The 243,793-nt window shown below is 36.8% G+C and overlaps 2 protein-coding genes across 14 annotated transcripts; one reads left to right on the forward strand and one right to left on the reverse strand.

The window, feature by feature from the left end:
* Positions 1–48,627: 48,627 nt before the first annotated feature.
* NDUFA4 (NDUFA4 mitochondrial complex associated) lies at positions 48,628–52,318 on the reverse strand. The gene is made up of 4 exons (XM_037386390.1): positions 52,129–52,318; positions 51,357–51,445; positions 50,764–50,824; positions 48,628–48,848 (listed from the first exon to the last, which is right to left on the reverse strand). Exons 1-4 carry the CDS (start codon positions 52,168–52,170, stop codon positions 48,792–48,794), a joined length of 249 nt encoding a protein of 82 aa, XP_037242287.1. The 5' UTR covers positions 52,171–52,318; the 3' UTR covers positions 48,628–48,791.
* A 22,530-nt stretch (positions 52,319–74,848) lies between these two features.
* On the forward strand, positions 74,849–243,101 carry PHF14 (PHD finger protein 14). 13 transcript variants are annotated; one of them, XM_037382631.1, is made up of 20 exons: positions 74,849–74,994; positions 75,517–75,627; positions 89,670–90,319; positions 95,128–95,272; positions 106,280–106,439; positions 113,895–114,006; positions 116,239–116,376; positions 118,266–118,412; positions 122,023–122,293; positions 122,849–122,955; positions 124,455–124,550; positions 126,110–126,213; positions 127,616–127,747; positions 136,651–136,819; positions 151,956–152,006; positions 152,198–152,319; positions 186,235–186,352; positions 208,356–208,469; positions 210,163–210,245; positions 242,315–242,413. In XM_037382631.1, coding segments are annotated over exons 1-19 (2,820 nt in total). In that variant the 5' UTR covers positions 74,849–74,993; the 3' UTR covers positions 210,235–210,245; positions 242,315–242,413. The 13 variants fall into 13 exon arrangements, with proteins under 13 accessions (XP_037238528.1, XP_037238527.1, XP_037238531.1 ...); XM_037382630.1 differs by lacking the exon at positions 210,163–210,245 and having other exon boundaries at positions 242,315–243,101; XM_037382634.1 differs by lacking the exons at positions 210,163–210,245; positions 242,315–242,413 and adding an exon at positions 230,586–230,604.
* Positions 243,102–243,793: the final 692 nt, after the last annotated feature.

Here is a 243,793-nt window from a genome sequence, read left to right on the forward strand (position 1 = left end):
CAGGTTTCTACACTACATATGGAAATGTACATATTTCTCTTTTTTTTCTGGCAGCAGTGTATGTAACCCCAGAAGTTAAATTTTACTGCTGATTCCAGGCAATGCAGAACAACCTGATGGTGCCAAGATGTATCCTTCTAGAAATAATCAATTTCATTCTTAGTTGGTAGTTGTGCTAATTCTGGTCTTTCTATTAATATACAATTGTGCTAAAGTAGGTGGTAACTGGGTGTAATTTAAGTTTTCATCCACACGTGAGAGTACACCAAAGCAAGCAATTTAATCCCAGAGAATTTGGATTCAGCTGCCAAACACAAGCAGAAAATTGTGATATGTGATTTACTAAAACAATTTCAATAGGAAAAGACTAATAACATGTAAAAAAGAAAGGTCTAATGGCTCCCACTAATTAAGTCTCAAGCAAAGTGTTATTGTAGCACCCATTAACTTGTCATCTTTCTCTTTCAAATCTAAACTGTAGTAGATAATTTGTGTGAATTTTAAAAAAGTAATTTTTTTTTTACCCGGAGAATTGCGGTTTAATTATAAGGGTAATATGCTCTCAGTTATACCACCAGTCATATCAGTAATTTTTCAGTGACCCGTCAAAAGATAAAACTTAATGTTTCTATTCAATCCTTTGGCTGTGAGTATTATTTTTTTTCCTGAAGCTGAATTCATTAATACTTTCTGAAATGGCACTATTTGGTTTTGACTCTCTGCTACTCCGGATCACTAGTTTAATACTCTGCACTGCGTTAAAAGGAATCCACATCAAAGTGGTAAGCTTCCTTCTGCTATACCAGACCAAAGAGTTGCTAAAGGATAACAATGCCCCCTGGGATGGAAGTGAAAATGCATTCCTAAACTGTGGTAAGTCAGACCAAAATTGTAATATTCTCTGTATTTGGAGGCAAAATAAAATCAAGAAAAACTATCCGAGGGGGACTTGTCAGATACCAAACACAAAGTGCAAGTTATCAGGATCAGAAAAAGTTTTATTTCTATTTGTTACAATTTCAAAGTAAATAGCTCCACAGGGTTAAAAAAAGCAGTAACTTTTAAATGGGAGAAGCAGCACCTGAATGTGGCAAGTGAGTGTATTTCTTTTTCTTAAATTGTAATCCATTTGTATACACAGAGACATAAACATATCTATTTGTCAAATTGTATCCATCAAAGCAGTCAAAATAGTCTTCCACATAAGTTTATAAAATGATAGCACATTACAGAGTTACAAAATTTATTGAATATAGCAAAAGTGACTTTTGAGTATTTTTTTCTCTGCTATACTTTTTACTGAATGATCAGCTTTTAATATTAAGAGGAAAGCCTTACAGAAGACAAAGCTGCAAGAGGAGTCATAGATTCCAGTAACCCTTTGTCCATCTCTAAGCTTTCAACTCCACATTTCCTTTATTTCTTAGATGAAATAAAATGCATCAAACCCAGTTCAGTTTCTGCCTTTTAAAATACCAAAGGTGAAAAACAGGGAAGCTGCGGATAACGTGGTAAGCAAAAAAAAAAAAAAAAGCTCTGTGAGAAAGGAATCTTTGTTCTGTATCAGCCATTGTCAGAAAAGAAAAGCAGCTGTTGAAAAAGAGAAATGAGATACTACTTTTCCTTTTAAATATAAGGAATAATAAGTTCTACAAAAGTGTATGTGTGATATGTAGATCTCTACTATAAAAGTATTGTAACAGAGGTAGAGGGTGGGGGTGAAGATGATTATGGTAATAGAACAAAGGCAGAAGTATTGCATAAGGATGTGCAATGAGTGTCAGTTGATTAGGCAGTACCAAAAAATACTTCCAAATAACGTCTGAGGACCAAAAATCATGGATGTTTCACTAAGCAGCTAGCAAAATTTAAGTCAATGGCTAGATTTTAGCAAATACCAGTTCTTCTGCATTCAGCCGCTACACACACATCTATTAACTGTCTCAAGAAAGTTCCCTTACCAGACAAGACTTCCCATACGAGTCACAGCCCCGTCATCAGCCCAATCTTCAGTTCCTAGTGTTGGAGGCACACATAAAGAAAATGTATTTACCGTTCTTGAGGGCTGCTGAAAGTCACGCCTCACTGGGGACCTGGCTCTGTAGGCCTCACATGACCTCTCCCACAGACTGACCCTGTTCTCTTCTGGAATACATTGGGATATTTTTCTTATTTGTCATTCATATTCACTGTTTTTAAATATTGCTCTGACCTCCATCCTTCTCTTCAATGGACATGGGATCAAATACCATCATAAAAGCTTTCCTAAAGGCACTTGTCTAATGCTTCGTCATTATTACAGCTGAGCTGGGTTCTGCTTTCTCAGCTGTCTATGGATTTGCATAGACTTCCTATTACTTATTAGAACTTAGTCTCCCCATATTGTCTTAGTGGACCCAAAAAATCAAGTCCCTTTTATTCATGTACTTGTCCATACTTTTCTTCCTTAGCACAGTGACTAGGTTCATGTTCATATGGAACACCTGGCCGGGCACAACTGAAACAAGGTCTTTCTTGGCAGCTAAATAGAGCTATACTTTTCGACAGGCAGAGAGGATAAGAATTTGAGCTCTTTGCCCATGCCTAAACTTCCTCCCTCACCAATTTTTATTAGTAATTAATGGTCCTAGATAGCAAATTATCTCAGTACTGAAATAGGGGATTATGACTTTCTGTTTAGATTTGTCCAAGATCTGGCAACCAGCTGTCAAAACACGAATGCTATTCCTTGCTTTTGCAGCTTTTTTGAACAAAGGATACAGAACCAAGGCAATGTAAACAATTTATTAAGAGCTTCTAAAATACTTTTTTTATCTCACAAGTCATTGCATGGGACCTTATTACCTGTTTCTGAAAATGATATAGTATTATGTGAATATTCTGGTTATATTTCTTACTTTTCTCAAGTGGTAGCTAAATTTGAACACCTTCTGCAGGAATTCATATTGATTTTACAATGATCTGACTTGTATTGCCTTTCTAGGATGAATCAGTCAATGTAAAAGGACTTCAGAGATGTGCTGTTATCAGGCATGAACAGGAACATAATACCTTCACACTTCTTCCATTTTATCTTCCTTTTTCAAAACTGGGTATATAACCACTTCTTTTTGAAAAGTCCTCTGGTTTCTTTTCAAACCTCCAAACAAATTAAAAGAATGCAAAAAGAGTTTGCTTGACTTGTCCCTTCATGTGTTTAATATTTCTGTGGAATTCAGTGGGTTGATACCAGAAGCTTTGCTGTTTGAACATTCCTGATGCTTCTTGGAACTTGTCAAAATTCGGTTCAACAGTGAGCTCAGCCAATGGTTATTCACCTTTACTGAGCTCTTCATTAAAGCACTTTAAAATATCTCATCATCAATCTATAACTGCATTCTGTCTGTATTCTATTCATGTAATAATTCCATTTTTCTCCTTTATCGAGTTTTGTTGTTGTTAATATTCTTGCCTCCCACTGGTGACATCCCCGTAGAATGACCTCACCTTATTAGTATTTCTATCCTGTTCCATCTGCTCTACCAAGCTAGGCAAGTATTGTCATTGGCATTGTTTTATGTCTCTTGGCATTTGTTTTATCTTGATCATATTCCTCAGCAGGAGTCTGACTCCCGTTCTGAACACATGCTGTTCTTACACTGTTGGCAGACAGTGTAAATAATTAACCTTTTTACCATTCAGGTTTGCCCACAAAAATGGCTTCAAACAGCATTTACTCTATCTTCCTTTACACTTGCCCAGAGCACAGGAATCACAGACTGAGTCTCTCTGTTGACCTTACTGTACAGTGGTACCAGCCACGCTGGAATTAAACAGAGTTTCAACCATCAGCCATGATCACAGAGTGGAATTTACATGGGCTTCATGATGAGACCCAGAATTCAGGCAATACTGAGTGTGAGTTTTATCCCTCTATTTTCACATTTTAGGCAGAGAAGTAGCTGACTTATTTTGGGCCAACTGTTCTTTTCACAGGTATCCTTCTGTTTAACTACAGTGCACTCTAGAGCACTAATGGCAGGCAACAAACCCTTCATCTGCTCAGACATAGACCCATTAAGTAACTCACTTTTCTGTTCCTCCCCAGCATTTCCAGGTAATTAGATTTTGGAACCAAGGATGCAACGTGGCTTTCCCTAAATAGAATGTGGTCTTCACCTGGGATATTAAAGCAGCACAGCTCTGCTGACATCACTTTATATCAGCTGAGGATCTGCTCCATTGAGCCTTTATTGAGATATGAGTATAATCAGTACCATTAATATCTTGCCAGAAGGCACTAAACCTACTTTCACAGCTTACTCTTTTTTTGTAATTTTTTTCAACTGTCTTTGCTGCTGATTGAAAGAGGATGCTTGCATTACAAATTTTGATGAGGCTTAGAGGAGTAAGAACACAAAAAAACAGGCTTGCATGTGGAGACAGTTCTGAATTTATAGCATATTTGTTGGTTCATCTAGACTATATTTGAGAGGGTGAATTAGTGTGTAAGTTGGGGCAATTCTAAGAGCGATTTTGTGCCATGCATAATTTTACCAGCAGATAAAATTGTTCTTTGTAAACGTAGAAAGCCTCATGCTCTGCTCCACTCATCTGACTTCACAGGCAAAAGTAGGCAAACAGTAAAAAATACAAGTAAAATAAAGTGGTTTTTTTTAAAAAAACAGGGTAATATTCAATAAACAAGCTAACAGATGAACATTGTCCAAGCTGAATAAAAAAAAAAAAATGTTTTATAGACTGAGTTGTTTTCTGTGTTGTTCTGCACGCCTCTGTTCTTAATTTTCCCTCTTTTTCCTTCCTGTCTCTAATCTGACCTTCCCTCTGTGTGGAGTGGATAAGCCCCTCATTGCTTTTTCTTTTTTCTTTCCTTTTCTCTGCTTTTTCTCTTCTTCCAACTGAAGCTCGATTTATCTTTACTACATGATCAGTTTTCAACTGTAAACACATTTTTAAATGCCTACTTTGTATCAGCAGAGAAGCATTTTCAGTCTCAAACAAATCCTGTTGTGGTTGCACTACATGGCTATTGTGTGAAGTAGAAGGAAAACAAGCATGAGAAGTCCTTAGAGCAAGTTAGGAAAACCTGCAGCCTTTCACAGAGTCAGTTGCCCTCAGAAGAGGTAAAATAGCTGAGTCAGTATGAAAACAAGGTCTCTGAGCATGCATATTTCCCTTCCCACATCCTAAAGTACCCATGCTTAGAAAACATAGGGCACATTTCTAATGTAGTGATATGTAATGTTCCTATCAACAGATCAACACATTTCCTCCAGTTTGAGGTCTGGATCTCCCAGACTGCATCCACAACATGCAGACTGCCAGCTGGGATCACGAAAAAAATTTCCCTACTGACTGGAGTAAGGTTTTCAGTCTTCCTCAGCTGGTATTCAAGTTATACACGGTAATATACAGCACAAACCAGCTGTCCATCACTGGGTGTCACTGATTAGTGCTAGTGTGGAAAGCAACAAGTTACCTAGTCCACTTTCTTGAGGAATGCTGTGAATTCCCGTGGAAGCCAGTGGGACCTCTACTAGTATTTAATTTCCCAGTTTGGTGAAACGTGGCAAAAGGCAGACGATTCAGCTGCAATACCCTTGACAACTGCAAAGGATGCCACATGGAACACTTACGTTATTTCATGAATAGGTTTCTTCCCAATCAGCATGGTGCTGAGGGTGCCCAGCTCTGAAACTAGAGAACACATACATCGCCTTTGGGTATGGCTGGGTTTTATGTCCAGCAGCGTGCTGGCAGTAGGACATTGCACGAGTTCTGTTGAAACAGGTTTTCACAGAGATGCAGCAGGACTCAGCAGAAGGAAAGATAGTTGCATATTATCAGTAGAGACCCACTGGGAAAGCAGCTACATAGACACTGGCCAAATCAAAAAATAAAATATATAAAATATCCAGCTATTCTGACAGCCTAGCTTAAAACAGGAAAAACAATGAAAGGCAGAGTTTAAGCTGCCACTTCATTTTTAATTTTTGTTTTTATACCAGTACAGCTGACATTCCCTAGAATTTACAGAACAGGAAAGGAATGGAAATAAACTAATGATGAGACATGAAAATATGATCAGCATTTTCTTGACAGAAACAAAACAAAAACCAACAATTCAAAACCAAACACATGGCATTTTAACAAAAGGAGGCAATCAGACCTGTTGTATCTTATTACCTCTGCCACAGTGTAACCAAGCAAATTAAGATGTTGTTTACTGACTTAAAGATATTTTGGTGAATCACTGGGATTGCTGGATTTTTTGCCTAAGGTCTGAATGGTAGGATCTTCAATTCTTCAATGTATTTTCAATGTCATTACAAATAAAGTGAGAGAGCTATCTATTGATTTATCTCAGATGTTTACCACATAAAATTGTGGAGTTTTTGGAAATCATATACACATATATATATGATACAATAAATGACACCTGCCTAATACAGCTTCTAAGTGCTCCACAAGGAACACTGTGCCTTTCTCCTTTGATTTAATGGATATTTGTTACATTCAGTGAAGTACAGTGAAGTGGAGACACCAAGTTCTTTCTTAAATGGGGGAAAATACGAGCCCCGTTACCTTTACATTTTATGAGTTGCTTGCTCTTTAGTGTTTGGCAAGACAAATAGAATTACATACTGTGAGTGACTCACAACAGAACTTCACTATCAATCACCTGCCTGACTCTGCACAAATTCTGTAGGGCATTCAGGACATTTTGCTGCCTATGAATATTTCAGACAAGATGAATCCCTAAAAGCTTCCTGATGGATTAATACTGGAAAGTAGGACTTTTTCTTGTTTTATAGCTGTTTGTTAAAATACTATTGCCACTACTGTTCTGCCGCAGGAGCATGCCTCTTTAAATGAAGGAATTAACGCAGGGGAATATTGCTGAGTCCCTTTACCACAAGTAATTTGAAAGTAATTATATTTAATATGTTAACATTGGGTGGACTACAACAGTTCAAATGGAGAGTTGTAAGCTTCTAAGCCTTTAATACAGCGCTAATTAAAGTGAACTACAATGGATGCTTTAATAAAGCCAGGTCAATAGCCAGAGTCATCCAAAGGTGCAGGCCATGGGCCTGGGCCTGGTTTAAATCTCTGAAGGTTCCCCAGGAGGCACTATGGGACAAGAGTCCCCTACACTGCACAGGCAGATTCTCCCGTCCCAAAAAAACTGTGTGGCTGTTGACTGTCTCTTTTCTTGAAACCTTCCACTGCCAGAAGCTCTGGAATGGGACTATTTCATGTACAGAAATTACTCTGATAACTCCAACAGACACACTCATCACTACCAAAGTGCATATGATAGAGAATTGCTCTGTGAACACCTTTGCCTGCCCAAAGACCTCCAGTCACTACTGCAAACAAAGCCTCCAGAACACTTAAGCTACCTCTATCAACAGCAATCTTATAGTAGGAAATTACTGTATTTTGATTTTATATTGACATCTTATTATTTGAGAACTAAAATGACAGCTCTATTTTAAAACGTTACTTCTGCTCCTTCATGCATCCTCAGGAGACTGTTGCAAAACTAATAGAATAGATTTTCTCTGGTTTGTGATGCTTTGCTCACACTGGGGAAATCAGAAGTACCATTTGGCACATCATTTTCATAAAAATATAATTTTGTTTGCATCTGATTAATTTAATTAATTATCTGTCCATGTAAGTACATAGAAAACATACATTAGTAAAGTGACTACTTCTCTAATCAATCTACAACAAACTACAGTTATCATAAGCCAGGCATATGGAATATGCATACAGTCAGCAAAGCATTCACCATACTGTCCACCCTTCAATCAACCTTGGACACTATAACTTTACCACTGAAATTTCCACTTGCTTTTAGCTCATCTCAAGGCTTAAACTGTGCTTCCACCTCCTTTTAAACAGCTGCTGCCTGCTGGTCCAAGGACAGCTGCATTTCAATTCATGTGAAAAAATTCCTTTATCTCCCATGACTACCTCTCCAGGTTGTTATAAGTATTAATTAAAATTTCCAGAAGTCTTAGAGACATTTGGATGCCTGCAAAGTATTATTAGTTACAACCTCATGCTAAAAGCAGATGTCTTCAGACTTATACAAGTCCCAAACAGACTCATATGTGCCTGAGAATTCTTGAACTTTGCAGTTTTCACAAAATGACATGACATTTGAAGGTCGGATGTACTTTCAGTCAGAATATGAGCCTTTGCAGAACAGAAAGAAAATACATCAAGTTTTCTCATTTCAGACTTTACCAAATGACAGAATATTTTTCTTTATTAGCACAAATATTAAACATGATCTGACTAGTATCACTGTGGTACATCTGTTCTAGTAATGGATATGAATTTGCCAAGCTATTCTCTCATTTTGTTGTAGTAAGAATAAAAAGCCCAGCCCATTAACAAGAGCAGGGTAAATGATCACACTTCATCATTTTCAAAAGGACTGATGGAATATGAAATGAGTTTCATGGCAGTAAAGCATCATGGTATTACAGCAATTGTTTGATATTACATAGATAAATGGACAGAAAGACAGCTGCAAACCAGTCTCTTGCATATTTGTGTATATATATATTTTAGATATTTCTGCATGTATATATATATACACATTTATATTTAGGTTGTAAAACAGAAATAGGATAGTATTGTTCAAATATACTTCTGACATTGTGTATGTCCTTACTGGACACATACTCATCCTGTGACAAATAAAGTTGGTATAAGTGATAACTGTTGTTTCCATTAGCTGAGGATCTGGCACTGCATGCGTGCATGCTTGTATGCATGCATGTATGCATATATACAGACATATGCATCTATGTCTATGTGTACCAACATATATCATACGGAAACTTGCAGTGAGAGAAGTTTAAGGTTTTCTTTTTCCTTTATAAAGTATTCTATGACCTTTTTATATCTTCTACCTTCTTTCATGTAATAGGCAAAAATCAAGAAAGCAGTGAGAAATCCATGGAAAAAAAAAAAAGCCTTTGAAATTACATTAAGGTTTAGCTGCGGGGCTATCTATCTATTTATTTATTTATTTACTTATTCATTCATTCATTCATTCATTCATTCATTCATTTATTTATTCATTTATTTATTCATTTATTTATTTATTTATTTATTAAACATGGTTAAAATCCTGTTTTTTCCTGCAGTGGCTGAATTCCTTAGTAAAGTTTTGGCCCTCTTCCCAACAAATATTCCAGAATTGGTCTCCTCATGATATGCTATACCAGAGATGCCATGAGGTTGTACAATGTTTCTGGACACAAATCCAGGTTTGTTACACTTTCAGAAAGATTTCATTTCATTTAAACTTAAAGTGGTAAAAGGCACCTATTAAAGTTCTGGCTACCATAACATATTCCTTACAAGATACAGTAAAATTCCAACTTTCCCTTGGCACGTAGCTAAAATGCTGAAACTCAGCACAAATGGGTCACAGGTTTAAAGCTCATAGCTAAATGAAGAAAAACAGGAATGTAGAGTTCTATGAAGTCTTTCCTTTAAGAAAACTAAGAAATAACAATTTAAGTCCTGCTGTAAACAATGGGGGGTTAGTTTTCAAAATCAGTTTCATGTTTAAGAAGTGCAAAATATGCGCTTTCTGCTTCTTTATGTAAAAATTTTATGATGGCTTAAGAGATTATACACTATTTTTACATAATACTTCGGCTTTCGTCAGTACACAACGTGCTTACACAGGGAAGGGGAATGAGGTTTACACAAGCTACTATGCACCTCAGTGCATCTTAATCTCCATAAACATGATTTTGCAACTTAAATAGGTTTTTTGTTGGTTTCTTTTTTTTTCTTCATACTCATACGTACATAAATATCTCTCACATCATGACTTTCTCCTGGCTCCCTGTCCCTTAAGGGCCAGCCAGCCCTCGTTGTGCCCTGACAGAAGGGTATTGACAGCTGTAAGACTGGGATGACTGTCCCTGGCAAAAACTATGATGAGTTATAAAAGTCATTAAAGAAAAATTATGTTCAGATTCACTACTTTGCTAATCAAGCAAGAATATGTTGTATTCAAGCAATAAAAAATGTTTTCCATTCAAATCTGTTATCATTGTTCATTTAAGATTCCCACAGAATTCAGCAAAATTATAGAATCAGAATTATAGAATTCTTTGGGTTGGAAGGGACCTTAAAGATCAACTAGTTCCAGGGCCCCTGCCATGGGCAGGGACACCTTCCACTACACCAGGTTGCTCAAAGCCCCATCCAGCCTGGCCCTGAACACTTCCAGGGATGGGGCATCCACAGCTTCTCTGGGCAACCTGTTCCAGTGCCTCAGCCCCCTCACAGTAGAGTATGTCTTCCTAATACCCAATCTAAATCTACCCTTTCAGTTTAAAGCCATTACACTCGTCCTATCACCACGTGCCCTTGTAAAAAGTCCCTCTCCAGCTTTCTTGTAGACCCCCTTTAGGTACTGGAAGGCTGCTAGATGGTCTCCCCAGAGCCTTCTCTTCTCCAGGCTGAACAACCCCAGCTTTCTCAGCCGGTCTTCACAGGAGAGGTGCTCGAACCCTCTGAGCATCTTCATGGACCTCCCCTCTGGACTAGGTCCAACAGGTCCATGTCCTCCTTATGTTGGGGGCCCCAGAGCTGAACGCAGCACTCCAGGTGGGGTCTCACCAGAGCAGAGCAGAGGGGCAGAATCACCTCCCTTGACCTGCTGGCCACGCTTCTTTTGATGCAGCCCAGGATTCCGTTGGCTCTCTGGGCTGTAAGCACACATTGCTGGGTCATGTTGAGCTTCTCATCTGCTAGCACCCTCAAGTCCTTCTTCTCAGGGCTGCTTCTCTGCCCAGCCTGTATTTGTGCTTGGGGTTGCCCTGACCCAGGCACAGGACCTTGCACTTGGCCTTGTTGAACCTCATGAGTTTTGCATAGGGCCACCTCTCAAGCCTGTCAAGGTCCCTCTGGATGTCATCCCTTCCCTCCAGTGTGTCAACCACACCACTCAGGTTGGTGTCATCAGAAAACTTGCTAAGGGTGCACTCAATCCCACTAACCATGTTGCCAACAAAGAGGTTAAACAGTGCTGGTCCCAATATTGACCCCTGAGAAATACAATCATCCAACCAATCCCTTATCCACCAAGCGGTCCATCAGTCAATTCCACATCTCTCCAATTTAGAGACAAGGATATCATGTGGAACCATGCCAAATGCTCTGTGCACATCCAGGTAGATAACATCACTTTCTCTTCCCTTATCCATCAATGTTGTAACCCCATTGTAGAAGGCCACCAAATTTTTCAGGAACAATTTGTTCTTAGTGAAGTCATGTTGTCTGTCACCAATCACCTCCTTATTTTCAATGTGCCTTAGCATAGTATTCAGGAGGATCTGTTCCATGATTTGGCTGGGCAGAGAGGTGAGACTGACTGCCCTGTAGTTCCCCGGGTCTTTATTTTTTCCCTTTCTAAAAATGGAAGAGATGTTTCCTCTTTTCCAGACAGTGGGAACTTTACTGGACTGCCATGACTTCCTAAATATGATGGATAGTGTCTTAGCAACTTCATTTGCCAGTTTCCTCAGGACCCACAGATGCATCTCATCAGTTCCCATGGACTTGGGCACCTTTAGGCTCCTTAGATGGTCCCTAACCTGATCTTCTCCTACAGTGGGCAGTTGCTCTTTCTGCCAGCTCCTGCAGAAGCCTTCTGTAACTTGGGCAGTGTGGCTGGAGCACTTGCTGGTGAAGACCAAAGCAAAAGTCATGGAGTACTTCAGCCTTCTTCACATCCCGGGTCACCAGGTGTCCCCTTCCCTTCTGGAGAAGGTCCACATTTTCCCTAGTTTTCCTTTTATCAGTGGCATACCCATAGAAACTTTTCTTTTCACCCTTGATGTCCCTGGCCAGGTTTCATTCTGTCAGAGCTTCGGCTTTCCTAACCTGATCCCTACCTGCTTGGACAATTTCTCTGTATTCCTCTCAGGCTACCTGTCCTTACTTCCACCCTCTGTAGGCTTCCCTTTTGTGTTTGAGTTTGTCCAGGAACTCCTTGTTCATCCACTGTCTGTCCTTCCTAAAGATCCTGCATCCTTCCATTCCAACACTCCAGTCATAGGAGCCAAGACACCATGTCTCCATGATGCAAATAAAATCATAGACCTGCAGGTGTGTGCATGTCTCTAGCTCCTCTTGCTTATTCCCCATGCTACATGTGTTTGCATAGAGGCATTTCAGCTGGGCCCCTGATGAAGCTGGCTTACTGGCTGGAGTGGTGGAATTCATTTTTGCTGCTCTTCAAGTGCTCTCTATTTTTCTTTTTTATACATATAATTTTTTCTTTTATTATTTTTTTTAAAAAAAAATTTCTAGCACCTTGTTCTGAATATTATTCCTCTAAATATCCTAGCATATGAAGAGTTGGTTCTACAAGATTCTACATCCTACTCTGGTGCTAACCTACAAAACATATGTCACTGTTCAAATGTAAAAATCTGTTTTGATTTTTTACTTTATTTTATTTCTTCCTGGACTGGGAAAAAGCATATATATATATTTTTATATATATATATATAAAACTAAACATTTAGTATCTTCTTCTACAAAACTTTCTAAATCCTAAAACTATTTTCATTACTTTATTCTCAAATAGCAACTTGCAAGAAGCTAAAACACCTGAACACATGACAATAATAACTTAAAGCAAATGATCAAAAATCATTGGGGAAAAATAATGAATCGGTTTCAGACATAATTTTTTAAATTTGTGGATGCTACTAAGTCTTAAAACCATTACATATATTTTTAAGCTAAATATTATATTGCATAGCTATGTAAAAACACCAATATTTTTTGCCATTTGTTCCCACTCTAAATAGCTCTTGTACTCTTTTTTATTATCATTATTTGGGATAAGCAGATGTTAAAGAAATATGGCCCCAAAAAAAGAAAGCAAAAAAAGTGTTATTAATAGCAAATTATATTAAACAGCTTCAGATGGATAGAAATTAATATTTTAGACACATAAACATCAATTTTCAGTTTGCAGACTGTCATCTGCCAGGTGTAAATATGAAATGATACCTATTTCCTAAGAATCTGAGGTATTCATTGCAGCATATTTCATGCCACATAATATATTTTCTAATATTTTGTAAATTAAATGTATGAATACATATCCCAAGTTCAGTGCTGGAGGTGTGAAATTAGTTCTGTACTCACAGGTGGTTTTGATTGTTGGGGATTTAGAACATCCCAAAGCTTAGCTAGGGAAAAACTGTTACAATTCTATTATACTAAAATTAAAGCAATCCATACAGAACACGAATAAAATCAGAATAGATTTTTTTTACAGAATTTACCATGTAAAACTAAACTGATTTTTTAATACTGTTTTGGGGATTCAATGCATTTTAAAGAAACCCTTTTTTTTAGGAATTAAACATGGTAGTGTGTCTCATTTCTCATAGCCTCTGAGCCTCCTTCACATTACAGTTATCACAAATTCTCTATAATAAGATCATTTTGTTTACAAAACCATAATCTTGCAAAACATTTGCATTACTAATATAATTAAGTACTTTTGCACATGCTAATGTGTTCTACCTAATCTTAGGTTAGCAAATTTTCAATTCTGTGTAAGGGATAGAATTATAATTTTTTCCTTTTAGTAAATGCTTCAGGGTTTAATGACAAAAATTAACTGGATAGCATTAGTATATTCCAAGAGACAAAGAAATCCAGGCTGCAGGAAATTATCCTGCCACAAATAAACAAAAAAATCTTCCCATGTAAATTTTATGTGACTAATGCTAAGCGTGTGCTGAGCTTTTAAGAAATTAAATTGCTGTGCTATGTTGAACCATCATTTCATGCTCCAAACTCAGAGAAAGGCAATAGCTGCTGATCAGAGTCCTAATCCAAAACTCACTGATGTCAGTGGGAGACATTGCACTTGTTTGGCAGCCTGTTAAAGTGTAACTAGCACTCTAGAAGCATAGGCTAAAATATAACTCCATTTGAAATGTTCTTATTGAGACTAGGTCCTGTCTGTTAAAGCAAATTACTTTTAGGCATCTGTGGTACACCCTAAGGTGGAACACTTGCTCACTGTTATATTAAAAGCTCATGATTCTTAAACAGACCTTTCATTAATTACCGCCTAAGAAAAAAATTTGCCTGAGCCAGAGAAAATGCAGAATAATGATCACTGCTCAGTCTCTTGTAGGACTGGATCCTCAATATGGCAATATACTACATTGCTAATGAGGCTTCATTAGAAAGCACCCTCTTAGTATAACAAATTTCTGTATTTACATTTATTACAAAATAAAATACAAAGGTGGTTTTGGTTTTCTGAGTAAGTCCTTTCTGTGTTTTTAACTACAACAATCCTAAATCTGCTTACTTATTTCTGCACATTAGGTTACATGTAATACTTTAGTTATCGTTTACCACACAGTCGTTAAGAAGAAATTGGTTTCTTGGCCAGATGCTTCTTTGTCTCAGAAACAAGAGTTTCCAGGGTAGGGACAGAAGTTGTATAAATAAAACATGATAAACATATTGCCAAAGTAGCAGAAAGGAGAAGTCTCAACTCTTCCATTATGGTCAAGCTATAACCATGCAAGGAGTGAAGAAACAGGATTTGAAGGACGATAAACTCAACTTTAGGCCACCTCCAGCATTTCTTATTAAATGACCTAACAGAAATATGTCCCAGCTAGACTCCTTCCCCAGTGCTTAGCCCAGCTGTGCTGGAGACCAAACGATTCAGTTTATGTGTGCTTTTATCTCCTCAAGACACTCAGAGTATTTGAGTAGCCAGAAGGTAAGTCAGAAAGCCCATCTTCTCAGGCACTTAAGGTCTTTTATTCATGTAGTTACAGTTACAATTACTGCAGCATTTACTGTTTCTAAAGAATTTTACTGCCAGGTCCTTGGCAAGGCAGCTCCCTTTTTAGGGTTTAGCGCTTCCAGAGATGAAAAGGTTATCTAACAGAACTGGAGATTAAATATTACAAAAGCAATATTCTTAAGAATTTTTTAAGATTCTAAGTGTCCTGATCATAACATTTATCTTTCATTAGTCACTATAAGTGAACACTTTGTGAACGATTTCTTCTCCCATAATGTCTGCCTGCTCTTGGTACAAAGTGTCAGATCTACATTCAAATGTCATTCACGAGCTAGGGTAGTCTCTTAATTATTGGATAGGCATTACCTGAACCTGTTTTCTTTCTTCTCCTGTTTAAAATAGTACCCAATTCAGGTGCAAAAATACTATCACATCAGCTGAAGGATCAGCTTAACTTCAACAATAAATATTAACACTGGACACGACTGAGCTGTGTTCCATTTATTACCAATTATTTTTATTTCCAGACACTGCTGAAGCAATAGGTCACAACATCACTGCTCGCAGAAGCACAGCTCCTGTTAGAAAAGGGGACTACTCAATTGCTTAATAAATGACTAACAGCAGAAGGGGTGATAAATTTTGCTGCACACTGGAGTGTCTTTACTGTCAAGCACTTGGCTTTATAACCTTAGCATTGTTGTTTTAACATCTTTTTTTTCTGTAGAGTTTTATAATGAAGATATTTACTGAATATTTAGAGCTTGTCATATCCACTAAGAGTGTACTTAAGTATACTTCAGGCCAAGCAAAGCTATATTCATCATACTCTAGAAGTGGAAGACAAGTAAAGATTCAGTAACGGCAAAGCATTATAAAGCCACAACTTTCAAGAAGTTCATATGAAATTAAAAGATTTTCAATATAATTATAATTTAACAAAAGCTGTTTTAATAAAAACATGTATCTATAATTATGAGCTTCATATTAACACATAAATTATATCATAAAATTATTTAATACTCAAGCAGAAAAATAACCCTCAAAGAAGAAATAAAAAATAATACCACCAGCATCAGCATTTTACTATTGTAAAAATGAAGGGTCCAATTTCCCACATAGTGAAGTTAATGAAGACTGTATTTTTGTTCATACAGTGAAGTTTAATGCTTCTTCAGTTTCTCTGATGCATGCAGATAACAATCAGTGCCAAATTAAGATAAGCTTCCAACCCTTTTTTTTCCCATTGATTCCTGGAAGCCAAGTCTATATCAGAAATAACATTACAGGAATTTGCAAAGAGATTCCATTGTCCAAGTCCATATTTGCTCTCCACCCTCCTGCTGCTCTTCTCTATCACCAAAGACTTTGGCCACCTGGCCAATGCTATCTCCTCTCTCTGGTTTTCTGCCACGGCCCTTGGAAAAGCTTTCATCCTCCTGCATAAAGGAAAGGTCCTCTAATTACAGCAGACAGAGTAAACCAGCTGGTTTGTACTGGATCATGGGCAAGGACAGAGCAACGTACAAAACCAGAAAGGCTGTGTATCAGAGCAGTTACACAGACACAGCCCAGGAATCATGTATGTACACTGGGAGTGGCTGGTGTGGGCTGACTCCTCCACTGATCCTGGGCGATGTGCTTGAATCAGGCGTTAAACAACACCACAATGGGTGGAGAAAATGACAAACCCCACAAATTAATGTAGTTTTCTTGTATATTTTTTGAGAGGAGAAGCGTGTTCGCCTCTGCTGTTAGGTATGTTTTTCATTATTTGTTGCAGCTTGCAGCCCCCATGTCGATCCCTTCAGAACAGTCTCCTCCTTTTAGAGAAAAGAAAAAGCAATACAAGTTGTAAAAACCCTGGTTATTCAGACGTGCATGCAGAAGCTGATTTATTTGTGATAGAACTGCAGTACTTTATGTTTAAATGATACTAATGTAAAAGCATACTTCCTAGCCCATTAAAGCTTAAATTGTGCAGATTAATATACTTCTAGTGCTGCGGCTCTATTTTGGAAAGCAACCAAATTGAAAATTCAGTTCAGTCTGAAACAAACATATTTTTATTATTATCTTTGATATAACTGGTCTTGTTACTAACAGTATATATTGCCAGTGTAATCTGAGGCAATTGAAACAAATGAGGGTATAGTTATGCCAGATAAAATATAAGACCATTTCGTTTCCTCTGTGAAATGTCAAAGTTTATGATTCTGGTGTCTTGAATAGAATAAAGTTGAGATAACCACAACCCACACACCAGTTTCATTTGTGGATTGCAGACACTCCTTGATCTGTGCCAATAGATTACAGTAGTATGTTTTTAAAGAGCTCATCATTTATATAAGACGACAAGAGTTGAAATGAAAATGTGTAGAGGAGAGCAGCCCTCATAAAGTGAAAGAAGCCCAAGATAGCTGTAAGGTGACATAACATCTATCAGTGAAATGAAACGGCTGTCTCAGGCAAGACAGATAAAAAGTAAATGACTTCAAACCAGAGGAAGAAAGTCAGGACCAATCCTGGATTCTTCAGTCTTAAGGGATGTCTGTAATGAAGAAAGGGGTTTGAACACTAAACATTAAGATTTTTAAATCTTCCCCACATCTGGCAGCTGCTGGAGAAGTACTGGAGTAGATGGTGTATTGCTGTTATTCAGTATGGCAATTTTTGTCATTCTTTGAGTTCTTGGCATACATATGACAAATCAAATTATTTAGACACAATTTAGAATTTTTTTTAAAGCATCACTCAATGACATTTCAGAAGTTTCTGAAAGTTTGGGTTTTTTCCACAAAAAAACCTGCTATTATGGACACAGCAATAATATGAAAAAAAAAATAATCATTATCTATCTTAAACACAAAAAGTCATTATGAAAAGTTGAAAATTACTGCTGAAAGCTGAAATTTTTAAGTACTTCAGAGCTGAAACTATTGGCATTCCAATTAAGTGAGAATTAGTGCCTGTTTCCTTAAAGTTTCCCTTGAAATTAAGCAAGTGAACAAGAACTAATGTAGTCTAGCCTGGAAGGAAATACAATTTTTAATGCCCTGCAGCAGATTATGCAAAATAATCCTATTTTAAACATTATGTCATTAGAGTTGATCAGGATGATTAGTTTTGATTGGGCAAAAAATAGCCTAACACCAAAGTAAATTATCTGTTCAGATGGAATAATGGAGACAGCTTTAAAATTGTTGTTGGGTGTTGGGTATTATTTTTATGCAAATTGAAAAATGTGCACTTATATCCATGTTTTATGATCCTCATTATCTGAAATCTTACTTCCCTACATTTGCATGTGAACTTAAATTTCTGGCATAGTTCTAAACGCATGCCGGTGAACAAGTCCATCACAGTGTGTATAAATAAAAGTGAAGGTGCTTGAACTCTTCATAAAGCTAAGAAAGACACAATTAGAACTGCTGATTAACACCCAAGAGGTCCCTGATTGACTGTGTGGTAACAACACAAATACTTTTCCTGTCATCAGCCCACCAGGTCACTGGAAATGGTAGTTAAAGGTGAAAGACTTTGTTTATTCTATTTTCTTGTATTTGTGCTGAAGGTGATTTTTGCCAATTAAATTGGACCACAAGCTATTCATAAATACAAATGTAATTTGTGATATTCAAGCAGTGTGATATATTCATATAAAGGAAATTTTCTAAAATAATGCCAAAGAAATATTTCCATGACAGGCTAATATAAAAATAATTATTAGCTGCAGTAGTAGCACAGCCCATTTTGCTAAATACCGAAAAAAAAGCAGTCTTGCATATAAAGAAATTATTATTTAAGGCAAGACAACAGATGCAGCAGTAGAAAGCTACATTTACAAACCAAAAAGGTCAGAGCTTAGGGATTAGCACATTAGCACTGTCATATTACCGGTGAGGTCCAAGGGGCAGCTTTGGTTCAGCACCCTCCCAGGCCATGTCTAGACATGGTACTCAGTTTAATTCAAGCCAGGAAACAGTCCTGCCATGCAGTGTAGATGCAACCAATCTATTCTGAGATGTTAGATTAGCTGTAAGGATTTAACTTAATAGCTTCCTTGAAGCTAGAGAAGTCTTCATGGGTCATTTCACTTACAGGTATGTTTTGCTATCATGAATGTATTACTGAAAAAAATCACTGATTAGTGATACAGTGGCCTCCAAAGCAAATTCTCCCATAAGTATTACTGTAAGAGAGAGGGGGTGCATGCTGTGTCTTCAGAAACATTTACAACTGAAACACATCAGGCTTGGAGGATGGAGAACATGTGCATCAGGACTGTCAAACAGGGGAGATGCTGGCTTTTTAGAGGCTGACTTTGAGGTGTGGGTCGCTGCTCTGAAAGATCTCTGCTTCTTCATCTGTGAGACTGGCACCAGACAGTTACCGCTTTTTCCCAGCCTCCACCGTTGATTGACTCGATTGGACCTTCACCCATCTAAGGAAGGTGGTGATGATGATAACGATCATCAGCATGGTGAATATTAAAATGCAACTGTTGAAAAAGAGTCAGCAAGGGAGCTCACTGTAAAAGGTTTACTTCGGGCAGTATGTTTCCTAGACCAAGCAGCTGCTCTGCTCCACACAGCCACCTTCCAAAAATCCCATTGACAATCCTGCTGATGCTCCTCCAGCCTTACCATGCTCTCTGAGGTATACTGTCCCCACCAGATAAAACACTACATATTTGCCATCATGTTGTTTGCTAATGTCTTTGATATCCTGAAAGACAATTCATTGTCAATGCATGACGTAGTGTAATTCTTCATGCAGTAAGAACAATACTCATTACCATTCCTGTTTGCATCAGCAATCACTCTTCGGCCCCTATTGTATCTGAATCAATCTGAGCTCATTTATATTAATCATGAATTGTTTGTATAGAAAAACCCAGTTGCAAATTGTATGCATAGGTACCATACAGCAAAGGAATATATAGAGAGCTGAGTATTAGAGAAGATAAAAAAGGGAAATGAAAAGGATGTTTTCCTTTTTTAGGTTTATAAAGCAAATAAATAGATTAAACAAACAGCATATAATTAAATTTTGAGAAATAAAATGTTCAGGAAATCTAATGTGAAAATGCAGATAAACTCATTTAAAAAAAATTGGCTAAGAACTTTCAAACTGTCAGATTTTAAAATTCCCTTCCAATCTGCACTTTTGAAGAACTGCAATACAAATACTATGAGATATTGCATATACCTTTTCAATGGTATGGTCTCTAAGCTATAGCTCTGTAACAAGTTCAATGCATTTGCACTGAGATTTATCAACCTCCTCTTGGAAGCTGGACATTTATTTATTTTCATTTCCATTATTAAAGGTTTCTTATGTTATACATTAGCTACTGGGATGAATGCGGTATTCTGTTGCTTATAAAAGAAGATTAATTGTGACTCTTTGGTTTGTAATTAAAACTAAATATAAAGGCTCCTTGCATTTATGTGTTACAAAATGCATATGCCTAATTTTAAATAAAAAAATAATTTTACATCCAAAATAGTAACATTGAAATTAAGTGTTCCACCAGAAGCGAGCTATATCCTTAAATAATTCTCTGACTCATGGCTATTGCAGTTTTCCATGGATATAATGTCATAAACCAGTGTATTTTAAAGATGATAGTACAAAATAACCCTACATAATATTTCATACGAACATTTCTCAAGGCATAGTATAACACCAGGGTGTAAAAGGTGCTATATCATTTAGAATTAACTGAGTCAAGAATTCTTATTTTTCTTACTAGCTTTTAATATTTATTAACCTGCCAACTCGGATGCAAACCAAGGCTGATTTCCATATTTCTACTAATGACTTAGAAATTTTCTTTTCCAGTCTTAAACCTTATAATGGAGTAGCTCATAAAGAGCAGTTTCAGACAAAAATAAGAGTAATCTAAAAGTACAGTTCAGCTACAACCATACTTTTTACATTGTCAGTCCCATTTCAGTTCCCACAGAGTATTCATAAAATCCCTTGTATGGTTAATGCCCATTAAATATTAGGAAACCAAGGGGAGAATGTAAGCAACCTTAATATCAAGGCAATATTTATCAGTAAGCTAGTTTAATATATAGCAGAATATTAGCGTTAAAATAATTGCAGGCAACAGAAGAATGAAAACACACTGGTTTAAGTTAAGTCATTGGCTGACAGTTTGGTAACCAGAGCCAGTAACGGTGCCACTTTAAGTGCCATGAGGATGCCTTTATTCTCTTCAGTTTTTATTCACCAAATACTCACAAGATACAGCACCTTCAAAGACATTCAAGTCATACATTTCTATGTGCTAATGCCCAAATGCAAGTTGCAGCTGAGGAAAGGACTCAGACTGGGGAAACAATCAGAACCTATTCACACTGAAAAACTCCTAGTACTGCAAGGCTTGTATCATTATGCAAACTTTTCAATGAATTTTTCATCATTTTTCTATTTGTTTGTTTTCAGTAGTTTTTAACACAGAAAGAAAGAGGTTGTCCCATTACTGTCGTATGTGAGAAACTGAAAATATTGCACTGGCAGCTGCCCTCAGAGGTAAATAAAGGTGGTTTCACTATAGTAGTGTGGTTACACTGGACTTGGATTTCAGACTGAAAGTTTCAGTAAAGTAGTAATAAAGGCATTTAAGGCACAGCAATAGTCTCACCTAAACATTTCCAGGCATGACTTAGAGTATCAGACTGTTACGAGCACTGGGTTTTCTTAGGAATAGCACATAGAAAAATTTTATCAAGGTTGAAGTGAAAAAGGCTTGGCCTGAAAGGCATCAGTACTAATAGGAATTATTGAATGGATAGGCAAACCATTAGATTATTACAAGATACAAAAATGTCTTTAAAGATCCGATCCATCTGAAACAGGATTGGAAAAATATTACTGAAGACATTCTCTTTGAGCTGTATATATGTTCTGCAATGTGATTTATGAAATAGGAATTCCATCATCCTCTTTTTTGTTCTGCTAGCTAAAAAATAAGACTTTGAAATGTCAGCTTTCTTCTAAAATTAAGATTTATTGAAGAGATAATCAGAAAGATTAGACTTGTCAATGTCTCCTGGATGTAGGGTCTGAACAACTCATTTTTCATTTTGCCAACAATTTTTTTAAGCCCATAACAAGTTTTCTCAAAAACACCCTTCTTTGCATGAAGCATTATTTCAGTAACAAGGTAGCCACCAGATTTTTAAGACATCCAAAATAATCCAAGACTCCTAACAATTCTTACATTGCTTCCAGGACTATAAGGCGAAAAACCAGTGCCTTATTCGGTTTTGTTTCTATTTATTCCTTTATTCAATAGCTTTAAATAAATGTATATAAGAGAAGCCTTGATAAAAGCACATTATGTTTCTCAAATAGAAAGAAATTCTACTTGTATCTTCACTATTTCATTCACTGTATTAATTAATAAGTTTAGTCACATAATAGCAGCCCTGAAACATGACAGGGAAGTAAATTGCTCCATGTTGTAAGTGGTAGGGTATTTACATATTTGTCCAATTTTTCCACTGATGTGGAAACATCAATACAAATAATATAAACATATTAGTGCTTTACATGAATTTTTTACTTTGCAACTTGCACATAAGGTTTCTACCTGAATATCATGTAAAAGCTTACAGCAAGGCTTGGTGTTTTAAAGGAAAACTTTTCTCACTTAGCAACAATTCAGCAACCAAGCCTAAGACCTCCTGAAAACAGCTGTAAAGAAAAGAGTGGATATTCTGGTTTTTTCACTTGCTTTCTGGCTGTCATTTAGCAACACTATGGGGACCAATTATAACAAGAATAAACAAGATATCTATTCGGGGTTTTCATTATTTGACTACTGCAGCTCCTTTTCCCCTGTTAGAGGTTTTGAGCTGAAAACACCCTGTGGTTTTGCCTATAAACAGGATTTTGGAAGCATACCTAGAGTCTTCACTGGTGCAGAATAAATTCAATCATAATGTTAAAATGAAGTCTTTGAGTTTGTTTCTGCACATCTGCAAGCTTAAGTGTGAATTACAGTCTGGCTGCACCTTACACTACCTTTAAAAGAGTAATAGCAGTGCTGCCCTCTTTCAAAGACTTTTCCAGAGAAGAACAGCTTTAGCCAGTGGTCTCCCACAGACCATTCAGGAGATGTACTTCAATTAAATAATAGCTATGCCTATGCATTCAGGTCAATGTTGTCAAACCTCTGTCAAAGGCAAGGCCAAGTCTAGGCTTTGTTGGCCTATGACTTATGACTTAACTTGTATATCCTTATGGCTTACAGTATTTGTCCTGCTAGCATAACCTTAGAGCACTACAAAGAGAAAATTTTGCCTATGCTACAGCTGCTTAGCATTGATTCACTGACACATTTAGACTTAAGTCTGTTGATTCTTTTGAGTCAGCATGGAGGATCTTTGTGGGTTTTTAAAAAAAGAACGTAAAAGATGTTGCACTCAGCCTGCCAAATAAAGTAATTTATACCATAGCGAGCCTTTAGCTAGTGGTTGGGCATAAAAATTTGGTGAAAGGACCATAAAAATTAATATTTTTTTTCTTTTTCCTTTGATACTCCAAACGCAGGCTGGATGCAACCCCAAGGTTTGGCCCTGCCAGAGTTATTTTTGATGATTGTGATCCTGGCCATAATTTTCTATTAAAGTCCAACAATTTAATACAATCTGGACAAGAACTCAGAATAAAGGAAACTATTCATACATCTGTTCACGCTAATTAACACTTACAAGATCTGTGAGAGTCTTTGTGTAAAACTTTGCATTCTTGCTTTCATCTTTTTTTTTATTATTTTATTTTGTATGAAGTTTTCCTGTCTTTAATGTTTATATACTTCCAAGTTAATTTGTCTCACAGCTGCCCCATGTTTTTCTAAGTCTGTGAAATACCTCCTTCCTTGTCACCATATGTGGAATTCTTCTAGAAGACCAAAAAACCACCAGCCTACCTATCATCTCATTATCAGAAACCAGTGATAACATTCATATTAACTATCAGTAATCACGTAATAGGATGAGTTACTGTCTTTGTTAAATGTCATTTCTTATCCCCCATATGTATTTTATATAGAACATAAATCTTCCAGACAAGAGCCCTTCCTCTGTCTGAAAAAGAATGAATAGTTGTAGCTGTATGTTTTGAATAAAAGTAGGGCGAGGACAATAGTAAGGATGATGTCGTGGTTTGCACATCACAGTTTTTGAGTATAACTTCATGGCTGCTGGTTGTGTTGATGATGTGTACGTTAGTCTGAGGCCTCATACGCACACAGTGCTATCAAAGTAGGTTGCCAGATTCTGTGCCGAAAATTGTATATGTAAAGATGATGTCCTTGGGGTATTTCAGCCTACTTAACTTTGAACTTTGCACTTGCTTGAAAATATCTGTTTCTTATTAGAAACCAACTAAAAATACTATTTCTTCATATAAGCTTCAATACAAACAATTTTGTTTCTATATTGTTTAATTTTGTTAAATTAACTTCACATTTATATTGCACAGACAGTATCTCTACACTTGACAAAAAGCCTAAAAGAGTACAATGATTCCATTTCATGTGATTATTACTACAATTTTACTTCCCTAGAGAATAAAGTGCAAAGAAATTTATGAACTCTGTTCCAGGTTCAGAAAAAAATATAAAGGATGATCTTCACCCAGTGAATTTATCAGATCTATGATGATTAACTATAGGTGAGGTTCTAGCTTAGGGTGTTGGAGCAGAAGGTAGGAAATACACCACTGGAATTTCAATTTGGCTTTGGATTTCACCCAGTATCACTTACTAAGTTTATGAGGGTGCTTAGGGAGTTAAAACCAATCTGATTGTGGTATTACGACACATGTTTATGAAGCCTATCCTTCATGACTGACTAAAACTAATAGAGAAACATGAGCTTCTTATTGATGAGATTGATACTAATGATTCTCAAGAAGTTAAGCAGCCAGTTCCACATAAACAAGCACAACATTTTGCTAAATAAGTCTTCCTCACCTATTAACAATCTCACCAGCTGTCATTCCTTCTTGAACTTGGCAGGAGTATAGAAGTCACAAGGTCTCTGTTCGGCTATATTTTTGTTGCACACATTTATGTTGTTTCTCCTAATCTAAGTTTGTAACTTCATAAAAGACTCCAATGACTAGATATTTATGACTCATAAATACTTATTAGTCACAAATCAGAGATATCTATGAATATCTATGCAAGCTGTACTGTTGACCACTACCAATTCACTGCAAGACCTTACAGAAGTAAATAGAAAGGCTCATTAAGGAGTTCATTTATCACTCCTGAAAAGGCCCTGAGGTTAATACTGTAGAACTGCTTTTCTTCATCTGGGTCTGTGTATACTTTGCTCTTTATAATCATGTCCATCTTGTCATCTTTCTCCTTCAGTATAAAGGTGAATCCTAGATACAGCTCTCAGAAACCTTTCCAAGTGCCTTACAAAGAGAAGAAACTAGATTAAAACAGCTGTACGCATTTTAACAAAACACAGACATGCAAGTTAATACAAAAAATATGTACTATACCCTGAAGAGATCACAACGATTGTAGATAAAATCCATTAGAACTATTGCAAAACCTGGATTCACACCACCAATAGCTTACACGGTATGTGGCCATCTGGGAGATGATGTCTGTCCAGTGAATACCACACAGTGACCACCTACACCTTTGTCACACAGCATCTTCTTACTAGAACGAGAAGGGTATTTTGAAATCTGACTTGTAGGCCCACGTCAAGCAGCACTGCTATTCCCATAACTTAAGTGGTATTAATTTGTAATGCATCTACTTAATGCTATCTCTTGCGGTTCCTGTTTATTCTTGCTTTGATTTATGCATTTGGCTGTGCTTTTTAAAATCCTCAGGTTTCAATGAATCTTCTTACACTTTTTACTACTTTTCTAAAGAAAAGCAGAAAGCTTAACTTGGCATAGATGACACAAGGTGTTCAGTTTTGAGCCCCTCACTACAAGAAAGACATTGAGGTGCTGGAGCACATCCCAAGAAGAGCAACAAAGCTGTTGTTTGCATGGCAAGGTTTTGGTAGTGCAGTGTGGGCTACAGAGGTGGCTTCTCTAAGAAGCTGCTAGAAGCTTCTCCTATACCTGATAGAGCTAACACCAGCCAGCTCCAGGACAGGCCTATCACTGCCAAGCCCATCAGCAGTTATGGTAGCACCTCTGGGATAACATATTTAAGAAGGATTAAAAAAAACTGTGTAATTGCAGCTGGGAGAGAGGAGTGAGAATATGTAAGAGCAACAAGTCTGCTGACACCAGGGTCAGCAAGGAAGGAAGGCAGGAGGTGCTTCAGGCACCAGAACAGAGATTCTTGCAGCCCCTGGTGAAACCCATGGAGAGGCAGGCAGGCTGTGCCCCTGCAGCACATGGAGGTCCACAGTGGAGCAGGTGGTTGCCCAAAGGAGGCTGTAACCCCACAGGAAGCCCATGATGGAGCAGGCTCCTTCCAGGACCTGTGGCCCCATGGAGAGACGAGCCCAGGCTGGAGCAGACTGTTCCTGAGGGACAGCACCCCATGGAAGGGACTTCCGCTGGAGCAGTCTGTGCAGAACTGCAGCCCATGGGAAGAACTTGTGTTGAAGAAGTTCATGGAGAACTGTCTCCTGTGGGAGGGACTCCACAATGGAGCAGGGAAGGAGTGTGAGGAGCCCTCCCACTCTGGAGGAAGGGGCAGCAGAGACAGTGTGTGATGAACAGACTGAAACTTCCATTCCCCGTCCCCCTGCACCACTCAGAGGGACAAACTAGAGAATTCAGGAGTAAAGTTAAGCCTGGGAATAAGGGAAGGGCAGGAGAAAAGTGTGTTAAGATTTGATTATATTTCTCATTATCCTACTTTGATTTGATTGGTCATAAATTAAACTAATTTCTGCATGTCAAATCTGTTTTGCCCACAATGGTAATTGCTGAGCAATCTCCCTGTCTTTACCTTGAGCCACAAGCCTTTCCGTATGTTTTCTCTCCCCTGTCCAGCTGAAGAGATGGAAGGATAGAGCAGCTTTAGTGGGCACCTGGCATCCAGCCAGGATCAACCCACCACAGGGGTCTACAGAAAAACTCTTACAAGGAGCAGCTGAGGGAACTGAGGTTGTTTAGTCTGGAGAAAAGGAAGCTCAAGGGAGACCTTGTTGCTCTCTACAGCTACCTGAAAGGAGGTTGTACTTAGGTGGTTGTTGGGCTTTCCTCCCACTTAACAACTGGTAAGGCAAGAGGAAACAGCCTCAAGTTGTTCCACGGGAGGTTTAGGTTGGATATTAGGAAAAAAGTCTTCACTGAAAGTTTTATCAAGCATTGGAACAGGCTGCCCAGGGAAGTGGTTGAGTCACCATCCCTGGAGGTATTTAAAAGACATGTAGATGTGGCACGTAGGGACATGGTATAGTGGAGCTTGGCAGTGCTAGGTTAAACAGTTGGACTCAATTACATCAAAGGTCTTTTCCAATCTAAATGGTTCTATGAATTTTTCCCATTCCTTGGTTGACTTCAACTGCTCCTTTAGCTGAGGGGTCCTACCTCTGAAAATAGACTTATTAGACCTTTATAGAGAGACTCTTAGGCTTGAGGCAAAATGTTTATTTCCTTTAGAATTTAATGCTTTTGTTTCTGTAATTTCCATACTTCTTATTACTTTCATACTTAACAATTGCTACAGCAAAAGCAAATGAACAGTGTTTGATTTGATTGAGAAACCGCAGTGCTTGAGGCTTATTATTTGCAAGTTAGAGCAACACAGCCAAACAAAGCTGCTTCTTTTCAGCCTATTTCCCTAGAATTTCCATATGGAGTCCTTACTCTCAGTGCAAGGATTTATCTAGATAATAATGACATTAAGAGAAATTCTTTATTGGGTTTTGGTGCATCTTTGGACAGTTTTTGTCAACGTTATCTTACAGAAGGAGAAGGATCAGTCATTCTCAGGATGCAAAGGTCAAAGACAGCAAAAGCTGCAGTGCACTGGTGGAAAACTAGCAAAATCCAAAACTATAATATAAAGAACTAAAGACAGTAAATGCTAATTAATTAATCTAGTTTAATTAGTCTATACAGATCATAACCTTATCAAGTTTTTTGACTTGATTATGCCAAGCTTCCTGAGTCTACATTATTTTTCTCTTATTCTGTGCACTGAGTTTCCAATGTTCTATCTGGAAGCCTACTGTAGTAGAAGTAATGATAGAGTCATGCTTGTTTTATTTCATCCTAATTTAGTGGCTAGGAAAAAGGTTTCATATGGTCCATATAATAAATCCAAAATACTACAGATCTAAATTACACTTTTTCCCCATGTTTTTCAGTATTTCTTGAAAGAAGGATGAGGTTAGGAGGAGTAAAATCTCTGTGCTGTAGCGAGAATTAGATTTTGCAGTTCTTCCTCCTGCAAAACTGCACAACTTATACATTGTACTGAAAGAGGAGACTTTTATACAAAACATTAATAAAGAAATTCCCTGAACAACAACAGATCTCTATTTGTAGTTTGGGCACAGGCTAAACATTGATATTTTGGTAAAGTAATTAAAATAATTAAAATAATAATTATCTCAGTACTACTTTGACATGAATAGAGCACTCAATAGTAATGAGCAGTCACAAGCCAATGAAGACAATTTCAGTCATGTAGGAACTATTTTTCTCTGATAAAACTTTTCTAGATTTATTGGTCTGATGCCTCATATATGGCAGCAATTAGAATCAGGGGTCTCCAGGAAAACAGCTAATAGGTTATGAGCAGTATAATGGTACACCTAATCCTGAAAGATGAATGAATGACATAAACAGTTCCAGATAAAGGTTTGTTGGGGCAGAGAACTCTGCAAAACATTGAGTTATCCTCCAGTAAAGCCATTTCCACACAGCAGTAGGCTCTTAATGCTATTCCAACTTTATAATCCAAATCTAGTAGTCTCTCTCCATTGCTGAGAAACATTTTGATAGGTGTACAATGCTTAAGAATTATCATTATGATTGATTAAACTTATACTGTGCCAAAATAAATAAAATGTATGTAGTGACTGATTTTCTAATCAGCTTTTGAAAGTAAATATAAGTTTCTTATAAAAAATATGACTTTGTTTCTATACCTGCCCATCTCTCCTTCCCTACCAACATGTAAATCTCTTGATCCACTTTTACAAGACAGAAGACAGTGGTTTAAGTTTCTACAATTACTAGTTTACTACAAGTGTCACAAAAATTGGAAGAAAGAGGCCCAAATATGCCTCTCTGATGTGAAGGGAGACAGAAATTCAGAAGTCAGTGGCTGTGGTTGGAATCAGCCAAATGGCCATGCAGGCACGTGTCTAGCACTCTGACTAGCCACAGCATGTACTTCTGGTGGATGTCATGAGATGACGGAAAACTTGAGCTTACTTTTCTTGGAAGAGTTAGGGGACAAAGATAAAATCTGTAGGCAATGAGGCATTAATAATTCTACTACTCCCAAAATATTCACTTTTATTGTGTTTATACATGTACTTGGTAGTTCAAAAATGTTAGGGAGTTTTGTATTTATATGTGAATATTTATTACTAACATATAAAAAACAAACAAATTGCTCCTGGAATAAGTGGACTTTAATGGGGTACTCTCAGAATCACAGAAAAAGTAATTTCTAACAGTGAGTAGAGAATTGTATAAGAGAAAAAAAGTGTTATTTTCCCAGAAACTAATTCTCCATCTCCCTGCCTCACTGCAGAGATTCTGACTGTAACCTTTCCCACACCTCCTTCTCCCTAGTTCCTTACAACATCTTAACAGAGGGAGCCTGTCTGATCCTATTGTTTCACATGCAAATCTTTTGAAAGAAATACTACATTTGAGAGAAGAAGGAAGAATCTTTTGTCTAGCAAATTTGTTTAGTTATTATTTATACTATTTACTCTTATAGCTGCTTCATGCTATTTAAGAGATAAACAAATAGTAAAATAACTTCTAGAGGAATGTAATAGCTGCAGAAGGACTGAGAAAATATTCAGCATTGTGTATTAAATGTGTTTTTTAAAAATTATTATACCATTTCTTATGTGGCTCTAACATCAATACATATGGAACATATATCTACTTACATAGAACCCTGGAATTTTTCTATGTGTTGCAATTCTGCTTTTTCTTCCTTCCAAAATGCTGAGATTTACTATGAAGCTACCACTGTCTCGCTAATGTGTTCCAGTACAATCGTCCTCAGTACCAAAAACTGAGGATTTCTGGCATAACTGCTAAACTTCCAAGGAGTTGCTTGGGATTTACAAACACTGCTTTCATTGACTTTAACAAGATTAGTGAGACCCCATTGCATGCAAAGCTTTGAAAATTTAGGTGGAACCATTAAACATTAATGACTGCAATGGTTAGACTTAAATAAACTAAAACAATTGAACTAATAATACCATAGTGTCTCAGCAGAATTTTATGATAGTTTCTCATAAAATAAAGAATAATTCATCAAGGAATTTTATTTTGTCCTTCCTTCAAATATTACTTTTTGATGTTTCCTGTCAGCCGTGACAAATAATTCCCACAATAGTGCTGTTTACTGTACTGGTGCTGTAGAACTGGGTAAGCTCTTCTTTGTTTTCTGTTGTTTATAGATAATTAGAAGTATTTTAGAGCTCTTAGGAGACATTGCTTAAGTATTTGCCATTGTGGTATTACATCAGTTCCAGAATATATATATGTATATAGAGAGAGACACACACACATACATCTTAAACTTTGAGGAAACAGAAAAATACAAAAGGAAAAACGGAAAGTGGTGAACTAGTTCTGAAAAACAATATTTGTGTTAAAGTGCATCTAAGTGATAGGAATGGGGAAAGTGGTGGAGAAATAGTACTAAATTTCATTGTGGCTTGAAAAAAGGAAATAACAACAACAAAAAAAAATCAGGGGTGAAAAGCCGAAGTGTACAAACGTATTAACAAATAAATGGCAGGCTTTACTATGATAACTGAGGGAAGAAAGGACCGTAGCCACTAGGAAGACTGGAGTGAGAGAGTTTGTATACAGGGGAATGTGAATTCTGCAGCAAGATGCACACATCCAGCTGCATCACGGACGGAAGTAATGTGGACCTCACACACAGAGCTAGCTAGTGAGGAAAGCATTAAAACAGAGGAAATGTCCATCTTCTTTTCTGCTCATCTCTGCCTGCTCTTGTCCCTGACATATCTCTCTAATAGCCTGTCTGCAGATACTTTCCAAGAGACCTGTAGCTACCTGCTGAAAGCCTTCAGAAGTGGAGAACAGGAAGGCTGCTGTGATTGCTCAGTGGAAGAGGGTTTTGTATGACATTGAGGAAGCCTCAACAACAGAAGAAGACCATGACTGCTGTGCTGGTGTTTGCTGAGGTCTCTGCTCTCTGTTGAAAGTACAGTGAGCTCCGAAGTGTTGATCCTCCAGAAAGCTTTACACAGAACAGGACTGACTTGTCTGGGACACCAGACAAATCTGACCAAGCACAGCTCCATGTGCCATGAAACAATGGGACTGTGAATTTCACATGTGAAGCAGCTGGGAGAGAGTGCAGTCAAAGTATTTTTTTCTTGGTCAATGGCCCAGACATCTGGAAGCAGAAAAAATATGCACATTGCATTATCACCCAAATAAATTCTGTATCTGTTGTTTTCTGAGCTTTCCTAAGAAGGCATTTTATTAGCACCAGCTTTTAAAGTAACCATAGCATGTGACACAGATAAAGTGCTTTAAGTCCATGTCTTCTGGAGGGTACAATGAAGGGCAGTTAAAGAAGACAATTTTGTGTGAGTAAACAACAGTGAGTTCCATCCCATCTTAAGTTTCCATACCAAACAATCATGTTCCCTAGCCTGCAATTCACCACAAACCTCTACAAATACTTGGGGTGCTGCTGATTTGCCCCTGAGATTTATAGAGTGAATGATGGGATTCATGGGCTACATTGTGCTTCATGATAAAAGACAATTTTGTCAAATAGCCACATTAAATTTGTAACTGGCACTAACTGTGCAGTAGCTAGACTTAATGGGTTGGATCCTGTGAAAACATATGAAAGCAAATAACTTGCCTATTGATATATGGGTGCATGCCTTCATTTCGGAGAGGCTAGTCATGTAACTCAAGCTGTGTACGCTGTTTTACATATATTAAGTTGGATCACATTGTTATCTCAGTTATTTCTGTATTCGGGCAACATATTTATTATTCTTAAATAATCCTCCTGGTTAAACCACAAGAAAAGAAGTCACTTAAGACAATAAAGCTCTCCATATATTTTTTTGTAATTCACCTAAGTTTAAAGTAGCCGACTTCCCTCCTCCTTTTCTATATTTGTCATTCAAATAAACAAATAATTAAACAGAAAGTATTGCTTCTGGACTTAATTTTTTTGTCATTTTTCATCTTGAGACATTTTTTTACAAATGCATTAAAAGCTCCTCAAAGGTCTTCTAACGAAAGTGCTGATGTAGTTTGGTAAAAGCTTTGGTAGGAGGATGCTTTAATTGGTGCAGATGGATAGCTACAAAACTGTCAGTTTAGCTCCACAGCAGTCACTAAACAAAGGAGTTTATGTATAAACTATATTGTTTCCTCCTGAGTTAGTTTCATTCTGACATTTATTTCCACTTGTATTCATTTTGCTTCTCACTGATTAAATTATTTCCCAAATCACTTTGGTTTTCCCATCATTCCTTATGGTTAAGCACTACAACCAAATTGGTTTTGCTCAATTTACGTATTAAATACAGTAAAATGTGTTACCACAGAAATACATGCCTTAGAATGTGGCAACCTGGAAACACATAATTTTCTGTGTTAAAGTGGGTTCAAAACCTGTGAAATGTATGAGTTTTCTTCTTGCTAGGCAGCTAAATTTGCTCTGTTTCTAGTCTGCCCTGGTCAATTCTTAAAGTAATTTCTAAGCATTTAGCTCGCAGTAAGAGAAATGCTTTATTTTATAAAAAATAAGTTTATATTTTTAAATTTGAAGTTTATAATCTTGGCCTAATTAGGTAGTTATTCAAAATATTCTGAGGGTAAGTCAAACCTACACTAACAGCACTGGTGAAATTGCACTGATGAGAAAGCAACTATGTTTTAATTTGGTCAGAAACCTGAGTGGAAACAGTAGCTTCACTATAGACTTTAATGCAAACTCTGATTGTTAAGTAAAAATTCCCAATATTTCAATGCAAGTTAGCTAATTTGAGTTAATCAGATATGTTTGAAATATACAAAGATTACAGTCCTTTTAACTGTAGGCACACCCTCACTGGGCTCCTTAGGTCACTCATCACCACATTTTTATGGTGCTCATTCTCAGTCCTTCTCTGCCATGCTTTACACCAGAAGGATGTGTCTGCTCCTGCTTGGTTATAAACTGCAATACAGGAGTGTTTTAGGGCTTTACAGCATCTCTGAACCCTTTATGCTGATCCTTAACAGCACACTGATTCCTCTGGATCTGTTAGGCTTAAGAGAAGGAAGCTCTGAGTGCATCATCTGGGCAGAGTTAAGCATTTGCTACAGTTTGCAGGGAAAAGAAATTATACTGAGACAGAACCAAGGTGAAGAAGGATGAGTTGTGTTAATCCAAGTACCTATGTTAAAGAAGGAAGATAATATTTCATATTAAATAGGTACCGGCTTGTTCAATTTAAGGACATGTTCTCCCTTTAGACAGCATGCTATTAGCTCTACCCATTTCTAGAACAGAGGCTCACCTGCACCTCAGGTACCTGCACTTATCCAGGATCCTAAATGTTGTATACACACTATATTCATTAATAGCAATAATTCCATATACATTTTCTATCATGACAGCATTCTAAATTGAGAGTTAAAAGGATATTTTTGGCATTTTCATAAATGCTATTCCTAGTATCAGAATGGAAATTGATAAGGATAATTCCTTTCACTGATTCCACTGACCTTGGAGGTATTCAGTAGATCAGCAAATCTGTAAGTTTGTGTGCTACAGTTATTTTAGTTCCTTTTGTCTTATGCATGTATAAAAAGAAGTGCTTTAAAATATCAAAAGAAATTCTCAAAAGTTCAAGTTTTATATTCCTTTAAACCAATGTTCCTTAGTTTATCAGGAAGAAGTTTACCTAAAAGTACAGTTTAATTAAAATCCAGAATATGATTCCTTGGGGTTTCACTGAAAGGAGTGAAAACTCACCAAGCAGTTTCCCATTTCTCTCACAAAGAGAAAGCATCATTGAAAAAAATTTATTGCCTTTTTTCCTCCCCACCTTGGTAGCCACAGGAGATGGAAAGCAAGCCCTTGATCCTGGCCAGGTATCCAACAGTACTTATCCTGAAGTTTTCTTCTTAGTTCCCCCTTCTAACAGCAGATAAGTGCAAAGACTATCTGCATGCAATTACCAAGTTTGGGGGTTTCTTATAGTGACTTTGGTTTTATGTACCTTGGTTAAGGTACATAAGGCTAATGGAAAAATAATCAACTTCCTATTTCTGCTCGACCTTTGACAAATGATTCTCAGCTTTTCCTACAATTTACTAGCTACTCCAGTTTATACCCAGCAATGACACAGATGCTACAAGAAATGCTTTGAATCTTTTTCTTAGCCAGAAGGCTTTTATCCAACTTCATATTCAAGGACCATGGTTTGCATTTTTTCTGCAATAGGAACCACATTGCTCTATAATGTAACAATGCCTAGAAGGAAAATTAAGTTCTTGTAAGTGCCTGAACATTTTGTGCTGAACTATATATAATAGTTCTCTTTTTCCTTGTAGAAGGACTTGCTCAGGATAGGCAATAATACACCAGAAAAGCAAGTCTGTATGAGCTTTGGGGGCAGATATTCATGTATTCCTTGATAAGGAGTGATGGCTGCATGGTTAGGTATCTCTGGCTAACAAAATGCTTGCTCTCATTTGACCTTCCGTTTCTTAGGTCAATTAATTACATTCATTTTACAAAGTCATTTCAGCTTTGGCTTCCCTCACTAATGCCACCATCAGTAGTTAACTTCACTTAATGAGGCAAAGAGACAAGAACTCCAGGTACATGCAAACCTTTCTCTTGAATTATGTGTTTAAGCTTCAGTTTGAGAGACAATGGCATCTTCACAGAGATGTCCATGTTTAATTCCATACTCTTCAGTATTTTCAGAGGAACGGCCATTTGGAGTGTTGGTAGGTATATACAGAAATTAAATGAGTATTCTTAACTGAAACTTGATTATGTTTCACAGAACCAGAAAAACAGGAATGAGGGGTCATGTCTGGATGATTCTAAGGACATCTGGACTTACTTTGCATCAGGACTAACCTACAGGACATGTGGGTCTTATGAGTGTACAGGGCATGATATATATGACACACATCGGGCAAGACTTAGCACTGGATAGGGTTTCTGCTGAGCCTAGCCTTCATGAGAAAGTGCTTTATGCAGCATATGTGTATGTATATGTTTATGATATAGCTGTAGATGTAGATGTACATACAAATAGTATCCCTTTTTAATTCCTTGGCTGGTCTAGAAACATTGTTCCATATCTATGCTATCTGCTGTATTTTGGTTGTCTGGTCATTCCGAACCTACTTAAAAACAAGTACAAAACAATAAAATATTTACTGGTTTCTTCCTTTTTTTATTTCCTTCCCTTCACCATGCTGGTCTGTATATAAATTGAGTGGATGTTTCTTTCCTGCTCTTTTCATCCCCAGTGTAGCCGCAATGCTGAGTTTAGGGTTGAGGTAATTTTAAAAATATTTATCAGTTCCAATGTTAAAAATAAATTGGACCAACTTGGTGTTTTCAGCTCTTAGAGTTCAAAAGTGAGAATTATAACCAGCTATGCTGGGAACCAGAGATTCAGTGAACTCTAAGCTTTTCTTCAGGCAGAGGAAGCTACACTCATGCTTGTCAAGGAGATTAACAAGAAATCTGATTTAGTCTGGAAGACTATTGCTGCAGTGGATTACAAGTCTGATCTTCTCTTTTTTCAGGGATAAACAACCTCAAGGGCTAGGACACTGGCACTGAAAAGCAGATAATATCACTGGCTATGAAGAAAAAGTGTGGCCATATGGCAGGCCCAATAAATGAAAGTAAATGAAAGTGAAGAAATCCATTCAATCAAAGCATGGTTATGTACTTGTTGTTATGTATCTGTTGTACAAAATCATTACTTTTATTTTTGAATTCATAGATTAACATGTACTCTTTCTCCAGCTCCTTTCTATCTTCTTTATTCAGACTGCATATTCTTTGGGAAAGGCTGATCTAGTATCAGGAGCATGCATTGGATACTGGAGCTATCATAGTGCAAATGTTTAAAACTGAGTATTTGAATAATCAGCTTAGAATAAACACAGGGATAAAGATTTATAGCTTCTGGTGGAGTGTGGAATTTCTAAAACCACATAGTACACTACATAATAAGGAGGGAAATTGAGGAGAACTTAGCAGCTGACAAAAGAGATGTATCCCCTAACTCTTTGATCTCAAGGACTACAAGAGTATTCAGAGAACACTTAACAAATAAAAAAAATTATATAGAAAATAAAGAATGTCATAACTGATCATTTCCCTCTAAACTGTGTATGTTTCTGTTTCTTAAACAGGCCATATACCTGAATATAAAACCAAAAAGCCCCCAAACGGCAGAGCAAAAAAAAAGATAATGGCAAGAAAAGTAGGATTTCAAAGTTCTCCTTTGTAATTTTTTATTGTATTCAAAAGCTATCACAAGACAAATCATCACATACATATTCTAGCTACACTTATTTGCAAAAATAGGGCTGCCTGCCTACCCTAGAATAACACCCAAACAGTAAATCAGAGTAACAGCAAAAGCATTAATTTCAATGATAGCACATCTGCACTAAATGCAGCTTTCTCACTTCTCAGTGAATGCTTTAGGAGTAAGATCAAGAAAAGGATTCTGATCGTTTTAACTCTATCTAAAAGCAAGATGATCACTGAATCAGATAAACTATTAATCTGTTTAAAGCTTGTTACTTCTATTTTGCCAAGGCTGAGACGCTTTGCAGAGAAAAGCAGCCAGGACATTTTCTGCCAAGAACCAGATATCTCATGCATGTTTCATAAATATGCTTCTCCACTGAAAACACAAGGATTAAGCAAACACTAGTTCAGTTTGCAAAAGCTTCCACTAATGATTTTTAAATAACTCCAAAAGAAATCTTGGCTCTATTTAAATCAACAGTAAATTCTCATCGCATTCAGTATGTCCGACATTTTACCTTTAATTTTTAGCCACAACACAACCCCCTTCAATTTTAAAGGACAATAACAATAAATCATACCAGTGGATTGAATATGATGATGCCTATTTTTAGTACACTTGAATAACTTCTAAATAACCCAATGGATGCCTTTTTAGTATTAAGTGAAATCTTCTTAAAATTTAGATAGATAAATCCAAGCTTATGCCTGCATTAAATATTCATAGTAAATATTAACTGAAAGAGGCCAAGATTTCATAACATAGCTCTTCCATTTATAAGTAAGAACACCACACACCAAAATTTTGAATTAAATGGATCAGTTCTCAAGGAAGCACCTTTTATAGCAAGAAGAAAGACATTTCAACAAAATAGCAAGGCTATGTTTAAAATAATGTTGATAAAGAGTCCTCCTTTACTTCAAAAATCATAAACTTTGGGCAAGAATGGAGAAATAAATATAAACAACAGCAAGGTTTGCTTTTCAAGAATGATGGGATACGAACATGGAATATTAAAATGCACTAAGAAATAGCCTTATTGCCTGATACGCATTATGAGCATAATGACTACCACAGCACCTCACACACCTGGGAACCTAGTAGAGAGAAGATAAAGAGAATTTTTCTTTTTGAGGCAGTAAAATGGTGAGAAAGTTGTTCACAAACAGCCACTGGGTGAGTGCAGTAGCCTCCGCTGCTCTAATGATGCACAGATGTAAGTGCAGCTGGAAGGGCTTGGTGGGCTAGCGCAGCACACCGTGTGGTGGCCCGCTTCCAATCCTGGCAACACACAGCTCAGCCCTAGAAATCCTGCCTGCTGCTTGCCCAGTGTGACCTCTCTCAAGAACTGACATCCCCATACAGATTCAGCTGCAAAAGGACACTCCCTGGTCATGAAGGAATGAACAGCATATGCCATTTAAGTGCCACAGGAGATGAATGCCCTGTATCAGGTGCATGCCATATTAATATGTAACTTATCACCTGAAGCGCAAATATTAACATATTTCATGTGCATACTATATCTATATATAAGGCATGTATTGTGTGTGCATATGTGCACACTTTAGTAGGAAGTAGAAGTATACTTACAGCTGTACAAAAAAATTCACGTATTTATAACGCACGTTCTTCGTCCTGTTTGTATTTTGTAGTTCACAAACACACACACACACAAAAATCCTTGTGGCTCCGTTTTCTTCCAATCAAAAACCATCATAGAAATAGTCTAAATCATTAAGTATGTTCTAGACTGCAAACATTCAGAAGGCAGAGAGCAGTGCTGCACAGCGGTAATTGAGACAGCTCTTAACAAAGTGGCCTGGAGACCAGCAGCCGTGGCCTTACAGACGTGTTAGGCAGCTCTGGCCTGAGCAGGTGGAGTGTGCTATGCTCATGTGGCTAGGCTGCTGCTAGTGTGAAAAACCACGCTTGCTTTCCCAAAGTCAGACTGCTGCAGAGTACAGCATTTTGCTGAATAGGTTCCTTTAAGGCTTAGAGCATACTTGAAAGTGAACCGTATGGTCCCTTAACTGGCAGCGTTAGCCAGAACACATAAGCACACCTCCCACCAGAAATCAGAACTTAATTTTTCTTCTCTGTTGGAAGTTGCATGTGCTAATTAGTCCTAAGAAAATTAATATAGACAAGATTGCTTAAAAAAAGGAAAGTTTATTTGGCTTACAAAGCAGAGATAAAATCCAAAATAGTATACAATCTACAGAATTCATGTTGTTGAGTCAAAAATTTATGCGAACACTGACCTTGCTAAAGTTAAATGTGTGCATATGCAAAATAGTAAATATACAAAGTAGCTCTAGAAGTCACCTCTGACACCTTGGATTGGTAAAGCAGGTTTTGTGAACCATCTCTACCCACTGTGGTTTAACCCCAGCCAGCAACTCAGCACCACACAGCCACTTGCTCACTCCCCTCCAGAGGGACAGGGGGGAGAACTAGAAGGATAAGAATGAAAGAACTCATGGGCTGAGCTAAAGACAGTTTAATAAGTAAAGCAAAACCCATGGACACAAGTAATGCAAAACAAGGAATTCATTCACCACTTCCCATGGGCAGGCAGGGGTTCAGCCATCTCCAGGAAAGCCGGGCTCCATTATATGTAATGGGTACTTAAAAGACAAAATGCCGTAACTCTCAGCATTCCCAACTTTGTTCTTCTTCCCCCAGCTTTATACACTAAGCATGACACCATAGAGTATGGAATATGCCTTTGGTCAGCTGGGGTCACCTGTCCCGGCTGTGTCCCCTCCCAGCTGCTGTGCCCCCCCAGCCCACCCACCGGTGGGTGGGGTGAGGAGCAGAGAAGCCCCTGGCTCTGTGTGAGCACTGCTCTGCAGGGACTGGAACATCCCTGAATTACCATCTCTGTTTCCAGCACAAATCCAAAACACAGCCCCATACTGGCTACTATGAAGAAAATCAATCCTATCCCAGCCAAAACCAGCACACTACCCAACTGAAAATCCTATCCTAAAGGGTAATGTTGGTCTCATTCAAAGTAGTCACTATACTCCATTTCACTACAGGGACATGAAAATACCACCCTGGATACTCCTTCCTTCCACCCTGACCCTAAAATAGTCAATAGGCTCTTAATACAAAGCCAGTGGGAAAGCTGATGAGGAACTGTCTTCTAATTTCAAGAGGTTTTGTGTCACTCCTTGCACAACATTACACATACTGGTTAAAAGCAAGTAACATTGTATAACTCACGCCTGAATCTACAAAGGTATCTGCTTGGAATTAACAGTCTGTCAGTAGAAAACAAACCAAAACAGAATACAAATACTTTTGTGTCCTTTACAGATGCACTTTTAAGTCAAATTATATTTTATCATATTACTTGTATATCTGGTACTAACTCTTTTTGGTTTTAAGGTGCTAAGTCCCATATTCATACAAACTTGAAACAGCTAATAATCTTCTAGCTATTAATGTACAGTTAATTCACTTTTTCAGATATTGTTTTGGCCATGATATGATATCCCTTCTTTTTCAGGGAGTTCAGGCTTCCAACAATGATCCTCAGTTTGTTGGTAGATATTTTTGTTTCAAGCCAGTTTTCTGTCACGAGTTCTGCAAAGTTTTACTTGGTTGGCTTAACTTTCCTGCTTACTCAGAAAGTTGGTGTTACATCTGTAATGAGATGTTGATGGCAAAAGGTGTATTTCTTTTAAACACAAAAGAAGCCAGTGATTCTAGCATGTCAGGAAATAGCATAGCCTAACGGAAGGAAGGCTCCTGACAAGCAGAAGATACATGAGTGAAGAGGATTTCTCGGGCTAGTAAGCAGAAACCCTGGCTATCTAGCTGAGGAAAGGATGAAAATAAAAACTGAAGACAAGAAAAATTGAGATCTTAGGCAAACATATCTGTACACATTCATATACTGCTGTCACTAAGCTTTTTTCACTTTCAATAAATGAAATATACAAACAAACAGAAAAAATATCCAATTTTCTATGTCAAAATTCATGTACAAAAACATTTCCCTGTGACAATAATTTGTAATGGAGGAATTCATTACACTTCCACTGCACATTTTACATCCTCTACTTTCTATGCCTGAGTGAGTAGGCCACTTGTTTCTGTCTCTCCATTCTCCTTGCTTTGGATGTCACAAATCTCTTTCTGGGGTCTCAAAAAGCTCATTCTTCTTTCCCATAAAAGCTCTCTGTAATGACTAAGAAACACAGCAAAATACATCCAAGTAGAATTTCAGATTCACTACTCAACTGTTTATTTTGCATTTGATGTGCACACAGGTGGATAATGGAATATTAAGCTTCATCCAGAAGAGCTCCACTGTTGCTGAAGCACACTGTTTAAGCTACATGAGCCGGTGAATGCAGCTACATGACTCTTTTGACTGCTGGGGCAAGCACCTAGGCTTCAGGATTAGGATGTCTATTGCTATGTACAATATACATCATACCTAGCTGCCTGACCACTGCATGCTGTGCTTGGTGGTGGAAATATTTATTTGGCAAGATACTCTAAATTTGAGGATCCCATTTTAATTTTGTCCTGTATCCCCTACTCATTGTCAGCGCAAGTTCAGGTTATTAAATTGTAGAAGATGTAAAAACTTGAGAATTCTTTACTCCAGCTGCCAGGCCAGCTATGAAAGATTTAATGGGAATCAGGTGAGGTTTGAGTCTTTTTTATCCTCACCGTGTAAATGTTGCATGGCACTCTAGATCACCTTTAAACATGCAGCTGTTGTAGCCTGGGCCATTAGTCAGCTCCCGACCTTATTCCCCTCTTCCTGGGGAGAATATAAAATGATAAATTGTATATTGAATGATATTGAATAATAAAAGCAAACAATTGCCGGGGCCCTGGATAAAGAGCAGGTCAGGTGGTGGTTCTTCACTACCTGTCCATGCATCCATGCAAAAGACTTTTTTCATATTCAGATGTGTCACCAGCATAAAACAGCTCCCGGAAATTTTGTCTCTCCTTATTTAGGGGAGAGAGATATTAAAATGCTTACTTTGTTACATTGCATAACACAAAAAGTGCCAGGGTCCCTTCTCCAATGCTGAATAACAATTTGTCAAACAACTCTTTCCAGTGATGCAGGCCTTTAATTCTCATACATCAAAATTAAATTAGATTTAAGATGGGACATCTTCTGAAACCCTTTTCCTGTCTGAAGGTGTAAGACAAGCTTTGTTCAGGTACAATAATGTGAGGTGAGATATAAAATATTACGAACTTAAACTAATATAAACAGTTACTGACACTGAAATCATTAAGAGAAAGCATATCAAATTAAAATACATACAGTTCAAAAATGATTCATATTTGTAAAACATTCAAATAATGAAAAATATATATGTTAATCTTTAAAGAATGCCATTATGAGGCTATGTAGAAAGAAGGAATGCTATTTTCAAAATTAATCATAAACTTGTTTTTATTTCACACTACTGCACTAATTCAAACTTGTCATGAATAGTCTAAATGCAGAACAGGGTGCATCAGACCTTCTTCTGCAGTTATGCTGCTAATGCTTTTTTATTTTGAGTAATAATTTAAACCAACTGGAATAGCATGCTTTTGTTTTTACTCTCAGCTTAATTCTCACTGCATCCTAATAGGCCAAGCAGCCACGGTGTGTGTAATGAACAACTTCATTTGTCAAATACATGTAGAAACTGATGAACATAAACAGAGAAAGCTCCTGAACTAAAACCAAGAATGTGATGTAACTGATGTAAAAATTGATGCAGCTCCATGTGCCTATTCTGTCACATGTATATTGCTCATTTTTTTCTGGAATAATTCCCAAACCTACCTGGGCTTTTATAAAAGGGAGGGAGAGATATGATCTGCATGCGCAGAAAACTGCTTCGGTGATTCCTGGTCATTTTAAGCACACTGTCTCCATTGCAGGGATAAATTTTCCTCCCTTCAGCTTCCAGAACGCTAGGAAGTTAAATCAGTTTGATGCATCATGAAGATAAGAACATCTGAAGCAAATTATCCCCTTAATTTTCTATGAAAATTCCACAGACTACCACGAGATGTAAGTGGTACTAAAGTAGGAAGTTTGAAATTTGGATGAAATTCCATTTTCTTCCTGTTGATGAGTTCTGCTATTCTCCTGCTCTCAGTCTAGAAAAAAAAAAAAGAAAAAGGAAAAAAGAAAAAAGAAAAAAAAAATAAAAAAAAAATGAGGAAGTCATATAAGAATCAACCCTATTTTTAAACAGCTGGGACCAAAATCTTTATTCAGACACACTTGTGTCACCCCATTAAATTCCAGCAGTGACACCACTGGTAGAGAAAGAATGGCACTCAGATTTTTCACCATTAAGTAATCTGTTTTCATTACCTTCTCAGCAGTTTGTTTCATTTGCCTGCAGTAGGGAAACTAAAATTAGAAAACATTTCATGTTCATAGTTAGTTTGCTTCCAATGTGAAAAAAAACAAGTCTATAAATTTGTTTATTGGGTTGTGTCTTATGCAGTTCCCTTGTAAAGTTGTCTTTACATTATAGTGATGAACTGTAAATGGCGTAGTGCATTATTTTGTCCAAAGTAATTTAAATTAATGACCCTAGAAATATTATTTGAGGTGTCTAAGTTATAAAGCATCGCCAATAGTCATATTACCAGCAAAAATTCTCCTCTCCTTTGTAATGTATGCATTGCCATGTGTTAATAAACTATTTTCTGATCATCTTCAGAACTTGCTGTCTATTGCAGAAATTCCACATGCCAGTCTTGTATCAGCTGCAGTAGCAAATGCACATCAGGTAAATGCTGATAGCAAACCATCAAAAGTTTGAATGCATTGGTTTTGCCTTTACTTGCATACTGAAGTTCTCATTTCACATCACCTAAAGTAATACTGATTCTGACTGAAAAGAAAATCGAAAAAAAAAAAAAGAGCAAGTCGAAGTATGGTGATCTCATTGGCTCTTCAGCTTGTAACTGTGAGAATAACAATAGCTTAGAAAATTTACAAATTACTTTTTAGTTTCATTTACACGAAACTTTAAAAAAGGAGAAAAGGAAAAAAATTTAGAAAACTTTTCTAGTTTCAATAAATGTTGCTCTGGATGCTAAAAATAGATTTGCTGTTCAAGAGTGGAAGGGGGTGTATTTTCTTGCATTGTGCTGGCTCATGTCACTCTTACTAAGAAAGCGTTAAGCTTTACAAACCCTAGATAGTAGTATTTTGAAATTATTAAAAAAAACACACCAAAGTTCATCCAAGCCAGATGGCACGAGAATTAACACACATTTGGAAAACATGCCATCATACTGGTATCCAGAGACATGATTAAGAAGCTTAGAGATCAGAGAAGGAGATAAAATGATTTGAGCTTCATAGGAACTCTGCATGACTAAATACTGACGCCAAGACCACTTCTAAAGAAAAGTGGATGGATTGTGAAATCATGAAAGCATGAAGTCAATCAACTTCTGGATTTCAAAAGAGGGGACTGAAGAGTATTCTTCTGTATGAAGTAATACAAAAAACCTACTGTAGCAATGATGCAAGTAAACACCTATTTTTTTGAGTTCTCACAGACTTGCTGTGCTTCACTTTGTCCTGGAGAAGGGGTTTCCTACCTCATACAGCTGCTTTCATAGTAAGGCTGGCCAATGAGTAGAAACAATAACTTCGTGTGTGCTTGCACATATTTAATCTTTTCCAAAAACTCATTTTCTGTTCTAAATACCTTTTTAAAATCCCTGTAATAACTTTTCAACCTCTTCTTCTGACAAAGTATTACAGTTCAATCAGCATTAAACATACATTTGCTTAGTTTTAAAGGTCATTCAATAGTCACACACCAAACTAGCTTTAAAAGTAAAGCACAGCTTGAAAATAGATCTGGAATGTATTTTGCCAGATGACATTTGGCTATAAATCCTATGCAAAATTTAAATTATTCTTTTAATATCAGGCACACCCTTCTAATTTCTTAAAGGCAGTTAGATATTTTATACTCATGAGGAACATTCTTTATTGCATGCAACTAACATAAATCCTACTTACTGGCTATACTAAAAACACAACCGAAAGAAATACATTACAACATGCTGCAAGGAGTGTACGTTCACGTGCTAAAACTATGGAAGCATGTAATTCTATCCTAGCTAGGCAGAATTAATTTCAGATTTGATCATTCTGCTGCGTATCAGGATCACTGATAAGGAGTCACAGAATAACTGCATTAACAGAAATCTGACAGTGGCAAGCACAAAGCTGTATTGCAAAAAATACCAGACAATTCTGTACGTGGCTTGAGAGGTGGGCCCATGTGAACCTCATGAGGTTCAACAAGGCCAAGTGCAAGGTCCCACACCTGGGTCAGGGCAATCCCAAGCACAAATACAGGCTGGGCAGAGAATGGATTGAGAGCAACACTGAGGAGAAAGACTTTGGAGTGTATTGGAGTATCAACACGGCCCAGCAATGTGCGCTTACAGCCCAGAGAGCCAACGGAATCCTGGGCTGCATCAAAAGAAGCGTGGCCAGCAGGTCAAGGGAGGTGATTCTGCCCCTCTGCTCTGCTCTGGTGAGACCCCACCTGGAGTGCTGCGTTCAGCTCTGGGGCCCCCAACATAAGGAGGACATGGACCTGTTGGACCTAGTCCAGAGGGGAGGTCCATGAAGATGCTCAGAGGGTTCGAGCACCTCTCCTGTGAAGACCGGCTGAGAAAGCTGGGGTTGTTCAGCCTGGAGAAGAGAAGACTCTGGGGAGGCCTTCTAGCAGCCTTCCAGTACCTAAAGGGGGTCTACAAGAAAGCTGGAGAGGGACTTTTTACAAGGGCACGTGGTGATAGGATGAGTGTAATGGCTTTAAACTGAAAGAGGGTAGATTTAGATTGGGTATTAGGAAGACATACTCTACTGTGAGGGGGCTGAGGCACTGGAACAGGTTGCCCAGAGGAGCTGTGGATGCCCCATCCCTGGAAGTGTCCAAGGCCAGGCTGGATGGGGCTTTGAGCAACCTGGTGTAGTGGAAGGTGTCCCTGCCCATGGCAGGGGCCCTGGAACTAGTTGATCTTTAAGGTCCCTTCCAACCCAAAGAATTCTATGATTCTGTGATCATTGGGGGGGGGGGGGGGGGAAAACCAAAACCAAAAACCACAACACCAAAAAAACCAACCAGAAAAACCTGTCACAAACTGGGACATAGCAGCTTTATCTATCCTAGTTGAAACGTGAGCCAGCAGAGTATCAGTCTCTTGCAGATAACACCTGCTCAAGAAAAATCACATGCCATGCTGCTAATGAAGGGCCTCAGTTTTCCTGTTAATGATGGAATTTTGTTGTTTCATAAAAGTTAACAGCCAAAGATGAACAATAGAAGCTAAAATCCTAAAAAATCCAGACTCCAATTGTTCTTCATGCTGTCTTCAGGGAATACCATCTTTGACTTCATGAAGAACAAAGAGGTAGAAGACTGAAAGAAGCTTTAAAGATGGTTGAATATTTTAATACAGATAGAACACTGTCAAGCTGCAAAAACAGTTCCCTTTCAGAAACAGTAAAGTACAAAACTGCAAAGAAACGTACTGGATACTGATAGACCACTACCAAGCAGTCCTAAACTAGGGGCAGGCATATGCTTTGGTTTTACGTGGGGAAAATGGTTGCTCTGTCCCTGAGGAAAACTCACAGTAGAAAAAAGTAAGCAGCAATTTAAGGCCTTGTAGAACTGGAATTTTAAGAAGAAAACCAATATATGTGATAACGAAAAAAGAAGCCACGTACTAACAAAGTGCATTTGTATGTTAAATGAAAAAAAAAAAAACCCCAACCAAAAAAACCCCAAACAAACAGAAAAAACCCCCTAACTACTGAGGAAATAGCAACAGATCACAGAACTGAATTAGTATGACAGGTCTATCAACCCTTAATTATAAAATATCAAAAATCATGGAACTTGTAAGAGATTTGAACACACACTGTCATACTACCAATAAAGTTGGGGCATTTCAATGCTTCTATCTCACAAAGCTGAAGATTTAAGCAAGTGCTTAATTTTTGCCCACCGAATAATTTAAGATTTACAGTAAGTTGGCCTAAAGTCTGTATAGGTGTGAAGGTTCAAAACCAAGAAAAACATCTGCAGTTAGAAATTAGTCCCATGGAACCAAAAAATAGGATAGTACGTTTGTATGTTACTGGTTGAGTTGCTAAGTCATACAAAATATGCAGGTATTCTTCATTTGACTCAGGTTCTTTTTGGAAATTATGTAATATTTTCCAATCACCGAATATTTCAAACATTAAAGATTGAGAAAAACCCAAAATCTTATGACATTTATTAGCTTTAAGTTTGGCAGGTAACAGCGACTATTGTCTGTTAACATTTAAAATAGGACAGATGCATACCCCTAAAAGGAGCAAGCATCCCCTCAAGATAATGGCCTCTATAAAGAAGTAAGATGGTTTTAACATGAAAAACTCAAAAGTTTTGTGTATTTTCTGCAGCAAGTTATGCTGCTCATATTTAAAGCTTTAAATAGCTTAAGTACTTGTTAAATATATTTTGAAGTATATCAAGGGCACACTTTTTCCTTTAGCTTAAGTACCTTACATTAAAAAAACCATGAGCCTATACCCTCTTCAGCTGTGACCAAAAGGAATAACCTCGTCTCCCTTATGAGGAATCACATTTATTTCCTGGATATTGGCCTTTCTTAATGTCCAAGGAAATGATCTGCATTTGAAGACCATGGTAACCGTGGTCCTTTTGGATTTTACTGCTAACTAGCAAGTTATAACACTTCCCATTTTTTTACACTACATACTTTTTAAAACTGAAGAACAAAATGTTCTACTTCCTAAAAATATTTGGATCCAGAAAGCAACCACAGTCCCCAAGGACACTTTCAGACTTTGCCCACCATTGTAATCATCTCTGTCACAAACCCATTTTCTTCTTCAGAATCTGTGAAAGCCTCCCAAACAAGTGAAAACTTTAAGTCCACAACTTCAATATTTAATGATCTGAACTGCCACCAAATAACACCCATACAGTTGACCTGTAAGACTCCTGTAAGACCCTATAAAATATGAAGCCTTTGCAAATGTTTGTTATTTTGCAATTACCACAGAATATTTTTCTTCTCCAACAAAAGTTCTTGCTGCTCAGTTTCTTTGACTTTATTCCTTACTATTTATAACAACAGCTATGATTATCTACATTCAGAGTCCACTTGGACTGAAATGTATCAAGATAGGAACAGCTGTACTGTCAGGCCAGAATTATATCCCTTACCCAAAGAAACACCAGATCTTCACAGAAAAGAAGAAAGAACCTACCATAAGTTATAAACTTATAAAGATATTTTCTTTTCTGTGTCCCCATAACAAGACTCTTACCACGTCCTGAAGGATGAGAATTTGCCCTTCCTGACAGCTATTTTTGTTCTTACATGAAAATCTGATTGTTTCCTAAATCCTGTACCCTATTCTGCTTACTGTGTGCTTCCATTCCTTAGAAGGGTGATCCACAGGAAATCTTGAATGTTTCTGGAATTTTATTTTTTAAAATATTTAAGATTTTCTTTTTGTTTATTAACAAACTGCTTATGACAAAAAAGAAAAAAAAAGACAAAAAACCCACCCAAACGAAACAAAACCATTTGCAGAGAGCTTGGCTTTCCCTCCTCAACCCCCACTCCCTCCAGCAACATATGGCAACATCTGCTGCCTTCGTGTCAGACAATGACTTGTTAGCATTGACTTTTCTGCTACCAGAACTTCTTAAAGTGGCAAGCAGAAAAATTCACGTGCAAGTAAAAAAATTATATATGTATATTTACACGTATATAAATACATGCTTTCAAGTTATTGCAGTTTGGTATAGCATGTGAATATCCAATTGTTTCTCTAAAGTTGACAGACTGAGTATAAAGCCCACCAAGACAACTTGCTTTCTTGTTGAGGAAACATGAATTGGCTTTTGCTTACTGTTTTACTGACCATACAACAAACTGTTAATAGGAGGATATTCTCTTTTTGCAAAATTAGAGAGTAGACACTTCAAGTTTCAGACATTTATTAAGCCTCCTCAAAACACTTTCAAACAGAAGACCAAGTGCAGCGTGAGGCAAGTTTGATTATTTCCTGGATGATTAAGCATGACAATTGTGCGGACGGCTTCCGGAAGACCTTTCTGTGCAGCTTACAGAGATGAGTGTGTTGTTCAGAAGTCAGGACGGTCCTTTTTCAGTCTACTGTAGTCTACATTAACCGAGTAGAACTAGGAAAGACAGATGAAAAAAATGAGTAAGAAGCTCAACTATCCGTTTTCCATGGTAGTTACAAAAAAACATGGATCATTTGAACCCACATCTGGAAACTGAAACCATAGTTTGAGCCTGTACACTAGACAGTAATAATTAAAGTTACTGCTCTTCAAAGTTTTTTTTGTTATTACCTTCATTCTGCATACAGCATTAGAAGCTATGCATTTTAAGCAAGGCAGTGCTTGTGTCTACAACTAGAGAAAACCCCCAGTACCTCTTCTTTAATCCCCAGAATTAAAGGTCCATTCACAGCAAGTTCTTACAGTACTGCTGAGTTTATCCTTTTTGCCCTAAATCTATGTGCTCCTGTATACCAAAGGCAACCTAACTTGCCAAGTGACACAAAGTGTGGTGTATGTGAACAGACAGTGTCACAAGGGAATGTTTTGAGCAATGCTGTAAAAGCCAAGTTTGGTTTCAGCAGCTACATTTAGAACTGCAAGGTGTAACAAGGAGGAAGGAAAATAAGAACAGATCCTTTCACATTCTCATTTTGTATCAATAAAGTTGGATCCCATTAAAAGCAATTCAAAACAGCCTAAATAGTCACTGAGGACAATGAAGCATACTTTGGCATTTCAGCCTGACATCAGGCATGAGATGCTAGTATTTCTTAATAAAAGCTTGATTATTTTATTTATGCCCAAATTTAACTTTTTTAACTTCCTCAGATAAAACAAAACAGCCTACAGCACATTCAAATGACAGGTCTCTGTGCAGCTCCTATAGCAATGACCAAGTCTTCAACTCTTTGGGAAAACTGAGGAAGTTGATATGACAAAGACAAGTTTACCAAAAAACCTATTTCATCAAAAGCTAAACTTTGTTATATCAAAGCTTTTTATTAAACAGACTCCCTCAATTTAAGAGTATCTGCCTTTCCAATTGCCACAGTGCAGACCTGGAAAAAAAACAAACCCCAATGATACACACACCCAAATATGGTAAAGCCCGAGACTGTTTTCATGCTAAGACAGAAGGGGAATGCTACACAAGGCATGCACTCTTTAAAAGAATTTCTGCTGCACATTAACGTTGAATTTGCTTTTTAGATATTTAAGAAACAGCAACATTCCAGAAGCAGCAATGAAAACAGAGTATTATGTTTCTTCTGGACCTTTAAGGGAACCACAACATATTTTAGTTTGGACTATGGGGTTTTTTTGCTTATTTCAATGATTGGAATAGTAAGATATGGTACTAAACAGACACTGCCTTTGAAAACACAGTAGACTGGCTTTTTTAGTAGCCTGAGGATAACCTTAAAATATTCTTCACAGGAATCTACTAAAATACCACTTTAGTAAAACGTGATTTCTGTAAACTACTAACCTTTGTATGCTTCCTTATTAGTTCAATGAAATAACTTGCATATTACTTAAAGAACATTTCTATTGCATCCAGTTACTTACAACTGGTTTGTTTTCAAACAATTAACTGTAGAACTGAATTAGTGTTTAACACTGACGTTTTCCTTTCCTGCTTTGCTTCTCATGAGTAAAGGCCAACAGTTTAGAGCTTAAAAAGCTTTAGTTCAGAACTTAGAAGGTTTTGTTCTTCTCCCTGTAGTTTATTTCCGAGTTTTATGAGCAAGTATATTCTTTCTTTCACATACAATTCCTCTTTTCCTCACAGTGCAATATTAAGTGACTGCTTCTACAGATTCCTTTCACCCCATTATCAAGCAACTCTAGGAAAGTTTTAAATCTCCAGCTTGATGCTCTCCGCTCTGAGTTCTAGAGACAAACAAATGTTCCACAGAAGAGGAAATACATCACTCAGCTACTTTCTAATATATTCAAACATCCTAAACCAGTAGGCTACACCTTTGATACTATGTTTCCTAAAAATCTGTATTTTTCATTTTACCTTGTACTGGTCGCTGGGAGACAGTTTGTTCCAAGGTTCTGGATTATTCGTCTTGTCCCAGCTATTGAAAGAAATGCAAGAGATGAGACATATCAGCAGATTAACAGAGTCATGCTATCTTTAAAATGAATAAAATCTGTATGTGTACTGTGGTGGTTAGGCCATGGAAAGTCACCCAATCAAGTAAGTTTCCCCAGAAAGACACAGCCCTTTGTTGGAAATCTCCAAATCAAGGAAATCTCCAAATCAAGGAAATCTCCAAATCAAGGAAATCTCCAAATCAAGGAAATCTCCAAATCAAGGAAATCTCCAAATCAAGGAAATCTCCAAATCAAGGAAATCTCCAAATCAAGGAAATCTCCAAATCAAGGAAATCTCCAAATCAAGGAAATCTCCAAATCAAGGAAATCTCCAAATCAAGGAAATCTCCAAATCAAGGAAATCTCCAAATCAAGGAAATCTCCACACGCTCAGTGCCAGTGATACTGGAGGAAGACATTAAGGCCTCCAGAAACATAAAGACCAGGGCAGCAAAGTTTACTTTAATATAGGCAGAAAGAGAACTGGGTGCCGTGAATTATTTTTATACATACCAGACATCAGGGTTGAACATTGCCAAACGCATGAGGTACAGGCCTGCGCCAACACCTCCAGACCCAATGATCAAAAAAAGAGGTATCAACTAGAACAAAGTAAAAATTACACGTCACACCACAATATAACAAAGCAGCATAGTTACATAGCACTTCTGACTACAGCGATGACAAACCAAAGAACACACTCACATACTTTGAGCCACAATGCATGGCACTCTCAAACCCTGACACAAGCTCCCTGTGTGCGGGACATCCCTGGGGTCTGAGAGGGACTAGCAGCTACGAAGAGACAGATATGAAAAAAATATTGCTGCATGCACAGCAACCAAACGTCCTGTAACATCATGTTTCTGAAAAACAAACATCAATCACTCCGCTGCCCAAAACAGCCCCTACCACCCGTACCCCTGATCATAAAGTAAGAAAGTGGGAGTGGGGGCCTGTAAGGAAAGAGATGAGCAAGAAGGAAAGAGACGCCTTGAGCCTTGCTGCTGCGGCAAGAGACAGCGCCGCACGTCCTAGCGGCGAGGGACCTGACCGTGCCTCGCCCACCACCCCGAGCCGCCCACACGCCGACAGCCCCGGCCCCAGGGGCCAGGCAGCCAAAGGCAAAAGAAAACGAAAAGCGATGAGGGGGGCGACCGGCGGGGCCGGGGTCACCGGCCGCCCGCAGGGGAAGACGCGAAAGAGGGGGGTGGGGGGGTACGGCCCGCCAGGGCCGAGGCACAGCAGCCCCCGCGCCGCCGGGGCACAGCTGCCGGGTACTCACGCTGGGGTGCTTCCTGGCGTGGCTGACCATAACGCGAAACATGGCGGCAGCGGGCAAAGCTCTCGCTCTCTACCAAGCTCCCCAGCCCGTCCTCCCCCTTCGGCTGCCGAGGCCCAATGTCACTGAGGCCCCCGGCGCGGCAGGTGCCCGCCGCCGCAGCCCGGATGTAGCAGCTCCTGCGTTCGCCTGTTCGCCCTCCGCCGCCGCAGCCCCACCCGGCGCCCCGCCGCGGCGCCGAGCGCCGACACCGCCGAGCACCCGGGCGTCGCAGCTGCTGCGTTACCGCGGCCCGCGGCCGGCCCGCCGCTCGGGGAGCAGGCACCTGGCGGGGCAGCCCGGCCCGCTGCGCTCGGGCAGCTGAGCAGGCGCCAACGCCGCCTCGCCCCGCCTGCGGCTGAGGGCGGCGGGTGGCGCGGCTGCGGGCAGGGCGCGAGGGCTGAGGGCGGCCGGCGCCTCAGGGCCGCCTGCCCGCGCCGGGGCCGTGCTGGCACCGGGCCCTCCTGGCACGCCGCCTTCGGGCCTCTGCCAGGCAGGCGGGGGGCAGAAGCCGCCGCAGCCTTCCCGAGAGGCGCCTGCCCCCTGCGCTGCGGCACTGGCACCGGCACTGCCGCGAGGGTGTGCGGCCGCCTGTCGCCCGCGGCCGCCATCTTCTCCTCCAACGAGGGAGGCCTCCTTGTGGAGGTCTGGCTTTACCATTGCCCCGGTTAGAGTTGAGGGGGTGGTTTAAAAGTGAGGTGAGAGTCAGGGTTTCATTGTCTTGGAAAAGAGTGGAAAGGGTTGAAATTCATCATAAAACAGCCAAGTGATTTTCAGCTACAGTCAGGATGGCAAAAGTTGGGTGCTTACGCAGGGTTGAGAGACACCTTTGATTCCCAGTTTCAATGAACACATGACATGCAGTGAAAAATCGGCTTTGGCAGAGAGGTTTGTAATGAAATGTTACATATTTTGGCCAAGGTTGGATTGGATTTCATTATTTTTCTTGTTAGGTAGCTCTAAATAAGTGATGGGACACTTAAACTTTAATACTAAGTGTGACCAAGTGCTGCCCAGGTTTGGTCTCCATTGCTGTGTGTGCTGTTCCATACACAATGGGGAACCTCATGCCAGCTGTTGGGTAGGGTCACCAGCAACTTAGGTGCATGATTTCTTTCACAAAAGGTGACCCAGAAAGTAAGTTTGTACCCAATCATGAAGAAATCCATTTTTGGGTAGAGGGAATATCAGCATGCTACTAATGTAAGACAAAAGAGTCCCTTTCCTAGACTGGAAGCAGAATAGATTTACATGTATGCTAATGGTCTCTGTGGATGTATATCAAAGGAAAAATCTGAAGTAAAAGATAAATGGCAGAGAATACATGTATGTAAGCAAACAGATGTCTTTTATTTCCTTACCAGTTCAGACTGGATTCTGCTTGTTTTCAAGAACTGTCTCAAATTGGCCCTGTCACAATAAATTCTAAAAAGATCATATTCCTTGCTTATCATTCCATAATCCAGCCTGTTTCAGTTTGTCAGAGCCAGTTTAATCTGGCTAACAGATAGGTAACCATGGACAAGACAAAAATGCTGGCAGTTGACCATATTCAGTAATCTGTACAGATATACCTGACAAGTCATAGGATGACACCAGAAAAATAGTAACACTCTTTTCTTTGGAGCAATGCAGTTGTTCAAGAATCTGTTAACCATTTCAGTATACACTATATGGTGGGGACAGTATTTTTCCATTTTTTCTAAATGAAAAGAACAATTTGCCCATGCAGTTAAAGGTATTGAAAATAATAGTATTGCTGCCATTTCTTTTATGAGAGAGAAATAACTGAAACCTCCATGAATGACTTGGTAGGTTGCACTGCTCACTCTCTACAAGTACAATAGTTGAACTTTTCACCATATGTTTGGATCGCAGGAAATCCTCGTTGCTGAAACGGCTGTACGATAACCAGGAAGAGACCGAAGGGTAGATGGATAGCCAGTAACCATGTGGGGACGCTCAGCAGAACCTGCCTCAGACCAAAACAGTTTGCTTTCTTCTGTGCAGCCAACACAAAACTAAGTGGCAGAAATTCAGAGACTTTGAGCAGCCTGTTTCTACAATACTAAAGGAAGACCATCAGGGATAAATTATTTCCACTATGTGGGTCTTGGGCACCGGTTTTTAGGAAACACATCATGTTTTTTTAATTCTTCTCAATCTATATATTTATTTCCTGGCTTCTTGTGCTTTTATTAATTTAAACAGAGGAATAGTACCGCACCAATTTGCAAAATCTGTCACACATTTTAAGGACTTTCATTAATTTTACCCATCAGCTTGTATTGCCTGGGCCTGTATGGCTCAGCTGGTTCTTTGTTCATATACATGCCTTATTATTTATGTTACTTGGATTTGTGTGTGTATTAATGAATTTTACAGTCAAAAAAAATAAAGGTCTGAAAACAAGCAGAAAACAGTCTTTTTTCATTATAGTTTTAGAGATCAGGAGTTAATAGTCTTCAAGTACACCCGGTGCAAGCATTGCTAAAAATGCAATCACTCCATTTCTTGGCTTGGTGGAATTCTGTGTATAGACTCCAGTTACCTCATGGTGTCTTGATGGTGGATCCATGCTTCCTGGAAACACCTACTTAGCTGCCATGTTTGTGTGCTTAAACTATGCTATAGTTGTATAAATTGTATATGTTAATTTATAGTAATGTTGTCAATATGTTAGCCATACTTGAAAACTTAACATTTTTCTGTTACTCATTAAGAATCCATCCATTCCCTTAAAGAGAGTGAACACTAGGTAAAAGTAGAGAATTTTACCACTCTTTTATCTGTCGCTTAGCTGCTCAGGCTGAAAGTAAACACATTTATTTCCTCTTAAAGTTTGGTGTCTTTGTGTTCACACCTGACAATTAAATTTATGATGCTTTAGTTGTACTAGTCACTTCTTTTATTCTGAGTAAAGTTATTTTTGTGTAGTTTTCTGCTTTTTAAATAAGTGAATCCATAAATCCTTCAGGTATTTTTGCAAGGTTTTGTGATGAACCGATCCATTAAGAAGTAAGGGGATAGATTTGCAGTAGTGCTCAGCACTGCTGCAAATCAAGTCCTCAGGTTATTCCAGTGCTTTATCATTTATTTTTTCCTCTTTCATTTTGTTCTCCTGTACAGCCTTACCTTGTGCCTTATGTCTCTCACTTGCCCTTCTTTGATTGCTATCATACCTTGTTCCTATCCTTGGGCTTATTTGAGCTTTTGGTTTCAGAATAATTTCTTCTATTCCAGATGCTTTGTTTTTGTATGTGGTGGCCTTCCTGTTTCCAAAGCCTTTCTTCCCTAAACCTTTCCTGTTATTATGAATCGTATATCCACAGATTTCTAGTCTGCCTAACATCATTTATGGTGTGCTTCATTTGATATAATCATGCCTGATCTCCTTGAAGGAATAAAAAGTCATCATAAAATCAGAGGTTATCTGAAGAATTGCATTCTTAAGGTTTGACAGAATCAGTTGATTAAAAAAATAAATAAATAACAGAGACATAATTAGTTACTTTGAAGTTACATATTTTGATTGGAGGAAAATAGGAAGGAAAGACTCCTTGGTTTGGAGGTGTTCCAATTGGTCACAGATCAAGGAACTAAATTCATTGTGAATTGTTGTATACCATCAGGACATGTCTCTGTTAATCAGAGAAATGTATAAGCTGAGGATTTTCTGTAGAACATACCAGTTTTGATAAAAGACAAAGACTTCTACAAGTAATTCTTAGCAGAGAAAATGAATTCTAGGAGAGCAAAATGTATTCAAAAACTTTGAAAAAAAATAAAAATGGAAATATAAACACTGGCTTACATGCAACAAATACACAGGGATATTTGTGATTTTAATTTTTTTTCAATTTCTTCTTGTTCCCATTTGTATGTCTGTTCCCTGTGTTCTAAGTCCTTCTATTCCTTTCTCTGCACTTTTTTTTTTTTTTTTTTTTTCGGGGGTGAGGAGGGGAGGGCCAACAGCAGAACAGTATATATGTATGCATACTTCTGCCAAACCCATTCGGAGTAGTCCATTCACATCTTCTTTAGAGTCTGACTTACATTTGGTTTTAACACTTGAAATGGAGTGGCTGCATACTCTATTCTTGCATCCCTGGCCTAAGAGCATTAAGGGAATTTAGGAGATTGAGGTGCATGTGTAGGGAGGGGCAGTAACATTGCCATACAGCATCTTGTGATAGAATCTTCCATTAAGTGTAAACACTGTAAATACTGTAACAGTTCTGGAAAGAATATCTAGGACTTTCAATATGTTACAGTTAGTTAAGTCAAATCTTAGGTTTACAAATAAAAAATCTGAAAGACAAAATTATGGCTGTAGACCAGGGGTGTTTATAAACTGCAACAAAATATGTGAAGCATTTAAAAGGTGAAAGGAAAACAGTTACTGGAAGTCTTGGATACTAATAAATAACACAAGCTATGACAAAGAAGAAATGAATAACAAATGGTACCGAAATATATGGTATAGAAATATTCTACTTCTCATTTATGCCTATCAAAAGTTTGGGTTGATAAAGGTTCTTTTCTCCATACATCAATCAAAAATGTACAATAATCTTAGTGTTATAAATAGATCATTATTTTATTAAAAAATACGGGATTTCAGTTGGAATGAGTTTATATAAAGACACATTATGCAGCATAAGCTGCTAAGCAACCATACAAGCAAAATTTGTTAAATAGGGGTGCTAGTGGTATGGAAAAGAAAAAACTTGGCAACAGTGGTTGTATGTCCTATTACTAAGGAAAGAATAATTTTCTAGAGCAGGGTTCCTCAAACTTTTTAACCAGGGGTCCGGCGTGCAGATGCAGTGGCAGGCAGTCATCTGCGGTTGCTTGGTTTCCCCCCCCCAGACCCCGGGGGGGGGGAGGAGGGGCGAGGAGCCAGGGGTTTCTGTAAATATGAGGGGCCAGATTGAGGACCCTGGGGGGCCGTAGTTTGAGGACCCCTCTTCTAGAGTCTATAGTCTGCTCAGCAAGTCAGTAATATTCTATCAAGGAAGAAAAAGGGGGGGTTAGATCATTTGCATTTTTATATATATATATATATATATATGTATGTATGTATATTATGTATATATAACTGATGATTATTCATTTATATTACAAATACAAATTGTATCCTGGGTTTTTACAGTGCTATTTATACACTTAAATATACTAGCCCTAATGTACAGAACTTCTGTAATATTACACTTTTTATTAAGTGTAGTTACATAGAGTGCTGTAGCATTAAATTAATGATAATGACTTTAAAGCAAGTAAATTGTTACTTTAAAATAAAGGTTTTTATTTTAAAATAAAAATAAATACACTTTTTACACATAGATAGTGAATATGTGAGAATGTGCTATTTAGCAAAAATTAAATTACCAGTAATAAAATGAACCAAGGATTTTCTTAATCTTTCTTTCCTTAAGCATCTTCTGGCAAAATGTGGATATATGTACAATTATTTTAAATTTTTTCCTTGAACATAATTTTTATAAAATCCCAGTTCCTCAACTGTCATAAATTGTTATTGGGGAAACTACATAAAAAAATCTAGAGAGATGTTCTTTGTGTATATAGAGTATAAGAAGAATCATTGGGCAGGACATTTCTTAGCATAAAAATGCTCTTACGCATTCCTTGCATATAAAACCTGTTGAAGTGTATATTTCACAGGGAAGCAGGTGGCTATATGGGTTGTTCATAATGGAATATTGATGATTTTTACCTGTCAGTTAACAGATTCAAATCTGGCTCAGTTCAATCTATTTAGAGATTTTGGAGCAGCATGAGCTGAGACAGTAGGAAGCACCTCAGGTAACAGATCCCACAGGAGCAAACAGTAAAGCAGCTGTCAACAGCAAGAGTTCTTCTTAGTCTATTGAAAATAAAACATTTCAGTTGAAAGACTTCTGTTGTTATGGGAGAAAACCAGAAATAGAGATGTGTAAGAGTAATATGACATTCCAAAATACATGAAAATATTCAGGTTTTAAGTACCAACATTTATAAAATGTATGTTTTTTGTTAAAATGCAGTATCATTCCGTGACTATTAGAACAGAAAAGAAAGAGAATGACATGGCAAAAGCTGAAAATCAGATACTTCAAAGGAACTAAATAGTGGTCCCTGCTTACTGTTTAGGTTCCAGAGTGCAAATAAAACAGCTGGTCTTTATCTTAAAAATATATTTTATTTTAAATTATATAATCTGCCAAAAGTTACAGTGCAGAAGTACAGGCTCCACACAGCTTGCACCTGACTGGCAGGCTTGAACCTAACCAGAAAACCACAAGAAGTTGCTGGAACGTTCCCCCTAAAAACTACGCTGATTCAGTACCCTTCTACTTACCATGTCTTTCCTGTGATTGCATCCATAAATGGTAAGCTGCTCTTGTGTTTGATTTGAAAAAACATCTGAACTCTATAAATAACAGTTTAACGGCTCAATAGGAAGTCAAAATCTTCACTAAAAATAAACAGGACTAGTACCTGGCACTATTTCTAACTAGGTGCTGCTTCAACTATTTAACAATTTGTTAGACACAAAACTACTTCTGTTTCTTATGCCTGTAATTGTCTTAAGGTTTTTGATCTTTCATCTTAATATGGGAGGTTAAAGAATGCTTTTTAGGTTTTGCTATGGAGTAAGGAGAAGCACACTTGAATAATGCTTTCGACCGTTCTGTGCTGTTTCTTTTACATATGCTGGGGAAGAAATAGATAGTCCTTACAAGTCCTCTGTTCTGATGTTCAAAATTTAAGTTAGCCTTTGATTAATCTTTTGTTTGCTTATAGTTTATCTAAGTTTACTCAAATCTCAGCAGGTATTTTTTATGCTGGGAGTCTACACCGAGACGAGTAATGAATTTCCAGGGCTGGCATGACAATCAGATTCATGCTACCATAAAATGATTGTATTTCACCAGCTGTTGGCTAGTTATTTATAAAAAATTTGATCAGAGTTTGCTCTCTGAATAAAGCTGTTCTCCTATACAGGAAAAGGATAATTTGGTATTGACAGCCCTTTCCAGGACATACTGATGCTTAGGAGGAACTGATACAGCTGCTGCAGGAGTGACTCAAGCAGACAGTCTGGAACAGAGCAAGCTGCTTATAAGCAGCTTCTGAAATGTAAAAAGAGAAGGTAAAAAAAAAGGTATAATTGACTGTGCAACAGTTGTAAGGAATGATGTATGAGACCTCACATTCGCTATGTATTCCAAACATTTAAGAGAACAATATAATGTTAACAAAGAAATATGAAAACAGCATATGTTTACAAAGTATAGTCTTATTGCTGCGGCGTTATCTGCACACACTGTGCCAACAAAGGATTACACAGTTAGAAAACTATAAATAGATTTTGTATTCTAATTTATTTTCCCGTATTTTTTCTTTAATACAGAATGTCAGTATTTTAATGGACACACAATTTACAGAAAGAATAAGGCTCCAAATCTAACCCTATCAATAAGCCAAAACTTGTTCTTATTTAAGACAGTGATAGAGCCTTTAGAGGACAGGATGAGACATAATTCTGATCAAGCTATTTTCCACAAACCTAGGTTGGAGAAAATCTCATCTGTCTTCCACTAATGTGAGTCGTACACTTTTGTTGTCTTCATGGAAAGGGTAAAGAGTGATTCTTGCAGTTTATGAACAGGACAGATACTGCTATTTTGGAAGTAAGAATGTCATTCATGTACTTTCCAGAGAAAACATTATTTGCCTCTCTTTTCCACTGTAGTTTTTGGAGGAAGGTTAATGCTTGCAAAGTAGAAAGGTTTACCAAATAGAAATTGCAAAAGAGTGTTTTGCAGGTACTTTAGAAATCCAGTATGTTTTATGCATTGCAGCATGAAGAGACACATCAATCCAGCTCCTAATACCAGATGACAGAACTATTATTGGTTACTTTAGGAGTCTTTGAATTATGTTGCCGATCCTGACACTGTTGGGTAAAAGAGCTATCTGAAAAGCATGAATGCAGAGTACGCTTTGCTTGTGTTTCAGTGAATGACAGTGTAGGGTGGCAGTACATTTCACAAAACTTTAGAAATGCAGAAGTTGGGTTTAGTTTAAGCAAGTCTCCCTTCTGAAATCAGTAGAAAGATACAGGCGTCTCCCAGAGGCAATCTAAAATAGAGCTAGAATAAATCACTCTTTCAGGATGTCATTGTTGGCCCTTGCCAAAATCTCTGGAGATACCAGCTGATGCACAGGGCTAGACTTCAGCTGCATTTCAGAAGATCTTACTGGATAAACCTCATGCTTTCATTATCCTTCAGAGCAAACCCAAGATACCTGCAGTATCCTGGTATGAACCTGGTAAGACCTGAACAGCTTGTGCAGAACATCTAATAATACCTGTTTCTTGGTATTCTCGCATGGTTCACACTGTGCAAAAACATTAGTCTTAGGGTTCCTCCTACATGGACTACAATGTCAGACACTGCAAGGGCTGATCAGTTTTGTAAGCAGCCTGATTATGCAGACAGTGGCATTTGTAATAGAGGATAAACTACTGATATCTTGGCAGTGCTTTAAACATTTCAAGGCTTTGCCTCCTGAAGTACAATTTAGGCATAAAGAAAATCTGCATGGAATAGCATAGTGCCAGGTTCTTGTGAAGAAGCAAGTAGTGGATCTCCAAACCATCACCCTTTTACAATTACAGTATCTCCAATTATAACATTCACTTGAATCATTAGTACTTGGTGCAAATAATTTCTAGCACAGCAGAATATGAAATTCAGTCACAGCTTGCCTCCTTTCTGAGTATTGGCCACTAAACATATATACTATACTCACTCTGCTTGGGAGCAAGAAGACCGTGTTTCAGCCTGGATGCAGATTAAGTGCTGCATAGTACTCCAACTCATCTGTGACGCATTTTGAGAAATGCCATTTTTTGTCTGTACATGCATTTTCCTAGAATAGTACAAAACTCAGCATTCTAAGAATACAAGTGTCCCATGAACTCTCATAAATAAATCACAAAATCTTTATCAAAAAGTGCATGAAAAAGTAATTGCTTTGGCTACTCTATAGAGTTCTACTTGTGGGTTTTTTTGGAAACTTCTGCTCTGTTAAAAATGGTGTGATGTACCACCTATCAAAAAGTAGTATTCCCATATGATCCTTTCTTTACAGTTTCATTTAAATGTAGGGAATTCTATTACTGAATTTATGGGAGAATGATAATATGTTTTGATGTGTGACTGAGCCCATTCTTGTCCTTTGAAGGGTATACACAGGCTACCTTTAAGACTTACATTGTGTGATTGCATTAAGTGCATACCTGTAATAAGACTTCTGAGCAGGAATTTCTTCTTTTATTTGAACAACAGAAGCTAGACTGAAGTGAAAATTATGTCAAGGAGAATATCTTGACATTTTTTCTTGTATCTACTAAGACATCAAAAATTTTATTTGAGAACCAGCAGAACATAAGGTTTAATACATTTAATTTTATTAAATTAAAAGCTTCATAAAGTATTTTAATTTTTTTCTGTGAAATACTGTTTTCATCTTACATAGTACAAGAAATCAGATTAAAGACAACAGAATGTTCTGTTTGTTTACTTGTTTCAAAACATCCTTTGTCCAAAAAAGTTGACTACCGACTTTCCCTAACCCATTTATCTGACTGCCTTACAAGCTTATATATTTTGAGATGTTACTCCATTGATGCTGTCTCTGCCTATCTGTTTTTCCTCTTTGGGTTGCCCTGAAGAAACACCTCCCTCAGGCTGCCATCCCTATTTACGATGACATAAGCAGAACACTAACATTTGTGTGAAAGAGCTGTCTTAAGGAACATGTGTAGTACTACTAAAGTGTTCAGGCACCCAATACTCGTCTTTTCTCTATGGAATGCAGAACAGATGTAGATAAAATGAATAAATCTTAAAATTGTTATCTTTTGCAAGCATAATTTCAAATGCTGGAGCTCTGAAAAGCAATAGCCATAACAAAAATATGTCTTATAGGGGATACGTTTCACACAAGCAGTCCACAGCAGAATCATTGCTTATTAAAAAAAAAAATAAAAATCCTGTAAGGAGACCAGTCTAGAGCTGAACTTTTTTTTAAAAAAAATAGTAAAATAAAGTGTGTTTAAAAGAACAATGACTTATCAAATGTGGATTCAGTATATTTGTTTGTAGGGTAAAGTGAGCTTTGATTACAACTTGGCCAAACTGAAATGACTCATGATTTAAAATCAGGAAATTCCAGTGCAGTGAGGTTTAAATGAAGTAATCCACACTGCATTTTCTAAAGAAACAGATGAGGACGGTGGGAATTTTTGCTTCCTGTCTCTTCCTCTCTGCTCCTCCATTTAATCTGGGAGGGGAGGAAGCATGATTTTCAAGGTCTTAGTTCTTTTAAATCACCTTGCTGGTATACTGTTTCATGGCCACAGAATCTGGAAGAGAGAGAAGAGTCATTTAAGGGGCAACTGAAGAGACTCTGTACTGTGGATTCCCCGAATCTTTTTTTCTTTAAAGCCACCTTGAGTCACAGAATACAAGTAATAGTAGTGAGAACACAGGTATGGTTTTATTACATGGAACAGTAAAGGATGTAGTGATTTACTAAGGCCAAGGTTACACAGTCATTTTAATTCACCGTAAGTCAAACGTGCTACTGGGAGAGACAGTTTTATCCCATAGCCCTTGGCTACTCGTGTGCCAGCACCAGGTCACCTAAAGCTGTGGAAAAGAGACGAAACAAAAAAAAAATATCTGGCTCAATTCCAGCTTATTGCTAATGCTAATTGCTACAGGATGTGATTGCAAAAAGCAACCCGGAGAAGCAAATGGGAGATGGGCGATGGGGCCGTAACCTCTCAGTGCAGGCCTCACTTATCTGATCGCGTAGCCACAACTGGCTCCATGTTCACGCCTGATCTGCCATGGACTGCTGGTGGGCTGGGCAGTCATGCCTGCTTTTTCCTCTCCCCATGTATTCCTGTCCCGGTGTCCCTGCCCCTGGTTTGCACTGCATCAATTGGTCTTAGAGCCACAGGGCTTCTTGGCAGGGTAGATTTCTGTTAGATCAGAATCTGGCTCACTGTATAGTTGGGTAATGGCAAAATTTGATACAGGTATTGAGAACGGAAGATGGCAGATTTCATGTGAAACTGCACCCTACCATCACAGTGATAGGGAGACATCATTGTAGTCAGACATTCTCATTAAAAATAGAAAAGAGTATAATCACGTCAACATAATTGAAAAGAACTTTTCTATTTTAATTTTTACAGCATTTCCCAAGTTTTACAAATATTTAAAGCAATCTGGAAATTGATTCCATTCAGTGTTTGCAGAGAAAAATCCCAATTGCCTCATGTTTTTGTTTGTGTTTTCTTTCCCTTTCCAGTATAAGTATTGAAGGGACTGCATTTAATCCAGGGTCTCTTATTTGTCCCCTTCTCCTCATCTGGGAGTGGGAAGAGGAGGGGAATGAAGAAGGGGATACCAGTCCTTTCACAATGAACTAAAAAAGAAAAATAAAGCTTTTGAGACGTTTAAGAGGGCAAAGAAAGGTACAACTTCAACACCAGAATGTTGTTCCTGCTAAATTTTGGAGACTGTAACAAAAAAGATCTTCTCAAAGCTCCTCTATTATTTTCTAAAATTAGGCTATTTTCTGTTGAATAATTTAAACAGGGGGTTTCTGCTGTTTCTCCCTATAATTGTCACAGCTTAATACACGTACTTAATCTGTATAAGCATAAAAATGATCATTGCTATAGGATGATATTTAATGTCCAAATAGCTTCTTGGAAGATGGAGTAGAATCTTGTAGCTAGAAGTCTATTCCATGTTTGGGACTGGTGATGCTCATGTTTCTTGAGGATTTCTGGTGTACGGACCATCAAAATTACAGTAGGTTCCCTCTCCACTCACTGCCACTAAACCCTCCAAAAATGAGTACTGGCAAGCTAGATTTTGAATAATGTAGAAATAAGAATAATAAAAAAAAAGTCAAGTGTTTCTCTTTTTCACATGGAACAGGTCATCACTCTGAATGTTTGGCTCAGCAATATGACAACATGGAAGAAAATCTGCTTATTTTTCAGAAGTCCTGCAGGTGCAGGATTTTATTCCAGTTCTTAAGAAATACTTGAAATTGAGACTGACCTGTAAAATATTAAATTAGCACTATTATTTCTTAAACATGTATACCTTGAAATATTAATTTCACAGCAGCATATAAACCAGAATTACACAGAGACTTCTGAAGGTCCAGCTCTAACAGGGACTGTTCTGGAGGCTCTACCATCACTTAGGAAGGTAAAATCTCTTTCCCTGACCTGCAAAACCAGTTTGCCTCACCACAGCTGTTTTCAGGAACTTGTGCTTCTTGCTTCTTGCCACACAATTGACAGTCGCAGGCCATAAGACTGGCCTTAACTGTAGTCGATTTTCTCCCCAGCCACAGAATGAGATTAGATCTATCAGTTCTTACTGCACTTTCCAGGCAAGGTGCCAATATTTTTGCCATACGCCACCAGCAGGGTACGTTAACAAAGACATGTCTTAGCAATTGCTTTTCTCTTTTAAAAAACAAAGAAGACTGTGTATATATGTCTTGATGAAGTGGAGCTCTAACATAACTGAATGCCTTTTCTTTTGCAATAAATAGGGCCTTATATCAGCTCAAATTCTTAAAATACAGTTTTTCAAGAAAAAAAATGCATAATTCAGCAAAAACAGATTAAAACCAGAGTAGTTTCTATAAAATCTGTGATAAAAGACATCTGTGTCTTTGCTACACGTTGTGCTAATTAGTGAAATAATGAATATTAGAAAAAGAAGCAACTTAATTCTTAAATGTCACAATTACATTTAACAGAGAACATTAAAAGCAGTTATTTCCTTTATTTATTTATTGCTTACTGGTTTTATTATTTCATTATAATTTTTCATACAAATCCAAACCAGGCCAGCTCAGCTTCTTTTGTTTACAGATAATAACTAAATAGAATTTAAAAGGAAGCTATAAAAAACCCTTCAGTAGAATTTATTTTATAGCAATTCACAAAGATTTTTGTCAGTATAGCTGAAGCATCTTTTGTCCTCAGCGAGACCAAAACAAGTTTCTATTGGAAAAGCTTTATGTGAAAAGGGTCATTGGCACTCACATTCAAAGTAATTATTCTTGTAAAATTAATTAACTTTAAAAAAAAAAAAATCCAAGCCCTTAGAATACTTCCCATTAGTAACAGCAGGTCTGTGCTTTTTATGTTCGTTGTGGCAGATGTTCTTTACATCCCAGATTTTTTCAGAACAACAGAATGGTTTGATGGATGAAAGACTGCGTCTGGAAAAAGCGTATCAGTCAGAGTCATTAAAAGCCTGAGCCAGAGCCCACTGAAATCAGTGGGAATCACTGGCTTATGTTCACATTTTTCATATCTTGTTAAAAGAGAGTAAGTCTTGATTATTAAAAAAGAATGGAGTGACATTCTTTACTTATATTGCATGTAATTTCTTTCTCCAACAGTGAGGAAGAGAACGATTCTGTCGGTGGAAGAATCTGTCATTGCACCTATAGATGGCTGGGACAGTGATCCCTGAGGCTTGCAGGCTTGCACAGTGACTACCAGGTGGCAAACCCCCTTGGGAAGTCTGGCAGGCTCCTAAGAAGTGCTGGGAATTGGTAACTGGTTGTGGTGCACCAGTACTACTGACAAAGGGAAGAACATTTAATCACTTAAGGAAGTTAAAGACTAAGGTTTCTGTGACAGTATTTTGTAAAATGTTTCCTGCCCTCTTTGGGACCATAGGAAGAGGTAGAAATGCAGATTTTTTTACTGTCTTGGTCAGATAATATGTGTAGGAAGAATGCACATTCATCATGAATCAATAACAGTTTCAGAATAAAGGGGACACTTTATCTGAAATTCATCTGAATGAGGTGTCAGGGAGCTGCAAAAGGGAGTTGCTCCATAAGGGAAGGTGAACAAGGAGCTGGTGCTGACAGCAGGGCAGAGAGGGCACGGTGCCAAGGCCCAAAGAAAAAGAGCAGAGCAGTTCTGGTGATAGTAACCAGGGTCAGCCAGTGGTTTGATGGCTGCTAGCCAGGTACATAGTGATGAGGCAAGCTTATGGTCAAGCCAGGATGAGGCAAGATCCTGGTAAGAGCAGGCAAGGCAATACAGTGTTGTTCAGGCATGGACCACATGTAAGACCAGAGCTTAAATGCAGCTCCAGAGCTGCAGAACCTGCGCCCCCAGCAAGGCTTCTCCTGGCACTTATTCAAGCAGCTCTTCCTCCAGAGTCTGATCCAAGGTCACAGGGCTGTATCACTTCACTGCTGGTCTTCAGAACTGGCAGCCAAAGTGCCCTAGGAGGGAGAAGGGCCTGTTGGTCCACGTCCCCAACAAAGAGTGACACTGTGTGATTTTAAGTGTGACACTTAAAATCTAGAAAGTCATAGCTGAGCATTTAAACTGGAGACTGTTGAAGAGCTCACAAACACAAGAACACATGGCTCTGAAATGGCAATGCTGCTAAAAAGAAAAACTTGGAAGTTCTGCATCTTCTGGTAAAGGATTGGCCAAAGGATGTAAATACTCAGGTAGGAAATGGGAAACTAAGTGTTATTTAAATAAGTTTCCAAGATGGGAACAAAACAGAGGTACACATGCTTAGAGGCAAATGCTAGAAGTTCAAGAAATGAGATTGCGGAACAGGAATGTCCGCCCTTACTTAAAAAAATGACATAAACATCAGAAACTTGGTTGGAAGAAGACAATCAGTGGTGCAGTGTAGTATCAAGACAGAAAATATACATGAGATGATAGAATAAACCATGCCCAGGGCAAAGACATAGTATACATTCAAGAAATCAGAATCAAATAAAATCAACAAATTAATTACCTCACTGAAATTGTATGGATTGAAATTCCAGGCCTGAGTTGGACAGAGGTAGTACTGGGTCTCTCTTAATAACCATCCAGAAAGGATGACAACACAGACTGCAATGTTCTGAGACAATTCGGGAAGGCAGCAGCTGCACTGTACCACCCTTTAGACTGAATGAACGAGATACTGAGATATAAGCAGACATGAAAATGTTAGATGTTATGAATGACTCTTTCATGGAATAATTAGTGAGCCCACATCCAAATCTACAAACCTTGACTTCGTACTGAATAACTAGCAGGATCTAATAAAAATCTTATTGCTGAACTGCTCTTCTCTAACAGTGACGAAGTACTTTATTCAGCATTCCTACCAAGGTGGCAAATCTCAGAAAACCCACACTACTTCTCTACTTAAAAAGGGACAGATAGAAAAATGAGGATGCTTCTTAACAAGATATCTGAAAGGGATAGTCCAAGGAATTAAATTCCTGTAGGCATGTAAGCTACTGGAGAACACTGTATTGGAATCACAGCATTAGTGCTTATGACCTATGGAAATCACAGAGAAAATATAAAAGGAAGCTGAAATCACTTTCCAGCAAAGTCAAGGCTACTATAAACAGGCATGAATGCTTCAAACTGTATTTAAAACAAAAGTGTCATAAGTTCTAATAGATTAAATGTAAAAATACTATCAATTAGGCAGAATAGAAAAGTTTGAGAATCAACAAGATGCAAGAATCATAATTAGTACTAAGTCATATTCCAAACACAGCAAAAAACACGCCAGCATACACTGAACCAGAAGATGATTTGTATGAAATGTGTACTTAGGGAGATGATTTTTTTCCATTGGTATTTTCTGAAATTTTCTGGAAAAGAAATGAAGTTACTCCCATGCTTTAGTGGTATTCTCTGGGGGAAGAGGGCTCAGCAGACGATCTGTCTGAATTTGAAGTTATTGTGGAAGCAGCTACAGGTAAAATATTAAGAAAAAAAGATGAAATGCTCTGATAAAATACTAGGAAACCACCACTATTAGAAAACACCTGAAAGAACTCAGGTATGAAACAGTTCAACTACTAATCATGTAAACTCTTATTCGACTGGGCAGTAAAGAAGATAGCAGATGACATTCAATCTAAATAAATGCAAAGGAAGTGAAACACAGCATAGATAAATGCAAAGAAATCTGAGGAAAAACAATCCTAGCCTCACAAATAAAATTATAGACTCCTGAGCTGACTATTTCCACTTAGGAACAAGACCTTGGGATTATGATATTTTTATCAAAATGTCAGTTCAGTGCAGTCAATGCTCACTCCACATCCCAAGAAAAAAAATCATAAAAATTACTAGGAAAGGAATAGAGAACAAACCAGAATTCATTATTGTTCAGATGAAGAAATGCACTATTTGCCTGCATTTGAGTGCTGTCCTTTCATTATAGAAAAGCTATATATAAAGATTGGAAAAGATTCATGGAAGGAAAACAAGAGTCATTGGAGAAACAGAAGTCTATCTCAGTCACACAATCAGAAATGACTGTGTTGGCTGGGATTCTTCAGCCTGGGAAAGAGGTGACTTGGGAGATATAGCAGAAGATGACAGGAGCCAGGTTAAAAACAAGCAAAGCAAGGTTGTTTTCATATATAAGGTAGTAGATCTGTGGCATTCCGCGCCACATAATGTTACAATACAAAATCTGCATGGGTTACAAAGGAGAATAGACAAGCTCTTAGAAGAAAGATTCATCACAGGCTAACAAATGGACAAACCACATCAGGATCAAGAAAGTCCCATAGCTGAAAATAATTGAAGTTGGGAAATCAGTAGACAGTACCATATATACTTGTTCTGTTCCTGCTTTTCTCTGGCTGTCCACTTAGGCTAGATAGACACTTAATTTGAACCAGTACACCTTTGTAGATTAATACTTTCATAATTCTTGATTATTATTAAGTATTTTTATTTTTTATACAGTGGTGCAAATTATATGTACCTTACAAACAAAAAGAACATGGCTTACTTGATGAGCTCACTATCTGAAAGCCACATGATAAAAAATATTAATATCGGTTCTATAGCTTTTATGCCTAGGAGCTTTAAGCATGACTCAAAATTCTGCTATGCATGAAATAAATCATAGACAGCAAAAAATACAATAATGGAAATACTAAGTCTGCCCCAAATGGATTGGAAAGACAAGCACAGAACAAGAAACAGAAACAGACAGCTGTAGCAGGGAAACACAAACTGAAACAATGTAAGAGACAGTATCCATTGGACCGTAACACAGTTTTTGGGAGCCTGGTGGTAGAAGGCTGTTCTGAGGGGAAAAATGAACTGGGTTCGCAGGTATTTACATGGGACACATTTTAAGTATGAAGGATGCTTGGGAAAAAGACCCACAGACTTGGCTGAAAATTGAACAGAGAACAGAGAATGTTGTGTTAAACAAATCTGTATGGCAAATGTCATCTGTAAAGAAATGGCAGATGAAAGAAAGAGTAATCTGTCAAGTGTACTGAAATCAAACCCAAGAAATTTATGACTGATGCAGCAAAGGCATATTCACTGGAGGGATAAAAATGGAAAAAAAAAACAAACCACAAACATGGTACTAGCTGAGAAGAATCATTACAATCGATAAGGCAACACTAGAATGACATTTTTGAAAACCAGAGAAAGGAATATTGATGTAAATGAGAAGGGAAATGATCCCAGACAAGAATTTTAGCTGAATGGGCAGATAGGAAAGCTGCATGTAAGGTATGTTTTGCATTGAATCTTTCAGACAACTTCAGTGTCAGGATCTCCATTGAGGTCTGGGTTGAGGATGGTGTCCTTTGTATGGGCATGAGTGATGGCTGATCTCATAGTGGCTGGGAAGGAGGTAGGCATATAGAGCCAGGGTAAAGGTGGGAAGATCTGTTTTAGCTCTGTCAAGCTTGAGCTGACAAAAATCTACACAATGAGTTTTTTTCCCTAAGTTAGAACAGCTGTTTAAGGGGTTTGCAGGACTCTAACTTAACACAGAGTAGGGAAGAGAGGGTATGGAAGGCAGGAGTCTGCTGCCTGTGACGATCTGTTTGAGCACAGATACCTTATGGGGGACTTGACTGCAACAAAAAGACATAGATCCATCTTTCCCAGTCCTTGGGTTTCACACCTGCATCATGTATCAGCAAGTAAAAGAGGGAGTACAGCCCATCTCTACCTAATCCTAAAAGACACACATTGGTTAGCATGACAGTTCACACAGAAATAAAGATACAGGAAGTGCTAATTCTAGTATTTCTTAACCTTTGCAATCTTTATATATATATCTAAATATATATTTTGTGAATTCAGAAAGCTCTTCTGTTGAAGATATATACTGGTTTTACTTTTCCTGGACTCTTCTACAACACATGTACCAGATAATGAAAAATCCTCATAATTAATGGACTGAGGCTGAGCATGGCTCAAGGAGTGCAAGAAATATCTTAGTATCTGATGAGAACATTCCCTGGAAGCATTTGACTGCAGTAGACCTCGTAGCAATCTGTAGTTTGTTATTACAAAGTCTTATTGTTCAGAAACTATTGATACTGAATTTCCTCCTTTTGTAATTTAAAACAGCAAGGACATCTGATTGAGTCTTTTTCTCTTTATACTTTACCATATAATACTAGACAAAAAGCAGAGATCACTGAGAGAGGTGCTTGCTCTAATGGCACAGTTAAAGAGTGAAAGCTGGAACGATTCTCTTTCGAAAGATATTTGAAGAAGTCAGCCTCCCTACTACAGATGGTGATGTTTTGATGGACACAAATAAAAAAAAAAAAGTTTGCTCTGTGGATTCAGACAGGTAGGTCATGGCTTTAACTGTCTGCTCACTGACAGGAAAAAAAACATACAAAGTTTCATACTATTATTTCTCTATTTACAGTTGGTGAGTGACTTAAAAACATACTTAGTCTTGAGTTTATTCCCTTTGTAAGGAAATGTTGTATTATTGTATTTCTTTCTTTGAAAACACTTTCATTAAAATAGGAATATTTTTAAAGTCATTTATGTTAGTGTGACTGTATTCTTTGCTGACTTGCTATTGTGTAACTCCTTCAAAAATGGTCTTTACAGAACCACAACAAAGATTCTTTTTTTCTTAGGGCAGAAGTACAGTCAGAAGATATTATTTTCTCTCTTTCTCCAGCAGCTGAAGAGCAGCATTGAAATGGAGATTCAGACACCTACTCTTGCAACAGGCTGTGCACTGAAGGCTCGATCTGAAGAGAACCACTGGAGTGCTGAGATAATTGACAGACCTGATGTGCTTGACATGACCTGATATACTGAAATATTTCTAGGCATTTTTTTAGGTATTATGTTAGTGATGGAGCTGCCATGACATTTTCATACTAGATGTACTATTTCACCTCTTCATAATTTTGCTCTAAAAATGACCTTTTAAGATAAATTTTTGTATGCATATGAGGGTAGTACTTAAAGGTGCTAAACTGACAACACTTACAACGTATTTAATAGATATAGCAATGTTGGTATTCTGCTCCCAGCAGTATGCCAGTAATACCTCATTTCTTCAACCAAAAAGGCAACTGAACATTTCAACATCCTTGATTATCTGCTGAGATCGGCAAAGACCTTGCAGAAATAAGGGGATCAGACATTCTCTCTGAAGGCTTCTTTCATTTGGAGCATGAATTTTCCCTTCCTTTCTCCCTATTAGAAATAGTCTGACTCTACAAAAGGAGGTTAGCATCTACCTAGGGGGACTTATCTTTTAATAGATGTTTTAATAGCCAGAAACTTCCAAAGAATAATGATCAAAAGATAAACTGGTAGTTCTAGTTAATTTCTATGCTGTATGTTTTATTAACTTTTAATTACTAAATTTGGAGGATTTGTTGGTAAGCCCTGTGTTTGGAATGCCTAGATGTTTAGGGAAACTGAATAAATTTTAGTTACTTCTCAGTTCTTTTCATTTTATTGATGTGTTTTTTCTCATGAGGAATGAGGGTGAAGTATGCAAGCTGACTACAGAAGATAACAAAGAATGTGTGCATGCTATTTTCAGAAATAAAAGTAATTGTGAATAATCCTTTGGAGAGGGAAAAATACAGAGGAAGAATAAAAAGGAAGATTTGGGACAAGGAAGAGTTAAGACAGAAGGGCTGAGAGGGCTAGAGTCATGGGACAGAGTACAGAGAGAAGGAGAATGGAGTGGCTGGGTGATGTGAGATGCTGCTGAGGAGCAGGGGCAGGCAGCTATTACTTAACTTCTGCTTGATCAACTATTCTTGCCAGAACTGTGTAGGCAGAAACTGGAATGATCCTAGCATTGCAGGCTGCCCCAGAGGGCTGAACTGAGAGCCAGACGGTCCATACATCTGCTTTGACTTTCATGTTTAAAGGAATCCAAAGTTCCTCCACTGCTCTACAGGGTGCTCCCCTCTCCTTGTCTGTGTTATGTGCTGAAAGCCCTCATTCTTCAAAGTTGTCTGCGTCCCTCAGTCTGCTCTTCTACATAAAGCCAAATGTGGGGTCAGTTCTGTTTCCTTTTCTTTCCCCTTACATGTGACACTTGAGTTGTCCTGTCAGTCACTGTGATTTGGACAAGATCAGGGGCTTGTCCATGTGCAGGCAGGGGGTTCCGCAGAACCTGGTGCTGCCCATGTCAGCATGGATCTGCAGAGTCTAAATGAAGGGATCTGAGACCTGCTGCTTGTCCTATTAAGCCTGAAATTCTATGTGAAGAGGAAGTAGGATGGCAATGCCAGTTAAAGGGGGAAAAAAAACCAAACCCTGAAGGAGTGAAAAGCTAAGACATATGCAACTTCTACTGGAACAGGTAAGCCGATCAGTTTTGAAGGAAAGACTAGACTGCACAGACCAACAGCGTATTTAGGTAGGGCTGGCAAAACCAATTCAGGAAAGGAGTTCATTTACAGTTAAGCTACTGTTTGGTTTAACCCTGGCTGGTAATTAAGCACCATGTAGCTGCTCACTCACTCCCCCCTCACCCAGAGGGATGGGGAGAAGAGATGGAAAGGAATGTAAAACTCAGGGGTTGAGATAAGAACAATTTAGTAATTGAAATAGAATAAAAATGAAAGAACAATAGTAACAGTGATGACAATAAGTTATAATAAAAAGGAGAAGGGAAAGAATAACATCCAGAGGGAAGGGAAGAAAGGAACACGTGGTGCACAACACAACTGCTCACCACCCGCTGACCGATGCCCAGCCAGCCCCTGAGAAATGGATCTGCCCGCCCCGGCCAACCCCTTGGGTATATATACCAGGCGTGCCGTCCCATGGTATGGAATACCGCTTTGGCTAGTTCGCGTCTGCTGCCCTGGCTGTGTCCCCTCCCAATTCCTTGTGCCCCTCCAGCCTTTTGACAAACAAGGCCTGAGGAACTGAAAAGTCTCACATCAAAACCAAAACACAGCACCGTACTAGCTCCTGAGAAGGTAATTAACTCCATCCCAGCTGAAACCAGGACAGCTACCTATGTAGCCAAAGAACTGGTGGTCAAAACAGGAGGTACCAGTGTGAACACAACTATGGATGTGACAGTGTGCTAAAAAAAAAAAAAAACCCACAAAAAAACCAACTAGGAAATTCAAGCACAGAATGAACATAGAATTCACATTTTTCTTTGGATTTTCAGCCCTTCCAAAATACCTAAAATCTGAAACACAGAAAATTATTATTGAAAGTATTTCAGATCTATAATTACATCATCTGCCAATCAGTCATCTATGTGCTCTATTTAAAAAAAGATGACTAATACACCCATAACATACTACCTCTGCAATACCAAGAGGAGTTTTGGCTATGGGAAGGCTTGTGTGGGTAGCGCAGGCAGCGCTGTGCTAAACATACCACAGGCTCTTATGGACTGTGTAATTGCCAAACTTTATGTTCCCTCCACACTTCATCATTGAACTAGTTTGACCCTACTTGCATTTGTTCGTGATTAAACACACAACTTCCAATAACGCTCTTACAATTCTGTTGCAGGCGTTCATGTTTAGCACTGTTCTTGATCCTCAAGCTTTTGAAGCCATACCAGTGTGTGAGAGCACCAATTCTTTAGGATGTTCCCACTCTCCCAATTACAGAAACAAGTTCGGAGAAAAAGCCAATAAACGGATTATTCCCTCAGATTTTTTAAAGTACTTTATAAAGGTTTGCGAGGCTGGGAGGGAACTGGCCGTGCACAGGGGCCGTGGTGGCTCTTGTGATGGAGGCGGCATTGGGACTCTTTGCTAAAGGCAAGGGCCCTGCCGTGCTCTCCCTTGCCATCCACCTCTCCCCGCTGGGTTCTGCCCTTGGCTCCTGGACTCGTGTTGATGTGGTCAAACAAAAATCCCTGGCGTGCCTCCCCCCCGCTCCTCCAAATGAAATGGCTTGCTATTTTTCAAGACTGCAAGAATGAACTTCACAATGCAACGAAGCCCACACGGAACTCGGCGCTCAGAACTGGGGTTAAATAAAGCAGTTTCACACGGCTCCGCTCCCGCACAGGGAACCGCGGCGGTGCCAGACGGGGCGCTCAGCTGGCTCTCCTAACGGAGATCCGGCGCAGGCACCCCTGGGAGGGAACCGGCCTGCGCAAACGCCGCGCATCCCGAGCCCCTGCCCGCGGGAGGGGCCGCTCCGTGCCGCCGGGGCGGCGGGCGGCGGCGGCGGCGGGGGACGAGCGCTGCCCCCTCCTGGCTTCACCTGGCGCGGCGCAGGCGCGCTCAGGCCGCGCAGGCGCGGCGGGCCCGGCGGCGCAGGCGCAGCAGCGGGACCGGCCGCCGCGGGCGGGCGGGCGCGGGTCTGCATCCGGGTCGCCGCCGTGCCCATTGTCTGGGGAAGGGGCCCGGCGGCTCTTCACCCTAGGGCCCCTGCCCGCCCGCTGCTCACCTGCGCAGGCTTTAGTAAGTGATCCCCGGCGGCGCCTCCCGCCCCTGCCCCGGGGAGACGCCGGGGTGCCCGCGGAGCGCCCCCGCCGCGCTCCCGCCCCCTCCTCAGGGCGGCCCGCCGCGTCGCCGTGCCTCTGGCGGCCCTGGCTGCTCTCTCCCCGCGCCTCTCGCCGCTGGCGCTGATGGGTCACGCCAGGCTGCTGCGTCTGGCGGTGCCGGTGGCTCAGGGGGCCTCAGGCCACCCCTGTGTCCGCCCAGCCCCCCGGGGTTCCCGCCGGTGCCCGTTCCCCGGCACGACGGGAGCAGCGCGGCCCCGCTGTGGGCCCGCCCGCGCCGGTGTGCCGGCCGCCGCTCCCGCCCGCGCCGGCTGCGGGACCCCCGCCACTCGCACCTGCCGCCCGCGCTTCGGGCGCCGTGGCCGAGGCTGCCCCAGCCTGTCACGGCCCTTCTGCCTTTCCTTTTAATTTAAATACCTTCAGCGACGCCGAGTTCTCATTATGCCACAAAGTAACAATACTATGTTTTTTTTCCCTGCAGTGGACCGCAGTTCGAAGAGGAGACAAGTGAAGCCTTTGGCAGCTTCGCTGCTGGAAGCTTTAGATTATGATAGCTCTGATGACAGTGATTTTAAAGTTGGAGATGCTTCAGGTAAATATGCTTCTTCATCTCCTTGGTTAAGAACTACCTCGGTTTTGTTTTATGGTTGCTCATTTAATATCATACGGGAGACAGAATGCTGTAAGTGAACTGTTGGGACTTGGAACCACTTGAAGTTCGTTGACTGGATTGGATAACTTGCAATTCCTATGCTGTGGATAAGAAACAACTGATTAAACAAAACATCCATACAGTATTTCAATTGCAGTTAATTTTTTCTTAACAGAATTTTCATGATTTCCAAGTTTTGGCAGCAGCATTTGAATAGCTTCTGTGCTGACTGTCTCAGCTATATTTACTGATTTTTATTTCTTCAAAGAAGAGATAATTTTTGAAATATTCACTGCATTTAGTATTAAAATAACATTCTAAAGCCATTCTGTTTTGAATCAGTCTGGGTAATAGTTTGTTTTGGGCTTAAGAACTTGCCTCTTTCTCAAGGTTAGTTCCACTTGGTGAGTCAGAAGCTTAAGCGGAAAGATAATCTTTTCAGGTTTTTACTGTTTGTTACTGTAGACAAGGTGTCCACTCAGATAGCTATGCATAAAGGTGTTCACATTTCATACTAGAAGGAATGCCTTGCTTCAGACTCTTTTTGTTCTGCAGGCTTTTCTGTGTGTACAGGTTCCTGTATCTGCAGTGAACATCCACAGAAACCAAAAGTAAACAAGATGCCAAAAAAAAAAAAAGAATAAATTCAAATATATTGGAAGGAAGGGAAAGAAAGGGCAGGAACATGTTTGTGAATAAACTGCACATGATGTTCAGTGGCATATGCTCAGGGAAATAAGCAAAGAGATCCAAGATGTGTAAGATTTAAGGGAACCATTATGACAGCTCGTCAAATAACTTCACTTTGTTATTCCTGCACTGGGGTTGCTGATCTATGCTTTCATGTGGCTGTATCATGCAAAAATATTCCCAATCTCCATTTAAAGGCTTATTTTTTAACATCTGGCAAACTCCTGCTTATTAATGAACCTAAAAACGCTTAATAATTTCTGCAGTGCCAGTTTTAAGATAAGTCCTAATGCTTTTTGTTTTCTTCCCCCCAAGCCTAGGCATATTTCCCTTGATTTGTCTGCTAGAAGCAGGCTGCGGTGACTTGAGAGAGTAAGACTGATGTTATCTTACCGATCTCATGCTAAGATTTTTGGGGGCCTGTTTAATTTACCTTTTAAACCTTGTTTTAGGGTTTTTTGATCTTTCTTTTGAGTAAGGCCATTGCCTGTTGAAAAGAAAGTTTGCCATAAAAAGTAATGATTTTTAGTTCCCAAAGAAAATCTCTCTATTCTGGAACAGTGGTGTAAGCAGGATTTAAGGTAAAAGGAAAACTGGAAATGGAGTATGGGAGAACGGACACATAATTCAGACCAATATATTATTTGATTAAAAGACAATCAGTAATTAATAAAACATAAGGGATAAAGCTTCCTGACTCAACTATGTCTAAATGGAGAGGATTCACTTGTAATTGATGCCCTTTTTGACTTTTAGGGTATGGTATGTGCATGTGGGGGGTGGTCAGTGTCCAGTCTGACAGTATTTTAATGTCAGTTTCACTTTGAGGAAGTTGGCTGGGTTTTCCCTTAAAAAAACAACATTGAATTGAAACAAGCATATGAGTTAACCCACAAGTTTTTATGAATATGAGATGCAGTAAGAATTTGAGAAGTAAGTACCTTAGGAAAGAGTCGGCATTTCTGAATTTTTGTATTCAGTCTCCTGATGCCTTGGTAAATTTTTTTCATTACATACAAAATGTTTTTATAATTGCTGTTTGGTGTTCATATATCTCATCTTGCACTGTTTTAACGTTTCAGAAGCTGTATCTATCACTTACAGTAGAAATTAATGTTCTGTTTAATAAAATTTAAAATTTGGTGAAAACACTTTGAAATAGCAGCAGAGTTTGGCATTTTACACTTCATTCAAAGATTTTCAGTATGACAGGAGAAAGTTGTGATGGTTTGGAGAACCTGGGGAATAGAAAGTTATTAAACATGTAACCTCTTAAGTTGAAAGAAAAAAGAAACATTTCTTATTTGTATTACAAAGTTCTGTTTCAAATATTCTACAAGTGTTTATTTAACATCTGTGCTGATTTAAAATGAAGCTGTTACAACATAGCCTTGAATTTGGTTGTACCTAGTCCATTTAGATTTGGATGAAAGAAGTGGTAAAACAAAAAAACCTTTTTTTACACACACACATGTATATAAATAAAAATAATTTTGAAGTTTTATATATATATATATATAAATGTGTGTAGATGCACAAACAAACCTACTAGACAAATTCTGGATTGTTGCTAATGGAAAACAGGTTTTCCTTTTTTGCACTGTGGATTCTGCCTTCAAAGCATAATGTTTATTTCTCCAGTACAGGCAGGGCTGTTGCTCTTTTTCTTCTTTCAATGGCTGTAGAGGTCTCTCCACACGCAGCCTGTTGCAAATCAGTGTTTAGTATTTGTTTGAATTCAGAATTTCATTGCATAGTTTGCTTACAAAGGGAAACAGTTGTGACAGAAGGAAGAAGCAGTCTTTCTGCATTGAAAATGACCATAACTTCCACTCATGCACTCAGAAAAGTCCTGTAAGTATGGTGATTTCACAGCTCTGCAATGTATATTTGATTCACAAATGCACATATAGGTGTTTAAAAAAACAGAACCAATTTGAAAATTGAAAGTTAAATTTAAAGGACTTTAAATACTGAATTAAAAGAATTCTGAAGTTGTTTACTCTCTGTTGAATATGTTGCATCGATGTGTATGAGCTTCAGGATGTTAACTGATATGTGCTGGTAGGTGATAGTGTGGAGGTCTAGGAGGACTGAGCCTTGAACATTTTAAGCTTTTACGCATGTTCATTGTTCTGTCAGATTTCTGGGAATATGAGATGGAGTGAGGATTTGAGAAGTTGCTATTAAGTACTTTAGGAAGGAGTCGGCATTTCTCAATTTTTGTATTCAGAGTCCTGATGCCTTGGTAAAATTTTCATTACAGAAAACATTTATAACCACCTAACCACCATTTCCAACAAAAAAAAAGAAAATATCCATAGGAGATATGGCCTTTGCTTACAGTGTAGTTAGTTTCTTTTCTTTTGGATTTAGGTCACCAACAGGCAATTACTGCCTTTTCCATTTTAAAGATCTTATCATTCTGACATCTCTTTAGGGAAACTGATTTTAGAACTGTTATAGTCTTTTAAATTTACTTTACATAAATAGTTTTCAGGCCTGTGGGCTTTTCATTATATAATACTGAATGAAGTAATTTTTTAATGGCTTCTCTGTTTCTGCATAATAGAAAGTATTAATGCCATATTTTGAAGTACTGTATTTTTCTGGGTTTTATAAACATCTTGAAAATTTGTTCCTTGAGTAAGAATGTCATGTAATCTTTATGTGGGATCAGTCAAAACCCCTGCCCCTTTGGAATCAGAACATACAAATACAGGTGCTGTAATATACTCAACTGAAATTTTTAAATAATATGTTTCACAGTACGGATCAGTTATTTGAAGTTTTGCTTTTAAGTTAACGAGAGCATACTTTGGGTATTTTGTTGGTGTTTTTTTTTTTCCTTTAATGAGAGCAGCTGGAGGTATACTGATGTCAGAAAACAGTGTAGAATAATTCGCAGCAGGATTCCAAAGCAAGGATTTACCACTTTCTTTTCTCTATTTGGTGGAGTTGGTCAGTTTTGGCAGCTCATATCTGAAATTGAAATGATGCAGAGAAATGTTGTGTGGTCCCTGAACAAGAACGATGTGTGACTTTAAAGACTGGCTTTCTATCTCAGTGTAGCTAAGAAGAGCATAGCTGAATGCGGCCTTGAAGAACTGGGTTCTGTCACTACTGGTGCAAGTCTTGTAGACTCAAATTTTTAGAGACATTTGTAAATGTTTGGGGTTTTGGTGTTGAGTGTGGAGCCTGACTTGCATAACTACTATGTACTGTTACTGCAAATGAGGTCAGTAGGAGCTCTGTTTAAAATACGTAATGATCTATATAAATGCATATATTAGGTATTCTGAAAAAAATGTGACTTGATCTAGAAATAAAAAGTTGCAATTATCTTTCTGTAATTCGTTTTCTCTTAGCACAATGGAGATTCCACTTTTGCTTTCCTGTACAGGATATTGTAATATAAAGGTTTGTGAAGCAGCAAAATACTGTAGTGGTAAACGCTACTGAAATATTGATGAAAAAACTCATACATTTGCTTTTGAGAATAAACTGAAGTGATATGCCGTAGAAGAGCTGTAGGGTGTTTCAATAGACAGCAAAGGTAAGATAAATTATCATAAAGCTAATAATTAGTAAATTATCACATAATTGCACTCTCTTAATTGTTACGATTATTTAAAAACTTGACTTTGCTGCTGTAATGTGTAGTCCCTCAGAGTGGAATTCCCAAGGGCTTTTCCCCATTGAGAAAATGGAAAATACGGGCATTATGTTCTCTTGCGTTATCTTCATCCCAAGTGAGATCTTTTATCTGTACAGATGTCTGCCACTTGAAGTAACACTTTGGAGTGACTGACGAGCATTTTGAACTTGCATTCTCTTTGGAAACACCCGAGTTTTTGGTTCTTCCATGTGTTTACTGACAGGAGTAATGTAACAGAAATCTAGGCTTTCATTCCAGTGTCCGGGCAGGGTGGATTTAGTGATGGGATGACATTATTTTTTGTTGTTTTCCTCTTATTGTGACTCTGTGCCTTGTCTTTACAGTCTCTGTCCCTTACCAGAACCCTTGCTCACCAGTTCAGTGTCATTCTACTTGTTCAGTCAGCCTTGAACAGCATTTTCATGGTCTCCTACTTTACTACTCTGTCTTGCATCTCCTCTTTTTTGTGCGTATGTCCATCTCTTGTTATTTCCTGCCACATGGAGAAGATTCTTCTGTGCTTTGTTACCTGCAGTGTGGTGGATGGTCTGTTTGCAGCCTGGCTACTTCTGAGAGTCTAGACATGATCAGTGAGGATGGAATGTTTCAGGTGTTCCTTGAGCATATGCTTGTTACAGTGTCTCAGAGACTTAGACTTAGCATGTCCAACCTACATGTTCAGCAGTCTCCCAGATGTCACTTTCTTTGTATAAGATGTGAAGCTCTTACGAGTTTCTTGGAAAAAATATATATTCTAGCTCACTATTCAATAATTTGTATTGGAATCAATTTTTTTGGATTATTTAGGACTGCAGCTTTGCTGAGGGAAGACATGGGATATGGACTACTTCATCCCAAAGAAGTAAAGTTTGGTAACATTAAAAATGAAGAAGGTGAGAAATGTCAAGCAAATTCAAGACATAGGATAGCCAGTTCCATCTGTGTTATCTAACATTGGATATAAGGCAGTTCACAACAACTGAAGTCAAAAGTTGGCAACCTTTAGTTTTGAGTGCTTTTATGGCTTGAATAGACATCTACTGAAACACTGTGTGATATAATTAATGCTAGTGATACCATTATTCACTAATGCAGAAATGAGGAAACGGCTTACTAAACTTCCATTTATGTTTCTCTTCCATCCTTTTTTTTTTGTTAAATTAAACACTTCTGAAACAAGTGTAATCACAGATCAGTGTTCAGTTTCATTTCCTACTCTGCCCAGTCTACATCTGCAGGTAATACAGATTAGATACTTTCTTTCAAAACATGATTTGAGAAGTGAATTTCACTCCTTAAATCAGTAATATTGTAATCTGTATTGGTTTTGTTTTGTATGTTCTTAATCATGTTAACTTTGGATGGTTCCATTTGGTTTTAACTGCCAGCATTACCAGTGTTGAATTTCCACTAGTCTACCGATGTTTAATCTTTATACTTGGCAAAATAGCTTAGAAAGCCAGTGGTGTATATCTAACTGATGTTAGATTCTCTTTGAAGTTATGTTTTAAGTGAAGCATTAAGCCTTCTCAGTTCTTACTTTCAGTATAGTTATGTCAGTCTTAACATAATGGACCTCTGTGGCTTTAGTCTAATAGACAATTGTGATCAGGATTTTGCTGGTTATGTGACTCTGCCTTTAACAATCTAAAAGTTCATATTTTCCATTTATGATCTAGGTTTTCCTGCCTTATTTTTACATTCGGTTATTAATATCAGAAGTTTTAAGCATTTCCTTAAGGTATTTTTGAGTCTTTAGAATTATTTGCAATTTCTAGATCAGATGTACAGGAAGTCCAGCTCCTTTTACACATATGGTGTAGCACATGCGCAAAGGAGTTTTTGTGACTTGAGCTGTTCCTGCAAGGAGATTTATGGGCAGAGGTTGTTGCCAAAAAACACTTTCTGCAACGCTTTCCACTTTCCCTGTCTGTCAGGATGCAGACATGTCTGGGTGAGGGATTGTCTATGGTGTTTAACATGTGTTTTAGGAGACATGCCTGCGTAATTTCATGTTGTCATGTCAAAGACTTTTTTTGTCTGCCTTGTGACTGGGAGAAAGGAGGCTAAGGGATCACTAGACGGGGTGATGGTGATGGAATGGATTTAACCTCCAAAAGAATGAAACTCACTTGTATCCTGTTTTTTGTTACCACCCTCGAAAAGAGGGTACTGTGAAGCATGCTGTGGGCTGGATAACTTGTTACAACGGTTCCTGTAGATTATTATTGAACAATATTATTTAGTAGAAGTAACTTAAGGCATGGTAGTTGTTTTCTGTATTGCATGCTTAGTTTTTCATTTTTTTTACTCCTTTTCAATGTTCCAGAATCCTAGATTGTATTCTTCATATGTAGCTTTGAGCACCTGGGTAAAGGCTTAACCAGATGAGACTCAGTGGAAAAAACCACAGCTTTCTAAAATTATTCCAGATGCTTCTCTTCTGCTATCTAGAGTTGGTTAGGCTTTGTTAGTGGAAGAGGCAAGCCCAAGATTGAGTCTGTGATTCCCTGTAAGTAGGTTATTCTTCAGAGTTCACTTATAAACAAGCAATAAAGCTGCTTTTACAGAGTTACTTGTTAAGCTTAATACTGCATGGACATGGAAGAATCAGGCAGTCTTCTGTGAGTGGGTGGCCATGTACCTGTGTAGCATTTACTGTCTATATACATGAATTCTGTTAGAATTTAAAAAAAAAAATAAAAATCATGAGGTACCATGTTTAAACTTGCTTGTAAAATGGTCCTGAAAAACTCTGGGAGGATTTTTTTTAACTGCTGTAGTGATTTGGGTTTTGAAGTCTTTTGCATAATACATATTATACAAGACTTAGCTGATGTGGAGATTAGTAGTTACTTTTGTTTATCTTTATTACTCTTTTTCTTATGTTAATTCTGGAGCATAATGTTCCATCCTGGAGAATTCCTCTCAGAATTATCCTCTTTGGATTTGACTGCCACCTGCTGTTGTGCTTGGTAAAGCTAAAGATCCAAAGTGTACAGGAATAAATGATGCCTGTCTTACAACTGTTCTCTCATATTTGTTCACAGTGGAACTCTATCTTCTTCACTGTTTGATGGCATATCTGGCCCCATCTTTCATTGAGAGTAGCTTGACTTCTCTCCCATAGGGAATAACAAGATACGGTTGCCAATTTGAAAGAGTAATTTTTTAGAAATTTCTTTCAAGGAGAAAATTGTATACTACAGCCTCTTCCTAACTGAAAGTGCATCTGACAGAACACCACCTGCAAAAATAGCTGTTATCACAGAATAGCTCCTTCTAGAAAAGCACCTATCACAGCGGATGCATTCAGACAGAAGAGCGATATCCCTTACTATAGGTGTCTCTGGTGTGTACATGCATGTAGAAAAGAGTACAAAGCATTATGTGCAGGCAGAAGGCAAAGAGAATTTGAAGAAGTGAATTAAACTATGTTTATTTGTCCTCTGCTTTATATTGTTTGCATGCCATAAAGCAGTTAGTATTCTCAGTGCTGTAGTATTGATGTACCATAATCACTGTTGGTAGAGTGGTGCTAAAGGTTAAACTATACACAGACTAAGATTCCCCCCAAAAATGACATGCAGACTTAAATTTACAAGAAAACTAAGCATATTTAGAAATGGAACAGCACAGTTAAAGCATCCAAACAAAATGCTGTAATGGAGTTATGGTGGGAAAGTGAAACAAAACGGTATAAGGTAACTTAAAAATCCAGTTAAATTAATTTCAACATGGTAAAACCATATACTTCCTATTTACAGTGAGACAAGTAGTGCACATTGACACTCAACCTGTGAAATAAGATACAAAAATGCATTTTGCTTTTAAACATACATATGACATTTAATCTATAATATAAATGCCTAGTGTGAGAGTCTAGCTTTAGGAGTTGTAAAGTGTTTATGAGAGCTGCCAAACATCATAGAATCATAGAATCATTTAGGTTGGAAAAGACCTTTGAGATCAAGTCCAACTGTTAAGCTAGCACTGCCAAGTGTACCATTAAACCGTGTCCGCAAGTGCTATGCTATGTTAAATACGTCCAGGGATGGTGACAGAACTGCTTCCCTGGGTGGCCTGTTCCAATGCCTGACAACCTTTTCAGTGAAGAACGTTTTCCTGATATCCAATCTAAATCTCCCCTGGTGTAACTTGAGGCTGTTTCCTCTTGTCCTGTTGCTTGTTATCTGGGAGAAGAGACTGACCCCTACCTGTCTACAGCCTCCTTTCAGAGCCTTCCCTGAGCCTCCTTTTCTCCAGTTCCCACAGCTGCTCCTCATAAGAACTGTTCTCTAGACCCCTCACCAGCTTTGTTACCATTCTTTGGATACACTCCAGCACCTCAGTGTCATGTAGTGAGGCACCCGAAACTGAACAAAGTATTTGAGGTGCAGCCTCACCAGTACCGAATACAGAGGGATGATCACTTCCCTAGTCCTGCTGACCACACTATTTCTGATACCAGCCAGGATGCTACTGACCTTCTTGGCCACCTCAAGCACACTGCTGGCTCATACTCGGCCAACTGTCAACCAATACCTCCAGGTCCTTTTCCACCGAGTAGCTTTCCAGCCACTCTTCCCCAAGCCTGTAGAGTTGCATGGGGTTGTTGTGACCCACCTGACACTTCTCCTTGTTGTACATCATACAGTTGGCTTTGGCCTGTTAATCCAGCCTGTCCAGATCCTCCTATAGAGCTTTCCTACCTTCAAGCAGATCAATGCTCCTGCCCAGCTTGGTGTTGTCTGCAATCTTACTGTGGGTGCACTCGATCCCCTTGTCCACGCTATTGATAAAGATATTAAACAGAACTGGCCCTAGTACTGAGCCCTGGGAACACCACTTGTGACTGGCCACCAACTGGATGTATCTCTGTTCACCACCCCTCTTTGTGCTTGGCCATCCAGCCAGTTTGTAACCCAGCAAAGAGTACCCATCCAAACCGTGAGCAGCCAGTTTCTTCAGGAGAATGCTGTTCTGGAAATGGTGTCAAAGGCTTTGCTAAAGCCTAGGTAGACAACATCCACAACCTTTCCCTCCTCATCCACTAGGCAGGACACCTTGTCTTAGAATGAGGTCAGGTTAGTCAAGCAGGACTTGCCTTTCATAAAACTTTCATAAAACTGACTTGGCCTGATCACCTGGTTGTCCTGTATGTGCTGTGTGGTGGCACTCTGGATGGTTTGCTCTGTAACCTTCCCCGGCACCAAGGTCAGGCTGACAGGCCTGTAGTTCCCCAGATCCTCTTTCCAGCCCTTCTTGTAGATGGGCATCACATTGGCTAACTTCCAGTCTTCTGGGACCCCGCTAGTTACCCAGGACTGTTGATAAATGACAGAAAGTGGCTTAGTGTGTGATGTGGAGCCTGAATCAGGTGCAGCTTTGTGCCTTCTTAACTCAACCTGAACAGCCTTTCCACACATCCTGCCAAGGGCCCTACAATGGATGATAGGCATGGCCTTTTTGGTTAAAAACAAAATGGGGGAATTGTAGAGGAATGAAGGCAGTGGGTTGATTTGCATTGATAATATGCAGCTGTGGCCTTGCCTCAGCGGCAGTGGGTTGATTGAGATGGATGATGTGCAGCTGTAGCTTGTTCTGATAAGTAGTTTAATAACACTGAGGATTGTGGGAGAGGTGGTTGAATGTAGGAGGAGCAGTGTGGTCTGACCTTTGGAGGAAGAAGAAACAGCATGGGTAGTGGGATCTGACTGATGGTGAAACCCTTGTTGCAGCCTCCTAGTTTGTTTTTGCTGCAACAGGTGAGCACTTCCACCAGCTCCCTCAGTACCCCTGGGTGGATTCTGTCTGGTCCCATAGGCTTGTGTGTGTCTTAGTGGTGCAGCAGGTTGCTAATCATTTCCCCTTGGATTATGGAGGCTTCATTCTGCTCCCCATCCCTGTCTTCCAGCTCAGGGGGCTGGGTAGCCAGGGAACAGCTGATCTTACTATTGAGACTGAGGCAAAGGTGGTATTAAGTTCCTCAGCCTTTTCCTCATTCTTTGTCACTGTGTTTCCTCCCACATTCAATAAAGGATGGAGGGTCTCCTTGGCACTCCTTTTGTTGCTGATGTATTTGTAGTAACATATTGTATTGTCTTTTATGGCAGTAGCCAGATTAAGTTCTAGTTGGGCTTTGTCCCTTCTAATTTTCTCCCTATGTAACCTTAAGACATCCTTATGTTAATCTGGAGTTGCCTGCCCCTTCTTCCAAAGGTCATAAACTCTCCTGTTGTTTCCTGAGTTCCAGCCAAAGCTCTCTGTTCAACCAGGCTGGTCTTCTTCCCTGCCAGCTTGTCTTTTGGCACATGGGAATGGCCTCCCTTTAAGATTTTCTTCTTGAAGAATGCCCACCCTCCTTGGACTCTTTTGCCCTTCAGAACTGTGTCCCAAGGGACTCTGCCAACCAGGCTGTTAAACAGGCCAAAGTTGGCCCTCTGGAAATCCAAGGTAGCGGTTCTGCTGACCCCCATCCTTACTTCTTTGAGAACTGAAAACTATAATTTTTTGGTCGCTGTGCCTAAGACAACCTCCAACCATCATATCACCTACGTGTCCTTCTCTGTTCACAAACAGCAGGTCCAGCGAGGCGCCTTCCCTAGTTGGCTTCTCACCAGCTCTGTCAAGAAGGTATGTTCCACACATTCCAGGAACCTCCTAGGCTGTTTCCTCTCCGCTGTATTGCATTTCCAGCAGACGCCTGGTAAGTTGAGGTGCCCCATGAGAACAAGGGCTAGCAACTGTGAGACTTCTCCCAGCTGCTTACAGACTATTTCATCTGCCTCTTCATCCTGGTTGGGTGATCTATAACAGATGGCCACCAGGATATCGGCCTTGTTGGCCTTCCACTTGATTCTTACCCACAAACACTCAGCCCTGTCGTCACCATCATTAAACTCTAGACAATCAAAATGCTCTCTAACGTAGGGGGTTACCCCACCGCCTTTCCTTCCTTGCTTGTGCCTCCTGAGGAGTTTATAGCCATCCATTGCAGCACTCCAGTTGTGCGAGTCATCCCACAGTGTGTCTGTGATGGCGACTATGTCGTGGTTTCCCTGCTGCACAATGGCTTCCATGTCCTGCTTGTTGCCCAGTGGTGTTGATGCACATCAGCTGGGCTACTGATCCGACCGCCTTTTTTGGATGTAGAAGCCCTAATTGCTGTGTGACCATTCTCCGGCACTTCCATGGTTTCTAACACATCAATAACCTTTGCGTCTTTGCTGCCACATGGATCTTCATTCCCTACCTCCACGGCAGACAGAAGAACCTTGCTAGCACACTGTCCCTCAAACACTGGCATGCTGCTCCCAGGTTTTATTACTTTCCCCCTTCAAATCAAATTTAAAACTCTTTCAGTGAGCCCTGCTATCTTGTGTGCAAAGATCCTTTTCATGCTTTGAGGCAGGTGTACCCTGTCTCTTGCCAGCGGGCCTGCTGACCCACAATCAAGACCCCCAAAATTCTGCCAGTGACACCAGATTTGGACAGAATGGTTTTGGTTGCAAAGGACCTTTAAAGATCATCTAGGCCAAGCCCCTGCTGTGAACTGGAACATCTGTCACTAGATCAGGTTGCTCAAAGCCCCATCCAACCTGATCTTGAACGCTCCTAGTGATAGGGAATCCACATCGTCTCTGGGCAACCTCTTCCAGGGTTTCACCACTCTTATTGTAAAAGGTTTCTTCCTTGTGTACAATCTAAACCTTGCCGTCTTTCAGGTTAAAACCGGTCTTCCTTTATCTGTCAGTACAGGCCTTGGTAGAAAGTCTCTTTCTTATAAGCCTCCTTTATATACCATAAGGCTGTGATAAGGTCTCCCTGGAGCCTTGTCTTCAATAAGCAGAACAACCCAAGTCTCTCAGCCTTTCTTCATAGGAAAGGTGTTTCAGCTATCTGTCCATTTTCGTGGCCTTTCTCTGGACCCCGTGTAACAGGCCTATGAATACATATCCAAACAAAGCTACTGTAATGTTAAAAGAATTTTTCAGTTTGCATAGTAGTTAATATTTGTTTTTATTTCCTAGGCATGCCTGAAGAGTGTTCTGATATTTCAAAACTTCAGTGAATGATGTTGTACTTCCATTACTACCATTAAGGCCGGTAGGCGTAGGGAAATGACTGATTTACTCTCTTCTCAAAAGACTGTACAGTAACTTATGTTACTGCATTCTCTCTCCCCTCCCTCCCTCTCCCCCTCCCCCTGGCTCTATAAAGTTTAGAACATTTGCAGGAAACTTTTACTTTCTATTAGCTTGTAAGAGGACTGTTAACTTTACTGTCCTCATCAGTAGTAGTAGTGGTGATGGATTTATTTTTTTGTGGATAATTATGTGGTCTCCTCATCAGATATTTCCACATACAGGTATACGCAGAGAAAGACAAAACTGACCATTATGTCAAAGTAACAAGTGAGTTACTGGCTAGTCATAGTGTTCTGTGGGATGGAAATAAATGCCATGTGAAGTGTGTTAGCACACTGGCCCCATTGTTTATTTAGCTGTGTACAGAGATGGATGTCCAAAGAAATTCTTTATGTAAGGTAAAAGAGTTGTGGGGTTTTGTGTGGTGACTGAATTAAGAATTTTTTAAAAAATTTTCAAGTCTGAACGTGTTTCTTCTTTATATCTATGTGACAGTGTGCCTCAAGAACTTGGTGATGGCTCTGGACAAAATGAAAACTAGGCATAGCCTTACTGATCCCTGTGTTGGATCAAGCAACCTTGTATTTTCTTGTTAATTTTAAAAAATATTTTCAGAGGTTTTCTTCATTAAAACTAATACTGTAAATGAAAGGTAGTAGGTGAATATAAGTTGAAAGATAGTAAAGGTGGATGAGGTTTATAAAATTTAACAAGTTCACTTGCCATTTTTTTCAGTATTTTTTTGCATGTACTTAATAGTACAGTTGCCTTATTTTTGTAATTGTTTTTTCATACAAATCCTCTTCTGCTCTTTTCTATTGCACAGATTGGCCTGTGCTAATGGAAGTAGTGACTACATAGAGAACAGTACCTACCTTGTGAGTGGTATAAGGTTAGAATTCGTGCATTTGTTGTGCAGCTGCAACACTGAATGAGTCATAGTTTATGTGGGATTAATAAGTGAAATGAAAAATTAAAAGAGCCCCCAAATCTAGAAAGACAAACGTATATTAAAAATGAAGGTGTGGGATTATTCATACTATTGGTAGTACTTGTTACATAAACTCTTCATTTTGTAATTTCAAACCTCTTCTATTGGATAGCTATTTTATTTTGAAGATTTAGAAAGCAACTCCAAAAATTAAAAACTGGAATGCTCTTTCTTTAAGATGTGACTTCACATGGAAATTATTCTGTGCTACTGCTTATTGTTAATATGAGCTGCAGTTCAAAGGAACATTTAACCTTCATTTAATAAATTCTGCCATCTTTTTTTTGCCATCTTAAAATGCACTCATGTTTAACAGATTCTCAACATACCACTCGAAATAGCAGTGTTTGGACACCAGCTGAAAAAATAGGTGGAATACCTTATGAGGGAGGAACATGCATCATTCTTTTGTTTAGCAACTTGCTTCAACAGATTTTATTTTTGGGGGTACATTTGTGTCGGAACTTTTTTTAAATTTTCATATGCTCAACAGATTCTGAAGGAAGTGGTCATGGGAGTGAAGATGCATCAAAGGACAGTGGTGAAGGTTCCTGTTCTGAATCAGAAGAAAATATCTTGGAGGAGGAACCAGCAGAAGAGAAAGTAGAAGAACAACAGCCAAAAAGCTCCACTGAAGAAGAAGTGCCAACAGCAGATAAAGAGGTGATTAAAACTGAAAAGAAAGAGCAAGAAGATGAAGAAGAAAAGCCAAAAAAGAAGAAAGAGAAGGAGAAAGCAGCTGAACCTGATGCTGTGGCTGATGAGCAAACAAATGAGCCAAAAAAATGGAATTTGCGCAGGAACCGACCTTTGCTGGATTTTGTGTCAATGGAAGAACTAAATGATATGGATGACTATGATAGTGAAGATGACAATGACTGGCGGCCTACTGCTGAGAAAAAAAAAGGAAAAAATGCACTGCGAAAAGAGGGGAGTGATGGAGATAACGAGGACGATGAAGATGATGGGAGCGGAAGTGATGAGGATGACAATGATGAGGAAGGTAATGAAGAAGATAATAGCAGCACGGCTAGTGATGGAGGATCAAAGAAGAAGAAGACTAAAGTTCTTAACAGGAATAATGCAGATGATGAGGAATTGACAAATGATAGCCTGGCTCTTTCACAAAGCAAGAGTAATGAGGTAGTGCAACCAACTTTCTATAATATATCTGTTGACAAAATGGAAACTACTCCCCAGTAGCTATTCTGTTAATTTGAAAGGTTAAACTGATTGGCTGGAATTGTGTTTACAGGGATAAGCGAAGCAGCAAAATCGTGCTAAATGAGCACTGCATATTGAGTAATCTTGCTTGGACCATTTGGCCAATCTAATGCCACTAAAGGCAATAGAGAGACTTCTCTTGGGTTTAGAGGGGGTTGGATTAGTTTTAACACAAATAGGAGGTCCAATATGCAAATCAACATGTATTAGTGAGACTTTGAGTTCTCTTTTAGCGTAATTGTTGCATATCTGTAATGTCGTAAAAGTTAAAAGCATCTGTGACATATTCATAATATAGCTAAATGATAGATTATTCTTTATCTTAGCCCTTCTTTTGTGACAAACAGCAAAGTCTGAACACTAAGTATTCACTGACGGAAGAATCCTAAGTTAAGAAATGTGCACACTGGGTTTAAAATCAAATAGGATAATTGTGATAATTTATGTTGGGCTTGCTTTTAATGCTCACAAATGAAGTAATTTCTTACAGTACTAAACCACATTTGGGAACTAATATTATATTAAATATCTTCTGATTGCAGAATATGAAAATTATCCAAGTGTTTGGTAATGCCATTTTTTTTCCCCTGTGCACAATTACAGTTGCCTTGAAGGTTGTGCCTGTGGAAGAATTAAGATATTAGGCTGTCAAGGTGGTTGACTTCATATCCTGCAGTAGCAAAATTCTGAACAAAGTAAAAAGAGTTGCTGTAAAATCTACATTCAATTTTCAGGAAATAATTGCAATGTCAACATAACATTTGAAAAATGCTAGTGGTATGACACTATTTAAAGTTTTGCTGTTCCTTTTAATCTTTATTTTAACGTGTAAAATGGCAGGAAGCTAAACATTATTCAGAGGAATCAGTTGTCTCTGTTTCAGATACTTTGTTTTTTATTTTATATATATGTACACATATATATGATTACAAATGAACTGTGCTGTTTTAATTACTAGTAATAATTGTGACTGGAAAAAAATATAAATCTGTTGGGTTTTTAAAAAAAATTTTGCATAGGCATCTTCTTTTACTGTCTAGCTCTGTAATTCTAGTATTGTTACCCGTATTCTCTTGGCTCAGGAGCTGAAAGTGTTCTGCCAGTCCTGATGATCAGACCTTCAAACAGAGATAGGCAATTTTCTTTCAGTGTTTCCCATATCAGAATGGGGGTGTGAGTCTGCATTCTTAGGGATGTGTTCTTGAATATGTCCATAATTTCTATTGGCTTGAAAAGTTAGGCCTGTTTCAGAAATCCAGAGCGCTCTCTGATGTGTCTTTTGCGAAGTTTCTTAATATGCATGGGCCTCAGATTCTGTTCTTGCCTTGGATTTAGGACATTGATCAAAAGATAAAAACAAAGTTTGAAAATTTGAAGTTCAAATTATAATTTTGTACCTGATAATTTATCTTTACTGCATGTAAAGCAAAGTACTGATTATGAACAGGACTGTAACAAGGAGTCTTTCAACAGTGAGTATCTTAGAGTGGATTATAGATTAATTTTTAGATTGATACTCAACTGTGTGAGTATAGCAGTAGTATTTCCACTACTACAATATTTTAAAATAGTTTAAAAAAAAAAGTAAAAAGTCTTGTCTAGTAGACAAATCTCACAAAATCTCATTACACTGCAGAAGTTAAGTTCTAAGAAAGCCAAATGTCTGAATGTATAATTAATTTATGAAATAATGTTCCAAGTAATTAACTCTGAACATGTTGTCATATCCTTAATATGCATTCTTCCTTTATTTACTTTTTGGGGGTGGGTGTTGGAGTGGGTTATTTGTTGGGGTTTTTTTCTGTGTGATTTTTATTTTATTTTTTCTACAATTTACAAAAATATTTTGAGGTTTGCATATACACTATTTTAACCTGTGCTGTAATGAAATACTATGTGCTTTTCTGCTGTATTAAGCACAGAATGTAAACTTAGATTTCTTTTCTAGGGTCAGGCATCATTAGTAGATAAATGGTGCTTTTCTGTTTTTATAATTGCTACCACTTTATGGGATTCTTCTGTTCTCAGTGTGGTTGTGTTTTGTTTTTTTTTTAATTATTCCTTTAAACTTCAAAGTATATAGGCATATAGTTTGAAATGCTCACTTTCTTCATTAACACCACAGAAATGGAAATTATGTAGTGATTCAGCTAAAATCCTTTCTCTCACTTGGGTAGGGAACAGGACTTGTTCAGGAGTTGGCAGCAGTCATCACCTCTATGTAGAAGTTCCCATGCTTTAGACAAGTAGGGTCAGCTTCTGGGATAGGGTCTTTCAGGTGCTTACATGGACTAAGTAAGGGAGGGCAGCATGTTCAGATCACTCCCTTTCCATGTCTGCATAGAAATAGTTACTGTACTGTCCTGTTTGACCTGTTGGCTGTCTTCACACAAGGTAAACAATAATGGATGGGGATCCTAACATTAGATCCAAATTTGTTGCCCTTCCATCATTGCCTGGTGTGGGGTTTTTTTTTTTGCCCATGTTTGCATATGTTCGCACTGCCTAAATAGCTAGCCTTATTTCAGTGTGGCTTTTACAGTGCAACTTTGTTTATTTAATTTAAAGTAATAGTTTGTTTTTTGGTTTCTTGGTTTTTTTTCTTCTTTTTTTTTTCATTACCAGACCTTGGGCTTCTGTAACAGTAGAAGTAGCAGATTTCTTTTACACTTCTCTTAGTGAAGACAAATAACAGTTAAAGTTGAAGGTATTGTCAGAAAAAAGCTGACTGCTGTAGAGTTGTGAGGTGCATCTGAGAAGCCTATGACGTTGCACAATTAATCTGCCAGAGTTAGGCACTGTAATGCCATTTTCCTGTCTATAATGTGAATGGTAAGCTACACATGGGTATTTTGAATTATGATGGGGCACAGTATTTTTGAAAAAAATGTGCAGGTTTCTTGCTTTCCTCAAAATGCTTTGCAACTTTGTCCTAAAAGGAGGATATTGGAAGAAATGCTCCATAAATCTGATCTCTGTAGTAGAGAATCTTGTATTTTTCACATTAGTTGCCTTCCTGTAAGCTAGCATGACCATGTAAATGGTGGTATAATCTTTCATTTTCAGTTCTAGATGAGTGTTTTGTTCTTTTATACATCATGTTTCCTTACATTGTTTAGAGAAAATGGATGGGAGATCCAGAAGCGTTTCCTAAGCTATAAGTATGTGTTTGACCTTTCCTGGGTCAAAAACATTGTAAGAAGCCACTTCTGTTAATTCAGGTAAAGTATTTGAGCCCAGCTGTAGGTGGTAAGGATTTTTTACCCCTTTATCTTGCTGTACCCTCTAAATACCTGCCCAGATAAACCTAAAGTACAAAGAAACTTTGCAAATGATTTACTGAAAAATCAGCGTAGAGACTTACTATAACAGATTGAGAGCCTATCATGAAATAATTCCATAGATTGATGTGAGAATAGAAGAACGTTGAGGAAGAACATCCACTTGAGGTAGCATTCCTGATATTTTTATCTGCTTATGCTACACAGGCATAGTATTGGTTCTGTGTTTTATGGCATAAATGGGGGGGGGGGGGGGGTTAGAATGAGAAAAACATGCTTGAGAGCGCATCTTCCACCTTAATTTAGTTAGTTTTTTTTTTTTTTCCCTCGTAGGATACCACAGCAGTTTTGGAATATTCTGAGATCTCTGACCCTTTGAATGGATGCCATTTAGGCTTGAACTGTTAGCCTCTGCTCTAAAAATATTACTATTTCTTTATACTGCAATGATCATTTTTCACTAGTATGCCTGATTTCACGCTTCCCTATATGCCTTCCTATCACCAGTGAAAGTAGTTTAAGCTCAGTGTTTGCTTTTAGTATAAAAACAAAAGAAAATGTATGGAAGCCGTGAAACTTTGCAGAAGAGACAGTGGCTGTATCTCAATGAAAATAATAAGAAACTTCAGTGGTGTTTCTGAAAATACTTAAATTTACATACAGATTTATTTGGTTTGTGAAACACTTTTCTGTGTTTCCTTAGAGAAATTCCCTATTAAAAGCCACATTCTTCTTTGGTGATGTAGTTCATATTGAAGGTTGCCAAAACAGAGCAATGTACTTGTTCTGCAGATCATTACTCCTGTATATAATCACAAGAAATAAGTTGTTACAGTTTTAATAATTCATATGGTTTTGCATAAAGACATGTAAATTTGCATTACAAAAAACCCAGAATCAGGTTGAAAATTTGTTGTATTTTATGTAGGTGAAAACTTGGCAGGCTTCTGTTAGTAGCTTATTTTCAGATTTTTCAGATCCATGTGACTTATTTTTGGAAGGCGCAAATTGAGGAAAATTAAGCAACTTTTCTGAATATTGGGACATTTGAAGATCATCTTTGGCCTTGGTGGTGGTTGGGTTTTTGGTTTTTTTTTTGCTTTTGAATGGTTTCTAAGGTGTGTTTTCCTTTTTGTAGAACATAAATGGTTTAAAGACATGTATGTTTCTGTCTGAGGAAATAAGACCCTTCTCTGGCCTTTGGATATTAACAGATCTGTAGGTATACTGAGATCAGATTGTATCCATCCTTTCTCCCAGTTCTTATATTTATGTATAAAGTTTTTTAATGTCTTGACAACAAAGAAGCTTTTAGTCTTGTGAAAATAATTTTCCATCTTTTTTTGTTTGTTGTTCAAAATTTGAACAAATAACAGATCTTGTGTTTGTTTTAAATAAAACTGAAGTTCCTGGCATAATCCATGTGTCTTCATTTTTCAATATTAGGATTCACTGATCCTTGAGAAGTCTCAAAATTGGAGTTCGCAGAAAATGGACCATATTTTGATTTGTTGCGTTTGTCTTGGCGATAACAGTGAAGATGCTGATGAAATAATCCAGTGTGACAACTGTGGAATAACAGTGCATGAAGGTAATACAACCCTTCATTCTCATTGTGGGAGGAAAGCATATACTTTGCTTTTAATAAAATTTTGACTTGCTGTCTTCAAAAAAAACAAAGCCTTTTTTTTTATAATACTACATAAATCATTTTTAGCTGTGAAACATCCATTTTCTACTTTAGCGAAACAAATATAAGCAATTACAGGACTGGATGCGGTCTACAGATACCTATATAATGAATTACAGTCTGCAAGTATTGGAGCTATACATTGTATTTTCAGGGCTTTAGGATATTATATCAAATGTATTTTTGTCTTATCTGTTTCAGTATATGAATTTGATTGCATAACTGGGCTACAAGATCATGAGAATGGGAGGCCTTCTAAAAGGAAAGGTTTTTTTACATATATTTTTGCTGCATCAAAAAGGCAGAGAGAAGGGGAGGAGCAACAACAGGAATTGTCTGTGGCATTTAGTTACAAGTGAAAATAGCTCGTCTTGGGCTTTCTCATGATTTTCACTGACAATTTGAAATGGAGAAATTTTAAAGTTAAAGCATACTCAAATCGTTGTTTTGCTAATTCCTTCAAAATCTAATCTGTGTGTATGTTACAAATGTAGGAGGTCTGGTTTTAAAGAAACATTTCTGGAATAATTCTTAGGTGAGCATATGGAATTTTAACAGCCATGTATGAAAGATGAGTCTATTGTGTATTGCTGCTCTTTCTCTTAAGGATGGAAGGTAGGGTAGATACTAACACAAGGAGACATACCTTATTCTTTTTTTTTTTTTTAGCATTTCTGATATCCTTTACCTTTTTAGAGCTTTGCTTTTTTTTTAAAGGTTTCCCAGGAAAATGAGATATGCTATTTCAATCCTTGAAATTTAAAGAAAGTAGGCTTTCTTTCTTCAAAAGCATGGAAGGCATTTATTTAATTTATATGACTCTCTTAAAATTTTTTGGAGCTGTTTAGCATGCCTTTTCAGGCTGGAAGTTCTTTTATTAATACCCTATTCCCCTTTTGCTTCCTTATACTAGACTGAAAATTGTTTCACAACAGTATTTTTTATGCACGGAACTGTAATTCAGTTCTTTGCTTAACATCAGTTAGGAAACTGAGGATGGAATTTCCATTTTGTGCATTGTGGTGCATTATGTTAAGTGTCAACATGGAACTCCTGAAATCTTCTTGCAGTCCTTTGAAGAGCTAATCAGTACTGTCAATGGAGCTTAGAGAGCAGTTTTTAGTTGATCTAATTTATGATGAGCTGGATCACACTCTAGGTGCCTTTGAGGGCATTACAAGTGTTAGACTTCTAAATTTAGGTGTCTTGGTACTCTTGCAGAATTCCTTCCTCTGTGTCCATGAAGTTTTTGGAAATAACGTGCAGAGCATGTACAATTTGAGATGCAGTAAGCTACTAAAAGTTAGTTTTATAGAATCTTGATAGATTATTTTTTTTACCATAGCATAGCCTAACATTAACTAATGAGAAAAGAAAACCTGAATGAAAATGCCTCGTCCTGATAGTTGTAAGTGCCTATTTGAGAACTCTCCAAAAGTTTCATACAGTCAACACATCTAAACTCTAAAGCCCTGGAGCTCCCTGAAAATTCTTCTGTAAGATTTATTTAGTAATTGTACAGCTAGTTACGTTAAAGTGCAGAACGATTGTGATAGAAAAATTATCTGCCTTTTTGGAATAAAATGATGGCAAATTTGGTTTTATTCCCATGGAGTGCCTTAAAAATCACCAAAATAACACTTCCTCATTTTGTTTAGTTTACTAAACTTTTGTCCCTACAAGAAGTAAGATTATAGATGGTTTTCCTCCACAGGAAATAGTTCCATGGTTCAAAACTCACTTGAATTCTCATAGCTGACGATCTGCCTAAGAGTCATTGTTGCCATTCTTCTTTTTTAAACCGTTATAGACAAAGATTCCCTATACTGTCAGTGATACAGAGAGTACAATGTATGTATGTTTATTTTGTTGTTACTGCAACAAAGTAAAATGGATGAATTCAGAAAATTTAAATTGCTAGTTTGTTCTCATAAGTTCTACAGTATGTACAAGCTAATTGACTATGGATGTTGGTTAATTTTTCACACTTACAGTTGAATGTTTGGCTCTTTACAGTGTATTTTAATAATAAGTACTTAAATGCAATTTGGAAGTCTACTTGATGTTTTGAGTGTATGTTTCATTCCTAGATATGTATATCAATTTGTAAAGACATGAATATAGTTTTAAGTAGAAATAAGCATTTATTTTGGTGGGGTTTTTTCTGTATTTTGGTATTTCAATGGTAATAGCAGGTACTATTTTAAATTGGAGCTTTTTTCAATAATTTGTTTAAATAATTGCTTGCAGCAAAGCAGAATTCTATAAAAACACGTGGAACTTTTGAAGCTTTAGTTTGATTCGGTGATCTTGCATGTTCACTGTATATGTTCAAGTTACATGTTCAGTAACTTGGAGGTTTCTGCACTCCTGACTGGTGGTCATTGATTCATTGTATTACTTCTGAACGCATGAGTAATGAAGACACAGACTATTATAAAGAAGTTGCAGTTTAAACTAAAATGTGATGTAACAATTACTTTTAGTTCCTGTTGGCTTCATCATTCAACTTGGGTGATTTCTAAAAATAAATTAAGAAGTAGTTAAAGAGAGAATTACTGTCTAATCATATAAACATGGCTTATAACCTTCAGAATTATTTTTTTAATGTTAGTATAGGAAGGTTTACTCTTAATATCATTAGCTTTAATCTTACCTTTTAACTACGTGCTCAGATCATGGACATAGGTTGTATTGTGCTCTTATACGCAGCTGCTTTGTGATTTGAAAAATAAGTTCCAGTAATAAGTGAGTCTGTTTTGTAAACATACTGGAATCCGAGAATTTGTTCTTATTTTTGCAGGTTTCCTTTAGTAGGTAGATTGCTGTGACTGCAGGCACCATGCTGTGTCTTAAAATTTGTTCTAATATTTGAGCTGCTGGGTTTTTCAGAAAATGCAGTTTCTAGCACAGTATTGAGTGAAGAGGCTTCTATTTATGAATCGGATAGAAATTGATGCAGTGATGTTTACCTGTGTTTGCCTGCAGTTGGGAAGAATAATACGCTCATTTCCTGTGAAGTAATTTTGATATTTAGCAGTTGTCTTTTCCCTAGAATCTCAAACCCAAGATGCCTATTATCCTGAAGCATCCAAAGAAAGCTGCTGGAATACTGCAGGGTTTCTCTTCATAGTTTTCGTATGCATTTTCAACTTGTATTATAAATATGTTTTTTCTACTTTTCTATAGCATTGTAGATATTTATTTGGAAGGAAGTACACTGTTTTCACACCCTACTGGTGCCCCACGCAGGGACCCACATAATGATGATATTGGTGATTTGATTGTTCTGTCCCTGAAGACCTTAATTTTTCTTTCTTGTAGATTATTACAGAAACTGTTTTACTTCACAGGAAGGGATCTTGCACCGCTGGCTTGTGCCTTTGTGCTCTGCTGAAGTGGAAGTTTCAGTCTACCATAGAACCTTTCAGGTGACTGGAAAAGGCTTTTCTATGGTGGCTGTCTCTGTATTTAATGTGAAGTTACTCACTAGCCATGAAAATGCTGCCCTTGAGTCGAGCCTATTTCTTCTGGACAACAGGGCTCCCTTCCTTCCTTGAGTGGGGGCTTTTGATCTACTTGTACCTACTGGTCAAAGGGCAGGTGCCACATAGTAGTGCGGCCCCTTCATGTGAAGGTGAGCCTTCCAGTTGCCATCCCCGAGTGGCTGCATGCTGGCATAGTTGTTGGCAAGAATCTGTTACCCTCTTTCAGAGTGTAAGCTAGTGCTGCCTTGTGTTTCAAGTTAGGCATGGTCTAGAACTCCATTCTTTCCTGTTTCAGAATGTTTTGGCTTTTCTAGCACAAGGTAGCTTGCCACTGTGCATACTGCTCCATTACTCGTGTACCTGGGTACTTGGTAACTAGCACCTTTTCCTTTTTAGTACCTGGTGCAGTGGGTGCCTCTTCAGTCATGATTTATATTCCTTTTGGTTTGCTTGCTTGCATTAATCAACTATTACATGAGGTCTTCCGTGGGTAAAGAGGGGTGATAACTCATCTGGGAGCAACTCTGCCAGTGCTCATGTGAAATACAGCAACAAGCCAGGAGTTAGACAAGGGTTCTGATTCAGACCTAGAATCATGGCCCCTTAATAAACATTTATATTTGTCTTACTGACAAGTTTTGAGATTGCTAGAAATTCAGTTTCCTTTCCAGTGCAACTATTTGCTGCATAATGTCCGTATCACCTGCATGGCTAGCATCACTTGTCCAAAAGCTATCTTTGCTCTGCAGAGACATGTCCAAAACTCTGTAAACTTTGTGGAGCAAATAACTGGTTCAAAAATGACAGAAATCTGTAACTGCCTCTAAACCTGCCTAAGTAGCATACACATAATGCTAACTTAAGACCCACTCTTACACTTTACATTCACCTTTTATGTCTAAATGGCCTGTAATTCATTAAGTCCATCAATTAAAATTTCGTTCTTATTTCATGTATCAACTTTTTTTTATTATTATTAAAGGAAAAACGTTTGCATTGCTAGGGTTTCTTACTGAATTTGTAGAAGTACAGTTGCTTTTTGGAGTGTTCACTTCTGTGCAGAATAATCCTCATTTCTTTTTATAAAAATCTTCTTGCAGCAGTAATCTGTCATTTTGGATAAATGCTTTTTTGGTAAGATCTTTCTTCTAATAGCAGGACACCCCCAACTGTGATGTCAGTTTTTTTGACATGTTGATTGCAGCATGACTGAAGAAAACGTCTAGTGCATATCATAGCATGTGCCGTAACTGTAGGTAGTACACTTGCCAGCTATTGCCCTTGGGTTAGTTGTTGTGAATTAAATGAGTGAAGTTCTACATTTTTCCAGCTGTTTCTTTCCATCTCCTCTATTTGTTTCTTACTTTACTGTGATGTGTGTGGCAGGGAATAAAATTTCTCTTGCTAAAAGCAATAGTGTAGTCACCATATGCTTTACAGTGTAGTAAAACATTTTTGCATTTTAACTGCTTACACTGGTACACTCCTGTCTGGTACAAAAATTCATTTTGCAAAATCATGTACTTTAGTGCTCTTCATTTACTAAATAAAAATACTGTTCTGAATTTATGATGCGTGAACTGATCAATGTCTTTAAACTGGTGGTCCAATTGAGGATTGAATGTAATGTATTTTGAATACTATGATCTCACAGCATTTGATTTTTCAAATGTATGGTTTACCTTGCAGATCATGTTTTCATGATTTTTATAATAAAATCATGCTTCAGAGTATATGTAGATGTAGTTAGCAAATGCAGATCTCCTGTTTGACTAGCAAAAATTTGCCCTGCCAGAGAAATGGAGGAAAAGATGCAACCAAGGCAAGAATTAGGTCTCTCTTCCCGTTTGCCTCAGTGATATAAATTTCAGAACAATTGCTTTAATGGTAGCATTTTAAAGTGTTTGCAATTTCATTTTAATGTCAATCACATTAAATAAAAGCTATTGACAGGGTACAAGGACTTTAAAATCAGGGAATAATTTTTTTTTTCCCCTCTGTATGAAATGATATACATTCAATAGACAACTTGGCTGTAATTGTAATACATATATATGCTGTTAGTGGAACAGTAAATGCTGTGAGAGTTTTAACTTCTTGACTTTCATAGGTTAATACTATACTAAACCAGTTTTATTGTTTAGTGTAAGAGGTATTCAAGGAGGTGGCAGACATGGAATTGTGATACAGTTATCTTAAGAATATACAAATATGAGTATTTAATGAACTTTAGTTGAAAAGGGACTCTTAGGTATTCTAAAGATCCAAAATTCAGAATTTTTGTGAACATTGAAGAAAGGCAGCATCATTTTAAGCAAAGTGTTTAAAAGTAGTTTTATTTTCTTCAACATATTTTCCAGTCAAAGGGGTGTGTGGTTGACTAAATGCCGAACAGGTCACAGGTGCAGTGATAATAACTGAAACCAAATACATCGTTTACAATATGTATATCCTTTCCTCTGTTGCCCTTTCAGTCCTTAAGTAGTCACAGCCTTTACACAACTGCAGTGCTTTTAGAGAGAACCTGAAGATTACCTCCTGATGTTGCTTGGGAGATTTGCTTGCAGCGTGGCCTTAAATTTCTTTCTGTTCCAACACCAGCAGTTCCCAACAATTCATACAAGGAAATTAGGTTGGACTTTTTCTTGGTCATTAGCTTAACTATTTAATACTAGGATGGAATGATTTATCAAGCAGCAGCTTCGTCTCTCCATGTCTCTGCATTTTAAAGAGTCATTTAAAAAAGTAAAAAAAGTAAAAATTTTAAAAATTTTTGTAATGGGACCAAAATAATTCTTTCTGCATAGGAAAAGAAGGCAGACAGCAATAAGTTGAATTTTAGTTGTGCTTGGCAGTTTTAAGGATCCTAAAATGATATATATAAAAAGGTAATTGCCTGTTACAGATAAAATAATATTACCATGGTAAAAATATGAAGATTTTTAGAACGTGTTTTTAAAAATTCTGAACTCTTGATCTCTACATTGTAACTTTTTAGACAGATTTAGACAAAGGTGCATTTAGATTTTTTATCAAGTGCATTTTGTGCTTCAGGTTTGATTCAATTAAAAAAAAAATCAATTATAGCCATGCAGTAGAAAACACTTCCCCCGCCGCCCCCCCCCCCTCCCCCTGGTTTCAAATTATTAAGGGATATACGAATCCCTTAGCCATGACTATTATGAAGTTACTTGAAATTGGAAAGTGGAAGCTGCTGAAAATGTGGTCTAGAACTGCAAGTTCATCTTTTTCATTAGTGTTAATTAATTGTGTTTATCCACAATTCTACATTTTGACAAGGTGTGTATAACATTCTGTTGTTTAAAAATGTGATGTTAATCTGACCAAATGAATTTTTCTGTTGGCAGTTAGTATTACAACTTGTGATAACAAAAGAAGAAATAAAATCAGTATATTGAGGAATTTTGAAAATTTATGAGTTTAATTTTGACACTACAGATGTTTACTAGATGAGCAGCATTCCTCAGCTTTGCCAGGGTTTTCATTATGGTTTCTAGTTAATAACCGGAAAGTAGATAACTATTTCTTGAAAAACTGTAAGGTATAGAAGTTTTTTTGTTTCTTACTGGGTTGGAGCAATTTTGACCTGCTGCAGTTAGGCTGCAGAATTAGTAAACATCTAGTACAATAAATACTGTGATTTTTATGTATATGAAGTGGAGCAACTCACAGAAGAGACTGAGGTATTTATTCTGGAATAACTACCACGTGATCGGAGCATTGGTTATGGGAGAGCAGATTAATATCCTTGTTCTGGTTTGGACTGGGCAGAGATTTCAGATTCTTTCACATCCCAGATGAATGCTATAATTATCTTAGCTTTTCATCGTTTCAAATACACTTACTTGGACTGAAATTTAAAGTTATAGCAAACCTGATATTTCTACAGTAGGATTTTTTTCTGAAACTGCTTTTGCCTTCATATCTCAATTGAAGTGTTAAAGAGTGGATTTTGGTTCCTTGTACATTTGAAAAACAAACATTGTATCTGCTCCTGACGTATCTGGCATCTTAATGTCAGATGACATCATCATTGTGTTATCTGTCGTTCTTTAAATTGGGGCAAATATATTTTGGGACAAATACATTTTGTCATTGATTATATTTTGTTCTGAGTTATTTCACTGTTTTTGAATCATGTAAGTTTATTATTTAAAAATGGAACTACTGGTATTATTTTGCTTCATATATATTTTTGGCCTGCCAAGGTACTTTCACTGCTTTTTTTTTTTTTTTTCCCCCAAAGGAATTTAAATCTCTTCATATGGATATTGGTTTGTGGTGTCAAAACCACATGCCACGTTTGTCATATTTCTTACAATTTGTAGCTTTACAGACATTTGATGAATACAGCTGTTGAACAGATTTGTATTATCCATATGAATATTCTATTGACAAAATTTGATCTCTCCTTTGATTTCTGTTATCACTTAACAACCCAGAAGCAGACAATGACTTTATAGCATACATAAGAAAAAATCTGGGTTAAAATACTTGCGTATCCTTAACAAAAAATACAGCTTAGCAAGCAGTTCCTAATTAATTTTGGGACTCAGTTCTTAATTTTGTTAAGTATTATTAGATCATATTTAAACTTAAGCTGTTGGGTAATGATTTATGGTGCATTACCTTATTACCTATTTAAAAGTATTATTCTTAAAGCTGAGTTTTGTTTCACTATTTATATATATTAGTCCTAACTCCTCCTGGAAAGTAAACTTTCCAGACATGTTACGTAGAGTTCAGGCTTACTATGGAGCATGCTGAAAATTGCCCATGCCACTCCTCAGTCAAGAACAATTACAAAGTACCTTCGCTGAAACCTTGCAATGAATTTTTTTCCCCCATGGGGTTAAAGGTAACGATCTGATGTATGTGTGTAGAAAACGCTACCAACAGCCTTTTTGTTGCTTACATGGATGGCTTCATAGCAAACAAGGCTTTGTCTTGCAGCTTTCATTCTGTAGTTTCATTTGGCAGTGTACATCAAATCGACAACAGTCTTATGGGCTGGATTTCCTTTTCTTCAGCTGTGTTGTGGACAAGACTGTTTTGATACAGTTATCAGCAATGCTTAATGGTAGTGTAGCCTACTTTCTCCAGCTAATGACCACCCCTTTCACTGGGTGTAACAGTATGGTGTTTAGCTTTTGCTAAATGGCCGTTAAGGAAAAAGAGTAAATGCCTTCTTGTCTGTTAGAAATCTTAAACTCTTTAAACTCTAAGACTTACGCACAAATTGGGACAAAAAACTTGGGTTAAAAATCCAGACTATTTTTTTTTAATCTACCTTCAGAAAGGACCTAGATTTGTATTGTTATAGAAACAATGTTTAATGTAAACACATATGATAAGAATGGAAATAATTACAGCACATGTATCATTTTCTAGGAATAAAGATAAAAAAATAATAATCAGGTATAAATGACTGATAAGTATAATAAGGCAGCTATTTTAGAGTAAAGGTAAGACAGTTTGGGGAAGTCACCATTCTAATTTTTGCAGACTGATGACACTTAGGTTAGTAAAGCAAAGCTAATTACCTTCAATTAGTGAAGAAGCATCAGTGTTTGAAAGAAACTAATTTTATTTTGCCATATGAATTGATGACAATATTACTGCTTCCATAGTGTTAGGTAATTTTTGATAAGTACATTTAGGAATATATTGATATGTTAAGAAGTCTGAAGGATTTCTAAAAATTATAATTATTCATCAGCTTCATGATACCAATGGACTGTGTGTTTGTACATTAATGTAATTGCTTAAAAGTAGCTTTACTATCATGTATTCAAGATTCTGTTATTAGAACTTAAAAAACTCCTTTCTGGAATACTAGTTAAAGCTGATACCACATTATAAAGAAAATGGAGTTATCTTATGTGTGAGATATATGATCTTTTATATACCCAATGAAACGTTTCTGTGAACGCATTTCTGCACATTACTTTTTGTTTGATTCTGGAATACTTTTATAATGAAAAGAAACAGTCTGCCTTCTTATTTTAATTCTTATTGATGAGCTTCATTCTGTAATGGAAGACTATAGTTCTTAAATGGTTCCTAGAGTGTGATTGCTTATTTCCTGAATGTAGTTAGTCTATTATGCAGACCTCTGTTTCTGTCACAAGGGGAGTTAGAGCACTGTTGATATTTTATTACAGTCAGTGGGTAATGAACCAAAGTAACAAATCATGTTGCTATTTAATTGCAGAATTCGATAATTTAACTGTTCCGCAAGCACAAATGTTGACTTGATCGCTGTATTTGACAAATAGCTGAATTTAAACTGTTAATAAAACCTCTACTGTGTTTTAAGTGTTGACAATGAAATTATGTTTTTCTCGTATTAAAGAAGAGATACAGATAAAGTTTCAAAATGTGGCATACACAGAAATAGTTTTATGGTGATGAGCTTTGAGATTTTTGTCATTTGCAGTGCTAATAATGCTGCTCTTATTCTTGTGCAAAATTTAAATAGCAAGCTTCTAAATCACTTCAGAAATACTGTTTTCCTAAATTTGTGGTGTTTAAGCATGCATAGACACCTTAACAATCATGAAGAATGTAGTGGATACAGCAAAGAAGAATCGAGAAACTGAATGAGTGAGTCTAGTCATAATTTAAAACTGTAAAAATGAGAATGATTAAAAAAAATAATATACTTCATCAATCACCAGTGTGGTGTCTCAAAACAGTTAATCTGTGCTCTGCAAACTATACTTCAGTTTTGAAGTTACAGAAGGTCCTTTAAGCTCAGTCCTACAACCCCTAAATTATGCAAATAGTCTTTTTATTTCATGTGTATATTCTCTTTTAGTAGATTTGGATGCTTATTGCAAATTGGAAAACTAGAATGCATATTTGTTGACTATTATAATAAATCTCTAAAAAACCTGCAAAAACTAACCCCCTGCCCCCCAGTAACGTTCATTTTCAGAGTAGGGAGAAGGAGAAAGATAGGAGTATCCAAGAGAAGCCTGAGATGCTCACAAATTCCACAGCTTGTTGCATTTAACTTGAAATACATTTGAAAAAATCCTTTGATTTTTTTCCTCACGTCTTTGTTGTTTGCTTTTAGTCTTGGTTTTTTACTTTCCTTCTTAATGGATAGTCTGGAAGAATACCAAGTGTTACTAAAATAAAGTAAAACAGCCTTTTTCTTGTTTTTCAGTTGTGATCTTAAGAGAATCACATAAAGTAGATCACTTCTCAGAATTACAGTCTCTAATGTAAATTTGCACTAAAGATAATCTTTGCCAATACATTGCAAGTGTTCTCAGAATCATTCCTCTGAATGTGTATGCATGTATGTTTCCTGCTGAAATTGTAACTGACCACTTGTCTACATCTACAATTATCTTTTCTTATATTGGTCTTCCATCTTTTGTGTGCATAGGTTGCTATGGTGTTGATGGAGAGAGTGACTCTATCATGAGCTCAGCTTCAGAAAATTCCACAGAACCTTGGTTTTGTGATGCATGCAAGTGTGGTGTCACACCCAGTTGTGAATTGTGTCCTAACCAGGATGGGATCTTCAAGGAGACTGATGCAGGCAGGTAAGACTGAAGAAGTGGTGTTTTGAACTTGATGACATCTTGCATTTAAAAGATGTGGGTTTGTTTCTGTAGGAGCTAATGTCACAAATTAAGCTTTCTTCTTGATGTCCTCTCTCTGTCACCTCACGTTTGATTTGGGTGCTCTTTGGATAGTCAATCACCTGATTTTTTTGTGTGCTCCAAATATTCTTCATGCCCACTATAATATTAGGAAGATGTTGTCTTAAGGTGAGTTAGAGCATGAAGATTTATGGACCTGTGAACAAAAGATGTACCTAGGTGAAACAAAGATCACCATTTACTTCATGGATAAACCTTCATGATAAATCCTGTTCTTCAGTATAAAGTCACCATGTATTTTTATATATATATAGATGTTTTAGTAGCTATATAGAAGACCTTTATTTGTTCCCTTGAACCGCTTGTGTGATGCATCTTTTTAAAGAAAGAAAACATACTAGTGAAGGTGATGGGAGTCCTTTAAAGAAACAGGTTTTTTTGTTTGCATAAGGAATGCAGTCTACATTTAAACAAAAAGGGTTTCCTGTGTAGAAGAAATTAAGATCATGTAAACTCCTACTCAGTGTTCAGATATCTGCAAGGATAATGACGTGAAAGGCTTCCCTCACTTAACCAATGGCTTGAACTACTGACAGCAGGGACCGGGGATCAGAGACTTGGAGAAAAAACTGTGTACTTGTTTTGGGTTTGCTCAGACTTGGAGGTTGCACTGAGAAAAGCAGGGTTTGAGTCCCTTGAGTCTCACTGCTGAACAGTAGATGTAAGTTCTAGCAAGCACAGCTGGTGTGGCTGGTCACTGGTTCTCTGATGGTGGCTGAGCTTGTAGTGTTCAGTATCTGCTGTCAGTCACTGTAGAATCTGAGCATGTGTTCTCCTAGTTCAATTTAATCAGCTGCCAGAAAGCTGCAATTTATGGCTTGCTAGTATTGTGCTTCTTTCATGGTTAATCCTAAAGAGTAGCAAAACACTGAAGTGCTCTTCTTTAGTTAATAATGCCACTAAAAAGAATGGCAAAAGGGGAAAACACTTTCCAGACTAATCATATTGGACTGGAAGTATGTAGCCATTGGGAAAATCAAAGCATCTGCTCCATTTCAAGGAAGAAAAAGTAGATTTTATTCTTTCAGTAGTATTCTGCTTCATGCAAGGTAACACCACTGCAGCCTTATATGGGCTCTGCTCAAGTCTGTTGACTTTCAAGTATGATGGGAGGGGGAGCATTTCGTGCTGCTTCTAGAAGAGCAAAGGACTGGGTGTTGGTAATGTCAGGTAATGGAAAAAAGTAACAAAACTATATTGAAGTTGTGCTAAAGGTATTCAGACAGACCTAGTATATTATGATTATTTTGTATTATGAAAATCATAGTCTTGATTTTGAGTGACTTTTGATAATTTTCAGCTAGAGATGAGCTTTTTAGGATGGAGTTCAAGTCTAATTTGAGACTAAGGAGGTTAATTTTCATTGATGTCTTCTACTCCTGTCACATTTGGAACATAAATTAAGAGGGAGATATTAACAGTAATTACCAGTGATGTCTGATTTACGGTCAGTGTTACTGGTTTTTGGTGGGTGGTTGGCTTTTTTGGGTGGTTTTAGACCACGACAGTTATGTTCTTTTTCCATACATTTTACAGCCATAGAAATTGCAGGTGTGTGGTAATATACAAAGCTTTCAGATGCTGGGCCTGTCATAAGCTTTCCATTGATCTTGCTAACAAGGGAAGGCAGTAATTAGTTGGTAATGCTGCTCAGAGGAAAGAGGAGCTTTCTTAATCCTGTTTGAACATATCTGTTAGAGATAAAGAAATATAAAAGTCTGCAGATGTATCTCACTGATGATGATGGATGAGTTGGAAAGAATCCAGTTAAATATTCAGTATTGGTACATATACTTTAAGTACTTTAAAATTTAGAAATGTCAACATGTGTTACTGTAAAACCTTTTGTGTTTTTTAATATGAATTCATAAACACATTACTATTTACACTTAGCTATATATTTTAAAGCAATGTCTTCTGTACTAACAAATCACAAAATACAACCATGTGCTCACTCTTTCTTCACCCACTGGTTTGTAGTGGTCTTCATGGTTTTTCCTACTCATTGTGAAGGGTTCCCTAATTAGATTTGCACAAAAGCTAGGAACTGAGTTAAAATGAAGTAAAAGTTTAATCTTACCATCTGTGTTAGTAAGCTCTTGTATATGTTATCACTTCAGTATACGGCTGTCTTGGAATGTGTGTGTAAGCATATCCATATTTGTCGTTTTCCCCTTGCTTTTTTCCCCTAGTTCCTTTGTGTTCGCCGTATTTTTATTTTATTATTTTTACTTTTTCAGTCTTACAGACTTTACTGTTGCTAATCCTGTAACGATCTGGTCCTGCCATCATTAAAAGCTCAGCTGAGCTGAAGATGATGTTTAGGAAAGCTTTTTTTGATATACTGAGTTGTCTGTCTTCAGAAAATTAAATATGGTATTAAAATGTCGTAAGTTGATTCAGGTTGTGTGAATTAAATTGTACATCCCCTTGCGTTGCATTTCTCCCTTAGTTTGTATTTTTTCCTGATAGCAAAAACATTTTGAGTTTGTGTTGGGAATAAAGAGATAATGAGGGTATTCATAACACTGAACTTTGATCATTGAATGCAGGTGCCAGCAGTAACCTTTGGAGGCATCTACCTTTCTCCACTGAATGTACACTGAGCTGAACTTCTCAGTTTGTAGCTGAGATGCATTTTAAAGATACACATAGAGCCTGCAAAAACAGATCTTTTTGTCCCTTCATGTCTTCCACATGCATCTTTTAGAGGGGAAACAATGAAAGTAGAGGAAAATACTGTGCTGTTTTTAAAATAAACAAGTAACACAAGTGAGTCAGGATTTGTAGTGAGTGATGTTGAACCCGTAGGAGCAGTTACTCTTTTTAAATACTTCCAGGATTCAGATTCTCAGTTCCTGGTCTGTCTTAGGTTCAATAGTATCTGTGCGTCTCCCTTATAAAGCTGTTAAACAGTTAAATTGTACTTTTCAGTTCTGTTTTCTATTTTAATAATAATGCTGCTATATGGAAAAAAATGTTTTTAAAGACTAAAGTCAATTGTCTAACAGGAAATGTGAGAATCAGTATCACCTGGCAAATTTTATTTCAATCTTTTTATTCCTGTGTTCTGTAAGTAAGTTTAAGTGTTGCATATGTCATTTCCTGTATAACCATAATAGAAACTACAGTCAACATTTTAAAAATTGCTTAAATTTCTTCTTGTAAAGTGGTGGTATGCTTTTTGGGTAATGTAGAGGTGTTTTCTCTGTGACACTGATTCTCTGTGCAGGAGCACATGCTTGCTTTGGTGATTGTAGGCTTTAACACAATAAATTGTTATGATTATTATTTTATTTTTACTTGCTAGATAATGTGATGACTATTGTAAATAAGTGTATTCTGCCAAATAAATAGAGGTTATGTAATAGGAAAAACAAATACTAACTATCATGTGAAAATTCCTGTGCTCTCGTTCTTTCTACCATGTATTTACAAATTTGAATTCCCCAGGGTAATGGGGCAATATAGGCTAAGAGTAGGGTCTTGGGGCAGGCAACGTCCATTATGTTTTGATTGTACTCGGTAAACTGCAACCCAGTTCAGTTCTTCTCTTGAAATACTAACAGAGAGCCACTACTGAATAACAGAATCCTTGAACTCACCATTGTTCTCCATCCCCTTACCACCTTTAAAAATAAATTCTTCATGTGCATCAGTACTGGAAATTACACAAACCAAACCTATTCAGTTTCTCTTCATAATCGAGTTGGAATAATTTCTCTGTTCCTATGTGAAAGGTGAATCATTAGCATAATGAGGTGCTTAATTTCTCACCACAAGCCTCTGTACATTAACCTCTCAGACTCACAAGCATAAATGTGAATTTATGAAATTTTATTTCTCAAAATACTATTATCCAAGAATATGAATTCTGTCCCTGTTTCGGTATGGAATTTTTCTTCTTTAATCAACATCTGTCATCATTGCTCCAAGCTAAATGGATGGTAGAGTAACAAGGAAGATTATTCTTCTTTGATTATCCAATTTGTCTTAATTACAAGCTTCTAAAACATGTGCAGCTAAACAAATGAGCAGGAAAATATTTAGAACTGGTATTAAAAGCAGCTGAAATTGCTTCAGCTGTGAACTTGACTAACTTGTGTATTTTTTTTAATAAAGATTCAGGTCTGAGTTCATGTATAGGTGGTTAAAGAAATGAGGCACTTGTGTGCCAATCACACTGAAATGGCAGTTTAAATCTGTAATACTCTAATACTTGGGTGACATGTACTAGCACATTTTGAGAAGGTCAGTATGAAGCAAGCAGCCAGCTGTTGGGTTTATCATAGATAAACTCCTACAGAGTGCAGCAACATTTAATACACCAGTGGAGCATGAAGAAAACTGTGCAAATTAAATTGAGAAGCAGCTGCTTGTAGAAGATGTGTATCTTTATATTGAACTTTGGAGGGTACATTTAGGAGGCTGCATTAAAACTTGCTATCAAAAATCTCCAACCAGAACCTTGGATTTTCGTTAAGAATAGTAATTATGGAGATATATTACTTCTGTTTATACAAATTTGTTCTATGTAATACATTTTGAATCAATAGAAGAGTATTGAAAAGAAGCCCTACAGAATTCAGATGGTTTTTGTTTACAAACAGGCAGTCTCTTTATCTCAAGATTACAGGTCTCATTCTCTGTGTGTGGTATTTGCTTTTTTAAAAAAGAATTTTGATTCCTTTTGAAAATGAGTAGAATATGCTCATTTAAATGAGGTATTTATTTTGGTAAATGCATACTTACCAAAATACACATTCATATATGCACATAGGCACTTTTTGTAGAAGATCATTTCATAAATGTGTGGTAGTGATTTAGGCTAAACTATTGCCAGTTCTGGATATAGTGTGGAGGGGCAGAGATGGTACCAGATGCTCTATTGCTGCCTCGCAGGAATTTCTTGTGCCTCCATTGCTTTTGTGGGGAGGCAGACAGAAGATGTGCTTTTTATATACTAATGAGGAGAACCTTATTTTTTGCATATAACATTGTATTAAGTTAGAGGGTTGTGCTGGCATGCTGGAGTGTTTATGCTGAAGTAAGTACAGTGATGAGCTTTATTCCCTGTCTGAGCAGCAAGAAGTTTGGCAGAACACTCGAGTATCTCAGCTTGTTCTCTGGCAGATAGCATGGTGTCATGTTTGTACCATCTTTTTTAAAGACAAGGTTGTAACTAGTTTTTAAAATTAAAATTTTCTTTGAGTCTTCTAGTAGTTACAGTGCTGTGACCAAACTATTTTGTGGATGTGGAGAACCCTAGTAAAATCTGTAAAGGCAAAGCAATGCAGTTGTTGCATGTAAGTGTGTATTTGGGATATACGTTATTCTCTTTGGTTTTAAATTTTTATGTTTTAAAGGGAATATACCATTTAGCCTCTCAAGCCTGATTGTTTTAGCAATAGGGTAAAAAAATTATTTTCAAATACACTGATCTTGTCATATATGACACTGGATCAGTCAGTGCTGTGGCTTATGTTAGATTTAATGAGAAATTTCTTATAGAGTGAAGTGAGTTAATGGCTTTCTAAGTAGTTTCTAACTTACTGGGATTTTCCTGTTATTCAGTTCTTATTATGGACTATTTTGGGGGAAAGGGCTAAATAAATAGTCTGTCCACCAATTTTGTATATTACAAGGTCATTGTTTTCTATTGTAAAGACTAAAATGTATATGTATTTTTGAGCTTGCTACTGAACCTTTCAGATCTTGCTTTTTTTGAATTTCTGTTTAGACATATGAGTAATATATAATTAAAATGAAACTTAATACTACTGAATGTGGTAAATTCCACCTTTGTAGGTCAAAGGACCACTGATGAGAAACATGCAGATTTGGGAAACATGGGAAATCAAGGTTACATGTAGCTCCTGATTAGTATAACCATCAGTTTCAGTATTTCTCTCATCTGTAGACGGCCAGTTAATAACAGGTTAATAAACATGCTGTTTAAGTGCAGCTGAAACCAGGAACATATTGCTCTGGTCCCAACTGAGTTTTTTTTAATTTACACACAAACAAGCAAGAGGGAGAAGAGAGAGGTGAAACAGTTGTAGAAGATTGGGAAAAATGGCACAGCAGCATGGATGCAAATTTAAGTAGATGGTAACGGGTCTTTGCTGAACCTCTGATATTTAAGGAGATTGGAAAATTGCAGTATGTGAGTAATGAATGAGCTAAGGGAAGAAGTGTTTCAGAAGTGCATCACGAGTCTTCTTGAATACAGAGAGTAGATTCTGTAATTCTATTAAAACAGAACAGAAGTTTTAGTCTTCACTAGTGATATATTTACTGTTAAAAGTTAATGACTGGGAAGATCATAAAATGCCAAAGTAACGTGCTTGCTAGGGGTCAAACACAGCTCAGTTACGCTTGAAGTCTCTAGTTCTATCCCGTGTCACCTGGGAGCTTGTAGGTTCGAAGTGGTATCTACACACCTCTGCAATTGAAAGGCTTTTTTCTTGAATATTATAAGATAATAGAAAGTAGCAATCTTGACCTGTCTATGACAATTTACTCCCCCCTAGTGACTTACGGAGGGTTAGCAAATAGTTTCAGGAATTTTGATAAAACAGAAAGATTATTTTGGGGAGGAACACTTTGGTTTTTGGAGTAGTTTGTCTCAGGTGATTTGAGTCATGCATGCTGTGTAGAGCAGATTTTGAGTTTGTCACTAACTGATGGTTTGTGGCAATGAGAGTTGAATCTTTTAGAAAGCATTCATTGTGTAAGAAGAAAATTTATCTTCTGCTAGCAGGCAGAGTTTCAGGAAGTTTATGAAGATGTCTGTCAAAGGCAAACTTGAGGCTGAAGCCTTTACCACCATCGTGTTATATTTAATTACTAGACACTGAAGTCCAGCTTCATGCTGTCTCTCATTTTATGCCCCTCAGGCTAGAGCTTAGTGTTGCTGTGACTACCTGTATGATTTTGTACCTCCCCTTTCCACCCTCTGCCTCATCATGAAAGTATCTGTCTGCCTTAGCTTTATAAGTAATACCAACACCTTCATGTACGTTTCATGCTATGTGAAAAGTGGTGTGGAGCCCCACATGAGAGCCATCAGAACAGAAAGGTGGTGCCAGCCCTTGATCCAGACAGGCAGAGCCATCCCAGTGGCTTTGAAAGGCCTTACTCTATGATTCAGTGTGTGAGCTGCCGAATTCCAAATGTGCCTTCTTTCCCTCCTTCTAATGTACTTAGCGTCAGACGCGTTGCTTCTAGTTTCTGTAACATTTATTCACAAGGCACTTTGAAATCTGCAAATGGTGAGTATAATATAAGATCAAAATGTTGATAACAGTAACCTAATTTTATCTGCTGTTTTAGGTGGGTCCATATTGTTTGTGCCCTCTATGTTCCAGGAGTGGCATTTGGAGATATTGACAAACTGCGGCCAGTAACACTTACGGAAATGAATTATTCAAAGTACGGTGCCAAGGTAAGTTTAGAAGAGATGTACTGCCAACAAGTAGATTTATTTTACATTTTTACATACGATAGAATAACACATATCTTCAGCTTTATTTTTCTTGTTTATACCAATTGCAGTGAGGCTCAGGACTAAAAAATGAGATTAACTTTGTTCGTGTTTGTTATACCATTGCTCTGTCCTCTCTCTTTCTTTGCATTTTTCTTAACCCCTGTTCTCCATAATTTCTGTCACTGTTTTCCCCCTAATTTCCTTTATGTTTTACACAGGTGCTAATTACTTTCTTTTAACATTAGTTAGTAGCAGATTGCCAAAATATGGATGGAAAGTGAAGAGGATTACATGGAGAAATGGAAGGTTAGGTTGATTAGGATAGCAACAGATGTACATTCAGTAAGAATTACTTTAGGGTCTATATAATTACAAGCTAGAATGCATACAAGAAGGTTGCTACAAAGCAGTATTTAAAAAAATCCACAACATGAGGCCTCAGCTTGTACAGAAAAATGGCTTTAAAATTAAAATGGTTTTACATGTAAATGTTTTCAATCCATATGAAAAATGATCATGCACAAACCATACAGAAAACCATTGCAATGGGCAGAGGACAGCACTCAGCAATTTGCTCAATACTGTTTCTGTAGCTAATGGAAGCGGTGTGGAGAAGCCGTATCTATGAGGTTCATGTGAGGGAAGGCGGTTGTACTACTGCTCTAAGGCTTCATTTTTGCATAGTTAATTTCATTTTCTGGAATGTCAGTTTGTCAGGTTGAATACTAAATGAAAATACGTAGTGCATTTAAAAAAAACACATATAATATAAAAAATAATTTAAAACTTACTGGTTTGCCTGTGTACAACATACCTGTATCCAGGAGCATGTTCATCCTGGGTCTGCTGAGGTATTCAGCATTGTTTAGAAATGTTTGTATAAAAAAGTCAGAGCTGACTCCCAAAACCTTACAGACTCTTGTTGCAATGAATCTTTTTTTTTAATTTTTTTTTTATTAATGAGTGTTGTATAGGAGCAGGGCTAAGAATTTGCGTGTATTTTCTTACTGTGAGTAAGATGAAAGTGAAGTGCACAGAGGAGGACTCGTTACTCTCACAGAGCTGTAAACAAACACTGTTTGCTGTATCAGGTGCGAAAGTTACAGCTTACATAGCTAAATTTCACCCTGCAAAACCAGCTTAACATAATATTCTTTTCCACTTCATTTGTTATCTGTTACCTGCTGCTGTTACACAGCTAAAGGGTGCCCTTCTACTGTAGTGCATGTAGCATTCTGAGATACTTCAATCACTGAGTTTTCTTTGCCAGTCTTTTGTGTTGCTGTTAAACTTTCTGGATGGAAATATTTTCTGTAGGTGATACAGAGCTTTGCTCTATGTTCATTGTGTGAGAGATTAAGAAATGCGTGCCTGTATAGTTTTAGATCATTATGCACTGGATAGCAGCACTGCTTAAACAGCCCGTGTTCCCATTTGCTTGTTCCTGCTTATGTACTCATCATTCTAGGTTGCTGGCACAGCTGTTTGTTATGGATTTGTGGTGAAACAGACTGAGGAATTGATCTGGCTGAAAAATAAGTTTGGTTTTTTTTCCAGGCCACATTAGGGGATGTCAGTATACTGTGTGGCAAACAGCTTTGCCTAGAATGCATGTAGCTGAAACCATGGTGCAGTAATTAAGTGAATCACAACCTTCTTTATTGATATTTACAGTTCTTGAGTATTTCTTTCTGCGTTATCACGTTTACTCCTCAGTTGCTGCTTATCAGAGGACATCTATGTAATTATCTATGGGTTTCAGCTATCCAGAGCACTGCTCTTGTTGTTTGTCCTCTAAACTTGTTGAACAAGCAAACATTTGCTGAGCAGTAGTGGTGTTTCATGATACCATACTCTATATAATTACTTGTGCATCAGTTCCTTGGGTGGTACTTAGTTGTTGCTCTGAAGGGGAATAGGAGACATCAAAGTTCATATCAAAATTCATCTGACATACTGTTTAGGTTGTTAAAGTACTTTTCTATTATTTGTTGAAAATGAAATTAATAGTGGGGGTTGGGAATGGGTGAAGTTTTAAGTAGTGTCAACTGCCAGCAGCATACTTGATTTCTGTACCACATGAGTTAAACCTACCTGTTTGGTTTTTATATGTAAGATATAAATTATCAAATATTAGGAAAAATGCACCTGAAATACTTACTGTGGTATTTTCCACTCTTCTTTATAAAGGAATGCAGTTTTTGTGAAGATCCTCGTTTTGCCAGAACTGGTGTATGCATTAGTTGTGATGCTGGGATGTGCAGAGCTTATTTCCATGTGACTTGCGCTCAAAAGGAAGGTCTCCTCTCGGAAGCGGCAGCAGAAGAGGTAGCTATGGAAAGGGTAGAATAAAAGAGTTGTATCAGAAGCTTGTGAAGACTATCTGAGATTGTGCCTTTTTTGCTCAGTAACTCTGAGCAAACCTTTTGTAAATCAGTAGCCAGTCATAGGTTGGGTAAAAGGACTGTCCAGGGAAGGCTCTGTGTTCATCAGATCACTCTGAGCACCTTTTGAAATAGTCTGGAAAAAGGCATAGAGAGGGTTAATACGAAAGTTGGCTTAATTGACCGACAGTCAATACAGACATGAATTGTAACTCTAATTCTTGAAGTTCACCTAAACTGACATGCTTTACCTAGCTGTTTGTGCAGTCTGGTAATCTCTGTTTCTTACCCAATAGGAGTGTCTTGAGAAATTAACTACATTTCTAATGCCATTTTTTCATGCATGATTTCCAGTATTTTGTTGAAATTGCAGTACAGGTATATGACATCCCTTGTGGTAACATTAGTCTTGGGAATCAGAATTAAAAGCAAATATTTATAACGTACTGGTAACTTTTTAATATCACCAGTTTCCTTCCTGTAATAATATTAAAACGATTTAGATTTGAAATTCCTACTTCCAAATTCATTTTTATGATAGAAGTACTTGCATATTGCCAAAATTCTTCCTGATACATTTGGATTAAGCCTGTCATGTTCATAGCTGCACAGTTTAACTTCTCATTACCTTAGGAAGTACAACAGGTAACACACAAACAAGCATTACTTCTGCTTCTGTTTCTGAAAACAGTGGACCACTAAGTGATTCTTAAAGGAATCACAAAAATAATTTCTTCTGTGAGAAATAGAACTAGGAACTAGGAAGATAGCCCAATTACCTCGTTGTTGTCCCTAATAAATTATGTGTAATATCAATTCTTCAAATGCTCTGTATGGATTTCTTCTAGGCATATGCATTTACTTGCCTTTCCACCTTAACATTTTTTTACATGTTTTCTGTAACCAAATATTTTTAATCAAGGCCTAGCACAATCTGATTTTAGAGTGCTGCTAGTTTTTGGAAGTTGTCACATGCTATGAAAATCTAAATAAAAATAAAGTATGTTTTTAGGGAAAGCCTGTGTAGATTTTATTGATCTGTGTGTTATAGGTGGAGTAAAGGAAAATTTGATAGGCAAATTATTAATATTTTTATTACTGTATGAAGGAAAACTGCTGTAAGTTTTTCTTCTTAGTATACAGATTTATGATGATGTTTTTACGATTTTGAAAATACACTGTCAATGAATTATACTTCTCAAACTGTATCTCCTCATGGCACGATATTTGTAGTCTGCTTGCAGGGTTTGCAAGTGCTAAAAGTTGCTGTAAACTTACAGCCATGATAACAGGCAGATCTGATGGAGGGAAGAATGAAATATAGGGGAAAAAAAACATATGAGAGATGATAAATCACGTGGAGGTATAGCCACCAAAAACATTTGGAAAATCATTTGAGAAATCCAAATATATTGCCTTTTGTATTATTCAGAATTGTTAACCCCTTGTAGGAAGTAACGCAAGAGACAGCGAAGCAACAGGAAGTTAACGATACATGTTACATGTTAAAGAGATTTGTAGTTAGGAATTTCTTCTGTGTTTTTTTCTGGGAATGAGAAAATAGTGCAAAGATTGAACAGTAAAGAGTTAAATAGTTAATGCCTTTAAAAAGTGTTTATGATCATGCAGTGAAAACAATGGAAAACCCCTTTATATGGTAAATTACATCAACATGACAAAATTGATTTAGAAACAGTCATATTAGTTGTTTTTAAAAACATGTCTATTTCAACATGTGAACTGATTGCCAGAATGTTTGTGCTGTTCAGAGCCTTTTGGCCTTGTGTGTCTTACTCTATTTTTGTTCCTTCCCCTTTGTTTTCTCTGAAACAGGATATAGCTGACCCTTTTTTTGCTTACTGTAAACAGCATGCGGACAGGTTAGACAGAAAATGGAAGCGGAAGAATTATTTGGCATTACAGTCTTACTGTAAAATGTCCTTGCAGGAAAGAGAAAAACAGCTCTCACCAGAAGCTCAGGTATTGTGTTAATAATGCAAATCCGTCTGTGTTAATCATCCATGTTAAACAAGGAAGAAATGGAAAAGATGGGAAATTGTTAGTATAGTAGGAAATGAAATGTGAAATACGTTGATAATGCATGGTTATTTAACATAGCATTGTAGGTTTTTCTCAATAAACTAATTATCAAATAGGCATACCTATCTATGCCTGTCTGAATTGAAAAATCTTGCTTTGGTTTTGTGGCAAAAAGTTGATAATTATATTTTCAGTGTGATTCATAGATTTTTTTTTTAAACATTTCCTTCAAGATTCTTAACAAAAATGACAGCCTGACAAGAAACTGAGCATAATTCTACTTCAAAGTTCAGTAAAAATCCACTTTTTCCCCTTACTAATATCTTGAACTTGGCAGAAGAGTTTAACTTCCCTAAGTCTTTTTCTTGTTAGATACTTTTTCACTTTTTGTAGGCCTAAGTAGAATTCTGTGTGCTGGGTTTTTTCATAGTAAAGATTTCCTAGAAGAATAACTACGTAGGTAGAGAAAATGGGTCTGTGCTGCTGAGTGGGAGTCATCTGAGAATCTCAGGTAACATCTCTATCACTGTCTAGTGGCAGATCCATGTAAAAACTATTACTGCAAAAGCTCAACTGCTATATGTCCTGTTGATACAGAGGTTTCAATCTTCAGGAATCTGTGTACTTTGGTATGTTTTAATGCCTGTACTTTATGATTTTTTCTGATTCTGAGGAATTTATGGCAGACTTTGCTTTCACTGCTTAGTTAGTACTTTATTCTGTGGAAAAATCATACCTGTGTAGAAAAGCAACTTGTTAACTGAATCCTGCCTAATTTGTTGTAGAAGGTAGCAGATGCTGTAAATAATGGAAGACAGTTATGGGAGAGAAATAACTTTTTTTCTGAAAGGACAACTGTAGTGTAATGATTAGAAAACAAATCTTCATATCATCAAACCTTTTATTTTTAAAAAAAAAATCATACCTTCCAAGTTCTTCAGAGACCTTTGAATAGGAGTAGAGAATATTAATTTAAAATGGCTTGTGCAGTTGAGAATGAGTATGAGCAAACTCTATCGTACAAGAATTTTGAATAAAATATTTCTGTAGGGTATTGAACTCTGTGTAACTTGATTTAAACCTGGTTACATAATTCTTGTTGAATACACTCAGCTCTCAAATATGTGAAATGCACCTGTGTAGTGGAGAAATAACAATAATAGGAATACTACCTAATATAATGGTAGGTGCTGGTTGTGCAAAATCAGCTTGAGTCCAACAGGGCTTATTAGCTTTGTTTTCAGTCATTTGTTATGTGGTGCTGGTAATGCTGGTAAGTTCCCAGCATTTCAGTCTCTTACCCTTCTTTCCCCTAAACCAAGACGCTTTAGATTTTTTAATCTAAATTATTCGGACTAAATGTTTGGAAACTGAAAGAATGAATGATGAAAACTGCAGGTGGAGTTACTTGGTATGGTGTCATAAGTGCCTTGATACAAATTTGATGACTTTCATACTTTTTGTCAAACCACTTGATTTCACTGTTGATGGCTCTGGTGATGTAGGAGTGTGCATTAGTATTTTGTGTGTTTCTGGATTTACATGGATGGAAACAGATTGGATTCTTGAAAAATACATTTCCGTGTTCATTTGTATGTATTGGGATTTTATGAACTAATTGTTTGTCTTTGAGTGGTTTCTGTGCCTTTTTAGAAATGCAGAACTGTAAGGGGTGCTTAATACATACTAGAATTGCCTGGGGAGTTGACACAAAAGTATGTATAAATTCACGCTTTACCTTACCATATGTTGTCTGTAGGAGGAAATCAAAATCCCACTGGTAAATTCAACCATCTTTGTTAAATTGGGATTTTGTCTGAGAAATAAGAATCTTGAGACAGCTTAGTCTGGAAAAAATACTTAAGAAAAAAAAATATATTTCTACATATATATACTGTGTATATATGAATGCATACAAAAGCTCACTTCCAGGGGAGTTTGTAGGCTTAATTAAGGTTTGCAAACATTGAACTAACATAAATAAGCATGCAGTCATACAAGTAATTTATCTGATATTGTGAAAATGTTTTTTTTGAGGTGATCTTTTGAAGGAAAAAAAAAAAAAAAAAAAGATATTTGGTGCTTTGTAGCCCAGACAGGAATAACTGAGCCAATAATCTGGCAAGTCATGTGGCCCAAGAAAGTAAATCCCTCTGAAGAGTATAATATAGAAATCTCTCTAAGATTGTTACTGATTGTTGGAAGATTTTCTACATTGAAATACTTTTTTTCTATCAATAAAGAAAAATTACATTCCTTGAGTAAAGTATATACTTGCAAATTACTTAAATGCAAGTAACTTGAGTTCAGGTTTCTATTTAGACATTAATCATTCCAATCTGTCATCTGTTTCTGGAATAAGACTCTGAGTATACAGTTGTGTGACGTCTTAAATGACCCCAAGGGTTTCAGAACTGAGCATGTAATCAGTAAAGAAGCATCTTAGCTGAGGAAGCTATAAACCATCCTTCCAGTGGACAAAAAACGAGATGGTGGCTATAGGTGGATCTGTTGCTGCTGTGGGTCCAAGACAAAAGCCCTTGGGGTTGGAGCTGGCTTCCAAGCCACATTTGCTGTGTTTCTTGGTCATTAATGTTCAAGACCTAGTAAGGTAGCATGTGTTAAACTCTTTGTAACATGACCTTCAATGATTCTGTTTGTAATCAGGGAAGTTCCTTAACCATAGCATGTATATATATGCATGCTTTTTTGCTTTTGTCAGGAGTATCTCATACCATATGGTGGGGCAGTTGGATTAGTTTAGTTTCTTCTTTTTGCAGGCAAGTAAACAGCTTCTAAGTGATAGATGGAGTTTTGCCTTTGAAGATTTGTATGTTGATGTAATTTTCTGCCAGAATTACCACTACATAGAGTTCCTGCAAGACAGTGTTTTCCAACTGTCAGTAACAACTTGATCTTCTGGTGTAGAGCTCCCAGATGGTCACAAATATACAGATGTCATCAACAATACATATTGTGAGCTTCTCTTGGCTACTTCACTTCTGTTTGGGTTGTGGGTTTGGCACATAATCAGCTAGTTTAACATCTATAAAGAGATACGGAGTTAAGAAAGGAGTTCCTACGAAAGGATGTCAAATAATGCAAAAATGCTTTTCATCAATTTTTATTGCTCTCATAGATACCAATTAAAGTGTATCTAAATGTATTGTTGATAGGTCAGCCAAGGCTTTTCCCAGTAGTGAGTTTTCACAGTCCCATCAAATCATCATTAGTAGAAGGGGCTGTCTGAAAGCCAGCAGTCATTTGTGTTACTTTCATTGGCAGGGAAACCTCATCAAGAATCCTGTGCATAGCTCCAAAACCCAGTGAAAGGATAATATTATTTGGGTATGTGTTTTGAGGTAAAATGAAATGTCTGTATCAGTAGCAGTTTCTGGAGTTGTAGAGTTCCGGAATGAAAATAGCATTGATTAGATCATGTGGTTTTTAAAATGAAAATAAAATGCTGGTATGTTCCAAAAGGATGTAACTCAATACCAATCATGAAATGTTTCCTCGTGTTTTTAATATATGGAATTCTTTGTTGCAGGCTCGAATCAATGCCAGGCTGCAGCAGTACCGTGCCAAGGCGGAGCTGGCCCGCACCACCAGGCCTCAGGCCTGGGTTCCCAGGGAGAAGCTGCCACGACCACTTACTAGCAGTGCCTCAGCCATACGTAAGCTTATGCGCAAAGCCGAATTAATGGGAATTAGTACAGACATTTTTCCGGTGGATACTTCAGATACTAGTTCCAGTGTTGATGGAAGAAGAAAACATAAACAACCAGCTCTCACTGCTGATTTTGTGAATTACTATCTTGGTAAGGATGAAAACTGCGTATTTTTCTCAACGAAGAATCATAACTTTGCTGTATTTGTACTGTGCTAATTCATTGGCTTGTTTATTTTACTTGTATTTCATTGTTATTAATAGATAAATATGAGTGATGGCTTCATTTTAGGTCAGGTATATTATTGCTTGGTATCTCTGTTTACACAGAAAGTTAGTTACATGTTAGAAAAGAAGAAAATCTGTCCAATATAAACAGGAGGCTTAACTTTGCTAAGAAGGGAGTGGAAGTTTAGGTACCTTTTTGGTATCAGGTTTTTTTCTTATGTTTTCCTCCATTTCTATGTGGAATTGTGTGACTTTGGGACTGTTTGCCAGTGGCTGATCAAAGCTCACCATTTAAATAACTACTATTTGTGCAGCAAAATGTAAATGTCTTGACTGTTCATTCTACTTAGTCTGTGTAATCAACCTACAGGCTGTAGTTTTGTTGTTGTTTTGTTGTTTATTGCTTCTGTTTTTTTCAGTGCATAAAACTTGATAATATATCCAAGGATTGGAAATAATGCAGTTTTCTTTTAAATAGAGAGAAATATGCGCATGATTCAAATCCAGGAGAATATGGCTGAACAGAAGAATATCAAGGATAAATTAGAAAATGAGCAAGAAAAGCTTCATGTGGAGTATAATAAGGTGAAGAAAAAGGGATAATAAGCTGTTGAACTGTTTTAATATTGCTACTGTTAACCTCGATGGCTTTTTTCTTTCCAAACAAAATGACTTGGAAAGAAAGTCACAAACTATTCTTTCTTTAAAAGTAACATTTTAAAAATACATTTCTTCTTTTAAAAATATTCTATGGTCTGCAGCCCCCCACACAAATAGAATTTACATCTAAAGTGTCATATGTTGGCTAGGCACAAGTTCTTTAACTGACCTCACCACAAGCTGCAGTAACAAATTGCACATGAACAGACAGGTCCCTCATGAACGAACTGTGTCTTAAGGCCCTTCTGGTTTTCATTCTTTATATGCATTTAATTTGAGACTTTGAGACAACAGATTTTGTCACCACACCAATCACCCCTTATTTTGCTTTGCTTTGCTTGTGTGTAGTTCTAGGTTCTTTTTAGACTTGCTTGGTTCTCTGGAACCCTACTTGATAATTGGGAATGTAGGGTTGTCAGGAGTGTTGACAAGACTTTTTATTTATGTTAATTCCAACTCCACTTGTGTTCATCCTAGATTTAATGATTTGGCTAATTTTTCAGGCTGAAATAGTGAGTATTCACACATCCATAGTGTCCCTTGCTGGTTTTGTTTGAGCTTAGGGAATTTGAGGCCCACAAATGATGGCATTGTTCCCCCAAATGCTTAATTTTTTTTTTTATTAACTCGTTGTCATGGTTAAAAAATAATTTTAATTCCATTTTGATTCCATTTTTACTAAATATTATTTATTTTTATTTTTAAATATTTTAAAATGCAACATAGGAATTCTGTATTTTTTGTGATGGATGACATGCTGCAATTATTGCTGAATTCAGCAACCTGTCATGTTGTTGTTAGTGGTGACAGAAAATAGGGTTGCTACTAATTCTGGGGGTGTGTTGAGAACACATGGAAATGAAGCAACAGGTCCTTGTGAACTGCCCAAACATGGTACAGGAGAAGGAGATTTGACTTTTAACCAAATTAATAGGTTGTATAAGCTGGTGTTAACCAGCAGTTCTTCTAGGAGAATAAAACCTTTTTTTCTGTGTACCTTCTTTAACAAATTGTATCTCTTTCTATGAGAGTGATTGAGTAAGTGTTCTTAGGTATTGCAATATAGAGCTTTAATTCATTTATATGGTTACTTGTTACAATCTTACTGCTTAAGTAACACAAGGATAACACGAGGAAGATGTTGCTGTATTTTATTTTCCTTTCTAATTAACTGCATGAAACCTTATTTTCAATCTGAAACACCTCAGATCTTTACAAAACAGGTGGCTGCCCATGTTTTCATCAGGTCTGTTAAACTGTGATTGCACTTGTCTCAGCTATACTGACATGAGTTCCGTTGTTTTTTTTTAATCCCACAATAAATAACATAGTCTAGATAGGTAAGAGGTTGAATGAATTTTATTAAATAAATGGATTTTCATTCCTGGCCTTATTTTTTTTCTTTTTCTTTCTTACTTTTTCAGCTTTGTGAGTCCTTGGAAGAGCTACAAAATATGAATGGAAAACTGCGAAGTGAAGGGCAAGGCATTTGGACTCTGCTGGGTAGAATCATTGGACAGGTTGGTTATTTTTTCCCCTCCAGTTCTTCATAGGCAGGCCTGGTTTTCCAATAATAGGCCTTTTTCTTTCTGTCTGTCACTTCTATGGCTGAATAAATTGATTTGATCAGACCCAGGCTTTACTCTGGGGATGTTTCCTGGTTGAAATACCTAGATTTCTGCAAACCACCTACTGGGAACCTGTAACTTTAATTTTGTTGTTGTAAAAGTGATCTTGTTTGCAGAATTCTTTCATTTGATATAACTGATTGACCTGTCATTTGTGATGAACCTTAACGTGAAGCATGAGTTAATCCCACCATTTTTGTCTCCGCATTTTTTTTTAGTTACTGTAGGCTTCAAATGATATGGTGACTCTTTGTGGCTTTTCTAAGGTATAAACCTTTAAAACTGCAGTATGTATGGGATGGCTTTTAACTGGACAGAGCAGAATATTTTGGTCAAATGAATAAAAATATCTAGGAGAGGAGAAGATTTGGATTACTTCCTGTTGCCAGCAATTATCTTTGTTCTCAGTGAAACACACAGGGAAAAGAGAAGTGTAGAGTCTTGTAGTTTCTGATATATTTTTTTATGTCAAACATATTAAATGGCAGTGGACATCTTAGATGTCAGAGCGATATTGAAATGAATTCCAATGGTGATTTTAAGGAAGATTGAAGAAACTGTTCATTGTGAAATGCAGACATAAAATTAGGTCACAATTTTGCCAGGCACTTTCATACTGCTGAGTTAGCTGTTCAGAAAATGAAACTTACCCTTTCTTTATGCAGTAGTGGTTCTTAAAGTATGCTAGCTTTTTCCAGTTCTGTTTGTCTGCCTATCTTTTCAACTTGTGAAGAAGTATTCTTACATAAGTTAGCTCTTGAATGAATGATATTTTTTTCCCTCCTTTTTAAGATGTCTTTTAGTAAGTATTCACAAATATATTTCCTGGTGCAAATGTTACTAAATTAGAAAGAAAAGAAGCAATAAAAGTTGAGTAGAATACATTTACACAGCTTGCATGACATTTTTTTTCCAGTTGGTTGAACAGATGCAGGCCCACGGGGCTGCTGAGAAATGACTTTGATAGATGGTTGCTGTCTGAGAAGCTAGCATGCTGCAGATTAGTAGAAACCCAAAGAGAATCTTGTCTGCTTTGTGGAGGGCTTGGTCCAATAAGATAATTTTTCTAATTAACCTATCGAGCACCAGTGTAGCCAGAATGTGGGGGAAAAGAAACTGCCTTAGATTCTTCTGTCAGTTTTGTGAATTTGCCTTTGCTTGTTTCAGCTGCCTAGACAAATGCATTCTTGTATTTGAAGCTTGAAGAAAAAATGTAAAAGCTTGTATTTAAATGTGGTTTCTATTTATTAAAATTAAAAAAAGAGTATATTATTTTGTTTTACAAAATCATACTGGGATAAACTTCAGTAGTTGGTCATGCCTGTAAAATAGCTAGCCAAGTAATTTCCCACTCATAATTTGAGTCTTGTTCTTCATGCACTGAGATTGGAGTGGTATTCTTTATAAAAGTCTCAAGACTCATGTGTACTGCATTTGTTCAAATCCAATAGAAATTGAACATACCAGCAATTTTACGTGCTCCTAAGGAAAGGAAACCAAGTAAAAAGGAAGGAGGAACACAAAAGACATCTACACTTCCAGCTGTACTTTATAGGCAAGTAATGAAGTCTTGACAGAATAGATACAATATATAGTAAGTTACAGTTTCACAAAAGTGTTAAGAGAAAATTGTTTGCTTTAGTTTTGATTAACAAAATACTTGTGTAGTCAATTCGTCATCTTAGCACCTGTCACTAAGGGCTGGGTATTTTTGCTAATTTGAAGGCAGTGGTTTAAGGATAAAGGTGACTCTATGGTTGAAATAGAAGGGTCCTTTGTTTCTGTAATGTGAAAGTTTTTAACTGACCACCTTGTCTTTTGAATGCAATTATCTGTGTTCATGGTTTTGCAAACAGTGCTGCTGCTCTTTAGTCACAGTGGCTGGGTGCATAAAAGACTTCTCATGTAAGAATTTTTACTTTGAGCTGATGGGTTGTCAAATGCTTTGGGATATCTTGTGTTTTAAATATCCCTACTTCTATTTCTATCAGTTCCCAATAAAATAAAATGTATTCCACCTTTTGCCTCTTGTATAAGTTGTGAAGCTACTGACCGGGTTTTAACTAAGCTTAATAGTGGAACATATACTACGGTCCCAGAGTATGACTGTGCAAATTACACAGACAGTCTTGGATCTTTTTTTCTTGCCACCAGCTGAGAAGTGGCATGGTCTGTTGCTTATCTACCGAATAGAAGCCAGGCCTCCAGCTATAGCAAGTGGGCAGTATCTTGTCCAGCTAGCAAGCTAAATGAAGAAGTTTCGTTACATAAGTGAAAGTTAATTCTAGTGGTGTGAGGGGTGGAAAGCTCGAGCACACGGCGATGGGTTGAGGATTTGGCAATTTGCAAGTATACACGAACAAATTATAGGATTAATGCTTTTTACTAGTTCTGTTTCATTCAAACCCAGTAATTTAATTCCTCCCGTTTTATAATGGAATCAATGGACATCTGATCTTTTTGAAATGACTAAAATTTCAATTCCAGTAAAAAAATAGTAATAAAACAGACATTTAATTTCTTATGAGTTGATACCTTGCCCAATGTAATAGCAGCACAGACTTATTTCAAGGAGCTTGCATTATTAAAGTAAGCATATGATTGTTAAGACTGATGATAGCAGCATAATTTTCTATTTAAGCATTTGGATGGCACACATGGTGTTTTTCCTATTTGCCACTGGTAAATTTTGTTGAAGTATCAAGTGATTACTTAATGCTTAGAAGTTCTCAAAATACTAGGTTGAAAGCCATTTTATTTTTAAGTTAACTATATTAGGTGTCTTTTATGCTGTACTGTATACAAGTAAAAACTCCTTAAAAATAATTATGCATTTAAATGATGCATTCAAATTGAAGTTGCCACATGTTGGTATTGAAACTGGGAAATGTGCTGGGATGTGTCATTTATTATTTATAATTGTAATTATAATGCTTTTTTGCTACCCACATTAAAAGTTGTGGAATTTGCAAGAAGAACCATGATCAACATCTACTGCTACTGTGTGATACATGTAAACTCCATTATCATCTTGGTTGTCTGGATCCACCTCTTACAAGGATGCCGAGGAAGACCAAAAACAGTTACTGGTAAGAATGCTGTTGATGTGTTGTCTTGTGCTATCCCTGTACTTAAAGTACAACATAAACATGAATAGACTTGCACATTCTCAGTGTTTCAGAAATTGTTATAACACAATCTGAACTGAGTCATTTTATTTCCAGGTTATTACTAGTGATATTTCACAGTTAAAAAAAGAGTTGTGAAGATTTTCTCATTATTAGCCACTGTGTAGAAATAGATTATAGCTTTAATTTTCTTATCTTTTGAGTTCATTTGTGATTATTAATGCTGCTAGATAATAGGCTGCCTTCAGGAAATGGAAAGCTTGGTCTTTTCTTTCTCATAGGGCCTAGTTGTGCAACTCTGTGTCCACATTTTTAGGAAAATACTTGTAAATACTTCAAAATAAACTTGTAAGTAGTAGGTCAGTTTTTCGTGATACAGGAAGTCAGTTGGGTTTACTTCTGTCTTATTACTCAAATCTGCAATGGCAGAAGCATATGCATTACTGTATTAATTGCAGTTACATTTCCAAGGATTAAAAGTCTTTTTGTGCCAGTGGAATAAAACAAAAGCTAAGTGGAACAATGAAGAACTGATAATGTGGTAAAGGTGCTGATTTCCAAACTGTCATAAAATGAGTGTGTCACTGTGTTGTGTTAAAATTCTGCATGTTTCCAAACTGCTCTGAACTATGTTAGAAGCAGTTATTCAGAAGCAGGTTTCATTGCACAAGAGGTTAGTGTATAGCACCTCCAGGAATCATTATCCCCTTGTCTGAACATTAACTTACCAAATCAGAATAGTATAAAGCTTTTTTTATCTGAGAAATCTTGGTTTCTATTTTTATTCATATGTCTCTTAATATTTTTTTATTATTTTTTAACAAATTCCATAAAACATTTAGTTAGGTCATCTTTTTGGGTAGTTTTGATGTTTGTGAGAAGAGCACGATGGCCAGTATGAAATGAGATGTCTCTGTTTTTTAGTATCTTAAAATGACAAAACCTGGATTTACCCAAGTAAATTCAGTTAGTAGAGATTTCCTTTAAAAGCTGAAAATCTCAGAAAGGTTTTTCACCATCACTAATATTTTTCTGAACTTAATTTTGCTTTAATTATTTAATGTAGTCCATAATGTTTGGCTTTTCATTATTTCAAAGGCATTCTGAGCTCTTTGGTCAAATTTATGAAGTAATGATGTTACATGGAAGCATTTTTTTTTTTTTTTAATTTTTTGGTAGCTTCTGCATTTGCACAGGAGGATCTTGATTTTTGTTCTGCTTTTAAAACAAGTTGAAAAGGCTCACTAAAGCCATCCATCCAAAAGTTGTAAGACTACAGTTCTCAGCGGGTGTTAAAGGCAGAATACGTCAGGTTAGGTGGTAAAACACTTTCATTGCAAAGCTGTAACTTATCTTTGTTGAGAATTTAATGCTTCAATTATATCTCAGATCACATGCTTAGCTTTTACTTCTGATTATCTAAGGCATATTCTGGAGTGTAAGATTATAGCAGACAAATTGAGCTGTATTGATTGCATTCTTTTCATCATTGAACGTGCCTTTATGTATTCTTTTGGGATCAGTACAGAGCATATAGAATGGACTCTCAATCCAAGTTAGAGTTCTGTGGGTTTCCCCCCTTCCTCCCGCTCTTTTCATTACAATTTTAATCTTTTGATTAAGCTATGAAGAAAAGTGTATTTTATTTTTTTTTATGTGGGGCCCATGTACTCTTAAGATACTTGTATAGGATATAGTGGGAATGCAAAAAGATAAAAGTTAAGAAAATGGGTAAATGGGTATAGGTGTGAAATTCCTTCAACCGTTAGGCAGGTTGAAAGACTTCAACTAAAATGGTGAAAAATGTTGATTTTAGTCCTTTTAAAATAGTAAGCAGGAAACAGTTAAAAGTAATTGTTTCTTAGTTTTTACTTTGTATTTTATTATCACTGCTAATCATTTACACATAATTGCTAACTTGAGCCTTTACAAAATGTTTGATGATTAGTCATACACTTTATCAACATACATTTATTTAAATATTGGGTGGGTAGTTTAGCATGAGTTTATTCCATATGTTTCATATTTTATGCTGTGTTTGAGGATGCCAAATGATTCAGCTTATGTGTGTGATGCTATGTAGTTAATAGTTACAGTTTTTCTCCATTTCATGATCAGCATTTAATATAAATTTAAATTACAGTATAGAAAAAAAGATTTTGAAATCATTTAACTAAATCCACTATTACATGTAATGGTAAGAAAAAATATATTTAATATTTAAAAGTTAATATGTTAAAGAAAGCACAAATTATAATTAGTTATCTCAGTGTTTATAAAAGGAAGTAATGATTTTAGTCTTAATGAAGTCATAGGAAGAGTTTAGACCCAGTGAGCACTCATGTCTCACAGCTTATTAGAAACTGGTTTCTAGCACTTTACAATAAGAATTCCCCTCATTCAGAGGCCTGACAGTTTTCTCCAAAGTAACATTTATACATCTTGAATATTATAGAAAGAAATTGTTTGTAACATAGCAATTTAAAAGCTTGTTCTCATTTCAAATGGATTTATTTCTAGGGGAAGGGCATAATAACTATTTTAATAAAACATGAAAGCATTGATTACTATCTGTTTTACTGTGGTACTTTCACAGTAGACCAGCGGTTCTAATCATAAAGTATAATGCTGTGGCATATTTCTATTTAAAAAGCTGAAATTGTTCAGTTTCTTAGAAATCCTGTTGATTAAACACTAGAGTATTGTTCTGATTCACATGTTATCATAAAATTAAGTCTTGTAATTCTCTCTGACAACTTGTATGCTCTTATGCTCCTGCCCATTCTGGGTGGACTGCAAACTGTGTATTTTCCTGGTAGAGAATGATCTGAACTGATACAAAAACAGTGTACAAGTGCTGACAGACAATGCAATGAATCAAAATCAGATTGTGAAATACTGACATTTTCATTAAGAAAATAACTTGGCAGCTACCAACAGGGACTAGCTCTTTCTATTGAAATGAGATTGCTGAAAAACAGTGATAACTTCTGGTAGCATACGAAATGCTGGGGACTGAGATGAACCAAACAGGGACGAACAGTTATATTAGACTCGGGTATTTTTAATTTTGTTCTGGAAGGCCAAGTTCTTTAGTGGTAACACTGCTGTGGGGACTATTTGCCACTGTGCAGAATGAGCTGTGGAGTTCCTGACCACTAGTCCCATGGACACTCATTCAGTATCTGGACATTCATTCACATTCCTGACCCTACTCATTCAGTACTGGTCCAGCATGTTTTGATTCTTTTTTTCATCCTGAGTCATTGGGTAAAGATGTAAAATTATTAATTTATGTAAGTGTAAGTGCAATATAATATTGCATATAACATACACATTTTAATATATTTGTCACTTGTCCTAACTGAAGGATGTTTGGGTCATTACAGATGGCAAATTTTCAGTACCTTTGGTGTCTGAAAGATGCTCGTTGAAAATCTTTAACAAACTATTTTTGGTTTATACGTACTGTCTTTTATCTCCAGAATAAGAACAGTCCTCTTTCCCCCCGCCCCCTCCCCCCCCCCCTTCCAGTACACCATTCTACATGTGTGATTAATTCAAATTACCAGAGCATTGGTGTCTTAAAGTTATAGGTCCGTGTTTCTCAAGTTCAAAGTGGTTTAATTATTTGTAAATATTGCAATAAGTGATTTATCACAGAATACGTCTACAAGACCTGTTTCCTCTTAAATAAAAGCAAGCCAAACTCTTAAGTAATAACTGTATAGTTTTTCTTTTTAAACACTGAGGACAGAGCGGTTTTCTGGAAGCACTGTAGTAGTGTTCACTCAGCACAGAAGATGTAAATCTACTCTTTTCACAGTAAGCTCTGTGTGCAGAGGGTGCTGGTTTCTTCGATCCTTCCAGCATAATGCCCAGTTGTGATTATGAAAACTGTCTTGTTCAGACAGAGTCCTTTGTATTTTCATCACGCAAGCCACTCTGAAACTATGTACCATAACACAGTTAAGGCAGTCTAATTCATGTGATAATTGAAAAAAACATCAATTTTTTCCTAATTTTTGTGGTCTTACTTTTTCAATAAAATAGTTTCATGTTTTTATCTGGTTTTCTGTCTCATATAGCAAAGACGTTGTTGGCTTTGTTATTTAAATTGCAAAACCAAAAGCAGAATCATGTTAAGTTTACCAGTGTGTTGGCTTTGAGGCCTGTTTGTGAGATCTTTAACTTGGTGGCTTTCATTTATAAAAGAATGGTGTTCAGTGTTTCTTCAGCTTTTCTTATCATCATCTCACAAGTGTCCATGTGCCAGGCACATCAGTTCAGTGCATTTAGATTTTTTTTTAAGTGTAAAGCTGCGGCATAAGGAAGCATCATAATGTCATAATTTCTACTATTTTTTTTAAAGTAACAGGGTTTTCTCTTTGCAGTTCTCATTGCTGCTTTACCAAGAAAACAGCCCATGTCCAAACTATCCCTCCCCTCCTTGTTTTCTCAGTGATTCAGATGTTCACTTTTTCACTTCGTAAATTAATGTAAATTAAATTAAATGGCTCATGGCATCAGTTTCTAAAACTTCATGAACAGAAACCCCTCTTTGGTCTTTGAGTCTTACTAAAGCCCTGAAGTAAAGCCCCGTTATAGGTTCACATGTTTCTTGAAGCTGCCCATGCTCAAAAATATATTCACCACCAGGTAATGCAGAGACACGCATGATGCAGTTACACAAAGCCAGTGTTTCAGTATTAGCCTAGACCATTCATAATTTTTGAAAATTAATAATGTGTGTTCCTTTTCATTTGATGTTCTTGTCTTTTGCTAGTGATTTGAGAAGATCCATTTACTTTGTGAGATGGGAAGGGATCCCTGATGTCATTGATTCTTGTACCAAGTCAGATTGAAAACACCACAAAACGGTGCAGCTTCTGTTCTTCTGTAGGTTTTTAGCACTTAATCAGAGACTTTCTGTATACTGAAAGGTTTCAGGTCATCACTGAGATTTCTTGATGGATCAAACATTGCCAGTAATTTTTAGCAGTAGGCGTATTATTGCCTACTAGTGATTTTCTCTGTCTAGATCAGGCAAGTCCAGACTAAAAGCAAAACAAAACCTGTGTACAGAAGTTGAATCTTTGGCACCATTTCTCTTGTTAATTTGTTTGTTCTGTGTGGCAATACTTGCTAATTTGAGGGTAGTCAAAGACTGTTGGAATAGTTGGAAAGGTGACCTGTAGTGGTAGGTTGTCTATTCACTGATTGTACTTGAAGAAGTGAAAATAAATGAGCATGACTTCAGTGTAGCCAAAAGGAAGGGCAGCCATTTAGCTGCTTTCTATGAATATATTTGGAATAAACAGCAGAATGGGAAAAGAGTTCTTTAAAATTCAAGAACCACTGTAAGAAGAGCTCAAAGTTAGGCGACTGTTTCCAAGTCAGAGGAGTTTGTGTCTTTAAAAGCTTTTCTGCGGGCCCCATGGAAGCTAAGAACCAAACTACTTTATAGTTGAAACTTGCCTGCTATATAATAGGGTAGAGAAGATGTGGTTGCCTGTGATAGTAGAGGCTATTCCAGTAAGTCAAGAGGTTGCTTATAAGTACATGTTTCTAACTTCACTTTTTCCCCCTCATCTTTTGGTGTATTTATGAAGTTTTGTTTTGCGATTCACACACACACCTACACACCACCCATACTATGGTTTTGCAGCTTACTTTTTGTCTATCGTGCTCTTTTCTCATTTTGATTGCTGTGAGACTTGCATCACCTGTTTCAGAGCAAGCTTGGTCATAAAAGTGGAGTTTCAGGAACTTGCATGCAGTACCTCATCTGTTGGTGGAGGTGTTTCGTGTCTTTCTCACTAACATCAAAGTTTAAATACTTCATTGATTTATATTTAAATAGGGCCCTAATAAAACTACAGTACTTTACTGATCTACATAGTTATTTTCTGTACAACTGTCTGAACTTATGTAGCAGAAAAACAGTATCTTTCCCTTTTAAAATCACAGAGCTAAAGAACGGGAATGATTTAAATCAGGTGCAGCGTCATAGATCTGCAAGACCTGGGTTCCCAACTCCAAATACTACTGTAAAATCATACTACTATTTTTTTGTCTTATACAAACTTCAGGTTTTTAATGCAGCTCTTCAGTTGTCAAATGCTTATTTTTTTTAAATTTATACATAGTACTTATTTTTACCATAATAACAGGGAAGATAATCTTTTTGAAAAAAATGCTCATCACAATATTTTTGAACACTTTCATAGCTATTGTTTACATCTGCATAAGCAGATCTTACTAAGTGCTTTCATTTGTGTTTTCCATTACATAAATTAATGGCGTGACTGGTGCTGCACTATTATGGAGGGCTGTGCTCTCTGATGCTTACCAAACAGGAAATCTCCTTAGAGATTTGAGTTGGAGAACTTGAAGAAAATGTATCGTATAAAAGTAAAGAACACCAAGTAACCTTTAGCTAAGCAGACACATAAAATTTTGAGGGAATGCTGTTATCTCTGAAGCTTCTCTCTGCTGTTACATCATTGGAAATACTTTCTCCATAAAATCTTACAATAATATTAGTTTGGTCTGTGAGCCTTAGTTTATTTATGTAAGTGCATGTGTATACATACTTGGGTGTGTATATGCACATACATTTATGTAAACATAGAACTTTAGCCTGGAGAAGAGAAGACTCAGAGAGGATCTTAGCAATGTACACAAGTATCTTAAGAGTGAGTGTCAAAGGCGGGGGGGGGGGGGGCGGGTAGGGCAGGCTCTTTTCAGTAGTGACAGATAACAGGACAAGGGGCAACAGGCACAAACTGCAACATGAGAAGTTCTGTCTGAGTATGAGGAAGAACTTCTTTACTTTGAAGGTGACCGAGCACTGGAATAGGCTGCCCAGAGAGGTTGTGGAGTCTCCTTTTCTGGAGACATTCAGAACCTGCCTGGATGTGATCTTGTGCAACCTGCTCTAGAAGAACCTGCTTTGGCAGGGGGTTGGACGAGATGGTCTCCAGAGGTCCCTTCCAACCCTGACCAACCTGTGATTCTGTAACTGTAAAAAGTAGCATGATGTGAAAGTTATTATACCTTCTATTTTTCTATTGGTTTTATATTCTAATGTCCTAAAGAGGTCTAGAAATGTTAACAGGTACTGTGTCTGTGGTGAACTGAGGTTTGTAAAGAGGAGGAAAAATAGAGTATGACGCACCTGTATGCTGCCCCAAAATTGTTTGCAAAGTATAAAACCAGTATAAAATTACTTTCTTGTGTTTAGGCTACTAATAAAAGTCTTCATATGAGGGAGGAGAGACACTGTTATCTTTCCTGCAATCTACCCTGTAGTACTCCTGCTTTTCTAGACCAGCAAATAGCACTAGCATGTCCTGTTACCTGTGCCTCAAGTGCTTCAGAGATAAAAAGTGATTAATCTTCATAACATTATAATGTAGCCACAATTACCTTAATTTTACATGTGGAAAAATTGAAGGAGAAAGGTGTTGACTTAGCCAAGGTTACACTGATAAATTACACAGGGCAGGATTAGGTCCCCTCTATTTTGACTTGGTAGCCACTGCTCTGTCTAGTGGACTGTCATGACTGCTGTTGTCTTTGGCTATAACTGGGAGAGGTCTGACATTATACTACTAAGATTAGTTTAAAAGAATTAGAAAACATGGAAGGTTGATGGAGTTGATACTGTGTTAGCCATTACTGAAGTTCATAGGAGAAAAACTGTTCCTGTTGAACATGTACCTTTGAAGAAATAAGCTCAGACATAACATACATAACTGACTTGTGTTTTTGTTTAGATACAGGATGGGTATGCCTTCTCGTCACAAGCATGTATTAACATTTAACTTCAAATAATTAAAGATGTATTTTGGTTTTCTCCTTAAAAAGCAAATATACTTCTTTTTAATGTGTGTATTCCTGTTAATGCCAATTAATAGCAGAACATAATGTTGATTTTTTTTTTTTTTAGTTAGTATTATAAATACATACATATAAAAAGAACGTGTTTAATATGAGAACAGCATTGAATTGGATTTTGAAAGGATTTATTGTTTTTTCAATTGGAAGTGTAGTGTGAGAAGGAATTTACAAAATGGCTCTTATCAGTGGGTATAATTTTTAAATTTTCATTAACATATTTTTAGTTGACATCTGCATTTATGACTTTGCATAAGATGTATATTTTCTGCGAATAAGAATGAAACTTGATGAATTCCCATCTTGTTAATTCTGTCATGAAGCTTGTTAATAGCATTACCTTAGCATCTGTTCACTTTTGAAGTTGATTGTGATTTTGTACTTTTCCAAAAAATCAATAGGTGTTTTTTTCAACTTGGTGTTCAAAGTTTGTTAACTTTCCAGCTTTCGTATCATTAATTGTCTCTTAACTGTTTTCAGATTTAAAGCCTACTGCCTTAGAAAATACATATTAAAATTAATTTTCGTAACAGATAAGTCTTCTAAATCCCTGCCACTAAAGAGTGCTCTCACCAGAATGAATTCAGCAGCTTGTCATTGTAAAGATTAAACAGCAGCAGCAGTTACAATGATGAATAGATTACAGATCAGTGGACACCATTAAAAAAGGGGGTATGGTAGGATGCAAATGGTAAAATAGGCTGCATTTTTCTTGAAGATTAAATCCTACTTTCAAAATCTTTGTTTTTAAAGTTTGAATACTATCAGGAAAAAATCCAACAGTAAGAACGCCTTGCATGTTTTTTGCTTAGTTGCTTAAAATTAGATACATTTAATGTACTTCTTTAGGTGTCCATTTGGTTTGTTGACTTCTGAATTTATTTTAAACTCAAACACTTCAATACATTTCTTTTTCTGCTTTTGTGACTGCAGTATTAAATAGAAAATCTTCCACTTTGCAGGCAGTGCTCAGAGTGTGACCAGGCAGGTAGCAGTGACATGGAGGCTGATATTGCCATGGAAACCTTGCCAGATGGTACCAAAAGATCGAGAAGGCAGATTAAGGAACCAGTGAAATTTGTTCCTCAGGATGTGCCACCAGAACCGAAGAAAATTCCAATCAGAAACACGGTAAATGATGGTTGAGTTGTTGCTATGCAGCTTCTATTCATAATAATTTTAAAATTACTTATGTTTTGGATATTCTGAATTGTGGGATTTCAGTTTGATTGATGATCTGGGTTTTTTTTATGAATTCCCATTCCTCTGGTTAATACTTTATTACTTGTGTTAAATATGTAGTTTAGCTAAAGCAAAAAGCTGGGAAACACAGTACTGAACTGAAGAGCTGTACAAGCTTTTCCTTTTGCCTGCTTCACAAAGTCCTCTGTTAATTGCAGAAAAAGCGAAAATTAAGTTTGCACTTAAACTTAGTCTTTGCAGAATTTCTTCACCTTAATAGTAAGGACACTGTTCTTGTATGCTGATTTAAATGTATTGATATGCAAATTACAGCTATAAAGTAATTAGTCACTTCCTTATGTACAGACAACTTACTGACCGACTGCACATTTTGTGGCTATCACAAGACCCTGTTATTTCAGTCTGTTTAGCTTCCTAGTATGTATGTATGTATGTATGATTTCTTAAACTTTCCTTCTGGGTAGTTTTTAGAGAAGAGTAGCAAAAGCTCTTGCTTTCTGTACTGATGAAATATATTTAGCATCTTTCTTTCGTTTGAAAGTAGAATTTCTTTATTAATCACTGTGCTCTAATCCTTAAAATTTTGCTCTCCTACTTGCTCATAAAACAAGGTTTTTCATGTGTGATATGTCACATCACCTGTAAACTGTACATAAAAGTATCAAAGGGCTTTTAGGTCCAGTTTGGGGAATGAGTAGTGTTCCCATCACCCTTTGGACATGAGTAGTAATTATATATGAATTAGTGCTTAATCTTCCAATATACTACTTAGTATTGGGACATACTTAAACCCTTTTATGTTAGACATACTTAATCTCTCATGCAGCACAACTTCATTTTCCTCTCAGAGCTTTCCAGAATTTTTATGCTTCTACTAGCAAATACCATATTTAACTCTTCTGACTATGCTTGTATGAGTAAGCAAGTATATTCCTGACCTAACCTTAAATGTTTGCTTAAATTACATTTCAGTACATTTGGACTGTTTGGGCCACAGCTTTGATTTACCTAATGGCTTCCTTTTCCTGGTCTATGACTAAGAAGAACTTTAAGAATGACTCAAGCCAAACTGATGAATGTAGCTCAAACTGTTAAGTGTCAGTAATCCAAAATTAAATTTTGTGGATAATAGAGAAGCTTTCTGTAGAAGAGAAACTGGTTTTCCTTTCTTTTTCTCATTGAGGGAAGGTTCCCTTCTTCCCTATGTGTAAGAACACATGGGTTGTTACAGCTGTGTGGGTGGGTTGAACTGACTGTTGTCAGGCTGTTCTTCACACAGAAAGAACTTACCTGCTATTCCTGTTTACTGAACCCTTTGCATCTCCCCTTTTTCTTCTTTCTCTCTCTTCCTTCTTTTTATACCTAATGTAGTGGTGTTAGGGTGTGGGGATTAATGATTATGGGACTAAAGAGAACTAAAAGTATTGCAGGAAAGACATTCATACTAATGAAAGACAGAAGAGCGATATAAGGCATTGGTAGAGAAATCTGTAGAAAGACAAGATTCATTTGTTCGGGGTCCCATGTAATAACTGCTAAGCTTCTGTGCTGAATGGAGAGAAGTCTGATTGCTCTGAAGTGTTCCCCTCACGCTGTGACACTGTGATGTGCTACACTGGTGCTACATTGGTGATTCGGCACTTCCTTTGTTAGAAAGTATATCAACACACATTGTGGTATGTAATATGTAAAATTAAATTTACTTTGAGTGGACTTAGTATGTTGACACAGTACAGCATTGCACTAGAAAAATTACTGCTACCAGTCTCAGAAAGGCTTTGTTCTTCTGCTTGAATTTTTAGGCTGTCTTTCGGTTCTCTCCAGTTCTCTGCTTTTTGACAGCATACAGATTTGTAAGATAACATCTTTGCTGCGCTGTGGTCAGGGCTTCTCTGTCAAGTTAGCTCCACTCTTCTAGCCTTGCCATAGCTGACAGGTTGTTAGTTGGTTCTTTATTTACTTATTTCCTACTGCCTTCTACTTAACTGTGGAAGAGAAGGTTCATAACCTTGATACTTGCTGGACTTCTTTCTCTGAACTAGGTTGAATTCCTTCATTTCAACTCTTTCATGATCTTGGTGCACTTAGGCTGTATACAAAATGAAGATGATAACCTCTAGAAGACTTTATAATAGATACTTTCTGGCAGTATGGGACTCCACTCACCTTTGCTATGAACACAGGAAAGTTGTTGTTAGTTTGTGTTGCTTGTTTGTTTTGGTTTGGGTTTTTTTAGGAAGAGATTACTTTTTTATTCATTAGGTCTGGGGCTGTCTGTATATTTGAGGGGGAAAAAAATTACCTTTGAAAAACTTCTCATATGAAGCCGAGTCTGACTACACAGAGAACATCTATGTGGTGCATTTCAGTGATGACCAGATACTTGTTCTGTCCTGTGTCCTCACTTCTCAAATCCTTTAAAATAGTTTAAAATAAAGAAGCAAAAATGAGTAACTTGAAAATACACTTACTTCACAGTCATCTCTTCTCAGTGTAGTTCGTGTCTCTGGGTATGTTTTATTTAATCTCGGGTTTTTTGGGAAGGAATTGGCAAGCCTGCTTGGCTAGTAGTGTGTAATCAGCCTTGCTTACAGTTACAATCAACAAGTACAATTATAAGACTGTTGAATTGTATATCTGTTGCACTTAAGGGAATTTCCATTTTTTTTGCATAAATTTATCTTGAATTGATATAATTGAAAGAAGGTTCTTTTGCCACACACCTAAAAGAGCAGAATGCATCTTGTGTACGATGAAGACTAAAAGATTCGTTTTAAGTATTCATAATTTTACCATTCTTTCTCATCCAGTCTAATTATGGATGTGCACTTAAGTCCATTTATTTATTTATTTGTTTGTTTGTTTTTGTTTTTCTTCAAGGGGCCTGAATTCATTGATGATGCGGATTTTCTTTTCCAGGAATACATTGATTTTTAATGAGAACAGTGGTGATTTTTTTTTCTACTTTAAACGTAACCTTACAATTTCCTTTTGTATTACATTATTGCAAGAAATAATAGCTAATTTTAACTTCTGCAGCCCATACTTCTTTTTCTCCTTCATTTTCTTAGTGAACTTAACAGTTCTTTTCAGGTTTTTCTCGTCTCAAGTTTCTCAGGTACTTAGCCTTACACCTGTGTTTGGATACTGTTAGCAGAGATTTAGAGTAGGATGCTTTGTATTATTTTGAATGAGGGGCCTTTTATTCATATCTTCTGTCTGCTTGTGCAAAAAGCTTGGCTCAACTAGTTACTGGCTGGGAAGAGCTGTGAGGAATATTCATTTTCCAGCTTATTGAGAGGAGGGTGAGAGTGTTTAATGAAAACTCAGGTTTTCTTCATGGTTCTGCATTGTCAAAATCTTAATTCAATCTAATCTTATGTCAGAACAGTGATGGCCAGAGACCTGTGACAACTGGAGTACATTAGTGTTCATGCCTTCTGTGTGGTATTGGAGACTCAGTTTCCTTCTGTAATTTGGTGGTGTGAGAGTAGTAAGACTGAAGCAGGTTATTCAGAGTCAGGACAGTGCTTCTCCCTTGCACAGTTTTCTACGTTAATTGTGTGTCAGGGCAGTATTTTGCATCCTAATGCTGTATAAGCTTTTTTTAAATAACCCTGTGAGTGCTTTGTAGTGTTTGCCTCTCTTAGCTTTCACATACTTCAGAGGATATTTATATCAAGAAGAGCAGCTGTTGAAAAGAAAATTGAAGGACAAAGACAAAGTCCAGCCATTTGGACTGAATTGTTTTGGAGAGAGCACCTATCATATTGTACATGAAAATGTAACTAGAGTTTACAAGAAGACCTTTCCTGATTTTAAACTTCCTGAGAAAGATGATATAAGAATATACCTAAATAAACATACCAGAATTCTACTTTGAGTCAGGGTCTATACAAATTATAAATGAGTGTAAGTAGATAAGACATTAGGCCTTTATACTTCAATCTGTTGTATAAGGACTGTTATTTGTGGGCAGAATTTAATTCATTGTTTATGCTTATACATTTCAAGCCATATATAGGAAATTTTAAACAGTTTTTGAATGAATTTCAGTGCATAACTCTTTAAACTAGCTTTACTTAAAATCTAATCTTTATAATTACAATTTCATACTTGTATGAGCTTCAAAAATCATTTTTTCTGCTGCTAGTTAATTTCAGAGAAATTAATTGCTAATGATTAGCTAACAGAAATCAGTAGCTAATCTGTGTAAACCAGATGCCTATAAACATTTATTTTTATATTTGATGGTGCTGTTAACATTTGCTTTTCAGAACTGTACATTTTTTTCACATTGGATATTTTTATTTTAAAGATTAAAAGTGTACAATAGTTTATTTGAAAATAATCTTTGAAGAGATACGAATAGTACTTTATAGCAGCAAGTTGAGGAATAAATGTTTTCATCTACTCAGCTGTGTGTGTTCAGTTTTTTAGAGCCTTAATGAGATGATCCATATTTACAAAAAACAGCTTTTAATAACAACTTCATTTGCTATCCTTGAGTAAATGAACACACAGGTTATTGTTTATTTAAGATGTTATTGCTAAAATAATTTTGTTAGTCTGGTGCCGTATTTTTGCAAAGGAAGTGTTCTTTTATCCCTTGAAAAAAAATAATTCTCTTAGGTACTTTTCAGTGAATTTCTTTACTTTAAAATTTCATGGAGTATACTTTACCTACTGTATGTACTGTCATTTGAAAGTGTAATGGAGTTTCTGTAAGAAATGTCGCATACATGCACATCATCTAAGCAGTATTGCACAGTTGGTGGGGCTAGCTGTGTGCTGCAAGAGGTGGTAGGGGATGCTTTTTCATGTAGTTCTGGCATATCCTTTGAGGTTAAATAGTGTGTGTTATTAAATACCGTCCTCCAACAAAAATGCTGTCAGATTTTGGTACTCTTAATGAGTATATTAGAGGGTGCTATCCATTTTTACGGAGAAGGAAGTATCTTCCCAGTGTTGTAAAAGTGAAAAAGGCTTTTTGTAAGGGCATTTTGGGAAGCGAATAGTTTGTTGAGGCATTTAAATAAGGCATTCAGATCATCTGTTACCAAACTTACTTTTGTTACCTAAAACCTGAAAATCTGATAGCTTTTTTCCTATAATTAGATTGTATAAAATTCACATAAAGAGATAGCGGTTTTTCTGTTGAGCAGTAAAAAGTCTGTGTTTTGGGGAAAGCATTATTAGCCAACACTATGCTGTTATTTCTTTGGAACATGGAAGAAAACAAGCTGTGCTTGAGGGGTTATAGGCTAAGTAGATTAGTTTTAAATAATAATAATAATTAAAAAATACTGGCAGGGCATCTACAAACTGTTCTTAGCACACAGAGTTGTTGTGTATACTGCTTTTGTTTTACAAATAAATATTGTTATTTAGAATAGATTATTATTTCATGCTTTTGTTTCAAATAGGAAAAGATAGCAAAGGAGTGATTATTTGTTTTTATTACCAGTATATTAAAAGATAAACAGGGTTGTTACCTTGTAATACTAAGCGTTTCCAGCAAAGTGGTTTCCAGGCATCTATTGTGTAACTTAATCATGTGATGTCATAGATAGAATTTTTGAGTAAAAGATGCCTACAGGATGAAAACAGAACAACAGTTCCAATTTGAGTGTAAGTATCAGTGCTTCATTAAAAAAGCAAATAATTTTCAAGCATTTATCTATACTTATCAGTCATAATTTTAATGAACATTGCCAATGATTGGTCATTTAAATATGACTTCTAAATAAATACCTGGATAAATTCTTCTAAATGACTTCTAAATAAGTACCTTCTACATAAGTACCTTTAAAATGATTCTAAAGCAACTAATAGCAGTGCTTTAGACATATTCAACTTAAAAGAAATTGCTGTCATCTGAACATTAATGCTCTAGAAAAAAATAATTTGGAGTTGCTCAGCTTTCTGAAACTTAAGGTTTTCATTATAAAGAACATTGTAAAATGTTCCCCCCCATCACTGAATGTAAAAGCTCAACTGAGTTTATGACATGTCAATACAAACATAAAAGCTAGATCTGTCAGCTTGCCTGATTGCCCAAATACATGGATACATGATAATATATGACTCTTTTCTTTTGACCTGAGGTCAAATTTAGAAAGTAAGATAAATTGATAAGCATCACTTCCACAATGCTTGAAGTGAATGGAGTATAGCAGAGTTTTGCGTTTTGGGTTTTGGCAATTGTTTTGATTGGTTGGTGTTCTGTTTTTTTAAGAAAGCTGGGGAAAAAAACCTGATAGATGAAAGATCATTTCATTTTGATGTAGCAAAGGCATGAAGAGATGGACATATTCCAGATGGTATTCCAATGGTGTAAATATTGGTATCTATATAAGTAAAGGTAACTAGGTTATCTGTCACTTCTGCAAATAAGTGCATTTAAGTTCAATTTTCCAGAAAGTATCACTTGTTTTAGCATTATCTGCAAACTGACTTTTTATGGCCTTTTTGCCTTCTCACTTCCGTTTCAGTTCTCCAAACGTGTGCTTTGGAGGAGGTTAGTGTTGGAAAGGATAGAAAGCAATCCTGCTAGTTCTCAAAGTCTGTTGTATGTTTCAGTCTTAGAAACAGTAGTTTCAAATTAATTGCCAGATTCAGTGATAGTGTAGCTTGACAGCAGGAATGTTGCAAAATTTTTGCTTTTCTAGAAAATAAAAGTTCTCAAGAGAATGGAAACTAAAATAAAAAAAAAAGGGGGAAATTGTAATTCTGTGTAATTAAGCTTCATGGTCGGCTTGTTTCTCTTTATAATCATATTTTGATTTACTGCTGTTTCTTTTTGTCTGGCAGTTCCCTTTTTAGTACTGCCAGCTTTCCGGAAAATTAAATAATTATTTTAGAGATATATTTTGAATAGCAGTGATAAGTACCATTTAAGATACTCACTTTGATCGGTATTGAGCAAGTGTGCCATCTGGTGTCTATGGAGCTGTCCTTTATTTAAAATAATTTTGTGCCTATGTGGTGCCATTAGTAGAATATTTTTTCTGCCTTTTAAGAAAGCAAAGCAAGTCAAAGGGAATTTTTTTCTACAACTGGGTTGATTGTAACTTCTTCATTGGCAAGGGTTGCTTATAGCATTGAACCCTTAGCAAAGATTGGGTGATGTCATGGAATAAAAATTGCTATCTTGCAAAATGGTCATGGTTTATATTTAACAGGAGAGAGATCACATTTTCTGTGCAGCTTCAACCTGTGTGTTTTTTTAGTTTGCTTCATGCATGCTCTTGATAGCAGAGTGATTTCATTAGGTCATTTTTTTGGTATTACTGGAAGTTTTCCCAATTCTGTTTTCTGAGAGTGTTCTGCTCTGCTTATGCTTCATATCAGAGTCGTCTTCTGCTCTGTAGGAATGAAATGAGTCCTTGTCATGACCTCTTTGTTTGGAATGATTCCATAGCATTCTAATTCTGATTTCTTTTATTTTTTTGTCTTCAGATTCTCATTAATGAGCATGTGTTAAAGGCTGCATGAGTGAGAGGGTTAGGGTTAGAAGGGGTTTGATATGTGTGATAGGTATCAATGAACCATAGTTTGTTAAAAGGTAAATCTGTGGAAGTATATAATTAATATTAGTGTGTCAACTATAAGGTGACAGTAAGGTAAAAATTAAAATGCCCGAAGAATTTAGGTAGAAACAGAACTAAAACATGGTTGTAATCATATACTGGCCACCTTCATTATTTTGTGTAGCTGTGTAGTTCATATAGCTACATGTCTTTCTAGAGCAGTCACCATAGCTGCGGGTCAGTCAGGGAAACAAAAATCAAGTATGTGCTATTTCAGAGAAGGAATATGAGATTTACAGATCTACAAAAGTCAGTGTCCTAAGATTTTCACATTTGGCCCTCTAATAATTACAACACAAAACAACTTCTACAGACTTTTTAAATAGAGAAATTGTCATGGTACCAATAGCTTTTTACAAGTCAATTCAAGTGTGTCTTTAATAAATCACTCTTTTTAATGTGAAATCTCTGACTAGTGTGGAATTCTTTATATGAAATTCTCAAATGAAAATTCTCACTTTCCTAATGATACCAGGTGTGTGTCGAAACTCCAGGAGCGCTTGGAGTACCGACCAAATTTCCTGTGCTCACCTTTACAAAGAAGAGTACTATTTACTTCATGGTGCCAGTACTATTAGCTGTATTGGAAACTCAGTGCTGCAAATAAGAGCCCTATGTATATTACAGTATTGTTTCTGTGACATCCAAGAGATGTAGAAGCACCAGCATAATAAGGATCATTTTTCCTGTCTATTAGCAGCAGCAGTACACACTATAACGTAGTGAAACCCCTGAATTTACACAGATACAAGGGCACAAGCAGGTGTGCTGGGCCTCTTTGCTGCCTCTGTGTGTCTGTGCAAACAATTAAAAGAAATTCTGACCAGTCAACATGTTAAGCAAAGGGGAAACTGGGAGTAGCAGTGCTTTCTACTGTGAAAGTTTGAAATAGTTGGCAGAATTAATATGGCTTTTTCAAATTACTGGGAATCTCTTAAGTTTGGTTAAACATCATTGTGCTATAACCCCTCAGGTTTAAATTCACTTTCTCAAGTAACTTTTTGAAGTTGCCATGCAGAAATCACCATTGGTTTTCTGAAAAAATGAAATCCAGAGCCATGCTAGTTCACTTTCTGTGGAGTGGACTTGAACTATTGTCGCTGACCAGGGATGCTTTCTGTATTTCATATTCCCTTCCATTTCTTTGTAATACTGAAAACTCCTGGATATTGTCTTGTATAGAAGAAAAAGTTAAATAGGTGACAGCATAAATTTTTATTCTTCAGGAACACTTCAGTAAATGCTCGATATTTAACAGGAGCATATACTTGTGATGTTTGGGAATTGCTTCCCCCCTTTTTGGTCCGCTGATGAGTTCTGAATTTTGTTAGTTTTCCTTTTGTTCGATCTGACAAAGCAGAACTTCTCCAAGAGAACATTCTGCTTTCTGTTGCTGTCTTTGGGTGAACTGGTTTAAGGGATGTGCCTGTGCCTTCCCAGAGGCACAGCAGTGGGGTTTGGTGACAGCCCTGGTGGGTTTGGGTCATGGAGACACCCATTCTGTTGTGTTCACCATTCTGCTTCAGGCCTGGGAACCTAAGGTATCGACTTGTTGGGAGTGACGGCAAACAGGCTGTTCCCTTTGCAGCTTGCTTTGCTACTTTGTTTCCTTTGCTGTTTTGCAGTGTTTCCTTTCAGAGAGTGTAGGGTTCGTCCTGGGCTTTACCTGTCCTTCACAGGGGTCTTTTATTTGTCTCACGTACAGACTTTCTTTTCTGAGAAAATTCAGAATCTTACAGTTAATGCATTATCTAATCTTTTTCATTTTACAGGGGTTTCATAGTGTTGTCCAGTCGTTTTTGAGTTGCTTATAAACAACCTGAATGTGAAATTTAAGCGTTTACTCCTAGCTTTTCCAAGTCCAAAATTGAGACTCCCACTTCAGTCTTTCTTCTCCCACAGCTGGGTTGACAGTTTGATCCCATTGCTGATCACATTGTCCCTCAATTGTTTTCATTCCATTTTGGACAGGTTTTTTAACTGTTTTGATTTTTTTTTTTTGTTAAGTTTCTTGAGTGCACTGCTTCCATGGGTTGGAATCACATCCCCACATCTCTACTGATTTCTTGTCCGTGTATCTTCTAAAAATGTCACCCCAAATCATTCATGAATTTGATCCACATCACATATCATTTAGTGCTTCATCATTCATTTTCCATTTCTTATGTCAATATTCTGTTTTTCAGCCATTCGTGTCCTGATTCTTTCAATACCCTAAGCTGATGGGGAAGTTCCACAACATAACAGTAGAATGCTGCACAGCACAGACACAAAACACGATGGCTGAAAGAAACCCATTTTTATCTTTCCCTTGGCTATGGAGGTGTATGCCCTAGTTCTCCTAATTTTTATTTTTTTTTAATAAAATAAAGCCATTTTCTAGCTTGCTTTCTTAACTGTGTTTTATTACTTATATATATGTATATGGAAATTAGAAAATAATATATATATTGTGGAATATTTCAGTAACTTTCAGCTTAGATTGTTACAAATTAAATTAGGGGCAAGCAAATGTTGGGGTTTTTCAAACTTATCTTTCTTTTCAGGTTTGATAGCTGTTTGCCTGTCATGTCCATCACTGTTTCTCTGCAGGTAGTTATGTACTATTTTGTGTGGATTTTTAAAACATTGGAGAGACAAGAGGCAGGGTTTTTTTTTCCCGCAGATCTTGAATGCGAAGTCAGAAAGTAATGAAATAACTCAGGAGAATGGTATATGCTGTGAGAGGGTTTTCCAATTTCCACAGATTATAAGCTTTGAAGTAAAAGACCAAAAGGGACGTTGTTAATCTTCAGGCTTCATTTACCAGAGCATTACTCTTTTTCTGAGCGAGGGCATTAAAACTGCTGTGAAGGCTAAGCCTTAGTAAGATATTCTTGGAAAAGATGGCTTGCTTTCCCCACCGTGATTTCGTTGAATCAAATGGCTCAGTCCCTTTACCTGAGGAACTTCATCTTACCAAATTTTAAGTGTAATTAGAAGCCAGTTTACTGAAATGTAGAGGTGTTTTTTTCCTTCTCAAAATGTTATGCTAAAAATGACTCAGGAAGAATTTAACCTATTTTTATATTTTATTATTTTTAACTTTTCCATCGATTTTTGTTGTTAAAAAATAATTCCGTTTTAGGCTTGTGTCTTAATTTTAATTCATTGATCTTTCTTGGTCCGTTCAGATTATTTTGGGATGTATTGCTAATGAAATAAGGCACTTTATTGCTCCCTTTCATTTCCGTTCAGTGTAAGGTACGTTCTTGGTGACACTGCACCTAGATCTTTTGACTGTTTCTTTATTTCAAAAAAGAATAGCTGTTAACTTGATTTTCTGACAGAAATAAATCACACAGTTGTCTACCATTCTAGTAGCATTGCCTTTAGTAACCTGTTGCCTCGCTATTGCGGGATTTGGTAGAGATGTATGTATGCCTAAGGTAATTAAGTCCTTTATTTTTTAGAGCAACTGGATGGGAAGGATGAGTGCTGAGTGAGGAAGAGGTTTTAGTTGTGACTTAGGTTATCCACTGCGTTTGGTCTCCTGCTGTGCAGTATAGAACATACATAGTTTGGAACCTGTCCTAGAGTGTTTTCACTTTAGTTGGGGAACTTAGGGAGAGTGTGGGGGTATGGTGGGAGACATATTCTGGATGTAGTAGAGAAGGAAAGGTTAGGAAGTCATTAGAGAAGGGGAGGAATAAGAATATAATGGTATAGTCTTAGGAAATAAAATTTTACTAGTTTGGTGGGTTTCAGCATCTATTCATTTATTATTTCAGGCCGTTAATTGTAAAAGGTTATGAAATGAAAAACAGTGTCTGCTTGTGTGTCATGATTACGACCTTGGCGTAAGTTTGTCTGATTTTCTGAGGTAGTTAAGGTTATATAGGGTCAGCCCTTAGCTATAGGCGTATGATTTATTTGCCAGTAGAAATCTCAAGTTGCCTGTGTAGTAACCAGAAGGTAGGTGCCTACATGGTGATTCCACTGATACTGTGGGATCCAGAGGTCAGTGGCTGGAATCTTCCTGTTAACAGCAGGGAAGTAGCCGAGCGTCTAGCACACTTACCTCTTATTTGAGTGCACACTGAATGATTCCAAAGTTGTGCAAGTGTAGAACTTAGGATGAGAGACACAACCAAAGACTTGCCAGTCATCTGTCAACGTTTAAATGTCAACATTTGAAATTTTCTTTTTTTCACAGAAAACTTTTACTTCTACATACAGAAAAAATTACAGTTATGTATTTTGAACCATATTCTGTTGTTGAGTACTGTTGGGTTTTTTTTTTTTGATCCTGTCCTGAAATTTCATCTTGTGGCAGTTGCCGTGTATGGGTTGCATCTGTCTTATCCAGATCTAGCTGTGTTTTCTTCTGGACTGAGTTCTCCATTCCAAATGGTAGATATTTTAGAGCGTATCTACCTTTTGCACTGAAACAAAAAACCTGCTGGGACAGCACTGGCATTAATGGAGATTTTGCTTGGGTGCTGTTAACATTGAGTTTTTGCTTTCCTGACTTACTGTTTGAGCACTTTGGAAATGCAGGGACAAATTTCAAAAAAGCGGTTTGCCCTGTTTTATGATACAAAGAAGTCCTAAATTGAAGGTATCTCTATAGTATTGAATTGCCAAGTGTTTTGACTAAAAAATAACTGCCTTTATATGCATCTTATACTGGACTGACATCTGTGTTTCCAAGTGCATTCTGAGTATGACCAGGTTTATCTCAGTTGTAGTATTTACCATTGGACATACATAACGACACTGTTCCTTTAACCTTTTCTTTATAAGAAATCTTAATTTTTAAATTGTTTATGACAAGTACATGCAGCTCAAATATTTGATGTTTACAGTCTCTGATGTTCTGATTCTGAGCCCACTAATGACAGAAATTATTCAGAGCATTTTAAAATGCAAATACAGTACTTTGAGGCAAACAGCAATAAAAAATACTGGACAAAGTAATCCAGGTTTATCTGATTCTTTTCTATGGACCTGTAAGGTAATTTTAGTGAAAACATGCATAAAATTACAAGTGGCTAATTACTGGAAGGCTATTATTGAAAATCACAGAATATTCAGTTTTCAGTTGCAGATTTTATGTTATTTTCCATTGTGGATGCTGGCAATAGTGTAATGATTCTGAGCAGAAGTTACCATTGCAAATATGTTTGAGTGTGGAAATCAGCTTGGAAAAACATTAATGTGAAAGTCTGTTACTTTAAAAGCATATAAAATACCTTACAAATGTTATGTCAAAGGTGTTGATTTTAATGTTTGTTTTCTTCTGATGGTCAAACACATTCATGTATGTTTGAAGGTTTAGAAATGTAATGGAAGCAAAATGCAAGTATCATTTAATGTGACATTCCTTGTCATATGCATCACACATTATATAGTGACAGCTGAAAACCAACATTTTCTTGACAAAGGTGATGCAATTATTTATAAATCTTGTATCTCAATTTTGGTGAACTTTAAATATGATTCATCACTACTTAAAATATAGTTATTAACTTGTAATCTTTTCCACTTAGGATAAAAAATAATTTTGTTGTTATCTATATTTCCAAGTTATACATCTGTTCTCCAGATGACATTACTCTTGACTGTACAAAGCATCCATTGTTGTGTCTTGCTGCTAAAACATGGAGAATGAGGACCATAACACTACGTATATTGGCATGCAACTTTACACCTACTTCTTTTTAATCTTTACATACCTGCATTCAGCAGGGCCTATGTGCTAATGTCTGATCAAATACTTTTTTTGTCTGGTTTTAATTTACAGTTAACTTGTGTTGCATAACATGTAGTTGATATGTTACATTCATACCTGTAATACTACATTGATAAATTCAGTTACCTATAATAAATAGGTTCTTCCATGTTTGGACACTTAGGTATCTGCTGTGTGGCTTGTGAAAGGTAGAACACCTCAATTATGACTGTATTATGAAATGTGTAGTAAATGTTGTTATGTATTAAATAAATAAGGTTTTACAATTTTTTGAAAATCATCTTTGGGGAAATGTGGAAGAGAACCTCAATGGTAACTGGAGTACTCTAAAGAGACACAGAATAGGTTATTGTTTTCCATTCTGCTACATTCCTTTCTACTACAGAGTTGACTCTTGCCTAAAACCAAAAATCCTTCCCAAACAGTATGTTACTAACATGCCCATATCAAAGTCTGCACAGGGAGAAAGGTATAGATGTGTTGAATGGCAGTTTTATTGACAGTATAACCATATTTAAATGTTTAAAACAGTTTGAAATAGCACACAATCTTAATTTGAAACTAGTATAAAACCTCCCCAAAGAGGATCCCAAACAGGAGAAACAATGATATTACTGTCGTCTTTGGAACTAGATTTATGAATGCTTTTGATTCTAGACTGGCTTAAGATTTTTTGATCAGCTGGTTTTTACTTTTTCTGAGATGAACGCTAGTTGCTTCAAAAAAAGTTTTAAAAAATCACATAGTAGGCAGTGGTTTTTTTATCATATGACAAATGATTATTTTCTTCCAGAGAAACAAGCATTTTTAATTTTATTTATTAATTTATGTATTTATGTTATTAGTGTTGATGTATCGGACATTACGTTAATGGAATAGTCTGATGTTTTGCATTTCCTTCTGCATCCCTTCTAATTTTCTTTCCCCATTAAACAAGGAGGAAAGAGGGTGATTTTGGCAGTTATTTAATGCATGCAGATTATAATGCTGCTATTTCTGAGAAACATAATAACTGAAACTGGACTTGTGTGAGCTTGTGTAGTTAGAGCTGCTTGTAAACCTTTGGTGTTTGCTGTTACAGTCCATGGAAACCTCTTCTCCTCCACACTGTTGGTATTTAGATTTTTTGGCCCACTGCAATACTGAAATAATTTCTATTTCTTATATTACCCATTCCATCTGTTGTGTACCAGTCATATGTTGGTATATGCTACAGCTTTATGAGCATCTGCCATATACCCATTTTGAAAGCTTTAATTCCTGCTTACTCCTCAAAAGGTGTATAAATTTTCTTTTTCTGTTTTGATGAAGTTTTTTTAGTTTTGATCATTTTTTTTAATCTGATCGCTTGGCTTACAAATAGAGCACTTCTAAGTGCTCAAGAAATTTACTGTAATATACTGTTCATATCAATTTTCAAATTATGTGTTTTAGTACTGGGAGGTTTGTGCAAAGTCTGTAAGATTTGTAATTCTGGCAGCAGTGTTTTTTAAAATAAAACTGCACATGCTCAGGTCAACAAATTATTTATATTTACTTGTCGGCTATTTCTGTGGAATTATATTCAGAATCTGAAGCTGTTGTTCTAACATCAGTTATTGTAGTTGTCTTGCAGTGATTCTGTAGTTAATGCTTTGAATTATTTCCTGCGGTATATCTTGTTGTTATTATGAATAATAAATAAATAGCAAAACCATTCTGTTAACTAATACTGAATTTTAAATATATTTTCTTATAGAGAACTAGAGGACGAAAAAGAAGCTTTGTGCCTGAAGAAGAAAAACCTGAGGTTGGAATATAGTGTTTTGTTTGGTTGTTGTTTTTGGTTTTTTTGGTTTTTGTTTGGTTTTTTTTTTTAACAGTTTCACAAAAATATTGAACTTTGGCCTGAAGTTTTACTTTCAGTGCTATAATTGAAAATATTTGCTTTCCTTTCCTCCTTTCCCCTCCATTCCTTTCTTTTGCCTTCTGCTATGACAGGAACGGATTCCCAGAGAAAGAAGACAACGACAGTCAGTTCTACAAAAGAAGCCCAAGTCAGAGGATCTAAGGACAGAATGTGCTACCTGCAAAGGGACTGGAGACAATGAAAATCTAGTCAGGTAGGTTTGATGCTCTGACCTTATGAGGAATATAAAGTTCCATGTTCATTGCTTCGTCATCATGATTATAGTGAAGAAAATGTGCTTTAAAAAAACCACAAAACAAACAAAAACTTATTTAGGGGAAACATTACATCAGAAATATTGACTTGATTCACTTATTTACCTGCCAAACACATTTACACTGTGGATTAAGATGTAAATAACCAAGATAATCTGGTTTTCTAACACAAGAGAATTAATTTTCTCTTGTCAGGGTGAATTGTCAATGTTTTAGAGCAGGTCAGAAAGACAAAACACAGCAATTTAATTATATTAAAGCTACAGGAGCATCCTAAAAGGAATTAAATTAGCATCATTAACAATTTTATAAGTTGAAATGTAGATTATGAGGAATTTATCCTTTTTAAAATGTATTCATGCAGGTCATGAAAGGGTTTGATAATCATGTTTCTTACCTGAAACAGAAGTGGAAAAACTATGTGTTGAATGGTGTTTTAGTAGGTGCAGAAATCTAATTAAGTGTAGAATAACTGCCATTGAATAGCTACTGTTGACCACAACTTCTGCTGATTTTGACTTCATAGCTGGCATTGTGGCCTCTTTGCGAAACTGTAGAAGCTGCTCACAGTTCTTGAAAGGAGAATAAATGGAGCTTAGCAACCAGAAAGTGGATTTTAATTTAATCTACTAAGCTTTCATTAAAATGATCTCATAATAAGTTCAGATAAAAAATACTGTTGTATTTAGGTCTTATATGCTTTAACTAGTTTTTTCTGGACAAGCTCTCCTCTTTAGGTCAGATATAATTGTTGTTTTTAACTGGAAGGATTATTCCAAAATATGTATTCTAATTTATTTCAAGGAATCAGAGTTATGAGAAAATTCAGAATGGATGTTCTATACAAGCAACACATAGCTTTAGAATCAGTAGTGTCCCAGGTACAGATGTCTTGTTCTCAGAATAGCTGATTTTAGTATCAATTGCAACATATGATTTACTGTAGAATTTGATATAATTTCAAGGGCTGTGTGCATTACTGTGTTTTTATTTCCAAATTGGAGGCAGAGTGTATATACGTGCTCATCAGTAACTGTATGCCTCTCTCATACATAGACAAGCTAGTACTGCTAGATACTCCTAGATCCTGCTTGGTCCCAGACTGTGAAATAGAGGTGGGATGTAACAGTCATTGCCAATACAGTTATACTGATGAGAATAATGGCAACAGTTTATAACTGCCCAAGAGAAGACAAAGGGCTTTCCTCAGCCCTATTGTTTGCAAGAAATAAAAGATGCTGGATGACCATTTTGTTGTGGGAAGTAATCCTGTGAACAACATGTGCTATGTATTACTGCAAAAAAGAAGGTGAATTAGTTTTCTTCTTCAGGCTTTTTCTAGAAGTGTTAGGTACCACATCTGAGGACATAAAGGGTAAGATGAGACAGTGCTGTGAAGAACTGTATTTTTAAGTTGCAATTAAAAAATATGTAGAAACTTAGTGGTATGTCTTGTTTAATACATGAAAAAATTGTAGTAGTAGTTTAGATGGGCCAGAAAAAAGCATACTACATGCCAAAATCCAGGAAATTCTGTCATAAACCATCCTCATAATTGGACTTGGAAACTGAATAGTAATCCTGCATGGGAAGAGAGGAGATTCTTATGCTTTAATCCTTTGTTCATAATTCTGTGGAAAATGTTTTCTTAAATCTTCTGTATTAGTTTCCATATTAGTTTTTAAAAACAATAATGAATTTAAAACTTGCTTTTCCTCAGATAATTCCTATAAATAACTGCACTTCTATCCAAGTTAGGTGACCACTGCTTCTAAAGTGCTTTGGAGGTTTATTTTTGATAATTACTAAATGATGGTAAAGTATTTAGTAAATTCGAATTATTTCGGTATCATTTTGGCTCTTAAATCTGTATTTCTTTTGATGAGACTAAATTGAGGGACTGTAATAAGATGTTAGCTGCCAGATAGGCTTTCTGCTACACAGCCAAAGCTGTGTAGGGGTTTGATCCACAGGGTGTTGCTATGTCAGAAAAGGTTTTCAGAGTCCTTTTTTCTTTTATGTTGTCAGAAAGTAAGAGAAGTGAACTTCTGCCTGCACCGCTTCTTTCTCCTGCCTGTACTGTCATGTAAGGACTCCTTTGTGGTAGTACAAATAGAGTGTTACTTTAAATGCAAGTTGGTGGGACTTCTTGTAAGCAAGAGATGTTTAGAGGGGAAAACAAATTATTTTTTCAATATTCATTTTGTTTGGCACTGTGTGTTATTGAAGCAAAAACTTTTTCAGAAAACCAGTGATCTTTGTCATCATCTTTGCTCAACAAATGTTTTATAATTACTGGATTTTATTTTCACCCTTCCCTGCCCATCTGCAACTAAGAAAAGGGTTTGTGGGGATGAAGAGATTTTTCTGAATGTGAAAGTTGATCACTAAGTTAAATGGAAATGTGCAACTGCTGAAACTGCAGATTTAAGGAGTAATCATGATAGGCCTTCTAGCTTTTCCTGCTGTGTGTTACCTCAAACACGGCTGGGTACATGACTCTTGAACAATCTACTTTTTAAAAAATGCAGGTTTTTCTAAAATTTATGTGGTGCTTTTACTTTGGGGTTGCTAATGGGGTAAGGGTTAGAGGACGATGTGCAATTATTATCTCAAAGAATGCAGCAGATTATTTAGTAATCTATCTGGAATAAAGCATTAAATTGTTTAACTAGTTATTACTGTTTGACTGATGGACATTTATTTTTTTTTTCAATCTCCGTTTTAGGTGCTTGTGTGTAGCACTGGATGACTGAGGGATTATTTGTTATATGTGCAAGTGTTGATACTTAACCTGTTGACCATACGGTTTAAAATCTTTAAATAACTGCCTGTGAAAGGATTTAAAATTCTTCCTAAAAAAGTATGTTTTATTCTGATGAATTATAAAGGTTCGTTAATTGGCTGAAGCTTGCCTTAGTGACAGTAGTTTTGTACCAAAAAAAAAGTGATTAAAGTTAGAATATCTTTAATTATTAACTTTTGTCTAAAACATATTGGAATGTTTTCTACTTTTATATATGCTAGTAGTTGCCATATGTATCTGTGTTATAGACATGCCAAGACAATACTTTTTTAATCACTGATGTCAGATTATACAGATAGACTATTCCACTACGGTAGCATGCACTAGAGCTGAAAGTTTGGGGTTTGTGGTTTTGTCCACAAAAAAGGATCAGTCTCATGATTCTTTTGTGCTATGCTTTTAATATCTTTTTTTTTTTTTTAGAATTTACAAAGAATTTACTTTATAAATTCTTCTATATGCATTTATGTAAGTTTTCTTGAACTAAATATTTCTGCACTTTTACAAGATTGCAAGTAAAAACTTACTAGTGAATGGCACAGTCAAGATTTACAAAATAGTCAAACTTTGAAAAGTTAATTGAAATTATTTACCCAATGAGGCAATGTTTCATCTGTGACATTATAAATGACAGTAAGGAAGCTATATCTGTAATTAGAGAAAAGTGTGGGGTTTTAATACCTTTTTACTCAAATGAATTGTAATTGAGTTTTGAGATGAGTAATAGTAATATACAGAGGGTTTTTTAGTATTTTATATTTTAGGCATTTAGGTTTGGTGTAAGGCACGGAGACACAGCACTTTTTAAAAAAAGAGGTAAGAGTTCAGTGACAGGAGTTATAATGTGCTCTTGAAACTAAATATTGTGAAATCAAAGCATGAGCAGACTTAGTACACCAAAAGGTCGGCACTTGTCACTTGGAAAAGGATAAATTTTTATAGAGTGGGAAAACAGAAAGATGCTACCCATTGATGTCATACAGGAGCTTGTCTGCATCTAAAGTAATACGTGTAAGAATGCTTGGACAGAAAAATTACTGTCCAAAATGTCGTTCATGCATCCTTTGGCAGCTTTTGATTTCCTGTTTCAGAACTGATGAAGAGCCTTGCTTGTCTCTAGCACAGTATACAGTTTTATCTTTGAAAAACACAGCTTTTCCTTTTGTTTTCTTAAGGATCTATGAAGTTTTCTTGGCACCTCAATTTATTTTATCCTTCTCCCATCCAGTTTTAATGTGTAGGATGATGGTTGCTATCATTGTAAGCCATTCTGTTGCCCTCAGGCGGCATCCAAATATGAATAAAATATTTTAGTTTGGAGTCTTTGGAAATAAACATAGTTTCAGTTGTAAAGTAACTTACTTGAGAGAAAATGTTTATATATTGGAACATGTTTACCATCACATTTTTTATTGGTTGGTCAATAAGGCATGCTGGCTTTGGCAAATTCAAAATTATCTTAAGTTCTGGGTAGAGAAGCTCTGTTGTAATTAAAGTATGTGTAGTTACAAGTGAACACAGACTACTAACTCCCTACTTTTCCTGAAAGCTAATGTGTACAATTCGGTTTTAAGGGTAGGGTGTGTCTTAAGAAAACTGTGGGGCATCTGATGGCACACCTTCAGGACTTTATGAAAGCTTCAGCATCCCACATATGTTAAAACAGTTTTGATGAGTTGTCTGTGTTTTTGAGAGGAAGCTGAAATGGTAGTGATAGCCAAAGGTGAATATGGTACCAATACTTGAAGTGTCACTCAGTTTTAGCTTAAGTAGAGGGAAGTAAATACAAGTATAATTCAGTGATAGTAGTGAACTGATAGCTAACTTAGTAAATTCTAAAAAATAATGTACTAATAAAGGCTAAAATAATTGTAAAAATCCTAATGGCAGTAACCTAAACGATACAATTAGTTAACATGTATTTGACCATAATATGTAAACAATAATTTCAGAGCTGTTTCTTACAAAAGGCTATTAAAAATGAAATAGATATGACGAAGTTGTTTTGGCAGCCTTTAGCTGTTTGCTAACAATTTAATACAGCAATAAAAGCTAGCAATAGCAGCACCAAAATTGCATAGCAGAAACTTGATTATAATTTGGTAGGAAAATATTGTATGAATAAAAGCGTAAACTGCAGCCAAGGTTTATCCTTGGGTTTAAAAATCTCATAAATTTGAAGAGCTTTCTGAAGTGTTCCTGTTACTAAAAGTCAGAGACAAATTATGCCTTGTGCTGATGTTGCTACCTAGGGAAATAGAGGAGTGGAGTTAAATCTTGTCTTCTATAAGTATGCCTGTATTAAGTCTTCCCAGGCCTCAAAATGGAAGTCTCTTTGGACCTTGTGATATGGACTGCTTATTTAAGTATTCCCATCTCTGCTCAGTGATCCAGGCAAATAAAAGAGAATGGATGAGACTGCTGCCTGCATTTTTGCAACTAATGGAGAGCATGCTGATAACCACAACCAAGTGGGAGCACAGACTTGTGGTTTATGCCTGGTAAAAGGCAATTAAAATAAATAAATAAATAAAAATAATGTTTAAACTCTGTCTTTATGAAATCATGAAGTCCATTGAAATAGTGAATTTGATGTAGTTTCCTTTGTAGGGCCATTTTTGAAGTAATGAATTCTGTATACATTTCTGAATTGGCTGTTCTTTAGCTTGCGTGTACAAACTCAGACTATGTGAGACGGCGTGTGGAAGAATTTTCTGGAAGTAAAATGTGTTTTATTATAGTGCTTATTGAGCTAGACATTGTCGGTGCAACAAAATACATAGATTGTTTAATTGGCAAGTGTCCATGCAAGTCTAGAGCAATTTTTATTTGGGAACATCAGCTGGTTTTGAGAGATTTAAGATGTTTATTCATTATACTTGTTGAAGTATTTTGAGGAAAAGGTGAAAATATGGAAATGCTGCTCAAGAGGGAACTTTTGGGAAACTGAGAAAAGAAAGTGAGACAAAAGAATAGGTAGGTAGGCAGAGAGGAATGTGAATGAGTAATGAATGGAGGAGAAATCAGATTCTTTATGCCTCAAAGTAGTGAACAAAGACCTGAAATTTCACATGGAGGCTAGAAATGATCTGGCTTAGAAATTGTTGGGGACATAACTTCCTTACAGTTTATATTTTGTATTACCATTTGATGATGCAGAAATTGAGAAAGGGAGAGATGAAGTTATTTGAGGATGGTAAAAAATGTGACCAAAAAACCAGCACTGAAGAGGAGTAGTTGATTTTTGAAGATATTCAGGAAGAATAACAAAAGGGATTCAGTAACAGCATGAGAAATTGTGGCAGTGTTAACCTTTTTTATAAAGCTGTTTCCTTCATTGTTGAAGACCATTTTGTAATAAATGACAGAGAAGGAGAGCAACTTTTAGATTTTTCTGGCTTGATGAAGATTATTTGTAACTGCCAATGTATGAGTCTGTGGAGGGTTGCTAAGAAAAGCACTTGAGGAAAAAATACTTAACATGTCCTTTTTTGAAAGTAGATGTAATATCTGTTAAGATTTTAGGTTTGCATAAGTAAAATCAATACTGCTAGTTTTAGTAGTCCAATTGTGTGATGTGAATCAATCCAGTAATGTTTAATTAAGTTTTTCTACATTTTGGAGGGCTTGTACAAGTACTGGTATATAAAAAGTGGGAAAGCAGCAGTTTAGTATTTTAAAATGCAGAACAGATGAGAAGAAAAAAAAAATAGTGTTACTTTGTAACCAGTCTTAGTAAAAATTGTTTAAATTTACATAAAAACAGCCTGTCATCGGCTGGTACCTACTGATAGTTCTTTTAATAACACTTGCTGTGAAAAAGCGATAAGAAAACCAGCAGGCTTTTAAAACTCCAGTGATAATCTTAGTTTTTCACATTAAAGAACAATAAGTAAACTGCAGGACTTTAATTTTCTTTAATTTTGAAAGGCTTTCTAAACCTTATGCTTTTATTAAAGGCAGAATCACAGAATAGTTGAGATTGGAAGAGACCTTTAGCGCTGGTCTAGTCCTCAGCCCCCTTACTCAAAACAAGGTCAGATAGAGCATGGTACTCAGGGCAGTATGTAGTTGGGTTTTGAATATCTCCAGAGGTGGAGTCTCTGCAACCTCTCTGGGCAGCTTGTCCTGTTTGTCCCTCCTCACAGTAAAAAAAGATTCTTCTTATGTTTTTTTTTTTTTTAAATAATGATTTTTTTTTCAGTTTTTGCCTACTGCCTCTTGTTTTTTCACTGGACACCACTAAGAAGTCTGGCTCTGTTTTCTCCCCCCATCAGGTATTTATACACACTGAGGAGACTCCCTCTGAGCCTTCTCTTCTCCAGACTAAATAATCCCAGCCCTCAAGGCCTCTCCTTGTATGACGGATACTCCAGTCCCTTCATCATCTTCATGGTCCCTTTGCTGGACTTGCTCCAGTAACTCCATTATCTTTTTTTTTTTTATACTGGGGAGCCCAGAACTGGACACAGTGCTCCAGATGTGGTTTCACTGGTACTGAGTGGAGGGAAAAAGCATATTTATTGTCAATAAAAAACTTAAACCATAAAAAAATAATAATTCTTCTATTGTGTATAACAGGCAAAATTTAGTTTCTTATAAAGAAACATTTTCCTGGAGTAAACATAGTGAGTCATTAAGGACACTACTTAAGGATGAGAAAGTAATTCAGGTATTTTGCTTATTAAATCCATGTCTTGGGAAAACTCCGTCATAGTTGTAGTTTGTAGTTGTAGTTTAAAAGGTTACTTCATTGAACAACATAATGGAGAACTACCAGGACTAATGCTTACAGTTTTCCATTAAAAGTTATATCTCTTAGTGGAGGGCTCCACTATGTAAGTTAAGACAAGACATCCACAGATCCAGCCTCTTCCTCTGATCTCTTTGAAAAGTGCCTTTTCCAAATGCTTTTCCAAATTCAGTCCATTAGAGTATGATCCCATCTAACAATAGCTTTCAGTGAGCGCTTGTCAAATTGCATTAAAAGAGCTGTATCTTCTAACGTAGCAGAGGACCGAGACACAGAAAAATCCCAAAACTCAGCTGTGAAGGGCTGTTTACTAATTATTCTTAATCCTAGAAAATAATTAACGACATCCTAGCTAAAACTCCATGCTTTTTCTTAGTTACAAATAAGGGGTTAGAAGTGCTAGGACAGAAGGTCTAGCAGGTTATGCTAGGAGAGTAGTGTCCCATTCCTGACAGATGGATAATTTGAGGGCAGGAGGACTGTCAGCCTGTAAGTTAGCCTTTGCATCCTTTCTGACGGGTAGTGGGGTACGCCACAGAGTGGGGTAGTGGGTGCAGGTGTTACAAATGCTCAGTTAAGATTCTCCCTTTCATTCCAAACTAAAGTGGGAATTACAAGAGCCAGCTTTCTTTGGAGTGATAGGAAAGCATTAAAGGTAAGGGTTTTTTTTCTTGAGTTCATTGAAGTTCCTTGAAGACTTGATCTGAATAATTTGTGGGAGTTAGCCATTAATGTCTAAGTTCTACCAAAACCATTGTGGCCTGTTTCCCACCTTGTAGGTAGTAGCTCATATCTGTGTGTAGGCTGTTAAGTATATCTGTGTGTGCACATTTGTCTGTTTGTTATCTGTTTGGAGTGGTCAGCGTGATAGCAAACAGTGTTAGGCATGTCCTATGCTCCTGTTCACTGTCATTTCCTCCAGATTCTTCTCTGAAAAAATAATGACACCTTAAAAAAAATCATTAGCCTATGCTAGCCCATTTGATTGATGGGTATTTATAACAGCATGTGTTTTTCATCCTGTGGGAAAGGAAATGTGAATTAAGTTTACAGTATATAATACTCGATACTTAAACATTTTTTCTTTTTTCAGTTGGTCCTGCTTACAATAGAAAACTCACAAGATTTTATTTTTGAAAGATCTCAGACTTTCATTTTGCAACTTGCGTTAACAGTATATGTATTTAGTTCTACTTAAATCTCTTATTGTCTCATTCCAGTTATGAATATACCGCAATATTTCATTCAAATCTAGTTTCACAGCTCCGTGAGATGCTTCAGAAAAAATTCCATGCTCCCTTCATTTTTGCATTTAAATTTTGTATTAAGCCATGTGTATGAGGTGATAATTAACTTTTTTAGTAAAGAAGAGTGATAAAATTTTGAAATTAAGCAGCACAATATTTTCAGTATAGATTAATCCATATTACAGATTTTTAAAGTACCTTTTCTCTGACAAATATATGTAGAAATGTTCATGTGAAGCTGGTGGGTTTTATAAGTTAAAGTGATAAGGTTGAAAACTTAACTCTTTTCACCTTAAGCAAAATTTATCAATTGACAATGAGCTTATAGCATATATTTAACAATTTTCTTGAAGAAAAGGAAAAAAATGTATCTGCTTAAATATTGCTGCAGTTGCCTTTTTCAGTAGCTTCAGTGTATTTAATGTTCTCTGCCACCCCCAGAAATGAGAATGTTTTTATATTGTTATTTTTCGTTTTGCTTTTTCATAAGACGTATGTAACATTTTCATTGTTCAAACAGAATTCCTTCTGTCTTGGGCACCAGAGCTTTGGAAAAAATAGTGCATAGCTTCTGTTGGTCAGTGTATTTGAGGCTTTGTGTCTCTTGTTATTGTCAACAAGGGAAAATTTTTTCTGGAATTCATTAGAAGTCATTGCTAAATAAGCTAAAAGGTAGTGTTTGATTATATTTCCTTTTTCAGAAGCATTTTCTTACGAAAGTTTGTTTCTTCTTTTAGAATGTAGTTTTCAGTGCATTTATTTCAAATTCTGTTTTTTTTTTTTTTGTTTCTGAAGTAGTGGAAACTAAACACTCCATCAAGAATCATGAAGCGTAATCTCATCAATGATTGTATTATGAAATGCTGACTTACAGGCAGTGAAAGGAGAAATGGTGAAATGATCAAACAAAATGTCCATGACTGAAACTTAGCAAAGCTTACTCGCTGAAAGTTTTTAACTGGCAGTGGTATAGATGAAAGTTAGATATGCTGGGCAGTGGCAATTATTGTAGTACTAGAACCCATTTCTAGTTTCCTATTAGTAACTTTACTTACTTGGACTCAAAATTCTCCGTCTCTTGTGTATCTTTATTAGGCTGGATGTTTTCAGGCAAGATTCTTAATTTTAAATTAACTAAAATTCTTAATTAAAGATTTGGGTAAGTGTATTGTCTTGCCAGGTGTCGTGTTGTGTCCGTATCTCCCCCCTGCCCCGCTGTTGGCCTTTAAGAAGAAAATGAATTAAAGTCTTTGATCAGTGAATTGAATTTTGGCAAAGACCTCCTTTTCTTTCCCAGGCAGGGACAGCAAAGAAATATATCCATGTCAATTTGGTGAAATCTGGAAAATTGGAAGCCTTTAAGAATATTGTAAGAGGAATAGTTTCCTCGTAGCTACCAGTCATGGTTACAGCAGTTTTTAGATCTTTTGTCATTTGTGCTTTGAGCGTGCTGTGGGCCAGCTGAGCATGCTTTTATCCCTGCAGTTGGAGCACAGAGTTGCTACAGGACCTCCAAAGAACTGTGGCTTGAGAACAAAAAGTTCAGCAATGGTGTCAGTGACTGATAATTTGAAGTCTGTTTGATTCAGATGCAGAGTGGACAAATGCTAGATGAGAATAATAAAATGGGGCAGTGAATGTGGGCAGATGTGTAACTCCTTCTGGGTTACTTCAGCCAGCTGTCATTCACAGACTGTTGCGAGCAGGATGTACATAACTCGAGTACACAGGAATTACATACTTGTGGTGAGGACTAGAATGTTTCATTAACATTGTTTATATAATTACAGTGACAGTGTATTAATTTTGCACACTTAGAAATACTATTCTAAATGCAGAAGAATGTTGAGTATATGACTTAACTAATCAGATATATATTGATTAGTAATCCTCCATAAACAAATTTTTGATGAAATTCCATGTTTTAAGTTTTCTCATATTTTCTTTGATGCTATCTATCTTGACCAATTCATTAAAAAAATAGATAAAATAGTCAAGGCCTCATTTGGACTAATTTCATTTTCCTCTGTTCTTCAAGAATAAGTGGCAAAGGAGAGATTTGAGAAATGAGTTAATCACAGTCACAGATTCAGGCACTTTGTAATTTTCTCGAAATCAAATTCTTTAACTTCTTCTATCCATCATTTTAACCATTTGTATGTCTATCATTCCAGCGGGTTGATGCATTCACATTCTGTGTTGTTTTCTTCTTGAGAGGAAAAAAAGTAGTGAGGGGGGGGGGGGGGGATGGGGGGGAGGTACTAGGGCCTTTCAAAATGACCATGACCATTATTAAGGCAAAAGGCCACATGTATTATCTGTAGTTCCAAAGTCATGCAGAATGACATACAGCCTTATTTCATATTTTTATCCCAAAATTAATGCTCTGAAGACATAAGTGTATATAGTCGCATTGTTTAAAATGCATTTAAAGCTTTTTACTAATTGCTTTTAAAAGCAGTGTCATTTCTGCCTGGTCTAAATGCAGAGTTTGTTGCTGTGTTGCAGAAGGAACTGTAATGTGGAACAGATCTGGCTGGAAGTGCCCAACAACAGCAGTAACAAACGTTTAAGAAACTGGTAAAATTGAAAAATAATTTGATTCACCTTATATCCATCGTGGCATAGGGTGAGTCATCAGTTCACCCTACTGGTTTGTTTTGCTTTAGGTTTGCTTCATATAAATTTTACTGCCAAATTGTGATATAATGAGAAGATATATATTCCAAATAAAATATTATTTTCCTATGTAAAAAATATACTGCATCTTCTGATTCAGTTGAAACAAACCACACTTCACACTTCATCTGCACTATGTTGTTGATATATGTGCTAGAAGTAATATACACAATAGAGAAGTAATAAAACGTACAGTTTTGTGGTAATGACATTGTGAAAAATCTGCAAAAGCTCCTTTACTTCCATTTTTGTCATAATGAAATAATTTTGTTGAGGGATCTTTTTTATATTATGTGAGAAAAATCTTAAGTAAATAAGTTACAATGTACATGATGGTATTATTTTGCTGATTTATTCTTTTTTTAGTTCTCATGGAAATGATTTATATAATACTTAGCACAGAGTTCCACAAATAGAGCATCTTCTTAATAAACTTCTATCAAACTTCTGGCATTGCCTTAAATGCTATTAATTGACAGATTTTTTTCTGTAAAATACAACTTTTTTTTTGTCATTGCTTATAAGATTTGTTTATGAGATCTTAATTTTATCTGCATGCATGCACGTTTTCAGCTGTGGCAAGAACAAACATGTTATAAAAACTGTTTTTCTAAAAATATTTTTTCGGAGGTGCTGTACGATGCTTTTTGTGTATAGCTTGATTGTGATACAAATGTAAATGTATCTGGTGTTTATACATATTGGTTAACTTCTGGCTTAATTTGAAAAAACTATTACTAAATATTGCATGCTCCAGAACTAGCTTGAAAGAAAACTGTAATTCCTGGTTTGGCGTATGTCAGATTTATTTTTTAATTAGTCCTTTTCCACTTAGAGACCTGTCATTTTTGGTTTAGAAAATTTTAAAAATGAAGACTGAAAATGAATTATGAAATTATAATGGAATATATGAAATGTTTGCTTTGTAACTTAAGCAAATATATTTTGAAACATTTATTTCCAGCCTTTCTATATCTATCAATCAGTTTGAAAAACTTTCTGGCTTTAAAACAAACAATGGTCTGTGCAAGTGAATGCATTACATTTTCTGTACTTCTCTGACTTTATATTTTGTTTGTAAACTCATCTGGGAACTTTTTACTTAGGCCATTTCATGTGTAAAGTTTTTTATTGCAAAGTTGTAAATATCCATGAATAATACTAGTTTTCTGTTGGTTTTTTTTTTTGATGGTTACAGATATGCTTTAGATATGCTCACAGATATAAAACTTACCCACATAACCTTTCCTGACTTTTACTTGGTGAAATGTTTATAGTGTCTAGGTTTCAGTTGAATACAAAATCATGTTTCAGTTAAGAGAGCCTTTATTGTGACAAATACCATTGAATTTTAGGATGGTGTCAGGGGCACAATGTTTTACTATCTGTGCAGAACAAAATTGATTATAAATTAGTCTTGGACACTACTTAGAAATTGGGTATTGGCATGTGAACAGTCAGATGCTGTCTGTAGGAGAGCTGGGAAGCAAATTTCCTCTTCCTTGTAACTGACAGAAATCCACTACTGACCCAGGCACTGGACATTGCAGGTTTTTTTTCAACATAGCTGCTTGCCATCCTGATCATAGGATTCAGCAATACTTAAAAATAATGGCTGACGTAGGGATTTCTAGTACCTGGAATGTAAGCTTTTAAACTATCAAGAACAAATTATCATACTTCTTACTTGACTGTTTACATACAGCTGAGTCCTGCGTAGCCACTGAACACACTGCATCACTCGTTGTAATGAAGAAGCACCTGCTCACGTCCCCTCTGAGCCTGCCAAGCTGCAGGTGGCGGCTGTGAGCCCATGGGATGTCACCAGTCATGAGTGAGCAGTTTGGCTGTGCTGCTGGTGTGGCTCAGTCCCTCACCTCGCCCCGTGGCGTCCTGTTTCCCAGACTAAATGAGGCCAACTTGCTCAGCCTCCCTTACAGGCTATACGCTGGCTGCGAAGCAGACTTTTTTTCTCATGTCTTGAATTTGGTGGCCTGAAACAGGCTATGGGGCTTTAAGCACAGTGTCATTAGCTCTGAGGAGAGAGGAATAACAGCCTCCCTTGATTTGCCAGTCCTGCCTTCATTCAATCATACGGAGTTTCACATTCATTTTAACCCCCAGGTCCTTTAAGCAGAGCCAAGAGGAACTCGGCCAGTTGCTTCTCGGTCTGCACTGATGGAGTTATCTCCCCTCCATGCAAAATTTCACTCTTCTTTGTGATGAACTCCATGATTCTCTGGTGGGCTAGTCCTCAACTTTCTCAAGCAAATTTTGGATTGGAGTTGTACTGTTCAATGTGTCAGGCACCCTTTCTAACCTAGTATCACTCTGAAAGTTGTAGAGCGTGAATTTTGTCTCATTATGATGATTTTTTATAAACTTTAGTAGCCCCAAAATCACCTCTTGTGGTGCTTCGGCTGTTGTTGGACACCATCTAGATCTCAGTCTGTTGTCTGCTGCTCTTTGAGTCCAGCTGGCTTTTAACCAACCCATTCATCCGGCCTTGTACTTCGCTTGGTAAGGAGAATGCTGTACGGGACTGTTTGAAAAGCCTTATGCTGAATACAGTTTGGTATGTTACCACCGCTGCTCTTCTCTGTTTCACATAGCCAGTCATTTCATCGTGGTAATTTCAAACAAGACCAACTTGTCTACCCTTGCTAAATCTTTGCTGAGTGCTCTGGGTTACTTTCTTGTCCTTCATGTGTTTGAAAATGGTTACTGAGAGGACATTCCCCTTGATCTTGCCTGGGGCAGGGGTGAGGCTGGCCAGCCTGTGATTTCCTAGGTCCTACTTGCTACCTTTTTTTTAATGGGCATGTCTTAACGCACTAAGATGGGCTTGTCTTGGCATTGTTCAGTTGTTGAGCTGCCTTGGTTGTCAAGATATTTCTTGGATTTTACACAGGACCCTGGCAGAAGTAACAAGCACCCCTTTCAGAACCATCGGATAATCCCCATGGATTGGAATATATTCAAATAGAGTAGACTCTGACTTGTTGCTTTCCTTCCTGCTGTTGGCTGTCCTTTTTCCCATCTCATGCTGGTAGGCATGGAAGCCTGAGAGCAAGTGTTCACTGTGCAGACTGAGGCATTGAACACAAAGGCACCAAGTACATCAGCTCCTTCTGTGTTATCAGTTGAAATCAAATCCATATTTTCTGTGAACTTCCTTTCACTGCTAACATTCTTGTGAAATTACTCCTGTTTCTCATTGGATCTGTCTGGCGTCTGCCTTCTGAATTTTACCATCAATCATTTTGTATATTTAGTTCAGTAAGAAACTTCTTGCTTTACCAAACAGACCTTCTGCTGGATTTGTCGTGTCCTGTACAATGAGATGATATGTTCCTCTGAGCTCTGAGTAAATTTTCTTTTAAAAATCATACCTCTCACATTTGATAACCTTCCCTTTCATGATAGCCACCTGCAGGATTCTGCCTAGCAGTTCCTTTGACACAGGCCAAGGTTTCCTCTTCCAAAGCCGTCATACAGCTTTTTGCAGTCTTCGTTATGAAGCAGTAGTACATTCTTCTGTAATTTTTAAACTGTAGCAGTGATAAGCGACTGTACTTATTACACCTCCCTTTGTTCTCTGAACACAATGTTCCAATAAGCAATAAAGTTTCAGTAGTGCCATTAATCTTCTCAATCTAAACTATAAATAAAACCTAATCTTAATTTATTTCTGCGTTTCTCAGTCTTAGCAGTAATTGTACCACAGATTTTGACCTGGGCTATGATATACAGCAGCTTGGTAAAGAGGTTCCACATGATGCTGTAGAGGCTTGAATGGCTCACAGTAGAACCATTGCAGTGTTAAGGTTTCCAGGAGTGGGAGTTTTGGGAGGAAAAAAACCCTTATAAATGTCTTGAAGAAGAGATTGCATTAAAAGGGAAGAAAAAATACCCATCTGTTAGCCCTGAATCTGTGTTAGACTGAGCAGACTAATACAGTTACATGAAGCCTGTTACATATAGCAAGACATCACACGCTTATTATTAGAGGTGTGCTTGGCAGAGCAGCTGAACGGGAGACCAGAGTTCCTACTGTGGCTGGTTTTGTAGCACTCAGATAGTCATTCTTAGATTTTAACATATTGAAGTCACACGGAAGGTTCTAAATGCTTTGTAGATATCAATAAACCATCAATAACTGATGGCTAACTTAGTGGCTTAGGCCTGCATTTTCATTAACAGGAGTGTGAAAACCATGCAGACCAGTGACTTTGCAGCTCCTTTAGAACCTGCTGGTGATGGTGAAGTGTTTAAAAAAAAAGAAAAAAAAAGACACTGGGGTGAAATTGAGATTTTCCTGTCAGAACTCACCTGTCCTCAGGGATAAAGAGCCAGCCCACAAAAATAACTTCATCTACTTCCTTGTAAAAAACAAAGAGTAGTAATAATAGTAGTAACAACAACAATAGCTTTAGACTTTATTTAACATACTGTAAGGGAAAAACTTTACATCCCACCATTTTTGATTAAAAAAGACTCCTCTATTAATTTTTTAGTATCAAGTGAATCTTAGTCTATTGTATTATATAACTGTGCTAATTAAACTATTTCTCATAATTAAAATATTTCTCACAGTATATCATAATAATGAGCAGTCAATGCCAGTTCTGTATTTGAAAGAAGTTTAGATTTTTATTTCCAATAAAAGGTTTGATCTGAAAGATTAATAGTATGTTAATATATTTATATAGTACTTAAGGAGTACACAGTTCTCACAGTAACAGAAACAATTACAGTGACAGACAGTACCCATAATGAAAAGAAATTGTATGATATGTAGAATATTTTTATTGAGTTCGTGCCGTTGACTGACTTTACTGATAAAGTTTTAATTACACACAGTTTATGCAAGAGACAGTTTTACTGGGAAGATACCGTGTAATTGTTTTCCTCAACAGAATCCAAAGCCCTTTTAGGCTGCTTTGGGAACAGGCAGGCAAAGCGGCTGCTGCTGAGGGCTGGGTTTTGGTGTCTCTGCAGGTATTTCTACAGGCATGTCTGGGGTGCATGCTGCTTTGGAGCAGCCTGGACGTTCCTGTCACTATAGATACATCAGAACTCTTAAAACTTTGAAGTATATAGACCAGACCTAAAAAAATGAATTACAGCAGAACTTGTATCATCTTCTATGATACAAGAAGTTGGGAAGGCACTGACCAGCAGTTGATTTGTAGCTCCATTTTCATTGTTAGGTTATCAGAGGAAAGCTCACGGTTTTGTCTTCGAGCCAGCTAGTCATGTTTAGTTGGTCAAGCATGTTTTGTGTGCACAGACAGCCTAAGACTAAGGCTGGGTGAGTAAATGCCAGCTTAGTTCTGCAGTGAAAGTGTTTTCCTATTTTTTTGTCTCACTGCATTCCACCTACATGAAATAGAAACAAAAACAACGGGGAAATAAACCCCAGTCTGTGTGAGGAAATACCGTGTGGCTTTTTTGCAAGGCAAAGTTTTACTTTACAGATCATATGTATACTTATGTAGAGTTTCAGAAGTATTTTCAAAATGACATTTCAGTTAAGAAGAATGAAGTTTTTCTTTAAAAGACCAGCTTTTACATAATTCAAAATCAAAATATTCTGTCCTTAAATTGTTGTATACTTCTGTAGATAAAATAGCTTTTTTGATTTCTGTGCTTATATTGTCTTTCCCTTTTTCTTTTGTTACTTTGACATTTTTGCATGTTAAATCCGTCTTGTTGGGTGAAATAATTGAACATATTGTGTAACTTTGCTGTCAGGATAGATGTGCATTTAATAAGACTTCCCACCTGTTTGCTTTCAAAACCAAAGTAGTGTACAAACTGAGAAAAACTAAGCATGTGGTAAAGGCATTACACTGGAGATGGTGCATTACGCTGCTGAACTGCACTGTTTCAGGTCAATTTTAGTTGTATTTTGTCTTGCTGACTTTTGGCTTATTTCTACTAATGTTCCATTGATAAATTTGCCCTGCATCACACTATGCTAAGGATGACTTTTAGTCTTTTAAACAGGAGAGTGAAAAGCAGTTTAGTGTGCTAATTATTTTTTTTAAGTATAAAATTCTGGTTTACATTGAAACTGCAGGCTTCATTTCTTTTTTGCATCTTCACAAAAAGCTTCTTTGTGAAGCAGTGGCTTTTTTCAGGCAGCAGTTAGGCCTTACATTTAGATTTTATATTCCAGTTACTAGTCATTCATTCATTAAACTGAGAGACCTTTCATGAAAATCTGTTTTGTAATCTTAAAAAAGTTGACCTTCCAGCTACATGATGCCACATCCTGATTCAGCTATCATTTATCTTGTAATGCTGATTACATTATTCATCAATATTCAGTTATCCAAGTATCTGAAAAAGATCACTTCCTCAATGAGAGACAAAGTGACTCAAGTTGAAGCAGTTGTACTGAATTTTGGAGAAAATATCTTTGTTAAAGAATACACTGATACATGTAAATCAGTTGGAGTTTGAGGTGCACATCAGTGTCAGTGTTCCCCTTAATTCTGCTGAAATGTAAACAAAGTGTCCGATGTTGTTAGTGCAGCAACCTACATGAAAAGGAGCCAGGGATGGTGGCCCACTCATTTCCCTTCGAGGCTTTTTTAACACCCCAACTATGCCAAGGTTTTTTTCTTTAAAGTTTATGCTGCTTGAAATTAAATTTAATTGTGACGCTCCTACTGGTACACATCTTTTCTGTTAAAACTATTGTAAACCAGACTTGTATGGAAAGATACAGACATCATCATATCCGTGTTTATAAATTTATTATGCTCATTGTGTAGCAAGCAGGGTTTTTCTTCTTTCAAACTCATCTAAGTACTCAACTGTAAAGAAGTACACTCTGTTACAGTGTAGATTACGTGATATTGTGCAGTTGGGATTGAAAATTAGTTTTGTACTGTCATGTGACCTTGTGTTATACAAGCCCTAATGCAGCATTTTTGTTATTAATAATAATCGTAATAATAATTATGTTCTACGACCTGTTTTTCTAACTCCATAATGAGTACGCTAACAGCCACAAGATTGGTTGAATTCATGGGTTGGCATTCAGTTGAGTGTATTTTTTGTTACAGTGAATACAGAGATTAAATTTGAAAATGCTTTCCTTGTGCTCATTCAGAATAGCAGGAGGAAGGAACAGTTTTGCTTTAAGTGGAAAGGGATAGTCACTCTTTGCACTTGCACACTGAATCAGATAGAGACAGCTGCAGAGGGAAGATATGCATTGCAAAAACCAGATCAATTGGATTCAGTCACATCCAAATGAAATTACATCAGTCAATAACCTTCCTTTCAAGTTACTGAAATCTTCCTGGCCCAAATTTCTCTTGTCAGGTTACTGAGTTTTGCCAATGATTAAAGTATCTTGAAATTGCTTCGATAACATCAAGGACCTTGTTGTGACAAGGTCTGTAAAGGCAGTCTCTTAAAAGAGAAAGCTGGGTTTCATGTAGAGTATTGAGTGTATTGACTAAATTTTTTTCATGGGTTCTCAGAAGCATGTATTCACAAAGACAGTGCAGAATGAAGGAAAATGACACTTAATGAAACCATTTCACGTATGTGATACCAGTATTTTATTTAATCTTTTGTATAGGATATGTCATTTCTTCTAGGCTTTGAAATAGTTTGAAAATGTCTTCTTGTTCTGAAGTGGGCATAGTAGTACTTGGAGAACGGAATTCTGTAAATCTAGACTACTGTTAGTCTTATTTGTTTACCTCAGTCAACACATTTGTGCAGTGACTTAATTGTTGCTGTTTATACTCCGGTGTGCCAGTTATTAAAATGAAGCAGGGCTTTTCTATTCCAGTGGTACCTCTGGTTCTGTGATGTTTTGTCCTGCAGATAACTTTTTAACAGACTAATCAGTGTGTATATTAGCAAATAGAAACCTGTAACCATTCAAGAAGCGTTTATTAATATTTATGACTTGATCAATACTGAGAAGGATGGAAGTAATTAACAGTGTCTAGAAGACACATTGCTCATAATTGTTTTGGGGGTCTGGGTTTTTTTCCCCCTACTAAAGAGCTCTGTAACTCTTACCCACTTAATGGAGCTGGGGGTACACATTAATTCCTGGGACCAAGAGGTGTATCTTGAGCAGCCTGAGTTTTAAAAATATATATTATGTACGTCACCTTCAGATGGTTTAGTGTTTACTGCAGATACGGTTCCTTGCCTTCTGAAATTGGTCTTTGTCAGCACTTCATCTGTAATTAAATAGCTCCATTTTCCCTCTCTTTCATTACCATCTTACCTCATTAAAGTTTTTCCCAAATACCTTTTCAGGCTTGACAAACCTACCCTGGTGGGAGAGTTCTAATGTTTCAGAATTGGTAAGATATGCTGAAGCATCTTCCTACCTTCAGACCTTAGAAGATAAACTGAGCTTACATTATGGTTGCAAATGTATCTCACTTATGCCCATTTAGCCGCCAGAAACATTGTTCTCACAACAAGTATTTAACCTGATGAAAGCAAGTATTAAAATGGCTAAAAAAGAACAATGACCAATCCTGCTAACATAAGCATTATGTTTGGCTGCATTTTGCACTTTCGGTAACTGTTACACAAATGAAGAGGGCCTTTGGCAATTCCAGTAGAAAATGTTGAAATAATTTGTGGGGTTTCTTGTGCTTTAAATTTCTCTGAAAAGGAAATTTGCACTTATTCATAGACACTCCAATTACATAAAATCTTCTTAACTGAGGAAGCAGATTACAGCCATATGTGTTCAGGGAGGAGGGTGAGAGAAGTTGATGTGTTTCTCTCCCTTTGTACCAAAACTTGAGAGGAAGTGCTTTCATAGCTATTTTTGTCCTGGAATGGAAGAGAGCTGGGAGAGAACAGCTAAGGACCAAATCTGTAACTGAGAACCTTCCTGTTGAAAGCATCTATTACAGCATTACCCGTGATGCTTTTTTCTATCTGATATTTGTTCCATCGATAGAATGATGGTGAGAAAGGAAAGCAAATCTGTTTTGCTCACTGTCATTTCAGATTTTTGTGATCAGTAAATCCTTTTCCCATCTAAGGCTGACAATGCAATTTCAGATGTTGCAGGCAGCTCTGGGTACTTCAGTCAGTAGAAACTGGAGTGGATGTGTAAGAATGGGAGCAGTTCTTTGGATGAGAGAGTGTTGGGAAGTGCTGTGTAGGGGTGGGAGAAAAGCAAAAGCCGAGAATAGAACAGGAAAAATGTCTTCAGTGTGGGAGGTCCCAGGAAAAATTTTAGTAAGTAGTTCTCCAAAATCAATAGTCAGTTATCAGATGAGTTTGTAAGTTAAAAGCTTAAAAAACCCTATTCTATTTATCCATTTATATTCTTTTGTCTTTTACCAATCTGTTGCTAATTAGAACTGTGTTTAAACAGTCAGTAGTGATTCTTAAACTAAATAATGCTTCAGAGAAGAGAGGGGTGAAGATAATCCTTGTAAAATGACTCTTGTAAAATAAATCATGTCAAGGTAAATTTTAAAAACAGTAGTAATGAAAAAAAATTCCAACCATTTAAAAAGCATATTCCCTTTAATGTATCAAAAAAAAAATCTTTAAAATTTCTTGATACATTATCAAGAAAAATGCAATACAGGGAAATAAAATAGAAATCGCCAGTGCAGGTATTGGTTACTTACGCTTCCCTGGATGCCTGTGTTCTTAGAGCCTTACCTAAAGTACTACAAAAAATTAGGATCATGGCTTTCCTCTGTAGTCACAAGTTTCCTCTGTGAGCCTTGTTTGTCTTTTTTGGGTTTTTTTTTTTTTTTTTTTTTTTTTTTTTTTTTTATTTGTGAGCTTATTGTTAAAATGCAACTTACTATTTTATGACTTCAATAGTGCAGGTTGTTTCATACATAAAAGCATATTTTTACATAAATACCACTTTAATATAAAACCATTTATAAATACAAATTTCTAAGTACAATTATAAGTACATATACATAGATGTGTGTACATATATGCAAAAGCTCATTTTGAGAAGCAGAAATAAAAACTTGTATTGAAAGTATGGATAACTGTATTCGTGTCCAAACCTTGCTAGCCCAGAGAGGGCATAGCCCGTCACGTTCTGATGATCTGACTCTGATGGTACGGTTCCAGCTACTCATACTGTTGCTGAGAGGATAGAAGTGGCACAAAGACCCTGAGCTTATCTCGAATTGTTCGCTGATGCTACCCTTCATGTTTCAGCACTTGATTGTGTGTCCATGTCAACCTCACCCACCCTGGGGTGATCAGAACAAAACCAGTTGCACTCACTAAGGGAAGGGGATTGATTATTAAAAGTAGTTTATTGAACAGCTCAGCTTATCTTTGGTTTTCTTATACAGTCCATTTTTGAACTTTTTTATTGTGGTTAAGGATACGTGATTTGAAATTCTAATCATGTTCTGAGTAAGAGATGAAGTGAGAATTGCAGTGGATTTGCATATACTGCTTCCTTTTTGTCCCTCTAATTCTTAGGCTCAAAATCCTTACACTCAACATTAAAAATAGTTTGCAAAGAGCTGTTGTTGGTATGTGGGGCAGCACTATGGCTCCTGTTCATCAGATTGTTATTTTTTTTATTTTATGAAAGTATGACAGCAGTTTAAATTTTGTTTTTATTTACAATTCTACTTTAATACATTTTAAAGTAGAAAACAAAACAAATGCAGTGGAGACTTTATGTAGGTCTTTTTTAAAAAAAAACTGATATGTATTTGATATGCCAGCACAGCTTAAAGACAGCATGGATTATTTTTTTCTACTTAAAATCTCACAACGCTATCAGTGACATTAATTTATTGTATTTCAAGTAGTTTTGAAGAGTTTAAATGTAGGGAATCTAGACTTTAAAATTGTATTTATTTGGGGGAAAAAAAGCATCCTTGAATAGTATGTATGTCATGAGAGTGTCAAAAGACAGGAAGTACAAGTAGGAAAAAAAGCTGTGAAGACTTTTGAATTACTGCCTCAAAGACATTGTTTCAGAAGTGACTAAAGCTTTCTGTGTACTGAATTACTACACTGCATTATGAAAAAAGCCCTCCCATACTTACTGCTTCCCAAATCCTAAGATTTACTTTTTCTCAAATGCTGTTCTATAAAACAAGCATCTTTTTAAGGTTGTAACACACAGCACAACAGTACATGTTGTTTGTGCTTGTCATGTAGGCAGTCCCATGGCTGCATTTGTGTGGGTTTCAAATCTGAAGAAAATGCTAGCTTCACAATCAAGCCTACTTGTATTAAATTGTTGCTTTTATGATTAAAAAAGAAGAAAATTTTCTAGGCCTTTGTTCTTTGAGCTGTATCGAGAACAAGTTTAAAGGATGCTATACTTAGTTTAATACTTTAACACATAGAGACTTGGAAGTTTGGTATGAGTATCTTTAACTATTTGGATCTGAGCGTACATATTGCTTGAATTTAGTGTGATATTAAAATGTTTCATAAGACAGAGCAGAGTTGCTATGATCTTTCAATGTTAATATTTTTTTCTTATCACTTTACTGTGTAGATACCCTTCATGAGACACAACTCTGCCACAACTCATCCTCGGAGGCAATCGTGGAAACCTTTTATAATATGATTTTTAAATGTGGATAAAGCTCTCAATAGAGTACCTAAAGTAAAGGAGAACAGCTACCTTGTCTCTACTATAAGCTTATTATGACAAAAAGTTGAGTTTTCTTGTCAGGCTTGGATAGAATGTAATGGATTGGTTTGTTATTTGGACTGACAAGGTAGTTAATTTGCCTGATTTTTTTTTTTTTGCACTAATCAGGAACATTTCGTTTGTGCATTGTTGAAAAATCCCGGATAAATGTCTTGTCAGAATTGTCCTATTAAGTAATGTCTTTTTCCCCTGTGCTTCCGTTGGCAAATGATGTTACACAATGCTTGGATTCACTGAAGAGTGACAGAAGCCTGTGGGACTTAAATATTGTGCATTCCTCTATGGTGATACCGAATGAAATAAGCAACGGTTTGCCATCCATCTGCCACTCTACCTATACACAGTTTAATAAGAACATTTCTATAAAGAACACCATGTTGTATATAGACCTTAGTGCAAAAAGGATTGTTTCCTAAGGGGTGGGGGGTGGGGGTGGGGAATGTTCAGTGATAATGAGACCTGTAAAACACTTGAGACTTACTATTCTGAAGGAATAGATTTGCCACGGAAAAATTGATTTTATGCTTATTAGTATGAACTAATTGTTTCTGACTTCAGACACTTGAGTGAATACTATACCTATATTGCTTTCTGAAAAATTTTTAAGATAAAGAAAAATTTGAGTATATGCAGACATTTGTTTTATTTGGCTTACTTCTGTGGCAGTGTTGAGGACAAGCTTATCTCCTCACAATACAAATATGAAATTGTTATGTAGATTGGGGAAGGAATGAAGAAATGATCACACAGCGTGACAGCTGAGATCTTCATCTTCGTCCGTATATATCCTGGTATATGCAGACATAGTATTTTGATCTACAAATGGTACTGATCCAGTTCTTAAATCTACAGTAGCAGTGTGTTGACATCTTCATTGTTTTCATCTTGAACTTGCTTGGAAAAATTCTGCTCAAATGCAATCACACTTGTAACTTTATGGCATATAATCTTTGAATTTCTTGAGATATGGTGGTTTTTGTCATCTATCAAGGCACATTTCCATTTGAAAATATTTTTTAAACTTAAGAAAGAAATTAAATGCTGTAATAAGTAATAGGAGAAATATACAAATTTGTGTATACTTATCTACAAGTCATAACTTACCAGGGCATTTCATGTTTGGATATTATATTAAATAAAATTAACCTGATGTCTAACACGTCGTTTTGTTTTAAAAAGGGGGTGGGATGAAATCATAGTAAGATTTTTGTCTGAACTATCATAAATGCTTACCATTCTGTATTGGCAGGGCACACAAAGACACCTTAAAAATAAAGAAATTTGCACCAGGAAATAGACATTAATGCAGGAATCTGATCTTTAAGGTCCATTAATCTGTTTTAGGAGGAAAAGACCAAGTTTAGTATCCACTTGTCCAGAATTCTGAAAGTAAAATGCTATATCCAAACACTGTTCTAATGAGGGGTAAAAAAAGGTGTTTGACTGTACATCATGGTGTGTTTAGGGGGTAAAAAAAAAAAAGGCAATGTTTACTGTGACTTATGATCAGTTATTAAACTAACACACACAGGTTAGGTATTGTGAGTAGGAGAGAATGATAAACGTAGCATAGCTTGGCTTTACAAAGAATTTTAAAATATTGCTGTTTTGTGACATTGTGCTAAATAAGCTAGAGAAATACTCTGTTAATTAAACTGCAATAAAATACGTAGCTGATTAGAAAAGTGGACTAGTTACCATGGACTCGCTGTCAAATGATATTCCACTCATTGGGTTCCACTCAGGACTCTCCTGGATTAGGTATTGTATTTTTGTGTATTAGGTGCTGGAATAAAATGTTTGGTTACGTTTACAGGTGATGCCAGTATGATGTGAGGGACTACAGTGTTAGAATTAAAAATGAAATTTTAAGAAAAGCGTGCAGTGCAGTAATGGAAAAGGCATATCACTGTTTAGTGCATGATTATGATACAAAGAGTAACTATTTAGAAGACATAACTTCACAAAAGAAGGTATAGGAGACTCTGGATCACAAACCGATCATACCTGAGACGTACAGAGAGGTGTTACATTTACCACATGAAAGTACTCCTGAATATTCAGAAGACTGGTGTCCCACCTTTGGAAAAGCCTCAGCTAGCATATTCTGTCCACTTTGTTGAGAAATAATATAGAGAAAGTCCAAAGCAAACTGAATTGAATGATAAGAAGACTACAGGAGACATAAATGAACAAAAAAGCTTGAAATAGTTGGATTTCTTTAATTTAGAGAAGACTGGGGAATCTGTCTTCAAACAGCCTAAATTGATACACAGATGATGAAGAGAGAAGTTGCTGCAAAGAGGGGGAAAAGTTGTTCTGCAAATCCAGTCAGACCAAAAATAAGCTAGATTGTAGCAAGATGATTTGGGTTAGGCAACAGAAAGTTTGTTTCTAACAAGAGTAATGGCACTAGAGAAGTTTGTTAGGAAAGTTGAGTAATCTCTGCTCTTGGATGATTTTAAGGGAAGACTAACGTGTGTTAAAAACTGGTTTTGTTGGTACTCTCTTGGGCTTGTCTGATACCCTAAGCCAGGGGTCCTCAAACTACGGCCCACGGGCCGGATACAGCCCCCCAGGGTCCTCAATCCGGCCCCCGGTATTTACAGACCCCCCCGCCGGGGGTTGGGGGGTGAAACCAAGCAGCCGCAGATGACTGCCTGCCACTGCATCCGTGTGCCGGCCCCCTGGTTAAAAGGTTTGAGGACCCCTGGCCTAAGGTGATTTCCTGCTGTATTTTGTAGGCTTTTTTGCTAGTACAGCTTCTTTGTAGGATTTTGTTCCTTGGCACTTTTGACATCAGGTATTAGTTTAGTGTTCAGGCTCTCACCTGCCCCGTATGAATCCTTATGTCACGTGCCTCTCTCTGGAAAGGCAGATGTTAATACTTGATTTTTCACCTTTTGAAAGAAGTTTGAAGGCAAGATTCAGAATCATAATGGACTTCTCTAGTAGTTCACAATACACCATTCAGTATAGTTATTAGTCTGAATGCCTGAGAATGGCGCTATAGATGCAATCGTGTTACATCTAGAATGTACTTCAGAAAAAACTAACGCAGCATTTGGTAATAGCTTTCTTAAATTTTATACTCTTCAGTTTGTCAAGGGGGTTATCCTGGTTCTTTCAGAATTTCCTGGTTTTCCCAAGAAAGAAAATATTTTGGACTTTTTGGGGGACTGTAATTTGTGTAGCATAATCTTAATACATGTCTTGGAGGCATTGTCTTCACAGAAATACTTAATTTAAACTTAAAAATACTGTAAATATAAGCTTTATACAGTAGCTGTGTAATATTAATGAAAACAAACACATTTGACATAGCGTTTACATCAGTGTATTCCCCTTATATATGTGGGCCCTTAATGAATTTTGCAAAATAATTTATCAAAGCCATGTGTTTTATAGTTTTGAAGTACTATGAGAGAGACAGACAGAAGTGAACACTTCTTGCTGAAAGGAAGCTGTTCACATACAATATATATATAAAAAATAAAGTTTCTTTATAGTGTTCTTATTGTGTACATGCAAACTAAATTTCATGAAACAGATGACTAGCAGACCATTCAGAAAAGATCTGGATTGCATAGGAACGTCACATAATGATAGCCAGTTCAGATTCTTCCTTATCCATAAATAATGAGTGTTAGGTGTTTGGATCTGGGGGGATTGTTTGTTTGTTTTAGTATTAAAAAACATGAATTAAGGAGGAGAAGTGACAGTTTTGGGTTTAGAATAGTAAATGTAGTTACACAAATGTCTGCCAGATTATTGTTTATTTTCTTTTGCTCATTTGTGGCATAATGGATTGACACTATTTGTCAGTTTTGTTAAAATTAAGTATTCAATATTTAGGTTACATGATGATAAGCATCTTGGGTGGGGTGGGGAGTAGAAGCTACATAAAGTTGTTTTTTTGCTTTAGAATTTATAGGTAAAATGTTTTGTTTACCCTTTTGCTTTAACGTAGAACTTCCTAGAGGTCAAAGCAATAGAAATCCATGCTACATACGGGATTTTTAAACTTACTTCATGTAGCAGATGCTGGAAGTGTAGCATAGATCCTCTGAGTGAATGAAGGCTTTTCCTCAGGATTATTTTACACTAAAGAGAAAAAACCAGTAAATTTAATAATGCACTTGAGTTTAGACAGAAATTTGAGTAAGTTAGAGGCTGTACAGTTTCCCACATCCAAAACCGTATAGGTACTTTATCATAAAACTACTGTTAGCTAAAGAACATTAAGCTTATCCTGCTCTGTCAGGACATATGTCCATCTTGCCCATACACTTGTCATCATGAGTAATAGGTAGATGTAAAAAACAGAATGTAATAATCATCCTATGTCTGGTATATTCTCTCACGTTTCAGCAATAGCCATGCACCCCTCTCTTCCAGGCATAACAGAAGAGAGTACTAGTCTACTGTCTCATCTAACATTGTAAACTATGGAAGTCAGGGAATTCCTTTTGTATGCTTGCATTGTACCTGGCGTAATAGAAACCTGAATGTGGCTTTTAATTACTTGTGTAATACCGTAATCGTTATCCATCCCAGAAAGAGTATTTCATTTACTTACATCAAAATAACGAAAATATCAGAACCCAGAAAGATGGAGGTTGGAAGGAACCTCTGGAGGACATCTGTTCCAGCCAGCCACTCAAAGCAGGACTGACTGCAAAGTAAGATTGAACTTTGAAATTAGATCAAGTTCCGTAGAGTTACATGCAGTTGAATTTTGAGCATCTTTGGAGATAGAGGGCCGTTCAGGATATCCAGTACCTGTGTTTGAAGAGGCTATATAATTGGGCTATATCCTGATTTATATTCAGTATTATATGCATGTGCAGTCACATAAGAATTTTAGTGCTGGAATCTGCCACGGCCCTGATGGTGAAGTCACCTAAAACTTAGCTAACCTATGTGTAAAGACTATTATCCTAGTGCTGTGTTTCTTAAAACTGTTCTGTAAAACAGAAACTCCCAAGATTACTTTACCATCCATTTTTAGTTGTTATGCCACTTCCAGGAAAGTGTAGATACTGGGAAGCGAAAAACGAGCTTTTTCCATTTTATTCTTAGTATGTTTTTCTCTTGTGACAATATTCTGCCTAAAAACAGGAGTTACTAAGGAGCTAGACCTTATATTTTAAATTAGAGCCCAAATACAGTACTGCATCGCTTCTGGTTTGTGCTGAGCCTGTGATTTATCACAGCAAAATGAAAGCAATTTCTGTTGGAATCTGTGGGGCTAAATTGGAGGGTTCTGGTGTGGAATGGCAGGATAAGATACAAAGATGTATCTTCACTTATCTTTACTTTGTTCCAAGAGATGTCAGAAGAGAAAGCTAAAAAGAAAAATATTTCTTCCACATATTCCATAATGAAAAAGTACTATGGTTTTGGGCTCCTCCCTCAGTAAGTAGAATAAATGTACTTTTTGGACATCATTAATAACAGCACACTAAATATATGATTATGCAGTTATTTCACCATTAGATCTTTAATTAATTTTATTCTTTAAATAAGGTCACAGGACAGTGCCTTCTTTGACATTAAGAGTTGCTGATATAACCCATCCCATAGTATTCATTTCTTTCACCAGTAATTTATCACTTCTGTGGTCTGGTTGCAATTAAGGCACCACAGGAGCACTCCTCACCTTCTCCAGTCCAAAGTCAGTGAGTTTGCTTCTGCCGTTTGAATTCATTTGAACTACATCAGCTTTCTCTGTGGTTTTTTTGGGGGGAATGTTTAAATGCTCTTTTCCATTGGATCTATCACGCAGCCACTAACAAGAAGCAAAATAACGATAGTGCCTTAGACTTAGGTGTTAAGTTGTTCATCTGAATGCAAGAATGTGCTGCAATTTCAAATGAACCCCCACATATATCTCCAGCTGCTTGCAGTTTCAGAGTGGCCCAGCACTTGGACGCTGAGGGATTAAAGGGGAGAGGGATCAGTGCCTGAGAAGAAACACCTGTTCCTCAGGTGTTAAGAGCCTTTAGTCAGGAATGGGGTCCAAAACAAGGCAACACGGAAGGATGCATATCGAGAATTAAATCCACACAGATGCTGGAATAGCCATCGTGTTGCATCCCCCCAGCTAATGGGTGAGTGAATGCACACCCATCCCACTGCAGTTCTGAGAGTTTAAAAGTTCTGAATTAGATTACTTCTGGTTTTGTTCTAATTATTTCAAAGTTTGCCAGAGTAAGGCTTATATTACAAGTTCTCTGATTTTAATGGTGAAGATGATTTGGCAATATGTATCAAAGTCTTATCTTTTTTTCCATTAAAGTAAATCTTTCTAAGCTGTTGTGGTGAATAGGGAGTAGTGTGTGTATATATAAATATATATATATTTTGCAATTTTTAATTTTGCTCAACATGGTACCTTTTGGCATGACACTGCAGACAGTGTGCAATGATGTGTACATAAGTGAGAGATTTTCTGTAGTCTCTGAAGCATATTTGGAAAGTTGTATTTAAAGATTAGCTTATTAATGTTGTGTTTCAGGGACATGTAGGTAATTACTTCTACAGCTATAGATGGGTGGTGCCGTCTTGTGAATGCAAAATAGGTTTCTTCGCTCCGGCTGAATCAGCTCTTTGTGGTTTTCAGTGATATTAACCAGTGACTTACAAATATGCCAGTGACGAGCAGGCTTTGCATTCACTGTTCCTCTGTAAAAGCACAGGTCCTTTTCCCCAGTGCTTGCAGGAAGGCTTCTGCAGGCCGACTGATAAGACTCCCTCCTGTGCAGGTAGATGCAATGTAATGAAATTGGATGTGTGTGCTGGGCTTTGTAAATAAAATGAGATTGACCCCAGCCATTATCTCATTTATCTCATTTACATTGTAAAATCAGTATCTACACTATTGATTAGAGCATAATTAGTTAATTATGAACAGGCAAATGCAGAGTTATGTAGGGCTTGAGCACAGCCAGCTGTACTGCTAAAAAACTAATAAAAACAATCCAAGGGCATGAGCAGATGGAGATCACTTTATTAAAGAACAAAGCAGACGTATTTCAGGTATGGAAATGCCTAATCAAGCTTTCTTGCTGTGAAGATGAGCTGACCTGCATTCTGTACTTTTATAAGTGAAAAATGTTTTGGTTTACTGTTTTTTAATTTATTAACCCACTCCCTTCAGAATTCACCTTTCTTTTTCACACCCCATTTTCTCCGTGTATAGTGGGTATATATCTATCCTCATTAATTGCTGGAATGAGGAACACAGTAATTTCTAATTTTGATGCATAAAGTAATTTCAGGCTTGTTAAAACTTTGATAGTAAGCAATTAACTGTCAGAGGTAATTTAGGAGGTTAGGTTAACTTGTCTTTTTGTGGAGCTCTGTTTTTATTTTCGCAAAGTTTTTGGTACAACTGCTGGCCAGGCCACTGAAGATGGTGCTGCGATTAATTGCATTTGTAAATCATGTACTTAACCATGAAAAAAGTTACCCACAAATAACAGCAAGATAAAATATTTGTTAGTTTAAGGACTGGTTTGAGCATGTGACCTTGAATCCATGACCATAAAAATTTTAACTGAACCTTTAAAATGGAGGAAGCAGTTCCTTTCCCTTTCCCCCTCCCCAACCCAATAGATTAACTTGTACTATTAAGCCATCTTTGGGATGGAAGTGGGTGATATTTGTAAATGACAGTGCTGTGTGACTCCTTTGCTCTGCAAATGTCCATATTGTGATTGATCTGTGAGTGCATTTACTGAAAGGCTGCGAGACTGTCAGCATGACACCTTTTGTGACCCAACAATTTCTTTCTCTAATTAAGTTGAAAGTACTCCTTATTTTGTGTGGTTCGCTTATTTTCTGACAGTGGGTTTTCTATCATGTTGCTAGACAAAATAACACAAGTAATAGCATACACTTGAGGGCTTAATCTCATTTTACTAGTCCCATTTTAACCTAAGTATAAGGTTTTTCTTTCAGAATTAGGAATTAAGAATGCCAGTTCTGGTTTCTGTACTGTGATGTGTGTAAGCTTCACTTTTTGTCCCAAGTCAGTCTCAGCAGACAGAATTTCCAGACAGCTAGGGCATCGTCTTTAGCCAAGGTACAGTGTATATTTATCAGTTTTCCCAGCATCATGCTCTGGGAACTTCAGAATCAATGAATTTGTGTTCCACAGTACAGAATTTGTATTCCAGTAAAAAGCAGTGTGAAGGAGGTGTTCAGTATAGTTTCATTTTTATCACTATGCAGCTTTTTATGTTTTGATAGATGAAAATACACTTTTGTTACTTTCATTTTTTCAGCTGTGCAGATGCAGATAGAAGCTATTAGTATCTGAAAGGTTTCATGTAGGTATTTTTAACTCATGCTAAGAAAATGCAATTTTTCGTCCACCAAACTAAACAGCTTTGAAGTGATAAAAATTAATGACAATAAATATTAAAAACATGCAGCTTTAGAACGGCGCCTCCAGATCTGTATTTAATTTCATAATGTTCTGGTTATTTCAACTCAGCCTTGCAAACTCCCTCAGCATACTTCTGAAACGTGGCTGAAGGTACAGTCAGGAAATACTGCATTCTGGATACAAAATGGACAAGATGTAAGAAGAGATGGCAAAGCATAAATTAAAAGGAGAAACATTTTCTTCTGAACGTGTAAACACTTGTGTTTATAGACAATCACTTCAGAAAAAATCTAAATACTGTGTAAAGTCAGGTGTAGATCTTAGGATTAAGCTCTGAAAATACACTAAAACAGTCAGAAATAGTGTGATGCTTTATTTTGTGTTACTTAGAGGATCCCGAACAGTTTACAGGAAGGCAGTTCTGATAAGCACTGCTCAAATGCAAGCACTTATGTGAATAAGATTCTAGATACAGAAATAGGTTAGTAAAAATATATTCCTTTACAGATGAGAACGTTGAGGCTCAAAGGAGGCTTAATCTTTTGCTGAAGGTCATATACACTGTTGGGATGTAGGAGGGTAACCTATTTCATCTTGCCCGCTCAACCTTTTTATTATTTTAATATGCCTTTCACAAGAAATAAAATGGCATATATTCCTGATTGTAAGTAATATATTTCTACTTTATAATTAGTCTGCCTTTAAAAAGGGATAGTGTTTTCCTTTTTTTAAGTATTTTCTTTGTCCTGGAATTAGATTGAGTTATTACTAAACAAGCCCAAGGATGTAGATTGGAAGATGGTATATCCCATTTTGTAAAAATACCAAAACCATGTCAGTTCAGGGTTGCATACTGTGGACAGGTAGATTATTGCTTTTAATTTCTAATTAGCAGAAGGCAGTACATGCCATACCCTTACCAGTGCTCATGTCTTGCATACAGTTGCTAAAACCAGAAGGCTTCCCTAGCAAGCACAGCCTTGACAGCAAGGACAAAACTATTTACTTGGGTTGAACAATCACAATCGGAACATGGTTGCTTCTTTTTATTTCAAGATTAATCCTTGAAGAAAAGTCACATGAACATTTTCTTCTGTTTAAAACAGCAGGGTGTTCTGTTAGTTGAACCCTCTTTCTGTGATTCACTGTGTGTTCTCTTGATAAGTTACATCCTTCTGTCTTTGATCTGATGATGTCTGTGCCATGCTATTATTGCAATTTTTGGACATATTTGTGTTTGTGTGTTTTATGGAAGTGAAAATAAATGGCCAGGGAAGCAGAGAAAGAAAGTGTACAGGTTTTCTTAGAAATTTTGATTTTTAAACATCTACTCTATTTCTTATTTTTGGATCATTTATATTGGCTTTCATTCAGAGTTTAAGGGCATTTAAAGAAGAAAATACTGCAAAGTAAATTTGAAAAAAGTTCTGGTTTTTCATATAAAAGAATAGGAGGGGATGTGCAAATAAAGTGAAGTTCAGTAGGATATATGAAAATCTCTTATTTGTTTCTAAAAATCTCTTTACGATTTTAAGCATGTTATTGTACTAATTTAAAAAATCCTTTCATGAAGCACTTGTATTTAGCATTGCCCCAATGACGGTATATTAAGAATAGGTGAACAATATCTATGCTATATGTTTTGAGCTCTTTATGGGGACCATACATAGTAGAAAACACTAATGAAGGGTTTATTAAAAAAGAACATAAAATTGTGTGTATGTAGGGCAGTTTTGTAAGTTAAATATCACAGTGAAATCCTTTTAAGTTAATACCCCTTTCCAGAAAATTAAAAGTGAATCAGAAAATATTTTTTGCATTTTTTTATTGACTTCGTAGTCCTTGTGTAAAAAATATATTTGATAGCTTTAAATTATACTTGTTATTGAATATAAGCAAATATTTCACAGTTTTTCTTGAAAAAGTAGATGCAAAAGGGGTGTCCTAAAACTATGAAAAATAGATATTGTCATTGTCTAAAAAAAATCACAAATTTTTGAAAATAAATGGCAATGAATGACATTAAAGTATCTAAAAAATTGAGCTGGTTATATGTTTTTTCTTTAATTTGTAAGTCTCTGAAATAATGTCATGTATATATGGTGACAAAGCTGATGGATGAGTGTCTGCCTCAGAATATTCCAAATTAGGCAGAACCTACGTGAAGTGATCGTGTTTGAAAATATCCCTTAACAGAAAATGTATTTTCTCTATCATGATAATGGATCAGGGAAGCTCAATCTAAAATAATATAGAGGTACCTTTTATATAAGTAAACATATTTTGGTTTCTTGTCGCAGGTGTGATGAATGCAGGCTTTGCTACCATTTTGGCTGTCTAGACCCTCCGTTGAAAAAGTCTCCTAAACAGACTGGCTATGGATGGATTTGTCAGGAATGTGACTCTACATCCTCCAAAGTAAGTTAATTCATCCTGTGAAATAGTTGAGGTATTCTGGTTTTAGCAGTCTTACTAAGCATCTGAAGTTTTTGTTGAAATGCTATGCATAGGACTGCTCTGAAAAACAGTAGAAGGTCATAAAATAATGATTTCAGTTTTACTCTGTAAAACAGGTAAAAAACAATGTATACAAAATGGAAATACTCTCAATCAATAAAGAGAATGTTATTATCCCAATTAAATGTTTTCTTTTCACATTGTGGATACTATTCAGGATTGGTGACGTTATTGACAAGTGAAAGTATTTCAGGAGTAGTACAAAATACAAACCTCTAAAGACAAGAGGAAGAAAATGCATGTTTTTTCTATATGAATGAAGATTATTTGAATTGCAAAACCTGTTTTTTTAAATGGAAAATTGTGTGAAGGTTGTTAATACTTCATATTGATTGGTATGCCTTGGTCAAATATAACACTGTAAAACTAGGACTAAATTTTTTACATGGATTAAAACTCGCTTTAATAATACTGACAGTAATAGTATGCTTCTGTAGTACTGACTTTTCAAAAAAAATAAAGATTTTGATTCTTTGTCTACACAGAAGCTTCTTTAGTACTGGCATTCTTTTCTATCATCACCATAACCTCTGAAGAGACACTTTCCAATTGATCTTCAAAATCAGATTTATAAATGCATCGGATACCTCAGGGTTAAAATAACAGAGCATTCTAAAAGTCTTTTAAAATTTTACAGGTTATTCTGCCAGTTTCCTTGTATTTCACGAATGTTTTAACTAGTAAAGAAGTGACTTTAGTATTTGGATACACAGGGACACAGCTATGCAGATGTTGTCATAAATCAGCCATTAGCGTACTTGGATACTTAAACTCTTCCATTATGTTACTTCTAAGAATGGAAGATAGAAGATGTTCAGAGAGAGGTATAATTTTTTGCCTTGCTGGTGTCCCTATCCAACTGGAAAAATACGGTATTCAGCTTCACCCTGGGGGGTTAATCAAATTGTTCTTCTGTAAGAAGATATGAAGACAGACACTGGAAATTGTCTGTCTGCTACAGTTTGGGCATCAAGCAATCTTTCTTGAATACCACTTACATGCAACGGATGTTCCAAGAGTGAATTAAAATTGTTATTGAATTTCTGTCACCTGCTTAAACTAAAAGGGGTTCTTGATACCGTTTGTAAAAATCTTCCGTCTCCTGTTTTCTTGGCTTCTTCTGAGTAAACAAAAAATCCAGGGTTTGTAATTTCTGAATGTGTTTTCCAGGAGATTAGCACAGTGTGTACCAGATAAAATTTTTAAAAATACTATAATGAAGTATGACTGACTTCACTTAGTGCAGGGTGTGTATTATTTTTAAGGTATGAGTTGAAAAATACCATGCTCAGAAAAGTAAGCAAATTTTATCATTAGAATGATTATATATTTTATGTTACCTTAGTGATTATTAAAAATGAAAAAAAAAGCTTGTTATTGTGTCTAATTTTGTTCATAAAGATTTTGAATGACTAAATTTAAATAAAGTTTTTTTGCACTTTCAAGCGCAGGCAGTTTGAATTGTATTTGCCTGAATATGTGATGAATATGAAAGATACTGAAAAATTGTCTTATGGGGACTCCTTGTGGTTTTGTTTAGTCACTTTCCCACAGCTTTTCCACAGCTGTGCAGAGAAATTTCTCTGAAAAAGCTATATTGCTCTCTGTTTTAAAAAGTCATTTTTGTAGCTTTTTTTGTGTTGTTTTATTCTGTACTGCGTAACAAATTGAAACAATACAGTGTTGAGTTAAACTCCTTGCAGCCTCAATGTGAATGTAGTTTTAAAAGGATTAGGGCTGTTTATGTACTTAATTGTTTTCAGATTCAATATTCTTTATGGCTTTAGGATTGTGTATTATATGCCTGTGATTTTGCACAGCTTTTCACAGCCAGGAGGAACAGATAAGGCTTTTTCTACCCCTCACTAGAGGGGGTAGTCTCGCAAATGTGTACTTAGAGCTCAGAAGAGGAAAACTGTAGAGAAAGTAGTGTTGTTTGCTGCACTCTGTGTGACCTGTGGATGAATTGCAAGCCTGAGCTACCAGCAATTTCAGTCTCAGTCACTCACTAAATCCAATTTTTGGTGTGTCACAGTGAAGTTTCTTGTACGGATTATAGCAGCAAAATGGGATTGAATTTCCAGTTTTGGCCAAGGAGACTATTGTTTCGTTTTCATTCCTTCAACTTTGTTCATCTGTTTTGATCCAATTTAAATCACTGTTACAGTACACATTTTAAAATTCCCCAACAATATCTTCTGTAGCAGTATTGGGCTTTGAGAACAAGTGGTAGGTAAATTACACTGTTTTGGTGATGAGAGATTGTAGTGCATAGCATATAATGGTCAGTCAGTTTTTATTTCTAATTATGAATTTCAATTTTAGATGTTTAGGAAAAGTTGCATACTGCTGACAAGGAATAATGTGATTTTATTTTCAGATTTTGCTAAGCATTTGCAGGTGTCAGCAGTACAAGGGATGTAATTTAGCAGTAATAAACATATGCTTTAAATTGTTAGCTATCACAAATGTTGGACATGCTGCTTCCATTTTGCTCATACTAGTCACAGGACTCTCCAGCAACTGTGTCAGTTTTTCCACCAGCGTAACATATTCCCATATTACCCTGCCTGTCAAATAATAGACAGACAGTGACTTTGCTGTAGGGCATGAGGGCAACAGCTTCTCTGCTGGTAATACTCGCTGTCACTCACGACTAAGGTCTGACAAGCTCTCTCATCTCAAAAACATTGTAGATTTTGTTACATCACATGAAAGCTGAAGTAAACCTATAAGCTCTCCGTTTCTGTAACATTATCCATCTACCCTACGAAAGGATTACAGTGTGCTTTCAGGATTGCCAAACAGTACTCTACAAGATAAATTTCCTGATAGTTTGAAATAGTGATATTCAGAATGAATATAGAAGCTTGTTTTAGCTGAATTTAATAAAAATAAAATAAAATTATTCGATATTATGATGTGGTAATATTCAGTAGAAATAAATGTGGCCTGGGCATTTGTTCATTATGGGTGACAAGGGTCTCATTATGAGGTCTCATTATTACTAGATGTGGCTTCCCTTCGGTTGCCTTCCATTTAAAAGTATTGTTTAAAGTATCTCCTGCAATTTTAAAATTTTGCAAAGGGCCAGGGCAGCAAAGAGTTTAAAGATATATCATGGTGGTTACAATGACCGTGCTAGTTTAGGTTTCTGTCCGCTCATCTTTGTGTGCAATCTGTTTTGCAAAACGCTGCAGAGTCTACATGTCAGGTCATTATTTGAGTGCTGCAAAATCAGCTGCCTTGTCTCTAGACTTCTGTTTAGTTTGCTTTTATTTCATCTTTTTACTGTATTGCATTTTTTGAGTGGAAATAAATTGTCGGTATATATGCATAGAATTCTCATATAAACCCCTCAGGTAATATTTTATGGAACTACAAATACATGACACGCCAACCCTGGCAAGTATTATATTTTGTACACCTTTTGTGCTGGAAAGCAATCATGGATAGCTTTGCTTGTAATCCAAGTAGAAGCATTTTGGATATAACTCGCGTTTACATAGTGAATAAGCAAATATTGGACACTGTAATATTAAAATATCAAATATAATGTTTTAAATATTTTAAATTATATATTTTTTTAATTTGTTTCAAACCTTTTTATTTGGTCAGATTAAAAAAAATGTAAGCAATTCAATTTAATTGCTGTAGGCAATGGAATTTTATTCTTGTAAAAAAATAAGTTAATGCGCAAGAAGACCCATGAGGAGTGCAGAAGTTTCTGATCTACTCATGAGTTGTGCGGGTGACAGTCTCATCATGGTTTATGGAATTTAATCTTTTTCATTATGACTTTTTTTCAAACTTGGGGAGCATTTCCTCACATGTGCAGTTTCACACATGTGTTTTAAAGAATAAACAGTGAAACCAAAAAATCCTGCTGTCAAGCTCTCACAATTCAGAAAATACCAAAATTAAGGTGGCATGCAGCGCTTTAAGTCCTTTTGTGGCTATGCATGAATTTGCAGCCTTTAAATCGCTTCATGGTGCGATATTATTTTTTTTTTGCTATAAGACCCCTGCCTTCTGTGATTTAGCTGTCAGGTGTCGCTAAAAGGGATTAATTTGGGCTGAATATTAGAAGAAGGTACTGTCTTTAGGTTTTGCAAGGCATGAAAACTGAAGCAGTGATTTCAGGAACACGAAAAAAAAAAGGGGAAGCTTGACCTTATGTTTGAAGTAGTTGAGTTGTGTCCAGAAAATTGAATTTTATGTTTTTTTCACCCCAAAGCTCCTGTGAGTTCTACACAAATTAAATTTTTCAAATATTTAGTAATCTTTCCTCCTTGTTTACTGTTTCCCAGCCTGGATCCCTTTGCCCAACATGCAAAAATGAATTCTCTGACCTGCAGCAGGTTATAGTGTAAGCTGTGTTTTGAAAGTACTAAGTCTCCATAATGATGTGGTCTGGGCTACCACAAACTTAACTAATTTCACAGAAACTTTAATTCTTACTTTCCCTGTGTCTTGGCTTCCATTTTGCAAAATGTTGATACTGCTCCCTTATTTTAGACATTTTCTGTAGATTTGGATGGGTTGTGCTCAGCAGCTGCCTTTTCCTGTCCACTGACTGTAAGAGGGATCCGAGACAGCTAGTTTAGATTAGTGAGGGTTATAGTTTGGGTGGGATTCTCCTTGCCTGAGTACACACAGAAGATGATTGAATCAGCGTTGCATGGACAAGCTTTATCTGGGCATTTACTCAACATTTGGAACAAAACATTTTCAATAGTAGCCAATATCTTTAACATTATATATATATATATATATATAAAAGAAAACACTTTTTAAATATAATATGAGGGTGGCACAAGGTGGTAGTATATCTGCGTGCTTAGTTATGTCTTGAATATGTGTTATATACATTCTATTATTCAATACAATGTGATTTTAAGTAGTTACATTTAAAATACATCTTGCAAAAAAAATAAACCAAAACATACTTAAAGGTATTTTGTATTAATTTAGACTTTTTCCAGTTGCATATTCTGACAAAGGGTGACTGCAACTGCAAAGAAACTGTGAGCCTGATTTAGTCAGTTTCCATCAGAGTGTTGCATCAGAGCACCTTCTTTGGAGGACCCAACATACAAGCAAAGGTACTGCCACCATGGCAAACAGCATTGCAGCTGAAAAATTAGAAAAGAATACTGCTAACAAATCTGCTTGCCGATACAAGCAGAACATACTAGAATAGAAAGTTAGTTCAATTTTTATGCAACATTTTTCAGCCAGAGCTTAGGAGTATTTCAAGGTCACTTACAGAATAACAAACTATATAATGTAATTGACTGAATGCATTTCTAAAGGTAGAATCTCCACTTTTACTAGGTATGAATATTATGATCTATTTTGTCATATAGTCATCAAGAACAATAGAATTAAACATTTTTGTGTGTATTTGTATATTTTAAAGTTGGTTGAAAGTTAAATTATGCTACATAAATCAGATTAGGACTTTTGTTTCTTGCGTGACATTACAAAAAATGTTTTTTATATAGCAGCTGGAAAATATGTGTTTATTTTGAAGTCATTGTTTTCTTCCTAGGTTTGTGAGGAGCAGTCAAACATTGGCACTATAATGATTTCTTTAAAATTGAACAAGAGAAAATTATCCAGATCTGTGTGAATATTTAACACAAGTCTTTACATCACTCCTACACTGTTTTAAAAAGTTCAGTAATGCCAAACCTTGGTCCAGAAAATAATTTAACTGTTGAGATGGTAAAAAAAAAAAAAAAAAAAGGCATGAAATTGCGGTGTACAGTAATTCTTATCAGTTGGTTGGAATATTGCCAGCTGTGTTTAAATATTTGTTCCCCAGGTATCTTATTTAAAAAAATGAGTTGTCACAGCCTCTGTTATTTTCTGGCAAACAGGTATAATACATCTATGTAATGAATAATTTATACCATAAAACGTTCCAAAAATAATCAGCCTTGAAATTAACTTAAGATGGGATTTGATTTATGAATACTGGATAAGCTCAGCATAAAGTTAGTTGGTATTAAATCCCCAAATTAATCCAAATAATCAGATACACTTAGTTGGCAGAAGAAGATTCCCATAGTGTAGGTGGGAAGCTTGGGTTTTAATGAAGGGGGGGGAAAAAAAAGTTTAAGCACTGTAAAATGTTTCTGTAACGGATGCTTATTTAAAATATTTTAATTCTTCTTCATATCAAAATCAATACTACCAGTTCCAGTACCCCATGGTACTACTGACTGACTGCCAGATCCTCTTCATGGACTTCTAGTGCTCGTACTTCTTCTTAGGTGCAGCTTAACTCTATCAAAAAGGTATAATAAAAAATGGACAACACAGTACAGCATTGTCTTTTACGTAACATCATCTGAACAAGTCTTTTTGACTGGTTAAACAGATGATAGTACAACTAATGCCAGACAGAAGTTTAAAGAGATTGCAACACAGAGATCTTTTTCTAAATGAGGTATTGTTGTTCCAAATGCAAAACTGGATTCAAATAAAGTACCAATTAGTTTCTTTCTTGTGTTAAACTTTGTCAAAAAACAGCAGTTACAATAAACCTGATAAGAGTCTGTTTTCCCAGTGGTATATTCTTAGAAAATCAAGATTTAAACTATGCACAGCATTTTTAAATGAGTATTTTTGTCAGAAAAGCCCCATTTTAATGGTACTTGGTCCAAAAATTGTCTGGTTTGCAAGATCAGTTTTCTTCCCTGTATTTTTTTTATCCAGGATACTGATGAAATCCCTTGCTTCTTAACTTCATTCACTCATTGTCGTAAGCAGCCCAGCAATGAAGAATTTTTTCCAAAGCTGAAATTTTGCACTGTTATAAATTCTTTTTCTTAATGGGAGAGCAGTAGCATCATTTAATGCCTTCCGTAATGCTGAATATTTTCTGACAAAAGCAGGAGGGAAAAAGTGTTCTGAATGCTGCCGAAAAGAGTGTTTCATTCTGATGTCATTTGACAGACACACCTTATACTACCAGTTGCCCACCAAAGCTGCTCTGCACTCCCCTTCTCAGTTGGATGGGGGAGAGAAAATATGATTGAAAGGCTTGTGGTCAGGGTGAGGACAGGGAGAGCACTCGGCAGTTACCATCGTGAGCAAAAGAGACTCAACTCAGGGAAAAAATAATTTAATTTTTTACCAATCAGATTGGAGTAGGATAATGAGAAGTAAAACCAAATTTTAAAACAACCCCTTTCCCCCTGCCCCCAACCCACCCACCCCTTCCTTCTTCCCAGGTTTTGCTTCACACCTGATTTTCTCTGCCTCCTCCCCCCAGGTGGAGCAGGGCAACGTGGGTTGCAGTCAGTCCATCACACGCTGTCTCTGCCGCTCCTTCCTCCTCACAGGAAGGGCTCCTCACACTCTTCCTCTGCTCCAGCGTGGGGTCCCTCCCACATGGTGCTGTCCTTCAGGCACAGACTGCTCCAGCGTGGGTACCCCATAGGCTCACAAATGCGGCCAGCAAACCGGCTCCAGCCTGGGCTCCTCTCCCCACGGGGCCGCAGGTCCTGCCAGGAGCTGCTCCAGCATGGGCTGCCCAGAGGTCACCACCTCCTTTGGGCACCCACCGGCTGCACCATGGACCTCCATGGGCTGCAGGGCCACAGCCTGCCTCTCCAGGTGTTTCACCAGGGGAATCTCTGCCCCAGCGCCCAGAGCACCTCCTCTCCCTCCTTCTCTGGCCTTGGTGTCTGCAGAGCTGTTGCTCTCATGTATTCTCACTTCTCCCTTGGGCTGCAATTGCTCTTGCACAGTAACTTTCCCCTTCTTAAATACACTGTCACAGAGGCGCTACCATCGCTGCTGACGGGCTCGGCCTTGACCAGAAGTGGGTCCATCTTGGAGTCAGCTGGCATTGGCTCCGTTGGGCATGGGGGACGTTTCTGGCATCATCTTACAGAAGCCAACTCTGTAGCAGCCCACCACTGCCAAAACCTTGCTACACAAACCCCATACAAAAAAATGAAGCAAATTATTTTTTCAAGAGGCTTTGTGAGTGTCTCGTGAATCATATTAATACTGAGGTATTCCTGCTTTTAATAAGTTGTCTCACCAGTTTTGCTTTTTTATAACTAAAAATGTGTTGCTGAAGTAAAAACAAACAAGGATGGCTGAAATTAGGGAAAAGCCTGGTCATTAATTATCACTTTGGTTAAAATACACACCCAGGTCTAATTTCCAGTGAAACACTTAAGAGGTACCTCATTATTAAAGTACTAGACTTAAAAACAATTAAATCATGAACACAGTGTGTTGAATATACATTTTTAATGCATTTAATCTGAATATACACAATCTAATATTTAAATGACTAAACCTGTAGTTTAGGTGTGGTTTAGTTTAGATAGAGTAACTATTGCCTACTCTACGGCAGTGGTTAAGGGAGCAAAATCTCTTCATGGGCAGCTGTTAGAAATGCCACTGCTACTCTGTACCTTCTTTAGGTTATGCTTCTAACAAAATCTGCTTACAATTACGGTTTATCTGGGAAATAGCTCTTCTAGTGAATCGCGAGTTACACTTCCTAAACCATGACAAAATTAATTTACAGCCTACGTTGTCCGCTACTGTAGTGCTAAGCGGCAAGGAATCTCGTCTGGGACCTATCTGCAATTGGAAAATTCCAAATAGCAGCTAGCATCGTGTTTGAAGTAAAGCTACCAAATGTGGTTTTATGCTAGCACAGCGTGAGAGAATAAAAACCGAGAGCACTTTTTCAGCCCTAAGCCGCACCCTGCAACAGGAAGATTTTATACCTCTGCTTTGGTGTACGGCTGTGCCCACTCAAAGAATGTGAGAAGGCTGAAAGAGAAGTAGAGTCTAGGAAGGACAGGGGGAGTGCCTGCGCCTTAAAGAACTGGAGGCTTTCCCTTTTGAAAATCAGTTTCTAGATATTTACAATATTGAGCAGTGTTGTGACAGTGAATTTTGCATATTGAAGATGCTGTATAGAATTGTAGAAGGCATGCAGATAGCAGTTTTAACCTGTTTTCTCTTTTTTATGTTGCTTTTTAAGTGATGTCCCCAAAGGAAGATATATGTGTCTGAAAGTCACCAAATTGTAGCTGCCAAAGCATCATAGCTCACACCAGTGGTACACATTCAGATCTATTTCATCAATACAGTTGTCTTCCTACTTCTAGAGTTCCTAAAATAATGAGTCTTTTGAGTATTGATAATTAGGGGCTTCATGCTGACAGTGGAGCCATAAACAAATTTACCGATAACTTCTAATTGACCATTACTACTTTCTGTTAACAGCCCTACCGGAAATTTTGATTGTTATTTACCTAATTAGTAGAACACATGTTGGTTTTGAAAGCATCTGAAAATAAGTGTGCATGAAAAGCTTGTAACTGACTTTTGAATTTTTTAAGCTTCTGAGCCTTCATTAAATTCTTGGTTTAGATGATACAAGGTGCCAGGAGGACAGGAGTAAAAAACATTTCCATTGTGCATAACCTTTTCTAGTTGAATATTCATGAAGAATTGAGGAGCCAACTGAAAACAGCAATAACTATGTGCTTTACGGGGAATCCTGAGAGGTGCAAAGGTATATCTGGAGTCTGATGGCATCCCGTTCCACTCTAATTTTGCAGAGTAGTGTTCTATTGCTACCAAATTCCTGAAATAAACTTCTTAACCCAGAAATGTATTTCTAGCCTTATGTTTTATATAGAACTAGGAGGTATGTAATTAAAGAATTATATATCTTAATACCTCGCTAGTCCAACTTTATTACCCTGCAAATAATCTTAGCACATCACCTGTAATCATATTCTGTATGACAGAAAAATAATTTGATCTTTAATTGTTATTCTCTGAATGAGATCTAAAGACATCATAGTTGCCTAATTACCTGCTTGTGTTTGCTCTCAAGGTTGGTTTTATTATAGTCTTCCAAAGAAATGCAACCATATATGTCACTTTAAGTAATGTGTCACTCATCAGTATAAATTACTAACGCTGCCTGAGCAAAATGTATTCATATTGAACCAGGAGAGAGAAAGGAGACAGGGGAAGAAACAAAGAAAGGGCCGCTTTGTGATGGGCTAAGCAAGTAATGAATTTTAGCAGAGTCAAGATTTGCTTTTTGTTGTCATCTTAGATAGGGGTGCTGAGGTTTTGTCACCATTCTCAAATAGAGATTCTCTTAGTGCCAGCCACATTTAATCACATTTTGCAGAAGACAGCTGGGCATTGCCGATTTGTGCTGTGTCAGGCACTTTCTGTGAAAGGAGTGTCTCATCGCTTGGATTTCAGCATTCTGTAGCAGAAAAGTTCCCTCTTCTTAAAATTGGCTCAGCAAATAGCTTGTGTGGGAATATAACTATAAGAGTATTACAATCAGTTCTACCAAGAAAAAGCACAAATATTACGTGGAATTTTAAGATGGCTTTTGAAAAGATTTTCACAAAACCTTTAAAATGTATAGTGTATTGTTAAATTCTGATAGCAATTAAATTAATCTTAGATTTTTCAGTAAATGTATTTGGGTAACAGTTGAAAATTATTATCTGGTTCAGTGGCTTGAGACACATTTGGGCATGTTTGGAAAGTCTTAAGTGTATTTCAGCTGCATCAAACAGTACCAAAAGATTTCATATGTGGAAAACCTTGGAATCTGTAGATATCAAGATTTCTTCAAGCTACTAATCTCATGAAGACTGAAGGGCAGATGGTATCCTTCAGATGTGGTATAAATAGCCAAAGAAGTGTCAGAAAGGAAGTAGCAAGATAACTCGGTATTTATGGAAGGTACACACAAGTGTACTTAGGGTGGGTTAATCACATCACATATTTATTTTTGGAAATAGAAGGGCATCAGCAGATTGATACAGTCATTCGCATAATGGATATTAAATGTGTAACCAGTCCTGTACAATAAATAAGGATATACATATCAGGTATTAATATTTGCCACTATATTGTGTATTAAATGAATACGCAGTTTGTCCAACCATTTTCATCTAGTGCATGATGTCTCCACTGCTTGTTTAGGTTGAAAGTGTTGCATAAAGCAGAGAAATTTCAGACAAAAATTTTTAATTGCTGGTGGTAAGGAACTTTTTGAAGGTTATTATAAGATGTCTGTATTCATGTAAGGATAGCTTCAAGTATCTTGCATTTAAACGGTAATTATGAGAAAGTATAAAAGGTTTGACATTTGGGAGCTGTGATTTATTAATCTGTTATTAATTCTTTCACTGGAATGACCTGTAGACCTATTGTTGTTTATGTGCTTTCTGGGTACAGCATAGACAGAGAGTGAAAAGCTCCTTGATACAAAATAGTAAAACATTCAGAAGACAATTTGTACCCTTTCTCAGGTACCCTGGTTAATACACAATGAACCTTTTTACCTACTGACTCATTCTTCCTTGCAAAGTGACCTGCTTCAGCTAAAGAATAGTAAGATGGCTTAATCAGTCCCTTGGGAAATGCAGTTTTGAACCCCCTTAAAGAAGAAGAAGACAGAAGTGAACCAGGATCTTCCCTATAATGGTTGAATGTGATCACCAATTAATTTAGGGCAGCAATCAAAACATCGTCTGAAAGTAAGGCACTAAGTGTGTCTGTCTCTCTTTTTTTCTAATTTTTTTTGGGAGGGACTGGGCGGGAGGAAGGGGGAGTTGTTTGACCCCAGAGAGCTTTCATTGTAGTGAATCTCAGGAGGACAAAGGGAACTTTTGATAATCCATGGTAACACTACTGAATTCTGAATAAAGCTGCTATTTAAAATGCCCTGTTATTTTGAACATTTCCTATTGATTAGTGAAATGGTTCTACATTCTGGTACACTCATTTTCTTGGCTCTTAATGTGAGGTGTCTTAGTGTGTATTTATCTTAACATTTTGGTTAAGGTTGGGAATGCATTTTTTAAAGGAATCACCCAGCTGCCACCCATCGCTATACTCTGTTTCAAATTATAGAGTGGTCTCAAGAGTGTTCAAACGGGGTTCCTGTCAAGGGATGCTAAAGCTGAGGATGTATTCTGCTAATGGGTGTGCTGTCTCTCTGACCGAACTAGTCATAGCTTTGAAACACGTATAGCACATCTGGCTGATCCTCAATACCAACTGCCTTGTTCTTTACAGCTCTTCCTGTCGCACCACAATAGTTCCTGGCATGAAGTGACTATTAAAACCCCTCTTATGTTTGCTGTATCAAAGGCATATTTGTGTTTTAGTTTCATTGACTACAAAAGTTACTTCATTCCTGTTTGGTAAGAGAATTTTTAGAATGCCAGTAGTCTCAAGGTCAAAAGCCTAAAAAATAATACGCAGATATATACTGCTAGGGTATTAAATCATATCATTTGTGTGTTTGCATAAGTACTGTATGCATATACTTTTAACTGAACAAATCCGGACCACAATGTTATTAAGCAACTATATTGAAGAGTAAATGACTCGGGGTGTGTTTCCTACTACAAATGAGAAACATAAAAGGGAGTTTTGTCTGGTAGATGTAATCTTTTTAAAAAAAAAATCACAAAAAAGGCACAGGGAAAATATTCATGCCTGCTGAAACAAGGCAGTAAAGTTGACATTTCAAGTTCATTTAGCCTCATTATTCCATGTATCATTTACAGTGTTCTTAATTAGGGAAGAATGAGGAATTTCCAGGCCTTTCTGAGGATGCTTTAAAACAGCCGCAGTAGTTGTGACCTTTCAGTTCCTGTGGGCTCAGCAAAAGATGGCTGATTAATGTCACATCTTAAACTGTGTCAACTGGGCTTTTCATTCCCTTTTAGGTAAACAGCCCATTGTCAGTGCAGCTCAGTTTGACAGAATAAAATATCCTTGTGGTTTAGCTAGCTACTTTACATTAATGAGTATGTATCTCTATTTAGTAGTATGAAGTTATATGGAAATTTCTTTACTTAAAGAGAATTTAATTACTCTAGTGACTAGCATGAATGAATAAATCAAAGGCACCCACAAAATAAGTGTTCTTAACATTTGTTTGAGGCTTCTTAAAGGATGTCCAAGATTTTTTTTCATTTGGCACATTCAAATGTTACAGCGATCTGAAAAGGAAGATATAAAAAACATTTTTATAGAAAGCCTTTCTATAGATAGATTCATTCTTTAAAAATATTTCTATATTCTTGAATTAACATTTTACTTTTTCTGCTTTATCAGTTGAAAATAGTACTTCTTAAGAAGAGAGAGAGGGAGAGGAAGAGAAGGAAAGAGAGAAAATCAAGATGGGGAAAAATAACAGGACTGCAAGAAATGCCCTTGGCATAGAAAGGGAAATGTGAGCACACATGCATTCATAAGAATGAGAAAATCTGACCTGGAGAAATAAACAGAAACCCTTATAGGGGAGAATAGGATGAATTAATAAATAAGGCCATGGCAAGGTAGAAAGAAGGATGTGGAGGGCACACAGAGAGCCTTCCCCCAGAGCAGGGTAGAGTGTTTATAGAAAACCTCTGAAGCACAGGCAGATAAGTGGGTGCCATGCAAGGAAAGTTTAAGGAGCTATAAAACTTGCATAATAAACTTGGACTGCAAAAAATTATGTACTGTACAATCCCTTTCTTTATTTCATCTTGTTACTGGAAAAAAATCTGGAAGTGAGGAGAGAGGAAAACCAGTCTTGATTTAATAAGTAGCCTTTGAAGATTCTGTGATGCTTTTGGTGATCACATATTTTAATATTACTCTGTTTTGCATTATGTTGGGAAAATGTGGATTTCAAGGAGTTGAAAAGCAAGAATCACTGCTGATGAAGATGTAAGGAGCTAAATAAATACTACTTAAAGGACTTCTCAAAGGGGAAAAATAAACCAACCCTATGAATGTGCTGACCCTGTCTTGAGAATTAAGTTAGATGGTACAATTTAAAGCTTTGTTCCAACATCTGACAGACACACTCTGCATGCTGATGCATAATATCTGAAGATTGTGTACTTGAAAGAAAGCCTTTTCTGAGCTACGTTCTATTTTTGTTAGAATAAAGCAGCTGCTTTTTGGAGCAGAGATCTCAAGTGCTCAATCTTCTAGTTCAAGTTAAGTGTTAGCCAAGTATTGTGAGCAAATTTTGTGTATGCTTTCTCCCAAGCTGCTGAAGTGGAGTAAAGCAAACTACTTTGACCATAAATTGTGCAAATCTGCAGCTTGACCCTGAGAGGTGGAAGTAAGTTTGCTGCTGTACCTTACTCCCAAGTTGTTGCTGCCTCTGCAATCCAAGAGCGCGGAAAGTTTGGGGCAATTTAAGTATGATTTGAAAAGAAATACACATGAAGTGAAACTGTCTCTTAGAAAGACAGTATGGATGGATTGCTGTGGCCTGCCCTGATCATTTCTGAATGAAAATAACATTGCTTAAGGAAAAAGACAACTAGAAACCCAAATGTACCCTTACTAATGGAGCACTTGTACCTGTGGCACTGCCTTCCACAAGTAATAGCAGGTGACTTTGCGCATTTGTTGTTTAGAACACCTTGTTTTAAATACTAGGTGTAAGGTGCCTGTATCATTCCATAAATATTTTGAAATCAACAATTACAGTTACATGCTTACTGTGGGTGTAGATGCTTGTGATGTGTTTGAGAATTTATTTTGCAACTTTTGATTGTGGTTTTTTTGGTTTTTTAAATGGGGGAGGGGAAAGAATTGGAGAGATCAGAGCTGTACAAAATGGGTACAGGGAAGATGAAACATCCTGATCCAGCAGTAGTAAATTATGTGTATTGTCTTAAAGAGATTTTAGAACTCTGTAAAATAACTTATAAAACTCCTTAAAACATAAAAACAGCACAAAAATAACTTTATAGGCTGTAGTATATGCCTGTGATCTAATGATAAGAAAAAAATAGCAGAACCATATATAGGAAGAAAGTGGTGTGGACAAAAAGAAAAAATACTGAGTTACTCTTATATGCCATGATAGTAGCATAGTACAGCAGACTTGCCAGAATATTAATATCCTGCAAAAGGATATTCATATAAAATCTGTTGCTCTGGTGCACCAGATAATTGCCAAATTATGCAAGACGCAGGAGATTTAGAATAAAAAGGATAGATAGTGGCTTTTTCCCTTTGTTGAAGAAATTCTAAGAACTCCTGGTGATGATGCTCATGTTTGTACAGAAATTTTTGCCAACAGTTTGAGCCATGCAGTAGCTGTGACAATGGCATTAACCCATGACAGTAACAGGAAAGATGGATTCCTTTGCATTATGCATATGAGATGAGATTAGCGTGGTGAATTCTGAAGTGTAATTCCAGTTTTTGTATTCTAATGTGGTTTTATTAATTAGTGTTTTAAGACTGGATTTTGAATACAGGTCAGAGAGTTCTAAGGTCAGAAAAAGCAGCTATTGAAAGGGTAGCTAAAAGAACAGTTTTTGAATGTTGGCAAGTAATGAATGATGAGAAAGTAAAAGGGAAATACGATAATCTGGGAGAGTTTGATTTGAAAGGTGGTGAATTCAGTCCAAAGAGAGATAGGATTAGTACACCGAGTAATGGAAATGTAGAAAATATGTGACTTAGAAAGGGGAAACTAATTCAGGTTCCAGAGGTCAGTGAATGATAATACCTTCAAGCGGTAAAATGTTCTCCTGTTTGCTGTTTCTATTTGCATGTGCTAAAGGTGGAAGAAAAATACGAAAAGCATTATTTTGAGAGTGCTCTTTCTAGCTTTAAATATATGTATTTTTTTTCTTTTTGCCATTTGAAGAAAGCATCTGGAGAGAACGCATGACCCTGTTTCTTTTCATACTTTGTTCAAACACTTTTAGTAAAATATTAGCAATAGCAGCATACTTGTTTTAAAACAACTGTAAGAGTGGGAATTCACCCTTTGACACCTGGAAATGTAGGTAAATTTCAAAGATGCAAGCTTGCTTTGACAGCATAGTTTATTGAAAGATAGAGGGATAATAAACAAACAGATGGGTATTTATTGGAAACTTCTAGTAACTATTAGCTCCTTCATATTGCACAGTGTGTTTGAAGAAAAAAGTTGGAGGCTAAAGACAAATTAAGTTTCTATTTTTTCTAATTACATTCAAATTAAGTAAGTTTCTATATTTGGAAAACAGAGGATTATAAATGTTTTTTCTTTGTTTCTGTCTTTAAAAGAAAGCAGAGTTTTTAGAGCTAGGTTAGGGTTTATTACCTGAACCGAGGTAGTTTCAGAGTCAGCTGAGAATGAGACCCTGTTGTGTTAACAACGAATAAACATAGAAGTTGTCGTGCCCTTCTCAAGAGAGAGAAAAAACAACCAAGGACGTAACAACAGCCTTGCCTCTGCGACTGGCAGTGTAGGAGGTTAGCACGTGTACAGTAAAGGTTGCATTTGTAATTTCCTATCTTTGGAGAGGGCAGAGGAAGAGAGGAGATTGTCAGGTGTTAAATAAAATCGTTGTGAGGAGAGTGACAAAGGCAGAATAGAAAAAGGAAGGGAATTTTTACGACTGTGGAGCGTGAGTTAAAAGTTGAAAGCCCATGTTCTTACCTCATTAAGTAACACAGGGTAAAATCCTTGCAATGGCAATGTGATTGATCTCACAGGTAAGTAGATTAAGATAAACTCCACATTTCTCCTGGGGTTTTAGTTTGGCTGCCTGTGAACTGTGGGAGAGCTACAGATGTCTCATCTTCACTAGATTTTACCAAATTCTAGCTAAGATGTTGTGAACACTTTCAAAATCTGCCCCTGGGGAGAGAGAGGGGACGGCTGGCAGCGGCTGGGAGCTGGGGGCACCTTCTGTGGTCTGGGCCGGGGAGGTGCCTTGGGTCTGACCCAGGAAGGCTTTGCCTGTGCAGCACTGGCAATGGTGCTCTGTGAGGCTACAAGCACGTCAATAAAAATGTGCTCTGATTTCTCCCCATACTCCTTCAGCCTTAAGAAGCTGCCTTCATGTTTCAGAAAAGGCTTTTTTTTTCTTTTTCTTTTTTTTCCTTGTGTAAGTCTAAAGGGGGACAAATATTTCTACTTTGTTACTGTTAGAAGTCTTTGTTAGTAACTTTGGCTTCCAATTCATTACTGCAGTCATGTTTTCACAGCCTGGTGTGAGAGATAAACCCTTTGCAAATGAAGACAGCATCCATTTTCATTCTACCTCAGGCCACACAGAATTGATTGGGGTAATAAAATGACAGTACCATGTAATATCCTGACGGCTCTTTAATTTGAAAACTAGTTCCAGGCTGATTCAAAACTTGTTTAAAGCTAATTTATGACTTGTGTAATTTTCAACTGGACCAAGGTAAAGGATGATTTATGAAAACCGATGCAGAGTTAACATAATATATTCAAACCTTTCAGCTTGAAATCATCTATAAAGGGTTTGTGCGTTTGTGCATTGATTTGTTTCAATTATTTTTTAGTTTTGTTTTGTTTTAAAGTAGCAATAGCAGAAAAGATAGTCGATGCTTGGCTTGTATAAATACGATTGTAAGACACTATTTTTGCATTGTCTTTTTCTCAAATACATTTCTTACGCTTTCTAGTAAAATATGTTATGCATACTTTTCAACTGTACATCAGTCTCCATTTTCTTCAGAATCAGAAGCTGTGTAGAGGTTTGATTCTGTGTGAGTCAACATTTGTGCTGACGATAACATGGATTGGTAAACAAGTACAGTATTTTGTTACCATAGTGTTCACAGTAAACATTCCCTATGAATGTACATGTCTGTATATACGTGTCTGTGTCAGACTTACACATATACAAAACATATCTGTATATGTGTCCTGATCTCAAATGTAATGGTCTGGTTTTTAAAGAACAAAAATTAAAAACAGCGAATTCCTCAAATTAAGCCACAGTATCAGCATAGCATAAAACATAAATGTTTTCCTCTAAAATCTATCACTTTTACATAGCTGACAAATGAAATCCACATCTGTTCTGTATGCACTATTGATTTTTCAGCATACTGTATCAGTGATACTTCTGCACAGAAGAGGACAAAGCTAGAAGCACAGTGTACTGCTACTGCAGTAGATGCAAATAGCAAATAAGGCAAATGGGATGAAGGGAGAAAAGAACTGAATGCTTTGAGGGAAGTGCTACAGCTGAAGCACCTTTGATTTCTCATCTCCTACCAGTCATTCTCTCCTTTGATCTCTGCTGACCTGAATTATTATCATTATTACAATTACTATTATTATTACTATTGTTATTATTTCTAGTGTTATTAATATTATTATTGCTACTATTGTTACTATTATTATTGGATTATATTTTAGTAATTCTAAAATTAATAATGATGATGATGATGATAATAGTAATATGCTGAAGGTCCAAGACTCGGAATTTAACTAGCTACAGTTTTGTATCTGCTGTCAAGATTAGCAAGCAAGTTCCATCCCAGAACTGGAATATCTGATTTGTTATGTAATGATGTCAACATGTAATTAAAATACTATTTTTTGCAGAACTGTGATTGATTCAAGCCAGTACTGTTGTGGTAACTTAAACTGCATGAACATATAGGTCATAGGAAAAGAGGCATAGTTCAAAGCAGGGCTGGCTGTCTTGCATAAAGGTAGGAGAATGTCTACACATTTCATGTTTCCTCTTCAAGGTTTCTGAAGTCCAAGAGGGATCATGTTCTGAGGAGCTTTGATTAAAATCTGCATTTTGCAGGAAAAAAAAATAATTACTAGACATTCTGAATGTATTTGTTTATAATGCACTTATATTTCCATAAATAATTTCTATATTTTCAGGAAACTGGAAGTACTACTTATTAGTGGTTTTCTCCCATAATTTATTAATTGATATAGTTAAATATTAATATCCATTAGAAAGGTATCTGTTGATCTGTCTGACATGAAAATGCAGATATGTGAGCTTTTAGAAAACATAGTATTTTAATGAAGCGGGAAGGGCTTAAGCACCAGAAAAGACATATACCAAGTTACTTATTGTCAATTAGTTGTCCATGAACAGTCGTGTCCATACTGCTACCCCTGAGGCTTACAGATCCATGAGAAGTACCATTGACATGGTTTTCATCATACAAGGCCTTGAAAAAAGAAGGAAGAGACTTTTTGCAAAGTCAGCCCACTATATTGGAATGTAAATAATAATTAGGAAGGGCAATAAATGAGTTTTAATTATTTTTGAGGTACTTTTTTCCTTTTAACACCTCCTTAGCAAAACCATTGTTTTAGGTCAGCAATACAGATTTTTGCCTTTCCTTTACAAAACTAAACAATGCTAATACTTTTTCAAGTTTTTTTTATTTGCCTGAGTACAAGTAAAAGTACCAGGATTTGTTACGAGAATTGTTGCTCACTTGGCCATGTACTCATAACACACGGAGAAGAAGCTTTATGGAAGTTCTCACTTGCACCTTGCAACATTTTTGTCATTGAACCTTACATGAAAGGATCTCATTCCACTTACTATGTTTATTTCTGAAAGCTGTACTTCACGTGTTGCCGAACTAGTTCAGAACAACATTGATTGCCTTTCTTACATATGTTCGGGCTCTTTGCAGTTTTCCTAAGAAGTGGCAGCAGTGCAAATAGAAACAATAAAACCAGTTTAATTGAAAAGGGAGACACATTTTCTCATGTTGGTTTCTGAAAAATGAAGTAAATTTGATTTCCATCCATCTCCCTAAAAATGGAAGTATTATGTTAGCCAGCTGGTTCTTAGGAGAGCTATTGAGAAGGATGGGCAAGTTGCTCGGGACGAAGGTATTTGAGACTTGATGGTGGAAAAGAATCCATGGTCCTGTTGAGGCAAAAGGAATGTAACAGGAAAATATGTTTACCAAATTACAGTTGCTCGGATCATTTTTGAAAACCGCTTTTTATTACTTTCAGAAAATGTAAATAACAAATAATGGTTGCCACTACTACCTGGCCACACATAATAGCAGCATCGTAAAAGTTTGTTTAGGCACAAAAGACAGGCAGAATTCAAGGAGGGAAATTACTGAACCAAAGAATTCAGGCAAGTACATCATTTTCTTGCAGCAGATGCAGTCGTTACTTTTGGTTTTGTAAGTACCACAGAAGAGCTTCTGGAAATGTATTGAGCTGATAAACTGCATAGTGATGATTTAACTTCCCAGTTCTCAAGGAGGAAACAAAACTCTGCTGTCCAGTACTCAAAAGTCAGTTCATGGCTAGCTGGGTCAACAAAAAGAGATAGTTTCATTGTCATAGTTTACTGAGTCAGCCTTTGAGAGAGAGGATGTTTGCCTGTGCAAGTCCAGATCTACTAGGGAAAACAGCGAGCTGTCAGATGAACATGATGCAAGGTTTATTTTGATGGCATGTAGAGCATGTGGCTTTTGTACAGTCAGTAAAGGAAAATCAGACTTTCATTATTAGAATGCTAGAGATTATTCTTCTTGTAGTTCACTGTGTTTAGCTATGTTGTTAATATTCTTTTGAGGAACTGAGAAAGCTGAAAAATAGTGTTTTCTTATTCCTGTCATGGAAATACTCAGGATGGTAGCTCTGGCAAGGTATCCCATTTTTTTCCTGTTCTTCTGCAGTTCCAGTGCTTATGCTCATAAAACAGTTCACTGCAATGGCAGTTGGATGTCTTTGTTAACAATTTAATTGATGGTATTCTTTAGTCTTCACTGAAAGCTGATGTTTCCTAAAATGTCTTCCTCATACCAAACCATAAACTTAAGGTGGTAAGCCACAGAATGGGCCAGACTATCCTTACTCTAAGTCAGAGAGAGGTGGTGCAGCGAGAAAAGCATATAAAGCTTTATCTGAAATATTTAAGCTCAGAAGCTATTTTAAAGGGATTCACCTGAAAAGGTGTATGAAATAGATATTCCCGCTCCAGGCTCACAGAGATTCTTCCAACTTTTTGACCTCCAGCAACCCCCTCCATGTATTAATTCTTTTACAGAATCTGGTCTTACCTGTGATTCTCCATGTGATTCAGTAACGTTGTTGAACCACAGTGTCCACTTTTGCCCTTCCAACAGTCAAACACACATTGGGCTAAACTGCAAATGCTGAATATTACCGTTATGAAAATTTAATTTACTTTTTAGAGGTTGTTATGTTGAAAAACTTAATAATGAGCTTTGCAGCTTGCAGTTTCCAAAGTATAATCTTGACTTCCTTGCAATTAATGACTGTAGAAAGAAAGTGATATATCAAAAGCACATATTCTGCTTTCTAAGTGATGACATCTAAAATATCTTCTGTAATGAGCATTGCAGCGAGCAGAGTAAAGATAGTACTGATTAATGGATTTTTCCTCTGTAGTAAAATATCTCAATCTATGCAGTTATCAAAACCACTGTGTGAAGCAGTGAAGGTATTAAAGTGGGTTTTGTTTTGACAGATCTAGTCATACTGCATTGCAAAATCAAGTTAATTTGAAAAATAGAATGTAAACTACTTAAGAAATTTTATTTATTTTACTGTAGCATTAAAGTTACTAATAGACAGCCAATTCTACTAACTTTTATAACTCTACCAGATTGCATGCTGTATTGGTTTGCAGTGACTGGTAAAATACATTTGTGTGGGGTTGTTCTAGCACGATCCCTGCTGTTATGCAGAAACCTCTGTCTTGAATAAGGGGATGAAATGTAATATTCCCTTCCTTGCAGTTGAGGAGAGGGGTAGGTATGGGCAAAACAAGCATGCTTGTCCAGAACTTCGGAATTCTGAAATGCTATATAACTACTTAATAAGTCTTATAATGCTCTTGTGAAGAAATTATTACTATTTTAAGAGAAAATATATGACAGATGTTTTTGACTCTGGGGTAAAAAAAAGTTGCCCAGGGTAAAAAGGGTGGAGTTTTAGACCTCAAGGATTTTTCATTTCTCTGTCTGTGCTTAGAGCACAGTTCCTCTGAAAAGTCTCATTTTCTTGGCGTGCCACCAACACGCTGCTGAGGGGTCTATTTGTCTCTGTTGCCCTCAGGACTCCGAGCCGTCAAATGAGGTGGTCTCAGAGGCCCCAGGTAATGTGGTACCCTCCACCTCAAGAAGTAGCTCTGAAGAGCTGGTATCGGTGGCACAGAAACGTCCAGAAGAGGTAGGACATTCTGTGTCTATTCTTTTTCAAGATTAACTGTTGGGGGATACACGTTTGCCTCTGTTTTTCATGCCTAGTGTTGTTTTGCTCATAGTAGAGACTTTTGATAGTTAAATCTCAATCTTACCCTCCCACCAACAACATGCAAGACCAAGCTAAATCTCAGGACCTTGATTCAAAGTACCTGTAAGCCAGGTACGTTCCATCTGCGACCTTTTTAATACTATTTCTTATTATCAGTGATATCGAAAATACTTTTCCTTGTTCCTTTCTTTCATGCCATGACAGTAACAGGAGTCTTGTTAGATTCTGGCAGATTAAGCTTTATGACACTAATGAGTCAGAAGTAGAATCTGTACGTAGCTATATAGGTAGATGTCAAGCTTTTGTCATCCTTCACTAAATTTAAATACAGCTAACTGCTCCATTGTGCAAAAGAAAGACCCGTGTAGATGTTGTGCCTTTTTTTGTGCCCTTTTCCAAAAAAATGGTATTAGATGCTAATGATGTAGTATGATCATAAGTCTGTACTCCCTGTTTTTATAATAAGAGGTGCTGGCTTGTAAGATAGTTCCACAATGTAGCAAATGACTTCTTTTATGTTCCTGCAATGCGTACTTGTCACCATACACCATGGCTGGAGGAGAGGTTGTCTGCAGAATTCAGACTCACAACTTCATTTTGTGGTGGCAATCATCCTTTCAGAGAACGATTATTATCCTTAAATTCACCATTCCTGTGAGAGAGAAGTCCTTCATTTGGAGTAACCTTAACATTCTTAGTTTTGGCTTCTTCAAACAGTTTAGTTGTTGTTATTATTATTAAAGATATTCCAGGTACCAGATAATATAAAGACTCAGCTTTCCTGCTTTTTTCTCAAATTTCTTTTGACTATAACATTGCCAGTAAAGGACAGTATGAAATACTAGTCATAGAAAATACAGTGCCATTTATTAGTTCTTTAGTGCAGCCTTTAGATAATTATCAAATACCTTCCTGAATTTTTCCTTTCCTCTGATAGTCTTGACACTTTGTCTGAAGAAGAGGGAACTCCGCAGTACAGGGCCAGGAGAATTCTTAAGAGTGTCTTCTGGATTAAGACCAAATAGGTACTTCACTTATTTCGGAGTATCACGATATATTCTAAGATAGAAAGTCAGATATCACGTCTAGGCAGTCCTAAGGATAGAGTAATAGAAACTTTTAGTATTACTTTTGTATATATTCTTGAGTAGCAAAGGGACATTAGGCTATGGAGGGCCATGAGTTCTGCCTCTAAAGTCTCAGCTTTGCCAGCTTGTCTCACTCTACTGGAGAAATTAAAATTGAGAGCAGAGATGTTATTTACAAATAAAAATAGAGGAAAAGTGCTGCAGAAAGAGGAATGAGACATGGTTATTTAGTAAAAGGCGATGGAGAGGAAGATGGATATACAGTTTTTTGCCTTTGTGGAATAAATACCGCTAAACTGGGGGAAAGGAAACTCCAGAGAACTGAAAGATGGAAATACACCTTTTGGATTTTACTAAATATCTCAGTAATAGTTTATGTTGAAGGTGTTTTACTGAATGGGGGGGTCATAAAGTATTATATGTGTTTTGTAAGGGAACGAGACTTTCTCCAATCATATTTACTGCAATTTATGTGAAAACAGAGAGGTGAGTCAGAAAGAGTTTTGTGGTTGGATTTGCAGGGAACCTTGAGAGGGGAGCAGCAGTATGCTGAATTTCCAAATTCAGAACCCACCATGAAACAACCCATCTAAGTTACACATGGGTAAGTCAGCACAGTAAACAAATATTTGTGCATTACACCTTAAATAACAAGTAAAAAAAAAAAGTGTTTGCAGAATTTACTTCAACTAATGCCTTTTTTATTTCTTGTTTTATTTGAAGTCTCCTGGTACATCACTCCCTTATATTCTTTCAGTGTCTGCTTAATTACAGCTGCTGACTGATGCATTATTTGTATAATAATTTATGTCTCATCTGAATTCAACCCATTAGTATTGGTGAGAAGGCAGTTGTTAAGGAAAAGTTCAAATGCAACCATGGAAAAGAGATAGGAGAAAAGTTTAAAGAAGGCAAAATGGCTAATAGCTACAGATTTTAGGAACGTGGTGGAGAATTAAGAAGGATGTGGAAAGTGATGTTTAAAAAGAGTCTCAGACTTGCAAATGTGAAGGAGAGACAGCTTCTAGTAGGAGAAAGTAATGAATATCCCATGATTTGCCACATTAATTTGTATAAAGTGTAGGTTTTTTTCCTGCTTGCAAAATATTTCCACTTAGATAGGCCGTACTGAATGTAACTTGCAGTTACGTGTCATCGGTTTTATCTTTGTGGGATGTCATTGATTACTCAGACGAGGCTTTCTTTTGCTTGTCCAGTTGTTCTTCCTAGTAGAAATGATGTTTGAATTTTGAGTTTGTTGTGGTTTAACCCCAGCCGGCAACCAGGCACCATGCAGCTGCTCACTCACTTCCCCCACGGTGGGATCAGGGAGAGAATCAGAAGAGTAAAAGTGAGGAGACTCATGAGTTGAGATAAATGCAGTTTAACAGGTAACACAAAAGCCGTGCACACAAGCAAAGCAAACCAAGGAATTCATTCACCACTTCCCATGGGCAGGCAGGTGCTCAGCCATCCCCAGGAAAGCCGGGCTCCATCACGTGTAATGGTTACTCGGGAAGACAAACGCCATAATGCCAAATCTTCCCCCCTTCTTCCGCCAGCTTACATATACTCAGCATGATGTCATATGGTATGGGCTATCCCTCAGGAAAGTGTGTGTATTCATCAGTGTATTTCAGATGCAGAAACAGTTTGGGTTAAAAAATAACCAAACTGTGTTTGAAGTTAGAAAGATACCTTATTTTATGCTTTCAAAAGCTGTGCAAACTTCAATAAAATTTACGTTTTATAGATTTGAATGCTTGAATGATTTTAATTAGTATCTCTCCTAAAATAGGGAAGTTTCCTGTGTGATTGATGAGTCAATATTGTATATATGTATTGCCTTTTTTTAAGAATTGGAACTGAGAAATTGGAATTGAAAGAAAAATTTGATGCTTTTGAAAGGAGACAGATGTGTGCCATCCTAATTTCAGTGTCATTTTGTTAGACCTTCCTAGCAGTTTCTTAGGAAACTGTAGAGTAACACTGTGTTTCATAGAATGTTATACTAAATTGCATAGTTTTGGTAGTTTCTCTCTAATAGTAATGCTTAAAACAGGAATTTTGTTCCCACAACCCTTTCAAAATCCAGAAGCACGCTATTTTTGGTATGCCCTGAGTCAAAACATTAAATTATGTCTCTGTTATCACACATTCTTTACCATGAACTGATGAAAGAAAATTCTCTGGACGTGTTGATTAGTTAAGATGTTAAAATGTTTTAAATGTACACAACCACTTACTTGAATAACACTGTAGGTGTTTGATAAAATTGAAAGGCTGATGGATTAGATTTTATGACTCTTACTCAGTTTTCTGGGTCACTTTCATTGTGCATCTGGCAGTTGCTGGATATTTAGTAAATGTATTTATGTAGTTTTTAAGATTAATATACAGTGATGTTGAAGAAAGTGAAGGTTTGTTAAAGTAGTTTTGCTTTCTCTTTTTCATGTGGTGGCTAAAGAGCAAGGCGGGTGGGCTGTAGCATTTCTCATAAGCAGCACTTTGATCCACAGGGAGTGATGGTGTCTGTGGTTGGTTATCTAAGTAAGAAGAGACTAGTTTTGACAGTTTCCTTAAACCCGAATCTCATAAGAGGCATATCCTCTTCTTTAATTAGAAGTAAAATAGAAATACATGAGTTATATGTATTAATTTCCTTTGCCGATCCTGTGGCAAATCAATTAATCATGTTTTAATAGTGTATCCCTAGAGGCTAACAGAGCTGTTCTTTCTGAATGGCTGCATTGCCAGAGCAGTACAGATACAGATTAAATGCTATGCCATTCTCTATTTTGGATAAAAAATTGAATTAACCAACCAACCAACCCCCTACTTTACCCTGTAAAAAAGCATATATGTATATGTTCTGGAGCATTTTAGGGTAAAATATGAATGGCATGATGGTAGCATATGAACATGAATAACTTATGTATCTGTGGTGCTTTCGGAGTGCTGTATTGAAGCTATAAAAGCAGTGTGAAATGTGATTCTCAACTAAAGAAAGATTAAGATAGATAGGTACCCATTAATCTGTTGCTGAACTATTAGACATGCAGTGCTTGCAGTTTATCTGGAGAGAGCACAGACTTTTTTTTCCATCAGTAATGCACAGCTGAGGAATAGTGTTTTGTTTTATAGGAGGAGATGTGTCCCACACTTAAGTCGTCTGCCATTAGTCAGAAGTATGGTACAAGCAGCTTAAAAGGTTTATAGAATTCAGTGTTAAAATCATTGCAATATTCTTAGAAAATCTAGGGGAGCCATCTGCATTATTTCATATACAAGCAAAGGGAGCATTTCTTAATTTTTATGAACACAATTGGCAGCTGATCCTACCTTTTGTTTCTTGAGTTACCTTCCTTCCTTGATCTCTGGATAAAACCTTTCCTGACAAGTCCCATTGACTCTTCCAAGTTAATACAAAAAGAGGGTTTTTTTAAAACCTGAAGCTATAAACTTCGTCAGCAAAGCGTGCAATCCATCCTTATGATATTTTATTACACTGAGGTGTTGGCTTTTTAAAAACCTGTGATGTAACATGTTCTGAAAAAGTTGAATAATAAATAATTCCATGGCAAAGGATGTAATAATGCTCATGTGATATTTTATCTATCTGCTATAATTAGAAGTCTGTTAAATAACTGATTTTCCATTACTGACATCTTTCAGTTGAGAAAATATCTCAATCGTCACGTTGAATAAGCATTGGCAAGAAGCAGAAAGTTGATATGCACTATTAAGGAACACAAGAAAATATCAGAGAAAATATAAATTTGTGTGTCTATCTGTATGTATAAATGCAAAGCTTTTATGCTTGTGCTTGTGAAAAGGCTGTGCATTCTCTTCTAAACTTCATAGGCGTAATATTTTCTCTCTGCTTTGTGTAGCTGCTAGCTTGAACTCAACAGAAGAATTGTGTCAGACTGTTGTTGCTATCAATGTGTTGGTCATCCTGACACAGTTAATTGGAAAAAAAATACAGTTACCCACATAGAGTGGGTTGAGCTGCATATTTACTCTTGAACACTTAATTTTTTTGTTTAACTTCCGAAGAGCTTTCCCACTTAGAAAAGTCATTGGAAACTTCCATGCTGTGTGGACCTAGCAGACTGTCTTCTGAAATCATAAGCAATAATTCACTACTTATTCTGTATCATAGATAAATAGTCACCCTTTATATCAGAAGTTGAAAGACTGTGATTTTGGAACAGAGGTTGATTTTTACTCTGAACCGGCTGCTACACTTAAATCAGGGTGTTCATTTTGTGCAACACCACAAACACTACATGGCATAGTTTAAGGATGAGAAGAAAATATGTTAGGTCATCTGTGTCATCCATGCCCTTGTAGACATAGGACTGATCCCTCTGGTGCATTTGGTAGTAATTTATTCTAGTTTTAAAACTCTGAGCGATGATGGTTTTCACACTTTCAGAGCCTTTTCTTTTACACTCTCGTTCAAAGCACCTTACAGAATGTTTATTGGACTCCTCCTCTTTGTTTTCTTTGAATGGCAATGAAGAATTGCAACAGATTACAGATCAGAAATTGCTATGCATTTAGGAGATCTTCTGACCTAAGTCAGATTTATTGTAGAGAAGACTGAAATTTGGTTACTTGGCTGAAATTTGGTGCTTTGGCCCATAATCCAGCTCCTCCTTTTAGGGTATGCGTTCCAACCATCAGACTCATTTATCAAAATAAAAGAGTTGATTCATGTATTCAGATCATTTGGCACTCAGGACATTTCTTTGATTTTACTTTTTATGCTTCTACAAGTAATTATTATGGTTACTGTAGGTCCCATTAATATTTCATAACAAATGTGCTAAGCCACATGCCTAAAAAGACTTAGAGTCAGTGTTAAAAGTGAATTAATAATGAACAAAGAAGTGAACATAATACCTTTGACTACTGAAGTGATCCCTCTGAAAAACAAACTGGGAAATACAGTAAGCATGGAAATGCGCTGTCGTTAGGAATTCATATTTTCCATCTGATCTCTTCATATGACTGTTTTATGTAATCTTCTTAATAAGAAAACATAAAGGTTGCAAGATGGCTGGAAAATGCTGTCATGCAGTTCTGCTTTTGAAGTCAAAATTTATTTATGTATATTTAAGCTGTAAATGGCCTTACGGAATGAATGCTCCTCCTAGAAGAACATTATTAATTTTAAAAATGAATTAGGTCTGTTTAAAACTTCCACAAATCCTAGACATTTTTCTTTATTTAACCTTTTCACAGTCTCTGCCCTTCTTTAAAGTACATTCAGTCCTGTATCATCTGTTACTCAGGAAGGTATTTAATACATGACTTGGCATCATTTGCATTATACAAGAAGATTAACTTTACAAGCTCTGCTATTAATCTGAGTAGCTCTACATATTGACCTATGAAAGAACATAATTAAGTTAGCTTAATTAAGTTAATTAATTGTTACACTCTGATGAACTTACTATTGAGAGGAAATTAAAGGCAAATAGAAAATGGCATTCATTGGTTTGAAATCATATTTTAAAGGATTTTACAAAGCTACATTATATTTAGATGACGAAAATATCTATTGTATAATAACCAAAGCAGAGGTAATTAAAAATGTCAAAAGCTAAGACTCCCTGCAGTAGACTCTCTTATTGCCTGACATTGAGCCATATTTCTAAAAGCAATTAAAAAAGCATGCTAGAAATTTAGAGAATAACTGTTGTGGGTTTTTTTTCCCCAATACCCAAATAATTGAATTTAGAAACTGACCCCACTGCCTACACAGGAACTGTAGAAAAAGCACACTATCAAAGTTAAGGTAAGTGTTAACATCTGATATCACTCTCCTTTGGGGGAGAGGAAAGGGTGAAGGATTGAAAGACAGCACAGGGCAGGGAACAGTACCCAGTCAAAAGTATGTACTCACACATCAGCATAAGAATGCCTTTCTCATGCAGTGATGGAGGGGAAAAGACCCAGGCTCCTGGAATTTCCTCTGTCAGCTGCATTTTGCTTGTCAGGAGTGCCTGTAAGTTCGCTGCAGGAAAATATTCCGAGTTCAGCACAGATCCTGTGTGTGGACAGACCCTCCGCATGACTTCAGCATCAGGCTTGATATGCTCTGATGTGTACCCTGGAGATCATCAATTCCCAGTAGGCATAATTAATAAAAAGTAAGAGAAAAATGACCAAACATGCAAAAAACGTGCCACAATAAATGCTGCCAAACGAGCAATTTATTAATCGGTGACATTCATTAATTTTAATTTAGCTTTTGTTTGAAATTTATCTGTGTGAGCAATTATTAGTCCTCTATTACTTTTATCACACACCACACCACATACACACACACACACACACACACACGTGCACGCACACACACTCTCTCTCTCTCTCTCTCTGCTATATAGATTTTCTGGATGGCATCCTCAGATTTTAGGATTTCATGCTTTCTTTCTGTTGTAAAAATGAGTGGTTTAAATCAAATGAAAATAGTATTTTCCCTGTGGTATTATTCTTTGGCATTTCCAGATCACATGAAAGGGTCATTGATATGTGGATACATTCTCTGGAAAAATAGCAGCATTGAAAATGGGAAGCCAGTGGCATTTAGAATCACTTGTGTACAAATTTGTATTCATACTCTGAAAACAGATAAGTTGGAATTTCATTCCTTCAAAGAGGAAAAAAGAATCTTTCCTTCAATTATACTAGATTCTTTTTCAGTTGAAAAAAAAAAAAAAAGATCTGAAACACCCTTTAAAATGGGTAGGATCACAAGAAACAATTCAATTACAGCTACTGTATATTTAATAAGACACGTTGTTCAACACCTTGCCCACAAAAAAAAAAAAAGTTTTAGTTTTTGTAAATTCAGTTTGAAATGAACATGTTATATTTGGCTACTTTAAAGTGTTATGGACCGTTAAACAACTTGTTATGTTTGAAGAAGAAAGAACAGCTTTTACTTCAGTTTAAATGGCATGCTTTAAATCATTAAAAAAAAAAAATTGGCTAGAGGAAGAGAGTGGAAAATGAAATGAAACATTTGAATTTAGCAAGCTTTAGGTGGGCAAATAGCAGTAACTTGTACAAGTTGAAGGCCGTTTCCCACCTGCTGTATATTTCAATAGCTGAACTGATGTCAGTGGACTTCAGTGTACCTGTGTCCTCTGTCTGGTTAGCTGTGACTGGATTGTTTTGAAATGTTCATGCCGTGGCATGGTACAATGTCCTGCAAGCTACTGTTGTCATTTGCTCTGTGGCACGTGATACACAATGGAAATTGTTTTCTGGAGGAAAGTAACCGTAACACTTTTCTTCAATATGTTATGTACACACTCTTAATGTTATTTTTTCTTTCGTTTCTGAGGGATTTGTTATCTTCTGTCTTATCTGTTATATTTGAATGAAAAATTAAGCAAAAAACATTCTCTGGTCCTTGTATGCAGTGTAAATATTAGACTTCACATTGGCCTATGTGAATAAAGCAATTATACTTTTTCTAAGTGATATATAATGTCAGAAATTTTCTGGTTTGTTTTAATATGACAGGTTGAAAATATCATCAGAACCCTTTTAAGTTATTATAGTCTAGATTTAAGATAATGAAGCTTGAGCACAATTGAAAATTTCAATGTCACCTTTAAGGTAATGAAGATAAGCAGAGGTCAGTCAGTAGTCATTAATAACGTAGGTTATATAGATTTTTCCCTACCCAGTTGTTTCAGGGTTATCTCTGAACCATGGTGCAATCCCAATAGTGTTGCAATGCTGCTTCATCAAAGTGTTGTTTCTCTAAATTTCTCTACATGTTAAGTAGAATATTTAGACATTGAAGAGTTTGTATTACCTAAATATTTTAGCACAGTAGGATCAGTGATGTGTTATTTATTAGAAAAACTCTTTTTGCTATTAATGCGTGGGGTTTGTGATATTCATATATGCATTACTCTACACTGGTTAACAGTAATTTAAAACTAAATTTATGTTCACACCAAGTATGTATTTTCTGAAGATTATGAAGTAGATTAGCACACATCATTATCTTTCATAGCCCTCATTGACCTGCTAAATCCTTCTGAAGTGAACTGTTTCCCTCTAATTATTCTTTTATTTTTTAAAAGTGGCTACTCAGCTATCTTAGTCTCCAAAAGACTCTAGATTACCTGGCATGCCTAGAGCTACGTATTCTATGCTATAGTTGTGGGCTTTATTTTATTCAGACACTGTGAAAAAGTCACTGAAATACAGTTACATTCAGAGACTTGGACTCTGATGAGGATTGGTGTCTCTGGGAGTCTGGTTCTCCATTATCCAGTCCTGATGTGTTTTACTCTGGTAAGATTGTTGTTTAAATTGATTGAAGTCAGCACAGGAAATTAGCACACCCCTTCTGTCAATAAAGATACTTTTCTGTCCTCTCATAAGGACTGCTTTGGTATTATTCCGTATTCCCCATATACACAAAAGAGGTGGAGATACACCTACTGCACAAGTTAGCTGGCCAAAATCGTTTGTCTAAACCTCCATAGACTGTGCCAGTGTTCACTGAGAAAGATGCTTGCAGAGGGCTTTTCAGGGCATCCAGAGTAGGCTTTAACCTAGGGGACTGTGTTTCACTGTTGGCTAAGACAGGGTTCCTGAGATGCTCTGACAATTCAGTGGCCAGCGGAGCAAGTCCTCAGTCAGTTTACATCAGCCCAAGCCCACGCTTCTGCTGAAAGGGCAATCTGTTCGTGCAGCCTGCCCACTGGTCTTGTTGGACCAGAAGATGACCGTGCTGGGTTGGTGGGCTGATCTGGCAGACCATGGGGTGACATCCGTAGGGAGCAGAAGGGGTGCATAGCTGTGGACAACAACTTCCCTCTTCAGTGGCAGCTTGCAGTTACGTGGTCCAGAACTGACAGTGAGACTGCACTGTAATTTTGGTGCTCTAGAAAAATCAAATGAAAATAACCCTCAAATTACTTGTTAGTGTTTCTGGCTTTAATGTATTGGCCAGTTCTTCTGTATTTATTCATTTACAAGGAGCACTTTTTCCACATTTTACAGCTCTCCTCTCAGTTTACCCCACAAAATCAGGCTCGTCGTATTTGGGTTATTCAGGAGACTGACTACAATTAAGAGCTACTGCTTAATGTGACTAATGTCAATCCTGCTCTTCTTTCTGCAAATTAGGATCAATTACTACTTATAAGATTTTCCAACAGGTGATTAGTTACACAAAATTTAGTGTGATTTGGTATCTAGAACCACAGGCAATAGAATGCACAGAAAGTCGTATATATGTGCTTGCGTCCTTATGAATATTTTTTGCTATCTTTCTCAGAAAAAATCTTTTCAGACTATTAGTGCATGGAGGCATATCCACGCCTTGCTTGTGGAAAACTACCACTGTTAATTTGGATTCAGCAAGGTTTAGGGAACCATGTTCGAATCTAGAACGCAAACCTGAGCATCTTCCATCCAAAAACAGAGTAAATTTAAGTAGTAGGTTCTAGCTGGGGGGAAATTTACAACCAGAATTCCAAAATGACCAGTCAGTGTAGAAAGTTGCCTTAAAGCCGTACCATTGAATGACAATAGAATTGTTCCCTGTGTGCTTTCCAAACTTTTGACTGTGCTTTCTCCAGTTACCCCCATAATTTCAATAGGCTTTTTGTGTATAGGTGCTTACTATAGGTAAACTCAGTCCAATATGGATCACACAGGGTGGGTATTATGAAGATAAATATCCATAGTTTAAGAAGATAAAGACAAGCCTTTAGAAAATGCCGCCTTGGAGAAGTATAGAAAAATAAATGAAAAGTCAAAATAAGGGCATACTTTTTCTAATGTACCTCTGAATTTGGGAGGTCAAATACTCAAAATGGAGGATGAGATGTGAAAAAGTAGGAAGCATGAGGAAAGAAAACAAAGGAGCGGATATTTTTTCTCCATTTTAGATGCTTATTTTTATTCTCATTTTCTGACAGTCTTCATTTATATAGTTAGCTCTGGGAAGAAGATCTGGTGTAAGTCAGCATTTAAAAATGGAGTCATCCATAGAATATAATTTTTGTGTGTGTGCATGCTGTGCAAAATTTTAGATGCTTCTTTCTGCAAAATGTTGCTTGTTTTAAAAGCCTCTTTGTAGTTTCAGTGGTGGTATTTGAAATGGGGGTAGAGGCAAAAATGATGCAGTGTCATTCAGAGCCCGCAGATAATCCAAAAGTCACCATTGTTCATATTTTCGCCTGATAAGCAGCAGAGTAAAAATAACCCAGTTTTGACGTTATATTGTTATTTGGGAATATTTTGGGTGTCTGCAAAGGCACCAAGTTGCTCAAAAAGAGGAAGCACATTAAAAGGTTACAAAAAAACCAAACCCAACCACTGTTCTTGTAAGAAAGACTGGGCAGAGGAAACTTTGTTCTTCACCACAGGCATGATGCCCACCCTGCAAGATCTCTCCTTATGCCATGGAGGGAAATACATTTGATCCCTCCATCCCTGCCTCAGGATCTCATGTAGAAACACCAAACACTTAGAGAAGAATTGAAAATAACCTTCTATTTGAATTACTTTATCTGAGATCAAAAGGTGGAAGAATTCATATTGTTATTTAAAATAATATTACTCTTCTGAAAATCTATATTTTCTAAATTCCTCCTATGATACTAACTATTTCAGTGAAATTTCTTTATCTCAAAGGTTATTTGATTTAGTAATAACATTTAATTTGGGAAACTAATAGGGATAAATTTCATTTGTTCTTGGCTTCATGTTGCAGTCTTCCCTGGGCATCTGCCTGTGGCCGTTGAAGGTGACAAGAAACTCAGCTAGATAAACATTTGTTATTACCTAATTAATGAAGCTCCTTATTCCTTTATGCCCAAAGTTAACTTGCCAGTGTCCAAGTGGAGTGATAAAGCCAAGAAATAATGTCAAAAATTAAAACTGTTCGGATGCAATATTGCATATGTGCTGTGGTTTCCGGTTTTTTTTTTCTTTTCTCCCAAGTCAGCATCTATGAATTGTGTTTTACAGCTCACTGTTATATATGAATGTAGCACATTTAGAAGATGGATTAGCCGTTTTTTTCCAGAGTATTATAACTTTAGAACTTCCTAAATTTTATTTAATGGATTAATGCTAGTTTATTTGTATTTAAATCAGTATGCATTTTAATTTGTATTTAATAAGCAAGGGGTCTTTATGTTACAGTCTGTGAAGCTCCCATAACACAAATTAGCAAATGATTCTGTGCAATTATATATTATACCTTTCTCGTGGCAATATTACCCCAAGAGCTTGTCATTTTGAGTATTTTTTTTTAACTAGATAATTTGTATTGTGTATACATTTCAGTTTTGCAATCAGGGCTATATGGTTAAAAACACTGAATAAAAAAAAATAAAAAATCCTTACCTCAATGAGCTTCCATTTCTGGTATAAAACCAGCCATTGTAGATATTTTTTTTAAAAAAAAACACATGTATTAGTTCTGTTTACTACCTTTTGGCTCAGATTTGCACTTAGTAAGAGATGGTTTATTTTTTAAAAAGCAAAGGCTGATAATAAGACTGATAATACTGTTTCAGATATTCAGAAATTTCACTGTTTTTTTTTCCTACAGAGTTTATTATTCAGTGGGTTATAATAGCCTCTACTTCACTGCATAATATAGAAACTTAAGTTAGTAATAGAAACCAGATTAAAGACAGTGAACAGATCCATGCAATGGAACAAATGAATTCCTAGTCTTATTAATTGGTAAGCTTAAGCTAGACAAGTATTGCACATACAAACTGGGAAAATGGAAGGCTGTTTGCATAAATACTTTTCCATTCTTAAAGCACGTCATTAATAGACTCTATCAAATCAGACCAAGGATCTGTATCGAGCAGCTTCATCATCAATGTATGTAGTCAAGAAATGAATGTCATCAGAAATCACTCGGCTTAAATGGGAAAAAATGTCTGTGTTTTTATTTACACAATAACCTCAAATGCTCATCCTCAAAGTGGCAAATTTTTTTGCCCTTTGCTGTTCTAAGTGTCACACATGTAACAATTATTCTTCATTCCATAATGGATCATTTTTATCAGAATCCTGTGTCTCTTCTGTATACATAGAATAAATATTTATGTTTTCTTATTTTTCTGAACTAGAAGATACTGATAGAATAGGTTTGAAGTGTCAACTATAATTCATTGCCTGCAAAGAAAAGCTTTATACTGATACTGTGTGAAAGGAAAAGAATATCTAAATCATTTCAGCAGCAAGCTTATAACCAAGATAATATCAGCATTTCCTTGAAAATATATCTGCCATAAATTAAAGGAGGTCTTCAGTATTTTACTAAAATGCTTCTGACAAGTTTAACCCCATCTTCAACAGGAATGTATGTATGAATACAAAAACCTTTTTTTTAAAAAAAAAGAAGTGAAGGTCAAGTGTAAGTTAAAACAAGCTTGCAGTAAACTTCATAGTAATTCTGCAAATATTTTGTTTAGAACATGTTAACAAATTATGATGCTTATTTAGTATCAGTCTATAGGTACACATTTTATTGTTATAGAAAGCTTAATGTATATGAAGCGCTTTTCTATTTTGTACAACAGTAATACAGTTTGCAAAAAAAACCATGAAATATATGTACACTGAGTATGTTTGAGTTAACTCTTAATTTAGTTAAAATTAGCCTTAGCAGTAAACGTAATAGAGGGGAGGTGCATGTCACAGTATGTAATAATGTTTAAATATATACATAGCAAACTAATTGGGTTAATAAGATTATAATTAGAATTCTAAATATGTTTGTAATGAAGCATTTTACACACAAATACTATGGTTCAGTATCTTGACACATTTTCAGCTATGCTTCGTTTCTTGAACAAGAAAATGCAGGAAAGTGTTGGTACTATTTGTAATGAAGTAATAGCACAAGAGAAGAGTTGTACGTGGTGAAGCCCTGCACCTGTTTTGCAGAATTCATAGCTGTCCCTTTATTATTTCATGAAACTGTTTGAAGTACTTTAACAGGTCCTATACTGCCTTTCTTTATCAAGGGGAGAAATGTACCCGGTTCCCAATCAAAAGCAAGTGGTTAAGTTTTGTGCTTGCTTTGTGAGTGCTCTTTCCCCAGGCCCTGAGCTGCAGCAGCAGCAGCGCACCTCCCACATTTACAGCCACTTGCTCTGGAGAGCACACATCTGCTGAGAGTTCTCCAAGGCATATGGTCAGGAAAGACGTTTCTTTTCTGGAGCCAGTCACACCCACAAAAGACCCAAAGTATCTGTCCCAGGCTGGAACAGCTTTTTGCAAATAAGTAGAAAGCTGAAACCAAGTCTCAGGGTTTTTGATGTATGTGACGATTTTACTTTGAACTCCAAGTGGTTTTTTTCCTGCAATAAATTTAACTTTAATCACTGATTGCACTGATGTTGAAACAAGCTGGAAGATCTAGTGAAATCATGTGTTTACTAGCAAACATGTGAAAATACAATTTTAGGGGGTATACCCAACATTTGGGTTTAGAACTGCCTAGAAACTTGAATATTTTTTTTCTTTAAAAGTATTAAATATTAAAAGAAAATGTGAAAATGCACCCTTCCTTTCCATGACAAAACCACAGGAGCAGTCCTTCATTTTGGAAGCAATTAGTGTGTTAGGAAGGTCATTAATGCAAGGCTATGCATTTGTCCCTGCTAGTGACATGAATAAGCTAAATGATCTTATGGTATTTGCTGTTGTCAAATTGCATTAGCATCCTAGGCATAAGAATGTCATTAACGTGAAACCAAAATTAATTACTATGATAAGGCAATAAAACTTGTTTAATACTGCATGATCGGTAGCTTGAAAGAAACTTGCAATTTCAATTTTAATTCTTTCTGTAAATATTTCCAGTTCCTACAGACTTTGAATCATTACCTTTTGTGATTATTTACAGATGGAGTGGAATTTATTCCTGGATGGGCACTCTGCAGAGTGTTAAGGGTGACTCTGCTTGCCATCATGTTTTTCGCATATGTATTACGGAATTGCTGCACTATCCCGTCCTAAAATCAATGTGGAAGATAAGCATGATGAGTTATGTTCTGGGCATTGCTTGTACTGTCCACTGAGTGCATCTTGTGTAAGCAAAATATCTAACTTTCAGAGAGCTTAAATGCAGGAAAGATGAGTCTAAGTCACAGTCACTATAATTAACTTCAGTTCTATATCAAACCACATAGAAATTAAATTATTAGCTTTGGTCGTATTTCACTCAGGTTCTTGAGCATCTTTTTTAAGTTTATGCTGTTTATGTATGCTGAATTTTGGTCAGCCACCTCAAGAGGCTTCAAAATAACACAGTACTTGAACCCAAACAGCTGCCTACACGCAGGATGAGAACCACCTTTATTTGGTAGGTTCCACTGTTTATTAGAGAGAAGCAATGGCATTGATCACGTTTGTATCTATTAGTGCTACACATTTGATTTATAAGCAGAATCATACTGGAAGTATTGTTGTTTTCTGGACAGCAGCCAGCCATTTGTATTTGGTCTTGTCCTGCATATTCACTGGGTCCTCTCACCTTGTGAAGACTGAGTAAGTTAATAGTAATAAAGGCAGGAAGTCAATCGAATCATTCCATTTCCACCGACTACACTAAGTAAAATCTAAACTTTTTTTTAGGGTAAAAGCTTTTCTTTCAATGTTGTTGTACTCAGACCAAAGACATTTGGTGTCAAAAATAAACCTTGTCTAGGTGGACAAAATGCAATTCAGAATCAATAAAACTCAGCATTTCATTCAAAAAACTTATCTGTCTGCATCTGTATGGGTCTTCTTCTGCAGAACTATCTAGAGCTTTCAGTTTATTGCATACAATCAAATGTATGCTAAAGAGTTCACAACAGCCCATTGTTATTTCTTTACAATATCTATTTCTGTTTCAGTATAAGAGAGATACTATATGAGGATATGTCTGTATTGAAATATGAGGTCATACTTTTTGGAAATCGGGCATTTCTGTTAAGCTGGCACATGCTTTTGGCCATGAAGAGGCATGCTAGGAACTTTGCATTCAAAACTCATTTTTCAAAGAATTGGCTTCTGGTGTACTGTGGAACAAGTTCATCAGACAAAAACTGTATTAGGCTACCAATGCGTATAGTTGCATATAGCAGAGGTTGTTCTCACTCTGGAAAAGCCTCGGTATCTTCTGTTCCAGGAAAGTGGGTACATTACAAGTCAGGTTTTTGTGCTTTGAAATGGAAATACTGAGAAATACCCGGGTGTCTTCATCCCTTCCTGTACCTGCCTACGTTGCAGAACAAGTACGATGCCTTCATGGCAGATTGAGCGGGCACACTAACTGCTACTTCATACTTTTCAAACATAGAGCAATAATTCTGAGGCAAACAAACTCCAGGATCATGCAATCTGGTAGACGTCAATTGACTGATGGTGACTTCTGCATTTCAGCATGAGAATTTGCATCTTCGCAATGCTCTTTGAGGAGCTTGCTTCACATCTTCCAGAAGCCAAAAACTTCATTAGGGAAGCCTACCATTTGTCAGAAATAGTCATATATTGCTCTTTCCATAATAGTGTTCCAGCTAGCTCTAAGTGCATGTCTTGCTTAGAAATTTCAGCAAGTCAGCAAATCTTGCATTTGAAAATGGTATTTCAGTGGAGACACTCAGGAGGAATACACCTAGGGCTTTTTGAAGCACTAATTTCTTAAACCACGTAGGCTTGATTGTGCCTTTCAGAGAGGATAAAAAAATTTGTTAACTGCAGAGTATCTGCTGCTTGATTTTGCAGGGCTTGATAGATCACTGGTTCATAAACATTATTGTAGAAAGCAGGAGAATGATGCACAAACCAACCTATTAAGGAGATCTAGCCTTTCATTTGTTTGGACAGGCATGACATTTTGTTGTCAATTGACTGTTTCTATCCTTTCCTGCCATGGGTTACAAAATAATATGCCCTGAGGAAATGAAATTCAGTTATGCATTTAATATTTTTGGATTAGTGGGGAACATGCATCTGGCATGGTGAAAGTAGGATGGGTTTATCTATAAAAGTTAGTTAGAAAAATTATCTCAGTTGATATAAATATGATCACAACCTGCTGTATTCCTCAGAAAATTTGTAACACTTGAGACAAAGGCTGCTGTCGTCACTGTTAGAATCTAAATCTTTTTTCAGGCTGATGAAATATTAATGTGAAGGGAGTTCTAAAATATTAAAAAGTTTGGCTTATGAAAGTGATGATAGAAATCTGACACTGTGTCCAAAAAGGATTTAGGGGCAATGGCTGACATAAGAGCTTACCAGCAAGCAGACCAGTGCAATGCAACCAGTTCTCCGCTCAACTCCAGCCCAGCCCCACTAAAATTTTTCGTTTTGAAAATTCCTTTTTCATTAAAAGACTGGAAGTTTAATTTTCCACATACAGAATAAGAATGAAATGAAATACTGGAATGAGTAGTGACTGGATGCTAAGTGAGGACTAGTGATTTAGTCACAGAGTAGTACACTCCCCAAAGGCGAGAATAAGGTCTGAAATCTGGCAATTTTTGTTATTGGCTTTGGAATAGATAGGTGGACTGTTATTTAAAACAAACAAGCTGAACACATAGTTGGAAAATTAATTTCTGTGTTGTATGCTTTCATCTGAAATGTTTAATTTTTAGACTCCCAGTCACTCCTGGTGAGGTGGATAAAGTATGCTGCTCAACAGGATAAACCTCAGGTTAAATATTACTTCATATCTTCCCTATCAGGAAATGGGAATCCTGGCTTAGAAGGTTTTATGATAGATGAATGAGTTGAAAATTACGTTTATCAGTGAAATATTCAGTGCCTGTCAGCATTACAAAACAGACACCATAAGTGGTGGTTTTCTGGTTGGAACACATTGCCATAGTCCCCAAACATGTTTCTAATTTTTTTAGAGAGACTGGTGCCTGTTTCAGTTTTTCCTCTTGGATTCCCTTAAATGACAGATTAGAGATAAGATTATGATTCAGAACTTAAAGAAGGCAGTTCAACTGCCAGGTATTTTCTTTCTAGGAAAATCTCCTCAGTTTCCCTACCTTGAACATATCTGTAAGTGGTAAGTTGTTATTTCTACCTTATCCTTGTACCAAGAGATGTTGTTTAAAGGAAGTAGATAGAGAACAGCAATCAAAAAAAGAAGGGCTTGTGTCTGAAGGATAGGATGCCAAGAAGATTTTAAGTGTTATCCTAAGGATCTTCAGGAACTTTCCTGATTAAAAAGATGATAATTTTGTAAAGTAAACTGTGAAAGGTAGAAGAAAACAAGCCTCAAGATGGCGAAACATCCACCAAAGGGTGAAGTTCTACACAGGTTGAGAGGGCAGCCAAAGGAAGTAGTTTATGGGAGGAAGGTGGTACAACCTTAAGACATATTATTTTCACTGGCTTTTGTCTAAAGCTATCAGCTCAAACAAAACAACAAAATGGGCATGGAGAAAATTCCCTTTTATTCTTTGTATCAACAGATAAGACCTTGAAAGTGAAAGAATGTATTTGGGATTTTACCCAAGGAGCAGGGAAGGGCTGCCTTGCATTTAGTGAAACTATTCAGACAAAAATCTTAGATCTCAACCTGGATCACTCAGAGAAACTGGAAAAAGAGAATCACAGATGCAGCCTGAATTTTTACATAGGCCAGGAATGCAAATCCTTTCCATTAAGCAAGAATGCTAGCTTATTGCTGAGAGCCAGTGCAGGCAAAATGCAGCTCAAATCACCTTGGAAAGAATATTACCAGGAAATATATCTTCCATTTTCTTGGGTCTTCTTCCTTCTTCCTGCACAATTTTTTTTGATTCTGCAGCTTAACTTTGAAATATCCTGTATAAAGAAAATCCTTATATCTTGTGAGAAATTGTGGAAATTAAGGGAACAATTTACCTTTCTGGAGGGAAGTGTGTAAAACTGACAAGTTTGGCTATGCAAAAGACACTCCACTAAGGAGGTGTTTGCTTCAGAAATGGTAGAAAATCCCATTTTGTTTTCGCCAGCGGTAGCCGGTTGAGAATTTAGCATGGATCCCTAGACTACAGAATTAACTTGGGTTGCCTGCTCTTGGCTTATATTTGTTGTGTTTACCCACTGTGAAGGGAAATAGGAGAGCCACAGTTAGGTACTCGAGGTCATTAAAGTGAGCTGCCAGTGAGCTCTGGCACTGGGTTCACTCGCTTTGTGCTTTCTGCACATTCTGAGTTCTAGGACTGTAATCCTTTTACTTATTCTTTATTTTTTAAAAAAAAAAATTTATTTTATTGACATCTGCTTTTAATTTGGGTAGGTACCATTTTCTTTCTACTGCTTCTGCTCAAGGCGTAAGTTAAAGAGAGACCTCTATGAACAGATACTATTTTGGCTAGGATAAAAAGGTATGTGGCACTGAATATTGTGATGGGAATATCATAGTGGTATGCTTTCATCAGGCTCAAGCTACTTGAAGATTGTTGGGGTTTTATTTTTGATTTAAATATCTGGTGAACCTCACTGTGCTGACAGGTCTGACATCGTATCCACAAGCAGTGAGCGGCAGCGCTGTGTTGCCTTTGAGCCATCAGTGGACCTTTGCAGAGCTTCTGTAAAGGAGACAGAGTGATGCTGGTTTTCTGGCCCTTCCTTGCCACGACACGTAGATGGCAAGCCGCTGGCACCCAGAAGTGTCTGTCATTTTCAGGACATTGTCCGCGTTGCTCCCTGTTAATCTGTCTAGGAAAAAACAACAGTAGAGATGTTCATTGACTAGGAAATTATTGTTTTCCATGGCAATAAATTTTGAGTAAGGGTTTTCTGAAGGGGCTTCTGTCTCCTGGGGTGGGGTGGGATGTTTAAGGTATGCATGGGTGCTTTGGCCTACAGAAAAGAGGGGATAAGACCTGCTAATGAGGAAGCTGTTGCTGGGTAGGGTAGCTTATACACTTAGGGGCTACACCAGCAAAGTACCTAATGCTGTAATAACCTACAAATCTGAGCTATTTAAATTGGGATAAGTGTTACAATCAATTATTGTTGCTTTCAATAGGGTGCCTGTTCCTCTTCTTTTTCTCAGACTCAGCTTCTTACCTGCCTTGTTGAGTCATGTCTTCATGTGTGATAATTATATCCAGTCATAATTAGTACTGAACGCTGATTTCTACAAGCTGTCTGCGGGTTAAACTTCTCAGTTAACGATGAGCTGACTGTGTGGCACTGGATTACCACCTGGATTCGATTTCTAACACACTTCATTTCCAGGCATCCTCTTTCAGTATTTTCACTACACTTTAGTCTATATTAAGGTGGAAATTGGATTAAAAAGACAAAGTGTGAAATCATTTGCTGAAGCAAACAGAGTGTTAGTGCCAAATTTTGTATAAAAGGACGCTACTGAAAGGATTGTGGGTTGCTCTTCTAATCCACAGAGAATCCCTCCACCTCTGAGTTTTAAGAACTTCATTTCCAAATACAAGGCACAGGGGGTACATAAACCCCTGTTAAACAGTTCATTTTGTGCAGTCTTCTCTTGTTTGTTTATGGTACTAAACATGTTGTTTTCAGCCTGGAACAATCTCACTCATGCAGAAATCACTTTGTAAATTTAAATACTGTATTAGTGACAGCTCTGTTCAGAGCAAGCATTTTAATCTGTTGGGCAGTACCTATAGCTGTCCTCCTGTAATTAAAGTTTTTAATATACAAAAGAAAATTTTGCTATTTATTTTTCTCAATGAAATAAAGATTTTCAAGAGCAAAAATTGGTTATATGTAGACGCAATGCTCGCTGTGTCTGAAAATGTTGTGTTGCTAGGGCAAATGAATTACTGCTGTTCTTGGATGAAGAGAATATTGTGTGTGAAACTCCCACTGTCTCTTGAGTAAACAACAAAATTTGAAATGTAAGCACAAGACAGGACATAAACAATATGTTTTAAAAATCCAGAATCAGAAACTGATGTAATTCTGGGCCATAACCTTAACAATTACCATCACGCAATGCAAGACAGCCCAAATGTGAAAGTATATTCACTTAGAAAAAAAATTATCTAACTCAAGCTGACCACTGCAGCTTTCACAGAGAGGATATTGACTACCACTTAAATGCTGTTAGGATGTGGTCTTCCTTTGACAGCAGGTACTTGTCCTTCTGAAAAAGAGGACTACACACATCATCTCCATTTTATCCTGCTGGCTGATGTACTAGCGCTGACTTGGTAGTTGCTTCCTTATTTAATTATGTTTTAAAATTTGACTCCGTTCTCTTTTCATCATTCCAAACCGGACACCTTTTTTTATGCATTGCCTTCTGATTGCTCTCAAAGCATCTTTCCAATTAAATAATTTCCTGATAAAAACAAGTTTATGTGAAGTAGAACTGTTTTCATATGCTTTATAGCTTGCTGCATATTATACCATATTGAATATCATAAAATCCCTGCTATTAATGGTTGTTTACTTTTCCTAGAGACAAAAGATATGCATCAGAATTTAAACCCAGACAATATCTTGCGATAACTGCACTCATTTTATGTCTTCTTTACTGGTTTCAGAAAGAACAGGTGATGCTCTGCACTAGAAAAGTTAATGCTTTTAAAGCCTTCTGTACTTTCTGAATCTAATAACAATGACAGCACTTAGCACTTATATAAATCTTTTCATGCATAGACCTCCATCCTGACTTTGGAAGTAGTATTATTCACATTTTGAGGATAAGTTCTTTAATGTAGCAGTGAGTTCAATTTCCACACCCTCCAGGCCAAATACATATTATAGTAGGGGGACAAATGTCAGAGATTTTTGCTGAGAAATTCCTCATCTGAACCTCAGACTTTGCTTTACTATAGACTCATGCATTAGCTTTATCCTCATTTCTGTTAGTGACCCTCCTCTAGATTAAATCCTATTATGTACCACTCTTCCATTTCTTCCTCTTTTCCAGTGACATCTGCCAGCTCTCTATCCAGAAGTTCTCTTCAGCTTTCTCCATACACCGTGCTTCATATGGGGAGTTCTCCCTTGACCTCAACTCTGTTTTCCCCACAGAAGCACACCTCTACAGACTGACTTCTCAAGGCCCAGTGCTGTTTTGATAAAATATCTGCAATAACTGTCTGATTTTTGCTGTCTCTACTGTATAATCTGTATAAATTAAATATAAAAATAATATACATATAATATAAAAAATAGACATGTAAGATATTTTTATATATGTCTATATGAACTAGTTTTATATACTTTTTGATAATAACAAATTTTTAATCATTCTTCATTTATTAGCCATGCTTGGCACAAAAATGTGGTTGAGATGCATGCCCATTATCCTGACACAGTTAGCTTTTATGGTGTTTTACTACTTGTCCTTCTCTTCTTTCGTTTTTTTTCATAACTGATTTTAGACTCTGCAAGATCAGACTCTCCAGATGTGTCTGTACAGTATGTGGCATGATATGACTTGGCCAAGATTCAAATTATTAATTAATATTATAGTTAAATAAATATTATATCAATATATTACTATGTATAAAACTGAACAGCAAAATCTTGACATGAGCTAGAGACCTTTCTGTATCTAGGTTTTAAAAGGCATCATTTTTAGGATTTGGAATGAACAGGGGAAGCAACATCTAACAAAATTTTTCACGTTTCACTTTTTTGAGAACTTACTCCTCAAAGGTTTCTTTGAATTTAAATGAAAAGGAAATACTTCAGTCCAAGTCACAAATGATTAATGCCAGTAACTTCTACTGACGTTAAGGACAGTACTGAGAGGCAAAGGGAAGCATCAATTAATACGGGAAGAGTAAGATCCTTGATTTGTGGTCTACCAAAATAGACAGCATTTGCTGTATTTTCTTTATAGTCTTCATATTCTTAATAATAATATTTTAAAATTATGTTGGCAGATGAAATAGTGTAGTTACATATTTGTTTCTAAATTTAAATGCTGATTTAAATGTCAGTGCTGTCTAGGGTCTAAGGTCCATGTAGGTGAAAGGAGGCAGGCAAAATGAGTTGTAGCAAATACTAGGTATTATTTGCAACAGAACGTGAGCCTGGTTTTCCCACATAATTTTTTTTTTTCCACTACCTGTTCTGTGGTTAAAGGAGACAAAGGATGATTATCTTAAATCATCAGTAAACAGAAAATAATGAAGTCGTCACTGGCTGTTAACTCTTAGAGTCATGATATCCAATTGCTGGAGCTCCTGAATGTACAGAAAGAGAACAGCCAACGAATAAAACCAAACAGATTGCAACTAAGTAAAATGAATGAATATGTAAGCTTTTGCTTGATTTTGTTAGGTAGCACTGACAGTTACGAGAGCGGCTGTTGTACAAGAGCAGACAGCAGCAGTAACTACTGAACATTGCTGCGGGGCCGTTGCTGACCCTGTGTAAGGTGCTGGGCAGAAACTCTTTAGAGGCAGCTGACTGGCAGCACTTGGATTTCAGCAAAAAATAGTCCTCTGAAAATAGCTTCCTTTTAAATACCGATAATTTAAATGCCATGCTTGTTCCAGGGCCTGTTTAAATTCAGTATTCCATTCTAGACAAGCCTGGTTCTACAATATATTTCGTACACAGCCCCAGTAAATAGTACCGTTCAGTTCAGTGATCAGATGAGTGTAATATAACTGTGCATGTATACCTGTTTGCAAGTGGACCCTTAATGATTTTGGAGAATATTATCTCTTGGAAGCATTGTGATACAACAGAATGGGAGGCAAAAAAACGGAGTGAGTAGTCTTCTGAGGAGTGGAGTTCAGTGAGCTTCAAAATGATATGAAGTGGCTTCAGTGTTTTAAGGAAAAAATAGATAAATAATGGTTCATAATATCAGCTCTGTAATGAGCTCTTCTACCGTAAAAGCCAAGCAGTAATTGGTTATAGCCAGATTTCCCTAGCTTGGGAATCTTTTAGAATATAGCTTTTCAATAACTGAATCACATTGAAGTATTTTTTCTCTTCTAACAAAGTAATGTGTGATTTGTTGGAGGGTGGGCAGAGATGGGAAGCAAGCTGTTCACAAACCAGAAGATGACTTTGATGTAGTACAGTGAAACAGTAACTTCTAAATTTATCAGAAAGAAATGAACCGCGAACCTGTAAGGAAACCTGTTTGTGGTGACTACCTGCACCAAGGCAAGGTCTGTCAATTACTTTGATTCTAAGTTTCTGAAAGGCAACTAATATATATTTTTTTACAAAGTAAAATACATCTTATAAATTATAAATATTGTTAGAGAAAAAGTTTGGGGGGGTATCAGACTATATTTGGAGGCAGAAGCAGCTTTTACAGGGCAGGTTTTTGCAAAGTTCCTTTGGATGATCCTTTAAATGTTTGGACATTGCATTATTTCCAGTTGAAAGATTTCATCAGATTCTGACTTCAAAAAATTACAGCAAAGCAACATCACTATCATGACAAATGACCAAAACATCCCTCAGTATACCCACTGAATTAACTAACATTTGGCTTTAGAACCTCACTTGGAAATGGAGAAACACAGATGAGTGGAGGCTGAGGAGAATTAATTGTACAATTACACCTAATACATTCATTTTTTAATGTAGAAGCTGATCAACTTGAAACTATTGAAACCTCGGTATATGAAATTTTACAATTTTGTTTCCAAATTGACTGTGTTTATTACCAATACACCCTTGATGCTTCACATACAGCTGAGCTGATCTGTTGTAGAAACAGGACTATTCAGGCATCATTACAGGATCAGAACAGTAATTGCTATCTTCAAATGAGAAATAAAGTCAAAATATAAACCCAAACAAATCTACAAGCCTTCCTTTGCTATCAAGCCAACTGAATTCCAAGTTCTAAAGCAGTAGCTTTCTTGTCTTGTTTGATTTCCGGTCCATAGCCAAATCTTTGGGTTATATCATCATATTAAAAGTATGTTTATACAGCTTGTAAAGGAATGATTTTGACTTCTGGGTAGGTCTGCAGTGCTAGTTTTAATTTAGATTAAATGAATCATAACAGCAGCGGAGATGTAGGTCTTCCATGAGAGACTGTACCTTAGTTGTTAGCATGAAGGTGTGGATCTGGTCCTAGCCTAGAATGCTCTTTTGGGGATTTTATTTAATGGATGTTGAAATCATTGGAACATCTGTCTGTAGTTGTTGTACTCTGAATTTAAATATCAGTATGTGTTTTGGAGGACCTACTGAAAGGAATTTTGTTTTTTTAGAAATAAGCAAAAGTCTCTTCCATCTCTTGATTTCTTCAGCAGCACAGGTTCTATTGGCTGTCACAGTCTATCCTCTGTCTACTTCTACAGCTCCATCCATTTATATCAGTTGTGTTTGCAACTTTGTGGATTGTGGCTAAATATAGGCATTCAGTATTACAACAACTATAAAGCCATTTTTACAGCATTCACTTATCTCACATTTTGGAAAATAGGGGGCTAAAATAAAGGCCTTTGCTGTGTTGTTCAGACTCCTATGTCATCATAATAACTCTATTGAAAGATCCATCTTTTATGCCTTGCACCTGAACAGAATTTCATGGCTGTACTCATGTGAAATGTTCTGATGAAATATAAGAGAAAAGAGAGAAAAGCTTTCTGAATTGTTAGCTCTCACGTTTTACCAATATTTTCATGAATTCCCAAGTTATTAAATTTAAAATACTGCAATACACTTTTTCTAATTAAATGTGCATTTTCTTTTGTCATAAGGAAAGAAAAAACTTTGGTTATGCTTTTTACAGTAATTTAATTAAGCATTTTCTGTAAGTTCATTTAAGTATCTATCATGGCTCACTAAAGTTGGAATTCAGTATAGAATGGTAGATTAATTGCCCTTTGTCTTAGATGAAATAAGAATCCTAAATATGCAGAGTCATGAAATTTAATTGTGTTCCTCAATTGCTTATTCAATGCTTTGGAAACCTGAATCAAGAAATACTTAAGAAGAGGGCCAAAGGTTGTTAAATGTAGCGAGTAACACAGATTTTGAACTTTACTTAATGAACCAAGTGTTTATTACTATGAAATAAATGCACCATTTAAAGAATTATGCTAGAAATGTAAAACATTAAAACTCTAATTAATTTTGGTCAGAAGCATGCAATGCACTCATTTTTCCTAAAACATTTTCATTAAGGTCTAGATTTTCTCTGTTATTGAGATGAATTTATTCCTTTCATATGGTGGTACTGTCTTATTCCATTAAAAACATGTACTTCAGTATTGTTTAGAGTGATGTTCTTCAGCTGCCTTCGACTGCAAGCAGCATGTCTTGATTGTAGCTTACAGAAGCATTTTTCGATAATTCAGTTGTGCCTCTTTTTCTATTTAATGTTATTAATCATTCTGGAAACAAAGAATGTTCGGACCTTTTGATAAAAGGCTGTCTATAGCCAAACATATTTGTGAAAACAGTTAAAGCATGGAAAAAAAACTTCAGCCGTCATTTAGTAACTACCAAGATGCATGTATAGCCTAACATCTGAGAAGTTTTGTGTTTGGTTTTGTTTTTTTATTTTATTAGGCAAGAGCTATCAATTCCTTATTGTTGGCCTGATTACCTTTTGTTGTCATGTAGCTATTGTAAGAAAAAGCTATTTTATTTCTTAGCATCAAGAATACAAACATGAAGTTTTGCTGCTTATAATTTAGTAAATGTATAGTGTAAATATGGTGGGAGTATAACCATGAATATTTAAAATCATCTTGATTTGATTAGAATATGCATTTCTAGGCTATGCAATACTATTCTATATATGAAGTGGAACTTTCTGTTTTCATTTATAATTCATAAAAATAATGATTCTGTTCCCACATACTAGAAAATGCTATTGTGGTTTCCATATATATGTTTATATATGCACTGACCTAAGTATTATAATTGAGTGACAAAGTTGCCTTAGAAAGGATCTTAATCAGGACAGTGTCGGACTTGAAGGCTTGCAAACTAACGCCATTGTGCACTCTGAGACCAGAGTGGAAATTAAGGAGGCGCGTCCCATACACGCAGAGTACAATGCCATTAAAGTTGCTTTTCAACTGTTTCTTAGTTAATGTTTCAGGTTTGTGATATCTAAGCATCCACAGATACAGTCTAAAGTTCACAAACCTAAACCTTTAAAGACTCAGTGTTAAAGAGGAAGCATTTTCCTCTGCTTTCTTCAAGGAGAACCAGCTGATCTTGTAAAACAATGTTTGGGTTTCAAGCACCACCTGCCCTGAAGAGCATCCCAACTGTAGTGGCAGGCAGCCAGAAAGGCCACTCAATGGAATGGCTGCCTCCTAAAAAGGAGAGAAACAGATGGAAGATTTGAAATCTGGCATGAAAATCCACTTCTGTACTAAACGTTAAATGAAATTTGACTGTAAGGGCTCTTGCGATGGTACATTTATCTGTATAATCAGAATTAGAAACAAGGAAATAGAGAATACAGAACACTGACAAACATTTCAGAAAGACTTAAAAAGTTCTTGTACCAGTGGAAGTTAAAGGAAAGCGTTTGTGATAAACATGCAGCTGCTTGTAGCTTCATAAGAGGAGCTCGACTGTAGAAATACTTCTCGCAGTCTTGCATTGCCACCTAGAGCAGATGCCACGTACTGCATTGGTGAAGGAAAAAAAAACAGTTAAACGTTGCTCTTTTTACTGAACAAAATGGGGTGGAGAGCTGCTTCCAGTTAATTGATGTCATGTTTACTTACATTATAATGTTTAGTTCATTCATAGCCTCCATTTTTTAATGTAGCAGATCAGCAGAGATTTCGCTGTAGGATTTTGGTGGGCTTTGACAGTAAGAATTAATGGAGATGCACATTAAAAGGTACGACTGTCAGCTTGCCAGTGGTCCCAGAGGGGGCATTTTCTTGATGGCTGCTTCAGAATACTTCATGAAGAAAATGTCAAACTTGTCAAGACTGTCACTATGAAAATGATCCATGTAGCAAGGGTCTCCTTTTCTTGGGAAACAAACAGCAGCCTTATCGCTGCAGAGCTACGGTGACAGAAAACTGTCATCTATCACAAGAAATGTATATTTGCTTCTAATATCTATTGGTAAAGAACTCTTTCAGTTGTAGTCTGTATTTTCACACCACTCTTCATTATAAGGGTTGTCAGTAACACATTTGAAGAAGATAGCATGGGCTTTGGGGAAAAAAAAATATACTGGATTTTAGTAGTGGATGCTTACCTCTTGCTGATTTAACAGAGACTGATTTAACTCCCAGTTTTTGACTAAAACTCATTTTCCTCCAAATTTGGCTTATGAGATTAGAAAGCTAGACTTTAAACATATGGAAAGAAAAGCTCTTATAGTTTCTAGAGTCCCTTTTTCCTGATATATTTTTGAAAAGTATTAAAAATATTTCTACCTACTTCCAACTCATGTTTTGCTAGCTAGAATCTGTGAGGCGGGAGGTGAAATACTAGCTGGACACCCTCACAGGACCTTACTATATTGGTCATATTACAGCTCTTTTGGGTTAAGATACTATAGGAAGTAATAGTATCTGAATTTGGTCCTGAGTAGTTTTGAGATGATTTCTAGATTATGTGATAGCATAGAGAACCCTTTAGTCATTCCTCTTCATAGTAAGATATTTTTGTGGTTTGCGTACTTTCTTATTAACCAGATATATAGCTGTTTATTTAGAATATGGTTTACAGTTTGCAAAGTGCACAAAAGCAGGTTTATTTTATCAAGTATACCTTTCTAATGCAACTTTTGAAATGACAGGTGTGGTGTAATGCACAGATCTGTGGATTGGTGTGTTTCCTAGCACAGTTAATTGAGGTGTGATCTGTTCTACATACAGATTAGTGTCAGATTCCCTGACAGAGTTAAGAATTGTCTACTTCACTGTCATCTTACAGCTTTCATTTCATTAACTAATGGAATAAAAAGAAATTATTAGATGTTTTGAATTAAATCATTTGGAGGAGGGAAAGTGAAAGGGACACCCAAAGCCCTATTTCTAGGCTTTTTTCTTGCTTTCTTTTTTTGGTGGTGTTGGGTTTTTTTTGTTTTTTTTTTTTTTTAATGCCATAATTTGTTTACAGGGGAGCATTCTGGAATAAAAACTACAAAATTAACTTTCCACATAGGACCTGTTATTCTCTATTCAGAGCACTATTTGTAGTTGACCTTAAACATGCTTTCAGAAGAGATGAGGTTATATGACAGTCTCTCTCAACTGTCAGATCAACATTTTCAGAAACAGGATCATATAAGTCAGCTTCTCAATTTTAGTTTTTGGCACGTAAAAACATCTAAATAGCGAAGTATTCCCTTTAACTTCAGCAAAGCTTTTGAATGCTCCATAGTTCAGTGATAATTCACAACACTTATTTACATTTTGGGGTCTCAGTTTTACGTTCTTGGCCTCGTTCTGTTATTGTGACCCATAGATGCTCAGCTACCAAGTGTAGACGAAGTAGTTTGAAAGAAGAGATATCCATAGGACATTTGAAGAGATCCAGAGAACATCCAAAGGACCCTTTAATCCCATATGTTGTTTCCATCAGGGAAGAGGAGTGATGCCTGGGGAAAGGATGTAGGAAAAAAGCTGATGGGGAAGATCCATCAGGCCATCAGGATGCTGATGAGATGTCTAGTCATCAATGGCTTAAGGAGCTCCTGAGCTGACATTTCCATTCAGGGTGTTGGGTTTAACAGCACTTTATAACACCCTTTGTACTTCTCCTTACCACTTGGCTTTGAAAATCTGAAAGAATGACAATTCCAGACTAGTAAACTTTATTCATTTCAACATGAAAATAATCTCTGGGCTGTTAAATGCTCTTTTCCAGTAAGAATAGTAATGCAGTCTTGAGGGATTCACTTCCCTCTGCTGCTTTTACAAGTCACCAGATCTGTGCTGAGGCATCTTTTTGGTGAGCGTGTTCAAAATTGCATAATATTTGAGTCTATGGTGGTCTGTAGCCAGAAAAGATACTGAGAGAAGTTTGATTTTGACTTATGCTAGAAAAAACTACTTTGAAAGTTGAACATTTTAACACCAAAATGACTGTTCTCTATTTCAGGATTTTTAGGACAGGAAGCATTAGACAGTAAAATCATAGGTGACTGGAAGCAAAATAAATAATAACATAAAATGGAAATATGAGTCATTTACAGAAATAGTGTGAACTGAATTTTTGTGAAACAGAAACTCAAATTCAGTATTGCATCTGCTGTGTAACCACTGGTAATAGCAACTTTACACACTGCCATCATGGGCTGTTTTTTAACAGATAACGTGAAAAAAAGGTTTTCCTTTGCTATCCATCAGAATTAAAAGCATTATAATGATGGTAATGATAGATGTTAATTAGTAAAACAAATATATTAAATATATTTAATCTGTATTCTGTTTAGCATAATTTCTTGTAAATTAGGCTAGATAGGCTATTTAGCTGAAAATTCAAACATTATTAATGACATTAGAAACTCTAACCAATTCAGTATTGCGATGCCTCTTGGGCTATTAAAAAAAAAAGATAAAAAAATTTCATAGAAATTTGTCATTGTCAGCAAACTGAAAGAACAGTGAATCTTCACATCTTGGAGTATGTTTAATATGTGTGCTCTAAATTGCCAGTTCAAATCTTTCCCAAATATGCTGGCAGTGATACTCCACTTCTTATGATTTACAGGAGTTCACATCTCAAAAATTTCTGATGATTTTCAGCCATTGCTGAGTCTGCCATTCTCAGGCCACCGCTGTCACTTCTTTTCTGGCAGAAAGCTGCATGAGTGCCAGAACTGGTTGTTCATACTTTCCCATGTCCCCTGCCAATCGTTTCTGCCATCTCTTTTGTGCTAGCACAGTTGTTCATGTGGCAATGCACAGGTCTGGGAACTGATGTGGCTGAAGGTGTGTCTGACAAAAAAAAAAAAGGTTTCTTGCTTTGGTAATTCATACTTTGAGAAAGATCAACCGTCATTACTCTGTGTTTTGCACAGCAGTCACCCATGCTCAGAGATAATAAACTTAGATTTCTGATTCAAGATGAAATGGAAGTTTCTGTTTGTGGAAAACAGATGGAGTAAAAGTGCCTACAAAATTAAGATGCCTTATGTGGAGCATAATTCAGAAAGCTTTTGTGCATGAGAATGTCAAAATAACAAAAAATAATGTGGGAATTTGCCCACATAAGTCCAATTTATACTCTGCCGGTAGATTTTACCTGTTTGAGTATGTTTTACCTGGTTGAAGCAACAAGAGATGAACAAAGGAAAGAGTATTGGTACTGCAAAATGTCCCAGTGGGGATGCTTCCATCTTGAATATTCACACAGAGAAAATCCTGGCCCTGCTGTAGCCACTCAGCTATCATTTCTGCATCTTAGAAAATACTAATCACTGCAACTGCTGCTGTAACCTAGGAAATCTGCCAGAGAGTAAGCATGACCTTATGAGCACAGAATTAAAACATTTCGAGTCTACACAAAGCCAGACAATTCTGTTTTACTCTTAAAAAAAAAAAAACAAACACCAAAACAACCTCTTTTACTGGATAAAACCTTTTTGTCCACAAAAAGTTGACTTAGGAGGCTGATACTGAGTATTGAGCCTAATATCCCTTCACCCGCTTTTGCTCCTTAGTGAAGGTATTGGCCCTGTCATCTCTGAAATGTCTGCATGCACCCTCTCTGAGGGGAGGAAGCCCTGAGCAGAATGTCGAGTGTGCTGGGAAAAGAATGTGTAGAGCTTATATTTGCTGTATGAGGGAGTACAAGTCAGGACGTTGGAATAATGGCAGATTGTATGCTATGGAAGTGGATTAGTTGACACTGAGGTCAATAGGGATACAGCTTCTGTAGGTAAGGACCTTCAGAAACATGTAGATTTGCTGTTCTTTTATTAACAAGTCCTTCATGAAAGAAGCCAAAAGTTTCAGGGGGTGGCTTTTTCACTCAGCGATATTCTTTGTCACCTGTAAGCAGTATATCTAAGCTTAGTTACACACCGCTCCTTTGTTGTTTCCCATTCTGCCTTGCCATTGTTCTCTTTAGAAGTTTGACCTTTGTATGTGTACTGTACATTACACTCTTGAATATATGCTAGACTTGTAATTTCAACAAATCAACAGTCTGGTTTCACATACATGCGCAGACATGTTTTCTCACCTGAACTAAAAGAGCCACAGGGCTCCCTACACGTTTTAAAGGCGATTGAAGAGATGACAGTCCAGAAAGATAAGAAAAATGCTTTTAGCCTTTAGTGGTCAGTCATGTAAATATTTCTCAGTGCCTAGCCTGTCCCCAGAAGGGGGGAGGATTTAGAAGCACAATAGTTGGGAGTGTGTGTTTCTTTAATAGAACAACTAGCTTTTCCATTTTATTTTAGTGTGTAACATAACACGAGACCACATTTTTTAATGAGATTTTCCATTGTTATTCTATGTTGTGCTGCCCATGTGATCTCCCTATGTATTTTGTATCTCTAAATCTATTGTGATTAGCCTTACAAAACACCCTTTGATGGTGAAAGGAGGACTAGGATGCAAAAAGATAAAGTTATTTTCCTAGAAGAATGAAAGTGCTGTTTCAAAGCAGGAAACTGCACCCTGGGTTCCTGGGTCCCATGACATTTCATTTGCCCCCTCTGTTGACTTATGATGAGTGGTGTTATAGCAACCAGGACACTTCTTCATTCCCAAATATCTGTTCATTTCTTCTTTGTGTTTTTGGAAAAAAGGAAGATTCTTTGTATCTTGAATTAAAATTCAGGCAGGAAAACTGGCCATACTTCTAATGTGTGATAAGGACTGTTCATGATGCGATGGGTTACAAGTTGCTTTATAAAACAGTTTTCTCCATCTTCCATAATTTATACTTTGGAGGTCACGATTTTGTGCTGGACACAAAATAGTATCCATTCCTATGGAAACGGCATTATGATGTCACTTCATTTTTTCTGTGAGATCCAGAGAAACCTGTAGTGAATTATGAGCCCTACTCTTGGAACTGAAGGTGTAGAATATTGTAAGCATGCTGCTGCCTGACATGCTCATGTTTCCTATTTTAGACCTGACTGATCTTCAGATAACATATGGTGGTACAAGTAATTGGAAAATTGGCAGACCTGTCAAGAAAATATGCTAGATGGGACAAAAATACGATGCTGCAGCACATAAAGTGTCTCTGAAGTTAAATTTATTGTCTTTTATCAAATGGTGAAGCAAACGTATCTGGTCTCAAAAAAATGAAACATTTTTCAGTGGCAGATGCTTTTCAAAAGTAATTTTTAGAACAATGATGAAAGTTCTTGCATTCAAAAGTAATTTAGTGGAAACCTTTGGTCAAGAACAAAGGAAAGGTATATAATACTGTCTGCTGCAGATGTTTGAATATCTTGTCATCCGTGTATGGTTTAGTAATTTCTTTATGTAACCATGCGGTAAATTGATCAGTGAAATATTTACTCATTAAATTATTCTTCTACTATAAATGTAGGTGATTAAGCTTTTTAAAATCTCTTATCATTTTTATTTCAATTCTTGAGCAAAATCAAATGCATGAATAAATGATCTTTTTTTGCTTATTTTTATGCTTATTGGTTAGGCAAAAGATAGAAAAAGTCTGTACAGAATTCTATACATATGCATAAGTACAAAAAGTGTACTTCTTCAATAAGTTGATTAATGTTCAGGTTTTCATTTTTTTTTACAGGAAGATGAAAATGAAGCTGAGGCAGAAAATTCATCTCAGGAGCTGAATTTGGAACAGAAAAAATCAAAAAAATAGGAGATTGCTGTCTTGTTTGAAATATTTGCAAGTTGTGTAACAGTGAATAGAGTTTCTCATTGTAAAATTAACAAAAAAAGTTCTCAATAAAGTCATTGAAAATTAAATTCATGCTGCAGAGGGGAATTAATTAAGTAGCTCCTGGTGATATTCTTGATTGCATTAAAAGCTGAATTATCAGAACTGAGCACCATACCAATAAAATTCTAAAAGCTTTTTGAACACGGTATAGAGAGCTGATGGGTTATTCACTACTAATAGCATTTACTAAGCAAACAGGTCAATTTTTTCTTTTATTCTACAAAGCAATGTTATCCTTAAAGGATAGTTATAACTCAGGCATATTTTGGTATTTCTGAACAAGAGCTTTGATTCTTTAAAGTTGGGTGAATATGTTCTACTAAATCGGTTCTGAAATTTCTTCTGATCAGTGATTAAAATAAATGTCGCTGAGGACTGGGTGGAGCAGGGATTTTTTGCTACATACAATGTTTTCATAAGTAATTAGTTTTATGTTTGCATCTCGTGTGATTTTTAATTGGTTTCATGTTGCATTATCATTTTCTTCCATGTAAACATTTTCCATCTTCACATGATCGTTGTCTTTTAATGAATGTCAAACGTTTGTCTTGATTAGGCCATCCCACCCAGGTCTAATTCCTTCTATACCATTCTTTCCATTCTAACAGAATAAAATAACTTCTTGCTGTGTCATTAGACCTTGAAGTCAGTAGTGAAAATGTAAAATAAAAACCTTTTTTTCCTATACTCATAATTATGATTTTCAGTTCACCTCTGCTTTTTTAGCCCGTGCAGGTCAGTAAATGGGAGGTTTAGTACAGGAAATTCACATGTAGATTTATAGCCCGATAGCATCACAGATTGCCGTGAAGAAACCAAAAATATTACTGATTCTGGTTTAGGATTAGAACAACACTCACTGAAGTCCCTTGAGTGAAGTTTATCTTGGTCTAGGATAAATTAATCTTCAACTGAATAAGTTCACCTCTTTTCCCACTCTTCTGTATTTTTACTGTTATTCTGTATATTAAGTGTTAAATCAGATTTGTAAATAGTATTCATCCTCAATTTTATCCTGACTGTGTAAGTTATAGTTTCAGATATTTTAAGAACAACATGCCTATGCTTAAGCAATATCTTTTACGAATTATTTTCTGGTTCATGAGGTTCAAATGTGTGTAGCTCATGAACAAATTTCAATCACAATTACTCTACAGGAGTTTAATAACACTAGATCTCATTTTAACGAATGCAGCTATCATGTAAATTAGCATATAAAATAATTCAGCACTGGTCTGTTTGATGCAGACAGATCAACCACTTGTAGCCATCTCAGGAAGGAGGGGGAATATGATTTTGACTTCTCTGCAGTGGAAGAGGCAG

This window comes from Falco rusticolus, chromosome 4 (assembly GCF_015220075.1).
Source record: "Falco rusticolus isolate bFalRus1 chromosome 4, bFalRus1.pri, whole genome shotgun sequence".
In the NCBI taxonomy this organism is placed as follows: domain Eukaryota; kingdom Metazoa; phylum Chordata; class Aves; order Falconiformes; family Falconidae; genus Falco; species Falco rusticolus.

Coding starts and splice junctions, on each gene's coding strand:
- NDUFA4 (XM_037386390.1), bottom strand. CDS start 52,170: ATGTTTCGCGTTATGGTCAGCCACGCCAGGAAGCACCCCAGC. Junction 51,446..52,128: donor ACGCCAGGAAGCACCCCAGC/GTGAGTACCCGG, acceptor ACTTTGTTCTAG/TTGATACCTCTTTTTTTGAT. Junction 50,825..51,356: donor ATGTTCAACCCTGATGTCTG/GTATGTATAAAA, acceptor TTCTTTCAATAG/CTGGGACAAGACGAATAATC.
- PHF14 (XM_037382630.1), top strand. Junction 124,551..126,109: donor TGGGTAGAATCATTGGACAG/GTTGGTTATTTT, acceptor CAAATCCAATAG/AAATTGAACATACCAGCAAT. Junction 152,007..152,197: donor CTGAAGAAGAAAAACCTGAG/GTTGGAATATAG, acceptor CTGCTATGACAG/GAACGGATTCCCAGAGAAAG.